The sequence below is a fragment of the Eulemur rufifrons genome, chromosome 9 (genome assembly GCF_041146395.1).
Source record: "Eulemur rufifrons isolate Redbay chromosome 9, OSU_ERuf_1, whole genome shotgun sequence".
NCBI classification, from domain to species: Eukaryota; Metazoa; Chordata; class Mammalia; order Primates; family Lemuridae; genus Eulemur; species Eulemur rufifrons.
In genome coordinates, this window is record NC_090991.1 from 53,123,794 (window position 1) to 53,376,788 (window position 252,995).

The following is a 252,995-nucleotide window of genomic DNA, read 5'->3' on the forward strand; positions in this document are numbered from 1 at the left end:
CACGCGCGAGCACGTGAACATTTACCATCCCACGTGCGAACACGGGCCAACTCATCCTTCAATAAATCAGCTGGTGTGTGTGCCGTGTAAGCCATTTATTTTTCTCTTAGGCATTTTCAAAACAGATAATATATGTCCATGTCTCACAAATAGTGCAAGGGCAAACCAACTCTGCTACCAGCTGTGTGAACATCCATCCAGACATGTCCTCTGTGTGCGTGTGCATCTGTGTGGCCATCCATGCAGAGATGTCCCGTGTGTGTGTGTGTGTGTGTGTGTGTGTGTGTGCGCGCGCGCGCGCGCGCGCGCGCGCGCGCGCGCGCGCGCGCATGCGTGTTCGCATCCATCCGGTGATGTTTTCTGCAGACACAAGGCGGCTCTTATCCGCAGGCAGCCCAGGGAGGGAGGAGTCCCTGGGCCTCCTAGTTGGGTAAAGGGGCCGCTCGGTGGGCAGGTCCTATCAGCTTGGGGGGAAATGTTTTTGGGGCCCCCCTCACCCTGCTCTCAGCGCCACAGCGCCTGCTGAGGAGGTTCTGCCGCGGGGCGTGCGGGAGACCTGGGGGTGTGCGTTTAGCCCCAGGCCTCTCTGACTGCAGATGGGTTTGGGCTCTGGTAGGGGCACCGCCTGCCCCTTCCCTTCTGGAACAAACCCGCCCACCTCAGCGCCACCCTCACTCCCAAATCATCTACAGTAAAGACATTACTTTGTAAGCAGAAAATTTTATTTTTTTTTAAAGGAAAACATGTACTAGATGACTATAAGACAAAGTCTAAGCCGCTGACCACGGCAGTTAGAAGCCTCACAGCCAAACTCCCACGTCCCTTTCCGCTGTCCTCCCACGGCTTCCGCACACGCTTCCCTGAACTCGGGGCCCCCAGCAAATGGCTCACTATGCCCGGGAGCAGAGGCCCTGCCCTGGCTGCCAGCCGGGCTGCAGTGAGGGTGTCCCACCTGTCCCTGCATCCTCGGGCACCCTGTGCCACACACGGGAGGTTTGCTGGTGCACACAGGTAAGGGGCCTCACCCTGAGTGTCACAGGAAGTGAAGGGGACCAAGGAGACCTTGGATCGGATCATGCCTGTCTTCCTGCCCGCTCACTCGGAACCCCTCCGCTCCCCACTTCCATCCTTGCCAGGGCACAAGGTCCCCAGTCACTCTGTCTCAGCTGCCTCAGCACAGACTGAGTGCCCACTTCCTCCGTGCCAGCTTGGCGTCCTGCACTGAGATGTCACGGTGCCACACAGCACGCACGGACCACTCTGTCCAGGGCAACAGCAGCACACGCACCATGTGGCCGGTCTGGGCTACCTCCCCAGCGCTCACGGCCTGCCGGTCCTGGCATAGCTCCTTGGGTGGCAGCCTGGCCGCACTCACCAGCACGTCAGCCTCCACGGCAGTGGGGTCCACTGGGCAGACGGGCGACACCAGTTCCTGGAGTCCTGGGCCAGGTCCTGGGGTGAGCACAGCAGATCCTGGGCCCTGCCTCTGACCCCACCGGCCAGCATGGTCACCTGGCAGGCAGCGGGCAGCCCAGCCCTGTGAGGAAAAGGACCCTGTGTCCTGACATGGCCTTTGCAGTCACACAGACTGGGCTCTGCTACGTTTAGCTGTGTGACCTTAGGCAGATCAGTTGACCTCTCTGGGCCTCAGTTTCCTCATTGGTGACATGTGGACGTCATGGGGTTGTTGTGAAGACTCGATTAACAGATGAAAGACCCAAGTTTCGGGCTAGATTCTGCCAGACTCTGCAGAGACTGACAGTTACCGACATCCTCCCACCCATCCAATCCCTGAGTGCTTCTCAGTGCCGGGCTCTGCAGCCCCCACGTCCCCCCCTAGTGACGCGGAGCTAACCCTCAGCATCCTGGAGTCCTGCAGGGCGCAGCTGTGCTGGGGATTTGGGCCCTGCTGCAGAGGACACCCCCACCACCACAGGGCACACGCCAGGCCCAGCCGGAGGGAGCACAGGGGAGGGAGTGTGTGGGGCCCAGCGCCACTGGTGAATCCCTGGGCGTTCTCATGGTCCCTCAGCAGCACCTGCTCTGCGTCCGCCAGTCCCACCAGGGCAGCCGCAGCCAGCACCCCCGCCTGGCGCGTGCCCCACCCAGGGCTTTCCAGAGGTGTCAGGCTTCTTTGATGAAGTCCTTGGGCCCCCCAACCAGAGCCCCCGCTGGTGCGCCCAGGCCCTGGGGGTTAGAAAGGAGAGATTCCCAGTGGCCACCTTGGCTGCACCCCTGCCCTCAGCTGGTAGAGGGCAGATGCTGTAGCCCATCTGGGGGCTGTTATGGGGGAGCCCAGGCCAGCTGCCAGGGTGGGAGTGCAGGAATCCCTGGGTGCCCCCACCCACCTGCCTCTGGGCAGCCAGCCCAGGAGCTGCCCCACCTCGGAGAAACAGAAAGGCGGGGTTGCCGTGCCCCACAATGCAGGCAGAGCTAGCTGATGCCCATCATCCGGGCCCTGTCCAGGTGGACGCAGGCCCTGCCTGTAGGTCTGGGCTAGGAGGTGCACCTGGGGACTGGGCGCAGGCAAGGTCAGAGGGGCCGCCCTACGGAGGCGTGGAGGGAGGCCGGTCTCCAGAACCTGGGCTTGGCTCCCTGAGGAATCACGGGTCCGGAGTCAGGAGACCCGGTTTGGTGACCGGCTGTGGCTATTTGGGACCCGCGCAGTCACGCTGAGCCTCAGTGCTGCACTCCGTGGAAGGGCTGCGGTGAGTGTTTCAACTCATGTTTACGGGGCGCTGGCCACGGGCCAAACACTAACCCTGGGCCAAGGGCATGCCCGCCTCGTCTCACGGGAGCTCACGGGAGCTGCTCGGCAACTCCGCGAGGGAGATGCACCCATTTCACAGGCCAGGAACACAGGTGTGGTGAGCTGGGGCTCTAGCCCGAGTCCTCGGCCCCGTAGCCGCCTCCCCTTGCTCGCCCAGGTGCGGCTGAACTGCAGTGCGCTTGGCTTGTGCTTGTCCCTGTGGCCTCATCTGGGTGCAGGTTTCCAGTCCAGGGCCTGGGACTCGGCTCTCAGGGATGGGGTGGGGCATCTCTGCTCTCGGGGGAGTCCGGGGAGTAGGAGCCCTGAATGGGGCAGTAATTCCCTTTGCCTCTCAGCTCAGGACGACACACGTCCCTCCGATGACAGTCTGGACACTGATGGGTGCCCATGGCACAGGTCGGAGGGAACTAAATCCCAGGGTGGAGGCTGGGGGGCACAGGAAGCCAGGACAGGCTGGAGGTGGGGCACAGTGGTGGAGCCGGGTCCACCTGGCCCCCCGAGCTGCTGCGTGTTCTCCAGGCACAGGAGCTCACAGACCGGGTGGCAGGTGCTCCCGCGGTCCTGCGTGATCATCCTCTCCAGCTCAGCCAGGTGTGGGGTGCCGTGGGGCAGGTCCAGGAGGGGTGGGAGTGCACCCCAGCGATCTGCAGGTGGGGGAGGGAAGGAAGGATGAGGCAGGTCCAGGGGTCCATGGCACCTCCTTGCGGAGTAGAGTGCTCCTCTGCAGTGAGGAGCCAGACCCCCGAGTCCTGTGCCCGCTCCTGCCCAGCTGCAGGCCTTGGAGCCCCTCCCTGCCCCCCTCCCCATGCGCCTGCACACCGACCTCTCTGCTCCCGTCCTGGCTCGGGGTGCCCACTAGAGGGCAGCAGGGTACCAAGCACTGGCCAGGAGTCAGCCCAGTGGCTTCAGCCACTGCCGCCCCCACGTGGCGAATGTGGGACCCAGCTCGCCTTCTCGCCTCCCACCCAGCCTCCTGTGGCTCTTCCTGACCCCTCCGCATGTCCCAGCCCGGGGCCTGGGAAGCGAGTTCCTGCCTGAGCACCCTGCGCTGGCTAGAGGCCGCCCAGGGCCCTGGGTGAGCAGTGCCTGGTCCTTACCTGAGCCGCCCTGCCCTGCTCACGGACGTGGTGGAGGTGGCACTCCTGCCCAGGGAGGAGAGGGGAGCCCCAGCACCTGGGCAGTGACATATCACCAAGACAGTCAGGGAGGAGGGCGAGTCTCAGCACTGAGTCCGAGGGAGCATCTGCCCCTGCTCAGCGTGGCCAGGCTGAGAGCGAGGGCACAGCCAGCTCACGAGCACCTTACGCCAGATAGGGAACAGCGCCCTTCGAGAGGTCTCACTGCCACGTGTGGGAACCACCACACTAAATGCACAACTCTAGGTGGCCACGCTGTGGATCGCTGGCCACGCACAGCCCACACACCTGTGCCTACAGCCCCACCCACTGCGATGCTCTCCTTGGGGGACAAGCAGCCCAGGGCGCCAGCACCCATCAGGCCCCGGCAGGAAATAGACGCACACGCACACCAGGAAACTGGAAGAGCATTTAGTAAAGGGACAGTTGACAAAAGTGAGGCAGGTGTAGGGACACCATGAGGACAGGCCTGCAGGGATGAGCGAGGTGTGGTTACAGGAACCAGAGCCAGGGCTGTGTGGGAGGTGCCCAGCGCTGGCCCAGAGACCCTCCGCCCAGAGACCCTCCGGGCCCTTGGAGCAGGAGCAGGGAGGGGCAGAGACGCGGCCCTCACTCTCCTCCCTGCCCCATCTTCTGCCTCTGCTCCCCACTGGCCGGCCCAGCAGAAATGCAGGAATGTGGTCCCAAATGTCACAGTGCCAGCACAGATGGGCCACATGTGTTCTGGGGGTCCAGAGGGTGAACAGAAGCCGCCCTGTGCTCACCAGAGATGAGGTTGCCATGGTGATGGTGGGCATGGGCAGAGCAGTCCCCTTCCCCCCTTTCCTGTGGCTCTGAGGAGGGGAGGAAGGAGTGGGTTGGGGGAGCCTCTGTCAACACTCACGCTCACTGGGAGCCACTGCATGCTGGCCCCGCGTGGGCACGGTTCACAGGGCTTTCCTTGCCACAGGCCGCGGGAGTGGCTGAGCGGGGTTGGTGCCCTGTCTGCCAGCTGTAGTCCGTGGGCTTGCGAACCCCACTGCACCCCACCCTCTCCTAGACCATGGCCTCTCCCCCTCCCCCAAGACACTCTCTTGTGGTTTGAACCCCTGTCCCCTCCCCCCCAGCCCCACACCTGTCTCACTTCCTTTCCCATCAGCCCCTTGCAGGTGGGACCTGCGGTTTCTCTGCTGACTTCCTCCCCCCGGCAGGGGAGACTGGGGAGCTGGAGAGGGCACGAGGCCACGAGGGTGCAAATGGGGCTCCTGGGTCCTGGGTCAAAGCCCACTGTGGTTCCCCTCTAACTCTGGCTGGCATGATCTGGCCTCTGCCTCCCCTCCAGGGACAGGGGTGCCCCCTGCACCCCACACTCCAGCCATATTCCCTACCTGTACCCTGAACACCTTTCTCACCAGTACGCTGATGCTTCTGGACTTCCCCTGCCCGGTGAGCCAGCAGCCCCTTCCCTGCCTGGGGGGCAGCCACTCATCCCAAAGGAGACCTCCTCTGTGAAGGCCCCTCCCTGTGAGCCACAGGCCTCTCCCGACTCCCTGGTTCCCCAGACACCCATCAAGGTGAGCACCTGCCCTGCCCAGATGGTGGTGACCTGTTTATGCATCAGGCTGACTGCTGCAGTGAGCTCAGCACCTCGGAAGTTCCTGGCAACACTGGGTGTCAGCTGGATGCATGATCAGCCCCCACCATCCCTTTACCCTAAATACGGGCCCTCGGGTTTAAGTAGTGACCCCGTGGCTTGTCCCTGGCCCAGCCGACAGCTGAGGGTTGCACACACCCCAGCAGTAACAGTGGGTCACTAGGGCAGCAACTCTCAACCCAGGCTGGAGGTGTTGGCGACTGCATCTTGGAAACACTCCTGAGGTTACTAGAGCACACTCCCTGCGGAGAATGCCCTTTTCGAGATGGGTTTTCTCTTTGCCGTCATGGGGGAAAGCAGTGAGTGCAGAACAGTTATGGATTTTAGAGTCAGGAGACTTCGGCTCAAACCCTAGTTCTGCCGTTTACTGGAAGGGGCCTTGAACGCCTCCCTCGCCATCTCAGAGCCTTCCTCTGCAAGACTGGATGACACCCATCTCAGGGGGCAGCTGGGCGACAATGCAAAGTGTACACAAACCTCCTGTTAAAATACAGATTTGGACTCAGCAGGCCCGGTGTGGGACCTGAGCATCTGCATTTCTAACAGGCAGCCAGGTGATGGGCCCGGCTGCGCAGGAGCGCTCCGAGCGCCAGGCCTAACCTGCGGCGCCTGTTCCTTAAGTGCCAGCTGGGCCACTGCCCTGCGTCCGGGCCACCCCTACCGCCAGCACCACGGACAGCGCCCTGGGGTCACCGCCACGACCCCCGCCCCGGCCTGCACTCCAGGCTCACCGCGGACGGCGGGGTCTTCGCCGTAGTAGTCGTCCCCCACGACCGCCTCGGCCGTGGCGCGACTCGTGGCTGGCGCTGACCTGGTCACCGAGTCGCTGCGTAGGCCCACCACGTGGGCCAGGACCCCAGTCCGGCTCCCGGACCCCCGCGCCCAGAGGGCCCCGTGCCCACTGGCCCGGGCCAGCCCGCGGAACACGGTCGGAGCAGCTCCTGGTTCCCACCCCCGCGGGAGCTGCTGAGCCCTCGGCTCCCGGGCGAGGGCGGCCTGGAGTGGTGGGGTCTGCACGACCGCGCTTCCCAGACCTCGGCCTCTGCAGACCTGGGTAGGTACGCGAGCCCCTCTGCACGCTGGGAGTTGTAGTTCAGGCTGCTTCGCGGCAAGCATGCGCGAGCCCGGGTAGGCCCCGCGGCACGCTGGGAGTTGTAGTTCGCGCTGCGCCATAGCGGAGACCGCGGGAACCCGGGATGCTGGAGCCTGAGGGTTCTGCTTACTGGGGGGGAAACCGAGGCTGGGCGAGCTTTTATAGAGCAGATGCTCATGTGGCTCTTAACGTGTACCAGGCACTGCTCCAGGCGCGTTACAAATGTTGACTTAGTTAAGTCTTCCAGCAGCTCTAGGAGACAAGTGCTGTCATTGCCCCTGTTTTACAAAGAGGGAAATTGAGACCCCGCAAGCTAATGACATGCCTAAAGACACTTGAGTAGGACCTGGCTGGGGCCGGGTCCGCTGTCTGAAGTCCAGCTCTGAATCACTGTGTTACGTTACCCCTAAAAAATCTCTTCTGGCCATTTACTTTTTCAGTACGGATTTGTTGAGCACCTATGGTGCGCCTGCAGGGGACATAGGTGGATGCAACTGGGTGCAAGCACGTGGCCTCATGGGTGTAACCGGAGACAGAGCTAACGGGGTGCCTAGAGAGCCCCTGCCCCAAGCACCCCTGCCGGGGGCCCTGCCTCCATGCAGGCAGGGTGTGGTGAGGACCGTAGATGATTGCCTTTGAAGTCGAGTCCCCCACTTACCAGCTGTGCAGCCTTGGCCAAGCCACGTAACCTCCCTGTGCCTCAGTTTCCTCAACTGCAGAATGGGCTGTTGTGAGGCTTCAGTGACTGGATGTGTTTGGTGTTGAGACCGGAGCCTGGCTCAGGGTAAGTGCCATGTACGAGTGTCCACCCCAGAGCTTGGTGCTGCTGCAGGCACGCTCTGACTCAGCCCAGACCGTGGGGTGGGCGACCTTCCCTCACACAGGGAGGACCGGGACCCAGCCCTATCAGCGGCTCCCCTCCTGAAGCACGGGGCTACAGGTGTCATCTGTCTCCCATGGGAGACAGTGGGTCCCAGAGGGGCCACAGCTGACCAGAGGCCATGGCGTCCGGTGAGGGCGCCCCCCAGTGAAGAGGGCACTCATCCTGCGTCAGGCACTGCCCGCGCCTCTACCACGTGCCAGAGCCCAGTCGGGTCCGGGAGCTTCGGGAGAGCAGAAGCAGCCCACCCTCCGGTGCTCAGGTCCATGGGGTGGGGGACAAGATCCTGCCCAGCAGAGGATCAGGGGGAGGGAGCAGCTGTGACATGCCTGGCTGAGGCAGCAGGGCAGACTTCCTGGAGGAAGCAGTGATTAGGCTGAGCTAGGAAGACAGAGCAGGCTTTGGGCGAAGGCTGGGGGTAGGGAGGAGCTGGGAGAGAGAGACCAGAAGCTACATCCCTGGCCAGGGTGGCCTCTCAGGCACTCTCTGTCTCTCCGCTTCAGCCTGAAATCGCAAGTCCCTTTAGGGCCTGTGGCCCCAAGGACCTCCATCTGGAAAGGCTCACTGCCCTCCCCCACCCGGGGCCCCCTGGGCCTGACCCACAATCTCCACTGAATTCCGGCCCTTAGAAAACAAGCCCCTTATCGCATTGTCTGGCTCCAGCCCTTCTGCTGGGAAGTGGGGCGGGGAGCAGAGGCCTGCATGGGAAGGAGGGAGGGGAATGGGCGGCCAGGGGCTGGGCAGGGGGCAGCTCTCAGGGGAGCAGAGAGAAAGGGGCAAACAGATAGACCCCAGGCACTTCCCAGACATGGCAGAGTCACAGGTCACAGTCTGCAAAGCCTTCCCACCGCAGCCTCCTGTCTGTCCTCACAGCAGCGTTGGGGGAGGAGGACTGGGCAGGGAGGTTAGGACGATCCCAGGCCTGAGGACCCCACCCAGGTGACACAGCTGTCACCAAACCAGGCCTTTCTCCTCCCAAAGCAGAGCTGTCTCCCCAGAGAGGTGGCCTCTTCCTGGGGTGACCCCTTCTGCCAGGTCCTCCTGCCTAGTCCCCAGGGTACCTGGGCCAGCCATGCCTTGCCCCAGTGAGATCTGGCAGCGTGGAGGGGGCAAGAGGGGTGGGCTATCGTGGGAGAAGGGAGGGGCCTCTGGGTACAGTGAGGCGTGTTTGGGGGAGACCCTCTGACCGTGGCTTGGCCTCTGGGGGGTTGTCTGGGCTTGAGCATTTGTGCATGTGTGTATGTGTGTGTATGTGTGTGTGTTTGTGTGTGTCCCTGGCTGCATCTGAGACCTGAGGGGTCCTGCTGGCAAGTGAGGGGCACAGCTCCCAGGCCAGGTGAGAAGCCCGAAGCCCCCTGTGGAGCCGATTGTACTCGGCCTCTGCCCAGCCCTGCCAGCCACTGCGATGACTCCTTCCTCCCCCTGTCTCTGTAACTCTTCTCAATAGGAGTGTGTCTGTCACCAGAGGTCTGGGGTCATCTCCTACCGCACTCAGGCCTGCCCCGCCCCCACGCCAGCTGCTTCCTTCTTCCCCAGCCACTGCCCTTGGCCAGGCCACCCTGGGCTCCTGCCTGGGCCTGGTCCCTGCAGCCCGCAGTTGCTCCCAAACTTCTGAGCTCCACATCTGTCCCTGGGTGCAGTGGGGCCTCTTGGTGGGGCTTCCTCCCGGGCTCTGTGGGATCCGGCCCCTCCTGCCTCCCAGCTGCCTGCCCCGCCCCCACTCCAGCTCGATTGCGACATTTCTGTTCCCCGAATGTGCTGGCCCCTTTCACCTCCAGATCTCTGCACCTGTGTTCCTTCTGCCTGGAAACCCCCAACCATTGGCACATGTCCCTGGCACCACCTTCTCGGTCTTCAGGTCTCAGCTGAGATGCTTCTTCCTCCAGGAAGCCCCCCAGCCCCAGCCCAGCAGGGGAGGGAGGTGGCCCTCCTTCTGTAGCGCCCTTTCTTCCCTCCGCCAGAGGGTCACAGCTGTGTGTTCACTCTGACTTCTCCACCGGACCAATGCTCTAAGCGTGCAGGGGCCAGATGCCCTTGTCTTTTGGTGTGTCCCTGCGAGCCTGGGCTGCAGGACTTGGTAAATATCAGCTGAATGACTGATGAGGAAGGGACATATGGCCTAACATCCCTGACCTTGGGACCCCCGGGCAGCGTGGGTGCCTTGCTTGTGGCTCCCTGCGCAATCGGACGTGGGGCCCTTTCCAGTGTTCCAGAAGGCGCTGGCCCTGCCTCCGCCTCTCCTGGGAGGAAAGTCCAGAGGTCTTCGAGACAGCCCCTCCCCGCCGGCCTTCCTGAGAGATCCCTTTGCCGCTCCCCAGAGCAGCGGGAGGACACTGGGCAGACTCTAGGGGGGCTCTGGACACAGTGCGGGGTGGGCTCCCTGGCACGCGCCCAGGCGCAGGCTCTGGGTGTGGGCACACACGCGCTCCGAGTTCGGCGTGCGTGTGCGTATTCCTGTAACGCTGGGCAGCTGGCAGGAAGTGAGCGGTGGGGAGGCTGCTGCTGGGAACCCAGGGCTGGCCCCGCTGAGATAAAGGGAGGCAGCAGATCGAGCTGGAGATAGCGGCCCTGGGTCCTGGTAAACAGGTCGGGGGGAAATGTCCTTTCCATCCCAGCCCCTTGGCCCTGCGCCCCGCAGGATCTATAGGGTACTGGCCTGGGCCCAACCCCCAAAGCCTGGGAGTCAGAGCAGCTCACACCACCACCCACCACCACCGTCATTCCCAGCCTGGGCGGGAGGGCACAACAGGGGCGTGCATTTGGCCCACGTGGGGGCCAGTCTGGGTCAAGGCCGTGTGTGCTGTTGGGAGGGGTCTCCTCCAAGCCCCAGCACCTCCCCCACCGGGAGCCCCCCACTGGGGAGGGAAAGCTGGCAGAGGCATCTGCTGACAGCATGTCAGAGGGTCACTGTCAGCACCGTCTCAGGAAATCCCGAGTGATGTATCGTCGTGAGGGTGGGAGCCCAGGAGAGAACGGGGTTGCCCCCCGGCCGGGCGTGGAGCAGGCTACAGACTGGCTGCGGTGGGCCTGAGGGTGTGGGGGCTGGGGAGACCCTGCGCTGCCAGGCAGAGGGGAAACCACGGCTGTTCATCCGTTGGCGCGTGGCGGGGCAGGCTGGGGCCAGGCGGGTGGGAGCTGCGCGGGGTGGGCGCTCCAACACACTTGTTTCTCAAAAGCATTACGAGATAGCCCACGCGTGCAGAAAAACACATGAAGCGTATTTGTGCAGTGTTACAAATAAATACGTGTACAATGAGCTCGCATGTCGTGACCACTCATATCAATAAATAGACCATGGCCGGGATTCCAGAAACTTCCTTCCCGTGCCCGACTGCTCCCTCTGCCAGGAGTTAAAGCTGCCCTGACTGTCTGACCACGATTTGCTTTTCTTTATGGTTTTACCACCTTGTACGTATCCTTGATAATAGTTGAGTGTGGCTCGTGTTTGAGCTCCACGGGCGAGGTGGGGCACCGTCCCCCTGCTGTGGCCGTCTGGGGTCCCCTGCTGCGAAGTGCCCGTCCAGTAAGTGACGGGTCAGACTTACGTATACGCGCCGTGTGCCAATCCTGGATGGTTACGTGTATTGCAAAAAGTCTCCCCTTTCTGTGGCTTGTCTTTCGACCTTCGCAGAATTTTCAATGGATTTGAAGGTCTTCATTTTATGTGGTCAAATGTACCGTTTCTGTGTCACCTTCACGATAAGGGTCTGGTTTAAGGACTTCGTTCCTGCAGGTCGCAGGTCGTGGTGATGTTCTCCCGAATTATCTCCTGAGTGGGGTAGGTCCTCCACGTCGCCCCAGTTGGACGCTCAGAGGGGAGAAGTGCTCCTGTGATGGCCAGGTGTCTTGCCTCCCCCCAGGGACTCTGCGCTGGCTCTGCCCTGCCCGGCCTGCAGGGCTGGAGTCAGGCCGAGGATCAAAGGTGACTTGACCTGAGGAGATGGGGAGGTGGGTCTGGAGAAGGCCTGGTCAGAAGGGAAAGGGACACAGGGAGGCAGATGACACCATGCTGGGGAATGAACACTGGCCTTGGGCAAGCCCTGAACCCCGCTGAGCCTCAAAAAGCCTGGTGCAAACATGGCCCCATGCTGTGCTGTGACCCCACCACCACCACCACCCTGCATTGCCCCTCTCCCCTAAAGGTGGCGGGACCAGGACCCAGGACCCCTTCTCAGACGCTGCAAGGCTGGGGCTCAGCCTCTTGGGATTGGAGGAGCTGGGTCAGGGTCCAGCTGCTCCCACACAGCATCCAGGCTTTGGGGTCCAGTGGCTGGGGACACAGGGAGCTGCAGGCCTTAAGGGCTTCTCAGGGACCTTGAGGGGTGCCTGAGGGGCAGATTTGGAGTCTGGGAGCCCTTGGGGAAAGCCTGACAGCTGGGGGGGCGGAGCCTGGAACCCCAGGACCCGCTGGGACTGTAACCCCAGGGCTCCCTGTGCCGGCTGGGAAGCAGCCAGCCTTCCAGGAACCGCGGCTTGGGGTGGGGGTGGGGAGGGCCGTGGGGAGCCCAGCAAGCCCAGAGTCTCCCTCCAGGGCCTTCCTGGGAGGCTGGAGGCTGCAGTGTGCATGGGCACGGGGTGGAGGCTTGGGGACTGGGCTCAGAGACCCTTGGGACCCCCCATCTTCTCAGGCGCCCCCAGCCCGGGCTGAGACCAGTGCACCCCCTGCTCTTTCTGCCCCATCTGCTCCCCCCAGGGCCACCGGCCTGCACGCGGCTCCCGGCAGCTGGGTGTGCGCTGGCTCAGTTATTTACTGCTGCAGCTTCCTCCTCCTTCCAGGAACTTGTCCTCCAACTTCAGGCAGCTCTGATTAGGCAGTGAGACCTCTAATCTCTCTCTCGATCTCGTTTACCGGCATCGACCTCTCGCTTCCTGTTACCAGCCTGGACTATGGCATGGGGTCAGCTCTGAGCCTGCTGGGCCCTCGCCTCTTCCTGGGGCCTCTGTTCTGGCCCCTCAGCCCACCAGGCAGGGAGGACAGAGGGGTCAGACGCCAGGCATCAGGCATGGCGGCCAGCTGGGGGCAGGTCCAGTTCCACAGATGCTGGCCCTGTGCTGGGTGCGGAGGACCCAAGGGTGAGCAGGCTGCAGGCTCTGCACCCTGGAGCTCAGGGTCCAGCAGGGGGACAGTGCTCCTCACTCTGCCCCTTCTGGCTTGGCAGAGTACACATAGGGGACACCCTTCCCCGCAGACCCCCTCCTCCTGTTCCAGCAGCCACCAGGGCCAGAGCCCTTGTGGGAAACCAGGACAGGGAGGTGAGGGGATGGGCACAGAGGGGAGCTCATGGCTGGGAGGCGGGGCTTTGGGGTCTGCTGCTCTGGAGACAGAATTCCAGCCTGGGGGGCCTCCTGATGCTCCCAGAGGAGTCCGGCTTCCCAGGGTGTGGACAAGAATGGCTGCCCGGCCCCCACCAAGGGCCCGATCCAGGGACAGGCAGAGCCTCCCTTGTTCATGAGCAGAATCCCGACAGTGGCTCCGAATCTTGAACCCCTACTGTGCGCCCTGGGGACACAGGCTGTCCAGTCGGTCACGGACCCCAGAGATGGGATTTCAACACAGGTTCCCTGGCGCTAAGGAGCATCCTCCTTCACCCTGTGGAGAAAGTTTTGTCTTCTGCTATCTTATCCTCTGTCCCTGGGGCCACAGACAAGTCTAATCTCTTTTCCCCGGCAGCCCTGCAGAGGATGGGAGGTGGCCATCGTGGGGGGGACCCTGAGCACGCGGGGCTTGGCTCCCCAGCCGTGACGAAACAGAACAGCCGGGATCAGGAAAAGTGTGGTCTTATAGTAGCAGAGCTGGGGGGGGGTCTTTGGAAGGAAGGTTGGAACTCGAGGCTGAGAGATGGACCCAAGAGGGAGGCACCCGGGACCCCATCGTGGCGGGCGTCCGAGGGCTCTCCCACTGACGTGGCCTCCAAAGTGGGACACGCAGCATCACCCACTGTGGTGGGGAGGAGAATTTTGTACTTACTCTTTAAATCTTATCCTTTCAAAATGCCTATCTTTTGTGCATATTTTATAATGCAAGTAATGATTTCACACAGTCATGGAAACTTATAATCTATAAATAACTATGCATATATCATTTTTATTGTAGGGTACGTGATCCAAACAGTGTGAAGGTTTGAAGGTCACTGTTTCCTAGGTCTCATAATTTCTGACCCTGGGCACCGCCTGCTGAGCCCGAGCTGCGGGCTGGCGGGATGAAGGAAGGTCCCGTGTGTGGGGAGGGCCGTCTGCAGCAAGCCGGCCTGGTGGGGTCACAGGCGGGCTCAGGCCTCTCTCTGGTGGGCACTTGCCCCATTGGGAGCGGAGACAAGACCGGGCTGGCCCTGGCCCTGGGGTGTGGGAGGGGCAGGGCTCAAGGCCTCCCCGCGGGGGACGGTGAGGACCCCATGCAGAACTGGCACCTGCTCGGGCATGTCCATCTGTTGACCAGCCCCGGGGTCCCTGGGAGGGGCTTCATCTCTGGAGAACTTCATTCCACAAGTGTCTGTCACGATCCTGCCAGGCCCGGGGGCAGAATGCAGTCTGTGCCGCACACGCAGTGTTCCACTCCGGTGGGGCACTTGCCACGTACAAGATACCGGCGGTCCGAGAGTTAGGTGTGTGCCCAGAGTCCTTGGTGAACAGTGAGTTGCCACTGGGGAGGGAAGATTCCAGAAGAAAACTCCAAGGTCCTTAATCCACCCACCAGGCAGTAGCCACCGGGCTCTACTGGGTTTGCCAGCCCGTGCTGGGGCTGGGGTCAGAGGCTCTGTCTCCTGCTGAGCAGAGAGGACCCGGGATGCACCGCCAGGACAGTGATCCCACTTCTCTGGTGAGGAGGCTGAGGCCAGGGAGGTTCCGGGACTCGCTGGTGAGTAGCAGAGCCAGGACTGCAGCCCACACCTCAAAGGCTTCTGCTTCCCCAAAAGACCCACCCCGGCTGCGTGTACCCCAGGTGTGAGGGGCAGTGCTGGCGGGCCTGGAGGCACCCTCCAGCCTTCCTCCTCTTCTGCCCTGGGAGGAGCCCCATCTGTTTTTTAGCCTGTCTCCTCCTCCAGGAAGCCTTACGTGATAGCCGCTCCCCCTTCTCTCTGTTTCCTTGGAGCTGCCTTTGTCATTGTTCACTTGCCGGTGTCCCTGACCACAACTGCGGGCTCCTAGGGGGTGAGACCTGTGTCTTCATTGTCAGGATCCCTGCACGGGGCTTGGAACGTAATGGGCATGTAGGAAATGCCGGAATGAATGGGGATGAAAAAGCTGAGAGCAGGGGGTTGAGAGGGGCTTCCTTCCAAGATGAGGGGCGAACTGGAGAGATGGCCAGGACTGTGCATGGGGGGCAGCCCCCCGGGGGACAGCTCCAGCAAAGGCCTGGAGCTTGGTGTGAGCCTGACCCGCTGGGTGGCCCCATGGGACGGTGGACCTGGAGCACCAGGCAGAGAGATGGGCTTAGACCTCAGTAGGGAGCCCTGGCAGGCCCTGGAGTGGTGGGGCTTGGCAGGGCAATCCTGTGGGGACCTCCTGCAGGGGAGAAGGGCCTGGGGGGCAGCTGACCACCCCCCCCAGGAGTTCTCCCAGGTCTTAGGACTAACACTGCCCTGGAACTTAGAGTTCATTGGTTCATTCATTCATTTATTCAAGAAGTGTTTATCGGTGCCTAGACCTTGCCTGGCATTGGGATGGGGACCCTGCCTAGGGGCTTGGCCTGTGGGGGTGTGAGGGCCACCCCACAGTGGTGCTGGTGTCCCCCACCCAGCCCTGGGCTCAGAGCCCCTCCGCCACCCTCTCCCTGCCCACGCTGAGCTGAGCTGGGAGCCAGACCCCCGCCAGGAGCCAGTGGGCCTCCGGTGGGGTGAGGGCGGTGGGGGTGGCCTCCACTTCCCCGCCTGGGCCCCACGCAGGCAGTGGTTCCCGGAATGGGGGTTTTAAACTTTTCTTTTGTTGGCAAATATGCATGTGGTCTTAATTATTTATACGCTGCACTTATCTCCCCCAAATGTTTTATCGGGATTCGGCAGATCCCAGGGCAAGAGCTGCGGGCATGGGGGTGGGGCGGGGACATTGTGTGGCACAGGGAGGCCATGGAAGCAGAGCTGGGGTGTCCCACAGATCAGCCTGGCAGGGGACTGACTTGGTGGTGCGGGAAGGAAGGAAGGACAGACGGCTGGGTTAACTCTTTCAGGCACTGACAGGACTGGGAAAAGGCCCCTGAGCTTGCTGACCCCTGGAGCTGGCTTCTGTCCCCCTCCTGGCTCAGGCCCTCGCCAGAGGGGACACCAGGCCAGAGCCAGTGCTCCTGGGTGCATCTCTGGGGGCCCTGATGGAGGTGGGAGGGACCCACTTTTCTCAGCAACAACCTGGGGGGCTTTAAGAAGGGCCCCAGCTCTTTTCTGGTCGGGGTAGGGGAGGACAGAACCGGTGTGACCTTGAAATCCCTCACCTGTTAGCATTCTAGTGCTCACCACCCCCTGGAGACATGAGTGGTCTTTTCCTGCCCATTTTACAGATGAGGAAACTGAGGTTCACAGGAGTTACCTCTCCAAAGACCTCTAGCAGAGCAGGACTCACAGGCAGCATCCCCAGCCAAGGCAACAAAAGGAGCGCAGTGGGCCGGGCTGCCTACTCCTCTCTCCCCGACCCCAGTTCCCTGCTGGGCAAAGCCCCTGGAGATTTCTGGAAGTGAGTCTTCCCTATTGGGGCTGGGTTGGGGTGAGCTCTTGGGTCCCCCTACATCCCAGACTCCCTCGGTTGAGCTGGGCTGTGGTTGGGGCGTCTCATTCCTGGCATCCGACTTTCACCCCAGGCCAGTAAGTCCAGGCTCTCCCGATGTGAAGCTCTTCCAAGAGGGAGATTCCCCGGCTTCCTCCTGGGATGGCAACCGCCTGGCAATCGGCTCATCGATTAACTGCTGGGCACAGGGGGGAGAGGGGCTGGGGGCGGGTGAGTCAGGGGCCCAGCCCTGGGGAGATGTTACCAAGGCAGGCAGGAAATCGCTACTTCTGTGTTGGGGAGGGTCTCCGTGCTTCCCCAAGACAGTGAGGACTGTGGGAGGCAGCCATGGCATCCCCTGGGTGCCAGCGGCCTGCTGGGCCCCCGTGGGCCCCTGGAAGAATCGGTTCCCACCAGCCAACCTTTTCCCACAGCCAGAAGTTGCCATGGTGACCCCCTCCCACCTTCAGCTACAGCTTTTCCAGTAAAACCACTGCAGAAATCCATACTTCCCGACAGGCGCGCCGCCCGGCCCCCACCCCCACTCTGTGCGGTCTTGGAGCCGCTGGGAGTTAACCCTGTGCATGCCAGTGTCTGCTGTTTGGGGGACACAGGGGAGGGACAGCCAGCAGTGGGGGCCCTGGGCTGGAGAGGAGGTAGACGCGGGCAAGGCCAGCTGCCCTGTCCCCCAGGGCCCTGGGGAGTGACTGGAGCAACTCCAGGAAGTTGGAGTAGAGAACTGCCACTGGCGCTGATGGAGGCCCCCTGGCCTTAGAGGAGGCCTGGTAGGGCCCACAGAGCCTCTGTCTTTGGAACCTGAGGCTGCTCCCTAGTCCCTGGGCTCCGGCCCTCCAGGAGTGACTTCTGCTGCCCGTGTGGGGCATGAGACCCTCCTGAGCCTGGCCTGCAGCCACCACCCACCAGCCTCTCCCCTCTTCCCCTTCTCCCCTCCTGTCACCAACCTCTTTCCTGGGGGCAGAGAAGGCCCAGCCCCAGCTCCAGTGTCCCTGCTGCCCCCAAGGGTGGCTGCACACCTGAGCCCGGCTCTGTGTCCACGGGTCTAACTTGATGAGCTGTCGGACCCCAGAAGTCGCTGCCTGCTCAGGGTCTCCGAGTCCCCTCGCCCCCCCAAGTGGGGCTATTGATCTGGGCTGCTTACACGGTCAGGAAGAAGAGGATGCTCCTCAGAAGTCTGTCCTGCAGGGCTCCAGGGACAAAGCCAGCGGGGCCTCTGTCAGAGGGGCCCCTGGGGACACGAGGCTTCGGGCCCAGGGGGCTCAGCTTTGCGGCCCAGGCCCAGGCCCAGCCTCACTTCTACTGCAGGAGCTGAGAGCTATGAGCTATGAGTGGAGAGATGCTCTAATTGTTCTCTCTGTAGCCCAGGATGAATAATTGAGAGGTCTTTGAAGAGAATTAATTAGGCGCTCATTGACTGTAAATGCTCTGCTGCAGACATTAAAGGCGAGGCTGGGCCTGCGTGGGCTGCCTGCGAGGAGACGTTTCATTCAGGCCCACCTGGTCCCTCAGTGACCAGGGCTCAGCCTTTGCCTGGGACCTGCTCCCTTCTCCCCAGGAAGGAGCAGGCAGCTGGCCCCAACCTGGCACCCTGCTGCGGTTCTGCCCAGACTTCTGGGGAGGTGGGTGGCGGGGCAGCGCCCCTAAGCCACAGCTGTGCTCCATCTGCCTTCCCAGCAGCAAGATGGGGACTCCTCCCCACCAAGGAGTGGGGGTGGGGCCCTCCCCGGCCCCCCAGGACAGACCCAAGTCCTGAGGCCAGGCTCTGGCCAGGGACGGGGACCTGTGGGTTGGCTCTGGCCTCACTCAGTCCGGCCCACCTACTGTGCCCCAGCCCCTTTTCGGGAACTAGGAGTGACAGGAAAGTTAGAAAGCATTCCGGCCCTCCAGGCTGGTGGGGGGTCGGACGTGTCAACATCCCTGGTGGGACTGAGGCTGCCGGCTGGCCTGCCATGGACATGGTGGGGGCGGTGGGGGCCTTGTCAGGAAACGCCGGATTAGTGGCTGGTACCAGTAATTAATAAGAGTAGTAAACACTTCTGCAGCGCCCCTGGCCCCAGCGGGCCTGGTCTGAGCGTGCTCACCACACATTCGCCCTCATTCAGTCTCTCCACCTACCCCGTGTGGACCCTTGACGGTGGGGTGTGGGCTTGTTCCCAAGCTGGAGCAGAGCCTCAGGCCAGACCCTGGCACAGATAAGGGTTTGTTGAATGAATAAACGCATGACTGGACAAATGGACGTGAGGGAACTGAGTGGCGGGGCTGGGCTTACACCGCCTGTCATCTGGCTTGGGGACCTGTGCTCCGATGTATCTGCCAGTCTCAGGAACGTCAGGGTGGGCGACGGGGGCCAAGACACCAGCAGCCACGGAGGACTCGGCCACATGGAGCGACAGCAGGAGGTGGGGCCCCCAGAACTGGCCCAGGTGGCGCCCTGCCTCTGTGGCCTCCGGGTCGCCAGTGAGGAGTGAGCACAGGCTCGGCCCGGGGGCACGTCGTGGCTGGGCGGGACGACCTCGGAGGGGAGCTGGTTGGAGGCCGCTGCTCTCAGTCTGGTTGAGCCGTGACAGGACTGCGCTGAGACCACTGAGATGGGGCATGGGGAGGCTGTGACAGCTGACAGTGGGGGAGGGGAAGGAACAATGGAACTGGTGACTAAGCGGGTCTGGGGATGAGGAGACAGAGGAGTCCAGATGACCCAGGTGTCACCTGAGATGAGGATGTGCATTTGCAAACAGGGGACAAGCCGGGAGCACAAGGACTTGGCTCTTGCCAGGGGAGCTCAGATGGGTGCCCGCTGCCCCGCTGCCCCACGCTCGTCCGTGGAGGCTGCCTCGTGGGGGCCCGTCAGTGGGCCCCCTCATCCCCTGCCCTCTGTTTGGTCAACCAGGGGGAGGCACCGGCAGAACATGGGGGCTGTTTCCCTGGCCACCGTCCTCCCAGCCCGCAGCCCCTGGGGGGCAGCCCCCTCCGATCCTCTTTCCAGGGCTGTGGTCAGGTCGGGGTCCACACCCCCAGCCATCCCATGGCCCTGTGAGGTGGGGCTATTGCATAGCTGACTTAGCTGGGACTTCAACAACTCCCCAAGTCACCAAGTCACCAAATGTCAGAGCAAGACTCCAGCCCATGTCCGCCAGGCTCCGTATTGCTGCGGACGCCCATCGGTTCATCTGCCTCCTCCTCTTCCTCGCCTCTGGGAACGGCTCCTTCCCTCCCTCGGCCTGGTTATGGGTGGGAGCTGATGCACATTTCACCCAAGGGCTCCAGAAATCCAAGCTGGAGCAGAGAAAGAAGCCAGTCTCCCTCCAGGTGGCCGAGGCAGGGCACGTAGCACCCGGGAGGTGGCATCTGTGCTGAGCGCACGCTGGACCGGAGAGGAGGGGCCTTTTCTGGAGCACCGAGTTCAAAGGAAGGGACAGAGAGCTGAGGGCTCATTCCTGCCAGTGGTGGACTTGGTCCTTTTGTTGCTTGGTGCCAAATACCCTTTCTACTTTGGAAGATCTCAGGATGGGAGGGGTGGGGGGCGCTGCTCCCTCTCCTAGGCGCTGACCGAGGACCCGCGGGCACGTGACCAAGTGACCAGTCAGATACTTCCACCTGGGTCTTTGGCTCTTGAGAATGAGATGCCGAGGTCGAGAGTAATTTAGGACTGCTCACGGGGCCGGTGACAGGGTCGGACAGCATGCAGCGGGTGGCCAGCGGGGCTAGCCTACGCAGGCCATTCTGCCCTAGCCATTACACCCACTGATTTTTTTCTGCCTGAGTTAACGAGAGAGCACCTCTGTGAGTCACAGTACGGACTAGTGACTCCCCTTGGGTTCCACAGAAACTCCCCGTATCAGTCAGCGATTTCCATAACTAGGCTGCATAGCAAACAGTCCACGGCCCCAGTGGCGTTCGACAGTAAGCGTTCACTTTGCTCGTGTTTCTGTTTCTCTGTTGGGTTTCAGCAGGTCCAGGCTGGGATCAGCTGGGCTCGCTCTGGGCTGTGAGTCAGGTCTGGGTTTGCTGCACGTGTTTCTGATCCTTCTCGGACCAGCAGGCCACCGAGGCGTGTTCTTGCTGGGGCTGTTTCAGCAGCGCACGAAAATCAGCTCACTGTGCAAGCGCTGCACGCCCACTGCCATCCCATTGGTCACAGAGCCTCACTCTGTCACCCTGGCTAGAATGCCGTGGCATCATCACAGCTCACCACAGCCTCCAACTCCTGGGTTCAAGTGATCCTCCTGCCTCAGCCTCCGAATAGCTGAGACTACAGGCATGCGCCACCACGCCCGGCTAATTTTTTTATTTTTGGTAGAGACTTTGGTCTTGCTCTTGCTCAGGCTGGTCTCGAACTCCTGAGCTCAAGCGATCCTCTCGCCTCGGCCTCCCAGAGTGCTAGGATTACGGGCATGAGCCACCGCGCCCGGCCAAGTTTTTTTTTTTTTTTTTTAACATTTTCTATTGTGGTAAAATGTCCATAACAAAATTTGCCATTTGAATCATTTTTAAGTGTATAATTCAGTGGCATTAAGTAAGTCACATTGTTGTGCAACCACCATCCGTCTCCTGGAATTTTTCCTCTTTCCAAGCTGAAACTCCGTCCTCTTTAAAGTCCTCATTAGTACTCCCCACTTCCGCTCCCCCAGCCCTGGCAACTCCCTTTCTCATTTCTGTGACTCCAGGGACCTCATATGAGTGGACTCACACGGTGTTTGTCCTTGTGTGACGGGTTTATCTCCCTTGGCATGATGTCTTCAAGGTTCATCCATGTCGTAGCATGTGTCGGAATTTGCTTTTTAAGGTTGGATAATGTTCCGCTGTGTGCACAGACCCCCTTTTGTCTGTTTCTCTGTCCTTGGACACTTGGGTTGCTTCCAGCTTGTGGCTCCTGTGAGTGAACAATGCTGCTATGACCGTGGGCGTACACGTCTCTTTGAGTCCCTGCTTTTAATTCTCTTGGGGATATACCCAGAGTGGAATTGCTGGGTCACGTGGCGATTCTGTGTTTAACTTTTTGAGGACCCGGCCATGCTGCCTCCCGCAGAGGCTGCACTGGGTTATAGTCTCACCAACAGGGATGCCCACGGGTTCCGATTTCTCCACATCCTCGCCAACACTTGTTATTTTCTTTTTTCTTTCTTGCCTTTTTTTTTTTTTTTTAATTGAGACAGAGTCTCACTCTGTCGCCATGGTGTCATGATAGCTCACAGCAACCTAAACTCCTAGACTCAAGTGATCCTCAGCCTCCCAAGTAGCTGGGACTACAGGCACCCACCACCATGCCCAGCTAATTTTTCTATTTTTAGTTGCCCAGCTATTTTTTTCTATTTTTAGTAGAGACGGGGTCTTGCTCTTGCTCAGGCTGGTCTCGAGCTCCTGACCTCAAGGGATCCTCCAACCTCGGCCTCCCAGAGTGCTAGGATGACAGGCGTGAGCCACTGGGCCAGACCAGCCTGTTTCCTTTACTCAATAACAGCCGTCCTAATGGGTGTGAATCGGTGTCTAATTGTGGTTTTGATTTGCATTTCAGTCTCCCTCTAACTTAGGCTGATTTGAGATGAGTTTCTGTTTCTCGTAACTGGCGCTAGTTAGGGTAGATTTAGTGGCTGCAGCACGAGATCTGACAATAGTAGCTGTGGCTTGCGGAGCTTATTTCTCTTTCTGTATTAGCTCAGGGGTGCTCTCCTCCCTCGAGGACCTGGGCGGGCGGCCGCTCTACTGGCTCAGCGTGGAGTTCCTGAGGTCGCTGTGCTGGTTGCCACCTGGGCCCCAGGAAGAAGGAGCAGGGAGCACCTCTGAGGACGGAGGGGCCAGGCAGAACTTTCCCTTCGCCTCCCGTCAGGGGAGTCGAATCACAGGGTCACACCTGCTGCGAGGCGCCCTCCCTACTTTCCGAGGAGAGAACGGGTTTTGGAGGGCGGCCAGCAGTCCCCACCACACAAGTCGAACAATTCTGCCTGGAGAACCAGCTGCTGCTTCCATGACGTTCGGGACTGCCCGCCGCCACACAGACGCAGAAATCCCGGAGGAGCAGGGACACGTGGGAAGGTCGGGGCTGCTGGGAGGACCACGTGCCCCACCTGCCAATGGGACCAGAGCGGGCCATCGGTGGGAGGGGTCTGCAGTTGCATGCATGGAGGGAGGCCCTCGAGAGGCCATCATGGGCCCCCCCAGGCTGCTGTCACCCCAGCAATAGGTGGACTCAGAACACAATGACATAGCTCCCTCCACAGCACTCACCCTGCGACGCTGTGTTCCATGCCCGGATGCTGGCTTTCCCAGCTAGCCCGGGAGACACGCAGGGGCAGCGGGTACGCCCTGCTCACCTCCGGGTGCTCTGAGCGCTGAGTGAATGAATAAACGCTGTGAGCTGGGCCCGTGGGTGCAGCTGGCTGAACGTCCTAATGTCCGCAGCGCTCGGGTCTGCCAGCATCAGGAGCCCGTTTTAGATTAGGCAGAAACTCACGATGCTTACCCCTGGCTTCCGTGAGAGCCTGGTGCTGACTGTCAGTGTCCTTGGGGGACCCTCAGGGGTCTCCTCTCAGTGCTGGGCCCCAGCCCCCTGCTCTAGCCCAGATGACCCGGGCAAGCCGACCCGGCCAGGACTCTCCAGCTCCGGGCGCCAGGTCCTGCTCCGGTTCTCGCAGAGTGAGCTGGGAGCCCCTGTGGGCCAGGCTCTGTGCTCCCCACGCGCCGTCCCGCTCAGCTGCCAGCGGCCTGTGAGTGGTGCTGCTCAGGGTGCCCGTTGCAGGGTGAGGCCCAGATGTTGGGGTGCACCTGCCAGGGTCGCCTGGGCACTGGCAGGTTATAGCCTGGGAAGACCTGCCCCCTTCCCTGGCCCAAGACTGGGAGGGCTGGTGTGGGGAGGGGACCCCCAAAACCTGGAGAGCCTGGCGGGGGAGGCCTCCTTCCCTGTCCCCTAGGTGGGCCATTTGGAGGCAGATGGCTTCTTGGAAAGGGGGGGCTGGTTGCCCAGAAGGGCTGCGGTGGCACCTAAAAGTATGGGCTTCCTCCTGCTGGAAGGGGGTAGGGAAGGAAGTGGCCCCCACTCCCCAGGCACCCCCATCTGCCGCTGTGGGCTCAGCTAGCCTTCAGCTCAGCCCTGCTCTTTGGCCTGAGCCCAGCATGTCACGTAGCATCTCTGTGAAATGGGTTTGCCATGGGATGTCACGGTAGAGATGGCACCAGGGGAGCCGCCCGAGGGCCCCGGCCAGGGCTGTGCTCACTGTTTCTTCTGCCCTTCTCGGCCACTTGCTGGAATAGGGATTACTGGCACTTTTATGGCCAATAAGGGACACTGAGGCTCACAGGTTTGGTCACTTCCAACCAGGTCTGTGTGACCTCAGATCCCTGCTCAGTGGGGGGCCAGCCAGGCAGGGCCTCCCACCTAATCCCCTCTGGCCCATAAGCCTGGGCGACAGGGCCCCAGTGCTATGAACCAGGGTTGGTCACAGAGGAGCCCTCTCCCAGCCAGAAAGCCCTGGCAGCAGGAAGGCGCTGAGACGGAGGGGCGGAGCCAGCTGGGTGTGGGTGCCCACCCTCCCCCCTCAGGGGCCTCAGAGCCACAGGAGCTGGGAGGGGGCCCAGGCTGGGGCAGTGGCCACAGCTGAGCCTGTGGTGGCTCTAGGGGCCTCTGGGGCAGGGACTTATCAGCCAACAGCTCTGTGAGACCCCAGGAGGCTCTCCTCCCTCCCAGCAATGACAGAGCCAGGGGTGGGGGTGGGGGGAGAGGAGGTGCCACCCCCAGGTGCCAGCTCCCCCTGCAGCCGGGCCCAGCCCCTCCGCAGTCTCCCACCACCTCCCCATCCAAGCTCCTCTTCCCCTCCTCTGTCCCTTGGGAGCCCCCCAAGTCTACTTTTTGGCTAACTCCGCCCCTGGAAGGGGAAGAGCTGGGCTAATGCAAGTCCGGACAGGTGCAGCAACTGCTTGAGGTCACACGGCCAGCCCTTCTTAGTGACAGCTGGGAAGAGAAAGAAAGGCCACTGGTGGCTCCAGCCAGGGTTGGTGCAGCTGCTGAGGGGTCTGGGCTCACCCAGTGCCTGCCCTCAACCTGGCCACCAGCCCAGACACCTTCCCCACCAGTGACACATTCCCACCTGCAGCCCCTGTGGCCTGGGGGGTGTGGCCATGCTGGCCAGGCTGGGGCGGGGGGGGGGGGGGGGGGCCCCGGGGGGGGGGTGTGTGTGTGAAGCTGCTCCTTACCTGCCCTGAGGGGGGTGGGTGCCCTTAGGGAGGGTGTGAAAGGTAGGCAGATTGGGAGCTTATCCAGAACCCTATAACCCTGCTGGGGGGGGCTGGGACAGGGCCTCTCACCTCCACTCTGCCCATGCCTGGACCCTGCAGAGGGGGTGAGGCTGCCCTCTGAGCTGACACCCCCTCCTCCCCTCTCCTTTCTCTTCTCTCTCCTCAGATCTAGTGCTTACTCCAGGGGTAGGTGGCCCGCACCCCAGCCACTCAGGTGCAGGGATCCGGTGCCAGCCCTGGGGAAGGGCTTTGGGCAGGTTTCTGGGCTGCAGGGCGGCCCCACCTTTCCCAGAGAAAGGGAGGGAGCGGCAGCACCTGGGGAGCGAAGCCTCCACCTGCCCTCCCTGTGCTCGGAGCTCCATTCCCTGCCCTGCCCTGGGGAGGGGGCCAGCACCAGGGACATCTGCTGCAGGGCCAGCGTGCAGGGGCCCAGGGCCAGTCCCGCTGTGCCCCCCCTTCTGGGCCCAGGTGGCTTCTAAGCCAGCGTGCAAAGCATCATGCAGACGGGACCCCAGCCAGTCACACTCCCTGCAGGTGAGAGGGCCACTCCAGCCCTGCTGTCACCAGCAGCAGCAGGGAAGCAGGGGCACCTACTGCGCGCAGGGACTCTGTGAGGGGAGGTGCCTGTCAGCTTTCAGAGGATTTGATCCCCCCCCGCCCCCCACAGGCAGGGAATAGGCAAAGGGAGGGACATTCTACAAACAGGTGAATGAATGAATGGCTGTCCCTCCTCCAGAATAAAAAAACCAGAGCCCTGCACACAGTGCCCGAGAGATGGCGAGCGTCAGGGACAGCTTGTTCCTTCGCTCACTCATTCATTCAGTTGTTTGGCAAATACTTACGCGGTGCCTGTTAGGAGCCGGGGCGGGGTGTGTTCTAGGGCCGAGATATCACGACAGATGGAAATGCCTGCCCGTGGGGCCGCAGCGCCCACAGGGACAGAAGGTGCCCTGGCCGGTGACACACACTGAGCAGGAAGGGGAGGCGGCCGGCGGAGTCGGGCTGTGGGAGGGTGGTCAGGGCAGACCCCACCAGCGTGGTCCAGGACTGGAAGGTGGGGGCAGCTGGAGCCACAGCCCTGGGGACACGCTGCTGTGTGTGTTCCAAACTGCGAGGAGGCCAGAGCGGAGGGGGGGCGGGGCGGTCGGGTGTGCAGGGGGCCCTGTGGCTGTTGTTGGGTCTTCTTCGGTGTTTGCCTGGTGAGGAGAGGGGTCAGGACAGCAGCCACGTGGGGGAGAGGTCTTGCAGCGTCACCCGGGCACCCTGGGGAGGTTGTGGCAGGACAGGGCATGGAGCCGGACCAAGTCCCCCAGGCAGGAGATGCCAGGGCTCCGGCTGGCAGTGGGGGTGCTGGGAAGTGGTCGGGTTGTGGGCGTCGTGTGCGCGGGGAGGGAGAGCTCTCCCCTCACCTCTGAAGGTTTGCTGAAGATGGTGGGGCCAGCGGCGGGCGAGACAGGGGAAAGGCGCACAAGGTGTAGCGTAGCCTGCCCACGGGAGCGCAGGACGCAGGACGACGACCACCCAGTGACCCAGGGGCTGCAGGGGCCTCGCAGCCCTCTTCCTGGGGGAAGGGAGGTGGGGAATGTGACAATCTGAGGCGCCTCTATGATTTTTTAGGGGGAAGTGAATGGGCTCAATGCTCAGACAATGGGTAGTAAATAATTCTCTTGGGGACTCTGATGGGACCGGGAACAGACAATGATGTGGGAGGAAGTTTGTCTGGGCTGCAGGTGTGCTGTTTGAGCTTCAGTCTCTGCCTGTCGTGTGAGGTTTAACCTCCCTGGTTAATGACATTTCAGGGAAGGCAATTGTGTGTCCAGGTAGACACGGGAAAGTCAGAGAACAGCTTCAGCCTGTGCCCCGAGAGGGACAGAGGATGGGGAGGAGGCCCAGGGAGCCCCTGAGGCTGCTTCCTGTCGAAGCCCCGTTTTGGGCTAAAGTTTTCTGAGCCCTAAACAGTATGTTTTGGTAATACAGTTATTTTCCATCTTAATTTGCCTTAAGGAGAAACAAAGACTGGTGTGTTTGGTGCTTGGGTGCCCGTGGTCGTGAGTTGGGGAGGGGAAAGGCCGAAGGGGAGGGGTCGTTGTACTCTCCCCCGGGTGACTCTCCATGGACCTCGGGTGCACAGCCCACCCAAACCGCCACCCCAACTAAGCTGACAGGTCCAGGGATTGTTTATATAAACAATCACCTCCCCCCCCCCTCACCCACGGAGGACCCCTTGGGGGTTGAGCCTGTTCCCAGGGCTCCCCTGGAGCTCGCCTCTCCTAACTTCCTTCTGTTCTTATTGGTTTCCGGTGGGGGGGGGGGCAGGGAAGGGACAAAGCCACCTTTCTCTGAAAGTGGGAGGGTTATTTTTTGCAGCACAGAGCTACTTGCTACTGGGCCTGTCAAATAAGTGGGTGATCCAAACTGGATCATGCAATTTTTACTCCGAAACAAGCCCTGGCTCTCACAGTCCCCAGGGCTGATTTTCACCCTCAGGTGCTTAGAGCTGGCTGGGAAGCCGGGTCTTCTGCAAAGCTTTTAAGGAGGGAAGGGGCAGCCTCCCAGGTCAGCACACTCTGCAGCCCAAATACAGGCCTGCAGGACCTCACCCTGCAGCCCCAGGAAGGAATTTGGGCTCCACAGTTCCCACGGGCCTCTACTCGGCCGGCCGTGCCTTGTAGGATTGGCTACTTCAACTCTCCTTTTGTCAAACAACAGTCGCCGTACCCTACTTCCCATCACAGGTGCGAGACTTAGGGAAATGTGGGCATAAACCCTGTCAGTGTCACCCCTGTTGGCCTTTGTGCTGAACGATCAGCCCCAAGGCTATGGTTGCAGCCCTGTGCACCCCTCACCTCTCCCCACCTAGAGCCCTGGGGACCAAGAAAGCCCTGCCTGGCCAACTCCCAGTCCCCAGATGTCCCTGGAATGCCAACGGTCCTTCCCTGTATGGGTTCTCTTACAGGAGCTGGAGGGCCACCCAAGTTGCCAGATTTAGTAAAACAAACTAACAAACGAAAACCCAAGACACCTCCTTAGATTTGAATTTCAGGGAAACAAGGATCCGCACATTGCCTGGGATATACTTATGCTAAAAATGTGTCCATTGTTTCCCTGAAATTCACATTGAACTGAGCATCCTGTATGCTATCTGCCCACCCTAGTCCTGCTCTCCCCCAACTCTGCATTTGCAAGAATTGTTTTCCTGGCCCCGGCATGAATTTCTCGCAGATGAAGCTGCATTTTGATCACACTGTCTTTCCTGGGGCTGAAATGGCTTCTTCTTTTAGCATTTTATAGTTTTACGATAGCAGCAGTAAAAAAAAACGCTTGTCAGTAGGATGACTGGGAACATAGCTAGAAAGGGAACCATCCGTTTTATTTGTGTCTTCGTCAGAGACCTACAATGGATCCCCGATAATCCAGTGCGGTGTTTGAGCATCGCCTCGAGTTCTATAGGTGCGTACGCGGCACAGGCGTGCTCACCGGTGTGAGGCCCCTTTGCAGCCACGAATGGAATATCATTTGTGTTTTGGGCCCAGTGGAAGCATTTACCCCCAGTGATCTTGCTGCAATAGGTTCTTGGTATTTTACAGCTGTAACTGCAGTAAAATTTATATTCTGTGAAATTATGACAATATTCGTCTACTAATGGGATTATTATTTTTGTGTGTATTTTAAAGCCATGGAAATAAAAACTTATTCCCAACAATACAGCTGCAATTTAATGTCCCTAAAACTGACTGTAAATAATAAACATAATAACGGAATGCCTGCAGACACATAAAACATCCTTCTCGGAAAGAGCGGGCTCTCGGGGTCTGTCCCGATGGGGCCCACGGCAGGGAGCCCAGCCCGGCAGTTAGGTTCCTGCGCGGACTTCAAAAGCATGAAGCAACTTCTTCGCAGAGTTACTTAACATCTGGGAGCCTCAGCATCCGGCCTGTGAAATGGGAACAGAAAGGACCCAACTTGGAAGGCTGCAGGGACCGTGTCCTCACGGGTGGTCCCTGCGCGAGTCTCCAGGACCTGTGGGAACAAAATATTGCAAGCTGGGGGGCTCAAAACAACAGAAGTTGATTCTCTCACAGTTCCGGAGGCCTGAAGTCTGAAAGCCGGGTGTTGGCAGGGCCGCCTCCCTCTGCAGGCTCCAGGGGAGAATCCGTATTGCTCTTCCAACCCTGGGGGCCCCAGGCGTTCCTGGCTGTGGCTGCAGCACTCTGTGGTCCCAGGTCTTCCTCTCAGTGTGTCTCTGTCGGCCTCTCTTCTGTCCCTTAGGAGGACAGCGCCATTGGATTCAGGGTGCGCCCTAATGCAGGATGCTCTGGTCTTACCCTGCCTACCTCCGTGAAGACCCTTTTTCCAAATTTGGTCACACTCGCAGGTTCTGGGGGGACCTATCTTTTTTTTTTTTTTTTTTTTTGAGACAGAGTCTCACTCTGTTGCCCAGGCTAGAGTGAGTGCCGTGGCATCAGCCTAGCTCACAGCAACCTCAAACTCCTGAGCTCAAGCGATCCTCCTGTCTCAGCCTCCCGAGTAGCTGGGACTACAGGCATGCGCCACCATGCCCGGCTAATTTTTTCTATATATATTTTTAGCTGTCCATATAATTTCTTTCTATTTTTAGTAGAGATGGGGTCTCGCTCTTGCTCAGGCTGGTCTCGAACTCCTGAGCTCAAACGATCCGCCCACCTCGGCCTCCCAGAGTGCTAGGATTACAGGCGTGAGCCACCGCGCCCGGCCCGGGACCTATCTTTTGGGGGCCAGTTCAAACCACTGCAGCAAGCTCATCATCATCATTGTCATTTGGGAGGTAAGATGGGAGAGTCGGGAAGCACCGGCCCCAAGGACGGAATCGCACGGGAGGTGCCCACAGGGCACCGTGGCTCACGGAGGGGCCCTCACAGGCTGAGGCTGCGGGAACGTGGACACCCACCTGCCGGCCCCTGCCTCGCTGCTGGGCTGGAAGAGCCGGTGCAGGGCTCGTCCTCTGAGGGGCAGGGGCAGGGACCCACGTCGGCCCAGCATGGAGCACACGGTTTCGTCCGTGGCCTGCAGGTGGGAGAAACGAAATGTGGCCCAGCCACACAGCGGGGTACCGATTGGCTGTGAGAAGACACGAAGGACCGATCACACTGCAGCGTGGATGAACCGGGAACGCCTCGCTCGGGGAAGGAAGGGACACAAGGGGCCGTAAACTGCGCCATCTGTTACACAAATGGCCCCGAAGAGGCAAAGTGCTGCAGACAGATGGTGGGTTAGCGCGGTTGGGGCCGGGGGAGGGATGGGGGGGGTGTCTGCTCTGAGGACAGAGCTTCTCTCTGGGAGGATGAAAATGTTCTGCAGTTGACCGTGGCGACGGCCGCACACGCTGTGGATGTCCTAAAAGCCGCTGAATTGTGCGCTTCCAGTGGGTGGATTGTCCGCTCCGTGACCTGTATCTCCATAAAGATGGTGAAATCAAACAAGAAAGAAGACGAACTCCTCTGGTCCTTCCCTCCCTTGCCGAGGCCTCCAGCTGCCGTCTCTGGAGGTTTGGAACTGGCAGCTGGGAAAATCCAACGATGTCCCACTGGCGTCTCCTTCCCTTGTGGACGATGCTGGTGCCATTTTCTCCAACAGAAAAGGAAAAGTGACATAAACCCTCCAAACCAAAAGGCCCCCCAGGGCCCATCAGGCAATGTCAACCTTCAAGGGACAGAGTGGGTGGCCACGGTTGGCGGTGTCCCTCCTGCATCCTCCACCCCTTGGCCTGCTGTCCTTCAGGGGGTGGCCAGCATCCCCTGCCTTGGTATCTGGGGCTTGTGACACAGGCAGCTTCTGGGGCCAAGCCCAGACCTCCCAGCTCAGAGTCTTGGGGCTGGGGCCTCGTGCTGACCAGCTTCCGGGCAAGTGGGGAGCCACAGGACCCCAGGAATTTCCAGACTTGCCTGACCTCAGAATTATCCGAGCTGTGCGTTCAATTACAAGTTCTCTGGCTTCTCTCCTGCTGAAGTCAGTAAGCTCGGAAGAGAACCTCAGAATCTATTGTTAAGAGGTGCCAGGGGCACTGTCATGACTCGAAATGCCAAAGCTGTTTGCTTGTTCGTTTGTTCATTGCATGCCTGCTCTGTGTGGGTGGTGACCCCGCCTCCAGCCTGCTCTCTGCCCCCTCCGCCCCCCACCAGGCACTTGCCGTGTGCTTCGTCCTCCTGGCCGCCTGTCCTCCCCGCTCTGCTCTGACACCAAGGGCCACAGGACACCTTCCTCGCCGCATTTATCACCCTTGGCTAGCGCTGTGCTGTGCGTGTGTGAGCCCTGGGTGTGGCCTGCGTGGCTAACCCCAGCCGTGGAGTCCTGAAGGTCCCAGGCTTATGGCCTGCTCCATGATTGCAGTCTCTGGTTTGAGTAGCAGCCAGCACGTGTCCCGGCCCTGCTGCTCAAATGAATGAACGGACAACGGGCCACCAGTGTCCAGGCACCTGGAGGAAGCTGGGACCCCTTAGTATTCACAGTCCGGGCTGGAAGGCGCGAGGTTCCTGAGTCAAGCCCGCGTGAGCAGCCGCTGCTCCTGGGCCACTAGAGGGAGACCTTGGCGGCCTCTCGCCAGGCTAAAGCCGCGGTGCAGCCGCACAGTCCGGAGAGGGCTGTGTGTGTGCCTGTGTGTGTGTGTCCTACCTGGCACAGGGGTGTGTGTGTGTGTGTGTGTGTGTGTGTATGTGTGTCCTACCTGGCACAGGGGTGTGTGTGTGTGTGTGTGTGTGTGTCCTACCTGGCACAGGTGGGCGTGGGTGCGCACACTGCCGGGCTTGCCTGGCGTCCCAAAGGCGGAGAAGGGCTGTTCACCCCACGGTGGGGGAGACTCGGATGCGGGAGGAAGGAGGCAGAAGCCAGGGGTGGCCCCCGGGCAGGGAGAAGAGCAGATGAGAACTGCAGGGTGTCAATGGAGGACATTATTTAGGGCCTTTTGCATGCCTGGTGCTGGTCTAGGCATTCTGTGTGTTACGAGAAATAATCCTATGAAAGCAGGGCCTATTAATACAACATCCATTTCACAGGTGGAGAAACCGAGGCCCAGAAAGCCTGAGTCACTTGCCAGAACGGGGGTCTAAACCCAGGGAGGGGAGCCTTGCCTGGCAGGTAGAGGAGCCACTCGAGGCCGGGTGTCTGAGCCAGCTCTTGGGGGCCTGGTGGGCCTGTCCCCAGGCAAGTCCCTTCACCTCTCTGAGCCCTGCTGTGTCCTCTGTAAGAGGGAATGGATGACTCCTATTTCTCGGGGTTATTTCGATGTTAACTGAGATGCGGTACACAGAGGGAGGGAGACTACAGGGCCCTTGTCAGGAGCCGCGGCATGCGGCCACAGGGCCTTTGTATATACAGTAAGGATGCTCCCCTCACCACAGACTCCTCCTCCTCCCATGGCTGCAGGGCCAGCTTCAGGGGCGTGCGACCTATGGATGCACACAGGTCCCCATGCTTGTTGATCTCCTGTCACCAACTTGAAATTCTTGATACTTTTTGAACAAGGGTCCTGCCGGTGCGGCAGGCGGGGATCCCCGAGAGCAGCAGAGGGGGGCTCTGGAGCCCGAGCAGGCTGGACACGCCGCTGATGTCCATCACCAGGCCCAGGGGCGGCCTCCTCACAGGGCAGGCGGGCCCTGCTCTCCTGGGCACACACTGCATTGGCCTCTGGGCCAGCTGCGTTCCCTAAAATGGAGCTGAATGTTGAAGACCTTCCAGTTTCCCAGTTAGTCATAGTGGCAGTCCCTCAGCCCCTGCACAGTCCACTAGGGATTGTTAGTGGGGACCCCCAAGGCAGGGGTCTCCCCCAGGCTGCTCAGCCCCCACCACCTGTAAGCTTTCTGGGCCTCCCCACACCCCCGTTCTCCTGGGCAGGAGAGAGCCCCAAGGCAGGTGCATCTGGGCCTCGGCCTAAGCGTTGCACCGGTGGGAAGAGAAGTTCTCACGCTTCGGAGCAGGAGACTCTCCCGGCTCCCTCCCTGGTCAGCAAACTCACCATCAAAGGCCACCTTGGGGACTCACAGCATCTGTGCTTCGGGCAGCCCGAGTGGGGACGTGTGACATTCGGGTGGCATCTTTCATCCTTCACTCCTGGCCCTGGGCACCTGCCCTCTGGCCCAGTCTGCCCGGCAGGGTGAATGGCCTCTGGGGCAGCTGGTGTTCTGGGAACAGGCAGTGTCCTGGCCTTGGGGGAGCCAGAGCCGGAGCCTGGCTGGAGGCCTCCCCAAGGTCCATCCCAGGTCCACCTCGGCTTTCCCCGGGTGTGGGGACACTGTCAACAATTACAGACCACCCAACGGTGGCCTGAGAAGGCCCCACATAGGACAGAGCAGAGGCTGGTCCCTTCTACCTCAAACCCACCCACCCGGTCCAGCCATGTCCTGCACACCTAACTCTGTGCCTTGAGAACTCGCCTCCAGGATGCAGAGTTCGCCAAGGTGAATGTCAAACAGTCTTGGGGGCAACGGCTCCAAGATCAGCCCGATCCACCTGCCTCATCTGCCCACTCTTGGGCCTCCCCCTCAGCCTCCTGCAGGCTCACCCTCCGCTGCAGTGTCCGGCTCTCAGAAGAGACCCTTCTCCTTGGTGCTGGACCCCCTGCTCTGGACCTGCCCCTGACGTGGCAGCTGCTCTGGCCTGTGTGCCCACCTCCACTGGGCCCCAGACTTATATCCCTGCCTCTGCCTCCACCTACCCTCCTTCCTTTCCTTTTCTTTCCTTTGTTCATTCCACCATCCGTTACTAAGCGTCGTTACGTGCCCGCGCTGTGCTGCTACGCTGTCCTACTCACAAACCGCAGGGCTCACTCGGGTCACTCTCACCATGGACACTGTGACTTTCTTCCCCACCATGCACTTCACCCCAGTCACGGGTGAGACTTGATGGCTTTAAGCTAATCTGAGCATCTCGCCTCTTGGTTACAATGATGTAGGACACATGTCCCAACTCAGGCCAGACGGGCCCCGTAGGGTGTAAATCCAGGGCTTTTGCTTTAGCTGGAAGTAGTTCTTTTTCTGCTGGATTTGGGCCTGGAGGCGCACAGCCTGGGACTGCTCATGGGCATCTTGGGACCATGAGGGAGAGCCTGCTGAGCGCAGAGGACGGAGCTGGGCCCCGGGAAGCAGGGCTCACCCCTGTTTACTCCTTTGATGGAGGAGCCTGCCCGGGACCCTCGGACCACTCAGTCACGTGGGCCGATCGATGCCCCTGGACGCTTAAGCTGGGGTAAACTGGATGTTGGGTTCACTCGCAGTGGAAAACATCCCGGCAGACACCGTCCCCGGCGTTCCCAGTTCACCCGTCCTCTCGACTGCCCAGCCACAGGGAGCCCAGTACTGGGTGAGGCAGCCCCCTCGATTTCTGGAACATTCTGCCTCCAGCGAGTACTCATGTTGAACCCAGATCTGCCTTTTTACTGTTCTGACCTTTCTACTTTTGTCTCGACCTTGGGTCAGTTATTCTCACACTCAACGTGCCAAAGTCCTGGTCCCTGGAATTCTCTGCTGTCACTGCAGTTGCTGGTGGGACACAGCTGGGAAAGTGAGAGTGAGGACGGGACCCCGGGTGAGCTGCAAGGCCTGGGGGGCAGTGGCGGTGGGGGCGTGTGTGAAACGTGTGTTAATCCCGCCCGGCCACAGGTGTGGGCTCCTGCAGACATACGAAGGGGTCTCACCCCTTGAAAGCAGGAGGATAGCCCAGAAATGAGCCCATTCCTGGGTCCTGGCACAGAAGCCCAGACCAACACCCCAAACGCATAATCTTAGGTGCTTTGTGGCCCTGGCTGGTGACGCTCCTGGGCTGAGTGAGGGCGGGAGGTCGTAAGAATCCAAGAGGGCACTGCAGATGCGTCGCCACCACCTCCAAAGCGGCTGCGCTGTGCGTCTCCATTGCTGTTTTCACGGTGTTTGAGATGATAGGGGAAACCTGAGTCCAATCTTTATGAGTCTCATCAACTTGATTTGCAAGAGCTGCTTAAGGGTTTAGGAAGAACTTGCAGGTGATCTGTAGGCGGCCCTCGGGGTGCGTGCGAGAACCTGGCAGCGTGGAAGTTGCGATTTCAGACTGAGGCTCCAGGGACTGTTGTGCTATTTCAGAAGGTAAGTGTGGCCAGACACTCAGGAGGAATTGACATCTGAAATGTACCAGTTAATTGAACATATCTCAGAGTGAAAGTGATCATTCGTATGTTAATATTAAAATTAGGTTTATGAAGAAAAAGTGAAAACTTGTTGGATTTGGACTGGGGTCTAAGAAAACCCAGGTTTAAACATTTGCTGCTTGATATATTGACTCTTTTTTTTTTTTTTTTTTTGAGACAGAGTTTTGCTCTGCTGCCCTGGCTAGAGTGCCGTGGCGTCAGCCTAGCTCAGAGCAACCTCAAACTCCTGGGCTTAAGTGATCTTACTGCTTCAGCCTCCCGAGTAGCTGGGACTACAGGCATGCGCCACCATGCCCAGCTAATTTTTTTCTATATATATTTTTAGTTGGCCAGATCATTTCTTTCTATTTTTAGTAGAGATGGGGTCTCGCTCTTGCGCAGGCTGGTCTCAAACTCCTGACCTCGAGCGATCCACCAGCCTCGGCCTCCCAGAGTGCTAGGATTACAGGCGTGAGCCACCGCGCCCAGCCTATATATTGACTCCTAATTCGAATTCAAGTCACACGAAGTCTTCCTTTGGAGACACAAAACCACCCTCTGGCATTAAAAAGTTCAAGTGACACAGAAAAGAGACAGGTTACAGGAGCGACTGCCTGGAGGAGGAGGTGGGCTCTGAGCCGGGCCAGGTACAGGAGGGTCTCTGGCCTCAGTCTCGGAGCACCAGCTGCAGGGCACAGCCCCTCCCCTGCCCCCCTGCCGGCACGGAAACCTTTCTGTGGGGCTCCTGCGGCTTCTTGGGTCCAGTCTAGATGTCCCTAATCACACAGCCCAAACTCCATTCTCTCATTCATTCCTTCATTCGACAAATGATAACGCACTCACACACTCCAGGTACCTTGCCAGGTGCTCAGAGTTCAGAGGAGAGCAAGGCCCTGCCCTGGGGGGCCCTGAGTCCTGCCGCCTCTCTTCATTGCTGTGTGCCTGCTGTGGTGTGCTGTCCCCCAAATTCATATGCTGGAACCTAACACCCAGCGTCCTTTGGGAGGTGATTAAGTCAGGAGGACTCTGCCCTTACAAACGGGATGAATGCCCCTATAAAAGAGGCTTGGGAGAGCCCGTTTTCTCCTTGCGCCCTGTGAGGACACAGCAAGAAGGTGCTATCCGAGAGGGATGAGCCCTCCCCAGACTCCGAATCTGCCGGTGCCTTGATCTTGGACTTGCCCACCTCCAGAACTGTGAGCAACAAATTTCTGTTGTTTGTAAATTACCCAGTCTGGGTATTTTGCCACAGCAGCCTGAGCGGACTAGGACAGTGACCTTCGCTCAGCCTCTCTCAGTCTGTCACCCCTAGCTGGGACCTGCCCCGGCTCTGACCTCCCCATCTACCACAGCCTCACCGCAAGCAGGCCCAGTGGAGCAGGGGGCCCCCTGGCTTCGGCACCCAGGGCCACACCACCTGTCACTAACCTAAATAGACCACAACCAGTGCTAAGCTGGGGTGCTCTTTATAGAATTCACCACCTTCTTAAAAAACAGAACATTACTATGTTTTGTTTTCCATTTAGAAAAGAAAAACTTGCTCATTATTTTAAAAATGGAAACATTACAGAAATAGGTGATGTGGAAAGTGAAACCTTCCCTTCCCCCGCCAAGCCTCTGTCCCTCTCCTCTTCCTCCCTGGGGGCTCAGCCTGCCACGGCCACGAGCCTTGCTGTGCAGGTTGTTCATGACACTGCTGCCTTCCAGATCATTCTCCTATAGATAGGTAGTAACATATCGGTTGCTTAAGTAAAAGCAGATCTGTATTAGTGGAGGTTCTCCAGAGAAGTAGAACCAATAGGAGGGGCGTGTGTGTGTCTGTGTGGGGGGAGAGAGGGATTTATTCCAAGGAATTGGCTCACACAGTTCTGGAACTGGCAGGTCCAAAACCTTCAGGATGGGCTGGCAGGCTGGAGACCCAAGGATGAGCCCGTGCCACGGTTCGAGTGCAAAGGCTGGCTGCTGACAGTTCCTTCTTGCTTGGGGGAGGTAAGTCTGTTTGTTCTGTTCAGGCCTTCAGATGGGATGGGGCCCACCCACATTATGGAGGGCAATCCACGTGACTCAGAACTCACTGATTTAAAGGTTAATCTCATCCAAAACACCCTCGTAGAAACATCCAGCACGATGCTTGACCACATATCTGGGCACGGTGGCCCAGCCCAGTTGACACATGAAATTAGCCATCATAGGGTCATTTATACAGATGCTTGGCAACTCGTCCCTCACCCTGAGTGACGTGTGTGAACGCCTTTCTGCGTCAGCCCTGCACCTGGTTGGCTCCCGGTAATGCAGTCGTATCGAAGGTGGTGTCGCTCTTCTCGTTCCAACTGCCGGGGCTCCCAAAGCAGGGAGTCTCCACGTCTGCTTCTCCCCCACGCGCCCGGGAATGTGAATATGCCCAGCCACCCTCAGAAAGGAAGAAGATTCATTCTTTCAAAAAGACAAAGCCTGTTTTTTTTTTTCACTCATGGCGCCAGAAGAGTTTTCTGCACACCTGTCACGTGCTAGTCATCATGCTAGGTACAGGGATGCAGCTTTGAACATGAAACAGCCCTGCCGTGTGGAGCTTTGTGACAACTACATGTAACAAATGATGTCTGCACGTGACAATGTTATGCAGAAAAATAAGACAGGGCATGAGGATGGGGAGCGCGGTGGGTGGTCAGGGCAGGCCTCTCCGAGGTGACCGTGGGGCACAGCCTGAGTGAGCCATGTGGAGGTGCGGAGGGAGAGCATTCCGGGCGGAGGGGGGTCAGGTGGCGGGAACGTAAATAATGAGCGTAGGAGGGTGGAGATGGCACAAGGGTGCTCTGAGCACGATGGAAGGCACAGAGCGTCTCCTACAGGGACGTGACTTGCTCTGACTCACTTGTGAAGGTGACCACTCGGGCCTCTGTAGGTCCTAGGATGACCCCAAGGGTGTGGGGGACCGTGGAATTGGCATCATGGAGGGGAGACTTGGTTGGGAGCAGTTTTGTGGAAAGGAGGTGGGGGTCTCTGAGTGGGGTGGGCTGCATCTGAGATGCCAGGTAGACCCCCAGGGGCAGGGGTCGGGGCACAGCCAGGTGTGAGGCGCAGGCTGGGAGGAGAGGCTGCCCGTGACCTTGGGATCCATCCATCAGCCTGCCCTGGTGTTGACTCGGTCTCTTGTCACATGTCCCACCCCAGGCCCCCTGCCCGGGAGAAGCCCCACAGTGGGTGCCCTTTCCCCTGGTCCCCACCTTTGCTTGTCTCTGGGGACTCCAGGCCTTTCTCCAAGCCCATCTTCCCGGATCTCATCCAGCCCCTGCTCATAACTCTGTCGCCTCCCTGGGCCTCCATCTACTCCTCTGGCAAAAAGGGACTCACCTTGATGCTATTTAAGCTCCTCTAATTAGATGGGGGGCGGAGTGTATTTCAGCCAATGTCCTCGTGGGACAGGTTTCACACGGACCACTAGATGGGCAGTGGGGGGTGGGGACAGGACAAGCCTATGTCCCGAGCCAGAGTTGGGGACAAACTGGCCAAGTGAACATCAGGGGGGCTGCTCCTTTTCTGGGGGATCGATTCGGGCGGGTGGCTGCCCTGGAGGCGGCACCACTGGGCCCTGGTGGGATGGGAGCCAGTGGGCTTCCGGGAAGGGAAGCTAAAGATACCCCTTTCCCGGCATGGCCCTGAGAGGACAGGGATCCAGTTCCCCTCCTGCTGTCGCCGGGGGCAGGGGTGGTGGCCCCGAGTGCCCTGCAGCAGCTGTGTGGGGCTGCAGCTGCCACTGGGCATCTGTGGGCCGCTGGGCGAAGGCAGGGAGGGTGGGCGCGTTACTGGCAGCCCGGCCGGCTCTGTCTGTCTCTGCCGTTGCCCACTGCATTCTTCGGCCTCCTATTTCCAGGCAGTCCCTGGGACAGTCCCGGCCTGGCCTGCCCCGAGCCTGGTGCCCGCGTTGAGGGTGACCTGAGCTGTTGCTCGGGGCAGCAGCTGGGTGAGGGGGGGGACTAGGTGGGACGCTGTCAGGGGAACTGGGCTCCTGGGGGGCAAGGGCCACCTCTCCCTGAGTCTGCCTGGGCACTCAGGTGCCCTGAGGAGGGGAGGGGTGTGTGTACACACCACAACATGTATGTGCAGGTGTGAGTGCTTGTGTGCCTTTGTGTGTGCGCATGCGTGTGTGTGTGAGGGGTGTGCACGTGTGTGCGGGCACAAGTGTAGGTGGCCGCATCGAGACCAGGGGTCACAGGCCTGCATTTTCCCGAGTCTCGCAGGATGTGTGGGTGATCGCGAAGGCTGTGGGGTGCCCCCGGGGTTCACGTGCTCTGCAGGACAGCGGCATGGGCAGCCCACGACCTGAGGGGACCCCCAGGGTGTCTCCCGGGACCTCGACTGTGGGTCTCGGGCTCCGCTGTGCTGGCCGCCCCCATCCCAGGACAGCGAGAAGCCGGGGTTGGGACCTGCAGCCTGCCCCCACGCACTCCGGTGGTTCCCGTGGACGCCAAGGCCGGTGCCTGGGTTTTGTTTGTTTGTTTGTTTTTACTTAATTATTTTTATTGTGGTCAAATATACATCACATAAAATTTACCACTTTTTGGTGAACAGGTCAGTGGCATTAAGTACATCACACTCTCGTGCAGCCGTCCCCACCGTCCTCCCCGAGCCTCTTCCTGTTCCCGGACTGAAACTCCGCACCCACGAAGCGCTGACCCCTCGCTCCCCGCCCCCGCCCCGCACCCTCCGTTCCACTCTCTGCCTCTGTGAGTGTGACACTCTAGGGACCGTGTCAGCAGTGGGTCACACAGCACCTGCCTTTCTGTGTGTGCTTGTGTCACTCAGCGTGATGTCCTCAAGGCTCATCCCTGCCGCAGCGCGTGTCAGAATCTCCTTTTAAGGCTGGAATATTCCGTGTACGGATGGACCACACTTGTGTATTCATTCCTCTGTCCACGGCCACGTGGGCTGCTGCCACCCGTTGGCTACTGAGGGGTGCCTAGAGTTCAGTCCTGGCACTAGGGGACCCAGGCAGGGGACTGGACCCCTCTGAGTCTCGGTTTCCTCGTCTGTGAAACGGGGGCTGTAGCAGCCCTGGCGTTTAAGTGTGGCCGTCAGCCTTCCTGTGAGGCGCCGGACCTGCGGCTACTCAGGGGAGGGGTGACCTGGGCAGGCGACTCCGTCTCTAAGGAGCCTGTGAGACGGGAGTGGGAACACCCTCGCTCATGGTGAGGGTGCTTGCGTCAGACACAGGGGTGGGGCGGTGACGGCCCGGGCGGGGCTGGCAGGTGGGACCCTCTGGGCTCCGCAGGGAGTTCTCAGCTTTTCCTTTCGTCTGTGCCCCTCCTGCGTCACTCTGCAGGGCTCCCCACGTCACCTTCCGCAATCCTTTCATGGGCACCTTGGGTCCACCTCACCTACCTGACCGGGAGAGTGTCCTGTTCTTCCCCCGGGAACTCCGGGTCCACAAGCCCTTCCCCCCACCCCGTGCTCCCGCCTGACCCTCCCCTTGAAGTACAGGGGCTTTTTTTTTCTTTTCTTTTCTTCTTTGTGATGGAGTCCCTCTCTGTCGCCCCGGGCAGAGTGTCCTGACGTCAGCCTAGCTCACAGCAACCTCAGACTCCTGGGCCTCAGCCTCAGCCTCCAGAGTAGCTGGACTACACGTGCGCGCCAACATACCTGGCTAATTTGTCTATTTTTAGTAGAGTTGGGGTCTCGCTCTTGCTCAGGCTGGTCTCGAACTCCTGAGCTCAAGCTCCCAGAATACTAGGATTACCGGCGTGAGCCACCGTACCTGGCCCAGGGGTCTGTTTTTCAGGATCCTGAGCCCAGGGCCTTCCACGTGGCAGAGAGAGACCTGGATGTCCAGGCAGTTCTAGGGGTGCCTGCCACCCGCTCCTTCCGCCGTGGGGACCTCTGTGCTGCAGCCAGGTCGGGCTGGCCCAGGGGAAACAGCAGAATGGTTCCAGGAAGCCTGTACAGCTCCCAGATCAATGGAGGGAAGGCTGGTGGCCGGCAGCTGCGTCAGAGGGGGGTCGAGGGGTTTCCAGCCCTCCCCCCCCTCAGCCCCATGCCCGGCTGCTTCCTGCTGGGCACTGACCTCCCCACTGCCCTCCCGCCTTCTTCCCTCCCCTGACCTGAGCTTAGCCACGGAGCCGTGATCTGACCACTGAGGACATTAGGGCGGCTTCTAGTCCCCACCTGACTCGCCATGGGACTTGGGACAGGTCACTCCACTCTGAGCCTCAGTTTCCTTATCTGGGTGATGTGGGTGGACAGCACCCAGCGCAGAGTCATTCCAGGCTGAAATGAGAGAAATCGGTGTGACAGGCGTGGCTGACTGCGGCATGCAATGTCAGTTAGCTCCTTCCTGCTCCCAAGTCCTCATCTCTCTCGGTGGAGGGAGCAGATTAACCTCGCCTGCGTCAACCCGAGGAGACAGACGCTTCCAGAGGGGTGCAAAGAGCTGGACAGTGCAGCACGGACAAGTGGCCCACAGAGCCCTCCCCTTCCTCTGCCCCTCCTGCAGGTCCCTGGGGGTCCCGGGCCCTATGTGGAGAGCTGCATGGTGAGGCTGCCCTTTCTCCCCTCCTAGAGGTCGTGCTGTGTCCCGGGCAGCGGCTGCTGTCCTGTCCGGTGGTGGGTGAGGGGCTCACTGTCCCTCCCTACCCTTTGATCTGCTCAGAACAAGGCTTGCCAGGTTGTCTGGAAGCGAACACTCCAGTCTATTGAGACGGAGTCTTCTGTGGTGTGATGTCATCGTGGGGGTGACGCCATCCCGTGCCATATTCCCTTGGCGGGAAGCAAGCGCCAGGCTCTGCTGACACTCCCAAAGAGGCGGCTACATAGAGGTGACTCCTTAGAGTCGCTTTAGGGTCTGTCCACAGATACTAACGGGGGCTTTCTCCTTCCAGAGTCTTGCTGGCTCTAGAGAGGGAGAGGGTCTCTGCCCCGTGACCAGGTGCCCCGTGGCACGGGTGTTCTGATCGCTGTCCAGGGCTAAGGCTGGTTTCGCCATGGTTAGGCTTCTCTCCGGACAAGATGGAGTGGTCCCGTTTGAGTCACGCGTGCTCGTTGGATTAACTCGCTGTAACCCAGTTCCTGCAGAAGAACACCTCTGGTACAGCCACCGGCGCACTGTGCGCCGCACACCTATTAGGCACTTTGATTCATTATCTTGTTTGAGTATCACAGCAACCCTATGAGCAGGTCTTATTATTTCCTTTGAACAGAAACACAAGTGAAATGGCCAAGGTCAGCTAATAGCTATTAGTCAGGACTGTTTGAAGCCAATTTAAACTGGCTTAAGCAATTAGCAGGGCTTGTGTTACTGGCTCACACGACAGACACACCGGATTAGAGCTGGGCCTCAGGCACAGTTGGATCCAGATTCCCCAGCGGTGCCATCTGGAAACGGCCTCTGCCTCTCCGTCTCCCAGATCTGCTTCCGTGTGCGCTGCCTTCGCCCTCGGGCAGCTCTCTCGTGGTGGCAGAAACGGCTGCAGGCTTCTCCCGGAAAAGCCCGGGGCTGGCTGGCCTTGGCCTGCTTGGGTCTTGTGCCCTGCCTGGACCGAGGAGGGTGTGCACGTTCTGACGGACCAGTCACGTGCCCGCCTGGGGGCCTGGGGCCGGTCAGTCCCATGGCTGAGCCACACAGCCGCAGAGTGTCGAAGGGGCGGAAACCGGTGCTCCCACCGAAGCAAGAGCAAGGACTGCCGGGCAGGCAAAGGCACGGGGTGGTCAGTTTGGGGACAGAACTGGATTCCAACCCAGTTCTATATGACTCCAGGGTGGTGCTGTCTGTCACTGTGCCGCCGTCACGACAGGGAGAAGAGAAGTCTCAGGTGTGGTGTGACTCCCAGGCCAGCCCGTCCCTGCAGGGGCACCCAGAGGGCACGGGGCCTTTGCAGACAAGTGGGGCGTGGGGTGGAGGGACGGCTTCCTCCCCATGCAGGGGAGAGTAGAGCAGGTCACTGAGAATGACTTCCGCAGCCATCCTTTCCACGACCAGCAGTTTCTGCTTGGGAGGATTTCGGGTGCTTCTTGTTCAAAGCTTTAGCCCTCACAACGGCCCTGGGCGGCAGGAGCCACCCCCCAGCAAGGGAGAAGCTTGAGGCTCAAGGTCCCACAGACCCAGAGTCACGCTGCTCGGCCCCCTCCCCCCAGGAGGGAAGAACCAAGGCCCAGGGAGGGGGCGCCCCCAAGCTTCCCCTCCCCGTCCTGGGAACCTCTGGGCTCACCTTGGTCTCATCTCTGGTCTCCTTTGTTTGTTTAACTGACATTGTATTTTTAAATAAGTAATGTATTGATATGGTTCAAAATTCAAATGTGACAACTTAGTACTTTAAGTCCACTGGAAGTAAAAAAAGAGAGAGAGAAAAGAGAATATTAAAAATTTAAGAAAACATTCAACTGTGAAAAGGCTTGACTGAGAAACGCCGCTCTCTCCGTGGTCGGCTGAATAACAGATCCCCAAAGGCGCCCATGCCCTGTCCCTGGGGCCTGTGACCACGCCACCTTGCATGGTGACAGGGACCTGGAGCTGTGATGAAGTTAGGGACATGGGGATGGGAGACTGTCCTGGATCACCTGGGTGGCCCTACTTGTAGTCACAGGTGCTCAGAAGAGGGAGGCAGGAGGTCAGGAAGAGAAGGTGCCACCTGCTGGCTTTGAGGATGGAGGAACAGTGTCTTGACTGGCTTGGGCTGTCTTAACGAAATGCCACACACTGGGTGGCTTCAACAACAGAAATTTATTTCTCACCATTTTGGAGGCCGGGAAATCCAAGATCAAGGTGCTGGCTGGTTCAGATCCTGGTGAGGTCTCCTCGTGGCTCACAGAGAGGAGGCAAGAGCGAGCTCTCGGGGTCTCTGCCTACGGGGGGGCCCTAATCCCATCACGACCTCATCTAACCCTAATCAGCTCCCAGAGGCCCCATCTCCAAATGCCATCATATTGGGGGTCAAGGCTTCAACATATGCATTTTGGAGGGACACAGACAGCCAGTCCATAACAAAGAGACCATGAGCTAAGGCAGGCAGGTGGCCTCCCGAAAAGCTAGAAAAGGCAAGGAAACAGGTCTTCCCTAGAACCCGCAGAACAAACCAGCCCTGGGGCCCACGTTAGGCTTCTGACCTCCAGAGCTATAAGAGATGATACCTTTGTGTTGCTCTGAGCCACTAATTTCTTACAGCAGACATAGGAAATTAGTACATCCCTGTTCCCCAACCACCCAATTCCCCATCCCAAAAGCAACCAAGATTACAAGATGTTTTTTAATAACATGTATCCTTCTAAGTATATTTATGTATCTGCAAGCAAATGTGCACACGCTCACTGTCCTCCTTCCTCCCCCCACAGATCACAGCACACCACACACACTGTTCTGCACCTTGCTTTCTATCCCTTAATTATTAAGGGATATCTTAGACTGTTCCATATCAGCCTTCAAAGGGCTCTCTCTCCCCTACTCCATCCCAGTAATTTTTTGGACAAATGCACCATCATCTGTGTGCCCTCTGGCTTCATTGTGGGTTGTGTAACGGTCAGGGTTCTGTGCAAGGAGAAACCACCTAAGGTGTTTCACACAGAAAGGGATTTAACAGAGGGAATTAGGTATTTATAAACTCACTGGGAGAGGTGGAAGGTCAAACCTTTCTGTGGCAAGGCCACACCTCCATTGCAGTCCCCCCCGCCCCGTACCCACACAGCAGGCGGAATGTGAGATCCAGCCACTGCCAACCTGTGTTTCTGTTGGAACCCACTTTATACCCACACGGCTGCAGATAATCTGCAGAAAGACAGAATCTAGTTTTCTTCCACCTTCCCATTCCTCAAGAGTGCATCTACTGGCTGAAAGGAATTCATGGCCATAGAGAGCCTGGGAAATGATTTTTAGCTTTCCAGCTGCCATTGTCTGAATGTCCCTCCCCCTAAATTCACATGGTGAACCTTAATATCCAATGCAATGGTTTTTTTTTTTTTTTGAGACAGAGTCTTGCTCTGTTGCCCGGGCTAGAGTGCCATGGCATCAAGCTCACAGCAACCTCAAACTCCTGGGCTTAAGCAATCCTCCCGCCTCAGCCTCCCGAGTAGCTGGGAGTAGCTATAGGCATGTGCCACCATGCCTGGCTAATTTTTTTTTCTATATATATAATTTTAGCTGTCCAGATCATTTCTTTCCATTTTTAGTAGAGATGGGGTCTCGCTCTTGCTCAGGCTGGTCTCGAACTCCTGACCTCGAGCGATCCTCCTGCCTCGGCCTCCCAGAGTGCTAGGGTTACAGGCCTAATGCAATAGTATTAAGAGGTGGGTTCTTTAGGAGGTGATTAGGTCATGAGAGCTCCTCCCTGGTGAATGAGATTAAGGTCTTTATAAAAGAGGCTTCGCACAGTATTCAGCCCCTCTTCTGCCCTCTGTCCTTCCTGCCACGTGAGGCCACAGGGTTTGTTCTGTCCATAGGACGCAGCAACAAGGTGCCACCTTGGAAACAGAGAGTGGCCCTCACCAGACACTGACTCTGCTGCCACCTTGATCTTGGACTTCCCAGCCTCCAGCACTGTGAGAAATAAATTCCTGTTGTTTATAAATTACCCAGTCTCAGGTACTTTGTTATGGCAGCGCAAGAGGACTAAGACACCAACTGTCCAAACAAAAGGTTAAAGAAATTGATCCCAGTAGCCAACAGAGATCCAAACATCTTTTCAACCCTCCACTCAGCACCCAAAGCAGCAACAGCTTTCACCTAATCCATGCAACTGTGCCCCCAACACACACACACACACACACACACACACCCTCTTCCCAAGAGGAAAAGCGTGTCTTATCAGTCACCCTCCATCTGTGGGTGAGATTCACTCCTCTTCTGGTTGGAAATCCCACCGCAGACTCAATTATAAAGTCACCCATTCCCAATGCACCCAGGGCCCCTGGAAGTATGGGTATCATTTGCATTATGGACTTTGTCCAACACTGCTCTCCTGGAGTTGTGCAGTGCACAGCCTGCACAACACTATGTGATGGTCCTGGCTTATATACTTTATGTAGTTTAGTAAGGAAAAGAAAGAGGGAGAAAAGGAAATTAGTTAACATAAACGAAGATGATCATAATAAAGGAGGAAGAGTGTGTGGTGATCTTTAACTCTGCCATAGGTAGTATTTATGACTTCCCCCTTCCGCTGTCTGGCCATATTCCCTCTGTGTTCTACCCGCTCCTGGGGTGACCCAGTCTGTACACGCTGCAGCCCAGGTCGTGAGCCGAGCCTGGGGTGGGTGATGGCTGCAATGCAATGAGGGGCGGCTGAGGCACTGACAAACCCAAGCCACCAGGGCTGGGGCGAAGGGATGGGGCTGCTCAAAAGTCACTTTTGAACGGAGAAGGGAGTGCCAGAGGGAGGCGGGTGTGATTATAAAAGCATAACTCAACTCAGGGGACCCTCTGTGTGGGAACCACTCAGCATCTGGGCTGCGGTGGTGGACACAGGAACCAACAAGGGTGACAGGATGATATAAACCAAGCACACACCCAAACGGGTCCAAGTAACCCTGGGGGATCTGGACAGGTTGGTGGATTGTGTCAAGGTCGGCATGCTGGTTGTGATATTGTACCATAGTTTTGGACAACGTTGCTGGTGGCGGGGGGTGGGGGGGGGACTGAGCAAAGTGTGCCCGTGATCTTTCTGTATTCTCTCTCCAACTGCATGGGAACCTGCAACTCGCTCCACAAATGTTTCAGTGGGAAATTTATTTCTAGTGCCGAAGTCTGGCTTGGGGGCTTCTCCCCGGTGCTCCCGGCAGCCAGGCTTGTAACGGGGCTGGGTCCCCGGCAAGGAAACACTGCCCAGCAGCCAACAAGGTCACAGGACTCAAGTTCCCCATCTGCCATCCCCAGAGCCCCTGAGGTGGATACTTGGTCCCCGGTAGTGGCACTTCTCACTGTCCATTCCAACACCCCAAATCTCCGCCAGCCCTGTCCTCCTGCCTCACTGGCTTTTCCTCCGGATTCTGCCCCTGGATTCAGCCTGCCTGCTGGCCGTGGCAGGATCCTCAGGGCAGGGTGGGCACGTGGCCCACACCCTCTGTGTGGCAAGCGCTGAGAGCGCGGCTTGGCCTCGGGAGGGTCCGGCTCTGGACTTCCTGCCTGGCTTCCTCCACTCCCAGGCTGCGGGCCAGCGGACGTGCAGGTGCCCCTGCCTGAGGCTGCCACCCTGCCACCCTCCTTCCCCCCACCTGCGAGCCCCTGAGGGAGCAGGACCTTACTCAGCCTGGTGGGGGCCGAGGCGGCTGGGTGGGGCTGCGTGGGGCTTTGGGGTGAGTGCTCAGCTGGGGCTGCCCCCCAGACCTCCAGGCTCTTTTCCCATCCTCAGGTCCCCAGGGATGGGGAGGGTGGAAGCCCCAAGCAGGCTGCACAGCCCTTGGCATCCTGCCCCCCCTGACAGCCGCCCGGGGGCCCCTCCACCTCTTCCTGCTTTAGGTCCCCGAGGAAGGGGCCAGGCCTGATCAGACCTCCCTGGCACGGGGGCAGGGAGCATCATTCCGGCACCTTCCTAAAGGCCCAGTCTCCTGTCTCTAGCTCTTTCTCCTCTCCCTCCTCCATCTCTTTCTCCCCACTAGCCTCTGACGTCTGGAGCCAGTGCGCTGGGACTGAGGTGGGGGATGAAGCCCCTCTCTCCCCACCAGCCACCCCTGAGCCTGGTGCCTTTGCACTCAGGGGGGCAAATCCCCGCCTCCCCTGCTCTGGCTTCTCTGGGGAGTTCATCGGAGTGAATACTCGCCAATCACTTGCATCCCTAAAGAAAAAAAAAAAAAGCTGGGGGTGGGGGTGTGGGCAGAGAGTAGTTCTAGTTAAGGGACAGGGGTTGGCTGGTTCAACTTCCAAATTCTAGGATTTGGTGCCTGCTGGTGAGAGCGGCCACTGCCCGGGGTCTGCAGGGGGTCCCCACGCCGCAGGGGTCATGCCCCTCCAACGCCTGGGACTTGTCCAGCAAGGACAGGAGCAAGGGAGCCCAGGACCCTGGGGCCCCCGCCGCGGCACTGGGCAGGAGGGGAGCCTGGGGCAGCCGGCGCGGACACGCATTGATCGCCTGTGTAGACGCAGCCGCTGCGGCGCGGCCGAGCCCCTCTGCGCGCCCGCGCCCGGCCCAGCTGTCGGGAACTTGGCCGGCTCGCTCGCTCGCGCTTACTGGAAGCGTAATCCCGAGCGAGGACGGCTCGGTGGCTGGAGCCGGGCCGCCCTGGGCGCGGGCCACCCCCGGGACCCAGCCTGTTGTGGGCCGCCCAGGGCCTCCCAGGGCCTCCCAGGGCCGGGGGCGGAGGGGAGAGGAGGGAGCCAGGGCAGCCCGGGGAAGCCGCGGGGCGGGCAGTCAGCAGCTGCAGGGCGAACCCGCCTCCCTTCCCGGTATCCTCGCGGCCACCCGGGGGAAGGTGGCGCCGCGCCAGGGCCAGGCGGAGGCAAGAGGCAGCCCCGCAGCCACGCCCTGCCGAGGCTGCAGGTGGGCTCGGCGGGCGAGAGGAGGTGCTGGGGTGGGCCGGCCTCCGGGCACGGGGAGAACCCCCTCCCTGCTGCCTCCGACCACCACGACGGGGGCGCGCGTCCCTGCAGTCCCAAAAGCGCTCCCTGCGCACCCATACGCGGGAGCCCGGGGCGCAGCCGCTGGGAGTCGGTGTGGGCAGTCTTTTCTGTTTCAGGAAAACGTTTCAGAGCATGTATATTTATTTATTTATAAACCATGGGCACTTTATTACTGGCCTTATATATTATGTATCCATAAAAGTTGAAATTTAAAGAGGATGAGGAAAAAAAAAAAAAAATAGAAGCCCAGGGGTTCTGTTTCTTTCCACATGCCAATGACCTGTCCTGCTTCTGTCCCACTTTGGAGACCTGGGTTTGGTGGCCCCATCCTGCCGGGTCCCCCGGCTGGAAAAAGCCCCCCCACCTCCCATGTTCATGTCGCCCTGCCCACCAGGCCCAAGGCTGAGCTGTCTGCAGAGCCCTGGTCCCCCCTTCGTAGCCCACAGTGGACGGGAGCAGGTGGCAGGTGGGGGTAGTGGGGGGCACTTGGAGGTCTGGGTTCAAATCTTGCATCTACTACCTACTGGCCCAGCGACCTCAGGCCTCGCTAAGCCTCAGTTTCTTCTTCTGTGAAAGGGAACAGCATCTCCCTCCTGCCCCGCACGGTGCCTGGGGGCTGCGGGCTGCCCCCCCAACCCAGTTCTGCTGCCAGGTGGGCACAGACAGGACGAGGGATGGATGCTCTAAGTGAGCCCGGATGGCAGAGGGGTTAGGAACACACCCCAAGGGGCCAGGCGGGGTCCTGCAATGGTCACGCAGATTCAGAGAAAGAGCCCATTTATCCTGGTGTCTGGCGTGGATTATGGTTCCGGTAAAGGGTGATCATTAGTAAAGTGTATGTCACACAACTGAGGGGCTGTGCGAGAGGAAGTGTTCAAAGAGTTAGTGGGAGAGAGGAGTGAGGAATCAAAGAGTCAGTCAGTCAGTCAGTCAACAAACATCAACTGAGTATTGAGTCTGTGCCAGGCATTGTTTGAGGCAGTGGACCGACAGCCAGGGAACAGCAGCCTGGATCCTCTGTGGCCCAGGGTGCCCCTGTCAGGAGTGGGCTCTGTGTCTCTGAGGAGCGTCAGAGTCACTTTCAGGCCAAGGCTGAGAGGCTGGGGGGCCCTCGGGAGTGAGGGGAGGCTCAGGCCCAGCGCCGGGGGCCACCCCTCCTGAGGTGTGGCCCGCCCTGGGTGGAGAGTGACTCAGGCCCCGCCCAGCCTCCCCACTGCCTGGGTTTGGTTTGTTTAAGAACAAATTAGTCACAGAGCAGGCAGCTTTCCCGAAAATAAAATGAGAATCCCCAGGAAACAGGGAAAATTGAAGGCAGGCGAGTGAGTCAGCACGTGCTGCCCCCAGGGCTCCACTTTCCAAAGGCTGCACCCTCCGCCCTCCTCTGCAGGTCTCCTCTTACTTTTCCTCTAGTCCTCTCCTGATCCCCTCCTACTGCGCTGCCTCTTCCCACTCCATCCTCCAGTGCTCCACACACGCACCCTTTCCTCCGCGCATCTGCGCGCCGTCCCGTGTGCATGGGCGTTCGCTCCTCGAGCCACTCCGAGTCCAGGCACCGTGCGCAGGAAGACGTGGGGAGGCAGAGCGCCTCAGTCTCTCCCCCCAGGGCCCTGCCTTGCTGGGAGAGGAGACACGTGCCCAGGGCACCTAAGGGATGGGGCCAGGCGACAGTCAGCACCCTGGGCCCCTCCACACGCCCTGCCAGTCCGCTGGGGTTGGCAGAGCTGGGCCCCCAACCAAAAGAACAATGCTTGGGGACTTCATTCCAGCTCTCTGTCTCTGTCGTCTGCTGGGTCAGGGTGCCTGGGCCGGGCCTGCGGGCCAGGGGAGTGGCAGGGTAGCTTCGGGAAGCATTTCTCAAGCAGCAACCCCTCCCTCGCCCAGAACAGGGCATTGAGGGGAGTGGAGCCCAGCGGAGCCAGGACTGTTTTGACTTGGAGGGACAAGCTCAGTTTGTCCACTTGTTCCTTCCCTCCCACCCCGAGCCTCCTGTGGGTCAGCAGAGGAGGTTCCAGGCCACAGTGGGGAGAGGGCTTGAGGAAGCCAGGCACCTCTGAACCTGGCCTCTCAGGTCCCCCCTGGCCAGAGCTGGTGACAAGACCCTGCGGGCTGCGGCCCCCAGGGTCCTCTGGTTCTTTCCTCTGTCTCCCCCGCCCTCCATTCCTTTCGGAATCCACAGAATCGACCCTACAGCTCCCCTGGGGACCCCTGGGCCACTCACTTCCCAGACCCCTCTAACGCTGGCACTTGTTCCTCCGGAGCCAGGGGAGGTGGCCCCGTGCCCAGGTCATGAGGCTGGGCTGGGGTCCCCTGTCTCTCCGGTCACTGTCCAATCTCTGTCTGCCGCTCTCAATGAATAATTTAGTTGTTCGAATTACAGTAAAGAGCTATTTAGCTTCCCTTCCCAAATCGTTAAGAGCTGATACAAGACGTCTTGGTTCCTTCTAAGGAAAGTCCCTTTCCCAGTGAAACTGTGGGCCGGGATTTCTCCCCCTCCCACCCGCGTACCGATCATTAACTAATATCCGACAGTAATAGGCGATTGGTTTTTTTTTTTTCTTTTAAAGCTTGGCTATAAAAAATGAAGCATTAGCTAGCTGCCAGTTCTTGGGAGCAGAAAAGTGTCACTGACCTGAGGGGTTGGGTGGGGGCGCTGTTCTGGAAAGAGGCTTTGGGGGGAGCTAATGGTGGCCCCAAGTCATAATCTTGGGGTGAAACTGACCGGACGGTGCAAGAGTGCATGTGCCATGGGTGTGCGAGTGTGCATGTGTGTGTGAGGGTGCGTGCATGTACGTGTGTGTGTGCATTTATGTGGCTCTGCATGTGCGTACCCACGTGCACGTGCCTTGCGTGAGGGTACGTGCACATGTAAACATGTGTGCATGCTTCTGTGCGTGTGAGTGTGTGTGTTTAGAGGAGCACGGTGCCTGCGTGGCGTGGCTGGAACGTGTGGGCTGGGACCAGGTGGGGCCTTGGCAGTGCAGGGCCAGCTCTCCTGTTCTCAGAGCTGGGAGAGTCGGGGTGGGGCTGGGCCTGGGATCCCGTCGGGTGACTTGCAGGCAGGGAGGGGAGGGGCTTTAGGAAGTTCAGAGAGAGAGAGGGAGGGAGGGGAGGAGAGGGAGAGGGCAGGGTGGGACCTTGGCTGGGAGGGTGGATGCAGAGGGAGGCAACATCCGGGACTTGAGCCTGGATTCTAGACCCAGGATGGCGGGAGGTAGGGGTAGGAGCCAAGTTAGCTGTGGCTGCCGGAGGAGGGGTCTGGAGACCAGGCCGGGAGCCTGGGCCCTGTGGAGGGAGGCCTCCGGGCACCTGGGGAGGCTCCTGCAGCCCAGGCTGGGGAGGGGGGCGGCGGCTGGGGTTCAGGGCCCACGCCCTGCAGCTGTGGGGAAGAGGAGGAGGAGGAGAGGGAGGCATGGGGTCGGTGGGGGGGGGGGCTCTGCAGTCATGGCTGGCAGGGGGCCCCAGCCAGCCGAGCCCACCAGCCAGACTAACTGGAGGAGTATGCTCCCTGCGCCCTGGCTGTGGGAGGCCGGGATGCGCGTTGGCCGTGACCTGCAGCCGCACCTGATTCACTGACTTCACACCTGAGCAAGCCCAACTGGCCTCCAGCATCCACTCGGGTGCCCTCCACGTCTGTCTGTCTTCTGGACAGGGACACCTAGGAGAAGGGACAGCCGACATGTGTGCAAACAGCGCGCCTTACAGGCCTGCGAGGCAGAGAGTAGAGACCCCTCCTCGCTCTTTCTCCTCCACGCTCCCACCAACACCCCACACCCACTTGGAAACTGCCCCCACCTCTGGGGAGTCTGGAGATGCCTAAGGATCTAGAGCCCCTCTAACTCATCTCTCACCTGGGGGGCCCTGACTGTGGAAGGGACCTCAGAGAAGGATGTGCCAGCCAGCCCCACCCTGGGTTTGCAGATCTGGGTGGGGTGAGGACGGGCTGGGGAGGAAACCCGTCCGACAGAATCCATCTCTGCTCCTGTCTGGAGACGGACCCCAGCCCGGCCACCACCGTGGAGAAGCCTCCCAGCTCCTTCCGGAGTGGGCGTGTACGCATTATCCCCCCGAAGCATGCTGGGACGGCTGTGGACACCAGTGTCCCCCAGCTAGAGGGCATGGGTTGCCCCGTAAGTACCCAGGTGTCCCCTGAGAGCCTCCTGTGGTCCAGCCTCCACAGGACCCTGAGGAGCTCTCTGGCTCCTTGTCCTGCTTGACAGCAGCTCCTCCCTCTCCCAGAAAGCCATGTGGGGCCCAGCTGTGACCTCAGCACCCCTTGGCCAGATGCGGGCCTGCTCCATGCTCCCCTAGGGACTGCCCTCCATCCGCTGTCAGCATCTCGGAACAGAGGTGGAGGGAGGACCCCATGGGCCTCGGGGTGGGGGGCTTTAGAGCCAGGACAGCAGTCCCTGGTAACCTTCTCGTCCTCCCCTGCCCAAGCTCCTAGTCCTGAGCCCCCAAGCCTGTCTTGGCTCCTTAGGGGAAGGGAGAGGGATGGTCAGGCCCCAAGAAGAAAGGAGAAAGTCCCCCAGTGTCCCTGGACAGGGTTGGGAATGTCCTGCTTTCCAAGCCTCCCTGCCCTGCCTGTTGCTCCTCTCCTTGAGCAGGTGGGGGTGCGCTCTGCTCCCCCCTGTCCCCTCCTCTCCTCTGCCTTTGCAGTGGGAGAAGGGGGCTTGCACAAGGTGGTACCAGGCTGGTGGCAAGTGGACAGAACCCGCCCTCTGCTGGGTGGGGACGAGGAGGGTCCTCCCTGATGTCAGGACACGGTGGCCCCTGCAGCCTCCCCACCCCCTCACTCCCAACACACCCCCTCACCAGCTCTCTGCTCCCCGGAAAGTTCCACTCTCTCTCTTCCCGGGGCCTCTGACCATGCTTCCCCTGGGCCAGAGGGCAACAAACTTTTTCTGAAAAGAGCCAGGTAATAGACATTTTAGTCTCTCCTTAGAGAGGAAGCAGCCCCGTGGCTGTGCTCTGATAACACTACTTATGCACACTGAAACTTGAATTTCATATAACTTACACTTTTTAAATATTCTTTTTCTTTCGATTTGTTTTTCAACCACTTAAAAACATAAAAGTCATTCTTTGTTCATAGGCCCAACAAAACCAGGCTGCGGCTGGGTTTGGCCTTGGGCAACAGTTTGCTGGCTGCTGTGCTAGCTGCCCCCCTGGTGACCTCCTGGCTGGTGCAGTGAAGCCTCCAACCAGGTGAACACGTCCTGTGGGACACGCCCACGTGCCCTGGGCTGCCTCTTTCCTAACAGACAGGGACAGTGGCTCAGCACAGGGCCTGCAGGGCCCGGCACCCAGTAGGTGCTCAATCACGGTAGGCTATGCTTCTACACATCATCTCTTTTGACCCTTGCAACACCTGAGTAAAGCATAGCTATCATCCCCATTTTACAGACCAGGTAACTGTGGCCCAGAGAGGTTCAATAACCTGCCCAAGGTCACCCAGCCAGCTCAGGCAGAGGCAGGAATTGGCTGTGTGCTGTTTGGTGGGCAGCTGGGCAGCAGGGGCCTCTGTCGGGGTGGGGGAAGAGTGTCGCCAGGCTGCTCCAGGGGTCGGGAAGCCCAGCCTGCCTTCTGTCCTTGGTCTCAGGCTTGCTTGGGAGCTGATGGACGCTCCCATTGGCCTCCGTCCACCCAAAGTCCCCTGCCCTTCTGCGGAGTGGTGTTCTCGGTGAGTCATTTCTAGGGCTTCTGCGTCCTGCCTTCTCAGCAACCCAGAATCTGGACCCTGGGTCTATAGTCGGCAGCCTGCCCCGCCCCCCCCCCCCAGCCTTCCTTCTGAGCCCCCGTCCTCCAGCTGTGGACAGGTCACGCCTCCCTTAGCCCTGCAGCACTCAGGCACTCAGCCACCAGCCTGTTGTCCTTTGCCAAGTGTTCCTGTCCCCATATGTCAGAGGAGGATGCTTGCCCTGACACCTCCCCACTCCCAGCGTCAGCCTGGGAATTGGGGCTCCTGGATCAACGTGTGGTCCCGCTGCGGCCTGCCTTCCCATCATGGGCGTCCTGGGAGGTTTCTGAGGCTGGGTGGGGGGCGGACCCCTCCTCGGGACTGGAGGCGGTGACCCCAGGACCAGCGTGGTCACTTAGCCCAGCGCTCCTCGGGCTCTTTCCCACAGAACACGCTGGCTCCAGGGATTCCCAGCACCTCGGCCAGAGGTCATCGGAAGTTCTCCCCATTCTGCCTCCCCTGAAGGGAGGCGAGGGGACACCAGGCTCCTGGGCTGAGCTGGAGGAGGGGAAAGCTAGGGGGAGGTAGCAGGTCAGCGTAAATCCCACAGTGGACATCACCACAGCCCCAGGGTGATGGGACGACCATGTCACCCACATCAGGGCCCATCGGGTCTCATCCAGGGCCTCGAGGGAGCAAAGCCCGCCGCAGAGAGCCGGGCTGGCTGTGCTGGGGGAGCGAGCAGAGGAGTCCCAGGGACAGATGTGCTTCCTAGGGGAGGCCCCAGAGCCTCTTCTCTCCTCCCTTCTGCCAACTGACACCAGGAGGACAGGGACACGTTTCCCAGGCTGGGGGCAGAGGCGACCGTGGAACATTGAAAAGCAAGGAAGATGGAGGGAAGGAGGAAGGGAGGGAGGATGGACGGAAGGGTAGAGGGAAAGAAGAAAGGAGAGGGGGGGAATGGGAGAGGGGTAGGGGCTGGGGGGAGGAGGGTCCCCTGCTCGGCATTTGCTTATTTATTTGCTCTTGGCCACTATTTACCGCCCTCCCACCTACACTCACTTATCTCCTGCCACCTCCCTGGCCCTGGCCCCAGGTCCCGCTGGGATTGGCAGCCCGGTGCCCACAGGCCCAGTTGCCATGGCAACGCCCCTTTGTTAGGCACCAGCGTCTGAAAATGTCAAGCTGTTTTCAGTGGGTCAGACCTGGCTCCCTCCCTTCTTCCCCTTCTCCTTTTTCAATTCCAGTTGCCGCTGCCCAAGTTGCAAACTTCCTCTGTCTCCATGGGGATGGAGGAGGGCTGCCTCTCTTTTTCCGTCCCAAACATCTGTCTCCATAAACAGTTGTGCGCGAGGCACCTCCTCCTTCTGGGCCTGGGCTTTGGGGAGGAAGTGCTTTGTTTATCTGGAGGGGGTCGGTTTCCTTGCTCCTCTCTGCTCCTCTCAGCTCCCAGTGCTGGATGGCTGGACTCCGGCAGCCCGGGGCACGTGGCCAGGCCAGCTCTGGCTGCTCCTCTGGGGCCGGCACCCACTGGGGAAGGCAAACCGCTCTGCTCAGTCATCTGGTAGACCTCGGCGCTGCTTTGCTTGCTGGGTTGCCTTAGATAAGTTACTTAACCTCTCTGAGCTTCTGTTTCCCCTCTAGAAGTGGGGATTCTAATAGTGCCTCCCTCACAGACCTGTTCAGCAGGCCGTGAGGCGGCCCACACAGAGTTAGGAGGCCTCGAGGGGCGCTCTCACCAGAATGCTCTTGTATTTCACACTCCCGGGGGTCCTTAGGCAAAATACTGCTATGAACAGCCCCATTTAGGAGAATGTTCCAACTCAGCTTAATTGGCCCAGGGCTTACAGGAACTTGGCAGCAGAGACAAAATTCCTCCCAGGAAGCAAGCCCAGGCATTTTCTAATCTGTGGGGACCCTATCAGAACCCCAGGCCCTCCACTTGCAAACTGAAGAGTGTGGATTAGGTGACCTCCTTCCCAGCTTAAAACGTCTTTGATTTATTTCAGGGAAGAGGGTGGGGCAAGCTAAGAACTTAGTGGAGTTTTGCCGGGAGCCAGGGACCGGATTGCATGATGAGGAGTCAGGGACAGGGACTCCCGACTCCCGACTCCCTCTCTTGATGACTCAGACCTGTTCTCCCTGCTGGTGGCACTGGGCCACAGGAAGAACGCCCAGGCCCAGGCCCAGATGGGCCGTGGCGAGAGCCCGCCCTAGGCCCACCTGGCCCGGGTGCCAGCGTCACTCCCAGCCCTCACTACGCCTGACTCCCAAGTCCACATCCAGCCCCCTTCTGTGTGTCCACAGTCCCTGTGTGGTTCAGAGAAGCAGATCAATTACCCTGTGTCCAGATGGTCACAAGAGACTTTATAAACAGCCAAGTTAACGTCCGAGTTAGAGTTTCGGCTTTGGAGCAGGAAGAACTGGATTTGAATCCAGCTCCACTAATACTGGCTGAACCTGGGCGGGTCAGACTCTCTGAGACTTGGTTATGTCATCTGTGAAATGGGTGGCCAAGTAACTGTACCCACTGGAGGTGACGTCTGCAACGTGCTCGGGGTTTGCTTGGTTAGTGGCTGCAGAAACAAAGACGGTGACTGCTGTGATTATCCGGCTGGCTCAGGCTGGCTCGGGCTGGCTCGGGCAGGCAGGAGGCCGTGTTGCGTGGGAGCCGGACACCTAGGAGTTTGGGGTCTCCGTGCAGCGTAGGAGGACAGAAGCAAGGGCAGCATGAGGTGGGCGAGGCTGTGGGGCAAGGAGTGAACGTCCCTCTGAGGCAGAAACCCTAGGCTGTCCCCTGGCCCAGCATCTGCACACGGGGGTGACGGCGACCTCACTGGTGCTTGTGAGGTGCATCCACAATGGGTGTAGACCCTCAAAGGTGCATGGGGTGTCACCTCCCTCCACTTGCGCCCAGGCACCTGCCAGCAGGAGAGGGTGGCAGGTTTGCTGCGTGGGGGCTGGGAAGCCGGTGCCCGAGCACCCGTCCCCAGAAGGCAGGAGGCTGCACGTGTGAGAGCTTCTGCTCCAAGCCCAGGGCACGTGCCTCATTGTCCCATCTGGCTTGGTTTGCAAATCACAAATTGAAAGATAAAATTATTAAGAATTTGATGGTGATTGCAGAGCGTAAAACCCCAAGCACAGGGTCCCCTTCCAAGTGTGGGGCCCATGCGACAGTCCTGCCCCTGAGTATCTGATGTGACTGATTGCTGTCTCCTGGGATGTCGTCCAAGAGACGGAATAAACTGGGTATGAGGACAGATGCCAGGAGGAAGGGGACTGATGCACTGCTCCCATCTCCCGTTAGCCGAAGGTTCGTCCTGCGAGGCCTTGACAGCCCAGCCCTCGCCGAGGCCGGGTGGTCCCAGGCACAGCGGCAGCAGTGGGGCCCCGGCACCTGCAGGGCTGGCCCCAGAGACAGGCAAGGCCAGGAGCATCACAGGTGGCACGTGAAGTGCTCAATGCGATGTGGCTTTCCTGAGGTTGATCATTGTACTGTGATCCTGTAAGAAAATGCCCTTATTTTTAGGAAACTCACACTGGAGTATTTCGGAGTGAAGGAGCATCGTGTCTATGACTTACACGCAAATGCCTAAGGAAACATGGGCAGGGGAGAGAAAATAACACAAATGTGGTAAATTGTTCACATTTGGGGAATCTGGGTAAAGGGTATACAGGAATTCTTTGTAGTATTTTTGCAACTTTTTTGTAAGCCTGAAATTATTTCTATTTTTTTTTTTTTTTTTTTTTTTTTTTTTGAGACAGAGTCTCACTCTGTTGCCCAGGCTAGAGTGAGTGCCGTGGCGTCAGCCTAGCTCACAGCAACCTCAAACTCCTGGGCTCAAGCGATCCTCCTGTCTCAGCCTCCCGAGTAGCTGGGACTACAGGCATGTGCCACTATGCCCGGCTAATTTTTTCTATATATATTTTTAGCTGTCCATATAATTTCTTTCTATTTTTAGTAGAGATGGGGTCTCGCTCTTGCTCAGGCTGGTCTCGAACTCCTGAGCTCAAACGATCCGCCCACCTCGGCCTCCCAGAGTGCTAGGATTACAGGCGTGAGCCACCGCGCCCGGCCCTGAAATTATTTCTAAAGAAAAAGTTGGATCTTTTTGTTTTGTTTCTAAGGGTGTGATACAACCACTATTGCGGGGGGGGGGGGGGGGGGGGGCGGGGACCCAGCAAAGAGCCGGTCCTGCCGGCAGTGGGGGGTGCTGCTTGGACTCCAGGCTCTGTAGGAGGGACTTCAGCGCTTCAGTGCTGGGAGAAGGGAACAGGGGCACCGTAGTGCCATCCCCCCCGTTCCTGCCACCATCGGGCTCCAGCTTTCCGGCCTTGTGGCCAGTCTTTCCCTTTGGGGGGTCGGTGACTCAGCCACGGGTTCCATGTGGCAGGAAGTGGGCACAGTGACTCATGGGGTGGCTGGGCCCCCTCCCTCCTGGAGGCTGGGATAGCAGCTGAGGCCCCAGGCCAGAGATGGCCCCTAGGAGAGGAGGGTGCACACCCACAGCAGTGAGCGCAGGGAGGACTGCTCCGGGGCACTGGGCTGTGTGGGGTGGGGGGTGGCGCTGGCGGAATCTGCCCTCTGCCCGCGCTGCCACAGCCTGCAGGGTTTCCAGCAGTGCTGGGCGCTCAAGAATTCCCTGCCGTCTGCAAGGCTGGCAGCCACTGCCAAGGCTTCCGACCCTGCCGGCTGCCCCCAGCCATGTGCCCTCACCGGGGGCCTTGTTAGCACTCAGCAGTCATGCAGATGGCCCAAGTGCCCAGTTCTCTGGGGCCCTGGCCGCTGCCAGCCCGTTTAGGCTCAAGCTCCGGAGCATTCGCTCACTTGCCTTAAGGGTCAGTGCTGGAGACTTGTGCATTGTCACATCAGTTGGTTCAAAACCAACACCTTTAGACTAGTGAGTGAATGAATGTTGCTTCAGGGAAGGGACTGTGTCCTTCCTCCAAGATGTCCTGACCTCTCCAGCTTTCCTTCTTTGGCCTCCAGGAGCACATACAGCTGGGTTGCTCCCTTTAAAGTTAAGGCATGCTCACATCTGCTGGGGGAATGACCCAGTGCTTGTACATCCACCATTCCATTGATCCTTATAATAGAGAGGCAAACTAAGGCTCAGAGAGGTTAAGGAACTTGTCTGAGGTCACACAGCACCATGTAGTGAAGTCTGCATTTGAACTCAGGCCTTCCTGACTCCAAAGTCTGCCCGCCCTATCCCTCCTGGTGCTGGCCGCACTGCACGTTCTCCCTTATTGCTGGTGGACATTTGCGTGCTGGATGGTGAGCCCAGCAGGGTGGCAAGAGGTGGCTTACTCGTGTTCAAAGCTTCTGAGCACCCTGCAGCCCCTGACACATCAAGGGCGTAATTCGCAGGTGGACTGAGTGTCTGATGGGTCCAAACCTGCCGAGGGTGGCTCTGGGCACAGCTCCAGCCCTCTGCAGCAAACCCTGCCGCCTGCCAGCGGAGTCCCCTACCCCCTACCCTGCGTCCCGTACCCCCACGGCTCCATGCATGGTCTCTCTCCCACCTCCCTTTTCTGATCTGTTCACCACTTTCCCTCTGCTGTGTTCCCGTCCCTCTTCCTCTCTCTCCAGTTCCCTCTCTGCTCCCTCTGGGCTGTGATCAGGCTGTCCCCAGGGGAGCACATCTTCCTGGCAGCCGTGCTGGGCCTACCCCAGCCACAGGCACAAGTGGGACAAGGGGTCGCTGCTCTCTGGGCCACTTCCCGTTTCCTCTGTGCAAACACAGACTTGGCACAGGTGTTTCCAAGGGGGGGGCCAGGGCTGTCCAGTCTAGCTCCCCCAGCACCGGCTCCGTGCCACCAGCACCTTGCTCCTGCAGGGACAGCAGAGCGACTCCTCAGCATCAGGGCTGCTTGACGTGGCCGGGATACCCCAGGGCTGGGCCCTGTGGAGGGCTGGGGGAGACGGTGCGTCTGGCGCTCGGGGCTCGCAGCACGGGTGTTTTTCCCTCCCTTCATCGTACTGAGTTGGAATCTGCCTCCTGGAAACGTCCTTCCGCTTGTTCTTTGATCTGGGGGGAAGCCATCTCCCCAACCAGCTGACTGTCCCTGCTGGTCAGCTGGCCGGTGAGTGCCGTTTCGCTGCCCTGCTGCTTCCCCCAGGCACGCATCCTCCCCCCCACCCCGTGGGTGTGAGCCTCAGGCCTCTGCCCACCTTTCTGTCCTCCTCCCTGACGCCCACTGTGGCCACAAGGGGCTGGAGGCTGCTTCATTGCTCCATCCTGATGAGGACCTGGGTCGTGATAGCTTTTGTCCCGTGGCATCCAAGCCGTGACTCATCTGTAGTCAGCTAACACCTCCACGTCCTTCCCCCCAGACCCCCCAGTTCTGGGACATCTGGATCATCGATTGCTGGACTCTATATTCAATCCGGTTCAATTTCATCTGTGTCGTTCACCCATTGTTGTAGCCTGTCGTCGTTTTGGGGGCTACTGTCCAGTTGTGTTTATCGGGTCACATGCCTGCATGGCCTTCATTCAAGTTGTTCATAAACATGTTGACCTGGACGTGGTCTAGGTCAGAGCCCTGCGGCACGTGTCTGGAGGCTTGTGTTCAGACGAACACTGTTTACTTATCAACACCTTTTTGTTTTGTTTTTAGTAAATCTTTCTATACACTACAACTTAATTGTACTGTTTTCTTTTCTTTCTTTCTTTCTTTTTTTTTTTTTTAGAGACAGGATCTTGCTCTGTGGCCCAGGCTGGAGTACAGTGGCTATTCAAGGCACGATCATAGCTCACTGTAACCTTGAACTACAGAGCTCAAGAGATCCTCCCGCCTCAGCTTCCCTAGTAGCTATGACTACAGATGCACGCCACCACGCCTGGCTAATTTTTTAAAATTAAATTACTTTTTGTAGAGACAGGGTCTATGTTGCCCAGGCTGGTCTTGAACTCCTGGCCTCAAGCAATCCTCCTGCCTCTGCCTCCCAAAGTGCTGGGATTATAGACATCAGCCACTTCTTCTGGCCCTGTTCTGTTTTCTAGGCTACTTTTTTCCACTTTTTTTTTTTTTTTTTTTTTGTTGTTGTTGTTGTTGTTGAGACAGAGTCTCACTTTGTTGCCCAGGCTAGAGTGAGTGCCGTGGCGTAGCTCACAGCAACCTCAGACTCCTCGGCTTTAAGCGATCCTACTGCCTCAGCCTCCCGAGTAGCTGGGACTACAGGCATGCGCCACTATGCCCGGCTAATTTTTTTCTATATAGATTTTTAGTTGTCCATATAATGTCTTTCCATTTTTAGTAGAGACGGGGTCTCGCTCAGGCTGGTCTCGAACTCCTGACCTTGAGCAATCCACCCACCTCGGCCTCCCAGAGTGCTAGGATTACAGGCGTGAGCCACCGCGCCCGGCCCCTTTTTCCACTTCTTGTACAAGGTTATCGCAGAGAGTTAAATGTTTTTATGGAGTCGAGGTATTCCACACCCATAGTGTTTCTATAATCTGATAATCTTATCATAGAAGAAATTAGCCCCGTGCGATGGCTCACGCCTGTAATCCCAGCACTCTGGGAGGCTGAGGCAGGAGGATAGTTTGAGATCAGGAGTTTGAGACCAGCCTGAGCAAGAGCCAGATCCCGTCTCTACTAAAAATAGAAAAAATTAGCCTGGCATGGTGGCACGTGCCCATAGCTCCAGCTACTCAGGAGGCTGAAGCAGGAGGATCGCTTGAGCCCAGGAGTTTGAGGTTGCTGTGAGCTACGATGATGCCACTGCCCTCCAGCAGGGGCAACAGAGTGAGAGTCTGTTTCAAAAAAAAGAGGAAAGGGGTTACTTTGGCCAGAGTTGCAAATAGTAAGGTTTTTTTTTTTTTTTTTACCTTTGCAAAAATGATAGTCTATGTTCCTATATTCATTTTATTAAAATTCTAAAATACAGGCCAGGCGCGGTGGCTCACGCCTATAATCCTAGCACTCTGGGAGGCCAGAGCAGGTGGATCGTTTGAGCTCAAGAGTTTGAGACCAGCCTGAGCAAGAGCAAGACCCCGTGTCTACTAAAAATAGAAAGAAATTATATGGACAACTAAAAATATATACAGAAAAAATTAGCCAGGCATGGTGGCGCATGTCTGTAGTCCCAGCTACTCGGGAGGCTGAGGCAGGAGGATTGCTGGAGCCCAGGAGTTTGAGGTTGCTGTGAGCTAGGCTGATGCCACGGCATGCTAGCCCGGGCAACAGAGTGAGACTCTGTCTCCAAAAAAAAAAAAAAAACACTAAAATACAGATAAATGAAAATTAAAAAGAATTTTAAAGCATTCTAAATCCCCCTAAGCACTTCAAACATTTTGGGACGTATTTCTAGAAGTCTCTAAACACATATACCGAAAACTCATAAAAATGCAATCAATCCTAAATACTCTTTTGTTACCTGTTTTTCCACTCACTGATATTTTGTGAATATTTTCGTGTGTGAATAAATAAATGTACAGTTACATAAACCATTTCCTGGGCAGCATTTCATCATGTGGCCATATCCTAGTCAACAGGTCTCGTATTATGGATTCCAATTTTGTTGCCTTTGTAAACACACGCGGCTGTTATGACATGTCTGGCTCCTTCCCTGAAATACATCCGATGTTGTAGTCTGAGTAGTCACAGCCCCTCTCGCCTTTGCATCCCCATAGCGTTTGTCATCTGTGCTTAACTGGTAAAGGTATTTTCCATTATAATAATTATATCCTGTTATCTCCCTGCTTGTAGCCACTAAGATACCTTAAGGACTGCAGCCCCCAACCCCTGGGCTGGGGACCAGTACTGGTCCACAGCCATTAGGGACTGGGCCGCAGAGCTCCGCTGTTCCCCTCCCCTTGGAAAATTCGTCTTCCTAGGAGGCTTCATCTGTACTTACCACCGCTCCCCGGCGCTCGCATCACCGCCTGAGCTCCACCCCCGCCACATCCGTTGAAAAATTGTCTTCCAGGAAACTGGTCCCTGGTGCCAAAAAGGTTGGGGACCACTGCTTAAGGAAGAGTTCAACCCCAATTTAAGATTCACTCCTAATGCCTAACACAGTAGCTTCACTCAGAGACACTCCATAAATATTTGTTGACTATGGGCATGAATAAATGAATTTGTTTAATGATTCATTCCAACATTTTGTTGGTGATTAACATCACACCCACTGGTTTCCAGTTCCCCGCGTCTGGTTTCTGCCCCAAAGGGGCCGTTCTCCTGACTCTCCCCCCATCTCAGGCCACGGTGCAGCTCCCTCCTGTCCTGGGCTGGTGTCCCGGACCCCAGCATGCTGGAGCTGGTGTGGAGCCTCCCTCCTGCCCACGTCTCCTCCCCCGGCTGCACTCCAGTTTCCTCCTCCAGTCACCCCACCCTGCTTTCTGTCCGAGTCCCGTAGAGAAGCTGGTGGAACTGGGGCGGGTCTGCCTTGCCTGGGGAGGTGTTCGGAGCCTTGAGCGCCTTGGCTTGCTCTCAAGAAAGGCGCAACAGCCCCTGCTCTCCAGGGCTGTGGGGAGACGGGACAGACTTTGGGTGGTGCACCTGCACCGTTGGGGCTCAGTAAAGGTGGTCTTCATTCTCTTTCTCTCCTGTCATCTGACACAGTTCAGCCTTCTCACCCAAGGACTGGATCTGTCCCCTTGCTCATTCTTGTAGCCCTGACTACAACCTTCCAAGTCATTTTGCTTTTTCTTAGAAGTGTTCTGAGGGCTGCTGTGTCCCGTGCCCATCCCAGCCACCGGCCCCAGGTGCTCTTTTCAACTCACTTGTGGTTGAGGCCCCTCCCTCCCTCCCTCTCTCCCTTCCTTCCTTCCTCCCTCTTCTCTTCATCCTTTTGAAATATGAGCTCAGCTCTCTAAAAGGTTGTCAGGGCTTTATTTAGTGCCCTTACTCACACAGTCCTTTCTCTTAGAAATCTTTTGAGACTGGATCGTCTCGATTGTGGATTTCTTTTTCCAGTTTATCCATTTTCCTTGACTCATTTTCACTTTTAGAACCTGTAAACCTATAGCCTTTTTGGTTTTTTTTTTCCTTTTTGGCCAGAGTTTCCTGAACTTTTTGGAAGAATTTCCCCTGAAGTCTAGGGTGCCCGTCTGACAATTTCCAATGTCTCTCTCCTGAGCTATTGTAAACCCACAGGGAATCACCCTGTGTGAAAAGTGGCCCCACAGTGACATTCCCTTCCTGGAGTTCAGACAGTAGACTTTTCACTGGACTAGAGACCGTCGCAATCCCCCTTCCAGCTCTGGCAAAGCCACCAAGTGCCAGAGCCATTGCTGAGCTCCTGGGCAGGGCAGTGGGCTCAGACCCTCCAGCAGGGACGTGAGCCCCAAACTCAGCCCAAGCTTAATGAACGGTGCCCGGTCTGGCTCTGCAAGGGTTGTCTTTTTATGTTGTGGCTCAGAAAGGCCACACAATCCAACAGCACGTGCTGCGCAACTGTGACCCAGGGACCGGGACCAGGGAGAGAAAAGATAAGGACACTTGATCTCGCCCTCAAAGAGCTTAGAATCTGCGGACCAAGAGGTTTAGGATTTAGAGCTGGAGAGTTTACAATGTAAAGAATCGTAAAGATGAAAGCGGTAAAACTCAGGATAGTTGTTTTTTTTTTTTTTAAAGAAATTTAAAACCGTGTTGCCTTCGTGTTTCTTCATCAGGGCTGAGTAATTTCCAGTCATCCTATTCATGAAACAAATATGTATGAAGAAAGAGAAACAGGTCAAGAGCCTACTGTGTGCACAGATAGAACGAGTGCACAGTGAGTCCACTCTTGGGAGGCTGAGCTCTGCCCCTTGAGAAAGCACAAAACGGAGGGGACACTTGGGTCCAAGGGCAAATGCCCAGCCCTCTCCAGTGGGAGTCACCTTGAGCTCCATGTGAGGGGCTCAGGGTTGGGTAATCAAGGGTGGAAATCTCTGGAAAAACCCTAATGCCCTTGTTGCAACATTCTAGGAAAATGGTCGTCTGTTGAATAAGAGTGAATCACCCAGGGGAAGGTTTGGGGCCGTCAACACTGCCCCACGGCCGCTGGTCCCCACCTTTTGGTTCCCCACTGATGCCCCGGCTGCCTCTGGGGGCTGTAGGGGGAAGCAGTGACGCCAGATCCGGAATTTCACCGAGACACATGCAAATGCCGGCGGGGTCCATGGAGGAAGTTCTGAGGCAGGAGGGCTGTGGGCAGCTCAGGGCTACAAGCCGCAAAGCAGAAGTGAGAATGGGTGAGAATTCCCAGTTCTCCTCCCCTCTTCCCTTCCCTTCTCACTCTACCTCACCCCACTTCCTCCTGTGGGCCCGTCCCTGCCCTCCCAGAAACGAGACCTCTGGCTTCTACCCAGTTACCCAAGTCTGCAAAAATGCCCATGTGTAATGGAAACCAGCCTTTTGAGGCTCCTTTCAACTCCAGAATTAAGGAATAGACTCGGGGGCACCCAGGGGGGCTGGTGAGCAGGTGAAAGAAGAAGGAAGAACCCCTGTTGAGCGTCGGCCACGTGTCAGGCGAGAACTCACCCTCCCCAGGCCCTCTGCACACTGTCAGCACACTCCTTCAGATCAGCGGGCGAATGTGGACGCCAGGCTTCCACTCCGTCCAGCCACTGGTGGTGAGCCCCCCAGCTTCCCAGGCCACCCCCCGAAGACTGGGCAGACACTATTGTCATTGTTCTTTCAGGAAACCAGGACATTGGGGTTTATGTCAGCTGCAGGTCTGGCTGCTGTAACAGATACACACCTGAAAAATATTGTCTGAGCCGCGAGTTTTGATAGAGCCATGCTGTATTCCCAGGAACTTCCACTGTAATTAATCGTCAATTGATTACTCTCTCACTTACATGTGCCCGTGAAGGCTCTGGCTTCTCAGGAAGTAAACTATCTATTGACAAATGAGTCAAAGCACTGGGTGGCTGTAACTTATTCATGAGGGAGGGTGTTGGCGCATCTGGGTCCCCCCACCCCCGCACCTGCCCAACGCACCCTGGAAGGTGGGGATAAAGGGCCCTGGGAAGAATGTGGTTTCTGCAATCTCCTCCCTCTCTCTCTCTCCCTTCAGCCCTCTCTCTGGCAGCAGGCTGGGCTCCTCTCACCAGATTTCCATCCCAGGTTTGGTGGCTTTTGCTGAATCGCTGAACCCATGTTTAACCCAAGGTGTAAACAAAAGCATTCAATTAGTCTACCAGTCAATTAAAGAATCAGTTGTTGGCCGGGGCAGGATGCAGGGGGCTCACGCCTGTAATCCTAAAACTCTGGGAGGCCGAGGTGGGAGGATCGCTCGAGGTCAGGAGTTCGAGACCAGCCTGAGCAAGAGCGAGACCTCCCCCCCCAGCCCCGCACCCCGTCTCTACGAAAAGTAGAAAGAAATTAGCTGGACAACTAAAAATATATAGAGAAAAAATTAGCCAGGCATGGTGGCACATGCCTGTAGTCCCAGCTACTCAGGAGGCTGAGGCAGTAGGATTGCTTGAGCCCAGGAGTTTGAGGTTGCTGTGAGCTAGGCTGATGCCACGGCACTCTAGCCCGGGCAATAGAGTGAGACTCTGTCTCAAAAAAAAAAAAAAAAAAAGAATCAGTTGTCAATTGTGGATGGTATTTCTTTTTCTGGGGCATGAGTTTTCTTCTTTATTCATATATAACTGATTTTTATTCATTTTGTTGAGGATAGTTATACATTTAGTACACACATGTTTTATGACTCACAAGTATTAGCGTGATAACTATAATAAAAAAGAAGGAAGCTAAGGGGTAAGCGTAAGGATCTGGGGCATGTTCTCTGGGGCCAGCCGGGCAGGGTGCTGGCTTGGCCTCTTGGCCGCTTCATCTCTCTGAACCTCAGAGTCTTCATCTGAAAGCCGGTGGAGGAGCTCACAGGACTGCTGTGTGCTTCTCCCTCCGACTCCTGCTGCGGTGGCGTCCTGGCAAGATCCACACCACCTGGGGCTGCTTAGAGACGCAGCATCTCAGGCCCCCGACAGGCCAATGAGTCAGCGTCCACGTTTTAACAAGATCCAGGTGATCGGTGCTGACGTTAAAGTTTGAGAGGCGCCGGGCTAAATAATGTGCCGTATTTAAAACTCCTGGCAGAGAATGGGCGTGGATAAATGTTAGCTTCCCATCCTCTTCCCCTCTCTGAGCATTCGCAGACACTCTCTGGGAAACCTCAGCTCTGGAGGGAGAGATTTGGGTTAGAGGGCGGCAGCCCCCTGCAGTGTGCTGGTGCTGCAGACCCCAAATATTCTTACCCTGGCTCGGTGTGGCCCCTAGGAGTCCAGCAAGCAGTTCTAAGGTCACAGACTGAAGCCTAGGGGACCAGGGCCCGGTGTGCAGATACCCACAGCTTCAGCCACCAAGCCATGGCCACCCATGGAAGTGGTCACTCCCTCTGGTGGGGGAAGGGGCCATGAGGGCAGCTGGAACCTAAGATCATCATAAGGGTTTGCTGAACAGGATGTAAAAAGACCCAAAGGAGCTGGGGTGTCCTAAATGTGACACCAAATGTGACAGTTTAACAACTTTCATTCAACACCCATTTTGGGGGCACCCATCCGGTGCTGGGCACTGGGGATACAAGGGAACCACATGGGCGGAGGGGGGTTACAGTCAGGTAGGGCAGGCGGATGGGACACATGGGGACAAAGGCTGTGCCCACAGCAGCACCGGCTGCTAGGAGGACCACCCCGGACGGGCGGGGCGAGGGCGGGGAGGCACAGGTGCCAGGCACCCGCCTCACGGATGCTGCAGGAGGGAGCCGGTGGCCCTGGCCATAGCCTCTGGACAGTCTCAGTGAGCTGGCACTAGCGAATGTTCCTGGCCTAAGGAAGGACCTGGGTCTGGCCAAAAAGGGGCGAGAGCTAGGCGCGGCCCGAGAGGAAGGTGGCGGGACGGGAGCCCTGCCCTAGCGTGCCCTCTGTCCGGGCGCGCACCCTGCCGGGAAGCCCAGGGCCGCAGCTGCTCAGGGGCCCGGCCCAGAATAGCCTCCTTCCGGGCAGGGCTGCCCCGGCCCGGCCCGCAGCGCCGGCGCCCAAAATAGGGCTCGGCCGGGAGGCCCGCGGGCGACGGCGGGCGCGAGGGGCCACCTTAGCGGCAGGACTCGTGGGGAGCCGGGCGGGCGCGGGGCCAGGGCGGGACCCAGGGCCCGGCTCCCGCCGGCGGGAAGGGGGCGGGCAGGGACCGCGGCGCGAGGGCGCGGGGCGGACGTGGGGGCCGGGGCGGGACGCGGGGCGCGGGGCCAGCCCCGAGGCAGGCGCAGCGAGGCGCTGACCTCACAGCCCGCGAGGACGCCCGTCGGGGCGGGGGCTGATGGAAGGCCCGAGGAATGCGCGCTGGCCGCCTTCCCTTCCCCGCCACACCGTGCGCCGGGAGCAGCGCGGCAGGGACCAGGGCCCGCCCTGTCCTCGGTCACAGACCCTGCCTGAGCCCAGGTGGGCATGGGGAGAAGCCTGCGGCAAGGGGCGCGAGGGCGCCAAAGGCCCCCTGGAGGGACACCATGCCCGGTCGCCACAGTCCTCCTCCTGTGAAGTGCACGGTTCTACTCCCTCTTCTCCCTCATCCAGGGGCCGTCCTGGGGCGTGGTGGCCCTCAGCACTCTGTGCTTCCCCGGCCCCCAGGAGGTGGGCGGCGTGGCCTCAGGCCCCGGCTCAGGCTCGTAGCCTAAGTGGACACCAAGGCGGAGGGAGAGGTTCGGAGGTGCCTGACCCCACATTCCGCCTGGCACAGCCAGCCCCCTCGCCGCCCCCCACCCTAACCTCTTTAACCTCCCTAACTGCTCCCAGCCTCGGTTTCCTCATCTATTAACCAGTGATTAGTCATATCTACCATGCGGCGTTGTTAGGATTAAAATAGAACAATTATATAATGCACCGTGCCCTCCGTAAATGTGGTCCTCTCTCTCTCCCATGTCCCCGCCTCCTCCCTGCTCAGTCAGGCCGGGCTGAGTTAGGCCTGCCCCCATCTCCACCTGGTCCCAGGCCTGGACACATGGACGCCCTTGCCAGAGCCCTCCTCCCCCCTCCCCTCCCTCGGGGTTACCTTGAACCCCGCCTCATGCCAGAGGATGGTCCAACTTGTTGTCAGAACCTGCAGGAATCCCAGGCTGAGGTCCAGGAATATTAACTGAGGGCCCAACCTGGCCAGGGTGAGTCAGCCACCCATGACCGTTATGGCTGTTCCAGCTGCCCGTCACAGCTTGGGCTGCGCGGTCGCCAGGATGAGGCAGCCCCTGGAAGTTGCTGGGAAGATCAGTGGGTCTTGGGGGTGGGATTAAGAGCACAGGGGTTGGGGGGCAGGAACGGGCTCTCAGTTTCCCTTCTCCTCCCTTGTGGGAACTGAGGCTTGGGACCAGGGACCAGGGCACCCCGTGTGAGGAAGGGCGGGCCTGACTTACTGTAACTTCCTGGCCGAAAGCCTGATTGTCCTGTGGTTGGGCTGCCCAGCCAGAGAGGCCCCTGGTGCAGGGAGGACTCGGGGAGAACTTGCCTCGCACTGCATTGCATTTCTAGGGCCCAGTGTGTGGGGGGTGGAGTGAAGGGGCTGTTGTCACTGACTTCCTTGGGGAGAGTGAGTAGGCCAGGTGGGCCTGCAAGGTGGCTGCGTCTTCCCAAAGCAAGGCAGGCCACTATCTGAATGCCAAATTATTCACAAGAAAAGAAAGGCTGTCCAGGGGCTCAGCCCCTTCCCAAGGGCATCGGAGCAGCCAGCGTTGACTGAGCACTTATTACGTACTAGGCAATGTAGGCATTTGCTCACCGAATTGTCACAACCCTCCTGGAAAGTGGGGGCTGTTTTTATCCTCATTGTACGGATGGGGAGCTGGTTAGAGACCTGCCTGGATCCCCCAGCTGCCAGGAGGCAAACTGGGGTGAAAACCCATGCTCCCCATTCCCACCCAGCTGGCTTCCTGAGCGTGGGAACCAACGTGGCCCGGAAGAGTAGCACATGGCTCAGCTGACCGCCAGGTGCTGACCCCACCCCCTCTCCCCCACCGCATGGGCACGGGCTTGCTCGGTACTCAGCTGACTTCCTGTCCCTGGAAGAGCAGCTGCCAGTATGCAGGGGCAGGGCGGTCCCCTTCCTGTGGTTCAGGTAAGGGCATAACCCCGTGCCTTCTTAGCATCCTCCCTCTGTCCTTTCCCAGGTTCTGCAAGTCAGACCCGGGTGCCCCAGAGAGGCTCTCAGGGCCAGATGTTGGTCCAGGGGCCTCAGCTGCAGGGTGAGGAGCAGGGTGGGCAGAGAGGGGGCTGCAGGCCTTGACTGAAGAGGGTTTGGGAGGAGCTGAGAACCTTCCCTCCAGCTATCAAAGACATATGGAGGCTTTCTTCATCACGCTGCCTCTCTGTTCGGTGACAAAGGATGCAGATGAAAGTCCCTTAACCTCTCTCCCTGACCCTCCCCAACCTGGTGGTGTGGATTTGACAGGAGCTTCCAAGGGATGAGGTCTATCTTCCCTGTGTCCACCCCACCGTCGGATCCTCCAGGGCTGTGGGAAGAGCAGGCTGACTGCTGGGCATCACCTCGACTTTCCCCTAGGTGACATTGCCAAGGAACTGTGGCACTGCCCGTATTTCCCATGCCGAGCTCTACCTCCCTCTCTCTCTTGCCCATGGAAGCTCAAAATAAGCTTTCTAGAGGATGATGTTCCTTGTGCGAGGGTCATCTGAGGTTGCTAAGACTGAAGCTCCTCACAGAGAAGTGCAGGAAGCCCCCCTGCAGCTCGGTGAGGCAATGTCTGCGGAGTGCCAGGCCCTCCCCGCGGGCCGACAAGGCCATGGCCGGGCAGCCTGCCTCTCTGCCCGCAGGCCATCTGCTAGGCTCCATCCCTGGGCGCCTTTCAGCCTGTCCTCAGTGCTCAAGGCGTTTTTAGCAGGCATGAAGGGGCATTTCACACATCCCTAGCGCAAGAACATGAAAGGGCACATTTCTCAGGCTCTTCTTGGAAGATGCAAGGCAAGGAAAAAAGATCTTAATCTGAGATCCCACAGGACCACGGTACTGGGTAGAATGGTGTCCTCCCCAAATTCATGTCCATGTGGAACCTATAAATGTAACCTTATTTGGAAGCAGGGTCTTTGCAGATGTAATTAAGATGAGGTCATACTGTATTAGTTTGGGCCCTAATCCAATGACTGGCATCCTTGTTAGAAGAGGGAAATTTGGACACAGACTCGTGATGATGGAGGCAGACACTGGAGTGATGCGTCTCCAAGCCAAGAAACGCCAGTTACCAAGGGTCGTCAGTGACCGCAGAGCTGAAGGGGGCCCGGAGGGAGTCTTCTATAAAGGGTTCAGAGGGAGCGTGGCCCTGCAACACTGCGATTTTGGGACTTCTGGCCTCCGGGATTGTGAGAGAGTAAGTAAGTTTCTGTAGTTTTAAGCTGCTCGGTTCATGGCATTTTGTTATGGCAGCCCGAGGACACTGACACAACCACAGAGGACAGTCGAGGAAAACAAGAAGGAAATGCATCCGGCACATACAGACTTGGAAGAGACAAGGGGGGAGCAGGAAGGAACACTTCCTCAACTTCCTCCTCTAACCCGACAGGAAGCTGTGGACCTCGTGGCTGAGCCTTGGAAGAAGTGGCTACTTCACTCCTAGCAAGAGTGCATGAGCTGGGATGTTGGCGGATGGGAGGTGTCTGAATCTTGCTGGGTCCCAGGGAGACCCTGTTAATAATCATGAAGTTGTCGGGCGCGGTGGCTCACACCTGTAATCCTAGCATTCTGGGAGGCCAAGGAGGGAGGACTGCTTGAGCTCAGGAGTTTGAGACCAGCCTAAGCAAGAGCGAGACCTCATCTCTACAAAAAAAAAAATAGAAAAAATTAGCCGGGTGTGGTGGGATATACCTGTAGTCCCAGCTACTTGAGAGGCTGAGGCAAGATGATCACTTGAGCCCAGGAGTTTGAGGTTGCAGTGATCTACGATGACACCACTGTACTCTAGCCAGGGCAACAGAGACTCTGTCTCAAAAAAAAAAAAAAATCATAAAGTCATGACATGGTCTTGTGTCATCCCCATAACAGCCCAAGAAGCAGGTTTTACTGAAATCGCCATGGATGGATTAGGAACCAAGTCAGGGTGGTTAGGTACCTGCCCGAGGTCATATGCTGGCAAGCAGTGATCTGGGACACGTGGCCAGCTTTCCTGACCCGCAGCCTGCACCCTGCCCCTGCCACTTGCCCTCTCCTGGGTCCAGGGCTCCTGTGCACAAGTCCCGTGTCTTGGTGGGGTTGGGCCAAGAGGCACCGTAAGCATGCTGGCCGCAGGCAGGGGTGCGGAGCTGGGCTGCCTGGGTCTGGACCCCAGCTCTATTCCTGCTTAGCTGTGTGACCTTGGGCAAGTTACATGACATCCCTGTTCTGCAGTTTCCTCCACTGCAAAAATGGAAACAATAATAGTACCTAATTCATGGGCTTGCTGGAGAATTCAGTGAGTCAATACGTTTCAAGTGCTTAGAATAGTGCTTGGCACCTTGGAAGCACAGCCATAAAAGTGTTGTGAAATAAATAAAACCCGCTGGGCAAGGGCTCTTGGCGTCCACGGTTGGGGCCAAGGAGAGGGCTTCAGGATGGTGACCTGTCTTGTTCTTACTCCACGAGGCCAACAGCAGTTTAATGCAGTTCTCGTCTGTGTCCCACAGAACCCTCCAGAGACCAGCAAGAAGGGCGCCCGAGACCAGGCAGCCGAGTTCTGCCTACATCCTGGGCAGTCTGACTCAGTGGCTTGAATCTTGCCTCTAGGGTCAAGGTCACCTTCTCTTCTCCACTGAATCCTGGTCAGCCATCTCCGGTTAGCTGTCTTGCTCATGGTGAGGACCTAGGCTGGGGTGATTCGCTATCACTCATCACCCCACGGAAAGATAACACACAGTGCACATCCCAGGGACAGGACTCTCCATCACCTTCACTCACAGAGCTCAGAATGTCCTGGGCAGCATGTGCGTGCGGCAGTGTGTACACCCCATGCGTGTCCAGGAAGTCCTCCAGTCGTCTCCGGCCACTTCCCTACCTGCCCGTAGGGGGCCTGCAGCCTCTACCTGGCATCCGGCTCTTTTAACTGGCTCCCGTCCAGGCATCTCTCCTAGCAGCCACCAGGCCTGGGGCCTGGCCTGACAGCCCAGGACTCTGCTCCTCCCCCACTCGGGTCTGACTGGCTCTGTCCCCATCCTGGTGTGGGTATGAGGTCTCTTGCTGCAGCTGGGCCCGTTGGCTGACCTTCGCAGCTCCTTTTCTTAGGCTGGAGAGGCCTGGAAGAGTGCCTGAGGGAGGGTCCAGGCTGCTCTCCTGGCCTCCTCCCGTCCACTCCAGGGCTCTGGCCGGCGCCTGGGCAGGGTCCTTGCCGAGTGAGTTCTCAGCCAAATCCTGGCCCTGTGGTGGCCTGAGGAGTCCAGTGGGGAAGCCCCCATGTGCAGGACGGTGCTCCATAGCCTTGACTGTCCCTCCCCCAACATTGGGCAATGCTGGCTGGTCTCTGAAGGTCTTCCGGGTGGCCCTCCTGCCAGACCCTCTTGCCCACTTTCACTAGGTACCAGAGGACACTAAAAGGGCAGTGACTACTGGAGGACCACCCTTGGAAGCTAGCCTTCCTCCCCGCAGCCCCCTTTGCGTAGGATTCTACAACAGGGAACATAGAGGCCATCTCCTCTGCCCCTCAGTTTCCGGAAAGGACAGTTTAGACGGATTTGGGGTTCTCTGAGGCTTTGAGGAAGACCTCGACATTCAGGTGGCCAAAGGTCTCGCTGGGGTTTCCTTGGGGATTGTACGTCCACTGGGAGCACCAGCCCCGAGCATCTGAGATTCCCGCCTGTTGGTATGACTCTGGCGTTCCCACCAAGATCTAGGTGGACGGAATGGCAATCCAGGACTGTCTCTCGGGGCTGACCTGGACACTGCTGAGAGCCAAGAGTGGACCTGGCTGTCATTTGGGTCCCTGAGGGAGCCTTCACAGTAGCTGCTAAGTGGCGATCCTGGAGATGATGGCGGTGCAGGCTCACACACAGGCGCGAGCAGTAGGGGAGGAGGCCCTGGATTTGCGATCAGGTGTTTGGTATTCCAACTCTGCCTCCACCACTGCTTATCTGTGTGATCTGAGGCAAGCCCAAACCCCAGGACACCTGGGTTTGCTCAGCTGAAAGCACGGTATATTTTATTTTACCTGCCTTACTTACATCTGAGGCAAGCAGGGAGGGTGGAAGGAGCTCATCTATTAGAATGCATTTTGAAAAAACAAAAATGCTATTTATGCAAACATACAGTACTAAAAAGATGCCTGTTTGCTTCTGGAAGCAAAAGTTGCAAATGAATTAAATGATTTTTTTTTGAGACAGAGTCTCACTCTGTTGCCCAGGCTAGAGTGAGTGCCGTGGCGTCAGCCTAGCTCACAGCAACCTCAAACTCCTGGGCTCAAGCAATCCTCCTGCCTCAGCCTCCCGAGTAGCTGGGACTACAGGCATGCGCCACCATGCCCGGCTAATTTTTTCTACATATATATATTTAGCTGTCTATATAATTTCTTTCTATTTTTAGTAGAGATGGGGTCTCGTTCTTGCTCAGGCTGGTCTCGAACTCCTGAGCTCAAACAATCCGCCCACCTCGGCCTCCCAGAGTGCTAGGATTACAGGCGTGAGCCACCGCGCCCAGCCAAATGATATTTTAATGACTTCAGAAACCCCATTGTTTAAAGAACATTTCTTAGGGCTGGGGCAGGGAAGGGGGCATAAAAAAAAATGTTTCTTCTTTTGTACAGCCACACATCAAGTGTTTGGTGAGCTTCCGCCAGGCCACCCATCTGCTGGATTTTGTGAAGAACACAAGAAAGTGGAAGATATAGTCCCTGGTACAGAGTCAGCACTCAGTAAATAGTCATTGAATGAATGAACAAAATTGAGTCCAGTCTGGAAGGAGACAGGAATGTGACCGAGTGATCGATGAGTGGTGCAGGCTGTGCGTATAGGCTGCATTTGGAGGGACAGGCGGGGGGAGCTTTCCGCTGGGGTCAGAGCCTGAAGGGTTTTGGAAACGCAGCTCAGTGGAGGGTGCCAAGGGGAACCATGTGGATCCGATGGGGATGGATGACATCAGGAAAGCAATATTTTTAGAGCATGAGTCTGGCATGGACGTGCCTGATGGGGACATACCAAACTTCTTGAAGTTCCCCAAAGTTTCCCTTTTCCAGGCCATTTCCCTGTTTCTGATATTTAGAATGCCCCGTTCTCCCAAGCCTGTGGAAGGAACACCTGCCGTTTTGCCTTGGCTCACACATGTGTCATCTCTTCTGGGAAGCCGCTATAGGTCACTTCCTCCTGGGCACCCCTAGCTGTACCCTGTAAACCGTTTTATTTTTACACTCATTCCTTTTTAGGAAGGATACTTCTTGGTTTTCATGTCTGGTTCCCCTTTCAGACCGGGAGCCCCTTGAAGTCTGGAATATCTCCTGGCTGTCGATCTCCAGCATGGCACCGCGGCCTGAGCAGGGGTTCCACCTGCACCGGTACCACCTGCTGCTGCTGCACCTGCAGTTCAAGAACACTGCAGCCCCACCCCCACCGGGCAGCCTCCTGGGACACCATCCACAGAGATGCAAAGATCATATCCCGAACAGTGCCCCCTGGAGTTGTGCAGCACAGAGGCCTCCTGGAGGACCCAGGTCCTCATGGATTTTATATTTCATGTCTATTCCTTTGATATCCTGTACATTATAGATACTAAATAACATTTTCTGTATGAAGAGACTGACTTGAGATGTGGGGAGGGGAGGGGAAAGAGAGGAAATACATCTTCTTGTGTAACATAACCACCTTGCCTTCTGATTTTGTTTTTTTAATCTCTGGGTTTTCAGCCTTTTCCTAAGGCTGGGGCTGAGCGGTGCTTGTGAACAGCGGTGATGGCGTTAACCAGGAGGGCCTGCAGTTTTAGCAGTCAGGGCCCTTTTCTGAACTGCGCCTGGGGCCTCTGATTCTCTCTGCAACCCAGCCTTCCAGGCCACGGCTGTTGCCCAAGGCAGTGCTGCAATCCTGAGCACTCAGGAGTGGGAAGTCCAGAGTTCTCCCCGCTTCTGGGAACAGCCCCCCTCCCCCCTCTCGGCACCAGCTTCCACAGGCAAGTCCTCATGACAGTGGGTCAGGCTCACCCAAGGATTTCACAAACGCCTGGCCTGTTCCCAGCACAGCACAGCTGGGAGGGCTCAGCACTGGAGGAAGGAGCACCATCCTCCTCCCTGGGCCCCCACTGTCCTCCAGCCCAGGCAGAGGGAAGGGCTGCACTTGTCCATGCTTGCCGGGGTACAGGCTGGCGGTAAGCTCCCAGCCTTCCCTCCCTGCTGATTTCCCAGCTCTGGCTTAGTCAAGGCACAGGGAGGAAATTCCCCGTCCATCAGGGGAAGAGCTTTGTCTTGCCCAAAGGCAGCACCAGTAGTGGTCCCAGAGTCACCAGGGGAGGTGTTCATTATTCAGATTCCAGGGTTATCTTCAGGCTTCTGATCCAGAAGAGCTGGATTGGAAGTCATTTTGTCCACACCCTGGGGCATCACCATAGGTTCTCTGTGGTTTCAGGGACCCTCGAGGGAGAGAGGGGAGGAGCTCTGAGCGCAAGAAGGGCCTCCAGCTCTCTTTCTAAGTACTCCCGTGACCCTGGTAGAACTGTCCTTGGATTTGGGGCCTCAGTTTCTCCATCTCTAAAATGGACGTGCTCTGACTTGAGAGTAGAGTCACCAACTGTCCTAGTTTGCCAGACTTTCAGGGCTTAACCTGACCAGCTGGTCACCCTTCCCCTAAGGGTGGGAGGGTGGATGTTGGATGTAATGGCAATGTGATTTGAAGATAATGGAAATGTGATTGGAAGATGCATCTTCGAGGCACAAATAGTCTGCATTTATTTAATTTACATATTTACTAGCTCATTGTCTGGTCGCTCCCACTCAACCTCAGGAGACTGGGGAGAGCAGGGCCTTGTCTTGCTGGACGCTAGATCCCCTGGACCTAGAACGCTCCCTGACACATAGGTATTTGCTGAGTGAATGAATGAGTGAGTGAATGACGAGAACAGGATCCCCGGGAAGAGTGCGTGAGGGTGGGTTTGCTGTGCTCCCCTGGGACAAGAAAACTTGACCCATCGCGGCTGGGAAAGAGCCCGGCCTTCTGGGCAGCCTCCTCCGAGGGGTCAGTGACCCCCCGGGGACGAACACCCGGGCCCCGCCCCGCCCCCACCCCCCGGCGGCTCGGGCGTCCGCTCCCGCCTCTCCGCCCCCCGCCCCAGGGAGGTGCGCCTGGCAGCCTCCGGGCCCAATTTCCTGGCACTCGGCTGAGAATAAACAGCGCTCCCCGCCTGCAATCCCGTTGCCGTGGCGACCGCGCTCGGCGGGCGGGGGCGTGGCGGGGCGTGGTGGGGGCGGGGCCGCGCCCGCAGTGCGCATGCTCAGCGGGGCGGCTGCGGAGTTGGCGGCGGCGGCGGCAGCGGCGGCGCGGGCCCCGGAGGTGCCACCCCCCGTGCGCAGCGCGAACATTCTTCGCATAGCTCCGCCAGGGCTCCCGCGGTGTCCGGGAAGTGACTCTTCCTGGCAGAGGACGGCCTCGGGGCGACGCGCCTGCCCGCCAGCCCGGCGGCCGCCCAAACGGGAGGGCGGAGAGGGGAGGGAAGGGAGGGGGAGGGGAGGGGGCGGGGCGTAGGAAGGTGCTCCCCGAACGGGGGCTCCCCTCACCCGCTCCCTCTGCGGTCCCCGTCCTGCCCTGCACTCTCGGGGCCCGCGTTCCCCTCTCCCGTGGACTCCTGACTGCCTCTTTCCCCTCCCCGCGCCTGGTTCCCCTGCGGTGCTCCCCCCCAAACATCCTTGCTCGGTCCTAAGCCTAGGACACATCTTGCTGGCTGATTTTCCGTCGCTAGCTTCCCTGCCTGTGGCCTCCTTCCCGCCCTCCCCCAGGCAGGCCTTAGATTTCCCATTCTTGGCTCTCACTCGTCAGAGGCCTGCCCAAAAACAGCACCACCAGAGGGAGGATGGGGCCTCTTGGGGTGGATTCTTGCAGTGCTACAAGCGAGGTACTAGGGCACAGGGCCTGGGAGCCTTCGTCTCCCCTTTCCTTTCCGTTGGCCAGGGACCCCTAGCTGTGCACGTAACCCTGCTGGGGCATAGGGTGCCCACTCAAGCCACAGGAATGGCCCCGATTCCCTTCAGGGCACTTCTTAGAGCCAGGAGCACTCCTCCTCTGGTGGCCAGGCCAGAGGGCCCCCCACTAAGTCCTTTGGAGGAGGGGTGTCTTTCCCTCCAAGGACTGAGAATTACAGAAAGAATTTTGTAATGGGGTATGGGATGAGGAGAGAAGGAAAGAAGGAGCTGTTGGTGAGCAGAACCATCCAAGTGAGATTCTTCCCTGGTGTTGCCATTAGCTTGCTGTGTGAGCTTGAGCAAGTTGCTTCCCTTCTCTGGGCCCCAGTTTGTCTGCAAATCCAGATGGTTGTTCCAGTCTGTGATCTGAATTGGAGAGACAAGAAGTCTGGGGTGGGCAGTGAGCTGCAGGTAGGGAAAGGAGTCAGGTGTCTTCCTGCCTCTGCATCTCCCCAAAACCAAGGTTCGACCTCCAGGGAGCAGGTGGGGAGAACTCCTTCCTCCCCAGCCAGAGAAGGCCAAGTCCTTTTGCTAGTGGGCAGTGGACACGCTGGCTGAACAGCTGCCTTCTGGACCAAAGGCAGGGACTCCAGGGTTGCGGTTCCATCGAGGCTGTTATTCCAGCAGAAGGGGGGCTCTCCGCAGCACAAGGCAGGAGATGGCCGACCAGCAGAATGAGAAAGAGCCACCGGAACTTTCCGGAGCTCATCCTCCTAGAAGGCACTGGGGAGCCAGGGAGCCAGGTTCCCCTGGGTCCCCGAAGCTAAACTCGTGCCCTGAGAAGGTGATCCTACCTGAGTCTGCGTTCCCAGTTCCAGAGTCCCCTCTCCGTCCTCTGGCGTGATTCTCACGTGCCGTGTCCACTCTGTGGTCTTACGTGTGGCCTGGCCCCTTCTCGTCACTTTAGGTCATTTTCCCCAAAAGTCCAGGAAATGGGAAAGAAAAACGACTTTGTTTATTTACTCTGTTGCCTTTTGGACGCTGATTCCTGGAGCAGCTTATCGGTGTGAGGGGGACGGGAAGAGGCTCTGGCATTTGTTTCATCTGAGACTTAAAGGAGGGGATGAGCCCTGACTTGGGGATAACACTGGTCTCCCAGCTGGCAGGTCTGGGAGGGCAGGAGAAGGAAGCCTGGAAGAACATCGCGGAGAAGGTGTTTTTTGGTTTTTGTTTTTAGTAGAACCCTAGTGCTGAAACCCTAGAGTTGAGAAGGAAGAGTACCAACCTCTTGGCTTTTTTTGGGGGGGGAGTGGGGCCTTGCCCAGGGGAGTGTGGGCATCTGCTCAGGGAACTAAGTTTGGGGAGGCTGAGGTCATGGGCTTGGGAAATCCAACGCTGCTGCATTCCTTCCAGTCCTGTCTTTCCCACATTCCCAAGTGGTGTGCCCTTGGGCAGGTTGCTTAACCTCCCTGAACCTGAGTAGCTGCCCCTAATCAGTTAACAAATATTTACTGAGCATCAATGTAGGCACCAGAAGTGACCAGCCCCGGTCCTGGCTTGCACAGCTGTGTCTGAGACTACGGGATGAGAACACCTGCCTGGAGGAGGTAATTGGGATGGTTAATCCAGGTAGCCTCTAAGTGCCCAGGGTGTGGGAGTGACCATGAATGGATGAATAGATGGGTGCTTTTGGGGAGGAGTGGAGGCCCCTGTCTACTGCTCAGGTTGGGGCCCCCAGGAATGTGGAAGGGAAGCTGGAGGTGTGAGAAGTGGCCAGGAAGCCCTGGAACACCCTGGGGAGACCCCACCTGCCTGCAGGGTTTGCAGCTGGATTACCCCTCTCCCCACCTCCTGTGAACCCGCCAGTGCTGAGGCCACAGGTCACCAAGCCAGGACTCAGTTGTCTGGGCTTTATCGGAACACCTCCCAGCCAAGGAGCCCCAACGCCTCTAATAGCTTGGAGCCTCTAAAAGCCTTGACCACAGCTGAGCTTGCTCCCAGCAAGCCCTTTGAAGCGCTTCCTTCGAACTCGCTTTGCATATTCTGGTCAGATCTGAATCAGACTAGCAGGAATTACCCCTCTCGGTAACAGCCTAGGTGGCTGCCTTAGCTTGTCAGTGGCACAGGGGCTGACGTAAGTCTTTGATTCCACCACCAGGAGGGCCAGGCCACCAGTGAGGAGGCACAGCCACCACCCTCGGTGGCTCCCTTCCTCCTCTCCTCCAATGCAGAGTGTGGGTGTGGGTGAAAGAGAAATCGTGGGGTGGGAGGGGGCCGGAGAAAAGGCTCAAGTCAGGTTTTTCATTAAAAAATAGTGCTCTTTATTATAAATTACTGAAATGTTTCTTTTCTGAATATAAATATAAATATGTGCAAAGTTTGACTTGGGTTGGGATTTGGTTGAGTTCTTCAAGCATCTCGTATGGCCTCGAAGGCCTGAGTTGAGGGAGAGGCGAGGACTGGAGGTGGAATCTTTATAAAAGACAGAGTGATTGAGGCAGATTGTAAACATTATTTAAAAACAAGAAACAAAATATAGAGAAAAAAAACCACCCCAACACACAGCTGCCCCACCCAGACCTGACACAGAAAACTCGTGTGTTTGTTTAGTTCCCCCCTGAAAAAACAGTTCCAGGTAATCCCATCGCTGCTACATTCCTCTAAGTTTTCACTCGTCAGTGCTGTGGCAGAGCAGGAGCGGCAGGGGACTTCCCGCCTCCCCCACCCAGGCAGGAGGGAGGGCTGTGCAGGGCCTGGGGCTAGGAGTGGCCAGTGCCCTCCCAGTGCGTCCAAGGAGTCCAGGGAAGGCGGTCTCCATCCCCCACCCATTTCCCTGGCTGGGCGCCCTTGGGTGAATCCACTGGCCTCTGTTGGACTGGCCGAGTGTGAGGCTTTCCCTATGCCAGTCCCTATCCATGGGACAGGGAGCATTTAAGGCAAATGTCCAAGTCCCCCATCTTCTCTACTGGGAGTATGGGGTCAAAGATGGCTCACCTCCTCCATCCTCCCCCGCTCCTGGTGCTGGAAGGTGTAGCATGGCTAGGAAAAGGAGACCACCTGACCAGCACTGGCATCCTCCTCCAAATTCCTCTTCCCCCTTAAAACGGGGGAAGAGACCTGGGCTCCTGGGCACCAGGTAGACTGGAACCTGTGTTGTCGGTGCTGTCCCAAGGGAGAGGGTGAGGGGCACGGGATATTTCCTCAGGTCACCCCATGCCCTTCTCCCCAGAGGGAGAGGGGCATGCAGCCACGCCCTCACCTGGGCTGGGCAGTGGGTATGGCCATCCATTTCCTTGGCCAGCCTGCAGCTCTGGGGCCCCTCGGGAACCCTGTCTCTTTCATCCTTTCCCAGGCCCTGGGACCTGCTCAGGTTTAAACCAAATCAAAGAGCAAACAAGTTCCGTTGGAAAGTTGGAAGATTCCCTGGCAGTTCTTATTAGTTCAACGCTCCCGAGCATCCCCTGTTTGGAAGCGCGGAGGGGGAGTGGAGGAAGGGGGGAGTCGAGGAGAATCCACTATTGTCCCACTAGGCCAGCTGGCTCCTCCCGAGAAGCTGGAGTGGGGGTGGGGCACTCAGGTGGCACTCCCCCTTCCCTCAAACACATTCCAGGTCCGCCTGCCCCGCTCCGCAGGGGGGAGGGCCGGAGGGAGGGGCATGTCTGCCCCTGGCTGGCCCGGAGCTGCTGGACTCTCTCAAGGCTGGCTTTTTGTGCTTGTGCCATGTGTCACGGAGGAGAGGGGACCCAAGCCCCTTTCCCCAACCTCTGCCCTTTGCTCTTTAGAGCGGGGCATCGTACTGGTCCAGGAACTCCCGAATGGGCCCAGGCAGTTGGGTGACTTTCTCATAGGAGTCCAGGTGGCCGTTGACGGTCTTCCGACAGAGATGCTGCAGAGTGGCCACGTTAGAGGAGAGGGGCCGGCTCAGCACCAGGGGAATCTTCTCGCCCCCTGAGTAGATGTAATAGGCTCTCCTGGGGGGGCTCCCTGGGAGCGGCTGGGCAGGCGGCTGCTCAGGCACCTCGGAGGAGGGTTCCATCGGTGGCGAGGGGAAGGAGGGGGCGCCGGGAGGCGGCATGTAGTGGTGCACCAGCTTGAGCACGCAGTCGAAGCGGGGCACGGGCTGCGTGCTCCGGGGGTCGCTCTGCAGAGAGAAGCTGCCCCCCTCGCACTGGATGCGCAGGTTCTTGGTCCCCGACTGGGTCTTGACGCTGAGCGTGAAGAAGTGGCGCTGGTCCGAGCTGTCGCGAATAAGGAAGGTGCCAGCGGGCTCTGCGCTGAGCAGCAGGTTCGCCTCGCCGCCGGTCACGGCGCTCCAGTAGAAACCGCTCTCCTGCAGCTTGCGCACTGCGTTCACCACCAGCTGGTACTCGCTCTTGGAGCTGAAGGTCTTGAGGCGCAGGCTGGCGTCCAAGGGGCGGCTCATCCCGGCGGCGGGAAACTTGCTGTGGGTGACCATGGCGCACGGAGCCAGCGTGGATCTGCGCGGCGGCGGCTGCAGCTGCTTCGCGGCCTCCGCTCAGCGGCCGCTACTGCATCCCGGGGGGCTGCGGGGAGGAAGGCGCGCGCCTCGTGAGTGCCCGGAACCCTCCAGCGCGCCCGGCCCGCCCCGGCTCCCCTGCCTCCGCCGAGCGACCGGGGCACCCACCGCTCTGGGGGCCCTCACCCAGGCCCGCGCTCCGACGCGGCCACACCGCTGAGCCCGCCCGACCCGCGGCCCCGCCGGCGGGGTGGCCCCGAGCAGCCCCTTCCCCAAGCGCGCTGGGAGGGCACAGAGTGGGAAACTCGCGCGCGGAAGTTGGGTCTCCGGGAGCGCGGCCGGCGTGGCGAGCGGGAGAAGGGCCCCCGGGACGCTCTGGGCGCCGCTCAGTCCGGTGGCCCCGGGCGGTGGGGACGGAGACAGAAACCCAAGGCATGGGGGTAGGAAGGGGACAGGAGAAGCCCGAGGGCCCCAGCCTGAGTATTCCGGGAACCTGGGATCTCCGGCTTCCATCCGCTCTGCCCTACCTCGTCCCCTCCCTGCCGGGAATGACCCGGGAAGGGGAGGAGAAACCGGGAAAAGCTCCCCGGACTAAGCGAGACCCCTCCCCACGCTGCGCCCCATTCTTCCTACCTGGTGCCGAACCGAAGTCTCCAGCCTTGGGGCTGCGCCTCCTACGGTCCCCAAGGCGAGGTGGCAGCGCGATGGCCAGCGGTGGCCCGCGCGGCGCCCAGATGTTGGCGGCCGTGAAGTCCACAAAGGAGCCCTAGCGCGCGCGTCTCTCGGGCTTCACTGGGGCGCCCGCCCTGCCCCCTGCGCGCCCCCGGGCCGACGACCGGGCGGGGACGGGGCGAGGGGCCGCGGCGGGAGCTGGGCCAGGCGGGCCGCGTGCGGGGCCGGAGTGGCGGCGGTGGCGGCTGCGCGGGGAGTCCGAATCGGAGCAGCCGCGGAGGCCGAGCTCGCGGGTATATACGCGGCCGCCGCCCCGCCCCCCGATTCCTGGAACTGCGCGGCCGGCCTTCTTGTAATGTTTAGTCACTACTCGCAGCAATGAAAGGCTGCGCGGAGGGCGAGGGAGGGGCCGCGGGCGGCCGAGGGCGGGCCGCGAGCGGAGCAGGGACCGGCAGAGACGCGCGCAGAGACAAAGCGCGACGCGAGGCGGCCAGGGCGGCCGGCGGGCGCGGCGCCAGCCCCGGCGGCGCGTTCCTGGCAGCGGCCCCTCCCCCCGCGCGCTCCGCCCCCAACTTCTCATTCACACTTTCCCCCCACCCCCCTCCCTTCTAAGAAGGCCAGTTTCTGGCAGAGGCGGGGGCGCCGCTTCGGGAGCGCGGGCAGTTCTAGGAGGCCGACCGGGAGAAGCTCCCGGCTTCCCCTCGCTTTTTCTCGGACCCCGCGGGGACACCCCCTTCGCCCCCTCCCCCGCGCCTGCCCGAGGTCCCGATCGCGGCTCCAGGCGGCCCGGGCCAGCCAAAAGGGAGCTGGGGTCATCCCGCAGCCAGGCCGCAGGTCTGGGGTCAGACCGGGGAGCTGGAAGGGGAAGACACGCGACAGTCACCTGTGGGCACGTCCCCGACGGGAGGCCGAGAGGCCCAAGGCTGGAGGGGACGCCGCCTGTGCGGCAGCTGCCCGGCCTCAGTCCATCGGCCGAGCCAGGTTCTTTGCCGACACTGACACAGGTGCTGATGATCCCCGCAGATATTAATAAAACCGCTGTCATGCATCTGAGTCCCCAGACCTGCGAGGCCCCGCGTGGGTCGGGCCGGGTGCCTGGCGCGGCTGGTGAGCCCCGGAGAGCCCCGCGTCCGCTAGAGGGCGCCGCGGGACTCGCCGGTGGAGCGGGGTTCGGCGTTGCACCCCACCCCGGCGGCGAAGAGGCCCGGGGTCCGCGGGAATCGCTGCCTCTGGGGCTGGAGCGGGGACAGAGAAGAGGGGAATTCATATCCCAAGCTGGGGTCACACCTGGGAAGAAAAGTCCAGCAGGAGAGAATTTCCAGAAAGCAGTTTTCAGGGGTTCAACCCACTACCTAGGATGCGCTCCCTCCTGCCTTCTGGGGGTTCTGATGGGGGAGGGGGAGGGGTGAGAAGAGGAGGTGATTGAGGTGCACGATTGATTTGCTCTTGGTTCCCTTGGCGCTGCCGTAGATAGTTTGGGCTTGGAGACTCAGGGCCAGCCTGATGAAGGATGGCAAGTTTTGTATTAATGATCTGATCCTAAATGGGCTGCGGGGTGCTGGAGACTCCCCAGAGCCGCCTGGGGGGCACTTAGATCAGATTGTCACCTCTCAGGGTGCAGCGGCTGTGGGCTTTGGGCCTTGCCCTCTGCCCAGACACCACAGGCTGAGCACGGTGAGACGGTGGAAAGGGAGGAAGAGGTGGCCGAGCCAGCCAGCAGGGAGCTTGCGACTCTGGAGCCTGGAGCTGATTCCCGGGCTTCTCCAGAATTGAGGGGTGGCTCACCGCCTTTGCCACTGTGTCCTCTGTCTGCCCCTCTGCCTCACTCCCACAGATGTTGGGGGACTAAATGAGATTTGAACAGGACACTCAGCCTCTCTGGGCTTCTGTTTTGCCATCTGCAAAATAAGAATAGTAACCTTTTCCCATCAGAGATCTGAGATTTAACAAAATAAAGATTCTACATGTCAAAGTGTGATAGAAATGGAAGCAATTCAGTCCAGGGCCAGGCGTGGTAGTGGCTCACACCTGTAATCCTAGCACTCTGGGAGGCTGAGGCGGGAGGATCGCTCGAGGTCAGGAGTTCGAGACCAGCCTCAGCAAGAGCAAGACCCCATCTCTACTAAAAATAAAAAGAAATTAGCTGGACAACTAAAAATAGAAAAAACATTAGCCAGGCCTGGTGGCACACGCCTGTAGTCCCAGCTTCTCGGGAGGCTGAGGCAGTTGGATTACTGGAGCCCAGGAGTTTGAGGTTGCTGTGAGCTAGGTTGATGACATGGCACTCTAGCCCAGACAACAGAGTGAGACTCTGTCTCAAAAAAATAAAATAAAATAAAATAAATTCAGTCCAACTCTCTATTGGGGAGCAGTGGTAAGGAGGAAATCTTCCTGTTACTTCTGCAGAAGGGGATATTGTTTTATTTAACACATTCCCCAAATATTGGGCTCTATGTAACAAGTATTGTGCTGAGCATTGAGATACAGAGATGAGTAAGACCTAGGCTTTGCCCTCATGGTGCTTGCAGGCTAAGGAAGTGGATTCTCCTTCTCTCTATAATCAGGAGTTCATTCTTTTTCTCATCCATTGAGCATTACGTGGCTGCATGACCATACACTTCTGTGCTGAGCCCGTGGAGGACAGGGAGACGCAAGGAATAGCCCTTGAGTTAATGGATGAGAAAGTGCTTTGTAAATTATAGTGCTCTGACACAAGCCAGGTTCATTCATCCATTCCACAAACCCTCACTGTGAGCCTACTTTTGCCAGGCACCGGGTGAAGTACTGGAAGCCAGAAGTGCTGGGTGAACCCTGCAAGGAGATGGCTGGTGAGGTGACAGACATGGGACCCCCAGGTGGTGAGTAAGAGGGGAAAGGGGGCTGGGCTCCCTGCATGCTGACTCAGGAGCTTGAACTGCCTTCCAGGGCTCCACCGCCCTGTAGCTCGGTGACTTCAGGCAACCTACTTCATCAGCCGTGCCTCAGTTTCCTTATCTGTAAAATCGGCTGATAATATTACCTACCTCGTCGGCTTGGGAGCTCATACATGCAGACTGCTTAGAGCAGTGTCTTGCACATGTTAAGTGCTCTGTCCATGATAGCTATTACTGTTTTGAAAGCACTGGGGAGTCTATCGGGAGAGAGTTGGGTTACTAGGGCATGGATGTGGCCACAAACTGCCTTATGTCTGGGGGACTCATACATCTGCTATAGAAGACACATTCCAAAAAGGTGCTTGTCTTGAAACAGTTCAGCCAGCCACCAAGGTGCCCTTTGGCCTCTGATTTCTCTTGCGGTTTCCCATTGCCTTCAGGATGAATCCAACTCCTCTGTGCGGCGGGTCCCAGGCTGCTCCAGGTCAGCTCCATTGGCTGCCGTGGCCCCATTGGTGGGCTCCCGCTACGTGGAGCTCTGGGCTGTCTCCGAAAGGTTCCTCGTTCCCTGGGTCTTGGCATGTTTGCATACTGGGTGGGAGCACACCCTGCTGATTTCTACTTTTCCTTTAAAATTTGGCAGACACTCTGTCCAAACTTCCAGGGCAGCTTGTTTCACATTGGCCAAAATGTTCTGACTGCTTGTGCAATAAGAATCTTGAAGAAGCAAACTATATTTGATTCTTTTATTCTTCGTGAGCGTGGTACCTGGTGTATAGACAGTGCTCAATGAATCTTGAAGTGAGGGATTGTGTGGACTCACATTGTCCATGTGATTTTTAGATACCACAGCCTGCTTTCTTCTGCAGTAGCTTCTGGTTCTTCCTGCAGGGCTCGGGAGTGGCCGCACTGATGGGATAGAGGGTGCGGGTACCAGGAAGCCCCATCCGAGGTTTGCTGGAGATTATTAGGGCTGCTAATCCGAAGACAAAGGGAAGGACACAAGCATTGCGGCCAATGTGGGAGGAGACACCTGGGCCAACACAGGGCACACTTGCAGGGAGCCACCTTCCAGGCAAGGACCTAACTAGGCACAGAGATGCCAGAGCCAGGAGGGAGCTAAGTCTCCCATCTTCCCTCTCTTGCTGGGGGCTTGAGGGGAGAGAAGCTTTATCCAGGTCTGGCCGCTCTGCTCCACCCAGCTGATTTCCCGTCTAAGGGATTTAGGAGACTCTTGTCTTTTCCTAATCTCTCCCTTTGCAGAATTTCTATGAAGTCAGGATCCCATTTCCAGGCAAAGGCGCTTGGTCATAAAGATAATAACGATATTCATTGGTGATGGAGGGGAAGTACACAGTGGTTTCAGCTGCCTGTGGCACTCCACTTACTCATGCTGTGTGACATGCTGAGCTCTTCCCCAAATCTCACAGATGGGAAGGAACTCTGGCGCCCGCGGGGTGGTCGGGGGAAGCTGTGGCAGGGCTCGGTGAACGCAAGCTTCCATGCTTGCCAGCCCGGGGGCGGACGCTAAGATGGCCATTGTTCCCAGCTGCCACTGCAGCCAGATGGGGTAGGAGGCTGGCCTCAGACCACAGCCCAAGCCCAAGGCCTCCCTGTCTTCCAGACTGCTGGGCTTTCGACAGCACAAGGAGGCAGGCTGGGTTCAACTGCCCACGCCAGTTAGTCGGCTACGCCTGGGGGTACAACAGCAGGGAAATACATCTGGTCCCCTCCCTTTGGAGCTTCTAGTCTAGCGTGGGTGGTTGGAGGTGAGGATGAGAGGCAGTGAGGCCTCTCGCCTCCTGCTCCCTCTTTTGGCCAATCTGGAGGAGATGCTGGGGACCCGCCTCTTCTCTGAGCCACGGAAGCCCTGCCCTGCTGCTCAGCAGGCTCTCCCGGGGCTGAGGCCTGGCATCCCAGGCTGGGCTTCCCAGGCTGGGCTTCCCAGGCTGGGCTTCCCAGGGTGCTCAGATCTGCACACCTCGGCCCCTCTCGGCAGGGAGACTCCTTTGCCCACCGGGACAGCCAGTGGGGACTAGCCTTGCCGCCTGCAGGAATAGGGCCAGGTGACCTTTCTGGAGCAGGGGAAAGGTTCAGGGGTCACAAAGCAGGTTGACCCTGATCCCTCTCTTTCCTGCTTCAGACAATCCCAGGGGCGGCTGAGGGAGGCAGGGACAATGGCCTGTGGGGCAAAGTGGCATTCCTGTTTGCAGGCCTTTGTTCCTGGGGATGGGCCTTGGAGCTAATGAAAAGGTTTGTAGCTCAGATGTCTAAGGGGCGGTGGAGTTCTTGAAAGCCTGACATTCCAGGCCCAGCCGGCCTCTGGCATTTCCCAGAAAAACTGCCGGAGAGGGGAGGAGAAGAAAACACTCCACTAACCCCCCCACCCACTCACCCACCCTGCCTCAGATTCCTTGTTCCCTCTGGGGATGGGGCTGGGCCCCAGTGCGGGACCCCTGCCCTGGGGGTGGGGGGGAGCGTTCCTCCACCCACAGAGGGCGTCTGGGTGGTGGTGGGAGGGAGTGGGTGGGCGAGCGGGAGGTGACTAGGAGGGTGAGGGTGCAGAGAGGATGAAGTGTGGGGGTGCAGCGGAGAGGGGAGGGACGTTTCTTTTCACTTGGTCAAAGATGAATCCACATCTGCTCCAAGTGCTGGGCGGGAGGGTGGGGAATGAGGGGAGTGAGCTTGCAGCCAATTATCTCCCCTGACCCCAAACCAACAAACCCTGCTCTGTCCGGCTGGGGTGGGAAGGGTTTCTATTTGCCCTGGAGCAGCTGCAGAAACAGACACCAGGGTAGCAGGGCAGTTCTGGGAAGCCAGGCTGCGGTGAACCATCTGGGTTGCAATGCAAAGGAGGCCTGGCCCACAGTGGAGTGGCAGTGCCCAGGAGGAGGGGAGCCCAGGAAAGGGTGGGCCAGACTGAGTCCCGGGAGACGTGCCTCCTGGTGGATGCCCTGGGCTCAGACGCCCTTGGAGAGGCAGGAGCTGGTGGGGGACCAGGTGGATGCAGCTGTCCAGCTCGTTCTGCAACACCCCAGTGGGGCTGGCTGCTAGAGCCGGGCAGCCGGCCGGGTGCTCCGACACATGGGGCTGTTGGGTCAGGTGCTTCTCACCACCTTGGGGTGCCTGTAGCCTCTGACTGACCTCCCACACCTCTACTCAGGCTCCCCCCTGAGTCCCCATCCTCTGGGAATGCCCCTGGCTCCTCCACACTGTGAAGCACACATTGGTGTACACTTTGTCGTGCTCTGATTCTCGGGCAAGTTCAAAGGGAAAATAATAACACTCTTTCTCTTGCTCCCAAGCCAGCCTCGATGGCAGAGAAGTGGGTCAGAAGGAGTGGGGGCTGGGAGTCTCCATCAAGGACAGGTAGAGGGCATCTAAGGTGACATTGGGCAGCTCTCCCAGTGCCATCCTTTGCCTTCCTCCTTGCCTGTGCTGTACTCACCAGGCCTCACAGTGGTGTGGTTTGGAGATTCTTAGCCCAGGGGTACATGGACTGCCCTCTCCAGGATTTCATAAGCCCCCACCAACTGTCCCCCATAATTGTCAACAATTGTAAACAATGCTGGCTGCTGTCCAGATCCACTGGGGGGGCGGGCAGGACCCACCTGGAGGCTCTTCTTATCCCCTCAGCACTTGTTTACAAAGCCATTCATTCATCCCTTGACTAGATGTCTACTGACCACACATTATGTGTCAGGGATTGAGCTGGATGCCAGAAATGTATCAGTCTGGGACCTCATAATATTATAGATTCCTTCCAGAAGGACAAGATTCTTCCACGACGGATGTTCAGATTAACTAATTTTGACTGCGCTGTGTACTGTGAGGAAGTCCAAGGAGCTGTGTGAGCCTATTATGGGGAGACCTAGTATAATGGGGGGACCTCTGGGAGGACTCCCTGAGGAAGTGGGACATGAGGCTGATGGGAAGCTGAGGTCTAGAGACATCCCCCGACCACACCATGACTCCTGGCTGCTCGAGGCAGAGCTCAGGCTGGAGCCCAGGGGTGCTGACCGGACTCTTGGGCTCTCCCCTCACACTTGCTCGTCTGTCCTCCCTCCTGGCCATCCGACTGCATGCCTGGGTGAGAGGAGGACAGGAGCTGGCAGAGCTGGGGACAGGCAGAGCACCAGGCAGGGTGCCCGGGGCCCTGCTGCCGAGTGTCTTTTCCACGTTCACTTCCGATTCACTCTCCTCACTCACTAAAGGCCTTAGCACCTTACTTCCAAGCTCCAAGGCTATGAGCTGGGAAGATTCTACTTCATTCTACCTGCAGGAGGTGGGTCAGGCACTTCTGGAAGTTTGCAAACTGAAAATGTAGTTTGTGAATCGGGTCAGTGTTCAAGAGGTACCATCAGGTGAGCCGGGGTCTTCCTTTCCTCTTCCCTTTCTTCCTGTGGCACCTGGGACACTGTTTTACAGACCAGAAGATGCAAAGTGGTGGCCCCCAGGCTGAATGCGGCATACATGTATCGCTTGGCCTACACGGAATTTTTTAAAAATTCGAGACAGCATTTAAGCATCTGGAAATTTCTCATCCATGTCCGAATCTGGGGATTTCTTAGGAAAAACTGGACACTCTGGTAGCACTGGACCAGCACTGTAGCATGTTCCTGTTGGCTCTTTATTTATTATTATCATTATTATTATTTTTGAGACAGGGTCTCACTCTGTTGGCCAGGCTGGGAGTGCAGTGGCACGATCATAACTCACTGCAGCTTTGAACTCCTGGGCTCAAGCGATCCTCCTGCCTCAGCCTCCTGACTAGCTGGGACTCCAGATGTGCGCCACCATGCCAGGCTGATTTTTCCATTTTTTTATAGAGACGGGGTCTCACTCTTGCTCAGGTTGATCTCAAACTCCTGGGCTCAAGAGATCCTCCCATATTGGCCTCCCAAAGTGCTGGGACTACAGGCGTGAGCCACTGCACCCAGCTCCCCCATTGGCTCTTTAGATGGGTCCTAGGCTCTCTGGATCAGCGCAGACCACTCCCCAGGATGACTGCCCTCCCCTCCCTCCCCTCCCCTGCCAGGAGCTGCAGGCATTGAGGCAGCAACTTCCACTGGCCTCTGCCCTCCCACTCCTCTCTCTAGGCTAAGGGGCAAGAAGGGCAATGGATTTGGGGACATTTATTTTGAGTCTCTTTCCTAAATTCCAGGAGACTGGAAATGAGTCAAGCCTGGGCTAGAGGAAACATCCAGATCTTCCTATCCTACTTGCTTGGACCTGGTCTGATTTGGCCTCGTCTCAAGCAAGACTTGTCCTGAGGGAGACCCCGTGCCAGTCCCAGGCACGTTCTGTTCTGCCTCTAGCTTGGACTTTGCTGTGGGAGCTGGGCAGGGAGAAGCTGGGAAGACAGCCTTAGGGCGGTGTTTGCCAGGGACCCCCCTTCCCCCCAGCTCCCTGGCTTGGCCACCCAAGCAGGGCCTGGGGACCCTGGGATTCCCTGAGACATCACTGGCCATGGGCCACCGTGTTTCCCCATGCTTTGGGCTGCTGGATCTTGAGCCCTGCAGCTCCCGGCTGGGCTGGTGCTGGCCACCCGCCATGCCGCAAGAGGCTGAGATTCCCCTGAAACCCAGAGCTGCTTTTATCTCTCACTGGCGACAGAGAAACAAACCAGGATGCTCTGCCCAGGAGGCATTTCCAGAAATTTAGGCTCTGACTTCTTGTTGATCAAATGCCAGAAAGTCCTGGGCTTCTTTCTTTGTGGTGAGAGAGTCATTGAGCAATAGGTGTTTTGTTTTGCAGATGACAAGATTTTCCGACATTGAGAAGTTTAAATGATAAATGAGAGGACCTTGACCGATTCCCTACCCCTACCAGGCAAGGTTGCTGATCTGAGTTTCTGTGCTTGGCAAATTTGTTGTTTATAACCTCTGGCTCTCCTGGGCCTCCCCCAGCCCCAACAGGCTCAGGCCCCTGGTCCCAGAGGACCTTACCTCTTCCAGTTTCAGGGCTGTGCGGGCCTACCAGGGCCTATGCCGGGTACATGGGGACAGCCGTGGGGAAAGCTGTTCTCTAACATAGGTGTTGGCACATTTACGTTGGACATAGGGGTTGTGTAACAGGGTAGTCGCCCCTCCTCCCACAGATATGGGAGGGAAATACTGACAGTGGGGAATGTGTAACCGAGGGAATGGCCTGAAAAAACAGCAAAAGTATTTTCTGTCTCTTTAAAAACATCTTCCACTCCTTTTGGAGAATGAAAACCTGCATCCCTGCCTCAGGGCAGTGGTTGGGAGGAGCTGGGTAAATCTTTTGTTCTTTGTGCTGCAGGAGCCGGCTCAGGTGGACCTGGTAAAGAAAGGGCCTGGGTGGAGGTTGGCTCAGATGGACCTGGTAAAGAAAGGGCCTGGGTGGAGGTCGGGAGATGGTCTTCAGTGGAGATGGGAGATCAGAATCATCAACTGTAGTTGGACAGCAATTGCCTGAAGCTGAGAACCCACCCTTTAAAAGCTCTATATTTCTGTTCTTTATTGGGACGATGGCATTTTTCATACAAAAGTCTCCATCCTCCTCCTTTGCCAGAAAAGTAGTAAACTTCTCTTCCCTTCTCCTCAAACCTCTTGTTCTTGTTCTTCTGATGTGGCCTCGAGGACAAGTGCCAAGCTTTCAGTAACAGTTGGCATGGGCTGTCAGACTATTTTTGTAAATAAAGTTTTATTTGGACTCAGCCGAGATCATTCGTATTGTCTCTGGCTGCTTTGGCACCAGAGTTGATTAGTTGCCACAGAGTTCATGTGGCCCACAAAGTATACAATATTTACTAATTTGGCACTTTAAGAATATGAATGCTGACCCCCTGCTTGAAGGGAACAGGAGTCTGCCTTATGCCAGGGAGGGCTGAGGTTAGGTATTAGTTTTGGCAGGACGGGTAACAGGGACTGGAAAAGACCAGAGTAACAGCTTAGCAGGGAGAGTGTAGCTTGGGAAGAATGAAGACAGGAAAAGGGCTGGGGGCCTGTGGAGACCTAGGGCTCAGGTATCCCAGCCCCCAAGGTGGGCTGAGCTTCTGGGCTTGCAAACTGATAGGAAACAGCAGGTCAGAAAACCCCCAGGAGGCCAAGCTGCCCTTTCCCCGACTCTGGGTGGGAAAGCACAAACTGGGTGGTCCCCTCCTCCAGCTGGGAGGCCACGTGTGCCTTCCCCACTCCAGTGCTGGGGCCAGGCTCTCTTCTCTTCGGGGTGCTTTGAGCACAAGAGGTTCCATGGGCTCATATTCTGGTGGGGGCAGGGAGGCAAAAAATACAACAGTAAACCAGTAAATACAATTAGATCGCAGTAAGGAATGGGAAGATAAAATCCTGTTATCTGGGTTGGGGAGACTGTTTCCAAGGGAGGAGACATTTGGACAGAACTCGGAAGAGTGACAGGAGCTGGGGGAATGACCCCGAGGAGGATAAGGTTGCAAGAAGGCCAGGCTGGCGAGGCTGGGCTCAGTGACTGAGGGAAGAATGGAGGGGGAGGCAGGCTGCAGCCCCAGCCTTAGTACCAAGCCACATTCCCTTTTTAACACAAGCACTTGCGCCTCAGAAACAGCCGTCAGCCCCTGTGTCGGCCCCCGTGTCACACACACAGGAGGGTTTCTCATCCCTGGAGGCAGAAGGAGGGCTGGCCAGTTTCTACCTCCCTCTTAACTTTGCTCACAGCCCCGAGTTGGGGAGAGACCCTCTCTCACAGAGCAATCTTGAGGAGGAGGGGCCTTCCTCTTGCATTGGCGTGATTGTCGGTTCAGAGCGTGAATCACAGACGGTGAGGCATGGGCCCTTGGCTCAGGATTTCCTGGTGCTTCCTGCCTGGGAGAACAGCCCCGCTCTCAGGGGCAGCGGCCCACCACTCCCTGACGTCAACTCTTCTTCCAATGAATGGGTTTCCTTTTCCGCTTGGGAAGACATGGGATCTGCCATCAGCCCCATCAACCCTGTCTTTCTAACCCTGGCACCTCCTGTCTGGGAAGGAGTGAGTGGGACTAATGAGAAGCGGTGGCTGAGGGCAGGAGGGCAAGGGGGACTCAGAGGACAGATGTCTTCTCACAGTCAAGGAGTGAATGAGAAACCCCATCAGCAGTAGTGTCTCTCCCAGGTTGTGAGCTCTCCAAGCAGCTCTGGGGCACGCAGAATGCTCTCACACAGGCTCTCTGGGCCACCTGTGTTTTCTGGGAGGGTCTTATCCCCTCTCCTTGTTCTCAGTAACCAGCCCAGATGAGACCTCCTGGCAGAAAGAGTGCCTGTGCTGTCATGATGTAAGTGTAACTATTTAAAAATTGCTTAATCTCTGAAAGCCATTATTTAAAATTTTTGCAACCTCCAAATGTTCATGTTCTGAGGCAAAGTTGTGGTTGCCTCACTTTGGTTATAGCTCTGTCTGTTTCAAACTAGCCATGAAAGCCAGAGGCTCTTGGTGTGTGGTTTCAGAAGAGACTGTGTCATTCCCTGCTGTTTATCCTTAATGTATCTTAATGTATTAACTTACCATGCTATCAATATTGCCATCTTTTTTTGAGGTTGGAAATTCCCAGTGAGATGGTACTATGGTTGTTTGTCTCCCTTAATGCCTCACACAGCAAAGTGCCATAGGCAAAAAGATGCTGAGAGCTCTTTTTAGGATGACTGGGATGCTCCTGTGGTCCACGTGGCACTCACCACTAAGCATCATGGTAGAGCCATTCAGCCAATGTTTACTCTACAATTACCACGTGCCAGGCACTATGCAAAAGCAGAACTATGCAATGGATGGTCTCATTCTAGTTACTGGAAGTTAGGACATTTGATGATTCACCATTTCTAACTTGGAAGAATTGAATCAAATCCCACCTAGTATTTGTAAAGCTATCTAAACTTAAAAGTTCAAATCAATCTGAAATACTCAATGATTGTAAACAATTTGGAAACTCCTGAATAGCACCAAATAACCAACATTTTGGTGTATTTGCTTTCAGTCTGTCTGTATACACACATTTTCTCCTTCCCCCCACCGTTTCTAATTTTTAACAAAATGAGATCATCTCTATACTACTCTTTGGTAATTTGGCTTTTACACTTAATGTCAGTAAATATTCTTCTAGAACATTGTTTTTTATGATGTATGGTCTTCCAATGTACTGATGTACCATTATTTACTTAACTAACTCCCCCACTGTAGATTACTTGCACACTTTTGATATCATGAACAATGCTGAGATGAATATTCTTGTGGGAATGTGTAATTAATTTCTCTGGGATAATTTCATCGGAGAATTCGGAATGCTGTTTTCAGGGTGTCCATGTCATTTTAACCTCATGACACCCCCCTGGGATAAGTAGGATATGATTGTGTCCTGCAGTTTTTCCAGTTTCTAGGTCTCAGTCCATGTGGGCCAGCCAGGGAGCCGCATCTTAGAGTTCAGAACTCATCTCTTCTGCCTTTCATGATACTGCGAGGATTTCCTTTGTAAAATTAGCTGCAAAAAGTGTTCTTGGCATGTAGGGATGTGCTCCTTCACCTTCAGAGCATAGAACTGTGCATTTCCAGGGGCCGGTGACATCTGTGTCTTTGGGCACATAAGGAGGGTGGAGGACTTTTCATTCATCTCACAGAGGTTTGTTGAGGCTGCTCTGTGCCATGCAGCTGCAGGCGCTGGGAATAATAAGGTGAAAACTTGTTCCCCCCTCAGTCTGGTGGGGATTTTCCATGGTTCTGCGCACCTTGGTTTATGAGTGTTAACCAAGTTACAAGACTTTGTCCATGTCTAACTAACACCTTAGAGGTATCGTACAAGTCTAACACCCTACCAACTCCAGCCTGAAATAGATAATGGTCCTGAAAAGCAATCCCACCACCGGGAGGTTAATTTTGACAGCCGGTGGGGGTGGGGGGGCCGTGGCGTGAATGCAAGGCATCCTTTCCTCCGGGACCGTGATGATGGAGCGCAGGTGTGCGGACCACCTCGTACACCTGTGCACACCTCCCTGAGCGTTTAACCGGCGGGCTTTCGACCACCCTCCTGCGGAGAGACCACTGCTTGGTCTGTGTGCCCCAGGGGGAAACTGAGGCTTGTGGGGAGCCATGCCGGACCACCCTCCCGGGGCCGGGACTCCCGCGCCTGCGCGCTGCCGCGTGTTCGCGCTCTCTGTTGTCAATAAAGTTCTAGCGCGTCGGAAGCGGAAGCGGAAGCCGCGAGTCTCCATGGCGGCAGCGGCAGCGGCAGCGGGGCCGGTGTTTTGGAGGCGACTGCTGGGCCTCCTGCCTGGCCGCCCGGGGCTGGCCGCGCTCCTGGGGCGCTTGTCCGACCGCCTTGGCAGGAACCAGGACCGCCGGCGCAGGAGGTGAGACAGGCGGCCGGCCTGAGAGCCAGGCCCCCGCCGCTGCGGCTCGGCCCCCTGGCGTCCCCGGCCGGGTTCCCCGGCGCCCCCGGCCCGGCGTCCTGGGCTTCCACAGCGAGCCCTTCCCAGTGTCCCCAGGCCCTTTTCTGCCGTCCAGGGCTCAGCACCTGGCTTTCCTGCTTCTCCCCTGGCCTTGAGGGAAGGTGCGCCACTGTCAGCCGGGTCCAGCCCAGTGGGCCTCCTGCGCAGCCCGGCCAGTCCTTGCCTCTCCTCTTTGCCGTGCTTGGTGGCGAGTCCCGGCCTCTGTCCACTTACACTTTGGAGGAGGAACTGTGTGCGCGTTCAGGGAGCTTCGGTCAAGCTCCGGAGGCTAAATTTACGTCTTGGTTGGGCCCTAGGATGTGAGTGTTGGAGAGTCTTGTCACGAGAGACACTATTTAGGGTCAGAGGGGTCTTTCCCTTAAGTAATCTTGGCTGTGAGGTGACTTGGCGGGAGTGAATCAGCCCTGCTGGGATTTTGTGTATGCAGCGTTTCTCACATCCTGCCCGAGAGAGCTGTGAAGCAATCCTTGGTCAGTAGCACTCAGGCATGGGAAGAGGAACCACTTGAAACCCTTTTTACACTTTTTAAAGTGCCTGTGTTCTGGAAAAGTACGGAAGTGAGTTATGTAAATGGTGAAGTAGGCTTTGGAGCAATTTGCTCAGGCAGTGGTCTTTAAAAGTCAACATTGGCCAAGAACATGCTGACCTAAGAGGCCTGCTACTATTGCTAATATTAAAAAAAGAGGAAAAGATAATTTTGTGCAAATAGTTTTATTATTAGAGAGATTTGAGCCTTGAAAAAAAAAATAAAACCTTACAACTGTCCGCTTTAGTTGTGCTTGCATTGTCTTAGATTTTGTGGCTGTGCTCCTTGGGTGAGATTTGACCTCCTTGCCTTAGTACAGAAATCTGGGATCCAGTCGTGTGTGGTGATTCTAGGTACACAGAGCTTACTTCATACTGAGCTGTGGTGGAAGTTTTTCAGCAAAAACTTAAGTTTGATTTAGGGGAACTTTTAGGTGATAGATTCAGGGCAGGATGAAACTCCTGGAAGCCCACTGATGAGAATGGCTCTAAGTTTCACATTGGAGAACCTGGTGGGAATGGGGGTGTACAACAGGTGGCCTCTCTATTTTCTGTATTTCATTTTCATTTTTCTGGTACTTAGACCTGTTCGTTTCAGTGGGTAGTGAAGTCAGATGACTTCTACATCCTGGCATCAAACCACTGAGGTTCGGTTTAAAGTTTCAAAAAACGTTCTGCCGTCAAAGACAGGATGTTTAGGTGACTTTGTCATTTCCCTCTATGTGTTTAAACTACGTGAAAAACATTTCATTATTAATCATTGTTTAACATTAGAATTGATTACTAAAGAATGTTTGGGCAATCTCCACAAATTCTTTTGAAAAAGGCATTTCATATGACTGTGCCTTTTTTTAAATTTTTTTTTTTTTTTTTTGAGACAGAGTCTCACTCTGTTGCCCGGGCTAGAGTGAGTGCCGTGGTGTCAGTCTAGCTCACAGCAACCTCAAACTCCTGGGCTTAAGCGATCCTACTGCCTCAGCCTCCCGAGTAGCTGGGACTACAGGCATGCGCCACCATGCCTGGCTAATTTTTTGTGTATATATATTTTAGTTGTCCATATAATTTCTTTCTATTTTTAGTAGAGACGGGGGGTCTCACTCTTGCTCAGGCTGGTCTCGAACTCCTGACCTCGAGCGATCCACCCACCTCGGCCTCCCAGAGTGCTAGGATTACAGGCGTGAGCCACCGCACCCGGCCTAAATATTTATTTATTTATTTTTTAATTTCAGGATATTATGGGGGTACAGACATTTTGGTTACAAGTAATGACTTTGCCTCGCCCAAACCAGGGCTAGAGGCGTGCCCTTCCCCCATACCGTGCACACCTGCATCCATTAGTTGTGAGTTTACCCATCCCCACCTGACACCCAATGAATATTACTACCAGGTGAGCACCTTAGTGTTGATCAGTTAGTACCAACTTGATGGCGGTGGTACATGTGGTGCTTATTTTTCCATTCTTGTGATACCTCACTTCGAAGGATGGGCTCAAGCTCTATCCAGGATAATGTAAGAAGTGCTAGATCACCATTGTTTTTTGTAGTTGAGTAGAATTCCATAGTATACATATACCACATTTTACTAATCCATTCATGGATTGAAGGGCACTTGGGTTGTTTACACATCTTTGCCGTTGTGAATTGTGCTGCTATAAATATTCGAGTACAGGTGCCTATGATTGCCTTTTTTATTGATGGTTGGAGGGGCAGTGGGGATAGTCTAAATTGACTTCCCAAAGTCTTTTTTTGTAAATAATATCAATGGATGTAGTTTATGTGGCTCCATATTTCTTCTTCATTACGCTGAGAGGGATAGTTGTTTCTCTGGGTCAGCAATTCAACCAGAAGCTCAGTTTCTTGGGCATTAAAGTCAGAAGTTCTTTGTTTTATTTATTTATTTTTTATTTCAACATATTATGGGGGTACAAATGTTTAGGTTAAGAAGTTCTTTTTTTTTTTTTAATTTTTTATTTATTTTTTTTAGGCTGGTCAAGTGAAACAGTGGGAGTGGAGAAAGAACAATGGCATCTGTAACTGGTTGTGATCAATTAGTTGTAAACACCACTGCACTTGGACCAGCCCAGAAGTTCTGGTTTTATAATTCTTGGAAGTAATGCTTATGCTAGGACTGAGGTTAAATTCTTTGACTAGTAGTGAGTGATACTGTAAGTTTCTGACCCTTTCTTTGCCTTATTCGGTTTGCAGATTTTTTTCTGAATCTTTGTAGCCTTGGTGTTCAGAGTTATTCATGTCTATTGTGGCTACTCACCCTTTATTGGCTGCTGACTTTCGTTTCTTCTCCATTGTTCAATTGCACCTCCCAATTCCTCATTCCCCGAATGATGTGGTTTCTTGTAACTCACTAATCATTGATTCATTGCTAGTAGTCTGTGTAGTCATGTGCTTAAATTATTTTAGATTTTAGCTTGTCAGTCTGACTCAGTTGTTGGAGGGGCTGGTAAATCTTCATGGCTAGCAAAAGGAACATTTCTTTTACTGCTGTTTCCTTTCAGGCGTAGAGACGGCCATAAAGACAGAGAATTCTACTTAAAATTACTGCTAATTAATGATTTAGAAGTACTGTTGTTTCCTCTTAAGCAAGCATCTGACTCATTATCATTAGGGATGCTGGATCCATTCATTTATTCATGTGTGTGCAGAGCACTGCTATGCTGTGCTAGGTGCTGAGGAAGCAAAGATAAAGACAGGCCCGCCTCCAAGATGCTCGGACACATAAACAGACATTTACAGGAAAGGAGGTAGAAGGTCATGGCAGTACCTAGGAAAGGCACCTGGAGGTCCTAGAAGGCTTCCTGATGGCAGTCACTCTAAGCTGTTTTGAAGGAGGGTAGGAATAGGCTGGGTGAAGAAGAGGGGAAGCGGATGTTCGAGGAACGACAGTGAGTGACAGAAGGCAATTCTGAGGTCCCCCTGGTACTGAAACTATTTCTAGGAGCTGACTGGGGATACCAAGCAGGGGAGGAAGGAAGAGAGGAGGTAGGAGCATGTCAGTCTTCTGGGCCAGAGACCCAGGAAGGCAGGCTCTGAGAGTCCATGTATGAATTCTTTTGATAATGGTTCAGGCCTGAAATGAGGTGTATGTGAGATCAGGGAAGTGGGAGCAGAAAAGAGGGCTGGATTAGAATCAGTCCTGATAGGGCGCATGGAGGTTGGAACACTGCACTGAAACGGGGAGAAGGAAGAGGAGCGGGTTTGGGGATGATGATAAGGTGTACTTGGGCCTCCTAGTTGGTATCCAGGTCCCTCCAGGTGGAGGTGTTCAGTGTCCCGCTGACTGTGACAGAGCTGGAGCTCAGGAGAGGGGGACAGATGCTTCAGATAGTTTTTTGGAGTCATGGGGCTACACAGAATGGGCTGGTTATTTGGAGTAGGTGAGACCTAGTGGGGAATGTATTAATAAGGGTGGTAGTCCCTGACCTTGAATTTGCCTGTCATGCAAGGAAATATTTTTTCTGTGGCCTACTTTTTTTTTCTTTTTAAACTATTTTCAGTTTGAGTTATGTGTGCCTAATAGTCTTTATTTTTCAAACTTAAATAAGTCCCATTTTTTTCTATTCTAGGTGCTTGAATGTGTGTGTGTTGGAGGGGGTAGGGGTTCCTAACTTTCTTGTGTTATAAGAGAAACAGGTAACTAGCAGACTGTTCTTTCCATTAGATTTCCTTACATTGTAATGGCAGGCCAGTTCGACTTGTAAGTAGTTACTGCTCTGAGGGACCACCAGATTTCTGGAAGTTACTTTTTCTGTGAACTTCCTAATGTTGGGACCCAGTCTTCCGTACTCCTTAGAGTTCAGGGCAGCCATCTCTTGGTTTATTTATAACAATATGATGAGGTGGGAGGTGCATATTAGAATCAAAGCATAATTTTTCTAGATAATTCACATTTGATCTTGCAGTGAATTGAAAGATTTACAACTGACTGACTTTCCGTTATTATTATTAACAAGTGCCCCTGAACACATTGTAGCTGGTGATGAATTAGGCTCGATCAGTTGTGTGCTGGTAGGCAGATGGAAACCAGCCTGGGATTAAAATGTTCTGATAGGTAATCCTCTTGTAAATAGTGTCTTCTGATTAATGTAAACGAGTTGATTTGGAGGTTGTCAGGAGTCTGGCTGGCTGAAGCTGTTTGGAGTAGAACATGTGATTGGTTCTCTGCAGGCACTCTGATGTGTCTGGTGCATTTGGCTACCCTAGGTGTACTATGGGTTATAAATATATTTTAGATTTCTGGCCCCCAATGTAATCAGCTTCCTTTTGGCTAAGCCGAGAGGAGAGTCATCTGGCAGCGTGTAAGCGAATGCTGGACGCCCTGGCCTCTCGTGCTGGACTTGTTGTGGGAGTTCAGCAGGCCGTTGGTCTTTTGTAACCTCCGGGAATCCACACTCATTTCCCATCCTCGGGTTTAGGTCTTGCATTAGTCAGGAAGGGCCGCCTGCTGCCAGGGTTGCAGGAAGTACGGTAGCTTCACGTAGTTTCTGGAGCCTTTCTCAGGAAGTGTTATGACTGTTGCTCTTTTCTCATCAGTTCACTTTTTTACATCTAAATGTGTATGACTGAAGGGTGGGGTGGGTTTTTCTAAAAAAGTAGTTTCTGAAAATATTGCAATCCAGAGAGCTCAGTTTCTTTTAAAAACTCCTTTCTTTTTTCGTCGTTTTGTACAGATTTGGATGGGATCCAGACCACAGCGTCTTATCTTACGGTTTCAGAAGGGCGCATGGATGTTTAGACCATGTCTCTCAGCCCACATGGGGGACGCTGAATTAATGCCCTGTGCTGGGTGCCCTGTCCGTGATGCCGTTGTGGGTAGTCTGAGGACAGACCTTCAGCTTTACCATATTCTTTGTTCAAAGCCTCACATACCCGATTTTGATAAAACCCTAAGATGTTGGCCTACTACTTGTGTCCCATCGATAGTGGGTGACATTAGGTACTGCAGCTCCAGGGGAAGCAGATGTGTGTTCTCTGGCACCTGAAGAGGATGCGGAAGGGTCTTCTAAAGATGAAGTGTAGACCCAGGTATAATTCTCTGGCGTTTGCGGGAGCTGCGTTGACCTCCAGGCGCACTGTCGCATAGCCAGAGGAGAAAGGTGAGCTGCGCCAGTGTTTCCCACGAAGCACTTGCCGCTTCAAAGTGTTTGGGGAAATGGAAAACTCCTGTCTCCCCACAAAAGGGAGAAATGCCTTCTCTTATTTTTCCCCAAGGCTTCTTGTGTAAGTAGGTGAGTTCCATAGTCTCTTAGCTGCTGTGTGCTTGCACTATTTCACTTTGGCTGATTATTCGGAGCTAAAGTCCCACTGAGGTGCTGTGCTTCTCACTGGGGGTGTGTGTGTGTGTGTGTGTGTGTGTGTGCGTGTGCGTGAGCAGGTGAGCCAGGCAGGCTTCCACTGTCCTCACTTGGTCGTTGCCCCAGTCCTCCTTGAGATGGTGGTAAGAAACTTCCCTCCCCTCTCCACCGCACCCCTCCTTCACACTCATTGCACCTGCTTGCTCAGGTTCCCCCTCTTGGTAGTGGAGGCCCTCAGGTCGGGGATGCCCGCAGGTCAGGGAGGGGTCAGGAGTGCTTAAGCTGAGCCCATGCCCCAGTTCAGGGAATTTGTCTACAAATTCCACGGGAAGCCTTAAATCACATGACTGAACCTTTGCCTAGCGTCAAGTGTCCTGTGGGCGGCAGCTGGAGCTGGGCTGACTCTGAGAGGATTCTGGTCCCATTTCACCTTTAGGGTTGCAGGCTGTGGATTGTTTTGAGCTGTTTGTTCATTTGTTTTGGTTATTGCTGAGGTTTGTATGGTAAAGTAGTACAGCTTGTCAGATTTTGAATCCCGAGGCACTGGTGCAGTGGGGGACCATGTGCCCTTGCCATGCCCCTGTTCTCTAAGCTCCGCCAGCATTCCAGAGTAAAGGACGGAGCCTTCAGAGAAGCAGGGTTGGCAGAGCCTGATCATCGGACTTCCCATCCCCTACCACTTCCTCCTTCCTCTGACTAGAACTGGGGACTCGATGCTATCTAGAAAGAGACGATTCGGGGGAACCCGGGTCTAGATGTGGAAATTGTGTGTGTGTGTACTGGTTTAGTTCTCTAAAAGCTGAATGTGACATACAGCTAGGCTTCTTGCGTAAAGTAACCACAGCCTCGCTGCCTCCTCAAATCACTTGGGGCTTAGTTTCTTGACTGGGACATGTGGTTTCTTAGTAAACCTCCCTGGTGTGCGGGCAATTGCCTTTGCAGGTGGTCGGCCCCTGGAGGTTGGAATTATTGTGCAGCAGGGGCTGCTGCGAACACAGGGATAAACCTTTTCTGAGAAAATTCCCAGGAGTTACGCTGTGGAAAGCCGGGAACTAACCCCCATGGGGTTCTGGCTGATGTGGAAGGAAGAAAATGGGCCCCTGAGCAGGCCCTGGAGGAGAGAGCAGAGCGGGTTTAGAACGGGATTGGCTCTCTCTGGCCTGCTGACGGGCTTCTGCTGAATTTTGAGTGTCACCAGTCCAGACGTGGTCTCCTCGGCATGTGCCGTCATTGTGGGGACCTTGATAAAACTCTTTGCTGCTTTTTTAACCACCTTCCTTTTTAGATACGTAAAATTGTTACTTGAAGGTTGGGTCTCCACAATGAATCCGTGAATCCTAATTGGCTTTTAGCTCCTTCTCTTCTCTAACAAAAATAAACCTGTCAGTGCACAGATCAAGCGGGAAGCCAACATAAAAAGCCTTCAGTAACTGTTGGATGGAGGCCCTGGTGGAACATTCCCAGGGAGAGCTGCCTGGTAGGGAAGAGACCTGCCTAGGGAACCACAGGGCGCTGGGGCTCGTCTAGCCTGGTGCCTGGCAGAGTGGCTCTCTCCCAGGCAGGACAGAGGTGGCAGGCGGACCCTGACACCTGTGTAGACTCTGTGTGTGTGTGTGTGTGTGTGTGTGTGTGTGTGTGTGTGTTGTGTGCTCTCTGGGCTGTTGAGGCCTTCCGAGGTTTTTCTCTTGAGAGTGGTTTTGCTAGTTCCTCTTCTGTTTGCTCATACCTCTCCTTGCCTGGAGCATCCCCCCTTTCTGCATTTCCTGTTTGAATTCCACAGATTATTCAAGGCCCTGTCAAGGTAGGCTGCTGTAAAACCTCCCCAGTGGCTCAGGCGTCCCCAGCTCCCTTTCTGATCACTTGTAGCGTATGCACTGGACATTTTGACCTTGATTTCATTAACTTTAGCATTTCCTCTTGTGGTGTTAGAGCATTTCAGGTGTGTAGGTCTATTAGGCTACCAAGGTTGTGGGAGGCAGAGAATGTGCCTGGTTCTTCATTTGTACCCTCCAAGGTACATAATAGGTGGTCATGTGATAACTTGAATTGAGACTTAAGTTGACACTTGGCCTCCTCTGGGTTGCTGTGTGCCAAGGAGGGTTTCCTCATCTTTTTGGGAGCTGGTTTGTGTCTCTGGGCTCCTAGGAAGGCCACTGTAGAACCGCTCATGTGGTCTGGAGCGGTGCTTCTTGTGTGGTCTGAGGGGTGGCAGAAGTGCCGTGAGGCAGGGCAGACATTGATCTTACCCTGCTGTCCGCCTTCGCTCCACAAACAGACTGTGTTCCACTGATGGATATTAGACGTTAGGCCCCTTTGGGGCTTCAGACAGGTTGCTATGCACCCTTCCCATTGTCTCATGTTTTTCCGGTGGACTGAAGGATCCTTCCTTCTCTGTGGCCCATGGTTTGGGAAATCCGTTGTTCACACATCTAGGCCTTTAGTTTGCAAGCCTGTGCCCATAAGTGACATCACCCCCTCTAGAGACAGAGGGGGAGAGCAGCTGTTTCCCCAGCTCTGCGGGCCGCGCCAGTTTCAGGCTTCCAGGTTCCAGAGAGCCAGCACCTTCTGCTGTTGACTAAAGTTTTCTTGGCAGTGAATCGCCATGACAGGCCGGTGGGCTTTCTGGGAAGCGCAGCTGTGGGCCATCTGGTGTCTGTGCAGGGACATTTATGAACCCTGGGAAGATTCAGTGCTTTATCATGAAGCGAGCAAGTGAAATCATCTTCCTGGAATTTGTGGCCATTCAGGCTATGGGGTGTTTCAGCATCTTCTCAGAGTCCCTCTTAACGTTATGCATCGAAGAGGATTTTCCTGCTGCTGTTTGCAGGACTGGAATTCAAAATCGGGTCGGGTCTGCATGGGCTCTGGGTGTGCAGTCCCTTGGGCCCCTGCCCCGCAGGTGTCTCGGTCACCCGGCAGCAGAGACGTGGCTCGTGGGCAGAGCCTCATCTCCTCCAGGCTCAGCCTCAGTGGAGTGCGGACTCTACCAGGGCTGAGCTTTGTGTGGTCAAGCTAGTGCCAGTCAGAGACGGGGTGCGGCCCCCAAGAAGGATGTATCTGATGGTAAAGGGGCACTTCTCGTCCTCTCTCTGGAGATGAGCTCCTTTTCTCCAGCCTGTTCCTGCTCTGGCTTTTCTCTCCAAATCTGAGTTTTAAAGAGAGAAAATTATTTTTCTGGGTCCTTCTTTGAATAGAAACCCTGTTTATCCCATGAATCATACAACTAGGGGTCTGGGTTGTGATTGTCAGACTTCTACCAGACTTACCCTGTTCCAGTTGGTTCCTCCCTTCCTTCCTTTTTTGCCTTCTTTCCTTTCTTTTCTTTCTGTTTGTCTATCTCACTCTGTCACCCAGGTTGGAGTGCCATGGTATCATCGTAGCTCACAGCAACCTCAAACTCGTGGGCTCAAATGATCCTCCTGCCTCAGCCTCCCAAGTAGCGGGACTACAGGTGCTACCATGCCCAGCTGTTTTTTCTGTGGGTATCTTTCAATGCTGTCTTCACACAAATGTTTTTGAGTTGGATTTGTGAGGAGGTGGCAGTGTTAACCATGTGGTGGCTTTTGTGAGTTGACTTGTGGCTGCTCTAAATTTGGTCCCTGAGTTGTTTGGAATCAACTTAAAGGTTTGGAGTTTATCCATAGACATTTATACTTCTTGAGTTGTTCAGCTAGAAGGCCAGTATGAGGAAGGAGGGCTGAAGGAAAAACCCTTTTGCAGAGCTTGACTTGGGCTCCCTTTAGAAAATCAGAAAGTAGCCCAAAAAACCAACTCACCTCCAATCCCCCTCCCCCACCCCGGACCTGAGAGAGGCGTCTGCAGAAGTATTTGAGAAATATAACCCATTTGCATGTTTCTTTAACCAGGTCACCATGGCTGCTGTTGGCTCCCTTGCTGTCTCCAGCTGTTCCCCAGGTCACCTCCCCACCTTGCTGCCTGTGTCCAGAGGGTGTGCACAGGTTCCAGTGGATCAGAAACCTGGTTCCAGAGTTCGGAGTCTCCAGTTCTCACGTCAGGGTGCTTTCTTCCCCAGCGGAGTTTTTCGAGCTCATGAAGGTAAGTAAGTTGTGTCTAAAGGGAAGAAGTCTGAGTTAGAGGTTTTGGGGATCGGATTGGTGAGTCCTGAATGCCTTCTGTTCTGGCAGCTTTGGATGCTGCTCAGCTTATTCCCCTTGGGTTCTACCTGTTAGGTTTCAGTGTCGCAGATGGTGGCATTGAGCCACAGTCAGAAGCTTACCTGTGGTGCCAGCGTCTCAGAGAAGGGAACAGTGAGGACAGAGGCATAGACTTTGGTTCTTGTGGACACATCGATTCCCTTTGTTGTGTGTTGAAGTTGTGGGTCACTAGAAGGGAGGTTAGTGAGGACATGTGGGCCACATGGGAACGTCCCTGGTGAATGTGATGGGGGAGAAACGAGCCCCTATCTAGTCCACATCTTGGACCCCTGCTCCTGGAAACGTCTCCAAACACAGTAGTGTCATCTTAGATGTAATATCCAGGATGTGAAGATCTACAGGTGGGATTTGATATGTATGAAGAGGCATTTAAAGATAACTGGAGGCCGGGCGCGGTGGCTCACGCCTGTAATCCCAGTACTCTGGGAGGCCGAGGTGGGCGGATCGTTTGAGCTCAGGAGTTCGAGACCAGCCTGAGCAAGAGCGAGACCCCATCTCTACTAAAAATAGAAAGAAATTATATAGACAGCTAAAAATATATAGAAAAAATTAGCCGGGCATGGTGGCACATGCCTGTAGTCCCAGCTACTCGGGAGGCTGAGACAGGAGGATCCCTTGAGCTCAGGAGTTTGAGGTTGCTGTGAGCTAGGCTGACGCCACGGCACTCACTCTAGCCTGGGCAACAGAGTGAGACTCTGTCTCAAAAAAAAAAAAAAAAAAAAAAAGATAACTGGGAACCTGGACGTCCTGGTTTGAGGAGTTGTAGTCCTGGTTCTGTATGGGACTATCTCAAGTGTGTGCCTTCCCTCTCCTGGTAATGATGTAAACTTTGCATTTGGGGGCTCATGTCAACATGTTACTCAGGTTTACATGCCACGTCTAGTTATTCTGGTTAAATTGCTAATTGGAATGAAGTAATTCAACACTAATTAATTTTTAACAACATGAACTCTCTGAGTTCACATTAGCAATGATGTTAGAATGAAGGTCTGTTGAGGCTGGGCAGGCAGAATGCTGGGAGGTAATAGAAGATATAGGTAGAGATTCATCTTTGTGCAGAAAAAATGACCTCATTCTTTTGAGTGCCTGCCCATCTTCTCTTCTTTGCCCTCTTGTTCTGTTGATCCACACTTAGCTTAATTTCTGGCTGGCTCGTTCTAGAATGCATCTGTGTGTGGTGTGTGTGCACATGGGCGTGTCCTTTTGTTCTCCACCCCACCCGCCTCCCCACACTGCTTGTCTGTCCTGTGCATCCTTGTTTGTGTAGACTGATGCTGCAAGGGTTTGCTCTTTGCTCCTACTTGGTTCTCTCCTTGGCTTAAAGAAACAGGTTTTTCTTTTTTTTTTTTTTGAGACAGAGTCTTGCTCTGTTGCCCGGGCTAGAGTGAGTGCCATGGCGTCAGCCTAGCTCACAGCAACCTCAAACTCCTGGGCTCAAGCAATCCTTCTGCCTCAGCCTCCCGAGTAGCTGGGACTACAGGCATGCGCCACCATGCCCGGCTCATTTTTTCTATATATATTTTTAGTTGTCCATATAATTTCTTTCTATTTTTAGTAGAGACGGGGTCTCGCTCTTGCTCAGGCTAGTCTCGAACTCCTGACCTCCAGCGATCCACCCGCCTCGGCCTCCCAGAGTGCTAGGATTACAGGCGTGAGCCACCACGCCCGGCCAGAAACAGGTTTTTCAAAGGCAGTTTTTCTTAGTGTCCTAATCAACTCTGGGTGAAGGACTGTATCTCCACATGGTGGTCCTCTGGCCAGGAGGCTGGGCCACACTGTGCACCTGCCTGGGGTGGGTGGGCCTTAAGTGGCCAAGAAGGGGGGAGAGGGGCTTGGCCCAGCAGGCTGGGAAGAAGTCAAGGCTTCTCTTTTCTGCCTTCTGGGCTGAATCGTGGATGGATTCTCCTGGCTGGTATCACATTGAGTAGCATGCCTTCCCGGGACAGACAGCAAGAGGAGAGGGCAGCACTGGTTCCTGCCTGGTCCTCATGCCTTCGTTACAGCCATGGTTGTCCTGTAGGACATAGTGTCCTACAGCAAATGAACATGTTTTGGTTGCCTGGACTAAGTTGCCTTATACCTTATTTATTTATTTTTGAGATAGTATCGCTCTGTCGCCCTGGGTAGAGTGGCGTCATCATAGCTCACTGCAACCTCAAACTCCTGGGCTCAAGCAATCCTCCCGTGTCAGCCTCCTGAGTAGTTGGGACTAGTTGCATGCCACGATGCCTGGCTAATGTTTCTGTTTTTTAGTAGAAACAGAGTCTCGCTTTTGCTAAGGCTGGTCTCAAACTTCTGAGCTCAAGAGATCCTCCCACTTTGGCCTCCCGTGAGTGCTAGGATTACAGGTGTGAGCCACCGTGTCTGGCCCCTTATACCTTTTTTATTTCTCTTTCTTCATAATCATCACCCCATAAGCATCTAATTTGTAACAAAACAAAGGAAATAGCAACCTTGGAAATTTGTTTTGTTTTTTCCGTGTTCATAAGCTTTTCCCAGTGGTGTGTTCATGTGTTTGGATGCCCCTCTTCTTGTGTTGACGATTCAGGCTGGGCTGTGACACCCCTTCTATAGGGAAGCAGGTAGATGCCGTGCTGTCTCCCTCCCTCTCACCTTGCTCTCCTGTGTATCTGGTAGCATTGCCATTCTTTCTGCCCTTGCTACCATCTCTGGGGCGGGGCTGCTTAGAGCTTTGGAGATGGAGTCATGTTCTCCTGGGCTGGAGCAAGATCTAAGGAGAGGACCCTGGCTATTAGGACTGATTCGATTTGTCACCTTTGGGTGTTAGTATGTTCTGTTTGTGTGTCTCTGTACCTGTCTGTCTATATTTCAAAAGTGGTACATGCTCGTTACAAACAACTGAAACCATGCAGGTGGGTAGAAAGTACAGTACAGGTTTGCATCCATGCCTCCTTCAAGCTCCACTCCCTGGGGCACCTCGCCACAGTCTGGCATGTATTCTCCATGTTCCTGCAGATGCATGTGCAGACACATGCACAGCTGTAAATAGGTGGGAGCCTGGGTTGCATTCTGTGAGTAATTTCCTTCTGTCTCTTAGCAATCCATTGTGCACATTCACGTCAGCGTGCAAAGATCTTCTTCGTTCTGTTTCATAGCTGCATTGCATTTTGTAGTAGGCTAAGACTATACTTTGTAAGCTGAGTGCTTTAAATTAGGGTTGTGGATCTTATTTGGTAGGTTACTGTACACGTTTTGGGCTTGCTTTAAATATTAATTGGTGGAGACATAGGATAGTTTAGCTTGGAGTGTGATTTGCCTCCAAGGTCAAAGGGCTGTATTTTTTTAGTGAACTATGAAAATGATGAATGTGAATTTTGAATTTTTCTCCTCTTTCAGGGACAGATAAAAGTGGCCAAGAGGCGGGTCGTGATGGCATCCCTCTACCTGGGGACAGGTCCTTTGGAACAGGAACTGGTAAGGTTTATGGGGAGGTGGTCCTGGCAGCAACAGTGAATTGGCCCTAATGCGTCCCCACTCGTAGACTGTGGGGTTGGTGCGGAGCTGTCTTTCCGTGGCCTCCGTCTCAGAGCCAGCTCTTTTTGTTGCCTCAGATATGGGCATGTCAGGAGGGCCCAGGGAGGAAGGTGGGAGGAGGCCTAATCTGGACCTCTGGCCTTACTGACCAGCGTCCTCACCCCGTGTGGGGCGCTCTAGGCTGCTCTGTCTACCAGTGCAGGGCTTGGCAGACTGCGGCCCACTGGTCCAGTCTGGCCAGCCACCTGCTCCTTATGGCCTGTGAGCTAAGAGTGCTTTTTACATTTCCAAATGATTGGGGGAAAAAAACAAAAGAAAAAGAATATTTTGTGATTTGTGAAAAATATGTGAAATTCAAATTTCTGTTTTCATAAAGCTTTGTTGGAACACAGCCGCGGTTATTCATTTGTGTGTTATCCTTTGGCTGTTCTCATGCTACAACAGCAGAACTGAGTAGTTGTAGCAGACCATCTGGCCTGTAGAGCCCAAAATATTTACTATCTGGCCTTTTTTACAAGAGGTTTTCTGACCCTGTACTTAGACAAACAGACCTGGGCACTGGTCAGGCTGGCTGGTTTTGCCAATAGCTGGCATCAGGTGCCAGGTCTGCAGCCAGCCTTGTTCTACCTAGACTTGCTGTCGTGCCACACTTGTCATTCACAGTGAGATGGGCAGGAGGGGGAAGGAGGCAGAAATCACCAGGTTTGTATGAGGGTTGCTGCTTGTGGTATGGGCCCGTGCAGGTTCTGGTGCTCCAGCAGAACCTAAAATTGAGTTGAAGTGAATGTGTAAGTGACATCATTACTTTGATTTGGTCTCCTGGGGTTGCCTTCTGCTCAGAGGTAGTAAAACGGGCCCATTGCCCATAGTAAATGTTGTTACTTGGCCCATCCTTGTTCAGAAACTCCGAGGTGGGAGCTGGAGGGATTGGAGTGTGGAGGAGGAAGGGGAAGGACGGTTAGCATATACGCTTCCTCTCTCTCCTCTGCCTCAGCCTCTCCCTCTATTTTCAGGACACAGCCTTAGCCGCAAGTTTGGGAAGCTTGTTCGTTCTTGTGGGAGAAGAATGTAATGTCCAATGCATGGAGAATGGCCAGTGGGCAGGTTGTGTCTTGGATGCATTCATTCAGCAAATATGTACTGAGTGCTCTCCAGGAGGAGGGCACTGTCTGTTGTGTGTCTGTGAGCATTATCTGTGTTGAAATGTGTGTGGGAGCTGGTGTCTTAGCTAGCGTTTCCAAGAGTGGCAACGTCCAGCCTGCTCGGGCAGCACGCCCCTGCCACAAAGACCCCCTTTCTCTTCCTGGGGGCACAGGCTGTCTCAGATGGAGAGCTTTCGAGGGGTTGGTGTCTGCGTGCTGGTGGTGCAAACCTGTGTTCAGAGGGGATGTTGAGGACGTTAGCTGACAAGTTGATTTGTTTTCTTTTTAAATATACAAACGTCTTTTTGGCTTTTACACTTCTCTCGGGTTCTTTTCTTGCTAGGTGGATTGCCTGGAAAGTACTCTAGAAAAGTCAGTCCAAGCAAAGTTTCCTTCAGACCTCAAGGTCTCCATTCTCTTGGACTTCACACGGGGCTCCAGAGGTAGGTGGTATGCGCACCAGTCCCCTTGCTCTTCCTCTCTCAGATCCTCAGTCTGAGGAGTTGCACGGCCACCTCCCTGAGCTCAGGCAGAGACAAGGCTATTTGAGGATGGTGTTGGCCCGCCCAGGACTGCCTGATTATCTGAGTCAGGCTTCCTTTTGCAGCAAGTGACGGAAAGCCCAGCTAAAACTACTTAGGCAAAAAAGAGAGAAAGAGACTTTTTTTTGACTCTTGTGACTGGCCTGCTTTGGGTGGGTTGTGATTTGATGTTTGCATATGTCACCAGGATCCATCTCCTGGTCCTGCTGCTTTTGGGCTGGCTTTATTGTCAGGCTCTGTGTGGTGGCCTCTGGTGGCTGAGGCCTGTATCCTCATGACCTCTTGTCCATAGGAAGAGAGTCTGTTTCCCTGAGAGTCAGGCCAAAGCTCCTGAGTGGCCTGCCATGGCTGTGTGCCCAGCACTGAATCAACGGCGGTTGCCAGGGGCTTGGAGTGTGCTGAATGGCTGCGCCCAGGCCTGTGTTCTGTGGAGCTGAGAGTGAGGGGTCAGGGTGGGTAGAGTCATCTTCACCCGGAGCAGAAATGCCGAGAGTGGGGCTGGGGTGGTACCCCCAGGAGGAAGTTGGGTACGGTTATGGGAAGGAGGCTGAATGGGTGCTGGGTGGCAAAAACAGCAGGTGTCTGCTGCGCTGAGCACTCCCTGCCCCGAGCGGGGTCAGCAGCCAGGTAAGAAGTTGATCTAGAGGCCCCCTGGCTAGAAATGGCACCAGTTGGTGGGACCGATGCCGGTGGGCAGTGTGAGTAGAGGGCAGTGCCATTCCCCACTGGCAGGCAGGACGTCTTTCCTGGTGCGAATCACCTGTCTGTTTCCTCTGTTCCCAACTATTCAGGCAGGAAGAACTCTCGCACAATGCTGCTCCCACTCTTGCAGAGGTTTCCAGAACAGGTCCGAGTGTCCCTTTTTCACACGCCAAACCTCCGTGGACTTCTCCGGCTCCTTATCCCTGAGCGCCTCAACGAGACCATTGGCCTCCAGCACATTAAGGTGTACCTCTTCGACAACAGCGTCATCTTGAGCGGGTGAGCTTGCTCCCCTCTGTTGGTGATTCTGCCTAGTGCTCTCTGGCGTGGAAGTCAGCGGAATAAGGAGAGAGGAAAATCCTTCCCTGTCAACCTTGGAGAACCCGCTTGTGTGTCTGGTTGCCGTGCTGTCCGGGCGTTGCCCACGGCGCTGCATCTGCCGTGAAAGCTAGAAGCCCACAGGGCTGATAGGAAGACAGTCACCGTATTCTGGGCACTGACTGTGTGCTGGCCACTCACATGCACCATCTCACGTAATTCTCACAGTGACGCTATGTAGTATTTCCCTCATGCTATACATGCAAAACCAGAGCAGAGAGACGAATAACTTTGTCACAGCCAGAAAAATAAGCAGGAGTCAGAGCCAGGATGGAAATGGAGGTCCTTTTGCTTCTAAAGCACGGGCACTGATAGCCACGTGTGGTTAGTTGGCTTGGTGTCTGCATCTCCTCTTCTCAGCTAGACTGTCAGCTCTGTGAGGGGAGGAGCCTTGTGGTCCACTTTCCTGTGTCACCTTAGTGCCACTCTTGCCTTGTCTCGTGACGTGGTCATTGCTCAGGAGCTCTTTGTTAATTGCATCCTGACCTGAGTTTGTCACTCCCCTGCTAGTTCACCTGAGGCCTGAGTCAGTAGGACACGCTGCTACACCCTTGCCTGAGTCCTCACCTGCTTTTCCCTCCCTGTAGCGCAAACCTGAGTGACTCCTACTTCACCAACCGCCAGGACCGCTACGTGTTCTTGCAGGACTGTGCGGAGATTGCTGACTTTTTCACAGAGCTGGTGGACGCGGTGGGGGACGTGTCCCTGCAGCTGCAGGGGGATGACACAGTGCAGGTGGTGGACGGGATGGTGCATCCGTACAAAGGTAGGGGCCTGTTGCTGCCTCCCTCCTGCAGTTGTGGGTGGGATGGGGTGAGGGCCCAGGAGAGCACACCTGGGTGGCCTTGCCACAGGCACAGGAGACTTGTGTGGCAGTGCCTCATTCTGCTTTTGTCCTCGAAGCCAGACAGATGTGACTCACTGACCATCAGTCATGCTCTGCGGTGAGGGAGCCAGCCTGGGAAGGTGGGCGTGTGGGCTCAGGGCCTGAGTGCCGGGGCGAGCGAGCCAGGAGCCTGCCTTGACTTACAGGAAGCTGCCTGCCCCACCACTGTCCTCCTTGGGCCAGTTCCTCCAAACCTCCTATCACACGGGCCCTGTGGCTTTCAGCTCCCTTGAGGCCTGTGGCCTCCTGCCTGGAAAGTGAAATGGGAGAGCTCTCAGCTCTGCTCGCTGGAAACAGGCAAGTCCTGGCGTGAGCATTCTGGGCCATTTGCATTCCTGTGATTCCTGTGGCTGTGGCTTCCCCGTGGCCCCTTAAAGGGCTACTGCTGAATTGGCAACAGTGCCCACAACTTGGGGAAGGGGGGTTAAACTTGGACCATGTGAGAAGAGCTCCCTGCATCCTGCGGACCTAGAAGGGAGGCGTCTATGTGGGGCTGCCTGGTGGAAGCCCCACCCCTGTGCCGGGGAGCTGCGGGCTACTGAGCCAGGCTGTGATCTGACTTGCCTGTTTTTTAATCAATAAAAAAACTTATGGATATCTGTTTTCTCTCATATATGGACATACATTTTTTTTTTTTTTTTTTTTTGAGACAGAGTCTCACTCTGTTGCCGGGCTTCAGCTTAGCTCACAGCAACCTCAAACTCCTGGGCTCGAGTGATCCTCCTGCCTCAGCCTCCTGAGTAGCTGGGACTACATGCATGCGCCCCCATGCCCAGCTAATTTTTTTCTGTATGTATTTTTAGTTGTCCATATAATTTCTTTCTATTTTTAGTAGAGACAGGGGTCTCACTCTTGCTCAGGCTGGTCTCGAACTCCTGAGCTCAAACGATCTGCCTGCCTCAGCCTCCCAGAGTGCTAGGATTACAGGTGTGAGCCACCGCGCCCAGCCATGGACGTACATATTATCCTGAATTTTGTCATTTGGCTCACAAAGCCTAAAATATTTATTATCTGACCCTTAAAGAAAACATTTGCAGACCCCTGTCTGATGTAACGTGCCAGGCATGAACGTGAGGGGAAGTGGGTCCACGCTCAGGGAAGGATGAGAGGGTGCTCAGGGCAGGAGTCAGGGTGCGGCATGCAGCGGAGAGCAGCGTGAGCACGTGGAGAGGTGCAGGGGTGCTCCTGGCCCTGGCGTTCCTTCTTCCCACAGCTGTGGCCAGCACAGAGCGTGTGGCTGCCTCCTTCCCCTAGCAGCTGCTGGCGTCACAAGGATGGGTTCCTGTGCAGACTGGTCCTTTTCTTTGGTTCCATAGCCCAGCCCTGAGAGGCACCCGAGTGTCTGTTTCTGCTGTCAGCTCAGACCGTGTGAGCGAGGAAGGGCGACCCAGGACAGCACAGCTTCCCTGTTTTGCTTTTATTCCTGATCAGCCTTGCCAAAGGCTTGCTCTTTCATCAGTCTTTTCTGAGAATCAACTTTTGACAGTGTCGATATTTGTTATTTTTGTGTTGTTTTCGTTCCATTAATTTCTGTTTTTATTATTTCCTTCTTTATATTGTATGTTTAGTTTCATCCTATTGTTTTTTTCTCCTGACTTCTTGAGTTGGATGCTTAGCTCATTAATTTTCCATCTTTTCTTGTGTGGTAATAGCATCTTTCCCTTTAGTATGTCTGGATGGCCACCTGTCACCAGGGTCTTGTCTGAAGGCGAAGGGCACCCACGTAGGGCCTGGAGCTGCCTGCTGTCCTTCTGCCCTCAGAGGCCTCGTGTGCTGTCACCGCCCGTGGGAAGCTTTCTGTGACTGTACTTAGGCTAAGGCTTTCTCTGTATGCCTGTCTGGCATACGCTTGCTCCTTTTGGGGGGTTATGCTTACACGTCTGTGTTTAAATAAGCTTTCTTTTGAAGTGTAACAGGTACGCTGAACACCAGTCACCAGTGTACAGTTCTGTACCTGTTCATAGTGGATCAGCCCCGCTTGCGTCCCCTCCCAGGCATTACCGCCCCAGGGTGACCACTGTCCTGATTTCTATCACCCTAAATTTGTCTTGCCTGCTTTTTTTTTGTTTTTTGTTTTTTTTTAGAGGCAGGGTCTCGCTCTGTTGCCCAGGCTGGAGTACAGTAGTGCAATCATAGCTCATTGTAGCCTCGAACTCCTGGGCTCAAGTGATCCTCCCATCTCAGCCTCCTGAGCAGCTGGGACTTACAGGTGTGCTACATGTCCGGCTAAATTTAAATTTTTTTTTTTTGTAGAGATGAGGTCTTGCTGTGTTGCCCAGGCTGTTCTAAAACTCTAGGCCTTAAGCAATCCTCTCACCTCAGCCCCCAAAGTGCTGGGATTACAGGTGTGAGCCACTGCACCCGGCCTATCTTACCTGATTGTGAGCTTTCTTGTAATTGGAATTGTGTGTGGGCGTGCCTTTCACTTCCACCTGAGTGTAGGCTCTGGTGGACAAGGTCCTTGTCTTGGGCAGCTGTACGTGCAGAGGAGCCTTGCTCAGGGCTTTGTGCCTGTGCTCACTCAACATGTGCTCAGTAAACGATCAGTTGTAGCATCTGCGCTTGCCTGTCACGTGCTGTGTCCTCTGAGCCGGGCAGAGTCCATTTCTCTTCCCATCACTCCTCTTTCTCGTGTCTTCCTCTAGGTGACCGGGCTGCGTATTGCAAGGCAGCCAATAAGAGGGTTATGGATGTGATCAACTCGGCCAGGACCCGCCAGCAGATGCTGCATGCCCAGACTTTCCACAGTGACTCCCTCTTGACCCAGGAGGATGCAGTGGCTGCCGGCGATCGGAGACCAGCCCCTGACACCTGGATTTATCCACTGATTCAGATGAATACCTTCGAGATCCAAATTGACGAGATTGTCACCGAGACCCTGCTGACTGAGGCCGAACGAGGCGCTAAAGTCTTCCTCACCACTGGCTACTTCAATCTGACCCAGGCCTACATGGACTTGGTCTTGGGCACGAGGGCCGAGTACCAGATCCTGCTGGCCTCACCAGAGGTGAATGGCTTCTTCGGGGCCAAGGGGGTGGCTGGTGCCATCCCGGCGGCATACGTGCACATCGAGCGGCAGTTCTACAGCGAGGTGTGCAGCCTGGGGCAGCAGGAGCGGGTCCAGCTGCAGGAGTACTGGCGGAGGGGCTGGACCTTTCATGCCAAAGGTGCGCAGTGGCTGGCCAGAGGGCTGCTCCAACTCGGGGGACGGCCTACGGCGGGGGGGTTAGGGCGGTACCACACTCCTGGTTTATTTGCAGCACCTGCCTGGTAGAGCCCTGCCACTTCACCCTTTCTGTCCTCATGATAGCCCTTGCAGGCATGTCACAGCTGTCCCATGTCCTGGGAGATGAGAGCTGTCCTATTTAAGTGAATTTCAGTTGTATAAGCTCACTCCCTTGTATGCATCAAGAACTTATAAAGTCAATCATTTTGGTGGCTGTTTTAAAAAATGTGGTACATGGGCCGAATATGGAGGTGGTAGCGCCTGTAATCCCAGCTACTTGGGAGGCTGAGGTGGGAGGATAGTTGGAGACCAGCTTGGGCAATATAGTAAAATAAATTTTTTAAAATGTGGTACATGTACCCTCTCTCCTAAAATAGATGGGGACGGACATGGTTTAGTCTCGTCTTAACCACTGGAATTCTCGCTTGCTGGCAGTGCTCTTCTCAGGGAGCAGAGAGGATTCATCAGGGATTGTTAGTTTGGCATTAACAGCCCAGTTTTCCTGTCTGTTCCTCACTGTTGCTGTTTGTTTGCTTTCCTCTGTGCCAGTCCTTTCTCCCCGTAACTGAGAAAACGGAGGCTGTGTACTTAGTGTACAGCCTTGCCCCATGGCGGGAACTGGGCCGTGGTCTGAATTGCATGTTTATTGTGATCCCTCTCAGGGAACCAAGGGACAGAAGCTCAGGTGCACCTTTCTGAGACGTGGACAAAACATGTTTAAAACTTGTGCTTAGCAGTGAGCTTACCCCATGACCTCTAGGTGCTCCGAGGCTACCCACTTCTGGCAGCGTGACCATGTGTCCTGTCTGACTCTTGGGGCACCTGTGTAACCCAGGGGGTTAGTCTGTGTTTACAGAAGGGTAATGGTGCCTGGAGGGTCCCTGGGCCATGGCTTTTCTGGCTTCTCTTTGGGCAGTTCGGAAGCCTGTTTTGCTCCTGTCTTGGAGGCTTCCTGAATTGCTAAGGGAGGGGGAGGAGGTGCTGTTGCCTTGGCGCCCTTTCTCAGGTGGGGAATCCAGGCTGCAGACCCTGCAGGCCTTGTGTTGTTTAGACATGAGGTCATCTTCACATCCTCGGGTTGAACTCTTTTTTTTTGGAGGCAGGGTCTGTCTCTGCCCAGGGTGGAGTAGAGGCATCATCATAGACTCCTGAGCTCAACCAATCCACCCGCCTCGGCCTCCCAGAGTGCTAGGATTACAGGCGTGAGCCGCCGCACCTAGTCCCGGCTAATTTTTTAAAAATTTATTTTGTAGAGACAGGTCTTGCTATATTGCCCAGGCTGGTCTTGAACTCCTGGGCTCAAGTGGAACCTCCTGTCTCGGTCTCCCAGAGTGCTGGAATTACAGGTGTGAGCCACCGTGCCTGGCCAAACCTTTTTCTTTCTTTCTCTTCTTTTTTTTTTTTTTTTTGAAAAGACTGTGTTGCACAGGCTGGTCTCACTTTTGGGCTCAAGTGATCCTTCTGCCTCAGCCCCTTCTGTCTCTTCCATCCTTTCCTTTTTCTTTAACCAGCTCTTTGGGGGTTGAACCCATTGTGGTGTTTTCAAGAAACTCCCTAGGAGGTTCTGAGGCTAGCCTTAAGAACCACTGTCACAGCTTGGAGTGGCAAACTTTTGGCCTGCCCAGTGAGTCCCACTTGCTGCTTCGAGGCCCACATGCCGGCGCAGGCAGGTGGTACTGTTTGATGTGGGACGTGACGACCCCATTTTCCCGTGGGGCTCATCCTAGCATGTGTCAAGGGCCGAACCAGGCTGGCGGTCAGGTATCTCAGGGTGGGTAGAGCCAGCCAGTGGGGGATGTGCCAAAGGTGTTTTCGGATTGGTGTTGTTACTTCTGGGAACAACAGCAGAGCCTGGGGGTGGGGTGCTGAAGAAGGAGCTGAGCAGTTGGAGAAGCTCTGAGCTTTGCAGAGGTGCTACGCCACAGACCCCTGCAGCCATGCGTGCAAGAGGTTGCTCTCTCCTTGTCTGCACTGCCGATGGGACAGTAAGGGGGGTGTCCCTTGTCGCTTAGGCCCTTTAACTCACCCTGCAGGTTGGGAGGTTTCTGGCCTGTCAGTTCTGACTCTGCTGTGGGTAGATTTCCTCGGAGCAGCACTGATAAACGTGAGGTGACTCCCTAGTTACCGTTGAAACACCCAACCTGCTTTTCCGGTGTGTCTTGCCTTTTCCCGGACTGGCAAGCTCTTGCCGCTCCCTCTCTCCCACCCTGGTGTGGGTGGGGCCCGGCAATCTGGGAGTGCTGGATTAGTGGGGAGGCCTGGATGATCCTACAGCTGGATCCCAGGGCATGCACATATGTGAATGTGTATGTGAGAGAGTTGGCAGGGGTGGGTGGGGGTGGCTATTGCGTGGAGGGGCTGCTTCTGAGCAGAGCAGGCCTTGTCCTAAAGCCAGGAGCCAGGGGTCAGATCATTCAGTGCTGAAGTGAGAGGCCAGGTCCTTCCCTGCTTGGCTGCGATCCATCGTGGGATCTAAGTGGCTCATCTTAGATCATCTTTTAATGGTCACTTGTCCAGAGCAGCCTGTGTTGGTTGAGGGCTGAGTGGGCAGCCCACATGGCGGTGGTGGATTTGGATGGTTGGTGCAGTGAACCATTTCCTGACTGTCTACCCTTTGCAAGGCCCAAGCGGGTACAAGCTGTGTGCCTGTTTGGAGAATTCCTGCCAGTGGCTGTGCAGCTGATAACATAGGTCCCTTACCCAAGCTCCTGCAGGGGCAGGGTGCGGTGGCTCATGCCTGTAATCCTGGTACTCTGGGAGGCTGAGGCAGAAGGATTGCTTGAGCTCAGGAGTTCAAGGCCAGCGTGAGCAACAGCGAGACCTTGTCTCCACTGAAAATAGAAAAAAATTAGCTGGGCGTGGAGGTGTGCACCTGTAGTCCCAGCTACTTGGGAGGCTGAGGTAGGAGTGTTGCTTGAGCCCAGGAGTTTGAGGTTGCTGTGAGCTGTGATGACATCACTGCATTCTAGCCAGGGCAACAGAGTGAGACACTGTCTTCAAAAAATAAAATAGAGAGACCAAGCTGCTACAGGGCAGACTTGGGCTGATCTTGGCTTCTCCTGCTCCCAGAAGCCCTTGGGCAGAAGATAGTGTGCTCGGACTCTGTGGGTTCCAGATCCTGGCACCTCAGACAGTGCTCTGTTTGTCAGCGTGTGGTACTTCCCTGGGAGTCAGGTGGCAAGAGGCTTTGAGGACTGACTCAGTGTTGAACTTGCTGAAGAGTGGCTTGGTGTGGGGACAGAGCCGAGAGCCTTCCTGGGGAACATGGCCACTTCAGTCAACAGCTGCCAGTGGATTTCACTGCAGTCTGCTGGCAGGAAGTTTCTAGGGCTTATTCTTCAGTACTTTCTATGTTACCAGATGTTGCTGGGACTATCCAGCATTCGCTCAGCTGCCTTGTTGGAAAGATTCTTGTGTGATAACCGTTTGCTGGAGTACTATTTGTTCTGTTCGGTAGCCTGAGTATACCTCTCTTATGTACTGTGCTGATTTCTTAACAGACTTGAATGTATACATATGTATCACATTTTAATAAATTAAGCTGTTTCAAAGAACTGGAGAAACCTTTAACTACGTACAGCTATGCATTAGAGACTTTTTTTGCAATATGGTTTACCTAGTTTTTATTTGTTTTTTTGCCAAGAGTACCTATTCAGAAAACTTGGGAGACCCCATGTAAGCATGATTTGGTGTAGAGGTTACCAGACTTGGAATCTAAAAGCCTTAGAAGCTGGGTTCTTTGTTTTTCCTTTTTTTTTTTTTTTTAAAAAAAAAAAAAAAGAAAGAAACAGGGTCTTACTGTGTTGCTCAAGCTGCAGTGCAGTGACTCTTAGTTCACTGTAGGCTTCAACTCCTGGGCTCAAGCGATCCTCCACTTCAGCTGTCCAAGGAGCTAGGATTACACCTATTAGCCACGCCACCATGCCTAATTTATTTTTATTTTTGTAGATATGGGGTCTTACTATGTTGCCCAGGCTGGTCTTGAACTCCTGGCCTCAAGCGATCCTCCAACTTTGGCCTCCCAAATGGCTGGGATTGCAGGTGTGAGCCCAGCCAGAAGCCTGGTTTTGAGTCCAAATTTACCTTTGGCAAAAGCTGAGGGGCCCTGTTTAACTTCCTTCCTGTAGAATGGGGTGATGGCACTGGATTGTCGGGAGAACACGGTGGCTGGACAGCCCAGTTTCTCTAGCGCAGCTGTGTGGTTCCTGGGCCATGGTGAGACCGGCTTGTGTGGAGGCTGGAGGCACACAGGGAAGAAGGGGCTCTGGGAGTCCTGGCACGAATGCTTGGCAGCAGGACGTCTTGGATCCCCTGGCGCTGTGCCTCTGGCCTCCTGACCTGTAGTTTTGTTGCTGTTCTCCCTGCAATTTGGTCGTGAAGGAAGGCCCTGAAGCTGGAGGTCTTCACCTGCATCTTGGCTTCCGAAGAGAGCCCCCAGGAGGGGTATCGGGGTGCAGCCTGGGTGGGCATCCGGGTCAGAGGTCAGGCTGCTGGTGGCTCCAGTGATTCATGGTTTGGCAGTTTCCTGTTGCCCGGCCCTGACTCCTTGCCCAGTAGGTGTGGTGGGACGAGGTTCTTGGAGCTGGGGTAGAATTTGGACTCTAACGGGAATCATCTCAGCAGACTGTTCTGAGTGGGTGCTGGGATACCCCTTCCAAAACTGGTCCTGGTCCTGGTCCTGGTCCGAGCAGGGTGCGGGACAGGGGCAGACGGGCTTTGTCAGCCAGTGAGCGTGGACTATGTTAAACCGGTCTCATGTCTCTCCTTGAGCTTTCTGCCCCTGGAGAGGGGAGGCCGCAGGGTAGTGCTCGTCGTCTTGGGTTTCTTGCCGGGAGCGCCCTTTCCTGAGAGCCACAGCCCTTTCAGGCAGGGATCTTGGCCGTGTGTGCCATACAGTGTCCTCTGCTGGGACGCAGGCTCTGCCCTCGGGCGTGCTTTTCAGAGGGAGGATCAGAAAACGAGTTTGAACATGTTGACTTAGATTTCTTCTGCATGCACTGTTCTAGCACTAACAGCACAATGTGGGTGGCTAGGGCGGAGCAGGGGTATTGGATTAAGAGATTTCTGGCTCATGCTGACAGGGGAATCTGTTAATGATTGTGAGAATGTCACTATCTTTATTGCCTTCCTGATAGGCCAGTTGGCCTAGTGCCCAAAGGTGAACCGATGGTGAGAGCTGGCAGCCCCGCCCTGTTTGCTTGGGCCCCACTGGGCGGCTCTCACCTGGGACCCAGGGGGGTGTCCCCTGGGCGGGGAGGTGGGGGGGCTGTGCCGGTGCAAATTGCCTTCTTTGGGGGAGCACACACCAGCCTCCAGGCCTCTTAGAGTTTCTCTCAGCAGAACAGGCAGGTGCTTATCCATGTAAGGACAGGACTCTGATGTCTTCTGTCCCCTCCTTGTGTTTATAGGCGTCTGAGAACCCTCTGAGGTTTATTGCAAAATACTGTGCGGGGTGGCTAAGAGAGGGGTGCATAAGTTTGAATTTTCCTCGGAGAGATCCTCAGAGAAAGCCCCTGGCCTCAAATGCTCATGTGCTCCTGTTTTAGAGCCTCAGAATTCTACACTTAATTTAATCTTCATTTGTTAGAAGAGCCATCATTACTCTCATTTTATTTATTTTATTGAAAAAAATATTTATTAAGTATGTACTGCGTGCCGAGTGTCATTTACGGCATTGGGAATGGGTCCTTGGGGACGAGACTAACTCCCTGCCCGCCCAGGACTTGTAGATTCCTGGGAAGCAGATAATAAGCAGGTGAATCTATACAAATACCTATCGGGGCATGGCAAGAGTTATGAAGACCAGAGCAGGAAAAGGGCTCTCGGCAGTGTCGGTCTGTCACAGGGGCTCAGGGAGGGCCTCTCTGGAGACGACCTTCGAACAGAGGCCTGAGTGAAGAGCGAGCACCTGTGTCAGTGTCTGGCGCAGGGATGCCCTGGCTGAGGGAACAGAAGCGTGCAGCCCACTCAGCCACGCGAAGCTTGCATGTCCAGTGGCATGGGGGGCTGGGAGTGGAGGCAGTGAGATCAGAGGGCAGCGGGGGCCTGTGAGAGGCAGCTTGGGCGAGTGCTGGGGGCCTCTGCCAGGAGGCCAGGGCCAGCGGGGCCTGGCTCGCCCTCCAGCAGGAGGGAGTGATGGGGCAGAGCAGAAGCAGGAAGAGGAAGCCCAGAGCGAGGAGCAGCTGCATGTGGCCTGCCAGTGCAGGTCCCCCTTGGTGCCCATGCCACGCTTCCACACTTGCTCCATGGTGAGCGTTCAGGCAGAGGTGGTGGCTGCCCCTGCTTGCCCTGCACCCTGCTCTCCCTGGCACCCAGGGCCGCAGTATTTCTCTGTGCCCTGTGAACAACTGCCTGGACTTCTGCGGTGCTTTCTCCGCAGCAAGGCTGCTTCCCCCCCTCTCCAGGTGTCATTTCTGTGCAAGTCTCCCCTAAACTGATGGTTCCTGGTATGGTGGAGATGTTGGGCCCAAAGGTCAGGCCCTGGGATGATGAGTCGGGCTTGATAGCCAGTTTATGGCCTTGGACCGGGAAACATGTTTCCTGCCAGTCCTGGCCCTGCCGGTCTCAACCCCGGGCGCGACAGCCTGACGTTCCGACTGGGGGGCAGTGAGGCCCAGAGCCACACCGCGGGAGGTGAAGCAGAACTTGAAAAGCTTCTTCATCCCCTCCCCAAGTGGGAACCTCCCAGTGTTCCTCGGGGCACAGATGCATGGCTAAAAACTGATTTGGTGAGCTTAAATCTAGAAAGACTGTTGTTCCCAGCTGTCCTGGCCTTACGGCACTCACTGGGGAGTGGGCACCGTGTGCTGCCCCTCACAGTGCCGTGTGGCACCTGTCTGCAGGCGGAGTGCTTTTACTCGTGCTGTCTCGTTGGGGCTTACCGAATGGCATCAGCCTTGTCATTTATGGTCTTTAATGTTTTGTTTTATTTTGTTAAGAGACAGGGTCTCACTCTGTTGCCCAGGCTGGAGTACAGTGGCACGATCATAGCTCCCTGCAGCTTTGAGCTCCTGGGCTCAAGGGTTCCTCCCACCTCAGCCTCCCGAGTAGCTGGGACTAGAGGCACACCACCAATCTGGCTAAATTTTTAATTTTTTGTGGAGATGGGGTCTTGCTGTCTTGCCCAGGCTGGTCTTAAACTCCTGGCCTTAAGCAGTCCTCCCGCCTTGGCCTCCCAAAGTGCTGGGATTACAGGCATGAATCACTGTGCCTGGCCCACCTATGATTTTTATTTTTGATGGAGAAAGATTGCAGTGCAAATAAGACCACAGGGAAAGTTGGTGGGGCAATCTCAGGTGGGTTAAAAACGTGAGTTGCCGCTTTAATCCCAAGCGCTCACCTGAAGGCCACTGAGAGGCCAGGAAGCAGAGGGAGGTAGAGGTGACAGGGAAGAGAGGGAAGACAAGAGCTAGGCGTCTGTCATGCCTTCCCAACAGGATGATAGCTGTTGGGGAGGGGCACTAAAAATACCTCGTTATTTTTATATATGAAGCATAGATACACAGACAGTGTACAAACAGATACACAGCCCGTCTCGGGGTCGGTGGTGACAAAAATGCATATAATGAAGCTTCAGCAGTGGGCTGGGGGCGGCTGCCTCCCCTCACGGCAGACGCCCAAGTTGCCTTGTGAGAGGATGAGTCAGTGTTTAGGTGGGTTTTGCAAATAAAAAGTACATGTAGGACCAGGCACTTGCAGCCTTCCCTGCCAGACTCTGTGGTCTAGGAGCCGTGGGGTAGACACAGGGTCACGGTGGCATGTTGCAGATCAGCCCAACCGTGTCACCCATGTGAATGTGTGGCCTCGCTAGTCATCACTCTCACTGTCCCCTTTCAGGGCAGGCCCAGGAGAGCTGGCTGGACATGTGGCACCGAGCAGACCCAGTGTTTTTACCAGGCTGATCTTGTCACCAGAAAAGTTGGAACTAGCAATGTCAAGTGGGAGGAAGCTCTTGCTTTTGGTCTGAGGCTGGCAAGGTTCCCACCTTGCACCTGTCTCTCGCAGCTCCGTACCCTGTGGGCAAAGGTGGGCGTGCACGCGAGGCTGTGGCTGTGCAGAGCCGCGAGCAAAGAGGGCGAAGGCGCGGCGGGCTGTTTTGCCCGGACCACCTGGGCAGGGCCGCCAGGGAGGGAGGGCGGCCTGCCCACTCCTGTGAGCCTGTGAGTGGCCGGCACACCAGTGGGCGGTGCCAGTGACGCAGCGGTGCACACAGGCAAGCAAGTGGCTTTGATGTGGCCCTCTGGAGGGGAGGGGACAAGCCCATTACAGGAACAGGCGGCAGAGCCTCGTCACCTCTTACCCAAGATGTTCTTGGAAATGCTCTTGCTCCGAGTGAGAATTAGGAAATGGTCTTCTATTTTAGGAGCGTGGTGTGTATTACACACTGTTGACTTGCCTGTAATGAGCATGCGTGTCCGAGGGCCCTTTGAAAGGGCCACGTTGGCGGAGGCATGTCGTGGTGGAGACCCTGAGGAGGCTGGCCTGGGAAGGGCGCCCAGAGGAGACTGTGTCCACGGCCACACTGATGCTAGGCTGGGTTTCCTGGGATGGGTGTCCTCAGTGTGGCGCGGGGAGAGTCTGGAGACCAGGCCCAAGTCTGGGCTCCCGCTAGGAGGAAGGAAGTCTTAGGCGGCAGATGTCCTTGGGACGTGAGGGTTTGGGAATAGTCTTTTCAGGAGAAGCAGTTCTGACGGAGGCTGGGCCGTGAAAACAGGCCCTGGGACTCTGGGGAGGGCACGTGATGGGGCAGAGAGCCCAGTGCCTGCGTTTTGCCGTCTCAGGTGGCATTTCAGGATTCTGAGTGCACATGACCTTTATCACAGAAACGTCCCCATTGTGTGGCTCTCATTGCCACACAGGTTGCTCCTCCCGTGCCTTGTTTTTTCTCTGACTGCAGCATTAACAGGCTCACTTCCTGGCAAAAAGGGGAGACGGTGCTCTCTGGGTGTTGTGGCCCGATGGGTTCCCTCGCCCAGGCCAGAAGGCCCGGAGCCCCAGGGCCAGTGACAGCAGAGGTCTCACTTCTGTGATCTCTTTTGGGCTTTGTAGTTTTTCTGGTGTATCACAGCCTGGAATAGGGGGGCTGGGTTAGGGAGACTGTGTCCCTACCCAGAACCTGTAGTCAGGCAGCCAACCTTCCAGCTGACCTGTTGTTACCAAGCACCTTTGTCTCCCATGTAACCAGCCCCAAGTGTGCTGGCTAGGTAGAAAGGATTGCTCTTTCTGCCTGCCGTGTTGAACACGGTGGTGGCTTCTTCCCCGAGGAGCAGGTGTGATCTGACCTGCACTGCTTCCTTGGCGCTTGCAGGAAGACACGACTGGGCCTCTGGGCGGTGTGGACTGGGAGCTTAGCCGGCAGCATCAGCAGGCCAGGATGTGGCCGAGGCAGTTTAGAGAGGGGAATTTGAGGCCCTTAACTCTTCGGGGAGATGCTCTGGTGAGCAACTGAGGCAGAGGTGTGTGTGAGCAGACCCTGGAGACACATCGCCAGGTTCCCTTTGGGAACCCCGTTCTTGTCCTGCCTGGGAAGTGAGGTCAGGATGCAGAGTGGTAGGAGCAAAGAGCAGCAGTCGAGCTGAGGCATCTGGGAGGGGGTGGAAGAGTGCGTCCTAGCTTAGCCTGCCTGCCCTGTCTGCAGCAGCCACCTCGTGTCCCGTGAGCCCTGTGGTCAGCTGCTTTTCTCTTAGGTTGAAACAGTGTGAGGAGAAGACTTCGGCAGATGCTGTGCTCATTTCCTGTCTGCACGTTTGCTTTTCCCTGCAGGCCTCTGGCTGTACCTGGCAGGGAGCAGCCTGCCCTGTCTCACGCTGATTGGCTCTCCTAATTTTGGGTACAGGTCGGTTCACCGGGACCTGGAGGCCCAGATTGCTATCGTGACGGAGAACCAAGCCCTGCAGCAGCAGCTTCACCAGGTTGGTCAGAGCAGGTGGGGTTCCCTGGGGCGTGTGGGGTGTAGCTGGGGCCGTGCACACAGCGCCAGGCTGTGCTGAGCTGAGACGGTGCGTGGGCTGCAGAGCAGAGCGAGGACGATGCGGGGTCCCTGGGAGTCTGCAGTGGAGAGGGGCCTGCACAGAGGTCCTCTTTGAGGACCATGCCTGCGACTGCTGCAGCTGCCCAGGGGGCTGATGCCCCCACCACCACCCCCCACACTTCTTCCCTGCGCTGGAAGGGGCTGCCGTTCTCTCATGGGGTGTGAATAGTGCGGCCCTGGAGCCCAACCTCTTCTGAGCGTGAGGGTCAGCTGCTAAAGGGTCTGCACGCTTTCTCCCTCCCTCTGATCATAGTCGTAGTGTTTTTTTTGTTTGTTTGTTTTTGTTTTTTACAGTAGGAACGGCCTTTATTGGTTGCAACTCGAAGTGTAAGGAGGGGATGGGACAGCTCCTGCTCCTGGGGCGGTCCATAGTCTCTGCTGCCACCCTGTGTTTCTTTTTCTCTTTAAAGTAGGTAATAGAAGGTTACTAGGAATTTATTAGTGCTTTATATGAATCTCTGTTTTTGATAACCAGCAACCATGCTGGTGGACGTTTGGGACGGACGCACATTGCCCTCATGTGTGAGCCCTAGATGGGGCTCTGGGTTCATGGGTTGTGACCTTTACGGTCACATCTTTCCACGCAGGGTGCCACCTTCCCTTCCCTAGTCGTGGAATGCAGGTAACACTGCTGCAGGCGGCCTCGGAAGCATCAGGTGCTGACTCTGTTAAGCTTTTACATGCTGGTGTTTGGGAACTGCTGTTGCAAGATTGTCAGAGCCTTTGTTGATGGGACCGGGGAATGCTCACTGCCGGGCTCCCTGGGCTCTGCCCCCCTGCAGTCTGGGAATCTCGTCAGTGACGGCCTGGGGCCTTGGTGCCAGGCAGGGCCTCGTGACCAGGCACAGGGGGAAGTTACGGTGGCCCTGCTCTGGGTGGCCAGTGGGGTCACTGGATTTGTTCAGCGAGTTTCCTCCCGCAGTGAGGTTTACAGCAAATGACTGAGGACCCCCCCACAGCTGAGAGATTCCAGTAACAGGGTGACAGCCGGCCTTGGAGCCAGGCGAGTGGGAAGGACGTGAACCTGCAGCTTTCAACAGCAGGGTCTCCTGGCTTCTTGCCCCAGTTGCAGAGAGAGCCCATAGCGGCCTCCGTCGGTGAGGCTCTGCTCCAAGCTGGTAGAGAGTCGTTGGTGACTTTCGCCCGGGGCCAGGATGTGTTCTGCATGGATCTGGGTGATTTGGGGGAGCAAGTCCCCCCGGCCTGTGCCTAGTGTCCTGGTATTGACTCTTTTCCCCACTTCCCGAGTGAGGGAACTGAACCCACATCCTGGATCTTGAGAAAAGCTGGGGCCGGTTGTGGTCAGGAGCTGCTTTCTCAAATGACATATTTGGGATATTTTCTTTTTCTTTCCAAACCTGAATCCCAGGAGCTTTTGATTATGGGAGGGTGGTAGCTCATGCTGCTGTGGCTCTTCCATTCTTTAGAGATAGATTGATTTTTGTGCCCATGAAATGCAGAAATACATTTCTAGGTCATTCTGCCTGTATCCTTCTATACTGTGCCTGCAGCTGCTCTCCTGGGCCCTGCAGCGCCTGGTCTCGAGAGTGCCAGGTCCCGCTGGGACTGCCCGGCCACACAGCCTCCCCATGGCCCAGAAAGTCCCTAAAATCCCAGCTGCCGGGGCTCCCTGCTCTCAGGAGCCGCCTCTGGAGGTCTCGCAGTCCAGGCAAGGGCCCTGTTGGTTGTTGAGCAGTGGGAATGGGGAGATATTTTTATCAGAATCTGAAGTCCCTCCCTTCTCTTAGTGCGTACAGTAAGAACTGAAAGCTTCCTGGTTTTGTTCGGAGAACATGGTTTACCACTTGTGACCCAAGAAATACTCCCTTGAACAGCATTGTAACCTCGATCAGCTGATTTCCTTCTCCATCCCTGTTGTGGAGTCTATGAGGAAACTTAAGTGTTTCTGGTAATTTAATTGAAATCTTGGCCGGGTATTCATTTGAAAACATAAAGCTGGAGCCGGGTCTGTGGAGACTTCTGCAAACCAGCCCCCTGAGACCAGAGCTGGCTCCCCTGTCGGGCACATCCAGCCGGGGATTCGGACCTCGGCAGCAGCAGTTAGGAGGCCAGAGGATGAGGCGCCCTCATCCGTGACATGGGGGTTGTGGGCCTTCTCTGTCTGGAAGTGCCACGTGGACCCACGACGGGGGCTGTGAGCACGGGAAGGGTGCAGGAAGAACGGATGTTGGGGCACCAGCTTCCCCCAGCCCTGGGTGGGAAAAGCCGAGGACACGTTCTGTAGTGTCCTGGAAGGCCAGGGGTCCTCGTCCAGTTCTCATGGGGCAGAGGAGTTGCCAGGGACACGTCCTCCCTCCCTGCTTCCGGAGCAGAGAGCATCTCACTCATGCTCCTGCAGTTGGCAAAGCTCTCTCCTGGCCATCGTCACGCGCTTTTGCCGATACGGTGTGTAGGTATGGCCTGAGACTCGGAGGGACCTCGCTGCTGGAGTGGCGGAGTCAGAGTTAGAGGCACGGCCCCGACTGCTGCCTGTGAGAGCTTGAAAGCTTCGTCAGATACCTTATTGAGGAAAACGGCTCTTGAGGGGTGGCTTTTCTCATAAAAGAGACAGTTTCTCTTCTCAAAGATCCTAAACACAATTTAAGACAAAGCATATTATGTGTTTTTTAAAATGTGGTTTTAAATATGAAACTAATAAACGTTCACTGTAAAAATTAAGAAAAACTAGAAGAAACGAACCCTCTTATCCAGAGATAATCACTGAAGTCGTTTTGATTCCCTACTTGTCTTTTGTTCTGTGTATATTTGAAGAGGCATACTTTTTTAAAAATAAGATTAGAATTAAATTGTGTACATGTAGTGTACACGTCCAGCTTTCATCTAATAATTTTGTGTGCTTCCCCATATTATAAATGTTCTTCTATAACATGGTTAGCTCATGGTCAGATAGTTTGTCATAAGGGGTTTATTAATAAGTTGGCTGGTGGACATTTAGGTGGTTTCCAGTTTTTCTTTATTATAAATATTGTGATACATATCTGTATACAAAAATCTTAGTGCGTAGTTCTGAGTGCATAGACACTTTCTCGGGATAAACTCTTGCAAGTGGAGCTTTGTCAGTCTCCTGATCCCTGTTTCCAGATTGTTCTCTGGAAAGATGGTTCAGTCCTTTTTGCATCAAGAGTGTACGAGATGCCTGTTTCCTAAGCCTTCAGCACAGGATAATGATATCACAAAACAACTTTTTGCCAGTTTGATAGAAGAAAAACTATGTCTCATTTAAAAATACCTCATTATTTTAGTTTGTGCCACCTCATTTAGTAAAGGTAAACATTTAAAATATTTTCCCCCATCGGTTATATTTCTTCGACTCTAAATTGGAGAAGTTTAGAGTTTCATACAAGTTTTTGTCTTAAAAGTCTTCAGGAACAGGGGCTTCTTAGCTTTCCTATGGAATGTTTTGCAGCAGCTTGCAGGGCCTGCCTCCCCTGCTGCCAGCGTACCTGCTGCATCTCTGGGTCGGTAGACAGGTGAAGCTGTGTCTTCCAGGCTGGTCTGAGGGCCTCAGACCAAGCCTGGGTCATGTGGTGTTGGAGGGGACTCCTAACTGTTCCTGTCCCTCTTCCCAGGAGCAAGAGCAGCTCTACCTGAGGTCAGGTGTGGTATCCTCCGCCACCTTTGAGGAGCCAAGTCGGCAGGTGAAGCTGTGGGTGAAGATAGTGACTCCACTGATCAAGAACTTCTTCTGAGGACAGACAGGTCCGTGTCTAGCGCCGCCTCTCAGCGTGGTTTTCTGAGCACTCACGAGTCGGGCAGGTGGCAGTTCCCACCCAGCCAGAGCTCCCAGGGGCCTCTCAAGTTAGTCCTCCCCAGTGAGCCCTTTCATCCCGTCCTTGGAATCTCTAGGGTCCCAGAGTGGCTATTGTCAGTGTTGGAAGCCTGGTGCTAAATTAGGCAGCCTGTTTCACCTCCTATCAGGTGTCCACTCCAGGTGGGGCTGCCAGCAGTAGTCCCCTCCCACTCTCCCTTCCCTCTGGGGAGCTGAGCGTGCTGGTGTGGGAGCGCAGGAGGTGCTGGAGGTGGAGGGGAGGAGGTTCTCCTGGTTGGGAGAGCAGCTCTGGCTCACTGCCCTGGCCAGCTGCAGCTCACAAGGGTGAGGTGCTGACGGAGCCAGACCTTGGGGCTGCCGCCTGCCGCCTCCCTGACGTTTCTGTGACGCACAGTTACAGAGCGGCGATGTTCTAGACGCACTGGCAGTTGAGTAACAGGACATGCTCTGCCTGCCCAGAAGGAGCCTGCTGCTTCCAGAGAGGCACCGGCTGGGTCCCACAATCTCCTGAGCTACCTCTGGGCTGTGTCGCTACCTGGAGCTCTGGGCAGGGGGTGGCCACTACTAGAGGTGGGGTCTCTGGAGTGACCCTCTGTGTTCCAGATTCCCCAGGACCCTGACTGCACCCCAGATGGGCCTGGGATCCCGAGGCTCTCTGGGCACTGCCGGCCTGAATGGCTGGGCCTTTGGCTGTGGGGAAGGGAGAGGGGAGTCAGAGACAGGAACATGAGGCTGCGCGGCTGGTGCGTGTTGCAGCGTGCGCTCCCTCAGATCCTGCCACCCTGCTTCTCCTCTCTACCTCGTTTAAAAACATTTGTATTTCATTGTATAGTTTTTCCTCATTAAATTTTTTTTTTTTTTTTTTTTTTTTTTTTTGAGACAGAGTCTTGCTCTGTTGCCCAGGCTAGAGTGCTGTGACGTCAGCCTAGCTCACAGCAACCTCAAACTCCTGGGCTCAAGCAATCCTCCCACCTCAGCCACCATGCCTGGCCCTCATTATTTAATTTTAATTTTATTGTTTAAATAATAATGTACAAATTTAGGGAGTAAAATAGTACTAAAAGACCAAGAAAATGCAGCTGTTTCCTGCCCTTCCTTACAAGTAGCCACTTTTGACTTGTTTCTTTGATAGTCACACACATCCATATTTCTAAATAAAATGTGTGTGCTGCTGTATTTCCCCTGTAAAATATAGATTCTTAAAAAAACCAAAACTACCAGGCCGGGCGAGGTGGCTCACGCCTGTAATCCTAGCACTCTGGGAGGCCGAGGTGGGCGGATCATTTGAGCTCAGGAGTTCGAGACCAGCCTGAGCAAGAGTGAGACCCCGTCTCTACTAAAAATAGAAAGAAATTATATGGACAGCTAAAAATATATATAGAAAAATTAGCCAGGCGTGGTGGGCTTGCCTGTAGTCCCAGCTACTTGGGAGGCTGAGGCAGGAGGATTACCTGAGCCCAGGAGTTTGAGGTTGCTGTGAGCTAGGCTGACGCCACGGCACTCTAGCCTGGGCAACAGAGTGAGACTCTGTCTTAAAAAAAAGACAAAACTACCAAAATCACACCTGCTTAAAAAAATGAGCAAGAATTCCTTAGTATCATCAAGTACTCAGGAGGTGTTCACAATTTGATTGCCTTATAAGTATTTATTTCCTTTTAATTTTTTTGTTTATTTGACTTGAGGTCCAGGTAAGGTTTATACCTGTAATGTGCTGATATTTCAGCTAAATCTCTTTTAATGTGTATATTCCTTTTTTCCCTTGCAAATTGTTTTTTGAAGAATGAACTTTATTTTACTGGATCTACTTAAAACGTTTGGTGTGACACCTTCTCACAGCAGGGCATCTTGATACATGCATCATGTGTGTGTATAAAAGCCAACCCCTTCCCCACCAGGATCTCCAGGAGCAGATTCCGACCCCAGTGCCCAGTCTCTCTGCAGGTGCTCCACGCCTCCGCAGAGAAAGGCCTTTCCTCAGAGAAGCCCCTTGGGCCCTTAGGGCACGGCTGCCCGTCCTTTAGGGGAGTGAGATTGGATTCTGTCCCTGCACTTTGTCTCTGGAAGCAGCTTCTCACTGTTCCCTCCCAAGGGCTGGTAGCAGCAGCTGCTGTCACTTTTCATGGGGCCTGAAAGGCTGTGGCCGGCCAGCCTTGCTGTGCACCCGGGGCTCCGTGCCGTGCCGGGGGCACCCTGGTCTTAGACAAGGACAGCTGCAGACTCCCAGCCACCCCCTGGTGGCCCTGCAGGTTTAAGTGGCTGGGAATAGGGCATAGCGGTGGCTGTGGCCAGACTGCCCTGGGGTAGCAGCACATCAGTTAATAACTGGTTTGAAGGCAAACAGTGTTAAATTGTCCTGCGGGACAATTAGACTGGAGGAGCCAAAGGAACGTGCTGGGGCACTGGGATTGTGTTTGGAGAGAGGCTTTCGGTAAACAGAGCTCGCATTCCTGCAGATACTGCCGGGACCAGAGTAAACATCATTGTGCCACAGCCAGGCTTGAGCAATCCCCGTCTCGCCCTCTGTGCCCCACTGCTCCCTTTGTCTCTGCTAACCACCTTCGCGGCGTCCTGGGCAGGTGCTCTCTCCCCACTCCCCAAAGCAGCCTGGGGAAGCAGAGACAAGCCGGGTGGGGGGCACCCCACTTTCCCCGCTGTGGGGCTTTTGTTTCGATCCCTGCTTTCTCCGCACTGGAGTGCAACTCAAAGGTGAATCATCTCTTGGAAAGTTGGGAGATAATTTTGTCAACTACCCACAATACGTACGTGTGGAATAAATTACTGTTTTATTTCAGGATCTAAGGGAAAAATTGGAAAAACTTCACATTTTGTGGTTCTTACCAGGGATTGGAACGAGTTGCTCGCTGGCCACTGCAGTTTCATCTCCTCCGGGTGGGAGTGGCCTGTCCCCCCCCCGGCCGGGACGAGAAGGGCTGCAGCGACCCCTCCTGGCCAGCAGCAGTAGTTGCCCAGCTGCCAGGCCGCTGGGCTCCAGCCACCTCCTGTGCCACCACCCCAGGGGACGGGATTCCCTGGGCCCCAGGAAGGGAGGGGTTGAGGGGTGTTTTTTCTTCTCCCTCTGGTAGCCCCACTAGGCCCTAGGATTGCTGTGAATTATTACAACAGGCTTCCTGGACCTCTTCTTCACCCATGGTTTGGGTGAGTATGCTTGGGAAAATGTTTTCACCAAACTTCAGAATGATATCCCTACATTTTCTTTGCTTTTAAGCCTAAGAAACATTGGAAGTTTTGGGTCACAGTCCCCCTGGGGTCCCTCTTCTCTGGAGTCTGTAGGCTCTATGAGCTGCCCCACCCCCCACACACTTTAGTCAGTCGTCTCTCCTCAGGTCCGCACCTGGCAGCCCGGCCATGGAGAGTCCGAAAGGTCTGGGGTTTACTTTCTCACCTCTGCTGAAATCTTTCCCTTTGCAGCTAGAACAGTGAGGGGGCCTGAGGTTTAAGCCCGGTCTGGGGGCAGGTGTCCATGGGGACAGAGGGATTGCCGCTGCCATCGCCGGCGCGTGCAGAAGCTCACGTATGTTTGTGCACGCCTTTCTGCGTTGGGCCACAGTTGGTTCCTGAGCCCTCCCTTGGGGCAGGTTGAGGGTGTTTTTTTTTTTATGGTGGGTCCATAGCTGTCTGTACCACAGATGTGGAGGAGCCCCACCTGTCCTCGGTCTCCGCTTGTGCCTGGAACTGGGTGGAAACTGCCACAGGGCAGCCCCAACAGCCGTCCTGAACCCCGAGCCTTACGGTTGCCACGGGTGGTTGTCTGACCGATCTGTACACCCCCGGCTCACCCAGCCTGCAAGTCGGGACTGATGGTGGGGGCAGTGGACGTAAGGCCACAAGCATGTGTTTAAGGTAGTCCTCTGTGCCCAGTGATTAGGAGGTGCTTCAGCTACAGCGAAGTGGCACCTGTGTGGGATAGTTTGTTCTTCCAGATTCTGGGGGTGGGGGTGGGGCAGGTACGCCACAATTACAAAGGCTCTTCGTGTACTGGCGAGAAGGGAACAGTGCCTGTGGCAACACGGTGTGGAGGTGGCAGCTCCTGTTGGAGGTAACGCCCTGTCCCCTTGCTGGTGGGTCATTTGCATGTAGCATCAAGCCAAATGGTGTGACTGCCACATGCTGCTTGCATTAAAAAATAATCCCGACTGGTCCCACCCCAGGGATTTAGGGGTTTGGTTCCTGGGATTCTTGCTGCTGGGAACTGAAGCCTCACCCCAAGCCTGGCCCGGGCCCCTTGGTGACTCTCAGGCATGAGCTGAAGGCTGGGGCAGGTCAGTCAGACAAGCAGCTAAGTGGCTCCAATAGTTTTAATCTGTACCGCCTTGTCCACGCTGACCTCCACCCCCTGGTTAGGTTAGTCCAGATGCACTTGGTTATAAAGCACCTTGATTATTTAATAGAGAATAAGGAACGGTTGCAGGCTGGGTTTCTAATTGGAAACTCCGAGTTGTGGTCAGGCTGCTGATCTGCCCCAGGGAGCGAGGGCCCGAGTCGGGCTAGACCTGTAGGAGCAGCGCCACGGCTGCCAGGATCCACTTCGCTGCCTTCTCTTTGGTCTTCAGGTTAAAGGTCCAGACGTAGGTGGGGCCTCGGATGCGTGTTTTGTATACGGGACACTCATATATGTTCTTGGTGTCCATGCGGTCCACAGGAATGGCCTTGATGAAGATGACAGGCATGGCCGGCGTCAGCTCCTTCAGCCGTGATTCGGCGATGACTCCGGTCTGGGTGTCCCAGCGAGCTCCTGCGGGGATAGCACGGCTGAGGGTCAGGTGGCCCTGGGGAGGTGACTGTGTCCCGTCTAGTAGGCTGCCACCAACTGAGGAGGGGCTGGAAGGGCCCTTGAACCTCCCTGGGCTCTGCCCCCCAGGGCGCAGGCCCGGTGCCGGGGCTGGTCTGCCGCAGGATTGGCTGCACGGGGAGTTGTGAGCAGAGGACGTCGTAGGTAATTGTGTGCATGTTGTAACTGCCCCTGTGTCTCGCTGTGCACTGAGGACCAGCTCAGCACTCAGGCTCTTGGGCTGCATCCCTTTAAATCTGTGGTGTTTTCAGAGCCTTATCTGCGAGCCTTCCTAACTGCAGTGGCAGGAAATCATAACTCCACCTGAAAATTAGAGCTTCCCGGTCCCTGGCTCCCTTTGTGTGTAATGCCCATCCTGCGTGTACGGTATAGATAATTATGCATATATGCATCTAAATTATTTTAACCAGGCTTGTTTCTACTTGCCCTATTTAATGATGTTTATGTTTCCTGTCTGTAATTCCAGAATAAACACGGAGAGTGGCTGCTGTGTTTGTCTTTGGGGATGTGGGAAGTGAGATCCCTGAGCCCTTGCGGGCCTGGTACCCTACAGCTGATGGCAGTTGTTGAGGGGAACAGAGGTTGTGGCGGAAGAAGTGCCGTTCAACTCAGAGCGGGGCTGAGGAAATGGCCTGCCCCACTGGCTGCCTCGGGGTAGGACAGGGTGACGTGGGGGCAACTGCTAATAGGCATCCCAGTCCCTCTCTTCGCTCCTGGCCAGGTGGGACTGGGACCGGAGCCCAGGCTGAGGCGCTCACGTGCCCTCAGCTCCCCCAGAGAAAGCTCATCGGTTCTGGGCTCCCTGCTCCAAGGACGGAAGGGCCGAGTTTCTCGTTGCCTGTAACTGGCGTCAGCCTGCCCAGTAAGCACACAGCCCAGGCCGTGGGACTGGGACTAGGGGTGGGGGTCTCCCCCAGACTCCTGCAGAGTCTGGGCATCCTCTCAGCCCCCACGACCGGTCAGTCAGCAGGGCTCCGAGAGCCCCTCTTTCCCACGAGCTAGCTTTATCTCCCCCAGCGGCTCTGGAAGCTCCCTCCTCACCTTCCATGAAGAGCCCGTACACGTAGGAGCCCTCTCGGGGGGGAGCGGTCACGTCCTCCCGATTTTTCTTGGTCACTTCCACAGACAGACACATCTTGTCCAGGGGCCACTCGTTCTTCCTGGCCATGGACTGCATGATGGCCGTGAGGAAGGACTGGGGGTTGAAGAACCCAGCCAGCCACACGGTGGTAGGCAGGGCGAAGTCTGTCGTCCAGGCCTCGAGTTCCTGGGAGCAGGGGGACCGTGGCTGAGCAGTGGCAACGCAAAGCCGTCGCGAAGCCAGCTGCCGTCCTGCGACAGAGCTTTGCTGTCTGGCTCCGTTCTCAGTGAAGGAACAGGAAGAGGGTCACAGAGGGAACGGCTCAGCACTTGAGGATAGGTTAGGGTCCCGAGAGAGGCTTTTGCCTTTGTCATCTTGCTCCTCATGGAGGGTGGCTTACCCTGAACGTTGGCTCGAGGGAGAGCTGAGGGACGCCATGCTCGTGGCAGATGTGCTTTTGTTTCCCCCTTTGGGAGGAGATGCCTGCGTTGTCAGGGGTCGGGGTGCTATGGGCCGGGCCAGGCCAGCAGGACCGTCCAGAGCGTCCGTCACAGCCACGCTCCTGCAGGCTCTGGGGGCTGCTGCGCCTGGGCACTCGGGTCCCCGGGTCCCCGCTCAGGCAGCGGCTGAGAGGACGCAGTGCTTACCCTGATGCGGAGCAGCAGGTCGGCGTACCAGGCCGCCAGGCCCATCATGGAGGGGTAGGCCCGGGCCACCCACGTGTCCGGCACGGTGTCGTAAAAGAGAGCCGTGGACAGGTCTTCCATGTCGGTGGTGATGGTCAGTTCCCCCTGAGGAATACAGGGGTGCCAGGGAACCCAGGCTGAGCCCCACTTGCCCACTCGCAGGAGGGTGGGAGAGCACAGGCCCCAGCGTGTTTTGTGAGTTGTCGGCACAGTGTGGCTTTGCGTGGGGCCTCTAGAGACACCCTGTGTGAGGGCCACGCCGGCATTTCCTGCCAGGGAGCAGTCTGGACACCGGCTGTGGCTTGTTCTAGGTGCCTAGAACTCCAGCCCCGGGAGCGGAGTGGAGTGAGAACATGCTAACCCAGGGCCCAGGCTCCCCGGGGCTGGGTTTACCACTGGGTTTGCAACCAAGCCACGTCCTTGGGGGCCCGGCAGACCCACATTCTTTTTACCTTCAGCCCCAGGTTCAGCTCCTTTAGTGAACGACGCATTTCATTGGTCAGGATGTTCATTCTTTCACATTCTTGAAAAGCCACTACCACGTAGGGGGTCTTTTCAGCGGCCTTTGCCATGATCTCGGCCATGTTGAACGTCTCCGGGATCTTCTCGAGGATTTCGTCCAGCACGGCCTTCACCTGGAAGTCAGTCCCCGTCCCTGCATCGTCACCAAAGCAGAGAGCCCTCCCCACAAACCACAGGGTCAAAATAAACGTCCAGACGTCCTTGGGAAGAGGACAGGCGAGTGGACTTGCTGGAGATGCAGAGTCACAGGTGCAGCCACACCTTTGGCAGGGGCAGGGAGCCTCGGCCCACAGGCTTTGACTGCTCTGGTCCCACCAGCAAGGCCCTGTGGCCGTGCGCAGGTCAGGCCAGGTGGCCCCAGGCCTCCCAGACACTCCCAGGGCACGGGCTTCCTTCCCGCCGTGAGAGTTACCCAGCGTCACAGGATTGTGACTCTGTCCTCCCGGTGGGCTGCCTGTAGGGACTGTGCTGGTCTCACCCTCTCAAGGCGTGGCCACACAGTGGTCACCTGCACCACTGTCCATCAGTCAATTTCTAATTTCAATCATTAGACTGAGAATAGGTCCTGGGCCTAATCGCGGTAAGGGTCTTAGGTCAGGAATTTGGTGTAGTCACTGTGAAGCCCAAACGTGGGTAACACGCAATAGAACTTTTCCAGGATATGGGAAGTGCAGAGGTGCTCGGGAGATGGCACAGAGGGAGTACAGACGAGTGAGAATTTGGGCCGTGCGCCTGCATCCTCTGAGCTGCTCTAATTCTTTGAGTGTCAACAGGACCTGCCCGTTGTGGTCCCCAAGCTCCCCTGGAAGGGCTGCTCTCATGTGCCAGACTGTCCTGTACGGGCCTCACCGCGGCTCGTGTCCAGGCAGGCCAAGGTTGGGAACGCGCAGCTGGGGAGGCTGGGAGACTGCAGGGAGGGCGGGCGGGGGGCGCGGATCCGTCTCCTAGGCCACACTCGCACCGCGCCCGCAGCCCCCGTGGCCAGTGGGGGCCTGTTACCCTGCTTGCGGGCCCCACCCCGGAGTTTCTGATGCCCAAGGCCTTGCGAACAAGCTCCCACTGTGCCAGTTGGGGCTGCCCTCTGGGGACCCCCCCCCAGGACCAGGAGGACCCTCCTTCCTCTGGGTACTAAGGATCCTGCCTTCTCCTCTCGAGATACTCCTGTGCCGGCTCCCGAGTCGGTCTCCTTGGGCTGCATTTCCAGGACCGTGCGGAACAGCTTCTCCGAGGTGACCGTCAAAAAGCCAATCTCTGCATTGGGGTGCAGGCCGTACAGATAGGGACTCTCCGGGGGGAGGTTCTCGTCGATGTATTCATGGTAACCCTGGAAAGGGGGGGTGCGGAAGCAGGCTGCAGGGCTCGTGTCCCCGGTGCAGCTGCCTCTGGTTCCCCGGCCCGCCCGAGGCCCACCCCCTTTGCTCCCCGGCCGCAGGAAGGAAATTTCCACTCCCCCTTCCCAGAGGCTGCATTTCTCATCCTCGCTTACGCTGGCCGTCTGGGTTCTTACTCAATTATTGATACTCCATTTGTGATGCCGGCTCTCACCGGGAGCCAGCCAGCACGCATTAACCCTCCTTGCCGTTGCGTCAGAGTGAGCTCATGCTCAACGCGTCGTCCTCACCTTGTAGTCCAGGTTAGGGGGGATCTGGAACCCGGGGGCCAGGAGGACCTCTCCCTCCAGCATCTCTGCGCGGATGTACTCGGCCAGGTAGGTCCTGCACAGCCGGCGGTCCCAGTCGTCCGTGATGTGGCCACCGTACATGATTTCTCCAAAAAGGTAGCGGAGATCATCCCAGGGCACCTTGGGAAAGATGGACACGGTTAGGGGAAGGTCCACCGGGCCAGGCGCAGGTGGTCCACCCGGCACTCAAGGGCCAGCTACTCCACGAGCCATCTGCTGCTGCTTCCCCTGCCCCCAGGCTGCTCAGGACCACCAGGTGCAAGGACCACCCTTCTCCCCCCGGCCATGCTCTCCCTGGGGCCCCTCGCAAAGGGCCGTGCAGCTTCTCCCTCCGTCTGGGGCTGAGGCCCCCGCCCCCGCTTGCTCTCTGCCTTGACGGTGGCGCCAGGGCTCTCGTGCTGGTGCCGCAGACGCCCCGGCCTGAGTCAGAGCTCAGTCCCCCGCCTCTGCCGGTTACGGTCTGTGACTGCCCCGTCACGGCCGCTCTCAACGAGAGCAGTTTAACTCCGTGTGGCGGGTGTTGACTCAGGCACCGTGAAGTCCGATTACTCATGTCTTCCAAATGCTTCAAGTAGGTCTTCCTCTGCTCCCCTGACATCGTCCTGGCTCTGCTATTCCGTGCAAATCCCATCATTCCAGGCAGTTCCTGTGCCCCGGGGCTCTCCAAAGTCACACAGATGGCTTGGAGCAAAGACCCAACTTGGCCGTGTGCGCAGACACGCTCTTGCCACCAGGCCAGGTGCCCTCTCTGGCCTCTTCTTGTGCCATGTTCTGCCACTCATCCTGCCCCCCGGCTATTCCTGCTGTCCCCACGCTTCCTTGGTTTCCCGGCACCTCAGCCTCTGCTCCTCTTCCTTTGGAGCCCGGCGCCTGTGCAGCCGCTTCCGCAAAGCCAGGGACTCTGCTTTCAGCCTCCACGCATCCCGGCGTGTGGCTTGTTCCCCCACATGGCGCCGTCCAGGGAAGTGCAGTGGGAGCCACGTCTGTGATGCTAAACTTTCCAGCGGCCACAAGAAAAGTAAGATCATTCCCACGTGTAATCAGTATAAAAATATTAATAAGATCCTTTGCATTCTTTTTTCAGCAGCGAGCTCTTGAAATGCAGTGTGTGCCTGCACACGCTGCCCCTCATGCCACGGCAGGTGGTGGGTAGCCATGGCACTGGCAGGCCCGCCGGGACCGTGCGGCTTGCGGTGGGCCTGTCCCCGAGTTCGCACACCTGTTTGCCCGAGGATTGGGGCTCCTCAAGGGTGAGGTGGGCATCTACGCAACGTTGGGACTTCCACAGTGTCCTACCTAAAAGAGCTGTTTATCAAATACCATTGAATTAAAATTAATTGAATAAGACCTAGATTAATCAATTGTCTGGTTCAGTCTCATGAATTGTTACTTCGAACATTGATATGCTCTAAATTCTCATTTTGTGACTTAAATATTTTTCTCTGCTTATCTTGAGGGTGTGCTGAGCTGCCTAGAGGCAGGCAGGGGCACACCCACCCCGCTCCGCCTCCCCGGGAGGGTCCCTTCGGAAGAGGCCCGGGAGGGAGGCCCTGTGTGTTCCCACATCTGCTGGTTAGAATCCCCCGGAGACTCCTGTGGGAGACAGAGCTCTCCGGGCCTCTCCCCGGGAAAGCCCAGGCAGGCCGTGTGTTTCCAACCAGCACTCCAGCTGATTTCTCTCTCTGGCCGTGTGGGAAGCCCTGACCTACGTCCTCAGAGCCGGGACCGAGCGGGCCACGGGCAGGGACAGCATCTCCATAGGCGGGTACGTGCGTCAGCTGTGACCTGTGCCAGGAACGGAGAGCGCAGGGAGCGGTGGGGAGTCGCAGAGGGGAGAGGGGGCCTCCCCGAGGACGTGAGCCCCGTCAGCAGGACGCGGCGTGTCCGAGGCACACCATGTTCACGCTCACGCGGTGTCTCGGCCAGCTTAGAAACTGTATCTCTGTGTATGCGTGGGGAAAATGGCCACGGGAGTGTCTTAAAGAAATTCTAGTGAGACTATTCCCCCCACGCTCCTGTCCCCAGAGGGACCACACTAATAGTGAGGACGAAAAGTCCTTTTTAGCATCTCCTTGCGTGATTTGTATTAAGATACAGACCTTGTCTGAGGTAAAACGCGCCGCGCGCACACCGTCCCATCTCCTGGTGGATGGGGACTGCCTTTCCCTCTCCCCGGTGGCACCCACAGGACCATGGTGGCCCTCCTCGTGGGAAGCTCTGTAGCAGCCCCCCGGGCAGGGTGGGTGCTTGTCCTCATCGGTCAGCCCCGTGGACCTTTCTCAGGCTGCGCCGACCTTTCCTTGCCTCCCCCTGCCGATCTTGGGCTTTGTTACGAGGAGTGGGAAACAGGACGGTCCCTAAGGCTGGCCCCTCCCCTCCTCAACCTGGGTCTGGCTCCAGCCCCTGGCGAGGCCACAGCCCAGGAAGCCCTGCTTGTCCGGCCAGCAGGAGTGCTGTGAGCTGCCCCCAGGGAAACCCCGCAGACAGCCGACAGCTGCAGGGCGGGGGGCAAAGGACAGATGGTAATTGCTATGTCAGTTGCTGAGATCACAGACGTTACTGTGCTTCAGATTTTCTTTGGTTTATGAAAACTACTTAACATCTTTTAAACATAAGACTCAACAAGAGGGAGGGAGGGGAAGGATGGATGGAAGAAAGAGGGATTATGTCCAAGCAGGAGGACGTACCGGGGGCACTGATTTGGGGGACATGCAACCCCTTACCTTGGGGTTGGCCTCCAGGTAGTTGTAGAGCACGTTGATGGAGATGGTGAGGTCCCCGTTGTTGAAGGGGTAGGACCGGTTCCAGCCCTGGGCGCCAAACTTGCGCCTCTCGGCCACCACGGCGTGGAAGTAGCACAGGGCGAAGAGGATGCACTTGAACTCGATCTCTTTGGTGCACATCTCCAGGGTGTCCTGCGGGAGGGCGACACGTTCCGTCAGGTGTTGCGGGAGCGGGAGGGGAGACTTGTGCACAGAAGTGCCCCCAGGTGGGACCAGAGCCGTCTTCGACAGCTGCTTTGCGGGGGTGCGGGGGGCGCGGGGGTGCGGGGGACACTGGCTGTGATCTGAGCTGGTCTCTCCTGCCAAGGCTGAGGTACAGAGCCGTTTCTTTTTCCTGTTTCTTTCAGAAATGCAGTTTTGTCACTGTTAAGTATTTATTACAAGTTGAATTATTGATACTGCTTCCTAATAAAATCTTCCCAAATAATGGAGCCATGAAAAAGAAAGGGTTTGCTGCGCAGCCCCTGCCCCCCGATGAGCCTTCACCAATTGTTTTTAAGAGCGTTTGGGATGGTGTTTGCATGCAGCCGGTGAGGAACGCTGGTAATTACGAGGAACATTCTTTCTTATATTTCTCTGCTGCCCTAGGCGCCTGCAGCTTCTGTTCCCTCTGTCCTACGGCCCAGCCGCCCTCGTCACCTGGCGTACCCGCAGGCCTCAGCCGCAGCCCGGACGAGGCGTCCTCCTCAGTGCTGGCTGTCACAGGGCTCCAACTGGCCCAGAGGCCTCCTGCTGTGCCACCACCCACCTGTCACTGAGACTTTTGCAAAATACAATAAACACGAACTACTAAAGGAAAGCAGATCGTGTGCTTGCGTTCACAGCAATGCCAGTTTCTACAAAGGTTACTCAATGTCTCCTCTCGATGTCTGTACTGGTCTCACCACGGGTGGCAGCAAACCATCCTCCCACGGGCACCGACCCCTAGCCGGGCGTGAGCGGCGTGGTCCCACGACACTGAGAGTGTCTCATGGCATTTGTCACAACGGACTCCCACACCCGGGGTCCTGTCTGTGCCCCTCGGCATCCCGCAGGCCGCCAGCCCCGGTCGTGGGTCGCTGCACCCCCGGCCCCTCCAGCGTGTGTGAGGCATTGGTAGCGATTGTTCGGTTAAAGGAACCACTGACCCATTTTAAACATTTGTTTTCTGCTTTCAGTTCCCTCTTGCTTTCACGCTTAGACAATGGTGTGTCCTTTAAAAGCCGGTTGGGAATTGTTAGTTGGTATCTCAGATATTTCATATGAGTGGTTTTTTTAAACAGTGAATCAGATGCAGAAGTTGTGTGTTCACGGAACATTGTACTCCCCGAGCAGGTCCTTGTGAGGTGTTGTAGAACACGGCGTTTCAAAACCTCAAGGTTATGGGCTCCAGCTGGGAGATCCCACGTGTGCACACAGGAAGTTCTCGTCCAGAGCAGAAACGAGGCCCCCGAAGAGTAAATGCAGATGCTGAGCTGTGCAGAGGGAGCTGTTCCCGTGGGCGAGAACACCAGGCAGGCTGGAGCAGGTGGCGTTTTGGCGAAGCCCCGAGGGTTGTGAGGTTTGGGTTGCAGGGCAGAGTCGGGTGAGGCAGTCCAGGCAGAGATGGGCGTGGAGGAGACCCAGCCAGCGGGCGCCCTGCTGCCCCGGTCCTCGAGACCTCCACCCTCCATCTTGGAGGCAGCCAGAAGCCACTGCAGTTGCTGGCGGAGGACTAGGCTTGCCCGGCCAGCTGTTTGGCGGTGTTCTTGCTGACGGCAAGGAAGCCGGGTCTTGGAACCAGAGCCCGAGCCCCAGCGAAGGCAGCCTCACCACCGTCACCCGTCGCCTCCAGCAGCGGGGCGCTGCGGCCTGTCCGCCTGCGGTCGGCCTCGGGACCAGTACCAGACGACGGGGCTGCCAGGAGGGGTCAGGGGGCGCTGGGGCCCCAGTAAAGCCGGCTGACCTTCAGGGGCCACCGGGGGGAACCTGGCCCCACCTCCAAGGACACAGTAAAGACTAGTTCATCATCTCCAAACATGACGAACAGCACTTACTGGTGCTGACCTGCAGGCTCATGAAACTGATTAAAAAGTGCGGTTCTGCTTATGAAGCTTTAAGTAATAAACAGTGCCATACTGCTTTAAATTATTTGCATTTTACAGTCTTTTGGGAATGTATTGATTTTGTTGTGTGAGGGGTGTGTGCGTGCATGTGCTGGGCGTGGTGTCTCCAGACCTCAGCGTCCGTCCCCAGCTCCCAGGGGCTGCTCAGGGGACGCGGGGACTGGTGCTAGGCTGCCCCTCGCAGCCACTGCCCTACCTGGGTGAAGAGGTCCAGGGCCTTGTGCAGGTTGGCGTACATGCCCGTGGGGGGCTCGTTGGTGATCTTGATGGCATTTTCCAGGATGCCCTGGGGGATGATGTGGGACTCGGGACTGGGCGCCGGCTCCGCGCTGATGAACACGCGGTAGTCGTCATGGCTGCCAGTGCTGTAGCGCTCCACCTTCTTGTCCAGGGTGCTCAGCCACCGCGCCACGAGGTGGATGTTCTGTAGCCGAGACCAGGCATTAGCTGACCCCACACGCTTCCCACGTCCCTGGGCCCACCCCAGTCGTGGGCAGGGCTCTTCTCACCAGCACCGACACTCGCCTGGCGCCTGGCACCACCCCTCCTCCCCACTCCGTCCAGCCTAACCAGGTGCTGGGCATGCTGAGATATTTTCAGCCAAGCAACTGAGGCACCAGAATCTATTTTGGGGCTCAATTAATTCAAAACTTCCAGATTTATGGCTGGTCCTTCTCGTCCTCCCCAGCAAAGGCTGAGATTGTGTGGCCCCCACCCCTCCCCTTGAAGCTGAGGTCTTTCCATGGGGGCCAGGCTGGGCCCTGTGGACTGAGGTCACCACACCTTGTGGACCTGTGGCTGCCGGGCAGGCTTGGAGGCCCTCATGGGCAAGCCGGAAGCTAGGAGGGGTCTCGGGGGGCTCCAGGCTGCCAGAGTTTAACCAAAACATGGGGGGTGTCTCTGGGGTGCTATGGCCTTTGCCGCCTGCCCCAAGCAAGGAGCGGGAGGGGTCTTTGTCAACCTAGCATTTGTCTTTTAAATAGTATCTCTTTAGGGGTGCTCTGGTGGGCACCCAGAGTCTTTCTCGCCACTGCAGAACCCAGGCTCTCACTGGGTGGTCATGGCGCCCACACCTCCCGCTGACCTGCACAGAGCCAACACCCTGGGTGCCCCGCTCGGTGGGCCGGGGGATTTCCCTCCACAGCTCCCATCTCCTGCTCCTTCCGGGCCTTCCAGCCCGCCCCTGTGCCACCTCGGGAGGGAGCCCCCACCGGGGTGCCGGCCGCCTGCTACCTGCAGAATGACCCAGTGTCCGTTCTCCGCAGCCACGTCCAGGGCGTTCTCGGCCACCACCTCTTGTCCCTGGCCCAGGGACACATTATGGAGTTTTCCATTATCTATGGTAAATCCCAGTTTTTTCCCTAAAAGAAAAACAGGAAAAGCACAAGATGATGAAATGACAAAGGTTCGGGCTCTGCGCTCCGCAGCCGGGAATCCCACACACCTCCCTTCCCGCTTTTACTGTGGCGAGAGACACACAACGCAGTTTACAGTTCCGTGACACTCGGTACATTCACGGTGTTGTGCAACCGTGAATCTGGCACGTCTCCATCGCCCCGGAGGGAGTCCCCGTGTGCACGAAACTGTCACTGCCAGTCCCCCTCACCCAGCCCCTGCCACTGCCAGCCCACTGTCTGCCGCCACGATTCCCCGATCGTGGATGTTTCACGTGAGTGGAATCACGCAGCCTGTGGCCTTTCTGCCTGGCTTCTCTCCCTCAGCATGTTCTGTGTTCCACCCACGCTGTGCTTGTGTCAGTACTTTTCTCCTTTTGCAGGGAACAATTTTCCCTTGCGTGGCCCTAGCACACCGTGTTTATTCACCCAGCCGAGGGACTCTGGGTTGTTTCTACCTTTTGGCTACTGTGAAAGAACATCTGAACACCTGTTTTCAGCTCTTCTGGGTGTAGACCCAGGAGTGGAACTGCTGGGGGTCATACGGTAATTGTGTGTGTCACTTACTGAGAAATTGCCACAGTGTTTTTCCCAGCAGCTGCAGCAGTTGCCACCCCCCCGCCGACCCCCTGGCAGCGTGCGAGCGTTCCAGTCTCCCCACAGCTGCCCAGCTCTTGTTTTCTGTCTTTGGCAACTGCCATCGGGGGGCTGTGAGGCGGCGTCTCGCCGTGGCTCGGGTTTGCATTTTCCTGGTGGCCAGTGATCTGACACAGGCCCCGTTTCTGAGAACATCGCTCGCAGGCTACACTTACCCAAGGCCTCCACGTCCTTCAAGGGGTCTACCCCCGGGGACAGGATGAAGAAGATCGGTGTGGAGGGGCTGCTTTCCTCATAGGACTTAGAAAACTCCACGCTCCGGCCTTCCACGAACTTGCTGCCCATCTTCTCCTCCACGAAGTTCCTGAGGGCAACGGAAACCGAGGCTCAGCCCAGGGGCGAGGGGCTCGGGTGGGCCGTGGCCCAGGCAGAAGTGCCACTATCTTGGTAGACTCTGGTCAGCAGAGAAAGGTCGCTGGCGGGGGGAGGGGCCCATGTGCCGGGCGCCCTGTGAGTCCTCCCCGGGGCAGTCTAAGCAGCGCGGGGCTGCGATCCCACACACGGGGCCGCTGCGAGCGGGGCCGAGAGGGAAGGAAGTTCACGTCAGAGCAGTCTGGGTGAGCCTGAAAGACCCCAAAACACGGAGAATCAGAAAAATCAAAGAAAAAGTAACTTTAGACCACAGAAACACCTCTGTGCTGAGCCCCAGTCTCTCTCTGTCTTGACCCCAGTGGGTCTGGGGCCGGTCGAGGACCTGGGTAATCCTCTTTTGGGAAACCTAGCGTGGTCGGGGTGGTCTTTGGATCCCAGGTATCTGCCTGTCTCCCATTATCACAATGGCTGAGCTTACTATGGTCTGAAGGGATCCTAAGAATTAAGATTTATGAGCTTTTAACGTCCAGCCTTGTCTCCGGAAGGACGACAAATGACCACGTCCTGGGGGTGGGAGCCGCCCGTCTCTAGGCAGCTCAACCCGAGTGCCCCGAGCGTCCCACCCAGCCTGCTCCAGCTCCTGGCTCGATGAGGGGCTCTCTGGGGGTGCCTCTACCTGCTGTTCATCTCCCCGTTCCGGCTTTCACTGACTGGCGGTGGGGTGAGGAGGGAGGGGGGAGGGGAGGGGGGAGGGGAGGGGAGGGGGAGGAGTTGCTGCTCCTGGAGGCCCCGATTCTGTTTGTCCAGGCCTCTGGCGTTGACTCAGTGTGGCTGCCGTGATCCTTGTCCAGGGAGGGACTAAGGGGCTTCCACAACGTCCTGAGTCCTAGCTCTGGGCAGGTATGGAACAGAATCACCTTTGCTATTTCCTGGCCAGGCCAGGGCTGCTCTCTGTGGTGAGTTAAGGATGCAGAATAATAACATGCGCTTGGTCCCCGCCAGGCTGCACCACCTCCTGCGTGTGTCCTTGGCAGAGGGGCGCGGGGGGCCAGCCCCCAACCACTCCCAGTAAACCACTGGCAGCTTGCGATTGGCCACAGCGGAGTATTTACACCACAGAAATTGGCTGTGAATGAAGGCTTTTTTTTTTTTTTTTTTTCTTGGAGAGCCAGTTTGCCAGCAAACCTCTCCACCCTGGGTGGGTGAGCTGCTTCCCCCTCCCTGCACCAGTGTGGGGGTGGCCTGCCTCCCAGGGCTGCTGGAGGAGCCTGCGAAGGCTTCGGCAGCGCCCGGCACAAGGCGCCCTCGCTCAGTGCCAGCTGCTATTCTTACTTGCTGTCTATTTGCATTTCCCAGCTTTTAAGCTACATTCTCCCTACATAATCAGGGTGGTGAATCTGCTTTCCTCGGTGCCATGGAAATGTTAGACATTTCAGAGCCGAGGAACACGATCTGGGTTCACGTGGTGTCTGGGATCGGCCGTGCCACTAGGAAGTGCACTGCTGCGTCTGCAGTTGGTGGCTGTTTCCTTGTTTTGGGTCACCAGAACGCCATCACACACACTAACTCAGGGGGGCAGGGAGGCCACCTCATCTCATCTTCAGATGAGGAGCCTGATGCCCCTTGAGTCTTGTGCCCCAAACACGCCAGCTTTCCCAGGCAGGTGCATGTCCTTCACCTTGGCCTTGCCTCAGCGTCCCCTACCTGTCTTCCAGCACCGGGTCCGGGCCTCCTCTCCGGGCCGGCACTGCCCTCCTGTGCCACACCACAGGGACTTCTTGTTTCATTCGTTGCCCCCGCCCCCCGCCCCCGCCCCATCCCTTCCCTCTTCTCTCCGCAGAAAACAAAACAAAACAGAAAAGTCTGAGTAACCCATGGTGTGATGTGAGTCGGGCCCCTGCTTGGCCGGGGGGTGGATTCTGTTCGGGACGTGGGTGTCTTTTGGGAAATCCGGCTGCTTTCAGGCCACGAGGAAAAATGAAACGGAAAGAAGCCAAACAACCCGCAGACACTCCAAGAATGGACCCTGGGCTTGTTCTCCATGTTAAACTTTCAACATCGAGGGGTTTTAGGTCTGGAGAAATTGTTCATGAGATGAGAACACTTCGCTGGCAAAATAGCCCAAATTGACACCCATGAGACACTGACTTTGAATTTGCCACTGAGGGGTCGGAAGTCCTGGAATGCTAGTGGTGTTGCCATTGTTTTCTCCCCAGAACATCCTAAAAGGACCTGGCTTGTGTGGCCATGGTAGACATGAGCATCCACACTTGAAACTGCACTTTCAACCTAGGAGGCCACATGGGAGCCTCGTTTTACCATCGCGTGTCACGGGTGCCCCTCCCACTCAGGTTGGTGGCAGGGGAGCGAGGGGCCTGCTGACCACACTCAGACACACCGAGAGTTAAGGAGAATCAGGGCTGGGGTCGCAGAGGGGTGGAGTCCCCAAGAACCATGTGGGCAGGTGATTTCCCTTCTCTGAGCCCCGTCCCCTTCCTCTGCAGAACGGGGTGAGAATCCAGGGAAGACACTGACTTAGGTCCGAGGGTGTCTAACAACGTCCCGCCCGCGCTGCTCGCCTTTCTGGGGGCGGGCCCGGCGGGCACTCACTTGACGGCGTAGGTCATGCGGTCCGGCCTCATGCACCGCACCATGCAGAGCTTCTGCAGGGCCGTCTTGTTCTTCCACTCCTTGGGGAAGATTTCCTTCTCCGGGGCTTCCGACTCCACAAGCTTCTTCCACCGCTTGGCGGATCCTTCAATGTCACTGTCCAGGTTTTTGAACTCGTCCATCTCCGAAAGGGCCTAGGGGCAGGTGCAACAGTCCACGGACTCTTTCCACTCCCCACCACCCGCCCCCTGCCCCAGAACATTCTTTTACTTAATTCAGTAAGGAGAGGCCATCGCCTCAGGGGGAATCCGGGGCTCTGGGACGAGAGAGCCCGAGAGGCCTCTCACTGACCGCCTCATCGGGAGGAATCTAGTCTAGGGACATGAACTTGCCTCCCAGTCTGAAGGGACTAGTGGCTGCTTCTCTAGTGGTCCCTGGAAACAGGGCCATCCTATCTCAGGGGACCACCCTCTTCAGGGCTTTTTGAACAGAGCCCCTGAAACTCAAGGGTCCCCGAGTGCGTGTGTCTGGGAATCTGAGCCTTAGCATGTTGCACTTGGCGGGGAGGAGGGGGGTCCCGGGGAGAGGGGAGGGAGCTTGGGTGGGGGGGGACACGCCCCAGGCCTGGTCTGGCTCCCAGAGGATGCTGCCTGCTGGCTGTGCGCAGCCCGCAGGGGACCTAGCAGATGTCACAATCACGCAGGAAAGCAGAGCAGCCAGCCCGTCCTGGCCGCCATCCCTATCTCTGGGGCCTCCTCGCTTTACTGAATTTTACGGGCCTGTGGCGCCTTGTAATCTGGCCTTGTAAACATCCTCCGCGTTAGCCGGAAAGGCCCGGCGCGGGGAGAGTACACAGCGTTCAGTCTGCAGACGAACCTTGATCCCGCCCCAGCCTTGGTGCTGCAGGAAGTCCACCGGCGAGACCACCCCGGCCTTGAAAGGAAACCGCAGGAGAAAATCCAGCTCCACTGGGTTCAGCTCCTTCTTCATGGACAAGACCTGAGGGACACGAAGGCCACACACTCGCTGCTGGCCAGCAACGTGCCAACAGCCCTCGAAACGAGCCCTCGGGCCGGCGGGAGGAGCCCCCAGCCCTCAGGGGACGCATGTCCTGCCCTTTTGGGTTGGGGCAAAACTTTGTCTTCACTTTGTTGTGTTTTTTAAATTGTGGTGAAATCATCTAACATATAATTTGCCACTTTAACCATGTTAAAGTGTATAATTCAGTGGCATTTCATACATTCGCAATGTTGTGCAACTTCCACCTCTCTCTAGTTCCGGAACTTTCTCATTGCCCAGAAGGGAGCTCCGCCTCCATTAAGCAGTCGCTCCCCACCCCTCCCCCAAAAGGGGGAGTCTGGACCCCTTTGTACTCTGCCACCCTGTGGCCTTTTGCCATGGGAGGACGCAGCAACAAGGCCTCGCCAGACGCCAGCACCTTGACGTGGGATTTCCCAGACTCCAGAACCGTGAGAAATAAATTTCTACTGCTTATAAATGACCCGGTCCTTAGGTATTTTGTTACATCACCACAGAACGGGCTAAGAACGGCTATTTAATCAATTTAACGGAACACAGCTCTTTAAATGTTTTAGCAGCACTGTATAAACGAGGAATATTTGTTCATTGATATGTTTATTGCTTAAAAAATGTTACTCAGCATCTACCGCAGGCTAAGCACAAATGCAGGACGCTACCAGCACAATGTCACAAAATGACGTTTCTTTGTCACATTCTCCTCAGCTGACCTCAGGCCAGAGCTGCCCCTGGAGCACCTTGCCTGCTTCCCCCCCCCAGGCATGTCCCACGTCGTCCCCTCTGACTCTCGCTCTCCTGGGGTCTTGCTGAAATGCAGGTTTGGGTGCCCTAGAGCCGGCGGGGCCTGAGAATCTGCATTTCCAACAAGCTCCCAGGGGACGCTGATGGTGCCGGGCCACGGACTGCGCTTTGAGGAGCGAGGCTGGACCTTACCTGGAATGCAACTTGTGCCAGAAAAATGAGCTTGTCGCGCTCGAAGAGCCCCCGGGCCGTGTACATGTAGACGGAGTAGGTGATCTCGTCCGTCAGGTTGATGACGCGCTGCCTCACCTCGTCGGCAGGGGCGGTCCTCAGGATGGCTTTCTCGAACACCACGTTGAAGGCCTGGGGAGGTGGCCGTGGAGGCCGGCAGGGCTGGGCACCGTCGCTTCCCAGCCTGCCGTGGCCTCTGGCTTGTTTTGACTGTGGGTGGGGGGTGTCTAGGGGAAGAGCAGGGTGCAGGGACCAGCCCAGGCGCTCCCCAGGGAGCTGGCACCACACGGATCCGCCCCCCCAGCCCTCCGACCCCGCCCTCCCTGCCTCAGAGGGTGGCCTGGCACCGCTCAACGATGGCCCTGCGGGCGCCAGGCCCGGCCCCGGAGCCCGCACGCAGCCTCACCTTGAGAGAGAACTGGTAGATGGGGTTGATCTTGTTGAGGTCGTTCAGGATGAAGTACAGCAGGGACGCCCTCTCCGCGGCGGGGCGATAGCTCTCTCTTGCCTCGTTGATTTTAACTTCTGTGATTTTTGCCTCTTGCACCTCAAAACAAACAAAAGGGGTGGGGGTGAAGCCAGCAGGTGGACACCACCACGTGTCGGTGGGCCCAGCCCCCTCCGAAGCCCTTGGCTCCCTTGGAAGCCAGCGTAGTGGAAGCAGGTGCTGGGGGGACCCGCGCCCCTCCTCCCCGCTCACTGGAGGGGACCACTCGCCCTGCCCCCTGCCACCATGCTCCGCCCAGGGCTCGCGGGCGCAGCCTCGGAGGACGGGTCGTACCTTCTGCTCGATCTCGCTGGCCGTGTGTTTGGTGGTCTCGAGATTCTCCACCAAGGCAGTGTCTCCTAGAAAGTTCCCCGATGCGGCCGACAGACGGGCCAGGAGAGAATCTTCTAGCTCTTTCAGAACAATCTTAAATTCATTTTGAGACTTGGTGAGGTTGGCCTGCCGGGGAAGCACAGTCAGTGAGCGCGAGGCCTGGTGGCTGTGCAGCTCGGCCACAGCCCTGGGGCCTAACGGGAGCAGGACGCCGTGGCTGACGGCTGACGGGAGCTGCGGGAGGGGCCCCGCGGCGGCGGAGGGGACCTGCACCTGGCCACCGGGCTTCCTGTCGGGACGCTGTAGGGGAAGAATGGGGAGACAGGTGGGCCTGGGACTGCCCTGAGCCCACGAGTGTGGCCAAGACAGAGCCCCGATGTGGCCGGCAGCCAGGCCACTCTCACGGGGCAGCGCGTGGGAGCTTAGAGCCTGTGAAAACTGCAGTGGCTCCCGTTCTGCGAGTGCGGCGGTCCTTTGAGTTAGAATTGAACTTGGAGCTGGATGAGGACAGAGCTGGGGAAGAAGCAGTGACTCCTGTCGCACGAGAAGACACGACTCAGTGGGACAAGCCGAGACACCCTCGGAGAGAAGCAACAAGACCCTCGGGGCTGGTGGCCGCTCACAGGGACCCTCATGTGGACCCGGCCCCCTCTGCCCCGCCGGCCGCTACCTCCTGGGAACCCGACCCCGTTACCTTCAGCTGTTCTAGGTCTGGGCGCTCTTTGGCCACCACAGCCGCCAGGAGCTGGTCCTCGAGGCCGTCCCTGGTGACCAGGAAGTTGATGAGGGTGCACTGAGCCTGCATCTCTGGCTTGTAGTGTGGGTTGAAGTACTTGGTGTGCAGGATCAGGCGGAAGTCGTGGTGGTACTCCACCTCCTTGTCGCCAATCTTGATGAACCTGGACGGCGGGGGGAGGGTCAGCTGACACGGCTCTGCTGACCCAGCGACAGCCACACAGCACAGCCACCTTCGCCCCAGCTCAGGGCCGTCCCCAGGCCGGGCTGCCGCCTGGAACCCCTGGTTGCTGGAAGAGCACCGCAGGTCTCCTCATCTGTCCCTCCTCCCTGGCCTGGGACGTGGGTCCTTCTAGAAGATGCATCACCGTTTCCTCTGGGTGGTTCGGTCTGATCTTCCCAGCAGTGTTTGCTCACCTCTGCTGCACACTGAGCTCATCTGGAGCCTTGACAGAAGTGCTCAGGACATGGTCCCTTCTGGAAATTCCCCAGGCTGGACCCCGGCTCAGCTAATCCGCCGTGGGGTGTCACTGCTCTCTGGCTCCTGGCTCTGCTGTCCCCCTTTCTCTGGTTGGGCTCACTTTGGGGGCCCCTGTCTGACCCCACCCCTGGGCATCCGCACTCATTCCTCGCCCTGCTCGGGGTCCAGGACGCCAGCAGATCCACTCACCACCTCCGCTCTGGGTCCCTGCGTCCCCCCCTGCATGTAAAGGTGGCTCCTGTCAATTCTGACATTTACATTTTTAAAGTTGGTTTAACCGTTTTTATATGATAAAAGTAAAACAAGCCCAGTGCATCAGCTGATGGGAAACAAAGTGTGGCACATGGAACATCGTTCTGCCATAAAAGCGAAGTACTGACGTGTCCTACCACACGCATGAACCGCAAAACCGGCATGCAAAGGCAGAAGAGCCAGACACAAAAAGGCGCACAGTGCGTGAGTCTACTCATGTGAAACGTCCAGAACAGGCCAATCCATAGACAGGAGCTAGGTCAGTGGCTGCCAGGGCCCAGGAGGGAGGGGTATGAGGAGTGATGCTGAACGGGGTGGGGTCTCCTCTTGGGGCGGCGACAACGTCGTGGCACTAGACAGAGGGGACAGCTGCACAGCACTGTGAGTACTAAATGCTCCTGCTGCGATTTGCTTAATTTTATGTTATGGGAATTTCACCTGAATTTAAAAAAGGTAATACACTACCAAGATTTGCAAAATGCATAAGAACAGAAAGAAGAAAAATGTCCCCACTAAAGACTGCCCTCTGGAGGTGACCGCTGGTAAACGCCGGTGCACTCCTGGCAGGGTCGGCCGTCCTGGTCTTTCCACACCGGGCGGCACTTTGCTAAGGCTGCTGCTCACCAGGCAGGTGTCACCGGGATTAAACCACGGAGGTGGAGACAGCTACTCACTTTCCCTTTTTGATTGTGTTCCTGCCCAGTAAAGGATCCAGCACGGGGTCCACGGTTTCCCCAATGTTCTCGATGAGCAAGATGTCCCCTTCTGAGATGGCCTGCTCGATGATGTCCAGGTAGCTGCAGGCACAGCACAGGAGCCACTCAACGAGAGGGCCCAGTGACGGACGGCACGCCTGACGGGCAGCCCTCGCCCTCGAGTGAGGCGATGCCAGAGGGAGGTGCCCCAGGAGCCCCAGGCTCGTTGCTCCAACAGCTCAGCCTTTCCCGAAAGGAGCTGAAGGGCTTCTCTGTGAGCCACCCCGTGGTCTGCTGGGCGTGGCGGTGAGCACGGGAGCAGCTCTGAGCCGCTTCACGGCTGCAGACGCAAACACTTTCACATCCGCGTTGCACCTGATTTTCCAGCCATGGTTTCTCACGTGTGATGAGAAAACAAACCACACGGACCAGGGAAACGGCCAGCAAGTGCCAGGCAGGACGCAAACCCAGGTGGAGAGCCTGGGCCTGGTTCCTCCCTGCAGGAGAGCAGGTGATGGGGCTAGGGGAAGAACCCCGAGTTTAACCCTTCACTACTGTGCTGCTCCCCAGGGCTGCATAGTTAAACCACGAGCAGCTCTCACATTGGGGGGCCCAGAGTGTGTTTCCGGGCCCGGGGGGCCCAGTGGCTGCCGTAAGCCCCTTCTGCCCTCACACACCTCTTCTGGCCCAGGCGGATGGCTTTCAGCTCACTCCCGTATTTGTTTTTGATCCACTTGATTCCTTGAAGCTGGGCGTCCACGATCAAGGGCCAGCGCTCCGTGTTGCACAGGATGGTGGCATTCTCGGTGGACATGCGGTCGCTGGGGAGGCCCTGGTTGTTCCAGGTGGCCACGTCCGCGTCGTCCGTCAGCAGGCTCAAGGGGTCTAGGCCCTCCGTGATGGGGATGGGGACCTGCCGGGGGAGGGCGGGCACTCTTCCTCAGGAGGGTGACACGACCTTACTACGCGGTGCAAAGCAGCCGTGCAAATACTGCTGCTGTTCTGCCGTGCTTAGACGTGGGACCAGCCGGGAGATCTGGGTGGACACGGCCATTGGCCTCGCTCTGGACGGAGCCGCTCACAACTCGGCCGGCAGGGACGTCAGCGTCAGCAACGTCGGGCCACGTGCCGAACCCCAACTGGGCCGGAGCCTCAGCCCCAGATTTCCCACATGGTGAACAGGGCCACCCCTCTTACCTTTAAGTGATTGACGTAAGGAATCCAAAATTTCTCTACCAGCTCATTCCGGTATTTCTTGGTGAAGTAGCCCACGTAGGAGACGAAGGCGGAGATGAGCAGGACGTCCCCGCATAGCGTGACCCCCTGCTTCTTGTAGTTCTCCACCGATTCCGCCCAACGGACGTTCTCCGAGGCCAATCCCCCCACCAGCCTGGAATGGGAACAGGAGAAAATAAAACGCATTTGCCCAAGTGAGAGAGAGTCAGACAAGACCAGTCCTCCACCTCTCAATGTCTGACTCTTCAGAGTTTCAAATCTGCACTCGGCTTGGTGGCTCAATGATGAAAATGCTTTGGGGAGTTTTGGGGAAACAAAAATAATGCTTTTCGGAGGCCCCTGGGAACACTGCCCTTCCCTGCCCCAAGTCGTCTGTGCCTGTGTCAGTGATACCCGTCTACGCTGACGTTATTTGACCATTTCTCCCCATGCTGGTGATGCTGCCTGGATGTCACCGAGCACTTGCTCAACCAGCAGGTGGCGGAGCCCAGGAGGGGACTGTGGTGGCCACAGGATGATGTGGCATGCAGAGGGGACCTGGCCCTGCGTGGAGTGGGGACTTCAGGGCGTGCATTGTGCTTCTCAGGCCACCAGCCTGAGGGCTGTCCCTGACCCCAGATGGCACACCATGAGCCTGAAAGTGTCGACGTCTTTGTTGAACGTCCAGGTTTCCCAGTTAGGCCCACTGAGGTCTGTCCGTGGCCACCTGAGCAGCCCTTGCTCCCCCGTGACCTAGAGACCACTTTGCTTTTCTTGCCAGGTGAGGTCAGGCCCGTGGCCCAGTGTGGCAGCCTCGAGCCCCCCGTGGCTCCTGAGCTCTTGGCCAGTCTGCACTGAGACCTGGTCTGCGCGTAAAATACACACGGGGTCTCGAGGGCTCAGGATGGGAGTGAGCACGTGAAATGTCCAATTGGTAATTTTAATATTGATTATATGTTTAAATGATAATATTTTGGCTACGTGGGGTTAAAATATATGATCAACATTAATTTCACCTGTTTCTCTGTACTTCTTCGATGTGGCTACTAGAAAAGTTCAAATGACAGACGTGGTCCACATTCTACTCCCAGCAGGCAGCACTGCCCTAGACCCCAAACCCGTGACAGAAACTGCAAAGTGGGTGCGCCCTGGCCGTGCAGTGACCCTGGGAGCCCGCACCCCACGCCACGTCGTGGGTGGCAGTGGATTCTGGGGCAAGGCCCTCGGGACACGGCGTCCCAGGCAGGTCTGGGTTATTCGGAACCCTACACCCCGAAGGTCACTGAATGCACAGGAGGACGAGGTCTGAGCCCAAAAAGTGAAAGCTGCAACGTGGCTCCTTCCTCTTCTTCCAAAGGCTTCAGGGTGGGCTTGTGCCTTTTGGGGGTCTGGGAGGCAGGAGGGAGGGCGTGGGAGGAGCTGCTACCTGTTGGCCAGCGAGATCACCCTGTTCGTGGCATCGGCCTCTTGCTGACACTTGATTTTCTCGGCTGTTGCTTTCTCGAAGGCTGAGGTCAGGTTGCTCAGGTTGGCGTTGAGCTCCTGGAGGCACAGCGGGAAAGGTCCTGGGACAGCAGCGAGAGGCATTCCCAGCACCCCCGGGGCCGGGCCCTGTGAGGGGCTCCCACGAGGCCAGGAGCGCCTGCAGCATGAGGGCCACGGGGACCAAGTGGCCCCAGGCGTGACCCAGCCCCCCTCGCCTGCGTTTTCCGTGATACTCAATAATTCATGGCAGCGGCCGTGCCAACCCCTTTTAAACAGGGATATCGACGGGCAGCGTGAGCAAGTGGCTCTGGTGTTTCGCAGGGACGCGAGCGAGCCAGCACTTACGGCAATCTTGTTCTTGATCCGGGACAGCTTCTCTTGTGCCTCTGCCAGTTCTGCATTAGCCTCCTCCAGGGCCTGCCTCTTGGGGGCCACGTCGCAGTAGACCTCGTAGAAGCGCACGATGTTGATGCACCAGGAGCACAGCCCCGCGGCAGCCGTGGACTTGGAGCGAATGAACTCGGGGTCGAACGTTGGATTGCCTTGGTAAGGCCTGGCAGGGGACACCAGACAGCCAGAGTCGCCCCGCCTGATTCTGAGGAAGCACGCCCAGAGAGGCTGAGCGTCTCGCCCAAGGCAGCACAGCTCCGACGGGGCAGTGCCCTGCTCTGTCACTCCCACTGCCCCAGACGGCATGACCCGATTTCCTGAGATGGGCACCAGGAATCTCAGATGATAAGGTTACAGGGATGAGACGTGTAAGAGATGACGTTGCAGGTGTTACCCTTTAGGGGAACATTACAGTGACCAAGAACAATGCCCACTGGTGTAGCTTAGACCTTTTAGAAACTAGTATTTTAAAAATGATGAAAACATCATTAAATATAACAAATGGAACTATCCACAGAAGGAAATTTGAATGGCTAATTCAAGGTATGGATTGAAAAGCAATTTCAGCTCAGGCTGGGATACAGCCCGTGTCCCTCGCTCTGGTCTACGTTACGCTGTGTTTGGCCTAATGTGAAAATGAGTTTGTATCCTTCAAACACACACCAAACGGTGTGGGATGGCGGCAGCCCAGAAGTTTGCTGGGTGACAAGGAGAAGACATTTCTTGAGGCGTCATTTGCAAATAGCAAATGGAACCAGCCTAAATGTTCAACAAAGCAGGAAGAGTTGGATTCATCTATGGCAAGATTGTACAACAGTTAAATCAAGCTTGCGAAGTGTGTTAATAACATAGGGAAAAGTGGTTCCTGTCAACAATGTTAAGTGAAAAGTAAAAGCAGAATAATTGTGTATGTGCAGTATTATTTCAACAATGAAAAAAAAACTTGAGAAACAGACTGAAAAATACACCCAGCGTCGACAGCGGCCACAGCCCGGAGGCAGGTCTGCGGCACAGCCCTGCTTGTTCCCTCGGACCTCGCGCTCTTCCGTGTTTGCCAAACATTTTCCGTGTCCAGCCCTCCTGCTCCCTGGAGGAGCTGGGAGCTACGGGGGCCCCAGCTTTGGTTGCTGGGCTCGGGGGTGTGGCCCTCTTCCTCAGTCCGGGTTGGGGACCCTGAAATTGGGCTGCCAGGGGGTGGTGAGCAGGGAGCCCCGTGGGGGGACGTGGGCCTGGAGCACTTACAGAGTGGAGCGCCTTGGTGACATTTATGGGTGAAAAGTGGAGTCCCTGTGACACCCTTCCCAAGTGCCACGGCCCACCCCAGAGGGACCCCCTGCCAACCCTGTGGGGGGCGTCCTTCCAGATACGGGACCTTTGCAGTCGGTCCAGTGGCAAGAAAGAAAGATGCACGCCAGAGCCTTACTGTGTGGGCGTGTGTGCACATATGCACACATACGTGTGCCTGTGTGCATGTACACTGTGTATATGTGCATACGCACATACATTGCATCCGTGTGTTTGTGTGTGTGTGTGTGTGTGTGTGTGGGACCTGTGCCCAGAGGGTGTCCTGCTGCCGTGCGGTCTGCTGCGTGTCCAGCTGTGTGCCTTGGCCCCAGGTGCGGTGTGGGGAGGGGCTGCCGAGGTTTCCAGCCCAGGCCACAGGAGCCAGGCAGCCTATGCCACCGGGTGTGGCCAGATTTGCCCCGAGGGTTGCCCACCGTCTCTGGGGCTCCACCTTCCTCCCCGCAGCCCAAGACCCCGCCCCCACCCCGGCAAGCACACATCCAGGGGCTGGTCCCTGCGGGAGGAAATTCCGGACCACATGGTGCGTGATGTGAGGAGGACTTGGGCCCCACGAGGCGCAGCCACTCGACTCACTTGAACGCTTTCAGGCAGGCCTCGGGGATGTGCTCCTTGTCGAACTTCTTCAGCGAGTCCAGGAAGGTGTCCACCTTGCCCATCATGATCTTCGCAGCCTTCCAGCTCTTGTCCTTGGGGATCTTGCCCCCGGGCGCCGTCAGGATCATGACGGCGGCCGTGACGTTGACCACGGCATCTGGGGGGGACCCGAAGGACTTCAGCTCTGTCAGGTTGTTCTGCGAACACAGCAGGTGGGGTGGGTTGGGCTGGGCCCTCGGCGATGCCCCTGAGAAAGCTGCTGGGGCGAGTCACCCCTTATGGCGACTGCTAAGCCCGTGTCCTCTCCGCTCAGGCCTGGGGGTGGGGTCCCCTTTTCTTCGTTCTCTCTTTACCTTATTCAGAGTATCAAGCGCTTCCTGCGCGGCCAGCAGGGCTGGTTCTGCCTTGGCCAGGTCTGTCTCACAAGCCTTTTGTTTCTCAGTGACGTTCTGGAAGGAAGCCAGACCGGGGGCGGGGGAGGGGGCGTGTGTGTGTAGGCAGCAGAAAAGGGGTGCGGAGGCAGTGGGCCTGTCTCCCCACGCGCAGCCCAGGCCCCAGCGGTCTGAGCTCCGAGAAGGCAGCTGCACCTCCTGCTGCCATGCGTCTGCGCTTGCTGGCTGTGCCCCTCGCTGACAGCCCTGCTGTCTGGACCTGCCTCTGTCCCGCCCCTCCGCCCTGCCCCTCCTCTTCCTCCTATCAGCTGGAGCGTCCAGTCCAGGGGCCTCCCAGACCATCCGCTGGCCTGGAGATCTTACCGTCTCTGGGACCATCTTGCAATCCCCCCAAATGGTACATTCAGAGAGTGTAGCCCATCCTCTCTTTAAGGAGGTAAGAACATCCTCACTGATGGGCCGGTCATTGACTCACTCAAGAGATAGCAGTTAGTTACTGCGCATTCTGAATTTAAACAATCAGGTCCAAAAGTGATGAAGACGTTCCCCCCAGGTGGCGCTTCTCAGCCTTGGCCACGCACCAAAACCAGTGAGCATCCTCCCGCCCCCGCCAGTGACGTCTTGTCCTCTGGGGGGTCCCAGAGCAGTGAGTCTGAGGACCAGGGCTCTGAGGGGGTCTTTCTCAACCCCTCACATGCTTGTGGACACTGGCATCTTGTGAAAAAGCAGGCCCCGTTGAGCAGAGCTGTCTGGGGCCTGAGAACCTGCATTTACTACACGTCCCCCTGCTGCTGTCCCCGTGGTCTGGGGCTGCACTTTCAGGAGCTCGGCCACAGGGGTGGGCATTTCTGCGAGGAAAGCCAGCTCTGAGCTGGGGCCCTGCGCCCGGGAGAGACGCCCTCCCTTCCGGGGTCCCGCTGGTTTGGGAAACTCGCCCTTGTGTGCAGGTCTCGGCCTTCCCCGGGCTGCGGGAGGCGCGGCGGGCAGGGCAGGGCAGCAGCCTTCACCTACCTTGTTGATCACCTCGACCTTCACCTCCTCCTCGTCGGCGATCGCTTTCTCTTTGCTGACCTTCTCGGTCTCCACGCCGACCACCTGGATCAGCTTGTCTGCGTTCTCGTTCTTCTGCTTGAGCTCGGCCTCCTGGATCGCCAGCTTGGCTTTTAGATCGTCCACCTGGGGACGGAGAGGCCAAGGGATGGGTGAACCGGGGCCGCGGGCGACACGCCACCCTCTGCCCGGCGGGACTGAGCCTTTTCAGTATCTCTGAGGGAAGTGTTCACCGGGCACCGATGGTGCGCACAGGGCCACAAGCAGCAGACACAGTCCCCGCACGCAAAGGACTGGCAGTCCAGGTGACTGGACAGAAAAATGCCAACTGAGTCACAGCGTTGAGGAGTCGGGGAGGCTGAGGGGCGCTTGGGCTGGTGGGAGAGTGACAGGGAAAGCTTGGGGACGGGGTCCAAAGGCCCCCCAGAAGCAAGTGCGAGGCCCGAGCTTGTCCACAAGTCGGGCAGGGAGGAGGCGGCTATCACTGGGCTCCCAAGAAGCCGGGCCTGCGTCACGGAGGGTACTGAAGGCCAGGCAGGACGCTTGAAAACCAATACGGGGTGAAAGGAGGACGGAGGAAGCTTTCTGAGCCGGGCACCACGGTGCGAATGGCATTTAAGAATGGACGTGCTCTGACTGCGTTGAACTTGAGGACCAGGTCTCACCGGGGCAGGGTGTGGCACCGTCACCGCTATGACAGCAACACGTGGAAGCGAGGCCCGTCTACTTTAAACATGTCGGGGCACGTGTGCCAGCTCCGTCTGGTCTAGGAGCGCACGTTTCTCCAAGGTAGGAATCACGCTCACCTTACCTCACGTAGTGACGGCGCCACGTAGGACCACCCCCCGGAGAAGCCTGTGACGGCCGCGGCACCTGCACAGGGGGGCGACGGTCCCTACCTGGGAGGCCGTGCTCTGCAGCTTCATCAGCCCGTTCTCCAGGCGCTCGATTTTGGCAACCAGCTCCGCCCTCTTCTTGGCCAGCAGGTTCTGGTACAGTTTGATCTGCTCCAGGAAGGTTTTGGGTGTGGTGTAGTTGTAGCGCCTCTCGGTAGCCAGGTACACCTTGGACATCTCGTTGACGGTGGTGTGCACGTAAGACATGAAGAGGCTGATGGAAGCCTTGACTTCTGGCTACAAAGGAGAGACAACCAGGTCATCCCCGGGACCCCCTCCTGCATGACCCCTTCCCTGCCAGGGGCCCCGGGCACGGGGAGGTTGCTGCCGGCCACAGGGAGTCAGCGAGGTGGGCCTTCCCCGGCTTGCCCGGGACCCTGGATGAGCTGTTCTGAGGCCTCTTGACCTCGGCCTAAGACTGTCAACAGGCTCGGGAGCCCCAGTGCCTGCCTGGCTGTCGTGGCTTCGTGCACGGAAGGGTCTAGCTCAGTGCCGGGGACACAGCCGAGCTTCTCATCAGCATCTCCCTCTGGTGCACACAGATGCGCGCATGTGCATGTACACACTCGCACGCGTACACACACACTCTCACACTCGCACCCCCGGGAGAGCACAGGGCTGGGGCTGTTGTCATACCCTTGGTGATTCAGCCAGCTTTTACTGTGCGTTTCCTACGTCGGGTCCTGGGACTTAGTACCTCTTTTCCAGCCCTCCTGGGCACTGGGTGTTTTGCCCCAGAAATTGTCCAAGCGATATTAATTTTAATTCAGGATACTTTGGAAACTAATTAATCCACCCACCACACACACGTCAGCACGTCCACAGCGGCCCTCGTGGTGCTGGCTGTGGGCCCGGTCCCCGCTCCTAGGAAGCCGCTGGAAGCACAAACCCGCGCCGAGAGGGCCCCTCTGAACTGCAGGGCTATCGGGAACGGCCCATCTCATAAGCGAACGCTCTGGTGACAAGCAGGCTCTTTTTCCCATCTTTAAAAACTAGGGAAAAAAGCTAATTTCCAGTGTATTCTATCCTACTGCGTAACGGGATGTGCATTCAGGGCAGATAGGCGTGACGATGCGCGTGGCGAGCGTGGGCTGCCCGGCACTTGCACTGACGCGGGCAGAGCGGGGCAGGGGCTGATGCTCATTTCCAGGCGGGCAATTAGCCCACTCTGAACGTGGCACCGTCTGCAGGAGGAGGTCAGACTTGTCACGCCCCCGAGAAGGGCCAAGGCAGAGCCACGTTAGAGCCCGCGGCTCTAGGCAATAGCGCGTGCGCCTGTATACACCTGTCACGGTGAAAAGGCCGTCCAGTCCACGCCGGACCTGGGCCCAGTCTGTCCAGGGCCATTTGTTGTCAACCCTCCTGAATAGGCCTGGGGGACCTTGGCAGGGCGGGGGACGGGGGGGCTCAGTGGAAACCCCCCTCCCGTGGCATGGCGTGGCAGCGCTGTGAAGTAGAAAGAACAGCCCGCCTTTGTTCACCATTTTGATATTTTTGTTTGTTGTGAGTTTTGTTAGCATTAATTTTGATTTTTAAAAATATTGCATTAAAACATCACTTCTCGTGACTCCTGGGGTTTCGGTGCCCCCCTTAACTGTGGCACCCAAGGCAGCCACCCCACTCGGCTCTCCCTAGTCTCAGTGTCCTCATCCCCAAGCGGCTGGTTGCCTGTCCCTGTCCCCTGGGCTCGTGAGCTCCAGTGGACGTGGCCTTGGAAACACACCTGAATTCCCTCGGTTTCCTGCAGGAAGCGAGCGCTGACGGACACCAGGGCGTCTTCCGGCCACTCGTGGAACCAGTTGATGGCCGTGCAGTTGACCACCGCGGGGAACTTCCTCGCTCGCACGCGCAGCACGGAGCCCACGGGGGAGAAACACAGAATCACCTGGTGTGGGACACAGGTGGGCGGTCACTGGGGACGGCGCGCGGAGCCACATCTGTCATGAGAAAGCCCACCTGGGAGCGGCCTGCTCTGCGGGGCTCCCCCCGACTCTGGGCCAGACGAGCGGGCCTTGTGTGGCCGTGGACATGCGCTCACCTGACCTCACGACCCTCACCAGGGCTGTGTGGGTGTGGGGGTGGGGGGAGCCCCGATCCCCCCTGATGTGGCCCGTGCCTCTTCCCACAGGCTGGGCGAGGGAAGGAGTGGGGAATGGCGAGGCCCAAGGATGGAGAATCTTTTCTGGGCTCCACAGGAATTGCCCCCAGAGCCACGGAGCCTCCTCCAAGCCCCAAAGCAGCGGCTAATTCCCAGACAGCCTGGGGACTCCCTGGGACCCCCGCTGGAGAAGGTGCTGCCCTGGGGTCTCTCTTGCTGGACTGGGACCACCTTTCTCTTGGAGCCTCAGCCTCCCGCCCTGTCCTTGCTCTCTGGTCCCTTCTCATGGTACAGTAGGTGGTTCACTGCAAGTGGCCACTGATGGGGACAGCTCGGTGCTCAGCTGGCTGCAGCTCTCACTGGAGATGTGAGGGCGCCAGGACAGCCCGGTGCTGGCAGGACAGCGCTACAGAAGAGCCGGGAGCAGGCAGCACCCGTCAGGGGACACCTTTAGCCCCTAAAATAACATTCACTGTTTGGACTGTGCAACCCGGAGTGGGGAGACAGAGACATCTGCTTTGTTAGACTCCAGCCGGGGAAGAGTGATGAGCAGCAGGTGCCTGGGGGGCTCTGGGGTGGCCCCTCCCCAGGGGCAGTGCCACCGGGCCGTGGCAGCCACCCTCACTCAGCTCTGGACAGGCTGGAACCTACGGATCCCAGGTGCCCTCGTCCCACTAGGGCAGTTCAGCCGACTTTCCCTACAGGGAACGCTGGGGCCGAGGTGCACTCGTTGGCCACGGGCGGGGAGGAGGCGTTAACATTAATATGTTAATATTAATACACTCGGCCTCTGTATCCGAGGGTTCCACATCTGCAGATTCCACCAACTACAGAATGAAAATATTCAGGAAAAATGACAATCCAAAATAACAACAATAAAAAATAATACAAATAAAAAATACAGTATAACAACCATTTACATAGCATTGACATTGTCTCAGGTATTGTAAGTAAGCTAAGATGATTAAAGCATACGGGAGGGTGTGCATGGGTTATATGCAAATACTGCACCATTCCGTATCAGGGACTTGAACACCTGCAGGTTTTGGTGTCCGAAGGGTCCTGGAGCCGACCCTGCCCACCCACAGACACTGGGGACAACCGTAAGACACTTGAGCCCCTCGGTGTCTCTAATGGCCAGGTGAAATAACCTCCAGTCCCTCCCCCCACCCCGTACCCCCTGCCAGCTTTCCATGTCCGGTGAGGAGCAGTCCCTCGGCCCCACACGGAGTAAAGACCTGTGTGGGCAGCGGGCACCGCGCTGGGCTCCCGGGACCCCGCCGTCGGAGTCCTACCTTGAGCTGCCGGCGCACTTTTTCAATGAAGAATTTCCAACATGCTTCCCGGGTGTCGGTCAGGCCGAGGGACTTGACCTGCGGCCGCATGGAGGAGATGATGTTCTCCAGCTCATCGTCCGAGAACAGCCCGGGGATCTCCCCTGAGGCCAACAGGTCATTGATCAGCACCAGAAACTGCTCCTCGGCCACCTGGGAGTCTGTCATCAGGAACACGGAGGGCACGTTCTTCACGGCGGACTTTATGTACTGAGCGGCGAGGTCCACCTGGGCCGAACAAGGACACGCTCAGGGGCTTGGCGAGAAGACGCTGGCTTGGGGACGTCCCCCGAGACCACCCTGCGTGGACACCGGGGCTGAGCCTCGTGAGAAACGCGCAGGGTCTGCAGGAGGAGACCCGAGACCGTGGGTGGAGCACAGCCAAGAGGACAGCCAGGTGTCCCCGATGGATGAAGGGACACTCAAAATGTGGCCCGTCCACACAGTGGAATGTCACTCGGCCTTAGCAGGGAGGAGATGCTGACACGCGCCACACCGTGGGGGACCCTTGAAGACATTACGCCAAGAGGAAAGAAGCCGGTCACAAAAGGACAAGTATTGATTGCACGGTTCCTCTCCTACGAGGTCCCCCGAGTAGTCAAATTCACAGGGACGGAAGGTAAAACGGGGTGCCAGGGTCTGGGGGACGGGGAGTGGGGGTTGTTCCGTGGGGACAGAGTTTCAGTTGGGGAAGATGAGAATGTTCCGGCGATGGATGGAGGTGACGGTGGCACAGCAGTATGGACGTGCTGAGTGCCACCGACCTGCCTTTAAACGTGGTGAAATGGTAAATTTTATGTTATGTATATTTTACTGCACACACACAAAAGGGAAAAAAAACCCCTCAAATAGAAACCTCGAGAGCGGCCCTGAGTGGACCCAGCACAGGCTTGGGTCGGGAGGCCCGGCCCGGGAAGACGCGAGTCCTCGGAGCCATTGGCTCGCACAGCAAAGCCCCTTTCACGCTCCCAGCAGGGTCTAAAGAAGTGACTGGACAAAATGGTCTTAGAGTAACTTTGGAAGAAAAAAATGGGAGTAAAAACCCCCCAAGTCACACAGCAGTACGAGCAGCTGCTATTTTTGGGAAACACGCCGGTTTACGTGTTCATACACGCTAAGAAACGTCTGCCAGGGTCACCCGAGTATGAATATGAATTTCCAGGGTTTCGGCGATTTGCCTGTCTATAGTATCTAATTTTTAAAATAAGACCTGTGGGCTTCTGTACTTATTTAAAAGGCTTTAAAAAAATGTTCACTATAGACACATCAAATGGCGTAGGTCTACCCTCCGGAAGCAAGGCCGACTCCCTGAAGTCCCCGTGTTTGGAGAGAAACATCACCAAGGTCCCTCTTTTGGAGTTGACCGGGGTCCAAAGCAAGCCTCAGAGGTGGTATGTTTTGATAAGCTGTGAAAGCCAGGGCAGCTCCGCCTGGGAGGGCACAGGCCCCAGGGGCGGTGACGCGAGTCTAACCCAGCCTTGCTCTACGGAGGCAGCAAGGACAGCACGGGCTTCTCCAGCAGGTCAGAGGGCAGCAGCCGGCAGCAGGGTCCCCACCTACGGCCTGCGGCCGGGAGAACCGGGCAGGGCTTCCCTCTCGCAGGCCGGAACGATCCCAGAGAAAAGCCCTAAGTTCCAGCAAGGTCGGGCTGTGAACTGGGTCAGCCTGCGGAGCCAGGGGTCCTGCCCGGGGAGAGCCCGGCTCACTGCCGCAGATCCGCGTCGGGGGCAGCAGGCCCTGGGAAGGCCGCGGCCCACATGGCGAGGAACGGAGCTAAGTGGCTCCACTTGAGGGAAAGCGCCCTTGCTGGGCCCTACCTGCCCGTCTCCTGGCCTCCGTTTTGCTCTGACCCCCTGGCTCTCCCCAAGGAGAGCTTGCTCCGGCCAGGACCACGGGCCCTCTTCTCAACTGCGTCCTGCCTGGGACCTCTGCAGCCCTGACGTGTGGCCAACCCCACTGCCTCGGAGCCTGGTCCCACCCGACTGCTCCACGTGGAGCAGCCCTGGCCCTGCCCACCTGGCCCTGCCCACCTGGCTGCTGGGCTGCCCGGGGTTCTGGTGGCCTCCGCCTCACCCTCCCCACCACTCTCTGGCACAGCCTCCTCCACGCCCGCCCTGTTCCTGCACTTCTGGACCCCACATGTCCAGCTGTGCATTGGCCATCTCCTCCAGGGGTCCCCTGTCACCTGCCACGTGGCTGAGAGCCCGTGGCTGCTGCTGACGGCTCAGCCGCATGGAGGGCAACTGTCCGCCTGTATCAAGGTGTGGCTGGGGACCGGCATTAATGGGGTCACATGTCCCTGTTCTTTGGCTACAAAACACTCAGTGGCACTTCTCCTGGCTGTGGCCACTGTCAATGCCGACAGAGAGGAAGGAACACGGACCCAAGATTTGGAGGGGTACGAGGGTGTGGGTTGGGGTGTGGGGCTGGCCTCTCGCTGTGACACCTTTATGAGAACAATAACAGCACGTAACCATTCGGCGACCGGCTGCCTTGGTGACACAGGGACTGCCAGCCCTGTTTATCTCTGCCCGCAGTTCCGAATCCACAGAAGCTACTTAACAGACCACAACCAAGGACTGGCGCGAAGCTGCTTCGCGATGGGGGTGGGGGATGGGGGATGAATCTCCAGGGCCCGCACCTGGGAGCAAAGTAATCCCGCCGAGACGGAAGCCCACCGTGGGACCTCACATGGGGGGTCAGGCGCAAACCCTCACGAGGAGGCAGAGCAGAGCAAAGGGCGCGACTGTGAACACAGCCCAGTGCGACTCACTTAGTGCAAACCAGGCAGCGCCGGAGCGAAGGTCACCCGAGCGGACGTGGGGCAGTCGGCGTGGACGGACCCTGTGGATAACGTGAGAACCGCGAGCCGGCCCTCCGCTGCCGCGGGTCGGAAGGCCGCCGGGGAGCACCTCTCTCAGGCCGACCTTGCCCTCAACGCTAGGATTTAGCAGAGAGTCTGCCAGTCCCTCTGCACGAACAGTAAATCCACTGGGGAAGTCGAGAACAGTGAAACCAGAAGCAGAGGCCGTCCCAGAGGTGGGCTGTCCCCGGCACAGTCTGGGCGGTCCCTCCCAGGGCCTCTGTCAGCCAACCCCACCCCTGCAGGTGGGCTGAGCGCCGACAGGGCTCCAGATCCGCCCGAGAAAGCCACTGGCCAGCGACTGCCTCACGTGGAGCTGTGTGCTGCGGGACAGTCCGCTGAGGGCTGCCCCCGGGCCTGGCATTGTCCCAGCCCCATAGCAGCAGCCCGGCACCAACAGAGACAGGACTGTGTAGCACGGTCCAATCAATGCAGGGCTAATCTCAAGCACTGCGATGATTTGTTTTGGGCTAATAGTGTTTGACTAGCACACAGTTCCCTGGGAGAGCAAATTTTCAGGAACAAGAAATCAATAAAAAGCCTCAGAAGCATGTCTTGGGCATGGGAGACCTGCCTGCCTAATGTTTATTTAATTAACTCAAAATGCAGCTGTCCGGAATCTCGGGCATGCACTAGACACCTGGGAATGGCTCTGAAGTCTTTCATCAGGAGGACAGGGGACAATTCAGTGTCCAGTGACCGAGGGCGGGAATCTGGTCCCTTTGCCTTCATGACCCGTGTTGACTTTCTGGACTCAAAGCCATCGAGTAATCGATACACACACATTTCACCTGAGCCACTGGGCATGTGCACTGGCCCAAAGGTCCTCTGGCCTCTGCTTTCTAAGCTAAAAACGCTTTAGATGCTTTTCGGGTTTCGCCTCTGAGGAGGCCAAGGTGCAACTTTCTTCGGCCGTCCCCAATCCGGGTTCACCCGACGCCAGCTGCCTCCACCGTGCCGCCTAAGTTCGACCCCAACGACATCAAAGTCGTGTACCTGAGGGGCCCTGGTGTCAAAGTCAGTGCCACGTCTGCCCTGGCCCCCAAGATCAGCCCTCTGGGTCTGTCTCCAGAAAAGTTGGTGATGACATCGTCAAGGCAACCGGTGACTGGAAGGGTCTGAGGATTACAGTGAAACTGACTACTCAGAACTGACAGGCCCAGACTGAAGCGGCACCTTCTGCCTCTGCCCTGATCATCACAGCCCTCAAGCAACCACCGAGAGACAGCAAGAAACAAAAACATTAAACACAACGGAAATACCACTTTGATGAGATTGTCAACATTTCCAGACAGATGTGGCTCCGATCTTTATCCAGAGAACTCTCTGGAACCATTAAAGAGATCCCGGGGACTGCCCCGTCTGTGGGCTGCAATGCCGATGGCCGCCACCCTCGTGACACCATAGATGACATTGACAGTGGTGCAGGGGATGCCCAGCCAGGTGGAATGTACAAAGGAAGATATTTCAATAAAGGATCATTTGACAGCCGCCCCCCCCCAAAAAAAAAACAACCCTTTGGATAAGGCCTGTCGGTGACATTCAGATTCCCTGTGCTGCTGGGCTTGATCTTCAGAGAAGGAGCGATGCGATTTTTCTCCACCTCCCCTCCCCACAGGGCAGCTCGCGGAACACTGGCCTCTCACCTTGAGGTCGGGGATCCCGTATCCCTTCTTGAGGGTGATCTGAAACACGTCCAGGGAGCTGATGTACGCCGCCAGGCGCGACAGGCTCTGCTTGCCGCTGCCGCCCACGCCCACCAGCAGGGCGTTCCCCCGCGGAAACTCCAGGATGCGGTTAATCCTGCAGATGTGGGCCACCGCGTCCTCAAACAGCACCTGCGGAGACCAGAGAGGGGCTCGACCTCGTGGCACACGGAGTCTCCCCCGTCCACAGCACAGACTCTCAACACGCCGGGGGGGTGGCGTGAGTCATGCAGCTCCGGAGAACGCCACGCAGATGTCTATGATGAGACAGGAGAGGGCACCTATGTCAGGTCCCTTGTCCTTGCTGTCGGCTCGAGCACACTCACCAAATTCATGACTGCGTTGACTTCGTTGTAGCTATCTAGGACGTCTACAAGTAGCTTGTTCAGGTGAGCCATGTTGGTTACAGGGAAGTATTTGGGATCACCGATCCCCTGAGTGAAGTGGCTGAAGATGTTGGGTTTGGCAAATAAGAGTTCATCACCAAGATCCTAGAACAAAAAGATGATACTTCTGTCACCACTGTGACCACAGTACCTCGCTAAGGTGGCCTAAGAGGTCCCCAAGATGCCAGGCCAAGTCTCCAGGGGCCCAAGCCACCGGGCAAAATGCTCTGGTGTAATGGTTCAGTCCCCACCATGCCAGGAATATCGACCAAAGAAACGATTCCACCAAGGACACGCAGGAGTCACCCGCAAGGCTCACTGAACTGGCTAAGCTGGGCCTTTCTCCCCCAGTGGATGGGGAGCTCATCACACGCCGATCCACTGGGGAGTCCACTCCTCTCACTCATCCACAGCCAGTGACAGAGTCCTTGCATGGAACCTAACGTGGATCTCCCCACCCAGCAGAGGGCCCTGCCCAGGGGGTGGGAGTTATCACGGCCCCAGACACTCTGCCCTCTAGGAGCCTTTCTGGGCTCAGGGGAGGGACCTGGTGGCTTGACTTACATCAAAGAATTTCTTGACGGAAGCCACGGTGACTCTGCGCAACGTGTCCTGGTCCTTTTCATCAACCATCTTGTCACCATACACTCGTTCAGCTTCGTGCAGCCAAAGGCGGGCGAGGTCCAGTGGGAACTTCAGAATCTCCGCCGTGGAGAATAAGAGTCCCTGTCCCAAACACAGGATGGCCAGCATCCTCAGCGGGTCCCAAGGCAGCCAGCGCCGCACATGGGTGAGATGAGGACATGGCAGTTCCCCTGGGAGTGATCTGTTAAGCTGCTGGCACAACATTTAATCAGGGCCAGGAGGCCAGTGAGCACTGAGGTCGTGCAATCCAGGGCGTGTGTCTGCGTCTGAGAGACAGGAGGGGCTTCCTCGCAAGGCAGGGCTAAGGGCTTCGTCCTCTAATGGGACGAACAATGGGGAAGGGGCAAGGGAGGCCTATTTGGGTCCAGTCCTGGTGTGGCCATTTACTGACAGGTGCTCACTGAGGTCTGCTCTTTGCCAGGCACTCTCTGGGCCCTGGGACACAGGGATGCCTCTGTGGCATTTACATTCTGGTGGGAGATGTAGCCAAGTACACAGAACAGCAAGGCAACTACACATAGGCGTGTGCTAGGAGTCACGCGCACAGGGCAGTGAGACAGTATGCGACGAGGAGGGCCTCTGTGAGGGCCTGGCGTTTGAGCTGACACTTAACGTGGGAGGAATGACCACCTCTCGGAGACTCAGATTCCCCTCTGCAACCTGGGGATGTTAGCACCAACCTAATGTGTCGTTTGGAGGAGAAAATGGGCGTGTGAGGGACCGAACCCAATCCCTGACTCGGAATAAGCGGGCAATAAATGAGAGGAAATGTTACTACCAACATCACTGTCACCACCACCATCTCCACCATCACCGTCACCACCATCTCCACCAACACCGTCACCATCACCACCATCTCCACTATCACTGTCACCATCACCACCACCACCACCATTTCCACTATCACCATCACCACCATCTCCACTATCACTGTCACCACCACCATCTCCACTATCACCGTCACCATCACCACCATCTCCACCTATCACTGTCACCACCACCACCATCTCCACTATCACCATCACCACCACCATCATCACCACCACCAGCAGCCCACGGGTCGCCTTGCTTTCTCTCCTGAGAGTGACAGGAGAAGAGCACCTGTGGGTCGGGGACTTGGCCATGAGTGGGCCTGGCGCAGAGCTGGAGGAGCGGTACCTGGAAGATGTTGGAGAGGTCCCTGAGGTTGAAGATGTAATGAAACTTAATGGCTGTGGGCAGGAACGTTGCCGTGACTTTCTGATGCAAGGCTGTTACAGGAAAAAGGCACATCGATTCTTACGTACTCCTAATGGCCCCAGGAAGTGCAGAGCTTAAGTTTCTAAAGCAAACGGACTACGAAATGGTGACGATTTCAGTAAGAAATCTGCATGGCTCTTTGAGGGGGGCAGCGTGCTGCTCTACCGTAAGTCGTTTCTGTGAACCCAATCTCCTGCCCTCTACCCCCGCCCCCCGAAGCGATTGCATTTCATGGTATCTCCTGTTGAAACACAGCCTTGTTAAGAAATATTGATTTAAAAGTATAAATAAAATATTTACCAGGGAAACTATGACGCCCCATCCGCCCCATAAAGCAGGAGGTTTTACCGACGGGAGCGGGACGCGCCGGCTCACCCAGGGCCGCGGCCACCAGCTGGCCGCTCATCCTCTGGACCACTATGGAGACGGAGCGGAAGGCCAGGTGCTGCGCCAGGATGGTGTTGTAGATGGTCGTGAGGGCCTCCTGGCCGGGGAAGCTCACGGCAAACACGCAGAAGTGGCGCTGCCCCAGAACAACCAGACTTCGGTCAGGCCGGTCCCACCTTCTCGGGAGAGCAGACCCCGACCCTGCCTCACTGTCTAATGTCTTTTGGGCACTGTCGAAGGGACAGCCTTCCTCCTGTGCCTTGCGTGTGGGAAAGTCGCGTTAAATACCAGTCACGTGTGAAACGGCCAGTTTACTTCACACTCTCTAGAAAAATTCCGGCCGAGGCAAGAGTGGCTGAGGACACAGGCCTGGGTCATGTTCCGGGTCCCCACACGCTTAGACAGTTCGGAAGTGAGGTCTGCCTGGGTAGGGCTGCAGACGTCCTACGAGACGTCCTATTAAATCTGAATTTCAGATAAGTAACAAATGCATTATTTTTTAGTATAGGTGTGTCAAAAATATCGCATGGAACACACCTATACTAAAAAAGTATTTGTTGTTCATCTGAAATTCCGATTTAACTGGGCGTCTGCAATTTTATTTGCTGAATCTGGCAGCCCTGTGGGCTCACGAGGAAGGCTGGCCAGCCGCTCATCCTGCCCGCCTCCTGGAATTTCCGGACACATTCTGAAAGGTTAAAGAGTTTTCCAGAGAGTGTCAACCTGCAGCCCTAACATCCCAAACCGACGCTTTTTATCCTCATTTGCCAAACGCAGGCCTCAGGCCCACGGCGCTGACCGAGGGGGCTTCGGTCTCCGCTCACCTGCAGTCTGGGGTCGATGGTGAAGGATCCGGCAGTGGGGTTCATGCAGGCCACGTACTGACAGTTGTGCACGTCTTTCAACGTCAGCTTCTGTCTGTCGTACCTGCGCGGGGGAGACCAGCACCAACATTGCGCCGCTGGCCCGGAGGAGCCACCCCCGGCCTCACCTTGCTCCCCAGAACACTTTGCACGTGCTTACAACAAAACCTCAATAAATATCGACTATCAGTGATTACTTCACGCTCTCAAGAAAAATTTTGAAATGGGAGGCAGAACAGTGGCCCAGAGTGCAGGCCTGGGTTTACACGCCCGCTCTGCCGGGGGTGGCGCCGGGGCTCTGGGCCTGGGAGAGGAGCAGTGGTCTGTGCAGTGGGTCGCTGGGAGGGGCAAATGGGTTCATATATGAACAAGCACTTGGAAGGGTGACTGAAACACAGTAAGAATGCAATAAACCTTTACCATCACCATTATCGGTATAATTACTGATGGCTGTTATTGTTAAATAGTCTGAATAATTTCCATGATGTCACAACACTGATCCAACTGCCAGGGGCCCAGACAAGTCTAAAGGCCATGAAGAGTCTGTGCATCTCCTTGTGCACTCGTGACCTTTGGGGTTTTTTTCCCCTATTATGCACTTTTTTGTGTTGGGAGTTGTTGCCCCTTGTTGATTTATAGGAATTTCTTTGTGTATTCCAGACATTAGTCTACTGTTAGACATTGCCAGTGTTTTCTCCCGTCCTATTAACTATTATATTTGTCCGTGGTGTCTCTTGAACAAAATTTCTCTATTTGGATGTAAGTCCCAGGAATCAATTCTCTGCCTTCCCGTTTATGTTTTGACGCTTTTGTTTGAGAAGGGTTTCCCACCCGCACCTGCTCAGGCCATGGAGATCCCTCCCCCGGGTTCGGTCCACGACAGAGCTCACCTTTTGCCTGTGGGTCTGCACCCCACGCGGGGCGCTGCCCTGTCCGTGTGCGAGGCAGTGTTCCGCGTGATGCTTCCTCCACGAGGGAGGCTCTTCCCAACACAACACCCACTGCCAGGTCCAGCCTACCCTGGGGCCGTGGGGACCAGCTCGCTCTGTCTGACGTTCTAGAGGGAGCTGTTGAAAACTCAGATCTGACTATGCTGCCCTCTTGAAGATTCTTCAGGGTAAACTCACGGGCAGGTGTGGACCCGGGGCTATAGCTTAATGACTTAGAGGGCCCTCTTCAAGGGAAAGAGTGCAAAAATCTGAGCAAGTTTGCAAGAGTGTATGGCGCTGTGAAGCCATTTTGGGGGCGTGGGAGGGGCCTGCGTGAGTGAGGGGCGGGGCTCGGCCCCCAGGGGCTCCATGGCCGATCCCTGCAGACGGACACGTGCTCGGCCCCCATCCTTTTGCCGAAACTCCCTCTCCTGTCTCGGTACCCTGGAATTCCCCACCCCACTCTGCTTTCAGTACATCTGAAATTATGTCCAGCTGGTGGCTTTGTCACCTCCCCAGGGAGCCGTCCCTAACACCATATACTTGGTGGCTGTCCCTGCTGGGTTCCTGCAACCCGTAAGCTCTGGGAGTTAGTGCCATTCAGTGGGGAAAAGGCAAGTGACGGAGCCGGACACATTTGGACTTGAAACCCAGCTCCTCCACGTGCCAGGGCTGTGACCTCGAGCAGGCAACTCAACCCTTGTCCTCTGTTTCTTGGCAGTGAGGGCCGGCTCCTTGACCCCACAGACTGATTGCTGGGGTTCTTTGGGTCTCAGAACTCTCAGATTTGGCCTGGGCTACTTATTTTAAGAGGCAACTGAACTGAATGTTCTCATCTTTCTAAAGTGCAGACCTAAACATGACACCCTCAGCTTCCTGGTGCCACTGGGGGAGAGTTCACACTCTGTCCAGCTGCCCAGAGGTCCTGGGGGCCTGGCTGCAGCTGCCCTGGGCACCCTCTTCCTCTGGCTACACTGACCTTCTCTGGTTCCCGCACATGCCACGTTCCCTCCTGCCACAGGGCCTTTGCACATGGCGTTCTCTGCCTGGGATGCTGCCCAGGGCTGCTGCCCACTCGGCCTCCATCTTCTGCTGCAGAAGGCCGCCCCAGGGGCAGCTCTGACCCAGGCAGGCGGTGGGGCGGGGCGGGGCAGGTCAGGGGTACCCTGTGACTGCACTGGGAGGTTTTCCTCAGAGCTCTTCCTTCACTCTGTAACTGCCCCTTGGTGGGAGGGGGCCCTGTCTGTCCCCCTCTGTGGGGCCCTAGGCCACAGCCACCAGCATGTTCGTGGAATGGGACTCTGATACATGACTCTCCCCTGCCCCACCCCTGACCTCAGCTCACAGTCCTGCAGCCACTTTCCTGCCCCATGGCCCCACCCCACGGCCCCACCCCGAGGCCCCCCATCTTGCCCTGGCCCCACCCCCCAGCCCAGCGGCCACCCGTGCCGCCTTACCAGTGCCCGTGGTCCATGTGCTGCCGGATGAGGGTGTGCGGGGCCACCGTCCCATACTTGTCCACCTCGGGCATGTTCATGTCGTCGATGAAGTAGATGAGCTTCTTGGTGCCAGGCGGCCCGTAGTTCCTCCCCGATTTCTTCTCCAGCGGCTTCTCCAGCACGCCTGGAGGGGCAGAGGGGCGGCCGCGCCCTGCTGTCCTGAGCCCGCTGGGAGGAAAGGACCCAGCCCCAGGCGTGCGAGGACAGCGGCGGCTCAGGGCCAGGGCGCAGGCGCCCTGCAGCCCGTCAGCCCTCGGGCCCCTCAGATGCATCCAGACGCTCCCCGTGGGCCCTGCCCCCTCGACTGGCCGCCAACGCCGCCCCCCATCATCAACGTCCCCCTGAAAGAGGGGTCGGGCTGCGGCCCAGGTGCTCCCACTCCGCGGGCAGGAGGGGACGGGGCCTCACCCTGCAGCATGGCGGAGGTGGTGTAGAAGTTGAAGGGCACGGCCTGCACCAGGTACTCGTCGGTGCTCAGGCTCTCCAGCTTGTCCCCCATCAGCACCGACTTGCCCGTCCCCGCGTTGCCCACCAGCATGACCGGCCAGGACTTCGCCATGAGCAGGTCCATGAAGTAGCGGATGCGGATGGTTTCCGTGGTGTGGACCAAAGAGGCCTGGGCAGGGAGGGGCGGAGGAGCTGTGACCCTCGGCCGGTCCCTCCCCCGCGGCCGGCGAGCAGACCTTAGCGGTCCGAGTCCCGCGCTTTGCTGAAAAGCTCCCACTGCCGCCATCATTCGCGTGCGGACATCCCGCCCGGCGTGTAGGGCTGGTACCCCGAGTCCTGCTCCTAAGTCACCAGTCAGTGGCCGCCACCTCGGGGGAGTTACCTGCAGCGGGATGTCCGGGTCCAGCTCGAAGTTGGGCACTTTATCCGTCCAGGGCAGGAACTTCTTCGTGTCGGGGTCGATGTAGTAATCGAAAACCGTCCCCTGCGAGGGGAACTTGATGGTCTTGAATTCGTTGATCCACCACCTGCTGAACTCGACGCGGTAATCGATGAGCTGTTGAAGAACAGAAACAAAAGCCAGGGCCAGCTAGGATGGAGGCCAAGGGACCTCGTGCGGGCTCCGGTCCCCGCCGCGCTGTCACCTGGTCCTGGAACATGGCCCCGCCGAAGGCCCAGAAGCAGGCGAACACGAAGTAGAGCTCGTACAGCTCCTTGGGGGAGTCGGGCGGCGCGTTGCGCGCGGTGAGCAGGCACTCCAGCAGGTACAGGATCGTCTGGATGACCGTGATCTCGGGCACCGGCGTGATCTTCTTGAACCCGAAGCGCAGCTTGTCCAGGCAGGTGGGCAGGTACTTGTCGAACAGGATCATCAGGTTGGCCTTTTCGGACTGCACCTTGCGCCTCTCGATCCAGCTGCTCACCACCCTGGGGGGCGGGACCGGAGGCGCCGGTGACGGAGGCTGCCGCTTGGGCCCGTGCCCCTCCCTTGGTAAGAGCCCCGCCCCCTACACGTGGTTCCGATGCGGCAGCCGCAGGGGCGGGGCCGTGACTCAGGTTCCCTCTGCTGCTGGTCCCAGGGCACAGGGGGGCCAGCGGCAGCCCCAAGAGCGTCTGATGAGGACGCTGGGGGGCGGGGGGGAGGGGCGGGACACGTGTGCTCTTTCTCTGGGACTGCCAGCCGTGGGCGTGCCGGGAGCCACTTTGCTACCACCTGAGACGCATTTGACCCCCAGTGAAGACAATACTGGGAGCTGGGGGACGGGAGGGGGACGGGAGGGGGACGGGAGAGGAGAAAGGTCTCATGACACCTGGGGGTGGGAAGAGGTGGGGATGGGAAGAATGGAGAATGGACATTTCCTCACGTCCCCTGGACTCCCAGATCCAGCTGTGCCTGACGCACCCCCCCACCTCGGTGACTTGAGACAATGGAAAGTTTTTACAGCTTCAGTCAGAGTTGAATTTGTCACGTTCAGTGGAAAAGTCCAAACCAATACAACAGGCAGCCCTTGAGGAGCCACATTGGGCTGTCCGGCACATGGCTGCCTCTGGGGTCGTGTAGAGGTGGCCGGCCACATCGGTGAGGGACATGGACTCTGGAGTCCGAGTCCTGGGTTTCTCAGTGGTAGGCGGGGTGGCGTTTACGTCACCCCCGTTTCAAAGGGCTGCACGGACTGGTCTGTTTAAAGCTCACAGAAGGAAGCCCGGTCCAAGGTCAGTGCCAAGTAAGCGTCTGCTAAAACCACAAACAGAGTCGGGCTCCCTGGAGGGTCAGTGAGCTCAGCGTGCGCGTCGTTGTTTCCAGGATGCCCGAGGCGTCGGCAAGAAGCTCACGTTACCAAACGCGGCCGACACACGGCCTCTCCGTGAGTGCATGTGTCCTGCGAGCTCCGTTCCTCCCTGCACCTCTCTCAGAACGGAGACTCGAGAGCGAGAACCTGTGGCCGTGGCACCCCGGGCTGCCCAGCGCGGCAGAGCAAACCTTCACGCAACCCGTGTCTCCGAGCAAAGCGTGGTGTCCTCGTGCCTAGCACCGTTAGAACCGAGTTCCAGGTGCAGCTGGTCTTCGAAAGAGGGGACCGGTTTGCACAGCCACACAGAGGCTGCTGCTTTCGCCTGCGAGTTTGGTGTTTGGGTCAAATTTCCGGTGTTGCCGTGGTGGGAGTCCTTTAGTATATGAGCACGCTGGCTTTGATCTGCGGCACCAGCCCAGAGAGACACGTGCCTGTGAGGCAGGTCAGCTTTCTCATCCCTGGTCCGGGCGGCGTCCTGCCCTGTCCCCTGAGGTGGCGGGGTGCGTCCAGCCTCGAGTCCCTGCTGCCCTGCTTCTTGTCCCCTCCTCTCCTCTAGCAAAACCCGGGGCTCCTCCTGCTTCCTGCCAGTCACTCCTCTGGGAGCACCAGTTCCTGGCGCTGCCCACGCCGGCCTAGCTTCCAGCTCCCTTCTCCTGCTCCCGAGGGGTGTCCCCCGAGCGCCCCACGTCCTGTCTTCTTCCCGTCTCCCTGCGTCTCAGCAGCTCCCGCACATGCTCCGTTTCCGTTCCCTTGCCCTGTCTCTTGCCCACCCTGAAAACTCACCAATGAGGTGTCGTGGCAGACTGGTGGCCCCACAGAAGACATGTCCACCTGGAACCTTATTTGGAGAAAGGGCCTTTGCAGACATGACCCCGTTTGGGATCTCAGGATGAGATCGGCCTGGGTTAGGGTGGCCCCAAGGCCAGTGAGCAGCGTCCTTACAAGAGGAAAACGTGGACAGACACACAGGGAAGGCGGCCACATGCAGACAGAGGCAGAGATGGGAGTGATGCGTCTGCAGGACAAGGAACGCCAGGGCTTGCCGGAGCCGCCGGAAGGTGGAAAGAGAGGCCTGGCCCAGGGTCTCCCTCGGAGATTCCAGAGGGAACCAGCCCTGCTGACGCCTTGATCTTGGACCTCTGACCTCCAGAACCGAGAGAGGATAAACCGCTGCCTTCTGAAGCTGCCCGGGCTGTGCCTTTGCTCCGGCCGCCTCGGGACACTCGTGGGCAAGGACTGCCGGAGCAGCAGCACGGCAGTGCCGGGCCTCAGCAGCTCCCAGCGCCCTGGGGTCAGGCCAGCTCTGGTCCTGTCCTTGCAGGGAACATTCCTCGCGGGATCCTCTCAAACCCTGGCCACCCCATGCCGCCTGCCTCCCAGCAGACACCTCACCTCCCGGTGCAGAGAGCAAAGACGCACATCTGGAACTCTGGAAACTTCTTTTCCTCTGTTTTCTCTGCCTACAAGCTTGTGTGTGCCTGGAAACAGCCACGCCTGATCTCCACACCCAGACATCATTCTCATCTTGACAAACCTTCACTCCTCTTGCTCCAGGTTCACCCTCTAGCGTTCGAACGTGGGACTTGTTTCCAGAGACGGCCTCGCGGTAGTACCTGTGGCCGGGTCCTCCTCACCGATGGGCATCTGACTGCTGCTACCCCAGCGCGCCATGACACTTTCCTCTCCAGTGATTGAGGAGCTCCTCACTGCCACGTCCAGTGGAAACGTCTCTGTCCTTGGCGTCCTTGACTCTGGATGTGATCCCGTCGAGCCGCCTCCCTCCTGAAGTTCCCCCTCCTGGTGTCTGCAACGGCGTCTCCGGGGCTTCCTCTCTGCCTTGGAAGCCTCCCTGGGTTCCTCGTCTCCCAACACAGCTCTGGTCTTTCTCAGAAAGCCAACTCCCATCCCTCCCAGCATGGAATCCCCGGGGCCGGACACACGACAGGTACGCGGGGGACGTGCTGCTTGGAGGATGAATGAATGAGCCGCTGCCTCCAGCTGCGACGATTCTCCGGAGCCTGCCCTCCGGGATTTCCACTTGGGCCGAGGCAGGACGTTTGCTCCAAGCTGTCGTTTATTTCCATGTCCCCAGAAAATCCCTTACTCTGTCCGTTACTAGCTGTGAGTCCAAGCAGGAAAATCTGCCTCCAGAATCAAATCTTCACTTTTTCAAGCTTTTAAGCATTTCTTAAGCCCACTCCGTCCTCTCCCAAGCCCAGTGGCACCCATCGTCCACTGGCTTTATCCAGTGTCCTCTTCACATCACGCCCCCTGTGCCTGGCCCTGTGGGGTGGCCCAGCTTCAGTCCCCTTCCTGTCAAGAACACCCTCACCCTCCACGCTCCTCCCAGGAGCACCCACCGCCCGTCCTGGGAGCCTGTCACCCGCTGCCGCCCCATCACTGCGGGTTCTCGCCTGCAATGCGCCCCCCGGCTCTCGTCCACCTAGAAAGCCCCCTGTCAGGTGGCAGCCCGGACTTCAACCCTCTGGGAAGACTCCCTGCCTCCATGGGGACCTGCCCTCCTCGCCAGCCCTTGTCATTCCCGCACTTGGTGCAAACTTGTTTCCCCAGCGGCGGTTCCGTGGAGCTGCTGCGCACTCACACTGTTCGCTCACACGGCTCTGGCTTCCTCGCTGTGACCCCGGTGCCTGGCGAGGCCCTGCACGTGGCATTTAGTATGCGAATGAGCAAGTGAGTGAATGATTTTGTGTGCAACCCTGAAACAGGCCCCCAGCCTCGCCTTCCTCTGGCACAGTTTGGAACAGGAAAACCAAAACCCAACTCACGGGTTCCACCCGAGGTCCGCCGGGTTGATGTAGAGGATGCCGGCCCTGGAGACGGTGGCCGGGGTGGCCGTCCTCAGGTGGCTGATCTCAAACACCAGCCTCATGGTGCGGTTCAAGGGGATTCGCTCGTTGCTGGCCAGGGTGAGGACCTAGGAGGGAGACAGCGAGCCGTGGGGCCGCGTCACCCTGACGGGGTTCCAAGGTCGTCGCTTGGAGCGAATCTCTGAGCAGGGAGGAGGGACTCGGCAACCCTGCACCGTCCCCCGATGACAAGCGGCCTTTACAAGCCCAGTGTTGCTCAGCCTTCCTTGACGCCAGCCCCCGCTGTGCCCTGCCCGGGACGGTGGGGTGGCTTTCACGCCCGCACGCCAGGCAGGACGCGCTGCAGGGCAACTTGTGTTCTCGAGCCCTCGCCTTTCCCGGAAAGCCTCGCGGTCCCTCCTCCGCCCAACTGATTATCGTTTTTTAAAGCTGCTTCTAGATAATTCCGAATGTCTTTGCTGCCTCCCTAAATGTGACCTGTTGTTCTCATGCTGTGCTGCGTGTAAATTGGAGCACATGTCCCAGGTGCTACCCTGAGCCACCAGCTGCCGGGAACAACGTGAGACACAGCGCGTGTGGACGTGGAAACGTCTTGGGACCAGGAACTTCCTCTTCGGTGGCACCAGCCGCCGAGGGTCTGAGCGTGTGCATCCCCACGACCCCCACCCCTCCTTCCTGTGGCCGCACCTTGTTGTCGTCCATGACGGTGTTGAGGGACTCGATCCACATAGGGTCTATATCCCCATCGAGGACGATCCACTTGGGGCCGTCGTGAGTGATGTTGGCCAGGTCGCGCATGATGGTGGAGAACAGGCCTGGGGGCGCAGCGGCTGTCAGCGGGCACAGGGCCTGCCGGCTGATCCTGGCGCCCTCCCCTCCCCACTCTACGTCTCTCCCCCTCCCCCGGCCCTCTCCTTCTCTCTCTCAGAGGTGGCCTGTCCCCTACTTCAGAGGGACAACAGGCCCCAAGGACCTGAGTGGCTGGGCTCCTTTCCCTCCCTCCTCCTTGCCCTGAGGACCAGGTGGGCTCCCTCTGATGTGCCCCACCAGGCCCTGCCTTTGCCCTCTGACCCTGCACCCCCTTCCCCTGTAGGCTTAACACCCCCACGTGGGCATCCCCTCCAGGCTGGGCGCTGTGCCCCTCCACCCACCCACTCTGTCTCTCAGCAGAGGTCTGTTGAGCATGTGCCATGTGTCAGGTGTGGGGGGCTTGGGGTACAAAGCCCAGGACAATCACAGTCCCCTACCCCCATGGAGCTCGTGTTCTCGTGGGGGAGAAACGAGACACACACGCAGAGGCTAGAGTCCTGCGCCAGGCAGGGCCCCCACCCCCCACCTGGCCATGCCTCAGCCCCCACCCACAGCCCGCTCTTGGATGTCAGAGTTCTCTCCACGAAGTGCAAACCCCTCGGCCACTTCCCAGGAGAAACGCCCTCCCGGAGCCCGGCTGACCGAGGTGTGGCCTCCCCGTGCCCAGCGTCCAGCCTGCCTGTCCAGCCTCACCCTGCGCCCTCCAGCCTGTCCTTGCTTGGGCTTGCAGCCTGCGATTCTCAGAGGTCGCAGCTCCCGCGGCCCACGGCCCCCACAGCACTGTCACCGCAGTGCTGACCGCACGGCTGTCTGCCTGCTCTGCCCCTGGCTGGGAGCCCACGAGGGTCCCCCCCAGGGAGCTGCTCATGGCGGAGCACTGCCCGCCGCGTCCCAGACCCCCTCCTGATACCGTCTTTCCACTCCCTGGTGGCCGGGTTAATGATGCCAAAGAGCTCGTCGCAGGTGACGGCCTTGGGGTCCAGGTCCACGGCGACCGGCTTCCTCTTCATGTTCTGGTAGGTCTTGTTGAGGGATTTGAGGACCTGAGTGAAAGCAGGAAGCCACTTGCCTGTGCCCTGATGTCCCCGGCACATCCTACACCGGCCCCAGGACGGCCCGTGGGCCTGCACGGGTGGCGAGGCCGTTTATGTGAGCCCAGACCCCTTTATGACCACGAGTGGCTCCTTCTCTGATCTGGTTTGCTTTGGTGGCGCGTAGGTGAGTGTGTGTCCCCCCAGCAACCACCAGGGTGGCCGGAGATGGGAGCCAAGCGTTCGCGTCCACAGGCCACAGGGGCTGTGTGAGACCTCGCTGAGCTCTGAAAAGACTCACCGTAGCGTCTTCCTCCCAATGCAAGTAACACAAGCTCGCCGGGAGAACGGCTAAGTGGAGAAAGCCACCCCAGTGCTTCCCCCCAGACAAAATGAGTTTCAAGGACATTTAAGGCTGTTCCGTTTGTATGCGTGTGTATGTTCCTTCTTAGGAAATTGGAAAAGTAACCTGCTGTGGGCCTCCCCGTGTTATTACTGTGGGAACGATCTTCAGCAATAGCACGAGAGTCTGACCCATGGGCGGCGAGTGCACGCCGGCCGGTATAGAATTTTCCAGTGTCACAGACTTTAGTAACATCAGCCGCCACCCTCCACGTCTCACCACACCCCAGGCCACGGCAGGGGACAGGAGGTGGGGGTGGGGCTGGCTGCAGGGGGTGGGGACAGGAAGACGGGAGAAGCAAGGTGGGGAGGAAGCCCCATCGGTGGGCCGGGGGCTGTGGCGGCTCCTCCCCTCCCCCTCAGCCCCAGTGTCCTTCCTGGACCATGACACGTTGGGGTCCAGGGGGATTCCCTGGGGTGGGGGCAGGTGATACAGGCTGGCCCTTCACCCCAGCCCTCCCCCACCTGGCCAGCTGCCTGCAGGGTCCTTCGGGGGGACGTACCTGAGACTTGCCGCTGCCCGCGTTCCCGATGACAAACACCGAGTGCCGCACCTGCAGCAGCTCCTCCAGCTGCACGACCTTGAGCACGAAGCTGTCCTCTGCCTGCAGCTTGAGCTCCACGATGCTTTGCTTGATGACCTGGGGGACGCAGGCAAGGGCAGGAGCAAAGTCGAAATGGCCTTTCTTTCTGGTGGGGGCCTCCTGCCCAGTGGCAGAGGTGGGACGGGAACAGCTGCCCTCCAAGGCGATGTGTTTGCAAGTTCTGCTGTCGGGAGCTCGGACTGCCCCACTGCGGCCTCGAGAGGGGACGGGTTTGCTCGAAGCCTCCCAGCCCCAGCTGAGAGAGTGACCCCAGCCAGGCCCAGGAAGGCAGCTGTGGCCCCAGGGTCTTTCTGGTAGCACGTATGACGTGGGCCACCTGCCCCAGGGTTGCATTTGCCACGTGGAACCAGCGCAGGGCCCTGGGCGGGACAGAAGCCCCAGGCGAGGCAGGACTGTGGCCCGGGTAACTACCTTCTCAAAGTTCAGGTCTCGTTTGCGAGGCACGTCCAGAGCCGGGAAGAGGTCCCCAATCAGCCCCATGAACACGGGCAGGTCGTCAGTCACGATCTTGGGGATGTTGAAGTCTCTCAGAGCCCTCATGAGCACCTGGTCCTCTGCCCGGCTGGGGTCCCCCCTCTTCAGGGAGCCGGCCACCACCAGCACGGACTTGATGGCTCGCAAGCCCCAGTCGTAGTGATCCTGCAGGCAGTGGGGACGGGCGGGCAGAGGTGAGTGCCCTGTCCCACGCTGGCCGGCTGGCACTGCCAGGCCCAGGAGGGCTGGGGGGCAACCTCGGCCGCTGCCTGCATTTTTAACACCCCCTTGCACCCTGCCCCCCAGCCCCATGAGCTCCAGAGCACTGAGAACACACCTGCTTGGAGAGCAGCTCCTTGCACAAGGTGTAGAGGGTGATGAACTTCCTGGCCAGAAGGCGGGCTTCCAGAAAGCCCTCGGCCACCAGCATGATCTCGCATATCAGTTCAAAGTCGGGGACGACCATGGCGCACGGCCTGGGGGGATCAGTACAGGTGGGCTTCTCTCCCTCCCCTCCCCCACACGCCTCTACCTGTCCCTCTTCACCTGGGAGCACACGCCTTGCCTGCCAGGTGGACCAGAGCAGGTGGGCTGCCTCCTGGGGCCCAGAGCCGGGTTCCCACCCCACCCCTGCCCTTCCCTTGGGTGCCTCTAGCCCCCAAGGGTGACCTCTCTGAGCGTCAACATGAAGCCTGCCTTCCGTCGGCCTGCAGGATGGCAGGTGTGTCCCAGGTGGGGACCCCGCGGTGGGGACCCCGCTGTGGGGAAGGCAGAGAGCTTTTGGGTGCCCTCTCCTGCCTGCTGATGCCTGTCCAGGGAGCCTTGTCGCCCACGGCTCCTCCCTCCTCTGCTGCCCTCTGCTCACTGCCGGGCACGGCAAGGCCAGCCCGAGTCACCTCGGCCACGCACCTTCCACCTGGGCCACGCACCTGAACAGGGCCTTTAAGTTCTCGGGCAGCTCCGTGCGCCCAGCATACCCAGGGTTCATGGTGATGAAGATGCCCACGGTGGGGATGAGACGTATCATCTCTCCGAGGAAATTAAATGTTTTTTTCTTGGCCCGAATGGCATCTTGGACACATTTGACCTGAGCGGTTGGTACACAGACACGTCAACACGGAAGCGACCGGCTTCGTTGCACCACACGGGTCTTCGTGTTAAAGTGCGTGGCTGTGAATTTCCAGTGTCCCCTGGTTTCTTTCTTTTTGAGACAGAGTCTCTCTCTGTTGCCCAGGCTAGAGTGCTGTGACGTCAGCCTACCTCACAGCAACCTCAAACTCCTGGGCTCAAGCAATCCTCCTGCCTCAGCCTCCCGAGTAGTTGGGACTACAGGCACGCGCCACCATGCCCGGCTAATTTTTTCTATATATATTTTTAGTTGGACAGATAATTTCTTTCTATTTTTTAGTAGAGATGGGGTCTCGCTCTTGCTCAGGCTGGTCTTGAACTCCTGACCTTGAGTGGTCCTCCCACCTTGGCCTCCCAGAGTGCTGGGATTACAGGCGTGAGCCACTGCACTCGGCCCTGGTTTCTTTTTTTAATTGAGCTTTTTTTAAATTGGGGGCTGTTGTAGACTCACACGCATTTGTGAGAGACATGTGGAGGGACCCCGCGCCCAGCGGGACATCTTGCACGGCCACAGTGCGCTGCCACGCGGGGTCCTGACCCCCCACTGCCCTCTCACCCTCACCCCCACGCCGGGCCCCCTAGGGATGAGCCTCTGTTCTCCACTTCTGTGGCCCCGTCATCGTCATCGCACAAATGCCACCTGAGTGGAGCCTCCTGAGATGGGCTTTTGTCACTCGGCGCAGCTCTCTGCAGGGGCCTCGGCTGTCGCCAGAACCAGCCGTTCCCTCCGCGGTTTCCCTGAGTGGGGCCCCAGCTCCCAGCCTTCCCCTGCATCCTCTTGCTACTCTCGGAGGACTGCTTAGTGGCCTGCTCCACATCGGACCACCTGATGGTCTTTAAAGTTAAATCTAGGACCTCAGGGTTCCTCATCTGCATTTGGTCCCTTGCGGACACCTGCCAGGGCAGCTGCAGATCTCCAAGTCCCCACTTGGGGGCGCCCAACACTCGCAGTGAGACGTCTCCCGCCTGACTTCCCCAGTCTCCCGGTGGGCTCCAAGTTCTGCTGCCCGGGTGTCCCGCCCCCATCCCACTGGTCTGTAGAGGGCGCCGGACGCCCTCTGTGCCAGACCTCCCCTCCCCTCCCCCTCGGGCTCTGCACACACACTCGGGTTTGCTCACTGGCTTTGGGGGTGGGCAGCAACTCTGCTAACGCACTGGGGCTGGGGCTGGGGCAGGGGGCCCAGGCAGTGGCCAGCACCGCCCGCAGGTCGGCCGTGGGCCCAGGCACTCAGGGATGCTTCTGGCCAGAGCGGTGTCAATCCAGGGGGGAGCAGCCACCCGCGGCCACCTCTAATCCCACCAGTAAACCCGTGTCATCAATCCCTGTTTTCTTATAGAACAGAAAACAGAGGTGCAGAGAGTTTAAACCACTGCCAAGCAGAGAGTTAGGGAGTTAAATCAGTAAATTTAAAGCGGGCCTTGCACCCAGGCTGGGGTCCCACGCCCCTCTCCTGAGCTCCGTATTGTGGGAAGGGGCGTCTCAGCACCACCCCCCATCCACTTCCTGACTCTGTCTCCTCCTGGCCTGTCGCAGCTGATCAGGCCTCAGCTCTCCTTAGCCCAGCGGGGCGCGACCCCAGCAGGCATGGGTTTCAATGCAGAAACGCTCATCCGGTCACGTGCCAGGGGCCCACGTGGGTGACTTTAACACGTGGGGGGGTGCTCCCCAACCCGCGAACGCCGCCCCTGCCTTGCCCCGCCCCCCACCGCGTGTCCTGTGCTCCGGCAGAGTGTGCGGGCACGTTCCCTGCCTCCCTGCCTCCCTCCTTCCCTGCCATTCCCCCCTGCACCCTCGTCTGATGGAGAAACTCCTGTGTGTCCCCCAGTGCCCGGCTCCACAGACACCTGCAACAGAGCCCCGTGTCCTCCTCTGCCGGGCAGTCAATCCTGCCCTCACATGCACGCGGTAACACACGTGCTCCCGTACCAGACTCTTCCCGTCTTCTCCTGCTGAACGAGGCCTAACCAGGCTGTGGCCCTGGGGGACCGGCTGGGGGTCCCACTCATCTTTGTGCCACACGAGCGCCCAGTGCCCCGAGTGCTGCAGGCGGGCAAGGAGGGTCTGTCCTCGCGTGGGAAGGGTGTGAGGTAACGGGAAGGCGGCCAGTCGCCCTCTGCGAGCTCCAGACCTGGGCGAGGTCCTACCTGCACGGCGATCACGGATAAGACCTCAACCGAGATCCGGTTAAACTCGTCAAAGCAGCCCCAGGCGCCCGTCTGCGCCAGGCCCTTGTAGATGTTTCCGCAGGACTAGACGGGGCGAGAGCGGAGGTGGCGTTGGGGAAAGGAAGGGCTGGGAGGGCGGGGGGCCCACAGGGGTGTTCACTGCCCTCAGCTCAGCCCCCCTGGGGACATCTGGGCCTTCTAAAGGCCACCAGGTGGGACCACCCACGTCCCAGAGAGGGCCAACCCCTCAGACGGCAGGTGCCAGGAGGAGCCGTCTTTTCGCCCGGATCCCACTCTCCCGAGGACGGAGGCTCCGCTAGGGCCCCTGAGCACAGGGCTCGGACAAGCGCACCCTCGCAAAATCCAGTGCTTGCGTGGTCTCTTAGCCCTTTCCTTTTATGCACACGAAGGAGGGGAGCCCCTCCAGGCGGGCGCGGGGGCCCAGCCGGGCAGTCGGGGTGATTCTCCCGGTTTCCAGCTAGGATTCCAGGCGGTTACGACACCCCTTCAGCTTGGATTTCACTCCTCTAAAGTCCAGGAGGCTGCAGTGGACTGTGTGGCCCTGCAGCCCAGGGGCAGGGGCCCCGTCCTCAGCCACAGGACGGCGTGCCCGGATCATGGGGCTCAGATCCAGGTTGGGGAGGAGAGGCCTCTGCAGGCCCAGGGTCCTGAACTAGGGGACTGTCCCCACCCTCTCCTCGTGCAAGAGGCTGCAGCGGCTGGGACCAACGAGACATCCCCTCTCTGCTTAGCCCTTGGAGAACAGTCTCTGATGACCAGCAGGACCTGGCCAGTCCCCTGCCCCCCCGCCCCCAGCCCACCTGGACACAGCTGCTGCCCACACCCTGTGCACGACCGACCGTGAAGGAGGCCCTCCCCTGTCTGCAGGAATCTTGGCACAAGGTCGAGCGACGGTTGCCCCAGGGCAGGGGCAGGGCAGGACCTTTGGGGCTGAGTTTGTCAATGCCGGGAGTCTCTTCAGACAGGCCACACAAAGGGGACGCTGTCAGCTATCAGGGGGGCCCCAGTGCCACCTCCCCAGGGTACCATTCACATGTGTCCAGGGATTGAGAGCTCGCTGCAGGGCCTCCTAGGACAGGGCCTCCTGGGACAGGGCCTCCTGGGACAGGGCGCTCGGATCTGTTCTCCTGTGGGGACCTTGGGTCCCACCTCTGGGCCTCAGCCGCATACCTTGTAGTCCATTTGCTCGGAGCAGTTGAAGACGTACACCATGGTGCCCAGCGCCCTGCCCAGGTCCTTGGTCGTCTCCGTCTTGCCGGTCCCGGCGGGGCCAGCGGGGGCCCCGCCCATGATCAGATGGAGGGACTGTGTCAGGGTGATGTAGCACCTGCGGGGCCTCTGCTTAGCTCGCGGGCCAGGGACCCCACAGCCGCCCCCTGCCCTTGCTCTGCGGTTCCCGCTAGTTCTGCCACCGCACCTGCTCGGCCCAGGAGGCACAGCGGGGGGCGGGCAGGGGGACCTCAGATGGGACTGGGGGGCAGACACTGCCCGGGGCAGACGCGGCACAGGCACCTTTCCCGCTGGGCACTCGGGCAGGGAGCACTACCAAACCGAGAACGGTCGTGACAACACCCCCCACTTCGTCGCTCAGAGCAGCTCTGGTCTGAGTGCTTTTGGGTGTTGAATAACGTAATCAACCCGCAACAAGCTCACGGGGAGCCATAAAACGCCATCCCCACGTTGCAGGCCCAGAGAGGCCGAGGAGCTCCCCCAAGGCCACACAGCTCGGGTCAGAATGAGGATACGGAGCTAGAGGCCTGGCACCCTGCAGGTGGCAGGACTGACTCTGAACATGGGTCCACCTGACCCAGTGCCAACTCTTTCAGCCTCGGCAGCTGATGTCCCAGCCCGACAGTGAATCATGGAGAAGGGACCAAAGGGAACGTGTGACTCGTTTAGGGACGGGCATTAGGGGCCCGCGGACGCGTCCTCACCTGTCAGTGAGCGGGGTGATGACCAGCCGCGGCGTGTTGCCCAGATACTCGTAGGAATACTGGATCTGGGCATCGCAGATGTTGGCATAGCAGTGTCGCTTCTCCTCGTCCCAGCGGTGCCGGAGCTGGGACTGCCAGGTGAAGGCCTGAGAACTCTCCACCTGCAGAAGGAGCCAGGGCTCTTGCTGTCGGCCGAGTGGAACGCAAGAGGCAGACCCGACCCAGGACGGCCAGCCCGCCTCTGGGCTGGTCCCCGGGCCCTCAGGGCACCGTCCCTGGCCCTCTTTCCTCTCTTGGCGCCCACTTCCAACCTTATCGCTGCCCCCAGCGAATCTTGCTAAAGAATGAGCACTTCCGACGAGCGGGTGCTGCTCGCAGTGGCTGCGTGGCGCTTACCAGGGGCAAGTCTAGGTGAGAGATTTGGTGGCTGCCACCAGCATAGAGTCACTGCCCCAGGACGTGGCAATGGCAGGGCTGGAGCCCCCAAAAGCACGGCCCCAACCCAGTCCCCTGGCCCTTCCCCAGCCACTCCCTGGGGACAGCGAGCGCTCGTGCCTTGGCAGTGATCATTTTGGCCACCACGTCACGTGCGTGCACATCGATGGTGCAGATGGTCATGATCTTCATCCTGTCGCCAGCATTGAGGTTCCCGATGAGCAGCGTGATGAGCGCGTTCAGCTGGCTGATCTGCGGGGGGAGGGGCGCCGTCACCGAGACGCTGCAGGGCGCCCACCAAGTGCTGGGTGGTCCCCCTGCCGGGTGCCCAGGCCCTGTGGGTGCTCAGGGAGCTCATGGCCGCGTGGGGAAGCCCCCCCCCCACGCTCCTGTTTACAATAATGAAAATAGGGGAACATTCTGCGTCTCTCCAATTGGCTGGCGTGTTAAGCCGTGGGACGCCCCATGATAGGAGCCGCTAACAACGACGTAGTGGAAGAAAAGCATATTAAGTAAAAACAGCTGATTTTAAAGCTGTGCAGATAGTTTGTCTATTTTCACACAGAAAGTGCACACAAAAGATTAGAAGGATGCATAAGAACGTGTTGACGGTGTTATATTTGGGTGGTGGGGGTACGGATAGCTTTTCCTTCTTTTATTTTAAAAATTATCTTTAGTTTTCATATTTCTAACCAAGAATGTTTAAGAAAAAAGACTTGCAGTAGCATGAGATGATTTCCAGACAAGAAATTAAAGTTACATGTTTCTGAAGATGTTACCGCTGGGCATGGGCTGGGGACAAGGACCTGACAGCGTCTGATCTGCGGGAACAGCCATTTCACACGGGTCAGCCTTGGGGACGAAGATGCCTCTGGTCGCCGCCTGGCAGAGTTTGAGCCCGACGCGTGCGGCCACGCACCTGCTTTTTGTTGTAATCTTTGATGGCGTTCTCGTAGCCTTCCTCCAGCCTCGAAAACGCCAGGCCCACCTCGGTGGTCCACCAGATCTGGGTGCACGTGAGGGCAATCTGGAAACAGACAGGGCCCCCACGCTGTGACCAATTACCACTGTTAGAAAAGTTCACGCCAATAACTCGAGTTGCTCTCCAGCGGCGTGTGGCTAACAGAGGGGCCACAGGGACACATCACTCCCCCGCGCCTCAGCGCCACCCCTCACCCGCCACGCCTCCCCCCAGACCTGGGCGGGGTAGTCAAAGATCCACTGCTCCCGCGGCTTCTCCTCGTACGTCACCACAGCCTCTGGAATTTCGTGTCGGAGGGTGGCGACCATCCTGTCCAGCACGCGATTCAGCCAGACCTCCACCTGGGGACGGTGCCACGTGAGTGCCTCTAGTCCTGATGACCGGCTTTGTTGTACAGAAAAAAATCTACTCTCTGTCCTCATCAAACGTCAAGGGTTTCACCGAGCAGTAAAAATGACGCACTTAAAATACGTGGTTGGGACGTTCCGCTGTAAACGCCGGCAAAACCTGCTGCGTTAAGCATCCAGGCACAGGAGTGACGGGACCCAGAGAAAAATCTAGAAGAGTGAGCCGAGCCTATGTCCCTGAGCTGTCGCTGATGCTGAGATGGGACATCTGGGGGCTCCGCCCAGCGGCGCCCTGGCTTGCTCAGCGAGTGGCTGCGGGATGGTGAGCTGCCCCCGGGACCCTGTTGCCGCTGAGTCTTACCAACAAGACTTATTTATATTGTAAAATACAAGCCCTCAACTAACTGCTACTGGGAGGGAAAAAACATCCTCAGTGGGTCCTGGTATCCTTTTTTTTCACCTGGGAACGCAGTGCTGGCAGCCCTGCTGTCGTGGCAGTTGTGTCCGATGGCTCCTGCCACGGCCCGCCCAGCCCCACCCCTGGAAAGCAGACCATGTCGGGTTTTCTTGTGTGAGATTTTTTTTTTCCCACAACTGATTTAACTCCAAATTACATCTTCCTTAGGCTAATGCCAAAATCCTTTCCGTTGCTTGATGAATAGTTGGGGAATGAGACAGGGGAGGGGACAGCTCGTCAGCAGAAGGAGCCAGCCCAGAGCTTGGGGACGTGCTCGCTAGAAAAGGGAAGAGGCTGCCCGAGACCAGAGCAACGCGGCCAGGTAGTTTGGACAGGTGTTAGAAATCAGCGGCTCAGATATGTGTGGCAACCTCCAAAGCAATCCCCTTGGCAAGCCATAAAAAAAAATCCAGTGGCATCAACAAGCCCTTCTCTTCCTTCTCCCCTTCCCTCCCCGTTTCTCTCAAAATACCCCTCGTGCTACAAGGGTAAGGCTCTGCTAGAAACTCTAGAAAGAAGTCAGTCTCTAAGTGTTTTCTTTTTTATTTTTAGAGACAGGGTCTTACTTTGTCACCCAGGCTGGAGTGCAGTGGTGGGATCATAGCTCACTCCAGCCTCAAACTCCTGGGCTCAGGTGATCCTCCTGCCTCAGCCTCCCGAGTAGCTGGGACCCAGCTAATTTTTAAAAGATTTATTTTGTAGAGATGAGGTCTCGCTATGTTGCCCAGACTGGTCTCAAATGCCCGGCCTCAAGTGATCCTCCTACCTTGGCCTCCCAAAGTGCTGGGATGACAGGCGTGAGCCACCACTCCCGGGCCCTTAAGTGTTTTCTAGAAACGCAGAGGATCGGAACAGTCTCCTGGACATCTCTGTGTGAGGACACGTGGCCCTTCCTCTAGCTGCGCGCTGTGCCACCATGCTGGGTCCGCCGTGCGGCGCACACACACTCACCTGCCCCGAGAGGTCACATTCTTGATCAAACTCCACATACTCGTCCTCCTTGCTGTACATGCCCAGGCCAAACTTGAGCGGCTTTTCGTTGGCATCGAGCCGGAACTTGAGTTTACACAGGCTGTCGAAGAGTTTGGACAGGTGGCGGCTCACCTGGGTGGCGGGGAGAAACCAGAATTACGCAGCTGAGGGATCTGAAAGGGACATGCATGGCTTGAGCTCTCCTTGGGTGGCTTTAAGCATCTTTCTGTCTGTCTGTCTTTAACACACTCCCCGTCTTTGACCAGCGTTAAGTAACCCTGGCTTCTCCAACAAGAAGAGCCAGTGGGAGCTGCTCTCAGGCCGGGCACAGAAACCGGGCCGGGAATCCCAGAGCTTCCGGACAAAGGTCTGTTCTTCAGGGTTTCTCTTCCTTGAGAGGGTTTGGGCCCAGCCCCCAGGCCACACACTCAGACCCTTAGCTGCAGGTCATCCCTGCGTGTTCCTTTGTCTCGTGTATCCCATAACTTTAGATTAAAATAAAATATAATAGTTTCCCCTTCGCCTAGTTAGTTAACTCTTTTCTTTTTCAGAAAAGCCTCAAAGAAACGCTTCTTGCTGGCTCCTGGGCCTCTGACGGTCCGAGGGGGCCCAGCGAGTGGGTGTATCGTTCAGAGACGGCGGCTCACCAAGCCCTGGCACCTGCCCCGTTTCTCCAGGACAGGAAAATGAGGAAAGGAGGGTAGATTAATCTGCCCAAATACAGCAAGGGCAGAGCGGGCTGTGAGACGAGTCCCACCCATTTCTGCCTTGGTGGGCACCCTGGGCAGTCCCTGGTGTGGAGGATCTCGCGCAGATGACACGGGACATCCAGGGACACTGCTCCTCCCTCCCCAGGCTGCCCAGACGGAGGGGCCCGGCCTGCCTGGGCCTGGGTCCAGGGCACAATGCTGGCTCGTCCGCCGCGTGCCAGGGCCCCGCCTACCTCCACAGGGTCGTTGCCGTTGGAGAGGATGTCCAGCAGGTCGGCCGAGGACACGAAGTAGAACCTGGGGAAGGCCAGTCTCTTGGTCTCCAGGTATTCCGCCAGGGCCTTCTCGCACACGGCCAGGCTGCGGGGACGGAGGGGAAGGAGCCGGTCAGCGCCGCTCTGCAGGCCCTTCCAGCCCAGCCTGTCGGCACGTCGGACTCATGGGCCTGGAGACGCCCGGTCTCTTGTTCACAGGCCCGGTTCAATCCAGAACTTCCTACCCGATGCTCTCATCCCTTTGCCAGCCCCTGACCTGGTGCGCATGCCTGGGCAGGAGGCAGTGTCATCCAACCTCCGTGGTCATTGCTTCTGCCACCGCGAGGCCAGCATGGCAGGATGTGGCCCGGGGAGAGGGGATGTGGCAGCCCCCGACCCGTGGTTCTGCCCTGTCCTAACCAGCAGGCCGCACAGGACTCTGGCTCCCCCTGCCACTGGCTACCGCCCCATCTGGACAGGGGTGGGGCCCACCTTTTCTTCAGGGCCTCCAGTTTGTCATAGAGACCCGGCTTGTTGGTAGCTTCCACCACGTTGGGTGTTTTCACCGCGTCTTGCATCAAGGCCTAGGAAGGGAAGGGATCGTCGAGGGGTCAGGAGCCCTGTTGTGGCCCACGGCCATTCCTGGAAGTACCCAGGAGCCAGCAAGCCACGCTGACCTTGAACTCCAGGTCGATGACATCGAAGCGCCTGGAGTCCTCTGGGAGCTGGGCTCGGATGTCCTCAGACCCGATGAAGATGCTCTCCAGGTGGCTCCAGGTCCTCTGGACCTCAAACCAGATGGAGATGACCGAGTCCGCCGTGGACAGCTTCTGCTGCCAGCTGGTCACCTCCTTCAGGAAGTGGGACAGGTACTTGGACATCATCAGGTTCTGCAGCTGCACCTGGTTGTCCTCTAGCGTCTCCACCAGGACCTCGTCCGACTTGAGCATCATGGTGCCCGTCCGCGGATGTGGCTCGTGCTCGAACTCCATCGTGGTCCAGGTGCTGTCCAAGGCTTTCAGTACCTTTCGGGGGAATGTGGGAAGGTCACCAGGCATCTGAGTGTGAAACTAAGGACGGACCCAGAGTTCCTAGACGGTGGCGTGAAGCCCGCTTTAAGAAAGCCAGCACGCTCACGCCAGCACTACCCGTGGGAGCTGAGAGCTGGGAGCTGGGAGCCAGCCATGTGTCCATCTACCGGCACGTGGATCAGTACATGTCCTGCCCACACAAGGGAGTGTCACTCAGCCATGACAAGGAATGAGGTCCAGGTGCCACAGTGCAGATGGCAGGGTGGAGAAGCCACACACAAAAGGCCCCATACTGTGTGAGAAGGAGTGACGAATGTGCCACCCTGGCACACTGCTGTGTTAAAGGCACTTGAAGAACAGCAGGTGCAGGAAGGTTACTGTGACCTTCATTCTCTTCCTCAGCAGGAGGTGAGATTCCCAGGTGAAAAGTGCCCTCCCGGCACCCGAGGGAAGTGTCCTTCTTATCGAGTTCGGGCAGCTGAGGCCCAGAGAAGTCTGCTCGCACCGACCTTGTTAGAACCACTCTTGCCTTCTGTCCCCACCATTCGTCACCTCCACGACTCACCACCCTTCCCGCAAGTCAGTACCACGTGTTCAACTCAACCATGTTTTGGGGTCATTTCCTTATGAGACACTCCCATGCTGCGCAAAGGTGTGTTAAATAACTTGCATGTTTTTCTCCTCTGGATCTGCCTCATGTCAATTTAATTCTCGAGCCCAGCTGAAAAAAACCCTGAAAGGGTCCAGGTAAAATTTCACCTCCCCTGTGTTGGATGCCATTCCTGGGGAGGTCCGGGACAGGGAATCCGGAGAGAGAGTGGGTTAGTGACTGCCCAGAGTGCAGGGAGGGGGCTGTGAGCATGGGGGGGTGACAGCCAAAGGCCTTCCTTTGCAGGTGATGAAAATGTTCTAAAATTGGTTAATTCTAGTAGGTGACGATTGCACGTATCTGTGAATATGCTGGAAGCCACTGAATTGTACACTTTGGGTGAATGGTGCGGTGTGTGAGTTATATCTCAATAAAGCTGTTAAAAAAAAAAAAAAAAGAAAGCAAGCAAAAATGTGACAATTCACACTCACAAAGCAGTTAGGCTGACGAGAGAGATTTGAATTGCAAAGAGTCTTCCAGACTTTTCCAGAGGCTCATTAACAACCCCTGGCGCTGGCTGGGGACCAGCCGCAATCCCTTGCCCCCTCCCGTCACTCTGCCCAGCAGAAGCGAGGACAGGAGGGGCCATGAGGATGCTCTAGCCAGGAGCCGAATCCAGGGCATTTAAACCGTACCTACTCTCGCATGTGGGGAGACAGGGCTGCAGCCAGGAATTGGGTTTTCTTTTAAATAATAAGTTCTAAAAGTATTTGCTAAGATTTCTGGCCCGGGTGGGTAAGAGAAGGCCCACTAGCTCTTGAGCGTTGCGCCGTGGGCCAGGGTCAGGGCCGCCCCATCGCGCGGCCGGCAAAGGCTACCTTTTCCATCCCGGACTCTTTCACAGCCTTGTCCACGATGTTGCGGACCTCGTCCTCGTAATCGTGGAGGTTCAGCTGGAGCAAATCCGCCAGGGTCGTCTGGTCCGACATTTCGAATTTCACCTGGGGGCAGAGACAGGTGAGGTCTGCGTGAGGCTGTCTGTGCCCCCATGGCCAGACGCCATTGTCCTTTGCAGAGAGGCAGGGGCGGGAGGCAGTCCCAGGCCACACGGGAGGGAGCAGGCGGAAGCTTCGCTCTGCCGTTTCCAGCTCTGGGACTGGGCGAGTCGCTGCCCCAGGCCTCGCCTGCCTTCCCAGTGACACCACGTAACGGCAGAACCCACCTATGGTGGGGGGACAGCATCCCTCCGAGATTCATGCCCACCCAGTACTTCAGGGTGAGCTCTTATTTGGAAATAGGGTCCTTGCAGGTGTTAAGGGTCTTGAGATGAATCACCCCCAATTTCCCGGTGGGCCACCAATCCAGTGCCAGGTGTTCTCATACCAGAAAGCGAGGGAGATTTGACACACGCAGGGAGACTGGCCGTATGATGGCAGAGACCGGGGGGTGGGGGTGGGTGGGGGGGGTGGGGGTGGGTGGGGGTGGGTGGGGGGGGTGGGTGGGGGTGGGGGGGGTGGGTGGGGGTGGGTGGGGGGGCAGAAGCTGGAAGAGGCAGGAAGAATCCTGCCCTGGAGGCTTCAGACCCTCCTCAGCCCGGAGAGGGCACCAGGGGACCCACACAGCGGCGGGCCTGGCCCTGCTCTGCCCTCGCTTCCCTGGGTATTAACCTCCTCGGGGTTTGCCAGCCCTAGCAGCTCAAAGTCCTTTTCCTTCGTCTTGTCACTTCCCTAAAAAGTTGTGGTTAAGATGCTGCGTGAACCCCGGTTCTAAGTCCCCCACTGAGTGACCCATCTCTGAGCTCCGCATGTGTTAACAAATTTGTGTTTGTTTTCTCTTGTTAACCTGTCTTTTGTCAGTGGATTGACAGGGCCCCAGGCAGAGAACCTAAGATGGGTAGAGGGAAAAAATCACTTTTTTCCTCCCTTACAATTGCATGTGCTCTTATTTCTTCTTGAGAATCCATGGCCCCCTGAGAGCAGGGACCTCAGGGGAGCCTCTGCTGGGTAGCTGCTCAGTATAGGCTTTTTAACATTTATTTTTTTAAAGAGACAGGGTCTTGCTCTGTCACCCAGGCTGGAGTGCAGTGCTGAGATCATAGCTCACTGCAGCCTCGAACTCCTGGGCTCAGGTAATCCTCCTGCCTCAGCCTTCTGAGTAGCTGGGATCACAGGCGTGGGCCACCACGCCTAATTTTTTAAAAATCTATTTTGTACAGATGGGGTCTCACTACGTAGCCCAGGTAGGTCTCCAACTCCTGGCTTCAAGTGATCCTCCCTCCCTCCTTAGCCTCCCAAAGTGCTGAGATTACAGGCATGAGCCACTGAGCCTGGCCTTAATAGCATCGTTCAGTGTCTGCTGACAGTGGGGAGTGGCCCATTGGCCTTCTGTAGATGTCAACGTCAGTACCTATCACTAGGGGATATTCTTAGAAAAGTGCTAAGACTCTGAGTATCTGGGTTTCATCTGCCCCAAACTTCCCAGCCTTATGGACATGAAACCTACAGCCACGACTGTCCACATAATTTGCAGGGCCCAGTGCATGACGAAAATGCGGGGCCTCCCCATCCAAAAATTACCACAAACTTCAAGATGGGGACGGTGAGCATTAAACACAGCATAGGCCCTCTGAGCGTGGAGCCCTGTGTGACTAGACGGGTCACTCGCGCTCGGAGCTGGCCCTGCCCACGTTGGCTTTACCAGCATCAGGCCCGGGCACCTTGGCTGAGAGGCTCAGGCCCACCCATCCTGCAGCAGGGCCACCCACCCCACCCCGCCGTCCCCGGCAGGGGTACCTTGGTGGCCTGCATGAGCTGTTGCCAGTGGCGGTCCCGAATGGCGGGGTTCTGCAGCTCGCTCACAGCGCGCAGGGACGTGATCATGTTTTTCACCGTGTTGTCGAGCCCCACGAAGGCATCCCAGGTTTTCACCTCCTTGTCCAGAGACCTCACGTCTTTGGCAAACTTCTTGCAATCTATGTCCATCTGCTCGACGTTGATGTCTTTCCATTTGGTGGTCTTCCAGTCATCGATGCTGGTGTTCACCTGAGATGGAAACGCCCTGTTTCGCCTTCCGCTTTTTTTTTTTTTTCTTTTAAGACAGAGTCTCACTCTGTTGCCCGGGCTAGAGTGCCGTGGCGTCAGCCTAGCTCACAGCAACCTCAAACTCCTGGACTCAAGCGATCCTCCTGCCTCAGCCTCCTGAGTAGTTGGGACTACAAGCATGTGCCACCATGCCCAGCTAATTTTTTTCTATATATATTTTTAGCTGTCCAGGTCATTTCTTTCTATTTTTAAGTAGAGGCAGGGTCTCGCTCTTGCTCAGGCTGCTCTCGAACTCCCGAGCTCAAAGGATCCTCCTGCTCGGCCTCCTAGGTGCTAGGATTACAGGCGTGAGCCACCACGCCCGGCCTCACCTTCCGCTCTTGTCACAGTGGATTCAGGGAAGCATGTCCGCCACCTTACTGCACTTGCTCTTGGGGAGTAATACCCAGTAAGGAATATTTAGAACTAACACCAGAGCTCAGTAAAGCAGTTGAATACAAGCCAAAAAAACCCCACAAAAAAATGAAAAAGCAAAAAAAACCCCCAACAGTTATGTCATAAAAGGTACAGTTTAAAAGTTAGCAATTAACAGGTATTTTAGCAAAAATCTCTGCAGGGGCCTTGCTGCTGTTCTCTGAGTTCTTGGTGTGGCTGCGTAACTTGTCTTGGCCAATGCAGCGTGAGTGACGCCTGATGATACCTGGCTCAGCATTCCGCTTACCCGCCTCGGCAACCACGGCAGTGCATTACTGGCACACCAGCAGCAACACTGAGGGCCTCCTGGTAGTCAGCTGCCCAAGGAACAGCTGCTTGGAACTATAGTGTGGACTTGGCATGAATAAGAAATACACTTTTATCCTTCAGTGTGCAGAAATTCGTAGGGCTGTTTGTTACTGCACAGTCGCCTAGCTTATACTGACTAAGATATAATAGAGGAAACTTCATTCACAAAAACATAAATCAAAGCACACAAACTACCCAGGAATAATCCTACCAAGAGTGGAAACAGAAGGTTATGAAGGCTTCATTCTTAAATTTGGGGTGGACTGAAATCAGCTGTGAAGCTGGAAACTGCTAGTGATCGACGGGATCAGAGACTATTGACATGGGCACTTGAGGCCAGAAGGCCCGGGCTTGCCAGGCATCCACGTCGGGTACAGAGAAAACTGGGAGTGTTTACAAGACACTTGCCTGGAAGACACTAAGACTAGAAACCTTAATCCACATGGGACTCAATGGCTTCCTGACAGGTTAAGCTCGTTCTGTATCCTATTCTCAGACAGCTCCTGGCCAGTTTGTGTTGGGGAGTTTTTCTGGAACTATCTTGACTGTAAATGCTCATCAGCATCTCCTGGGAAAGGTGACCTTTGTTCTCCAGAACGTGCTAATGATTTTTTATCCTGGGAAAGTGCAGTATCCCATTATACTCTGTAACGGCCTCATACAAAAGAGACTCGAGTTCACTTATTTGTGAAAAAGTATCAAGAGGTTTCCATTTGTACTCCCTCTTTAGGCCTGGTCATAACAGAGCCTGTGACTCCAAAGATTTATCCTCTATGTAAGAAATAGGTAGGTGTAGGATAATTAGCATAAGGGCACTTACAATATTTTACTATGATGTAATTACAAAAATAAATGAAAAGACAGAGCATGCTCTGCACTGGATACTGCCAAGAGAATAATTCCCCTCCAGAGGAGTTCACAGAATTCATTCAATTCCATTTAAAGTCATAAGAGCTTTCTTTTGGGGGGAAGAAGGATTTGGAAAATTATTACAAAGTTCATTCAAAAAAGTAAGAGGGCTGCGCGCGCGGTGGCTCACGCCTGTAATCCCAGCACTCTGGGAGGCCGAGGCGGGAGGATCGCTTGAGGTCAGGAGTTCGAGACCAGCCTGAGCAAGAGTGAGATCTCGTCTGTACTAAAAATAGAAAGAAATTATATGGACAACTAAAAATATATATAGAAAAAATTAGCCGGGCACGGTGGCACATGCCTATAGTCCCAGCTACTCGGGAGGCTGAGGCAGGAGGATCGCTTGAGCCCAGGAGTTTGAGGTTGCTGTGAGCTAGGCTGACGCCATGGCACTCTAGCCCAGGCAACAGAGTGAGATTCTGTCAAAAAAAACAAAAAGCCCCAGAAACGAGTAAGAGAGGAGAGGAGCTCACATGTTTTTGAAAACAGATGAGCAAACAGGAGAGTGGCAGAACCCAGCGCATGCACATATGGAAGAAATACTTAGGAGGAAGAGGCCTCATTGCTCAGAGCCCACGGAGCTCCCTTCACCCGTGGCATCTTGCCCTGTCCTTACCTTCCAGCTGCCCACGAGCCCACAAAGCAGCACACTGGAGACCCAATCCAGACCTGCTCTCTCGAGGCTGGTTCCCAAGGCTCCTGAATTGCCTCTTCTTCTCCCTGAATATCAACCCCCCGTAATCCACCCAAATTCCCAGGTCCTCAGGGCTGTCTTAGCACCTGGCCAAACCAAAAAGGCTATTTGTATTTTTTAAAAAGTTGTTAGTTCTCCCAGTTCTGCCAAGATGGAACAGCCCTGTTACTTCCAGGTTTTTCTTCTTACAACAGAAAACCCTTGGACATACCACAACAAATAAGACCACAGAAAATCATTCATATATTGAGGAAATATTTAAGATGGTTATATTTAAAAGGGGCAGCGGAGAGGGCAAAGAGGTCTAAATGGAAGTAAGGTTTCCAAACTCCACTCAAAATCACAAAATGTTGATACCAGTAGAATGTAAAATCACCACCAAGAAAACTATATAAAGTGATATATTCAGAATCACTCTAAATAAATCAAGATAGATCCTAAAAGTGTTCCCCCTACCAAAAAAAAAAAAAAAAAAAAGGAAAGAAAAAAGAAGAAAAAGGAAAAGAGAGGCAGAGGGAAAAGAAACAGAGGAAACAAATAGAAAACAAAAAACAAAATGGGAGACATAAGTCCTAACATGTCAACAATTATCTTAAATGTAAATGGTCTAAATACACCAATTAAAAGGTAGAAATTGGCCGAATGGTCAAAAAACACGATCCAGAAATATCCTGTCTACAAGATACTCACTTCAGATACAATAGTATAGGCAGGTTGAAAGTAAAAGAATGGAAAAAGACATATCATGGCAAACACTAATCAAAAACAATAAAAAGCAGAAGTAGCTACATTATTATCAGATAAAGTCAAGTTCAGAGCAAAGAAAGTTACTAGAGACAAAAAGGAACATTACATAATGAAAAAAACTATCAACCTATGAGAAGACATAATAATTCCAAATGTGTATGAAACAAAGCCTCAAAATACACAAAGCAAAAACTGATAGTGCTGAAAGGAGAAATAAACAAATTCATAATTATAGATGGGGACGTTAATACTTTACTCTCAACAGTTTATAGAATTGCTAGACAGAAAATTAGCAAGACTATAGAAGTAGTAGATAACACAACCAACGGGGTCTAAGTAATATATAATAATAGAATACTCCACCCAACAAAAGCAGGATATGCATTTTTTTTTCAAGTGCCCATTGGGACAGTCACCAAGACAGACCATATCATGATCCATAAAATAAACTTCAATAAATTTAAAGTAGTTGAAGTTCTGACCGTAACGGAATCAAACTAGAAATCAATAATAAAAAGGCAACAGGAAAAATCTTCAAACATTCAGAAATTAAAAACACACCTCTAAATAATCCATAGGTTAAAGAGGAAGCCTCACAAGAAATAAACACATGGAACGGAATGTAATATCAAAATATGTGGGACACAACCAATGCAGAAAAGGAAACTTTATAGCACAAAATGCTTACTTTAGAAAAGAGGAAAGGTCTCAAATACCCCAAATCAATAATGCAAGTTCCTACTTCAATAAACTATCAAAAGAGCAAAACAAACTCAAAGCAAATAGAAGGGAGTAATCAAGATCAGAAACCAATGAAATTCAAAATAAGAAAACAATACGAAAAAACAAAAATCTGGTTCTTTGAAAAATTAATGCTTTATAAACCTCTAGTGTGACTGACAAAGATAAAAAGAGAGAAGACACAAATCACTGATATCAGGAACGAAATAGAAGATACCACTGTAGAGCTTTCAGCCATTTAAAGGCTAACAAGGAAATTTATAAACAACTTTATGCTTTTAAATCAAACAATTAAAACAATTTAGAAGAAATGAACCAATTCCTTAAAAATTACAAGCTACCAAAATTCAATACTAAAATTTTCACAAAAATGAAACAGACAACTGGAACAAGCCTGTAGCCATTAAAGAAATTGACTTTGTAACTAAACATCTCCTGGAAAAAAAAAAATCTTCAGTGGTTTCACTGAAAAGTTTACCATTTAAAGAATTAATACCATTTTTACACAATCTCTTCAAGAAAATAAAAGAGGAGGGAACACTTTTCAACTCAGGAGTCCAGTACTATGATACCAAACAAAGACATCACAAGAAAACTACAGACCACTATCTCTGATGAACTAATAGATGCAAAAATTCTCATGAAAATATTAGTAAACTGAATCCAGCAATATATAAAAAGAATTATATGCCATGATCAAGTGGGGTTTATTCCAATATTTAAAAACAAATGTAATCTACTATGTTAGCAGACTAAAAAAGAAAAATCATATAATCACATAAGCTGACACAGAAAAAAATTCAATAAAATCTAACACCCATTCATGATGAACACTATAAAAAAACAGGAATATAGAAGAATTTCCTTAACTTAAAAACATACAGCTTAAAAAACAAAAAACATACAACATAAAAAACAAACATTCCTTAACTTAAAAACATAATGGTAAATGCTTTTCCTTTATGATTGGAACAATGCAAGGATGTGCGCTGTTATTCGACATAGTACTGAAGTTCAGGCCACTGCAATAAGGCAAGAAAAAGAAAAGACATACAGAGTGGAAAGGAAAATAAAACTATTTCTGTTTGCAATAACATTATTGTCTATGTGGGAAATCCCTAAGGAATCTACCCAAAAACCTCCTAGAACTAGTGAGTTCAGCAAGGTCACAAGGTAAAAATAAACAAACATAAATCACACCTGTATATACCCAAACAAACATGTAGAAACCAAAATTTAAGACACAATACCATTCACAATCACTTCAAAAAAGAAAAGACAAAAAATACTTAGATATAAATCTAACAAAACATGTTGAGGATCTTTATGCTCAAATTACAACATGCTGATTAAAGAAATCAGAGAAGAGCCAAATAAATGGAGAGACAGAGTACGTTCATAGACTGGAAGATTCAACATGGTAAAGACGTCAATCCGCCCCCCCCACCCCGGTTGATCTGTAGGTTTAATACAATTCCTATAAAAATCCAAGCAAGTTTTTTCTAGGCATAACAAGCTTATTCTAAAATGTGTATGGAAAAGAACAAGTCCTAGATTAGCAAACCAATCTTGACTAAGCCTGAAGTGGGAGGAATCACACTCCCGGATACTAAGTCTTCGTAGGTCACCACAGTAATCAAGTTTGTCTGGTATTACAGAGGGACAGATGCAAAGACCATGGATCAGACTAGAGAACCCACGAACAGCACCAAGCTAAGGTGCCCAGCTGATTTTTGACAAAGATGCAAGAGAAATCTAATGGGGGGACAGGCTTGTCAACAATGGAACAGGAGCAATCAGACGTCCACAGGCCAACAATAATGAAGCTCGACCTAATCCTCACTCCTCATACCAAAATTAACTCAAAGTGGATCACAGGCTTAGATGTACGACATAACACTCTAAAACTTATAGGAGAAGATCTTTGGGATCGAGGCAAAGAGTTCTTAAATTTGGCACCAGACGCCCCATCCATGAGACGGAACGACGGATAAAACGCATTTCATCGACATGTAACACGTTTGCTCTGCAAGAGACCCTGTCGAGAGGACAGAAAAACAAGCCACAAACTGGGAGAAACTATTTGCAAACCACGTATCTGACAGATAACTATTCATGGTTTCTAGAACGGATAAAGAGCTCTCAAAACTCAACAGTAAGAAACAAACAAGAAAATCCAGTTAGAAAATGGGCAGGAGACACAGACAGACAAAGTTTACCAAAGAAGATACCGTTGCCACACAGGCAGGTAAAAAGATACCGGCATTGCCAGACGGTAGGAAACGCACATTCAAACCACAGGGTCTTTCTTTCTAATGGATCGCGTGGGCTGAACGTTTGTGTCCCGCCCCCCACCCCAAATTCACATGTTGCAATCCTCACCCCAAGGTGGTGGATTGGGAGGTGCAGCCTGTGGGAGGTGATCGGGTCACGGGCAGCGCCGTCACAGACGGGATCAGCGCCCTTATGAAGGGGACCCCACAGACACTCCCGCCCTTCTGTCCGGTGAGGATGCAGTGAGAAGGCATCATCTGCGAGCCAGGACCTAGGTCCCCACCAGACACCGAATCTGCCTCCACCTTGGGCTCCCAGACTCCACAACTGAGAAATCAATGTCTGCTGTTCGTGAGCCACCTGGTCTATGGTGTCCTGTCACAGCAGCTCGAGCAGACTGAGACAAGTAGCATTTCTAAGTTTAAAAAATTTTCAAAAGAGAGGCGAGATGTGAGAAACAGCAGGCGGAGGGGGAGGAGGGAAAAGAGACTACATCCAGGTACAGAGAGATGCCTTAGCGGAGTCACATCATCTCGGGGACCTTCGGGTGCCTCCAGCCAAGACCAGAACACCTGTTGCTGCGTTTTATAGCCAGACTGCGCCGAGGGCCTCGCCTCTTCCTGCTGGGTGCGGCCACACGCGGAGGCCCCCACCCCACCTCCGCCCCGTCCCCCCTGGCTCGGCCGCCCCAGGCTCACCATGACGATCATGTCCCAGAGCTCCTTCAGCAGGCGGACCTCCCGGTGGCAGGCTTTGAGCTGCTTGTAGTCCGGGACCGTGACCTCGAACAGGCCCCCGGACTTGGACAGCGCCTCCATGGTGCTCTCCATGGATGCGATGCTCTTTTGTTGCTGGGGAGGCGAGGCGGCCGTCAGCAGGGCTGCCACCCTCAGCGGCGCCCCTCCCCTCCTCCGGGGTGGGGGTGTCGCACAACAGAGGCAAACTTCCCACCAGGAGGCCGGCGGCCACCCCGCCCCCAGGCCTCAGGGGGTGGGGACTGATTTTAATGGACAGGGCACAAACACCTCATTTCCTCCTGAGATTTCCCGATTTCCCAGCATCTCTCCCATTTTCATACGTTTATAAGGAATGCATTGAAAACCGGAGAATCCAGATAAGCAAGGAAGAAAAGAGGAGTCGTCACAAATGCCCTGACCACGAGCCAACCGTCATTAACATCTTGGTGCTGGGCAGTCACACACGCGTGTGCACGGATTCGCGTGCTAAAAGGGGTGGCTGTGGCCAGGCGGGTGGCGTGTGCGCTCGCTGCTGTGTGACGGCCTCACTGCACTAACTGCGGCTCCACAGCCTCCCCCGGGTGGCCGCGGGGCACCCCTCACTCCTCAGCCTCAGAGGGTCCGCCTGGGGGGTGCATGCTCTGGAGACTGGACGGAGAGAAGGGTCACGTCTGCATCTGGGCTCAGGAATGTGACGTGAGCAAATGGCCGTGATGAAGGGCAAGAGCAGGACCTTCTGGAATGGTGGGCTTTGGAGCAGGAAGCCAAAGAGCAGAGGCTCGGGAAGTGTAGGGGGCCCGAGGGACGTGGCGGGGTTCACGTTTGCTTGAGCCTGTGGTGCTGCTGAGCGAGGCAGAGGAGCAGGCTGGGCTGGTCCCGCAGGCCCTGGGCATGTGCGGAAGCAAAGTGGCACTGGCGGGTCCCCACTGTGCCCGAGAGGCCACCCCTCGGCCCCAGCTGTACCACAGGCTCCGGGCCCGTGAGAGCCCACTGGGCCTGAGCTCGAGCAGATTGCCAGGTCCAGGGCCACGTGAACTTGCACGTTGGATGCTGACCATGAACTTGGACAGCGGGAACAGGGTGGGACACAAGTGAAGCTTGGCTGCCACCGGACGTGGTCAGCCAGGAGAGGAAGGAGTCAGGGATGGCAGGTCAAGCCCAGGTGACAGGAAACTGCCGAATGGGAACAGAGCTGGGGACACAGGAGGCGGAGCCAGGCTGAGGGACGGGGTGTTCGGACGGCATGCGCGGTGGGGGCCTGGGGTGGAGCTCTGAGCATCAAGACGCAGAGGGAGACCCGGCTCGGGGGGATGCCGCGTTTGCATGTTCAAGTGCACGCACACTCATGCGTGCGCACACACATTCTCGCGTGGCCCAAGGCCACTCCCATCCAAGCCATGTTCCTGGACTTGGCAGAGTAACAACTTGAAAAAAAGAGCAGAAACCAACGGAGTTCCCAGAGTGACTACCCAGTCTCATCCTTGAGCAAAAATACCTTATTCAGGGACTTGTAGGGGTTGGGGTCACTGAAGGAGAAGGGGGCCTCTCGTCTGAACTTCTCCCTGAACTCGTGCTGTTTGAGCTGCAAGAGAACAGCGCAGAGACACGGTGGGTCCCGGGTGTGTCCCACGCCCTGCCTGTGGCGAGGACACACGTAGGGCCCACAGTCCCGCACCGCATCCCCCCGGCTGAGACCGCCTGGACCAAGGCACCTCGAATTGCTGGCACTTCCGGCGCAGGATGTTGACCTCGTTGGCCTGCAGGGGGGCCACGTTCTGCTTCACCTGGATGGCCAGTTTCTTGGTGTTCGTCCACTGCTCGGGCAGCTCCTGCGGGGGCAAGGGCCGAGGGAGCTCCTTTCTCTCTCCTTTTTAAAACTTTCTATCGTGAAATAATTAGAGGCTCAGAGCAAGCTGCAAACACAGTGCAGAGTCCTGTGTACTCTCCTCCCAGCCTCCGAAACGGCGGACCGGGAAGTCGGTGTTGGTGCGTGTCTCTGGTAACTAGACAACAGAACTTAGTTTTCTTCATGTTTGATGGATTCATGTGTGAATCTGTGTGCGTGTGTGTGTGTGCATATATGTGTGTGCATGCATATGCATGAATCTGTGCGTGCGTGCGTGCGGCTCTGTGCAGTTTTAGGCCACACGCAGATTCCTGTCCACTGCCGCAGAGGAAACCCCTCTGTATTCCACACCGCCGGCCCCCCAGCGACCTCTGACCTCTCTAATTTTACTGTTTCCAGAATGGCTGTACCAATCAGATGAATTTTTACACTTTCCAAGTTCTCCACACTTGGTCAAATACTGTACTTATCGTGTAAACATTTTAAAGAAAAACCATCCCAGCCCACGAACTTTCCCTACAAATGGAGGAGACTGCTGACGGCCCCAGAGGTTTCTGTCTGCAGGCCTCAAATGCTACTGCGTCCACCACAGTTGCCCCCGGGACTGGCCACAGACGCTCCTGAGTCCACGCTGGGTGTTGGGCAGGGTGCTGGGAGCCCCTTGCTAGGGTCAGGTACACAGCAGGGCCCAGGCAGCAGGGGGTCAGCACTGTGGGGCCAGGAGCCTTCTTGGCCCCTTCCCTCTGGTCACCCCCTCATCACCCCTGGGCTGTGGGGTGTTGTGTGCTGGCTAGAGTCAGTGCACAAGGGCAGGGAGTGGGCCCTGCGTGTGGCTGGACACGGATGGGGAGAGGGAGGGAGGGAGCAACTGGTCTGGGGGGAGGTGGGAACTCCCGAGCCAGGCGTGGCTGGGCAATGGCTTCAGGACACAACCTCTCCATCCTTCCCAGCCCAGCCACACACACACCTTCCATACCCACAACGGACACCACCGAAGGTCGCTTTCGAGTGCTCCACAAACTCGAGCCCTTCCCCTCCAACCGCCTGCTCTCCGCCCCAGGGTCCCCTCAGACCCCGCGCTCTCTCCGCCATCCCCAGCGCCCAGCTCGACCAGGCGCTCAGGAGGAGACGAGGGTGTTTCCAACCCAACAAAAGACCAGCCAAGTGCAGGGAGCACTGATCTACCCATGAGGCCGCCCTTGGGGGCCCCTGTTGTCAGCAAAGCCCCCTCCCTCTGCTTCCCCACTCCACAGGGGTCCAGGGTCCAGGGTCCAGGGTCCAGTGTCCAGTGGGGGCCTGGCCTACGGCGTCCCCATGGTTGTGTGTGACGGCCTGGTCTCCCATCACACACTTCCTCTGGCCGCGCCTCCCACGGCCCAGCTCCCCGCTACCTGGCCGCCGCCCACCCGCACCTGCAGCTTCAGGTGTATTTCCTCCGGCATCTCCTCCCCGTAGGACTTGAGCAGCTCGATGGTTTGCTTCAGGGGCTCAAACATGCTGTCGGTGGCCACCTGCCTCTCCTTGACCTTCATCAAGTGCCCCATCACCTCCACCAGGCCGTCATAATCCCCCTCCTTGAGGGGCTTCGTCAAGCCTGTTCTGGCGACTTTCATGAAGGCTTCCAGGTCTGCGAGGCTAAAGAACGAGGCCACCGTCTGAGATAGGCCGGTCTTCCTGGGCCCACCCTCGGTGGAGGGGAGGCCCGTTAGGGGAGGTGGGCGGCAGCAAGGGTGCCTGGCTGTCACGGCAGGCCCTGCCTGGGCAGGAAGAGGTCCCGTGTGACCCTGGAGACCTCCAGCTTGTGGAGCCCCTGTCTGCACATCACCCCAAGCCTCGCCTGCTCAGCTCAAACTGAGCGCGAGTCCCAGCTTAAGGCCACATCTCAGAGAGGTCTTTGCTGCCCTCCCAGATGGAATTCAGCTGGTGACATGTAGCATCACGCACGTCATGGCCCTGATGTGGCTGCCTGTAATTCTACGGCTCCCTGTCTGTCTGTTCAATGTAAGCCTTCCCTGCCAGACCCCAGGCTCCTACAGCTTTGCATCTGGTGCCGGACACAGTAAGTGCTCAATACACAGGGGCTGGAGGAAGGAGTGGAGCACTGGCTCACAGCCAGATGACACCTTTCTGCTGGGACCTACACTTGGCGGGGGGGGGGGGGGGGGTTGCCCCCAAGCCTGACCTCCATCCCCACACCTGCCCTGGAGGAGGCGCCCAACAAACACTGTGATCTCAGGTGGGCGCCCTTTTTGTATCTCTTGGGCTCTCCTATCGGCGGGAGGCAGGTGGCTGTGGTCCCCGCGCCCACCTGTTGACAACATGGTTGCTCAGGTGCCGTTTGAACATGAGGCTCCAGCGCTTGATGGTGCTGAGCAGGGCCTGCTTGAAGGGGCGGCAGTCGCACTGCAGCCAGCCGTGGAACACCTTGGTGTTCTCGCACTTGGACACCTCCTCATACAGCTTCTCGTAGGAGTCGATCTGGAAAACACAGCCGCCACCCGCCCGTCACGGCCAGAGCCTGCGGGGGCGTCAGCTGCTGTGGGGGTGGGCCCTCGATGGGCAGGTGCCTGGGCTGCGCTGGGTGTGGGGGCTCATCACAAGTTATGTTTCCTTCTCCAGCGCCCCAGGGGTCCTTCCAGACCCAGCAGTCAACCCCAGAGTGTCAAACTCTGCCAGAAAGGGACAGAATGGGCAATGCCCCGGCACTTCTGGAGCAGAATAGGACAGAGGCTTCAAGAGGCTCCCAAAGGGAACCCCTCAACTCATCCTTCTTCATGCTGTTGTATAGCCCACGGGCTCTCGAACTCCTCCAGCCCCCCGACCCTGTGCAGCAGAATCGCCACACATTGGGAACAGAGTTGGAGGTTCACGTGTCAACTATGTTTCCTTATTTTTTTTTTTTTTTTGTTGTTGAGACAGAGTCTCACTTTGTTGCCCAGGCTAGAGTGAGTGCCGTGGCGTCAGCCTAGCTCACAGCAACCTCAGACTCCTGGGCTCAGGCGATCCTACTGCCTCAGCCTCCCGAGTAGCTGGGACTACAGGCATGCGCCACTATGCCCGGCTAATTTTTTTCTATATAGATTTTTAGTTGTCCATATAATTTGTTTCTATTTTTAGTAGAGACGGGGTCTCGCTCTTGCTCAGGCTGGTCTCGAACTCCTGACCTCGAGCGATCCACCCGCCTCGGCCTCCCAGAGTGCTAGGATTACAGGCGTGAGCCACCATGCCCGGCCTGTTTCCTTATTTTCTGTATTCTTTCTGCAGCTGTCAGATGAACTGTTTTGTAAATATCTGTTAGGACCATTTGGTCTAAAGTGCAGTTTAAAGCCAATGTTGCTTTTCTTTTCTTTTGATTAGAGATGGGGTCTTACTCTGTCACCCAGGCTGGAGTGCCGTGGCATCAGCCTAGCTCACAGCAACCTCAAACTCCTAGGCTCAAGCAACCTCCTGCCTCAGCCTCCTGTGTAGTGGTGAGTATGGGTGCATGCCAACATGCCTGACTAATTTTTTTTTTTTTTTTTAAGAGATGAGGTCTTGCTACGTTATCCAGGCTGGTCTTGAATTCCTGGCCTCAAGCAATTCTCCCAGGTCAGCCTCCCAAATCGCTGGGATTATAGGACTGAGCCACCATGCCCGGCTAAATCTAGTTTCTTTGCTGATTTTCTGTCTGGCTGATCTAAGCTGAGAGTGGGGTGTTGAAGTCCTCAACCATTATTGTATTGGATTCCCTCTCTCCAGGTAGAGCTGATAATTGCTTTATAAACCTGAGTGATCTGGTGTTTGACGCATATATGTTTAGAATTGTTATACCCTCTTGCTGAATTGATCCGTTGACCATTATATAATGACCTTCTTTGTCTCTTTTTACTGTTTTTGACTTAAAATCTATTTTATCTGATGTAAGTATAGCTCCTTCTGCTCGCTTTTGGTTTCTGTTTGTGTGGAATCTCTCTGTCCCTTCACTTTCAGTCTATGTGTGTCTTCACTGGTTAGTTTCTTTTAGGCAGCATATAAATGGGCCATGCTTATTTTTTTAAATCCATTCAGCCAATCTATATCTTTCAAGTGGAGAATTTAATCCATTTACACTCAAGGTTTTATTATTGACAGGTGTCATTTATCTGTTTTTATTGATGTTCTGACACCTGGGGCCTTGCTGGCCCTGGAGGGACAGCCCCTCCCAGGCCTGGCTGACTTCTGGAGACAGCAAACAACTCACCTGGGAGCAAACCAGCCAACCAGAGCCCGCCTCCAACCACCCTTTATCAGGCTCTCATGCAGTCTCTTACACCCTGGGGCTCTATCTACCTGCCCTAATCACCCCAGGGCCAGGTACAAGATAACTCAGGACAGCCCCTGTGGCCCGGAGCCTGTGGAAATTATTCACAAACTAGCCAACCCCCAGCCTGCTTACTCTGCCCATTCCGTCTGTGGAAACCACGGGGCAGGCTCTTGCCCGTGTTTGCCCTCATTCCCTCTGACTCCTGCCTGGCCCTGGAGCTCCCCTGTACAGCCCTGTGTGGCGCGGTGTGCCCCTCCTTGGCAGCAGTGGGCAACAAGCTGTCTTCCCAGTGGCAGACATCTCCTGACCTGCTGGCCTCAGACCTGAATAACAATAAAACCTACACCTTAAAGCAATTCCCCCAAGTTTTAAATCCTTTACCGTGGGATTCCAGAGATGAGGATGCCAGTGGGTGAGCTTTAGCACGCACCTGCTGCTGGAACTGAGCGAGGGTGGGCGGCGTCTTGGGGGTATCATCTGTCCGGGTGTCCAAGTCCTCCGAGGTTGGCGGGCGCCCAAAGATCAGGAAATTCTTCATGAACTCCTGAGGGTCGTCCATCCAGAGGTAGGTGTACCTCTCGAAGGAGTCCTGGTACTCCTCGGCCTCCTTCATGGCGTTGATGACCACGGTGGACAACTCCTCCCGCATCTCTATGAGGTCTGACATGTCCTCCAGGTCCGTCTGAGGGGGCAGGAGAAATGCACACAGGTGAGGTGTTCTGCCCACCTTCATCACTCGGATTTGTTCTCCCCACCTTGGAAAGTGGCTCTCTGCTGGTGGACGTGTTGCTAAGCTCTCACGACAGGACACAGGAAAATTTGCGGCTTTTTTATGACTCATAGATGTGGTATGGGCAGGCCAGGATCCATCAAGCGACTGACTCCCCTCATTGATGAGCATTTAGATCTTTTTTTGAATTTTGTTTTACTGTCATGCAAACAGACAGACACACCTCCTCCAACCTCCCCTCCTTGGAGAGCTGAAGTTCCTATGACTCCTGCACCCCCGGGCTCCAGCCTGGCACTGCATGGTGCTTGGTGGGTGTTTGCTGCCTCTGGAGTAGAGGGAGGCACATTTGTCACAGTGCCCAAGGGCCGCGACATTCACAATGTTCAAATTACGGAACAGAGTGACCATCGGGCAGTGGGGAGGATCACATCTTACATCGTGCTGGCGGGGGGCGGGGGGAGGGGAGGTGGGGCAGGAAGCCCAGGCAGTCAGCAGGAGAAGCCCCTCTGGGGAGGAGGGCAGATTGGGGTGTGGGGAGGAGGGGGTTGGGTTTGTTGTCCTGGGAACTTGACAACGTGGAGACCCCAGAGCCCCTCATCACATCCAGAACTGTCGTCACTGGAAACACGCAGGTCTGGGCGCTGCCCAGGTGAGAAGGCGAGTCCAAACCAAGAAGGCAGCTGAGGGCCACGCGGGACAGTGGGGAGGGCTGCAGGAGGCCCAGACTGACCTTGTAGCTCATCTTGTTCTTGGCCAGCCGGGGGATGAGCCTGGCCACGTTGTAGATGTCGTTGACCAGGCCCTCGATCAGCGCCAGGAAGCCGCGCTCCGAGCCCACCTCCAGGGATGGGTTGAAGGTGAGCCCTTCCTCTTCCAGCTCCATGTGGATCTCGAACAGGGGCGCGACGCTCTCCTGAAACAGGCCAGCACGGGGTCAACGCCTCTGCCCTCCGTCAAGCAATTCACAACACCCAGATTGCCCGCTCCAGGCTCTGGCCGAGGTGTGGCTGCCTCCGCTGGCCTGCACTGCCTCGGGGAGCACACACCTGGGGGAGCACACACCTGGGGGAACACCCTGGCCATCCACACCCAGTACACAGCTGCGACGCCAAGAGCAGTCAGGGGCAGGCCAGGGCAAGGGCTCAGCTCCAGGCCTGTGTCTGCCACTTCCAGCTGCGTGACCTATGGGTGTGTTGCTGAAATCCCAGTGTCCCCAGATAAATGCAAGGACTGTCACTTTACAGAGACATCGATGGTTTCCATCCCTCTGGGTTACTGTGAGGACTAAAGGGACCAATAATGTACAAAGCATGAACAACTGTGGCGGGACAGGCCCTCATGCCGTCCCTCGGGAGCTCCATGTACAAAGCTCGTGCACGGCCACGTCCCCGTGTGCTCTCGGTGCCCTTGCGAGGCCGTGAGGCTGCGTGGGACTTTGTGAGGGGAGGGCTGGAGGGCGACTCCAGTGCTCCTCCCGCCAGACCAGCGACGCTGGGCCGAGCCCGCAGGTGGCCGTGGGATCGCACCATGGCCACTGATCTTCCCCGAACACAAGTCCCCGCGGGCGGTGGACACGCAGCCCCCTCATTTCCCCACGAGCAGCGGAAGGCTGTGCATTAGCGTCCGAGTCAGGCGCTGCTTGACCCGACTCGGGTGGTTGAACATCAAGCACTAAGGTGACAGACTTTTCTACAGACTTAACTCAGAGGTCTGCCCCTGCCACAGGGCCACCTGCACGTAGCAGGGCTCACCCGGAGGTTTTCAGAAGGACCTTTTGTTACCAGGGCATCCGTATGGCGCTGACTGCGGCTCTGCTCCCCCGTGCCGCTCTGCATCTGACCAGGCCGCGCATTGCCGCCACCCGGCATCGCTGGGGTTCCTGGGTGAGCCTCACAATTGGGAGGGACGACCGCTTTCGGTAACAGAATTTGGGGTCTGTGACAGGTTACCAACCAGCCCCTGAGACACCTGTCCTGGGCTCAACACAATTTGTTCACCCTCCGTGGCCTGCGCACGTCACTGCCATGCCCTTTGGTCCTTTCCCATGGGTGGGCAGGTGCGCTGGGGGCCTTTGACCCTGCCTCCGCCCCCCCTCCCCCGCCCCGGCAGTATTCACCATCGCCCGGGAACCATGATAACCAAAAGGCACCAGCAGGGAGGGGTTGTCCCTGCGGAGAACACGTCTCCGTGGGCTGTGGCAGCGTGACCCCTTTGTCGGCCTGGTTCACATTTCCGCTCAGTCCGGCAGAGGCCTGAGCAGGTCGGTGGCTGATGTTGCTGACAAGACCCCCCATCAGCATGGGTGGTGGGGAGCGGTCCCACCTCCCCTTATCTAGCAGCCGGGGAGACGATCTCAGATCCACTGCGGTTTCCGGTGTATTCCGATGTATGTTGCGGTAGATTCAAGGTGACCAGCTGCCCGGAGAGCCTGGGACTGAGCAGGTCCTCAGGGTGCAGGATTTTCTTTTTTTTTTTTTTTTAGAGATGGGTCTTGCTCGCTCTGTCACCCAGGCTGGAGTGCAGTGGTGTGATCATAGCTCACTGCAGCCTCCAACTCCTGGGCTCCACAGATCCTCCTGCCTCAGCCTCCCGAGTAGCTGGGACTATAGGCACCACCAGGCCTGGCTAATTTTTTAATTTTGTGTGGTAACAGGGTCCCACTGTGTTGCTCAGGCTGGTCTTGAACTGCTGACCTCAAGCCATCCTCCCACATTGGCCTCCCAAAGTGCTGGGATTATAGGCGTGAGCCACCTTGCCCATCCAGGACTTTCAATTTTAAAACCAGGACAAGTTGGTCACCCTGCCAGGGGTAGGGAACCTGCGGCCTTGGGGCCCCATGTGGCCTTCTACATCCTTGAGTGTGGCCTTTTGACTAAATCCAAATTTTGCAGAATAAATCCTTTTATTAAAAGGGGTGCAGCAGAGAAAGATGAAGATTTTCCTGCTTCTTTTGATGCTTGAAAAAGAACAATCTTGAGATCAGAAGGCCGCAGGTTCCCCGGCCCTGCCGGAGCGACTGCCTGTACTTTCCTCGGGATATTACCACTGACAGCCTCTCACGTAGACCTGGTCCTATATTTATAGGGATATATATACACAAATACTGTGTATTTATAACTTACGTCTAAAACCATGTTGTCCATCAGGTAATTTAGAGATTTGCGAATGAAATCGTCGAATTCGTCCAAGACCATGTTGTCGACGTAGTTGACGTAATCCTTCCAGGGCAGGCTCGACGTATCCGCTCTGAATAGTTCCGAGTTTTCCTGCAAACGGAAGCACACGGTTGGCTGTCGTTTCACTGGGTCCCGTATTCGTTCTTTCTTTAGTCAACCTGCTCAGTGGCTCTGGGGCCACCCCTGTCCTTGTCCACACGCAACAAACAGGCACACGGGTGGGCCTGGAGCTTCCCGGTGCGGCTCTCCCACCCCAGGGCTGCCCGCACAGGCCGCTCCGTCCCACGCTCGCCAGGTCTGCGTCTTCGGATCTTCCAGGTTTTGGCTTCAGTGTCGCTTCTTCATAAAGGCCCTCCCTGAGCACCGCATCCATCTACCCACCCACCCATCTCAGGTTGGGTTCCTGTCCCCGCCGCCACCTGTATTTCCTCTAGCCATCTGTTACCTATGCCCACACGGCACAGACGACCACTCTGAGTTACTTTATTTACTCATCTTTGGTCTGCATGCCCTTTTGATGCCCAGCTGCATGAGGGCAAGGCTTGACTGTCCTCTCAGCACTGAGCCCCCAGCACTCAACAGCGTGCCTGGGCCCGAGCAGAAGCTGGTGAGTGACGGGTGGGTGGATGGGTAGATGGGTGGGTGGTTGAGTGGGTGGGTAGGTAGATGGATGGATCTGTAGCACTGGGTGCTGGGGGAAGACAAAGATGAATAGGACTCAGTCTGTACCCTCAGGCAGTTACATTCTAATAGGGGACAGAAGACAAAGCCTCAAATAGCTTCATTGTAAGACACAAAGAAATGGTTCCAACAATCATCCTGGGCACAGATAACGGAGCCAGGCACTGAGGCAACGCCCTGGTCAGGGCTGGGTAGCGGGTGGGGCTCTGCCTCCTCACCCAGCCTCCTGCCCCTCTCTGAACCTTCCCAGCCCCAGGCCAAGTTTCTCTCTTGTGCTCTGTGTTCAGCACTTCGGAGAGTGTTAACAAGTTAATTGGTTAAGTCTCCCAAGTCACATTTTTGCAGTTTACCATTTTAATTTAGTGGGACCTTCTGGCAGCGTGGCAAAGGGGGGGGAGGGGGGGGACTTAGAAATGAGGCAGGGTGGCTTCTGTTCCAGTCAAGTCACTCCACTGGGGTGACGACCCTCAAAGCAATGACGTGACCACAAGGACGGCCAACAGCAGACCGTCCCCCCAGCGGGGCCCACTGGGCTGTCTGGATGTGGTCGCCAACCACCACCGATTTGCACTGCGCTCTGCGAAACCCAGAAAGACTGCTCCCGAAACACCTTCAGCTTGCGGGAGAATTTTCTCTTTTACAGGTCAACGCAAAGCTCTACCTTTCACCCTCTCCTTGGAGATGAACTGAAATGCAAGCTCGGTGAAATGACTGCCGGGTGAGGAAGGCAGGCACGAGAACCCCCGGGCTGCCAGGAATCCACGCGGAGCAATCGGGAGTCTCGCCTGCTGTTCTGCACCCTCCCCCTGAACGCACAAACCAGGCTACCCCAGAGCTGGCGGGACGAGACCCACGGACCGTGGAGACTACTGGCAAGAAGGCAGAACCTACGTTCTAGGTGGCAAAGCAGGCGGGTGCCATCCCATTGCACCCACTCACACGCGCCAGCAGCGACGCACCTGCACACACATCGCGTGTTCTCTTCCCGTGTTACTGTTCCTGCCCGCTGGGGGCGAGAAACCCACGGACACTGACACACACACACAGGCCTGCCCTCAGCAGCTTGTCCTGGGACAACAAGGTTTGCTGACCTGGTGTGAAGATGTCATTTGCCCTACGCCAGCTTTGTGCAGGGCGGGCTCTGACCCCTCAGGGGGGGGAGGGCAGACACGTAGCCAGAGGCATCGGGCTTGCAGGTGTGCAAGGAAGATGGTCTGCTGCGTTGGGGTAAGGCTCTCTTGGGTTAAAGATCACGGACTCCTGTGGCCACTAACGCACGTGTCAGTCGTTGTGAATCGCTTGCTCTGCCCCTGCCCCTCCCCTCTGCCCCAACGGCCTCCCGGGGCGTCCTCACCGCAACCATGGCCTGGATCTTCAGGCCGGCGTCCTTCACCGCCACGTAGCGCTTGTTGAGGTTGGCCATCTTTCCGTCCAGGTCTAGCAGGGCCTCTTTCTTATTGTCTTTTCTTTCAAACATCGGGTTGGCCGACCAGTCCTGGAAGGAAAACGCGGGAGTGAGAAAGAAGTTTCTAGGGAAAAATGCTTCTGGTCTCGCTCCTTTGCCGCGCGCGTTTGGTGTGTGTGTCCTTCCGACCGTGCTCTTCCTGCCTTTGGACCAGTCTGACATCATCGTCTGGGGCCAGAGCGCTAAACGGTGGGTCCCTACTGCCCACCCCCCCGCCCAGTGCACTTGCCATGGGCCTGTGTGGCCTGTCTGCCCAGGACACCCGCTCCATGCCCCGCAGCTGGCTCACCTTCATGACCTGCGAAATCGCGTCTATGTTTTGCTTTGCTTTTTGCATCCTGTTCTGCAAGTTATACAGAATTTCTCGCATCTCTTGAATGTATTGAAACACACCTAAAACGTAAGCATAAAGGAATCTTACAGAATGAACAATTCAGCAAGATGAAAACTTGTCTTGGCTTAACACTCACTGTCACAAGACAGTCCTTGGAAAGTACTTCTGTTCTAGAATAGGATTTCCAAAAGAAATCACCCAGGGTGCCCTGAAACCAAAACGCCGAGCAACAGCGTATGCTGCGTCTCTTTGGAAACAGGACTTTCTTATCTCCAAATGCGTGGATACCTCACTCCACTCAGGAGCCCGCCCGCACTGCGGATGTCCGAGGCCCCACATCCGGGAGCCCCAGCCCCTCCAGCCGGGAATCTGCAGCCACGAACAGGTCACTGCGGACACTTGAGCGTCTCCCCAAAGCTGTCAGGGCCTGGAGCAACCGGAGAGGAGGCGTGTTCTCAGGCGGAAGAGGGAGGAGAGGAGCATGACCTCTGCACAGAAAAGTCTAGAGGGACCTGCTTTCAGGGAAACGGACGGCGACACTTGGTTCCACCTTCCAGTTGAGACAGTGGAGGGAGGACACGGCAGAGGGGACGTCAACAGGTGGCAAAAGGCAAGTGGGAAGGGCTTGGAACGGAGAGGAGCAGTGTCGGGGAGCCCGTCGGCACCAGGGCAGGGGCGGGGATAGGAAGTTGGATGTCTTCTGCCTGGTCCGGTGGTGGGATGGAGGGAGGAGGGGGCTCGTGGCTACACCTCTTTCTACTCTTCCAGCGTCAGCCCTGAGCCCGCTGGGCTGTGCACCGCGGCAGCACAACAAAGGCTGGGCAGCCGCAAGCCCCGTTTGTAAACTTTGGAACCGCTTGGTGCTCCCCAACAGCCTTTGCCCCGTTCCATTTGTAAATGACACAAACGGGCTCTTTCTGGCGTAGGCAAGCAGGCAGAACTGTCCTCGAGCTCCCTCAAGCCAGGAGGCACAAGTAGCCGCTCCCGGGGTATTTGAGGACAGATGCTGGATGGGTTGGACCCCCACGTTTAACCAGGTGGGACGAACGTGGCCTTGATACCTTCACTATTCCAGAACAATGTCGTTTCCGCACTCAGCAATTTGACATCGATTGCTTCCAATTCTGACTTTATTAGTGGGAATTCTACTTCCTTCACTGTAGTCTTTACCTGCAAAACAGAAGCTACGGCTTTTGTTCCAGCCCTGGCCAGAGGTTAAATTGTTCTATGGTAGGATTCTTACTGCTCAATATCAACCAAGCCAGTTATGATTAGGGTTATTTGTTTGAAAATATATATAAATCGTATTTCAGGAGATTCCAATTTCTAAAATGATTTTTATCATGAAAGATTTATGTACATATTTAATTCTTAATAATCTATGGTTTGGGGTAAAAAAAGATGGGAATACTCTACGTAAAAACAGTGCGTGTGTAGGCCCAGACATTTTGTACTTGCCTTAGAGTCAGAAGAAAAGAAAATCAAAGAAATACATGTGGATCACTGAGAATTTCTGGGCTCAGAACCTCTCCTTGGTCATAAACCTAAAGTCCAAAAATCTACTTGTGCCACGGGAAACCCGGGCCCCGAGAGACGCTGCGGACCCCAGCCTGGTGTTAGCAGCAGGGCAGGTTCCACGCGGTCTCCACATGGCCCTGCCCTGCTCTAAGAAATCAATCTGGCACTTGAAACCCTGAACTTACAAAACAGAAAAAGCAAGGGAGAAGTTTTTATAAATGATTCCCTTAAATAACAAGCACCGTTTGAGCTTTGGCGTATCATTCTTCCTCGCAACGCGTGGCTTTATATACAACTTTCCAGGGACACTTACTCTGTGAAGTGAGGGATTCTGCAGAATTGAAATTGTACATTAGATGCTGACCATTTGCCTTCAGGGTAATTCTTTACGCATATTTGGTGCTTTGAATGACGCCCACGTCTGTAACTCTCAGCAGAGGTGGGCAGGGGCGGAGGGGGAAAAGTGTGAGAGACGGTACCAGCCGGAAACCAGACAGAAGCAGGAGCAGCACCTACGGGGTTATAGGGCAAGACACGGAGCCGTAGGATTCCACCTGTCAGGGGGGTTGTTAATTCCAGGGACAGTGGCCTCTTCCCAAGTACAGAGCCCTTGCTTTGAGTGCAAACCCTGAGCAAGATAATCTCATGATGCACCTTCTTGCTCTACTGGTAACCAAGTCACTGTACACGGAGCTCAGGAAGGGAGCCCTTTACACAGAATTCAACCGCTGGGACAGGAGCCGAGTGGCTGATGACTGGACAGTAGTCACGGACAGCGGACACGGACAGCAGGGCCGCCTGGTGACTAGAATCCAGGGTCCCCCCCACCAGCAGTGGACCCTGGTAGGGGGACACTCCTCTGTGCGTGAAGACTGGACTTCAACCCTTGGCCACAACTCACGTGCTACTTGGGAGGGCAGTTTATCGACTCACTGCAAACAGCTCCCAAATAGCTACACCTTGTCACACCCTTGCAATGGCCGGAGCAGCAAAGCCGACGGTGACGCCATCCAGCTAATGTGTCTTTTTATTGTTCTTCAACAGCCCATGTTGTAGACCCAGCAATGTCATTGGGGGGGACAAACACACTCAAGTGGTCCCTCAGACATTCCAGTAGCTTCCTTGAGGAGCCACATCCACTGTGGTCGGGCCGTGTGGAGGCCTGTGGTGTCCCTTGGCAGGAGCAGACGTGCTAAGGGGAGACGCGTGTCGGAAGGACCCAGGGGCGTGTTCAGAGGGGAGCCCGACTCTCCTGCACCCCACCGAGCCCACGTTTTTGTCAACAGAGCATCGTGGTTTGTGGGTGGAGATAACACGATTGATTTACGGACTGGACGTCGCGTGCTTGCTTGGATTATGTTTGGAAACACAGTGGTGGAAGATCCAGTTTCTGCTTCATTGTAAACACCACTTGTTGGATTTTTTTTTTCTGGTTAGAGAAAATCTTTTGCACTGACCATTTTCCTGCATTACTGGGCATTTCCTCCGCTCCCCGCGGCCGGGTGTCCGGGGAAGGAGGGTGCTGGGCCCGGGGCCGCTGGTCTGGGGAAAGCGGAGCGGAGGGAGTAACTGGACAGACTCGGGCGTTCCGCAGCACAAGTGAGACAACTAACGGTTTATGTTGCAGACGGAACGAAGGAAAGCTTACTTTATCCCGAACGCAGTTCCGGTTACACCCGCCCGGCCGGATTCTCCAGGGGAGCAGGGAATGGACCCAGGCTTGATTCTTCGGTGGCTGTCGGGGGACAGACGCACACGACAGCCTCCCTGGGCTTCTGCAGCCTCTTCACGAAGGACGTCCCTTCTGCTGACAGCAGTTTCCTCAACCTCCCCACAGCTCTGCATCTGTGACATTCCAGCCTCCTTTCCGGAAGCATCTAAGGTGGGCACTGACTTCCTGGGCTTGGTCTCACGTGGCGTTAGCTGGTCACCGTCCCCGATGCGAACAAGTCCTCCTCAGTAGAAACGCCTTCTGAATTCCCAACGTCGCCGCTGCCATTTCCTTCTCTCCAGGTGGGAGGGTGCCCAGCGTGGCAGTGCTCAGAGAGACGGGGGTGGACCGGGCATCCCGGGCATCCCGTACCGGGCCCAGCGCAGACCACGCGTGGGGGAACTTGACCTCCACGGTTGCAGGAGGCAACGCCTCACGGTAAACCTCTCCCTGTGTGTCCTGCGGCTTCTGTTTCTCTGGAGAGCCCTGATGCAACGGCCCTGAGCCACGGGGTGCAGGCGCCTCCAGCAGCCGTGGAAGGCCAGGAGACAGACTGGCCCCGGAGCCTCTGGGAGCAACAGCCTTGACGTCGGCAGAGTGAAACGCTCCTGGGACTCTGACCTCCAGAGCTAGAAGGTGACAAAGGTGTGCTATGGGTGGTACTTTGTCACGGCAGCAACAGGAAACAAGCAGTGTCCACATCTGGCTGTTCCACTGTGGCTGGGGGGAGGGTCGAGGTTGTGTGGCGTGATGGTCGCCTTTTCCAGGATCTGGGTATGGGGTCTGTGAGAAAGGGGGTGCCCCGGAACACAGATAGGCACCGCAACCACCCAGGGAGCCCACGGCCACGCTCCCCACCCCTCTGACTCCTGACTCGGCTTCCAGCTTTTCTTGCTGGGAAGGGCCTAACCCCCGAGGCCAATCAGTTATGGGGACAGCCTTTGTGATCACCACGTCGGCCCCTGGACTGGGTGGACAGCCGGAGTCGAGACTGAGAAGGAATCTGGAACCACAGGGCTGAGGGTGGACACCACCCCCAGGGCCTGCACACGCAGCTTCCTCCCTGCAGGCAACAGGGACACAAGTGACCTCGTCCCAGCCCGGCATACTAACGAGAGTAACAGGAGTGATGCGGAAGGACTTTAATATTATCTGAAATAGACGTAGGAGAGTAAAGCGTCTATAAAGAATCAGGCAACATCAGCCCAAGTCAATGGGAGCAAGGTTTCCACCATCAGCAGTGTTGAGTTATCACAGCTTTGCTGCTGCTGTTTTGTGAATGATGAAGACTGGCTGGAACCACATTTGAATATTAAAATATGCTCATTATTCTGTCCCGCTTGGAGATCTTACACCAGCATTTGTTCTGAACAAAAACCAGAGCTTGGCAAACACACACAGGCACAAAATAAACCGCACCAACTCACCTCGTTATACCAGCCAACGATGAGCTCCAAGTTGCCCACAAACTTGCGGAAGGTCTCATTGTCTGAGAACAGATTCTCTGCACTGCCTGGAATCTCCTTTTGTTGCTGGAAGTTCAAGTACTTGACTTCCCTCAGAACCGCCACCAACTAAATGGCAAAAGAAGATCAAAGAACACGTGGGAAGACGATCTCAGTGGTGCAGCGCTCGGCAGCCGAAAGGAAGTCTGTCCCCAGGAAGCTCGTGCAGCCTGGGGGTGTCGCAGGGGGCGGGAGGCGGCATTTGTAGCCGGATGGGGACGTGCCACCCTGCCTGCTGGTCCTGACCCTGAAAGCACTCATGTCATCATCGTGGGAGGCCGACGTCATCACAACCTCCTCACCTCTGACCCTCAGGTCGTTTGGAGAAAGGCTTCAGAGCTCCGCCTGGGTCCTCCCTGGGACCTGCCTCCTCTCTCCCCTCCCACCTGGTTATGACCAGAGCCCAACGGCGGGGCGTCCCATCCCCCAGTGCTTCTGTCCACAGAGCTGGTTCCCTCCCCGTGTCCAGAGAGGGCAGAGCATGAGGAGTTCGGCCCCTCCTGCTTCCGTCCTCTGCGTCTGTCTGAACCATCCGGGTTTTGGCCACCGAGCAGGTACCCGCAAGCCCACCGGTGCAACCTCTGCGGCTCCCGGCCCTGCCCGGCCAGACGCTTGTCTAACGTTCAGCAGACTTTTTTTTTTTTTTTTTTTTTTAAGTTTTCAAATTGGTGTTTCTTCTTGGGATCACACGGAAGCTTCCACAAAGGGCGCTCGTGGAAGCCACTGTCAAGGATGCTGTTCTGCCTCACACCTTAAATAGACCCTAGACACACTTAAAAATACAGCTACAGGCCAACTACGATAGAAACATCAAACACAGATACACGCTGCTGCGGGAAGGGATCCGGCCTCGGGGCCGCGGTGGCCCTCAGGTCTCTGCCCTCCCAGGGCCGGGGGTGGGGGTGGGGGGACGGCACCCTTTTCGTGCCTGCCCTCCGGGCACCCACCGCCTTGCTGAAGTTGACGTGGATGAGGTTTGTGGTGGCGCTGCGCTGGATCAGCGGCTGCCCCAGGTTGAAGTGGCAGTCCTGGTCCACTCTCTCCACCCACTGCTGGTAGATCTTCTGGCGGTAGCCCCCCAGCAGGGCCACCATCTCGTCGTACTTCTGGTAGACCAGCTTGGCCTCCTCGCTGGACATGACCCTGCGACCAGAGTTGGGTGGGGTGGTGAGGCGCCAGGCCTCGCTCGGACGTCGCGTTCAGGGTCTTCCGCAGCCCCCGCCACTGCGCCAGGGCTGGGCGTACCGAAGCTGGAAGGCGATCAGGGAGCAGAGGGGACATGAGCCGGGTCTTGCTCTGGGAGGTAAAGGTTTGGCCACCAGGAAGCGAGGGGCTGTTGGGGCTGGGATGGCCCCTCTCCCTCCTGTCCCCCACGCTGTGGCGGGAAACGTGACTCACGGGTGGTCGATGTGCTTTAGGTGCTTCATGGACACCTCCAGCCTCTCCTGCAGCTCCAGGCTCCACTTGAGCTGCCCGGCCACGGGGGGCATGTTTTTGTGGATCGGGGGGATGTTCCCCTCCGCGGAGGCGGCCATCTGTGCGTCGTACATGACCTTGGCATTGTCCAGCTCGGTGTCGAACATCTCCAGCATGACCGAGTACCTGGGCACCACCTCGGCGAGGATCAGAGGCCGCTCCAAGAGGCTCCCGCACATGTACAGGAGCTGGGGAGAACGGGAAGAGGTGACTTCACCAGAGTCCCCGCCCCTTCCCCAGCCTCGTCCCCAGCCTCGTCCCCAGCCTGCGGAGCAGGAGAACATGCGCCCTGTCAAAACAAAAGGATTTGTTTGAACCTTTCCTTACGCAGCAGTGGGTTAGGTAGACGCCTCAGTGATTTTCGTGTTGATGTTTGCTGAGTCCCCAGACAGTGGCTCGTAACCCAGCAGGACAAGCTAGGTCCAAAGCTAGAAAAATTTATTCCAGGCCCAGAGAAATCAGCATTTGAGTAAGGAAGATTTGAACAATTAAAAAACACAACTAAACCATTAAAAAATAAGCCGCAATACTGCATCTGTCTACCTAGGCTTTCACTCCGGTAACCGGATGGAGAGAGATGGTTCTCGCAAGAAGTGTTGCTCTTAGGAAGAGCTCTGTCAACTTCAGGGACGTGCCCAGGCAACAAAACCACCATCGGGAAATTTGTTTAGCTCTGAAAAGTTTTGGGGGAACGGGGGACAGACAAGGGGGGAGGGGAGCCGCAGAGAGGGAGGATCTTACGCTGCACGGGGTCCCCTGATGCCAAACTCGCCCGGTGCCGGGTGTCAGCGGAGAGCCCCGAGAGCTTGCCGGGCTGCGGGAACAGAGGATCCCGCACTGGGGCGGCAGGGCTGGAACTGCCCGCGTGTCAGACTGGCCCCAGACTTTGGCTTCAGAAATATGACCACTGTCCCTAAAAGTGGCTGTTGGAGGAAAGACTGAAACACGACCATGAAGAACGGGAGAGAGATCGTTCTGGCTCCCAAAAGCCTCACCGGGCAGGCACTGATTCGCAGGATGCGGAGGCTCTGGGATGCAGCCGGCTGCCTCCTGCCTCCGCAGGTGCAGGGCAGAGGAGACAGGTGAGGTCACCACCAGTTTCCTTTTTGTTTTTCCCCCAAAATTGACATCTGGCAGTTGGGAAAGAAAAATGTGCCTGTTATTGGTTTATGACACTCCTGGTTTTTCTTTGCCTCTCCCCATTTTCCTTTCCTTCTTTTCATGTGTACATATGGGTTGGCCTATGGGTTCTGGGAGGGAAGCTAATTTTATCTCCTGCCAGGAGGAGGTCACTTGGAAAATTGCTCTAGAACTTCCCTGGCTACATGTGACTTGCTGACAGTGAGAATTCGTTTGGGGACACGCAGGGCGCGGAGCGGACTGGAGGGAGGAAAACCCCAGGGGCCTAATTAGAGCACAGGGTGGTCAAACATGGAGAAAGACGTTCTCAGGTTGAGGAGAGACATGAGCAGATGGAGACGGGCATGGTTTGCAAGGTATTTCCCTCCTTTCGCCTTGTTGTTTTTCTAGCATAAACATAAAGTTAAAATTTAAAAAAACGACTCTTTCCTTTTAGAGCACAGGAGCCGACCTCTACTCTAACAGCAGACGTGCTCCGCGAGACAGCCGGGGTGCAGTGACTGTGTCTGGTCACGCCGGGCCGGGCTCCGTCCCGCAGGGCCACCTGATCCTCCCAGGGCGGGGACCTGAGACTCGTGTGCAAAGTGGGGGGCGGTGGAGGGTGTCCACCCAGCTCCTTTCCCGGGGGTGGGGGCGGTCAGCCCCTACCTGGTGCTGCCCCCTGTGTGTTCCTCCCCTTGTTCCAAACCAGATTCATGGGGGTGAAATTCCCATGTGCCTCTGGGGCACGAGAAACTCTGGGAACTCAGCCTGCCCTGGCCAGGGAACCGGTCACTTCTCTGATCTCTCTGGGCCTGTTTCCACATCCGCACAGCTGGGAGGAGAGCACCTCCCGTGGGGCAGCCGGTGTACGGAGGGACAGGGAAGGCGGCGACACTGCCTGCCTGGCCTGCCCAGTCCACACGCTCTAGCCTTGTCTTCAATCTTGAAGACCCAACCCAGGGGATGAACTGGGGTCTCCAAACTCTTCTTGGGATCCTTTCTGCACTTGAGTAGCCTGGAAAGCTTCAGGGCTGCACACCTGTGGGGCTGCTCTGGAGTGGAACTCCCTCCCAACAAGGTCCAGAATAGCCGGGCCCCCCAGCTAGAGCCGGTCCTGCACCGCAGGAAAACCCAGAAGTGCCTGCCCGTGCTGGGCTCAGTTCCAAGTGAACTGGACTCAAGCGCCTGCCCTCAGGGAGTTTATACTCCAGCTGGGAAGACATCAACATACCATAGAGAACAAAAGGCAAGCCTCAGTGTCACCAGCGAGGGAAGGAAGCTGCTGCTGCCACCGAAGGGAGGGAGGGAGGGACGGAGGCCTCTCTGGCCGGTGGCATCTTGTTGGAGGCAGGAAGTGAGAACCCCTGACCAGCAATGCAGTTGTCTGGGGAAGAGTCTTCCCGGGAAGGAAACAGTGACAAAGATTCTTGGCTTGGCCAAACTGGCTCCTGACCCTTGTCCTGGGTCCATCTGTGCACGTCCTTGTAAAATCCGGTTTTAGCAAAGAACCTGCTGAATCAGCTTAAGCAGGAAGCCCCCATCTTCAATATCTGACCACCCTCGCCGCCCCCCCAGGGGATGTCCGGTCACCCTGGCCTGTTGAGACCAGGCAAGAGTCCTTTTGGGTTGGTTTGGCCAGAATCCCTGACCTAATTGTCCTGTTGGTAACTTTCCACCCACCAACCCCACCTGTGCCTTGGCTGTAAATTCCCACTTGCCCCTCGGCGTGTGGAGTTGAGCCCAGTCTCTCCCCCAAGCCAGACCCCAATGAGGGGTCCCTGTACCTATTGCCACGGCCCTAAATAAAGTCTGCTTTACCTCGCTTTAACAAGTATCATTGAATAAATTTTTTTTTCTTTAACAAGAGCAAGAAGGTACTGTATTAATTTGCATTCATTGCTATTTTGCCTTGAGCACCAAGAGGATCCAAGACTTAATTGATCATTACATTTGCAGAGCTTCAAATTCCCGTGTATTTGCATTTTTTAAAAGAATGTTTAAGAGGCAAAGGAACATTCCGGCATTTGTGTGGGAAAGATCTTTGTCCTGGGGGTGGAGGGACAGCCAGCCCTGACATCTTGCAGAAGGATGACACCACCTGGGCTGCCCAGGCCAACCCAATTGCCTTCACAGTCCCGAGAGCCCCTCCGGCCACGTGGCTCAGAAGTGGGGTCCTGGAAGCAGTCAGACTCGGGGCTGGTCTGGGGTTCTTGTTCCTCTACTTACTGGCTAGCTGTGCAACCACCAGTAGGTTTCTTGACCTGTCTGGGCTGGTAAAATAAGGTGGATAATGTAGTTAAGGAGCTTAGCAAAGAGCCTGGCTGTTATGAGAATTAAATGAGACAATGTACTATTTAACAAAGTGCCTGGGACCAGAGACCCTCTAGTAATTACTGGGCGTCTCCTCTGGGCATCGCACACTCCACGGCAACCCAGAGGTTCCAAAGTGAACAGAAGACATAGCTCTGAGACTCACAGCTGACAAACACGCATAACACTAAGTGGAGAAATAAAAATAAGCTATTCAAGCCTATATTTGTATTTATTCACTTAAATTCTCAATACCTGTTTCTCCAGATAAGTTGAAGCCACACGCACTAAACCCTGCAGTGATTCTGCCACTGATTGTTGGTATGGGCCAGGCGGGTCCCAATTAATGCGTGGAAAGGGCTGGGCTGGGACGATAGGGAGTGGTGGGGACTGGGGCAAACTGGACCACTCACGGTTGGTGTTGGTACCAAGATTATTTTAAACTAAGCCCATTTGAGATTCAACAGATGCAGAGAGAAGCCCACTGGTATAAATCCAACCTCAGGGGAGTTTTATCGCCAGGAATGAGAGGGGCCACTGGCACCTGCATAAACCAACATCGTCACAAACTGTCCCATCTGCACTTTGTTCTCCTAAAAGTCCACTTGCCTTTCCTTCATAAAAAGCCACTTGTTTTTCCATAGAAGCCCTCTCTCCCCCTCCTCTGCCCTGCTAATTTGGCAATAAACCCCAATCTCCAGCTGCTCAGGGAGCCACTTCGTTTACGGGAACCGTATGCGTGTACACGCTTTGCCAAGTGACAGATTAACAGGAGAAAGGACGATTTGCAGCCCCCACCACTGGGCCAGGATGGCAGAGGCGCCGTCCTCCTCCCCACGTTATGCCTGCGGGGACAGCAGCGGCTCCCTGCAGTGCCTGCTGCCACGAGGCACCGCGTGTCCAGCCTGGCCACGTCTGCTTTGCCAAGAGAAGGTGGAAATCTCGACTTTGACGTGAAACTTTCTCAAGTTTTAAGTGTTGGTGACATTTTCAAAAAGCTTTTGCGTTTTTTGAAACAGTGATACGAGACTTGGCAAATCTACAGAGACAGAAAGGTCACCGATCGCCTCCGGGCAGGGAGGTGGTGGAGAGACGGGGTGGCTGGGGTGACGGGAACGTTCTAAAACCGACTGTGGAGGGTGGCGTGAACCCGCATGTACCACACCTGCTTGGCGGCCCAGTTCCCCTGGGCGACCGCAGCACGCGGGAGGATCGCAGCCCTGAAGCGCTGGGCAGCCGAAGCGCTGCCGGCCGACCCTGGGCAGCCCGGGCTGCGAGTTATCGGATGAGACCACGACTTCGATTGTTCAAAACACAGGAAAATCCAAAAACCAGCGCGTCTACTCAACTGGCGGCTGCCTCACGTCACCGGTGCGTAGGCTCCCCGAACACGTCCCGGGCACAGACGGTCCCGGGATGTGGAGCCCGAGGCCAGAGAATAAAGGCTGGGTGGGCTGGGCGGCCAGGAATCCCAGCGGTCAGTCGTCCGTGGGTGGGACACGCGGGTTCGCGTGGAACGAGCCACGGCCTGGGCGGGCTGTCTGCGTGGACTGGGAGGTGGAAAGGGTCTGTCTCCTCTTTAGAAAACACCGGCTTTGTGAGATGGCGGTTGATGTCAGCGTAAAAAGCCGTCTGGCGAGGCCCTGGCGAGAGCTTCTCTGTGACGCTGCTGGCTCACACGCACGCTCACACACACGCTCACATGTGCTCGTATGCATGCTCGCATGCTCACATACACACTCACGCCTGCTCACACTCATGCTCTCACACGTACGCTCACACTCACGCTCTCACACGTATGCTCACACGCATGCTCACACTCACGCTCTCACACGTATGCTCACATGCATGCTCACACTCACGCTCTCACACGTATGCTCACATGCATGCTCACACTCTCACACATGCTCATACTCACACGCACGCTCACACACACGCTCACATGTGCTGGCACGCATGCTCACATGCACACTCACACGCCTGCTCACACTCACGCTCTCACACATATGCTCACATGCATGCTCACACTCTCACACATGCTCATACTTATACTCACGCTCACACTCGTGCTCTGCCTCATGCCCGTGCTCCTCATTCTCTTGGGGAAAACAGCGGACGAACGAGGTACGGGGGAGCCCTGTGCTGGGAAGAGGGTTGGGGTCATAACACTTAAGTTCCATCTGAATGAAAGATCCTAAGAAAACTGGAACATGGGCCGGGCGCGGTGGCTCACGCCTGTAATCCTAGCACTCTGGGAGGCCGAGGCGGGTGGATCACTCAAGGTCAGGAGTTCGAGACCAGCCTGAGCAAGAGCGAGACCCCGTCTCTACTAAAAAAAAATAGAAAGAAATTATCTGGCCAACTAAAATATACATAGAAAAAATTAGCCGGCCATGGTGGTGCATGCCTGTAGTCCCAGCTACTCGGGAGGCTGAGGCAGGAGGATCGCTTGAGCCTAGGAGTTTGAGGTTGCTGTGAGCTGGGCTGACACCACGGCACTCTAGCCCAGGCAACAAAGCGAGACTCTGCCTCAAAAAAAAAAAAAAAGAAAAAGAAAACGAAAACTTGAACATGGTGGCAGAAGTTTAAATAACCACCTCCTCAGCAAGAAGTTCAGACAAGAAAGAGAAGGGACCCTTCTCAACGGCATCTCTGAAGTGCAGAATGGTCTGTGGTCCCACGTCCAGGGACTTTTTAAAATAAGTGGAATTACCAGCTATAAAATATAAAAGGGTCATGTGTAAAGTGTTTCTGAAGATTCGAGTTGGGATACAAAAGTGAATGAGCAACAGGAATTATGGAGAAATGTCAGAGGTGTGTGCAAAAGAACCCCACAGAACGTTTAGAAATGACAAGCTTGATGGATGGGTTACGCGGCCAACTAGACACAGCGGAAGAATTATCGGACTGGAAATTAGAGCTGAAGAGATTACTCAGAGTTCGCGGAGCAGAGACCAGGGAGATGGAACCAAGAGCGACTAAGAGACGCGGAGGACGGACTGAGCAGGGCTCTGCGCCGCCGGCCAGATCTAATGGGAATCCTAGAAGCAAAGGACGGAAACAAGCGGAGAGAGAAAGAGGTAATGGCTGAACAATTCCCAGAGTGGCCGAAAGTCAGTAATGCACAGATAGAGAAAGCACAGCCTCATCTCATGCAAGATAAACAAGATAAATAAGAAATCCACACCGACACGCCTCCTCCTCACGGGTACGAGGCGGGACAGAGGCTCAGAGTTCCAGCAGAGACCAAAACAGCAGCGACTGGAGCACCGGCTTGCATCGCTGGCTGACATCACTGCCTACGCTGCCTCGTCTATGGCGATTTGTCATGAGACACTGTAAATTCAGCCCAGCAGGTCGGAACGTGTACACGTTTTATTTTTATGGCAACCTTGCCTCTGTAACTTTTGCTCCTTTTAAGTAGCGGGAAATTGAATCAAGAATACGTGGACACCTTTCTTCTTAGCGAGCACAAGGACCAGTCAAGTAACTAAAGTAACTGCCATCACACTCATGTCCTCCTCTTCCTCTAAGCTGTGGCAATAAAAGCCACCGGAAACTACTCCCCGGGTGTTCGCTGTGATGGCACCGAGGCAGGAAAGGCCTTGTCCTCTCCGGGCCACCTCTCACCTCTAAGGGAAGACGTCTGATGAGATGGTCTCGAGGGTCCTGCTCAGCAGGAACCCGGCGCTGCCGTGATGAGCTCGAAGTCGGCCCGGGTGCCCAGCGCGCACTTACCTTTGCAGAGGACTCAATAGAGCTGCACTCATCAAACGCTTGGCCAAACATGGTGGCCAGCCTCCTGTCCAGATCTTGGATTTTGGTCTCAAAATCAGCATAATCGGAGTCAAAACTCTAATAAAAGTAAACGAAAACGTCAACCTTGTCGTCGGCCTACAAAGCAGGTCAAGTGCACCCTCTGTGGCCACGTGCTCGGCGGAACGTGCTTCCTGCCCTGGGGACCACTCTGTGCTCAAGCTTTCAGAGCACAGGGACTGCCCGTCACAGGCTTCCCCCGTGTGTCTCCCCACTTCCTTGGGCATTTGTCCCCCAGCCCATGCGGGGACTCACCGAGTCTCCGGGGTCCAAGGGGTCATATTTGCAGTCAGCAAAAACCTTCACCAGCTCGAAGACTTCTTCGTAGATCTGCGTCACCTGGTTCCCTAGGATGTTGCCCTTCACTCCCCCCAGCTCGATCTTCTCCAGCTTCAGAAACTCGATCGCTGTTTTATAAAGATCCTAGGGGACAGAAGAAGTAATACACTTAGTCAATTCTTTTCTTTTTGAGACAGGGTCTCACTCTGTCACCCAGGCTGGAGTACAATGGTATCAGCACAGCTCACTGCAGCCTCAAACTCCTGGGCTCAAGCCATCCTCCTGCCTCAGCCTCCTGAGCAGCTAGGACTACAAGTGTGCACCACTGCACCCGGCTAATTTTTCCATTTTTTTTGTAGAGATGGGGTCTCGTTATGTTGCTCAGGCTGGTCTCAAACTCATGGCCTCAAGTCATCCTCCGGCCTCGGCCGCTCAAAGTGCTGGGATTACAGGCGTGAGCCACAGCGCCTGGCCCTCATCTTCATAACCAAACGCAAGGGTCCAGTTACAAAATGAGCTCTGACCCCAGCCAAGAAGAGCCAGGAGCAAAATACCCCCAGAAGACACAACTGTGGGGAGGACACCCCCATCTATCTGTGTTGATGCTCTTTAAACAGGCGTTCCGTCCCCTGGGCGTCCACACGTGAGCTCCGAGTTGCAGACAAGGACGGTCTGGAGAGGAGGCGGCTGGGGCCGTCCTGACCCTGCACCGGCCAAGACGCATCTCTCAGTGCCCCGCGCTTCACCGGCTCCCCGTTTCCTCGGGGGAGCAGTGGGGGAGGTGCTGGGAGGCTCCTGATGCACTTGCTAAGCTTTGCACCCTCTGCACGATCACCCCACACTGCGAGCCCTCCCCAATGGCGACCCGAGAGGCAGGCGCCAGGACACCTGGACGGTCCCACGTGCGTGCGCAAGTTCTGCTTCCTACAGGCGAGGCTCGCGCTGCTTCTGCTTTTCCCGTCGGCAGCTCGGCCGACTGTCTGCACTGTCCCTTTGCTGTCCCTCCCAGTCAGACTCCTCCAGGTGGCAGATTCTGTGCGCGCACTTCTTATTTCCCAACCAGGATCTCCCAGGCCCCTTGGGACAAGGGGCTCGTGCTCCTTCTGCATTTGGAACTAGAGGTGCCCCCGTGGGGCTGGCATCACTCCCTCAGCTGGCACCGAGGCCGGGGCTTGGGCTGGACGTCCCAAGCCTTGAGACCACAGCAAACCCAAGGAAAGCGCAGGCACGGCGTGCTGGGGGCTCTCGGGCCCTTCTGCCCAACACGGGGACAAGGTGGGCCAAGCTGGCACGGCCCGCTCACCAGGGGTGGACAGGGCAGCCACTTCCCCCTCAAAGTCTCCCCTTGCCCAGGGACTTCATCCCGACTTGGAATCTATAACGTAGGAACCAACAGCGACTTGGCCAGAAACTCAACTGTGACCCTCCGAGTCCTCAGTCTGGGAGATTTCAGGTGCAAATAAAGACTCTATGATTGAAATTTCGGAGTCCTGAGTGGGCCTCTGTCCTCGCCTCCCAGAGGACCGGACGGGCCTTTCCCGAGCCGCTGTGAGCAGCATCCATCCTAAAATCAGTGCTCAGTGGCCCCAGGATGACCGCCCCCCTTTTCACGATGCAAGTTATTTGTGCACAAAGTTAAAAAAGTCACATCCTACCATATGCAGAAGATACGAAACCAAAAGCAAAACTATCTTGCCCTGCCCTCTTCTCCCCATAGAAACCATCCCGAGCCATCCATCCTTCAAATCGCCAAATGTCACTCCGCGTATCTATCCACGTGGTGCTCACACAGGTTCCTCCGAGTCTTCATTTGTGATAATTCAGGCCTACTAAGTGGCTCTGCCCTTGGCCCTCCAGGCTTTAACTCATCGTTAACCTGCTCGTTGCAGAAGGCGTGAGATGGGGGGAAGTAATCCAAGCAGGTCATTTTCGCCCTTGGCTGACAGCTGAGGCTGGGAGGTGGCTGCCCGAGGACGCAGTGTCCCCCTAACATCAATGTCTGTGCCAGACGCCACCTCCCCTGCGTGGAGGTGGTTCTGACGGGGACAAGGACGGCAGACGCAACGTCCTAGCGGGGAGCAGGCTGGGAGTGTGGGTGAAGAGGAACCACATTTTGTTTCTACCTCGATGGTCTGGACGCGGTGGAAGAAGGAGTTCATTCTGGAAAATGCCAGAGACGAAGGGAATTCCCACGGCACGGGCTCTTTGTCCTTTCAGGGGAGAGAGAGAAGAGAGGAAAGGCTGTGTTTTTGTCAAATGCTCCCACTTATTAAAAGGTTGGAGACAACATAAGCTGGGCCTTGTGTTCGCCCTGACTGTTGCTCTGCGAATCAGACGCACCTTGAAGAACAGCTTCATGTTGGCGCAGCAGAAGCCGTAGGCGCGGTGCAGCTCCTTGAGCACGGCCACCGACAGGGAGATGCCCAGCAGGACCTCCTCGATCTCGCCCTGCAGGCCCTTCAGCACCTCGTCCGGGCTCAGGAAGGCTCGAGTCTGGGAAAAGGGTAGACAGACACCCCCAAGCTCCGACGAGCCGTCCGGGGTGATGACAGGCACACCCGTCTGCAGTTTGTCAGCCTGACACACAGCCGTCGCTGTGGGGCCCTGTGACCTGTTCCTCTGACACATGAGCTGTCCTTGGGCACGTGGCCCCACCTGTCTACCAACTGCTGGGACGTTTTTGGGGGGTCTCAGCTGCACCCCTTTCTTGCACCCTGTCCCATGCCAAGGCTGCAGCAGATGCGGATTGGGCCACAGGTGATTGGGAGCCCCCCAGAGACGGGGACCCACAGTGCCCTCTGGTCCTGCGGACGGACCACAGCGAGACTTTAACATGCACGGGTGGCCCCCTGGTGGCCGGCTACCGGGCGCGTTGTGGGGGAAGCAGCAAAGGACGTCTCTGCGGAGGGAGATGGAGGTGGCGAGGGGCGGGGCCAGGTAAACCCCACAAAGCTTCTGGCTGCATCTTGGGGCACTGGGTCTCTTGGCGCAGAGCCTCCTACTCTGTCCCCTCTTCCCTTTCTCCTCCCTCCCTGTGTGGGGTGGGATCGGCACTGCCCAGGTCCTGGGAAAACTCTAACTCATCACCAGGAGGACTTGACCCCAGCCTGGGGCGGGACAACACCCGTGCTGACACCGCAGGGGGACGCAGGGGGACGCAGGGGACGCAGGGGACGCAGGGGACGCAGGGGACGCAGGGGACGCAGGGGACGCAGGGGACGCAGGGGGACGCAGGCAGCGGAAACAACGGGACGGGGCAAGAACCTGGTGGGGTGGGGTGGGGTGGAGGCAGGGGTGGGGTGGGGTGGAGGCAGGGGTGGGGTGGGGTGGGGTGGGGTGGGGCGGGGTGGGGTGGAGGCAGGGGTGGGGCGGGGTGGAGGCAGGGGTGGGGTGGGGCGGGGTGGAGGCAGGGGTGGGGTGGGGCGGGGCGGGGTGGAGGCAGGGGTGGGGTGGGGCGGGGTGGGGTGGAGGCAGGGGTGGGGAGGGGCGGGGCGGAGGCAGGGGTGGGGCGGGGTGGGGTGGAGGCAGGGGTGGGGAGGGCTACCATCTCGATGATCTGGTTGCAGAACTCCTGCAGGATGACGATGAGCCTGGAGGGCGTGTTGTAGTGCTTCGAGGTGGCCCAGATGAAGCCGATGGTGCCCAGCACCTTGGCGATGAAGTTGGGGAGCTGGGGGGAGACGGGCCGGCCCCTCGTCACGACATCTCAGCCTTCCCCTTCCCACGGCTCTTGCAGGTCCCCCAGGGAGGGGAGAGGCGACTCCCAAGGCCCATGGCTGATGACAGCCAGGAAGCCCGCAGCCCCCTGTGCCCTCGAAACATGAGACCCCCCAGAGAGTGAGCTTCCCCCACGAACCAGCGTGAAGTCGGCCTGCTCCATCTCCTCCAACAGCACCTGCAGAGGCTTCAGATAGAGCACAATGTCCTCCGCCTCCTTCAGCCCTGCAGGCGGCAAGCACAGGGCTCGTCAGCACGCGAGCGAGGGGGACGCGGGCGGAAAAGATGCCGCGCGGCCCTGTGCGTGTCTAGACCTGCTCCTTCCAGGGACAGGCTCCTTCTCAGGAGGAGGGGAACTCGGGAAGCCACTTGCAGGGAAGGTGACCACCTGCCGCCCCCACCCCTGCCAGGAGGCACCGACAGCTCCCGGGGACGGTGTGCTGGTGACACGAGCTCACCCTCAGTGACGTTCGTGTACACGTTCTGCAGGGCGGGCCAGTAGCAGCTTTTGGCTTTTTCCAGGATCTCGACTATCTTGTTCACTTTGGGTCTGTTGAGCTGGGAGGGGAGAAGGTCTGCCTTCGCTGGGCTCGTGGACCCTCACACGAGGCCAGCCCGACCTTGCGCGGCCGCGGCTGAGGTGTCTACACGAGGCTCCCGGGTGGGCAACGCCACAAGGCCGAGGCCGAGCCCGAGCCTGGGTGCGGCTGCAGCTGGGCACGCAGTGGGGAGAGGCCCTACCTGCTCGTGGATGCACTTGAGGTTCATCAGCCGGGCATCCCAGAACTCGAACTCCACTCGGGGCAGCGGGTGCAGCCCGTCCAGCAGGGCCTGGGCCGAGTCTTTGCTTAGCACGTCCCGGATCTGGTGGGACCAGTCGATGATGATGGTCTCGATGGCGTGCAGCAGAGAGTTGTCCAGCGAGGAGGGGAGCCTGCCAAGCAGATGGCGGGGCAGCTGTTCTCCCAGCCGTGGGTTCCACCAAGCGCTGTCCCCGCCGGAGGGATTCGTCCCCCGCCCGACAGGCCCCAAACCACCAGCAGCAGCACCAGGTCTGGGCTAACGTCCTTGGTGCCTTCTGGCCACTAGGGAGGCCGGGGAACTTCCCAAGCCTCCAGCTGGGAAGAGACCCTGAGCAGAGACGGGTGTGGTCAGAGATGCCGGTGCCTGGAGGCTGCACCGCCGAGGAAGAGGAAGGACTCTGGAATAAACCCCAATCAGGACAGATCCTCCGGGCAGTTCCCAAGGAGGCCACCAAGGGCACGGTGCTGGGACGCAGTGGACTGGCGGTGGAGGGCTTGCCTATGTGAGCCCCGGGAGCAGTCGCCCCAGATGTGAGCGTAGGGGACAACATTTCAAGAGTCTCACGTACAAGGGCGGTTGCCAGTGGTGGCTGGGCAGGCACAAGGGGACATCTCGGGGTCTCTTGGGCTTTCCAGGGCCTCTGAGACACCACAGCCTCTATGCAGACACACGCCTACCTGCTGGAAGTCCCCTCACCCCTGCTCACGGCCCCTCGGTACCCACACCTTAAAGCTGAGTGTCCTGTGTCCTGGCCACGTCCACAGTGGGACACCTTTGACATGTCGTGTGGTGACAGGGTTGCACACAGGCGCGATCAGGGGAGGGGCCTCGAGGGCCAGAGCCGGGATCCCGGAGGCACCGGTGCCTGTTCCTTTCCCGCCCTGGTACCATCCACTTCAGACCCGGCACCGTCTAGGCACTGCCCTGCCCTTTTGTGCTTTGTTAGCTTTCAAGCATGAAGGCGGTTTGCAGCGGAACAGCCTGTCGGCCGTGACGGGGCCGGGGGCCCCCATGCGTCCCGCAGCGGTGTCGGGCAGCGGTGTCGGGCAGCGGCCGGCGCCCACCTCTCCATGGACTCCAGCGCGCCGTCCAGGCTGCCTAGGTGCTCGGGGATGGGCAGCAGGGTTTTCCCCTTGATCTTGCCGCCTGTCACAAACATCTCGTTCTTCAGCCTGTGGACCTGCTTCACGATGTCTTCCGACACCACGCGGGGCCAGCCTTCCATGTTCTCGCTCTGGTTTAGCAGAGAGTAGAGGACCTAGAAGGAGACGCGGCTGTAGCTCTGCCCGGCCTCACCCGCTCGGCGGTGAGGACCCACATCCCCGGGGGATTCGGAAGACCTCGGTGTCTGGAGTCCTGGGAAAACCAGTCCCTCTGCTCGGTCGGGGTGTTTAGACCAACGATGACAGCCCAGCTCCAGATCTTTGTAGTGGCAAAGCCACCTCCAAGAAGGGGGGGGCCCCCAACGCTTGCAGCCACAGCACCCACTCCCTGCCGCGTGGCTGCTGTGATGGCTTAGACTGTGTCCTCCCAGAGCCACGTGCTCGGTCCCCAGCCCCAGCACCTCAGAATGCAACTGCATTTGAAGACAGGGTCTTTAAAGAGGTCATTAAGTGAAAATGCGGTCACTGCTGGGCCCTAATCCAACATGACTGTGTCTTTGTAAGGAGAGGAGATCCGGACACCGACACACACAGAAGGACGACCGCGCACGGCCACAGGGAGGAGACAGCCGTCTGTGAGCCGAGGGGAAAGGCCTTGGGGAAAACCAACCAAATCAGCCCAGCCGACCCCGCCACCGTGGACGCCAGCCTCCAGGACTGTGAGCACGGAAACGTCTGTTGCACCAGGCGGGGACCCGGGTCGCTACTCTGCAGACGAGGGGAGTAGTGGCTGGGAAGGCTGAGGACCTCTGACTCGAGAACTCTGACTCCCCAAGATGTGACACTGGGGAGGAGGTAGGACAGCAGAGGGATGCACAAAATGGCACCCATTTTCCCCCCTTTTTAACTCAAAGTCCCCAAGTTGGGGAAACCCCTGTTAGTGCTCAGATAGCTCACACCTTCCGAGGCCGTGGGCGGCAACTATAGGGCAGTTCTAAGGACATCGAGGGAACAAGGTGAAGGACGGGGCTTCTCAGACTTCAGGAGCACTGGCGTCACCTGGGGCCTTGTTAGAACGCAGGTCTGTCCCGGCGGCCAGGGCGGGTGCGGCTGGGCGCCTGCATTGCCAACAGCTCCCAGGCGATGCTGTCACTGCAGGCCCGGGGACCTCCTCGCTCTGAGCCGCAGGGCTCCCGGCCACTCACTGAGAGCCTGAGAAACAAGGACGACAACGACTCCCCCTGGGCCCTAGACCCCGCCTGGCCGGCCTGGGCGCACGCACCTCTTCCACCACCGCGATCAGCTGGTCCACGGGCGCCGGGCTGATGTCCCCGTAGAGCAGGCACGTCTTGTAGTTGGTCTTGCTGACGGCCTCGGGCTCCGTCTTGAGGAAGTAAACCCCTTTGGACTTGAGGGACTCCGGGAAGCCCAGGCAGGGCACAATCATGCCGGCCGGGTTGAGCGTCAGCACCAGAACTGAGACACCCGGCTTTTCGAAGAATTCCGTGAACAAGGCCATGTTCTCCTCCGCCCCAATCAGTTTGCTCCACTTGTCTGGCTTGAACTTGAGGACGAGGGAAGCAACTGCCTCCAGGTATTCGAGTCTGACGTCCGTGATCGTCATCCCGACCCTCCTTACGCCGTGTCGTCTGTCGAGTGAGCAGAGACACAGATGTGAACCCCGGGCTTCCCGCCGGTCCCGGGAGCCGCATGAAATCTCTGCCACCCACCCACGCGAGGACAAAGGGCTCGTGGCGACTGCCAAGCTCTTGGCTGTGGTCGGGTTGTGGGCGAGGAGGAGACAGAGGGTGTTGTCTGAGCTCCGGCTGTGCACCTGCCCTGCGCACTGTGGGGAGTCATGTCAGTTGTCACCACAAAGTCGTGGATGAGAAACAGACGTGGACGAGAGAGAGAAGAGAGAAAAGGAAGCGACTGTCGCTAGGTGGGTGAAGGGGGTGTGGTGGGAAGACACACGGCCCCCAGAACACACCAAAGCCCAGAGGGAAGGAAGCACCCCAAAGTGCGGGATGTGAGGTTCAACACGCTCTCCCCGTCTTAACCCCAGCCGGGGAGTACCCCAACTTTTGCCCCGCTCTGTCCCCCAGACCCCACCTAGGGCTCACGCTGCAGACCCCTCGAGCTGCTCTCGGCCCACTGGGAGAAGCCCAGCCCTGGCACAAGAGCACGATACAGTCCCCAGGTCTTCCTGACACGCTGGGGACGGACAGCAGGGGGCCAGCTCCAGGCCTCAGTTTCCTGCCCTAAACCATGTCTCGGGGGCGGAGTCACATCCCTGCATGAGCCTAACTGCGTCTCAGCGATAAAGTCTCCAGAACGGAGAAACAAGGAGGACAACTTGACGTCTCGCGACTGCCTGCTAATTACCCCACAGCCGCTACTGACAACAGTCACTTTTTTCTTTGTCCCCGTAAAGTCAGCGAGCCATGTGGCCTCGCTGAGGGCACCTGTCTCTTTGAGATGCCACGGGCCTCCCTGCTCTTTCCCCTCTTTCTCTCTCTCGCTGTCTCTTCTCTGAGGAGGATAAAATGAACTTTTTTATTTTGACATTTCTTAATCTCTGAGAAATCTTTCTCCACCTCACCGTGGGCACCACTCAGCTTTCCACCCTGACACCAATCGGCTCCCCGAGAGGAGCAGAGCCACTTTGGGGGTGATGGGTGGGGCTGCTGCCCACCAGGCCTGGGTCCCCACCTCTGTCCTCTGGAGGCCCCCCAGCTTGTCCTCCGGCCCCCTAAATGGTTAAAGGCTGCTCACCAGCTTACAGAGACTGGCTACTCCAGCCGAAAACACAGAACCCACGGGCAGCCTCTCCCACACCAGGAAAGGAAATGGCTCCCTTCCCTCGAGGGGCTCCAACTGCCACAGAACTTCTGGAAGTCTCCTCAGGGCACCTGGGGCTTCCAGAACTTTCCCCTTGGGACCCCACTAACCAGTGTGCAAATGAGTAGCCAACCCATGGGCCCCCACAGTGAAAGGCTCTTAGTGTAACAGGGAATGGCCTGAAAAGAAAGGGAAAAAAAAGCAGCAAGAATGTTTTCTGTCTTTCTGAAGCTTCCCCCAGTCTTGTTTTGAGGACTGAAGCCTGCATCCCTGCCTCAGGCCGTGGTGGGGAGGAGCAGGGACCCGGCCTCTTGTTCTCTTCCCAGGTGGTGCCACCAGCCCGGGGTGGGTGGCTGGCGGAGTCCATAGGCCCAGCTTTGGCGGAGATGGGACGGTTAGAATAGTTAACACTGTAATTGCCTGAAGCCGAGAACCTCCCTGTAAAACCTCTGTATCTCTGCTCATGCTCAGGAAATTTGGATTTTGAGACGGAAGTTCTACCATTTTTCCTCCTTTGCCGGGAAAGTAAAATCTCTCCTCATCCCCCAAACACTCGTCCTCATTCTTCTGATTCGGCCTCGTGGACAAGCGCCGAGTTTTCAGTAACATTAGTTTAAAGACAATTTAATCTCAATCGAACACTCTTTGCCTTTTAACTGGAACATTTAGTCCACTTCCATTTCTGTAACTACTAATATGTTAGATTTAAATCTATTGTCTTATTGTTTCCTACTTGTCTTGCCCACTCAATGTTCCCTTTCCTTTCCATTCCTACTGTCTTCTGAATTAAGTAATTTTTATTATTTCATGCCCCCATGTTAGTTTGGCTATTGCACTGAAGCAGCTCGGGAACTTTTACCCCAAAATAGGACTCCTTGGTATGAAGAGTGTGTTGAATTAAAGGCCCTAGAGATCAATAGGCCTTGGCAGGCCTCCCCCCCTCCTGTCTGCACAAGCCAGACGGACCCGAGGAAAGGACAATCCCTCCTCTTCCCCGCTGTCTCCCATATTGCAGGAAAGACGACGTAGAACGCAACCGCACCTGGCCCAAAGCACTTTAAATACAGCACCTGTCTCAGGTTAGTTAATTTGCAAAGAGAATCATTTACAAGTCAATCATTCCCCCCATCCCTTCACCCTCCCCAGTGACCATTTACTGCCCCTAAACAGAATTGCCTGTACCCCTCATTCCCCGCTCCAAAAGGGGGAGACAAAAATTTCTGGGCCTCACTGGGATACTGGGTAATCACTCTGATTCTCCCTGTGCACGCGGAAAATAAACCGCTTCCTCGTACTGACCTGCCTTAATTGTGAGTTGCTCTTTCAGTGAGCTTTCAGGGGAAAGCGAAGGTCCCCTCACCCCAGACACAGTCCCCGTTCTCTCTGACGTACCTGCAGATTACGACACACCCACTTGCTGCAGTAACCTGTTGCTTCTCTTCTTCCTGGGTACTGTGACCCATTTACTTCTTTCCCAAGTTACATGCCACTGTTGCCATGAATTTTAGTCCCACAACCTCACTGTTATCAGTAAGCTATTGTTAGGGTCAAGTAGTTGGTAGTTAAGTGAATAGTCATTAGATTTCCCCCATGTTCACCATTTTCTTTTTCTTCCTCTATCTCCGAGCTTCCCCCCGGGATCACCTTCTTTCTGCCTCTCTCAGAATTTCCCCTCTGCCTTCTGGAAGCCGGCTTTGCAGCGACGCGGAGAAAAGGGGAGATTCCTCGTTTCCCGAGGCGCAGCCCCAGTCCTCGGCCTCCCCTGAGGTCAGAGCAGGGCAGCACGTCCACTCCCACTGCTTCTACCCTTCCTCGCCGTGCTGGAGTCTTTGGCCACGGAAATTAGGCAAGGAAAAGAAAAGAAGAGGCAGTGAAATTGGAAAGGAAGAGGTAAAACTATCTCTGTTCACAATGATGTGATCTTGTATGCAGAAAAGCCTAAAAAATTTCCATAAAATAACTGGTAGAACTAATAAAAGAGGTCAGTGAGTTTGCAGTATACCAGATTGATATACGAAAATTAATTGTATTTCTACATCCTAGCAATGAACAACCTGATGAGATTTAGAAAACAATTACCGTTACAATATCAACATAATTTTATTTATAATAACATCAAAAATAAAATACTTAGGAATAAATTTTTGTAAAAGTGCAAAAAAAAAAAAAAAACCAAGTACAAGACTCATACACCGAGAACTGCAAAAACATCACTGAAAGAAATAAAAGACGACCCAAATTAACAGATAGCCATGCTGTGCTCATGGGTTAGAAGACCCAATACTGTTAACATGACGATTCTCTTCAAATTGATCTACGGATTCAACACAAACCCTATCAAAAGCTCAGCTGGCTTTTTTGCAGAAATGGAAAAGCCCATCCTAAAATTCACATGGAAATGTCAGGGACCGAGAGTCACCAAAACAGTGTTGGAGAAGAGCAAAGTTGGAGGACTCACACTTCCTGATTTCAAACTTGCTACAAAGTTACAGTCAACAAGACCAAGTGCCACTAGCACGAGGACGGACACATAGATCAACAGGACAGACACGCATTTACGAGCGATGGATTGTAGACGAGGGTGTCAAGACAATTCAGTGGGGAAAGAATAGCCTTTTCAGCAAACGGTATCGGGACAACTGAACACCCACACACAGAGGAGCGAAGTTGGACCCTCACCTCATACCGTCTACAAAAACGAATTTAAAACGGATTAACAAAACGTAAGAGCTAAAACTGTACAACTCTTAGGAGAAAACACAGGAGGATCTTTGTGACCTTAGGTGAGGCAATGGTTTCCTCCATATGACACCAGAAGCATAAGTGACCAAAGAAAAAAATATCTAAATTTAATTTCATCAAAATTAAAAACTTTTGGCAGAGCACGGCAGCTCACACCTGTAGTCCCAGCATTTTGGAAGCCCGAGACAGGATTGTTTGAGGCCAGAAGTTCAGGACCAGCCTGGGCAACATAGGGAAACCCTGTCTCTACAAAAAAATTTTAAAAATTAGCTGTGTGTAGTGACGTTGGCCTGTAGTCCCAGCTACTGGGGAGGCTGAGGCGGGAGGATGGCTTGAGCCCAGGAGTTCAAGGCTGCAGTGAACTGTGATTGGGCTACTGTACTCCAGCCTGAATGACAGAGTGAGACCCTGTCTCCAAAAAAAAAAAAAAAAAAAATTAAAAATTTTGTGTTTCAAAGGGCACTCTAAAATAGTGCAAAGACACCCCATAGGATGGGAGAAAATATTTATAAATCACATCTCTGATAAAGAGCTTATCATAATGTAATAATAAAACTCATAATAATAAAAACAACCTAATTGAAACATGGGTAAAGGATGCAGACCTTCCTTCAAGAAAGCTGTACACATGAGCAATAAGCACCTGAAAAGCTGCTCAGTGTCATCAGCCATTAGGAAAATGCAAATCAAAACTGCAATGAGCTTACAAGAGGTAGTAGAGCAGTGAAATCCACAGAGACGGAAGTAGAACGGAGGTTGCCGGAGCTGGACGGGGAACGGGAGTCAGTCTTTGATGGGTGCAGGGTTTGAGTTTTGCAAGATGAAAGGTGTTCTGGGATGGTGGTGGCTGCACAACAAGGTGAATATACTTAATGCCACTGAATTGTACACTTAAAAATGGCTAAAATGGTACCTTTTATGTTATGTATCTTGTACCACCACACTTTCCCCGACTTCATCCTTACCAGAATGGCTAAAATAGACAGAACGTAACAAGTGCTGGCAAGGACATGGAGAAATCGGAACCCTTGCCCATGGCTGGTATGATTGCAAATGCTGCAGCTACTTTGGGAGACAGTTTGGCGGTTCCTTAAAGGTGACACACGGAGCTACCACGTGACTAGCAATTCCACCCCTAGGTATGCACCAAGGACAAACGAAAACACGCTCAAGGGTTCGCAGCAGCGTTAGTCACGAAACCAATCAGTGAGCTGGAGGGACACCACTGTCCATGCCCAGGGGGGCGTGGGAGGGAGGCAGAGTGGCCCCAGGCAGCCTAGGGCTCTCAAGGGAGCGGCGGGGAGGGGGATGAGAAGAGGCTTTCTGTCCTCCACAGAGTCAGCTCCCGCCCCGCCCCAACGCTCGGGAGCAAGGTCAGTCCCACTCAACTGCGACTTCCGTCCTGCACAGCGTATCACCGCAGAGCTCCCAGACACGGGGGCTCTTGGGCAGGCCTCAAGAGAGCCCCCAAGCCCAACTCCGTCTGCCACTTGAACCAGTCACACAGGCCCCTCTGGAGATGGGCGGCTTCCTCTGCCACACATCTGGGGACGAGCGTTCCCCCAGCCATGGGGTCAGGGGGTCGCAGGGCATTTCCGGTTCCAGAGCTGGCTGGCAAGTGCCCACATTGGCCTAAGAGTCACGGCTGCCATTTTCTGAGCGTGAACCAGGGGCAGGCTCTGCACTTCTCGAGCCCCCTGGATGGCACCGGGCCCCCCTCGAGCCTCGAGACCCCGTCTCTCTCCACCTGCAGGAGATGTCAATGCCCTGCTTAAAACCCACCAACGGCCTCCTGTCGCTCTTAGGGTAAAATGCAAACACGCTCCATGGCCCTGTAAGACTTGGCCCCCGCCTGGCGCCCTCTGTCCCAGGCCCACCCCTGGCCTCGGTCAGTTACTCTAAGACACCTGCTGACTGTTGGCTCTTCCTGCCCGGCCTAGAATCTTCCACACACACCTGCCAACTCCGACTCACCCTTAGGGCCCCTCGTGCCTCTCGTTCCGAGGCAAGCATCTCCCTGCAGGTGCTGTCTATTCCCCATTAGCACCTGTGCAGCTGTGCCGAGTCACGTAGTTGGTCCTGGGTACGTCTGCCTGCCCTCACTCCTAGGGCCGGCCCTTCTCATCGGCAGTGTCACCGCAGAACCCGGCTCCGAGCCTGGCCACAGCAGGCCTTTGAAATACCACCAAATGGACAAAGGCTCTGGGCAGCTCTGCGGGGAAGGGGTCTGACCAGCTCACCAGCATTTTCCCAAACTCCCTTGGCCCGGAACCCTTCTCTCCCAGAGCCTGGTCAGTGCTCTGAGGAACAGTTTGAGAAGCGCTAGGCCAAGGCATCAGCTGGCCCGGCTTCCACCCCAGTGTGCTTCCCGGGGAAGAGCCCGGGGACACCGAGGGCTGAACGTCTAGTGGAGAAGTGGGGGGCGCGGGAGGGGGTTGGAGAGGTGCCCCTTGGCCCGCAAACCACAGCACCGGGCCCTGCCCAGCGTTGGAGGAGACACTTACGAGGGACATGGAGAAAGTCACTCCCCAGTTGCCCTCACGTCACACCGAGGTCCTACAGGAGCAAAGAAGACAGAGGACCACCCACATTTCCTAGGGGCACAGCTCGCCTTCAATAGGGACACACTGGCCACATCGTCACAGAGGAAACCTCAGGCTGCCACCTGACCCCCTTGAACAAATTTCAATGACGCCCATATACCCTCTCCCTTAACTTTTATACTTGACCTTTTGAGTTGTTTCCCGGAAATGGTGGGTTTTCTGCAAGACACAGGAGCTGCGGTTCCGAAGGCCCCCGGGCAGACGTCCTGAGCCCGGACTCGCCGTCCCCACGACCTGCCCCAGTGCACTGGCCCCATTCCTCACACCACCCGACCTGCCCCAGGGCACGTGGAGCCTCCTTTAAAGGCCTATGATCTACTTTTGAGGCAGCTTCTCCCGTTCTCCCGACAAGACATTTGTCGTATTAAAACTTCCCTTCTTTCTCGTTGTCTCAATACTTGGATCTTTGTGCGTCACGAACAGGACTTACTCGGAACCCCCCTGGGGTTTCAACGACGAGGCCGTCAGGAAAGGGTGGCCCTGCAGGTACAGACCTGGGCTTGTGTTCATCTCCCCAACTGGGAAACAGATCCAGAGCAGAGTCGTGGGTAGCTGGCTTCAGTCCTCCCCGCCAGGGCCACCAGCCGAGGACACAGGGACACCCACCGCTCCCTTTTTTGGCTTCTGACGGTCACAGCCCACATGGGGGTGGGGGCAGGGATGGCTGAACGAGCTCATCCTGGACTTGCTTCCTCACAGCTGAACGAACCTGGAAGGCAAATCCCGGACGGGGACATTACCCACCATTAGATAAAACTGCAGGACGGCGTTCCTCTACCAGAGATCTATGCAGAAGCGGGAGCAGGGACCCCTGGCTCTCTCCCTCTGTCCTCCTGCTGAGTTCCCGGCAGAGGGTGGCCTTCATCTTCCTGCCTAGGCGTGTCCTCGCCCGTGGCACCGGGAGCACAGGGAGGGCTGGGCCCCGGGCAGCCAGGCTGGCCCACAGAACCCCTGCCCTGCAGGATGGGCAGGGTGGCCAGAGCCGTCCCCTGCCAGCAGGTTTCCAAAGCTCAGGTGAGCGTAGGCGTAGGTGCTGCAGAGGCCTGGGGAACCTTTTCTGTTTGGAGTCTCTGCAGGCAAACCACAGAAACGCGTGGATTCCAGGCCACCGGGCTGGGAAACGGCGCGTCAGCGTGTGGATTTCACCTCCACGCGTGCCGGAAGGAGCGTGCGTCCCGGGAGGCCGCTGGCGCTAGTTAAAGGCAATGAAGACAGGTTTTACTCATTCCGACCCGAACGTGGCCCACGCCAGCTGGGGCCTCACAGCTGAGGAGTCAGCAGCGGGGGGCTCTCGCTGGAGGCAGACCAAGGACGCGGACAGGGATGGCGGGAGGGGGCTGGGTGACTTGGCAGGATTCTTGCCAAGACTGGCCGGGGCAGGCCGAGGACACAGCCCAAGGACAAGGCCTCGCCACAGAGAGGACACGGGGGAGCCTGTCTCCAGTTTGGTGGAGGCTTCAGCCTAAAGAGGGGACTCTGAGTTTGGGGGAGCAGGAAGATGGATCCTCAGGGCTCCAGGCAGGGGCGTCCTTCCCCCAGGGTGTGGTTTGGGCCCGGGGGGGCTGGCATCTGTGTCCTCAGTCATCAGCAGGGGCCTCCTGCTTCTCACTGGGCCCCGGGGGAGATACCTGGTCCCTCCCGCCATCCCTGTGGGCGCATTCGGGTCCATCTCGGCCCCAAGGACGTGGGGTATGGCCAGGCTGCCCCTCCTGCCCGTCCTCTCACCTTGGTCACACACATGCTTGGTTTGTCCTAAGAACTGATGGCACCTGCGGCCTGCGTTTTTATTAAATATAAGATAAACTTTCCATGATTTTCATTATTTTATTCCCCCACTCTTTGGGCAGCAGTTCTCAGAGTGGGGTCCCTCCTGGACCAGCGACGGTGACTTCAGAGATACAGAGCCCGGGGCCCCTGCTACGGGAGCAGGAAACCCTGGTGCGGTGCGGCAGGCCCCGTGTTAGCTCGCCCTGGGGACCCTAACGCAGGCTGAAGTTTGAGAGCTACTCGAGTAAAACTGTGGCCTCTGTTTTAGGTACACACACATGAAGTCGCCAGTTTCCCCTGGCCGGTTAGGGCCCCTGCAGCCCCTTTCTCTACGGCTGTCACACGTGAGGCCTGAGTTGCCGTCGGCAAGCCCACGGGGTTACCTGAGGAGCAGGTGTGACTTACAGCTGAGATTCTCCTCTTGGCCACGGGCAGAATCACCTGGAGCTTCCAGGATTAATGGTGCCGGAGGGTCAGGCCAGGTGTGCAGGTTTGCAAAGCTCCGGTTTGGTTCTAAGTGTGGGCAGGTTGGGGAACCCCTGGTCGAGCCGCGAGCACCGAGCTTTGCTGCCCTGGGTCCCTTTTAGTGCATCAGTCGCTGACAAAACAAATGAGAAATACGGGCTGCTTTGCCTCAGAGACAAATGCTTTCCAGCCAGGCACACACCAGAGCGGTTCTGAGGGACTCTCAGAATTTAGAGCATCTGCCACCCTGACCTCTTGCAGCTGGGCTCGGTCATGGTGACTGCTCCCTAAGGGACAGAGCTGGATGCGACCCTGCGGCCCGAGTCCCAGGTGTGCGGCCTGTTCCTCCCGCGGCTGCGGGGAAGGAGGCAGCGCCCAGCTCCCACCGGCTCCTCCACCGGCTGCTCCTTCCACCGCTCTCTCTGCACACGGCACCTTTGGGGTGCGGGATTCAAGGACGGGCTGGGCTTTAAGAGATCAGGGGCCCCTCCCAGGGCTGCCAATACTATAGCTCAAATTCTACCAAAGGCCCGGAAATATCAAATATTTCTTAAAAGAACAAAGACCCCTTTACTTTGGAATTAAGAAAGGAACTAAATTGTGTTACAGAATAAACTCTTCTTCAACAACTCAGTTTATAGTATTTCATACTGGAAGAAAGGTTATCTCCAGAAAATCAAGTGCCCTAAGGAATATCTGAGTCAGAACAAGGGTGAAACGCCACTCAGACCGCAGAGTTCTCTCCCTGCCTGGTTTCTGTTGACCTTGGCCCTGTTTGGAGCAAGAGCTCAAGTTTAACTCTGGACTTCAGGGGAAGGGAAGAGGGGCCACATGGCCCAGGGGTCAGGGCCTCTGGCTGGACGGCCTTCTCTGTTTTGTTTGCAAATTTAAATATGCTTTGCATGTGTGAGTCAGGGAACAAGAATGTGAATGAGGTCTGGAAATGAAGTTTCCTGCCTGTGGTTTGACTCACCCTGACTTCAAGTCTACGCCAAGGACCTCACTCCACTGGGACAGGGCTGTCTCCACAGAGCCCGGCTCCTGCAGTGGGGAGGGCATTCTCCGGGCTGGGAAGCAGGTACAGCTCGGCACAGCCCGCTGCAGACAGGAGCCTCGACAATCAGCGCTCAGGTGGCCCAGCCTGGACCTGGGAAGGAATTACCCCGGGCAGGTTCCGTGCAGTCTGGCCTCCCTCCCTGAAGGCTTCTTAAGAAATAAAGAACCAGGAATCCTGGTCCTAATCTTTCCGGTCTGTCCTTGCTAGTGTTAACATATATTGACCAAAGAAAAAAAAGAGGTTTTTAGAGATTTAAAATTATTAATAGTTTTATTTAGAAGATTTATTGAGGATATAGACTGAGAACTATGGCCTGGGAGAAGTCTTTAGAGAGGTTTTGTCAGACTGTTGTGAAATAGTGTTTTAGTTTATATGTAAGTAGCTGAGGGTAAAATTATATTAAAATTTGGGTAAGAGTATATTATCTGGTTATAGATTATAGAAGTATAATTATTAATCTGGCCAGACATGATCGTATGTGTAGGAAAAGACAAGGACTGTTTTGTAAGGATTATAGTGACTTAGGTAAGAGACGTGGGGTGGGGTTGTGTGTTTTATCTTGTTTCGTCTTTAATGCATTTTCGTGGAGGACTGCATGTCGCCCCAGAGCCGGGGGCTTTGTGAAACTGCTGGCAGGCAGAGATGAAGAAATACCGCTTTGTATATTTGTTATTTTGTTTTGTGAGTTTTCTCTTTTGGTCATAAATCAACTGTGCCATTGTATTTATAAGACCAATGTTGACGGTCTCACATAGTTAGGAAGGTTCTTTTTCAGGAAGGTCGGTAGTTTTTACTTGAAGTTGAAGGAATGAGTATTGGCCCCAGTGTGTGTCCGCTTGGTTGAGAACACTGACGCTGAAACCGTACGGCGAGTTCTCTCCAGCAGTGAGCCTACCGCTGTAGGCCGAGTTCTCTCCAGCAGTGAGCCTACCGCTGTAGGCCGAGTTCTCTCCAGCAGTGAGCCTACCGCTGTAGGCCGTAAGCCAGTTATGTGCTTATAAAACACAATGGGGGAGGGGCTTCCCATTCCAAAAGGGAAAAATAGGCAAGAAGAAAGGGGTAACTGGTCCCAAGTAAGTCCAACACCCAGCAGAGCAGACAACATTAAATCTTAAGACTCCAGAGTAACCTCTGACTCCACATCCTGCCTTCTGGGCACACTGGGGCAGGGGCTGGGCCCCCACGCCTTGGGCAGCCCTGCCCTGACGACCTTGCCGGCCCAGCCACGCGGCAGCAATCACAGGTTGGGGCTACTGGCTGGCGGCTGTACAGTGCTAGGGTGTGGGGCAGCCCCGCTCCCATGGCTGTGCTACGCATGACCCTGGCGGGGACAGTCTGCAGTGGCTCTGCCGTGGCAATCCTCAGCCTGGCCCCAGGGCTCTCTGAGGCATCCACTGAAATCCAGGTGGAGGCTGCGGAGCCCACAGCTCGGGCACTCTGCACGTCTGCAGAGGCCACCAAGGGTTATCACTGCACCCTCCCGAGCAGGCCCACGCCAGCCCTGGGCAGCGAGCCCATGAAGGGTGTCCTGGCCCGTCCCCCAAACCATTCTGCCCTCCTAGAGCTCTGGGCCTGTGGTGGGAGGGGCAGCCTGGAAGATCCCCAAAATGCCTTCGGGGTCACTCTCCCTTTGTCTTGATGACTAGCACCTGGCTCCCCTCCATCTGTGCTGATCCCCTCAGCAGAGGGCTGGGGCCACGTCCTCACGCGTATTCTTCACTGTGTGGGTAGGCTGTGAATTTTCCAACTCTCACGTTCTGCTTCCCTTTTAATTATAAATTCCATCTTTAAATCATTTCTCTCCCCTCTCACTTTACTATATGCAGTTAAAAGCAGCCACGCAGCACCCTGCATGCTTTGCTGCTGAGCTACCTCTTCTGCCAGACGTCCTAGTTCATCATTCTCAGCTCTGCTCGGGCATGGACACAGTTCAGCACGCTCTTTGCCCCTTTATAATGTCGTGGAGGAAATATAGTTTCTCCTCAACCCTCGTAAGTTCATAGCTGGGACAGAGCCCTGTACCAAAAAGACAGATCAACAAGAGAAAGACAGCCAAGTTTATCAATGTGTGCAGTGCAGCACGCGGGAGAAGCCTCAATGAAAGGCTTGGCGCTCGGGCTCCTGCAGCATCTGCTACCAACAAGAGTGAGTTTGCAGTAAATATTAACACAAGTAAATCCACGGCAGGAAGCTGATGGACTGGCTGGTTTGCAGATTCTTCTGGTGCCATCGCTGGGCTGAGTCGTCTCCAGGGAAGGAGAGTTTATATTGTCAGGCAAACACGCAGAGGATAGGGAGAGCTCCTCTGCTTGCTGCTTCTTAATTGCCTTTGGCTCAAAAATAATTTTTATGCCAATGAGGCTTATTTTAGGGTGCCATGTTCTGGTTTCTTTCAATAACACAGACGGCTTTTCCTCCAGTTTCCGATGCCTTGTTCCTCATTTCTGTCTGAGACCTCGTCAAAGTGGCCTTTCCCATCCCTATTTCGACAACCCTCAGAAGCTCATAGTTGGCACAGACCCCAGTAACAAACACTCCCAACTCTTAGTTCTGCTTCCCTTTTAATTATAAATTCCATCTTTACATCATCACTTCAGCCGTCTCGACGCCCCAGGCTTCCCCGGCAGCTCTTCTCCCCTTCCGAGCCCTCACCAGAATCGCCCCTCACGCTCCGTTCACGGCGACACAGGTGTTTCCTGGCCTGGTCCTCCAATTCTTCCACTGCCGCAGGCATGTCCACGTTTCCAGACACCTGTCATAGCAACAGACCCACTTCTCGGTGCCAATCTTGTTTCCGTCTGTTTTGTGCTACCGTAGCAGAACCCCCCAGACCGGGCGATGGACAAAGAACCCAGATCATGGCTCGCAGGCCTGGAGGCACGGAAGTCCGGTCTCAAGGTGCCGCATCTTGCTGCGTCATGACACGACAGGAGGGCAAAGGGAGGGCCAGAGAGGGGACAATCGGGCAGGTGTCACCTCTTAACACTGCTGCAATGGCAATTAAGTTTCAACGTGAGTTTTGGAGGGGACTATAGCAGTATCCCTTACGGCACGAAAGTTTTGAATCTTGAAGTCCAATTTATCCTTCTGGAGGTGGGTGTTGCTGGTGATTACGGTGTCGCACCTCAAAAACTGTTGCTTAATCTCTGATTTATTGTTGTAACCCTTGTATTTAGGTCTTTGATCCATTGTGAGTTAATTTTTGTATAACAGATGGTGTGAGGTAGGAGTTCAACTTCCCTCCTGTGCATGTGGACATTCGGTTGTCTCACCACCCTTCGTTGGAAAGACGATTCTTTCCCGCGCTGAACTGTCTCGGAGCTCTCGTCTAAGATCAATTGCCCACAAAGCTGTGCGTCACTTCCTGGACTCTGGACTCGACTCCACTGGCCTCTGCGTCTCTGCGTACACCAGTTCCGCACAGTCTTGAGTGATCACGGTAAGTTTGGAAATCGGGAAGTGTGAGTCCTCCAGATTTGTTCTTTTTCAAGATTGTTCTGGCTATTCTCGGTCCCTTGCGTTTCCGTGTGAATTTTAGGATGGGCTTTTCCACTACTGCAAAAAAGCCAGCTGGGGTTTTGGTAGGGACTGCACTGAATCTGTGCAGCAATTTGGGGAGCACCGTCATCTCGCCAGTATTAAATCTTCCATCCACCCACGTGCGATCTTTACATTTATTTCAGTCTTTTTAATTTCTTACAATGACGTTTTGTAGTTTTCAGAAGACAAGTCTTACCCTTTAAGAATAAGCAATTCTACTTATAATAGCATCAAAAATAATAAAATACTTAGGAATAAGTTTTTAAATTTCTTTTTTGGGTTGTTCATTGTTAGTATATTAGAGACAACTGATTTTTATGCATTGATCGTGCATCCTGCAACCCTGAATCCATTTATTAGCTCTAATAGGTGTTTTTGTAGATTCCTTAGGATTGTCTACGTACAAGGTCATGTCACCTGAAAACAAATATAATTCTTACTTCTTCCTTCCCTATCCAGACGCCTTTTATTTCTCCTTCTTGCCTAATGTCCTAACTAGAACCTCCAGTACAGCACTGAAGAGAAGTGGCAAAAGTGGACATTGTTGTCTTGTCCCTGAGCTTAGGGAGTTGTTTTTTAAATGAGACTTGGGCATTTTTGTGGTTGGAGGGAAATAAATCAGTGGGGAAGGAGATTATGCGCGAGAGGGAATAACTGATAGGGGGAGACAGGTAGAAGGGAGGTCACTTCCTCCAGACATGGGAGGGAACGACAGAAACAAGGAAACCAGGTAAGGCTGGCACTTGTAGGGAGGGGTGCTGCTCTCACTTCTAGCAGTCTCTTCTCAGTAACGCGCGGGGGTTGCCGGGGCCAAGATGAGAAACCCCTGCTGCTGCTGGAGAAGACGCAGAGGAGCTGGGGAGGGGACTGCAGCAGGCGGCTCCGACGGGCTTCTCCGTGTGTTCTGTGACGCCCCACTGAGCTCTCCTCCTGCTCCCAGTTCCACCCTGCTGTGACGCAGCACCTGGGCACACCTGGAAACTGAAATCAAACTAAAAATGTGCTATGTCGACTGAAGGCACATTTCTTGACTTTAAAGTTAGGTGTTTCACATCTGTTTCTTCTTCTTCAAAAAAGGGAGGCAAAGATGACGCTAATTCTTTTCTTGTGGAGCTCTCCGTGACGGCAGACAGACCCTCTCCCCCACTTCCAGTGTGCATGACCACCACGCTCGAGACAGCAGTGACAGGACACCCCCGCACAAGCACGGCTGACAAACACGCCCTCCTGCTCACAGGCCCACCCGACGCGAGAGACGCCATGGGAAACACAGACGGCTTGGGCAGACTTGGAGTTTATTTGCTGCGGTTCCTTGGCGCTAGTGTACAAGGCAAAAACAAACAAAAACAATTGGAATAATTATAATTTTTTAAAAACCCTGTCAACAACTTTCAGTCATTTCTTTATATTTTATATTTTGACAAAACTTTTTTTAAACAAATACAAAATAATCTAAAAGGAGAAAAACTATACATGG

At 56.4% G+C, this 252,995-nt stretch overlaps 4 protein-coding genes and 1 pseudogene across 18 annotated transcripts; 2 read left to right on the plus strand and 3 right to left on the minus strand.

Moving 5' to 3' along the window:
* Nucleotides 1–28,139: 28,139 nt before the first annotated feature.
* Nucleotides 28,140–33,123, minus strand: LOC138392254 (arginine-glutamic acid dipeptide repeats protein-like). 11 transcript variants are annotated; one of them, XM_069482920.1, is made up of 6 exons: nt 32,435–33,123; nt 31,933–32,135; nt 31,190–31,347; nt 29,188–29,873; nt 28,528–28,835; nt 28,140–28,381 (listed from the first exon to the last, which is right to left on the minus strand). In XM_069482920.1, the coding sequence occupies exons 2-4, from the start codon at nt 32,098–32,100 to the stop codon at nt 29,207–29,209; spliced, it is 993 nt and encodes a 330-aa protein (XP_069339021.1). In that variant the 5' UTR covers nt 32,101–32,135; nt 32,435–33,123; the 3' UTR covers nt 28,140–28,381; nt 28,528–28,835; nt 29,188–29,206. The 11 variants fall into 11 exon arrangements, 9 of the variants coding, with proteins under 9 accessions (XP_069339021.1, XP_069339027.1, XP_069339029.1 ...); XM_069482926.1 differs by having other exon boundaries at nt 28,140–28,835; nt 29,188–29,490; nt 29,790–30,051; XM_069482928.1 differs by having other exon boundaries at nt 28,140–28,835; nt 29,188–29,490; nt 29,790–29,873; nt 31,816–32,135.
* A 46,178-nt stretch (nt 33,124–79,301) lies between these two features.
* Nucleotides 79,302–144,017, plus strand: PGS1 (phosphatidylglycerophosphate synthase 1). Of its 5 annotated transcripts, none has more exons than XM_069482932.1 (10): nt 79,302–79,371; nt 105,898–106,087; nt 109,564–109,641; nt 111,187–111,286; nt 112,177–112,366; nt 113,053–113,231; nt 115,997–116,518; nt 126,340–126,488; nt 130,198–130,327; nt 142,549–144,017. In XM_069482932.1, the coding sequence occupies exons 1-9, from the start codon at nt 79,349–79,351 to the stop codon at nt 130,315–130,317; spliced, it is 1,551 nt and encodes a 516-aa protein (XP_069339033.1). In that variant the 5' UTR covers nt 79,302–79,348; the 3' UTR covers nt 130,318–130,327; nt 142,549–144,017. The 5 variants fall into 5 exon arrangements, 4 of the variants coding, with proteins under 4 accessions (XP_069339033.1, XP_069339032.1, XP_069339034.1 ...); XM_069482931.1 differs by lacking the exon at nt 142,549–144,017 and adding an exon at nt 135,058–136,045; XM_069482933.1 differs by lacking the exon at nt 142,549–144,017 and adding an exon at nt 132,851–133,459.
* SOCS3 (suppressor of cytokine signaling 3) lies at nt 80,100–83,159 on the minus strand. The gene is made up of 2 exons (XM_069481755.1): nt 82,875–83,159; nt 80,100–82,308 (listed from the first exon to the last, which is right to left on the minus strand). The coding sequence occupies exon 2, from the start codon at nt 82,218–82,220 to the stop codon at nt 81,543–81,545; it is 678 nt and encodes a 225-aa protein (XP_069337856.1). The 5' UTR covers nt 82,221–82,308; nt 82,875–83,159; the 3' UTR covers nt 80,100–81,542.
* On the minus strand, nt 134,671–238,127 carry DNAH17 (dynein axonemal heavy chain 17). The gene is made up of 80 exons (XM_069482930.1): nt 237,786–238,127; nt 236,465–236,658; nt 235,338–235,530; nt 235,055–235,154; nt 234,736–234,821; nt 234,424–234,549; nt 233,220–233,372; nt 233,003–233,089; nt 230,856–231,023; nt 230,523–230,639; nt 223,275–223,540; nt 222,824–223,019; nt 221,799–221,945; nt 218,204–218,312; nt 217,098–217,201; nt 216,698–216,838; nt 214,609–214,752; nt 212,217–212,399; nt 211,187–211,438; nt 208,783–208,952; nt 207,887–208,109; nt 206,341–206,457; nt 206,124–206,210; nt 204,590–204,742; nt 197,495–197,743; nt 195,581–195,703; nt 193,760–194,107; nt 193,575–193,666; nt 193,062–193,188; nt 192,098–192,250; nt 190,558–190,683; nt 190,280–190,387; nt 189,481–189,612; nt 188,926–189,086; nt 188,162–188,318; nt 186,950–187,054; nt 184,606–184,763; nt 184,014–184,152; nt 183,614–183,841; nt 183,101–183,238; nt 182,075–182,207; nt 181,042–181,169; nt 180,313–180,461; nt 176,378–176,660; nt 176,116–176,289; nt 175,695–175,902; nt 175,245–175,410; nt 172,820–172,922; nt 171,984–172,131; nt 171,528–171,619; nt 170,289–170,450; nt 169,665–169,829; nt 169,279–169,470; nt 164,731–164,997; nt 163,061–163,222; nt 161,341–161,574; nt 160,403–160,567; nt 159,353–159,448; nt 158,979–159,196; nt 157,056–157,263; nt 156,652–156,767; nt 155,208–155,400; nt 154,688–154,923; nt 153,990–154,112; nt 152,542–152,746; nt 151,809–151,973; nt 151,434–151,574; nt 150,989–151,159; nt 149,894–150,016; nt 149,018–149,211; nt 146,251–146,399; nt 145,278–145,405; nt 144,241–144,468; nt 141,901–142,092; nt 139,118–139,297; nt 138,638–138,820; nt 137,427–137,609; nt 136,936–137,079; nt 136,249–136,474; nt 134,671–135,150 (listed from the first exon to the last, which is right to left on the minus strand). Exons 1-80 carry the CDS (start codon nt 238,125–238,127, stop codon nt 134,903–134,905), a joined length of 13,383 nt encoding a protein of 4,460 aa, XP_069339031.1. The 3' UTR covers nt 134,671–134,902.
* On the plus strand, nt 165,481–169,158 carry LOC138391983 (uncharacterized; annotated as a pseudogene).
* Nucleotides 238,128–252,995: the final 14,868 nt, after the last annotated feature.

Bases quoted from the DNA above. Each gene is read 5' to 3' on its own strand.
- DNAH17 (XM_069482930.1), bottom strand. From the start codon at position 238,127: ATGACGATCACGGACGTCAGACTCGAATACCTGGAGGCAGTTGCTTCC. The intron at 235,531-236,464 runs GTGGGCGCCGGC...TCTGCTTGGCAG, and splicing joins GCGCTGGAGTCCATGGAGAG to GCTCCCCTCCTCGCTGGACA. The intron at 145,406-146,250 runs GTAAGTGTAGCC...TTTTTCTTTTAG, and splicing joins GAAGGACGTGGAGGCCTTGG to GGAAAAAACTGGGATTTACC.
- PGS1 (XM_069482932.1), top strand. From the start codon at position 79,349: ATGAGAACACCTGCCTGGAGGAG. The intron at 79,372-105,897 runs GTAATTGGGATG...TTCTTTAACCAG, and splicing joins AGAACACCTGCCTGGAGGAG to GTCACCATGGCTGCTGTTGG. The intron at 112,367-113,052 runs GTGAGCTTGCTC...CCCTCCCTGTAG, and splicing joins AACAGCGTCATCTTGAGCGG to CGCAAACCTGAGTGACTCCT.
- LOC138392254 (XM_069482920.1), bottom strand. From the start codon at position 32,100: ATGCAGTGTGTGCCCAGGAGAGCAGGGCCCGCCTGCCCTGTGAGGAGG. The intron at 31,348-31,932 runs GTATCAAGAATT...GACACCCTGCAG, and splicing joins GCAGGACCCTTGTTCAAAAA to TTCTCATCTGCTCTTCTCCC. The intron at 29,874-31,189 runs GTAGGACACACA...ATGGAGATACAG, and splicing joins CCCACGCCCACCTGTGCCAG to GTCACGGAGCGGACAATCCA.
- SOCS3 (XM_069481755.1), bottom strand. From the start codon at position 82,220: ATGGTCACCCACAGCAAGTTTCCCGCCGCCGGGATGAGCCGCCCCTTG.